Source organism: Calonectris borealis, chromosome 19, assembly GCF_964195595.1.
Source record: "Calonectris borealis chromosome 19, bCalBor7.hap1.2, whole genome shotgun sequence".
NCBI classification, from domain to species: domain Eukaryota; kingdom Metazoa; phylum Chordata; class Aves; order Procellariiformes; family Procellariidae; genus Calonectris; species Calonectris borealis.
The window spans coordinates 1139304-1404113 of NC_134330.1; the positions used below are offsets into that span (position 1 = coordinate 1139304).

General features: G+C 40.6%; 7 protein-coding genes and 2 long non-coding RNA genes across 75 annotated transcripts; 5 read left to right on the plus strand and 4 right to left on the minus strand.

Moving 5' to 3' along the window:
• Positions 1-6473: 6473 nt before the first annotated feature.
• On the plus strand, positions 6474-34956 carry LOC142090422 (uncharacterized). 3 transcript variants are annotated; one of them, XR_012676526.1, is made up of 9 exons: positions 6474-6541; positions 10643-12612; positions 13181-13317; positions 15446-15577; positions 16052-16156; positions 16841-17204; positions 30679-30792; positions 30933-31801; positions 33542-34956. It is a non-coding gene; the product is annotated as an uncharacterized LOC142090422 (long non-coding RNA). The 3 variants fall into 3 exon arrangements; XR_012676528.1 differs by lacking the exon at positions 6474-6541 and adding an exon at positions 6678-6821 and having other exon boundaries at positions 12455-12612; positions 16841-16899; XR_012676527.1 differs by lacking the exon at positions 6474-6541 and adding an exon at positions 6736-6821 and having other exon boundaries at positions 12455-12612.
• On the minus strand, positions 10725-76421 carry SGSM2 (small G protein signaling modulator 2). 4 transcript variants are annotated; one of them, XM_075168218.1, is made up of 24 exons: positions 76179-76421; positions 67813-67888; positions 45776-45938; positions 41570-41731; positions 38415-38482; positions 37761-37906; positions 37201-37335; positions 36631-36755; positions 35532-35599; positions 33647-33807; positions 32967-33096; positions 31388-31522; positions 27886-28036; positions 27304-27368; positions 26704-26849; positions 26118-26246; positions 21973-22155; positions 20452-20856; positions 19631-19755; positions 18575-18657; positions 17986-18095; positions 16582-16678; positions 15138-15305; positions 10725-13736 (listed from the first exon to the last, which is right to left on the minus strand). In XM_075168218.1, exons 1-24 carry the CDS (start codon positions 76233-76235, stop codon positions 13648-13650), a joined length of 3177 nt encoding a protein of 1058 aa, XP_075024319.1. In that variant the 5' UTR covers positions 76236-76421; the 3' UTR covers positions 10725-13647. The 4 variants fall into 4 exon arrangements, with proteins under 4 accessions (XP_075024319.1, XP_075024318.1, XP_075024321.1 ...); XM_075168217.1 differs by having other exon boundaries at positions 33647-33810; positions 76179-76379; XM_075168220.1 differs by lacking the exon at positions 31388-31522 and having other exon boundaries at positions 15138-15212.
• A 103-nt stretch (positions 76422-76524) lies between these two features.
• LOC142090423 (uncharacterized) lies at positions 76525-78704 on the plus strand. The gene is made up of 2 exons (XR_012676529.1): positions 76525-76723; positions 77743-78704. It is a non-coding gene; the product is annotated as an uncharacterized LOC142090423 (long non-coding RNA).
• Positions 78063-95518, minus strand: TNFAIP1 (TNF alpha induced protein 1). 4 transcript variants are annotated; one of them, XM_075168221.1, is made up of 8 exons: positions 95438-95516; positions 95159-95265; positions 92357-92694; positions 90083-90252; positions 88125-88214; positions 87968-88020; positions 84751-84946; positions 78063-83504 (listed from the first exon to the last, which is right to left on the minus strand). In XM_075168221.1, exons 3-8 carry the CDS (start codon positions 92571-92573, stop codon positions 83286-83288), a joined length of 945 nt encoding a protein of 314 aa, XP_075024322.1. In that variant the 5' UTR covers positions 92574-92694; positions 95159-95265; positions 95438-95516; the 3' UTR covers positions 78063-83285. The 4 variants fall into 4 exon arrangements, with proteins under 4 accessions (XP_075024322.1, XP_075024323.1, XP_075024324.1 ...); XM_075168222.1 differs by having other exon boundaries at positions 95012-95265; XM_075168223.1 differs by lacking the exon at positions 95159-95265 and having other exon boundaries at positions 95438-95503.
• Positions 95519-95621: 103 nt separating this feature from the next.
• On the plus strand, positions 95622-99653 carry IFT20 (intraflagellar transport 20). Of its 3 annotated transcripts, XR_012676530.1 has the most exons (6): positions 95632-95923; positions 96312-96397; positions 97218-97321; positions 97784-98044; positions 98385-98491; positions 99506-99653. XR_012676530.1 is itself a non-coding variant. In XM_075168231.1 (4 exons), the coding sequence occupies exons 1-4, from the start codon at positions 95797-95799 to the stop codon at positions 97863-97865; spliced, it is 399 nt and encodes a 132-aa protein (XP_075024332.1). In that variant the 5' UTR covers positions 95632-95796; the 3' UTR covers positions 97866-98210. The 3 variants fall into 3 exon arrangements, 2 of the variants coding, with proteins under 2 accessions (XP_075024334.1, XP_075024332.1); XM_075168231.1 differs by lacking the exons at positions 98385-98491; positions 99506-99653 and having other exon boundaries at positions 97784-98210; XM_075168233.1 differs by lacking the exons at positions 97218-97321; positions 97784-98044; positions 98385-98491; positions 99506-99653 and adding an exon at positions 96951-97174 and having other exon boundaries at positions 95622-95923.
• Positions 99471-104860, minus strand: TMEM97 (transmembrane protein 97). The gene is made up of 3 exons (XM_075168230.1): positions 102404-104860; positions 100579-100723; positions 99471-100040 (listed from the first exon to the last, which is right to left on the minus strand). The coding sequence occupies exons 1-3, from the start codon at positions 102521-102523 to the stop codon at positions 99790-99792; spliced, it is 516 nt and encodes a 171-aa protein (XP_075024331.1). The 5' UTR covers positions 102524-104860; the 3' UTR covers positions 99471-99789.
• A 250-nt stretch (positions 104861-105110) lies between these two features.
• Positions 105111-170485, minus strand: NLK (nemo like kinase). 4 transcript variants are annotated; one of them, XM_075168226.1, is made up of 12 exons: positions 170432-170485; positions 168877-169628; positions 135947-136076; positions 134277-134332; positions 124299-124405; positions 122358-122443; positions 121209-121418; positions 116283-116384; positions 111156-111242; positions 109227-109425; positions 107374-107467; positions 105111-106823 (listed from the first exon to the last, which is right to left on the minus strand). In XM_075168226.1, exons 2-12 carry the CDS (start codon positions 169332-169334, stop codon positions 106769-106771), a joined length of 1584 nt encoding a protein of 527 aa, XP_075024327.1. In that variant the 5' UTR covers positions 169335-169628; positions 170432-170485; the 3' UTR covers positions 105111-106768. The 4 variants fall into 4 exon arrangements, with proteins under 4 accessions (XP_075024327.1, XP_075024329.1, XP_075024328.1 ...); XM_075168228.1 differs by having other exon boundaries at positions 168877-169312; positions 170432-170453; XM_075168227.1 differs by lacking the exon at positions 170432-170485 and having other exon boundaries at positions 168877-169312; positions 169446-170279.
• Positions 170486-170927: 442 nt separating this feature from the next.
• On the plus strand, positions 170928-213486 carry LYRM9 (LYR motif containing 9). 49 transcript variants are annotated; one of them, XM_075168248.1, is made up of 10 exons: positions 171221-171238; positions 172367-172437; positions 175236-175322; positions 177767-178060; positions 185182-185223; positions 188873-188945; positions 205443-205600; positions 211186-211318; positions 212036-212128; positions 213337-213486. In XM_075168248.1, the coding sequence occupies exons 8-10, from the start codon at positions 211193-211195 to the stop codon at positions 213352-213354; spliced, it is 237 nt and encodes a 78-aa protein (XP_075024349.1). In that variant the 5' UTR covers positions 171221-171238; positions 172367-172437; positions 175236-175322; positions 177767-178060; positions 185182-185223; positions 188873-188945; positions 205443-205600; positions 211186-211192; the 3' UTR covers positions 213355-213486. The 49 variants fall into 49 exon arrangements, with proteins under 49 accessions (XP_075024389.1, XP_075024384.1, XP_075024350.1 ...); XM_075168259.1 differs by lacking the exons at positions 171221-171238; positions 172367-172437 and adding exons at positions 174836-175134; positions 196093-196155 and having other exon boundaries at positions 175214-175322; XM_075168249.1 differs by lacking the exons at positions 171221-171238; positions 172367-172437 and adding an exon at positions 170929-171095 and having other exon boundaries at positions 175231-175322.
• Positions 213487-215086: 1600 nt separating this feature from the next.
• On the plus strand, positions 215087-254932 carry NOS2 (nitric oxide synthase 2). Of its 6 annotated transcripts, XM_075168234.1 has the most exons (31): positions 215087-219684; positions 226211-226836; positions 228824-228915; positions 229129-233673; positions 233777-233864; positions 235380-235555; positions 236698-236794; positions 237388-237510; positions 237600-237748; positions 240976-241138; positions 241588-241679; positions 242075-242216; positions 242629-242768; positions 243293-243467; positions 244228-244329; positions 245013-245207; positions 245553-245635; positions 245952-246096; positions 246351-246455; positions 246618-246667; positions 246763-246937; positions 247423-247555; positions 247967-248045; positions 248941-249119; positions 249769-249932; positions 250686-250896; positions 251230-251317; positions 251764-251885; positions 252451-252599; positions 253334-253528; positions 254115-254932. In XM_075168234.1, the coding sequence occupies exons 6-31, from the start codon at positions 235449-235451 to the stop codon at positions 254226-254228; spliced, it is 3477 nt and encodes a 1158-aa protein (XP_075024335.1). In that variant the 5' UTR covers positions 215087-219684; positions 226211-226836; positions 228824-228915; positions 229129-233673; positions 233777-233864; positions 235380-235448; the 3' UTR covers positions 254229-254932. The 6 variants fall into 6 exon arrangements, with proteins under 6 accessions (XP_075024335.1, XP_075024336.1, XP_075024337.1 ...); XM_075168235.1 differs by lacking the exon at positions 228824-228915 and having other exon boundaries at positions 215087-215792; XM_075168236.1 differs by lacking the exons at positions 226211-226836; positions 228824-228915 and having other exon boundaries at positions 215087-215792.
• Positions 254933-264810: the final 9878 nt, after the last annotated feature.

The window sequence follows — 264810 nt, forward strand, 5'->3', positions numbered from 1 at the left end:
TTCTTTACTGTTCCAACTCACATAATAACAAAATCGAGGCAGGAAGCCTCATTTCTAGTCAAGAGTGGCTGAGCTTATTGAAGGAGAAAAAGTCCAGATTGGGAAGGAGGGCTCAGCACATGAGCGTTGGCCGAGAGCCCCTCTGTCCCCCCAACATTGTTCCCTGTGTGCCACGTTGGCAGGACCTGCGAGATCAGCCTGCGCGGGTTGGTCCTGCTCTTCTTACAAGCAGTTCTGCATGACGGTTTACTTTCTGCATTGAAAACTCTGCTCCCACCTTAACCCCATCAGCTTCTTATCCCAAGAGAGATACTGATAACTAGCAGTGACCCAGGCATGCAGCTGCTCTGTGTTTTCCACAGTAAAAAGTGTATGGGATGGAGAGAAGAGTTCCCATTTTATTTGATAGAGGTGAATGAACTTTCTGGTGGATTATTTAATGGCCTTTACTGTATGGACAGGTGATGCTGCTGACCTCCTCATCTTTTACCCCCTTATGGTTTAAAGGTAACAGTGTCACTACCCTGCTCACCTACAAGTCCCACATCTTTGCCAGTTTTTCTCTCCCGTTGTGTCTGAACCCCTTCATCGGTGTTGGCCTCCGCTTGAAGAACAGCTTGTCCTGCTCGGCCAGCCTGTAAGCTGGTCCGGGCGTCTTGGGTCCCCCTGCTCTCATCTGCCTTTTCTGCAGCTTCCAGAAACGTTTCTTTGGGGTTTTTCTGTCTGTTTTTTAAAGTCAGCAAACTTCTTTCTGTTCTGTGGGGAAAAGAGCAAACCGCAGCCCTTCTTTCCCCACGTCTGTCATTCCCGCTCAGAAACTTTGGATTTACGCTAATGCTCTTAGAAATCATGTTCAGTACTGTATTACAAGGGGCACTTTAGAAATGTCTCTCCTCCTCTGATATATGTGTTTTCCCTATGGAGAAAGCTATATATAAATATATATATATGTACACTTTGGGATTCAGAAGATCTAATTTGTCCCAAAAAAATCAATAAATATGAAGTTTACAAGAAATCTCTTCTGTTGTTGAATAATATTAGTTATTGGTAACCATACCACAGAAAAAATAGCAAATGGGTTTTCTATATACTAGTTTTGAGAAGACTTTTCTGTCGTGTCAAGCCTGACTCAGAGCCTGTAGGTTAGTGGAGATGCTTCCACCGAGGGCAGGCTCTGGGTCCATCGCCTGCTGCACTGTGCTTCCCGACCTCGCAGCCTGCGTGCTCCCCATGCTTTGTGTCACGCTACCAACAGCAAAAACATGCTCAAAAGCTTGATCTGTGCTTTAAATTTCAGCCAGCGCAGTTGTGTTTGTTTGAAATAGACACCAGCAGATCCGTGTGAGCAAAACCCCTTGGACAGCTACCGTTACATGCAGAACTCTCTTGCCTTTCACAGCTTACCCAGGCTGGGGAGCTGGATTGCGCTGTCCCAGCAACGAGCAGTTTTGCTCCTCTGAGCCGAGCCTGCCCGAGGGAGCCCCCGCAGCTGCCCCAGCGTGTGGCAGAGCCGGGTCGGCTGCTGAGGAGGAGCGGGCTGGTGGCCGGGCACGGCCACTGCTTTGCTTCAGGCCGCTTTCCACGCCAAGCAAGTGCAGGCAGAGAGGAATAAACCCAAACTGCTACTTCAGAATTATCCTGGAAAGGGTTCTTAGAGGTGACACTTTAGATAGGGGAATGTATTCCTGACCTCACCAATAAAAATTAGCCAGAGCCCCGTAGTTCAGCGTAGGAAGGGGAACGACCCGATTTCCCACGTTCTCTGCAGTTGCTTGAATGGGGTCCGAGAGGCAGTGGGTCGGGTCGGGCATCCCTGTGCATGTGTGTGTTGGTGTGCGCGGTTGATGCCGTCTGTGTGCGCTTCGCTCTCCCACAGCAGGAGTTGGGAACAAGGTGTGTGTGAGACTCTCCTCTCTGAACTCCTTGGCCTGGGGACGGCACCGGCAACGGCACCAGCCGGTCACCGCCTCTTGCTGGCCTGCGTGTGCGGTGGTCCTGGCTGGAGCCGCTGCTGTCCTTTGCTCATCCTCTGATTGCTCAGGATTTCTCAAACCGATCAAAACGGGCGGGGAGGTCGGCGGAGAGGGAAGAGTTTAAAAAAGGCAGACAAATTACCAAAAGTAATCATAACCATTTTTTGTGTGGTATCAGGTGGACAAGTGGTAGGAATTTTTGAATTCCCAATTCATAAGCTAGGTTTTAAAGCCCTGCTTAGGGTTACCTTCCTGTCCTAGTACAGGGTGAGGGATTGTCTTGGCTGGAGAAACCTTGGCATTATTCAGAGTATCAACAGTCTCAGTCGTGCCACCGCTGCTGGGGATGCGGTGGCTTGTGCTCAGACCCGGTGACGGCCAGGCTCTCGGAGCAGCTTCCCCCGGGACACCTGCCGCTGGCACCTCCAGCTTGGCCGGTGCGCCGCGGCGGTGGCAGCTGCCGAGGGCCACATCGTCAAGTCTTGACTCATACCTTTCTCAGGCAAAACCCACGCTGATCTCAGGAAAGACTGGGGAGAGACTTGAGGATGCCGGCCCCTGCTGCCGGCAGCTGCTGCCCGCTTCAGAGTGGGGCACTGGCTGTGCAGTGCCTCACGTGCAGCCCAGCTCCCAAAGTTGGAAGTGACGTGCAAGCTGCATCATTCTGTAAAACAAATCATTTTTATCTGAGTCTAAGCCAGACCATTGCCTTCAGCCTTCCTTTCAAACAAGGCCATTTTCCTGCTGGCATTTGATTTGCAAAGAGCGAGAGGGGGACGGAGACGTAAGCAGCTGCTGAGCACAGGGCAGCGCTGTTTCGCCCAGCCCCAGTATTAAACAGCCTCGGTGGGTTTGAGAGCTAGTTTTTGACCAAAAACATTTCTTGTGCATTTTTCTTTTATGACGATGACTCACAGGGAAGGAGTCGCATGCTTTGTTTGTGATTTGTGTTCAGGACTGGTGCACCCTGAAAGGGGTTGAGCAGTGAGGGCTTTGCTTGGGGAGGGGGACGATAACCTGGGGAGGAGCAGGGGCTGCACTTCTCTGGTCAGCGAGGCAGGCGAGCACCCCCCTTTGCTCACGCCAGGGCTGTTCAGGTCCGTGCAAACCAGCTCAATCAGAGGGAAGCAGGACGGCGGCCGTCAGGAGGGTTTTCCCGTGCCTGTGGTGTTGCTGGGGTCGGTGGTGCCGTGGTTCGCTGCTCTCCAGACTGGTCGCGGGGTGCGTGCACAGCCCAGCCTGGCGAGCGGGACCGTGCTCTGCCCGCCCGGGTGGCAGCAGCTGCGTGCGGCTCCGGGGCTGGGGGCACGGTGGGGGCCAGCCAGCGACCCACCTCCGCGCCCGGGAGAACAGGGCTGAAGCCAAACCGCTGCTGTCAGGCCTCTTTCTGCACGTGTGTGTGTCTGTCTGTCCGTCCGTGCTGGGGTTGAATACTGGGTGTCGAAGGCAAGGAGGGCTCAGCTGGGCCGGCCCCCGGCCCCCGACAGGATCGGGTTTTGTTTTCTTGAGCAGAGAGCTGGGCTTTTTCTTGAGCAGAGAGCTGAGCACAGGCTTCTGCTCTTTTAAAATCATACGCAATTTATCTGGGTAGGAAATGCACCACCAACTAATTGGCATTCAGCATATTACCGTGCAGGTCCAAACACTGGCCAGGCTGCTGCCTGCTGGTGTTGGGCTACTTGTCTCTTTTTCTTTGTTTTAATTAAAAGTGGCCTTCTGTAACAAAAGAATAAAAGAAACAAAAAAAATGCCTTTGAGTGGTTTAGGTGGAGGTGAGACTATTGCTGCTTGTGTCGGTATTGGTGTGATTGTCCGTATGCACGCCTGTTTATATACGTATAGACATTCAATGCAAGACTTTATCGTGTCTCTGATTTTTGTATGTAGCCTGTGTCTCTTTTGGACTGGTTTGCATCCTGAGTGAATTTTTTGCATTTAAAAAAAACCAGTGTGACAATTGTTCCAGGTTGGGTGGGGATAAGGGGTGTTTGGAGACCTCCCTTGCGCGCCTGGGGAGGGAGGCGGGAGGGCCGGGGGAGAAGACGTAATTTGCCCGGTGTGATGACGCAGTTGGTGCTTTTTTGGCCCCTTTGCTTTCTGTGATGTGTATTGAAGTGTCCCCAGCGAAAGTGAGCCGTCCTGGCCAGATATATCAGTCAACTTCTGCTTACCTGAGCAGCACGCTGGCTCAATCCATTGACTTTTGGGCATGTGCTTAAACTTAATCAGACATGCAGCTGTGCTGAGCTGGGACCTGACTGCCTTAACGCTGCGGGAGATGGCGTGGAGGTGGGCAGCTGCTGAGCTCCTCGCAGGTGAGGCTCCTCTGAGACTTTGCATCTGTTTTTTTCTCAAGTGAACAGTTGTTCATTTCAGTCTTATTTTAATTCTAAAAGATACTGGAATGAGGGAAGGAAAACTCTTATACTTCTGGCCTATTTTCCATCCCTTGTTATCATTTTGAACAGATTAAAATTGATTCTAACACTATTTTTAGATTATTTTCTTCCTTGGTCTAACAGCAGTTGTTAGGAACAGACTTCTGGAGTTAAGGAAAATAGGTTGTGGATAGGGTCAGTCACAACATCTTTCTCTTCCTGTTATATAGAGCTTAAAAATAATAATCCAAAACTTGAATTATCAAAATACCAGTGTAAGCACAGCATTGGATAGGTGCAGCCTTGGCAAAGGTTGTGTTTGGCTGTTTCCATGCCGTGTTGCTGGGCCAGCGCCACTTCTCGTCTGGAGCTGGGTGACAGCGTGCAGCAAACACGAAGGCCCCGCTCTCGTTTATTCCCCGCTGCCCTGCACCGCCCGCGCCGGGGGCGGTGCTGTTCTGCACTGGGAATTGGTATTCTTACCCACCGTGGGATGCCGTTTTGCTCCCTCGGAGGGATTGCACGGCTCTGCTGTGGATCAGGATGAGGTCCATTAATTCACACCCTTTTTTTGTGCTGTGAAAATGAATTTGAGTGTGAAGGGGCACTGGTGGTGGGACACAGAGCCCCCCACGGCTCGCCAGGGGATGGAGGCTCGCCTGTGTCAGCACTTGGTTCCAGGGAGATAGCCCGAGCTCCCATCCCATCTCTGTACTGGGCTGGAAGCCCTCACCGGCCGACAATCCGCACAGGGCTGTACGCCTCCAGATGAGAAACCCTGGTACAAATGCCTTACGGATTTGCCTTAACAATCTGATCCAAAAGAGCGTTTCTTCACAGAGTAAGAAGTATTAATTGCATCCACCCAACGATTTATTTGCATCTGGTCAAGCACTCGCCTAGGCATCGCTGGGTGAGGAGCTTTGGTGGGAGCGGGGACCTCCCATCCCTGCTGCCAGGGTCCCCCCGCGTCTGTCACTGCATGTAACCACCCTCCTGGCTAAAAGCATTTGCCTTTATCCTCGCTGTGCTCTTTGCATTAGGAATGTTTCACTGGAGAGGCTGATTGTAAGTGCAGAATTGCTGCCAGCGCTGGCCACTGAGTCAGAGCCCTGGAGACCTGTTTGCCTCCCCGTGCACATCACAGGAAAGCCAACGCATCGGCACGCGCTCACACTGGGCAAATGCAGTCTTTGTTTACAGTGAGGACGTGTCACTGTGTTACCAATTTATTGAAATATTGAAAAACCTAGACTGTAAAGATTTTTATGTGTTTGGATACATCTGCTATGTGAAAAAACAACTAATTTTGTACATATTGTATTTTTACTATTCAGCTGTACTATACTGGCTCTTCATGCTCCAGAATTTAGGTATCCAACATGAATAATATCCATGTAATAAGCACTTGCCTGAAATAAGTATAAAACTGAAATAAACATGCACTGAAATCTGAAACGGGGTTCTGCATTTTCCTCCTTGTGCTTTGCATGCAGATACTTCACTTTATTTGTAATTTTCCAGTTACAAGAGCAATGCTTTCTCTCCATACGTAGCCATAGCTGCCCCTCCAGATGCATGTTATTGATCAGCAGGTCTGGACCTCTCCCAGGCCAGGCCCGGAGCTCCCCTCGTGTGCGTGCCCGGATCGCGCAATGCCACGCTGGGGGAAAAGCAAGCAGCCTTTCCAGCCTCCAGAATTTGTGAAAACTCGGAGAGTGGTGCCCCAAAACCGGCCCTTCTCCCCGCTCAGGCGGGAGCACTCGGGCCAGAGCCCCGCTGGAGCCCTCCCGACCCCCCAGCCGCCCTCCTGCGGGTGCTGCAGGGCCAGCTGAGGGGTCCCGCCAGCTCCCGCCGTCGACTCCGGTGTTCGTCAGCGCAGCGCGGTGACCGCGGCCGCCAGGTGAGGCTCCCTGCCCGCCGGAGGACGGTGCTGGGCACCGCACCGCCGCAGCGGGACTGTCCCGTCCGCCTTCGGCAGCCGGACCCGCATCGGGGCACCCGTCCTCTGCGGTGGGTGTGCGCGGGGAGAGGGGATTTGCAGGCCCGCACCTGTTGAGATAAGGAGTTGGAGCCACAGCCTGGCTAAACCTAACTCGGATGTGAACGCTCTCTCCTGCAGACGATGAAGATGGAGTCTTGGGTTCTCCCGGTTCCCTTGCCGCCGCTTCGTGGACCCGGAGCCCGGTAAGCCGGAGCGCGGGCGAGCCGAACCCTTCCGCAGCGGTGGTGGGAGCAGGCCCTTGAGCGAGGCGGGGTCTGGCTGGTCGCCCCAGGTGGGCCGGGGCGGCCGAGGGCTCAGCTGCGCAGCCCGCCGAGACCCGCCCGCGGAGGCCCAGGTGCTCGGGGCCGCCCGCCAAAAGGCCTCGCCTTGGAGCGGGGCCGGCGGGTGGGGCTGTCGGGAGAGGCGGCGGAGCGGCGGCGGGCCGGGCCCTGTCTTCCTCCGTTCCAGGGAGCTGGGGAGCCGGTGAGTGCGGGGGGGACAGCCCCCACACCGGGCACGGGCTGGTCCCGCCGGCCGGAGGGGGCCGGAGCGAGGGGCGGCGGCCCGGCCGCAGCGGGGTCAGGGGGGCTCAAGGGGCCTCTGCGGGGCTCGGGAGGGCTCGGGGGGCTCTGCGGGGCTCAGGGGGGGCTCGGAGGCGGCCCTGTGGGGCTCAGGGGGGGCTTGGGGGGCTCTGCGGGGGCTCAGCAGGTCTCGGGAGGGCTCAGCGGGGCTTAGGGGCAGCTCAGAGGGTTCAGTGGGAGTCAGGGGAGCTCAGGGGGGCCTCTGCGGAGGTCGGGGGGGGCTCTACGGGGCTCAGGGGAGGTTTGGGGGGCTCAGGGGGCTCTGCGGGGGTCGGGGAGGACTCGGGGGCGCTCTGCGGGGCTCAGGGGAGGTTCGGGGGGGCTCAGGGGGCTCTGCGGGGGTCGGAGAGGACTCGGGGGGGCTCTGCGGGGCTCAGGGGAGGTTCGGGGGGGCTCAGAGGGCTCTGCGGGGGTCGGGGAGGACTGGGGGGGCTCTGCGGGGGCTCAGCAGGTCTCGGGAGGGCTCAGCGGGGCTTAGGGGCATCTCAGAGGGTTCAATGGAGGTCAGGGGAGCTCAAGGGGGCCTCTGCGGGGGTCGGGGGGGCTCTACGGGGCTCAGGGGAGGTTCAGGGGGCTCTGTGGGGGTCGGGGAGGACTCGGGGGGGCTCTGCGGGGCTCAGGGGAGGTTCGGGGGGGCTCTGCGGGGGTCGGGGAGGACTGGGGGGGCTTTGCGGGGCTCAGAGGGGGTTCGGGGGGGGCTCTGCGGGGCTCACGGGAGATTCTGGGGGGCTCAGCGAACGCGGGCAGCCGCCGGGCGCTGGTGAGTGCTCCGGAGCCGCCACGGCTACACCCGGGAAGGATTTGGGGTGTTCTGCTCCACCCGGTGTCCAGGTTAACGCTGAGGCACGGCCTCGTTTTGCAGCGATTTGCAGGGCTGCTGCTGCAGTTTTTAACAATTTTATCGTCGGCTTCCTCACACAGACCCCTGCCGCCTTCCCGGTCTCTCCAAAGCTCTCTTAATTATGCCCAGTTTGATTTCCAAACGCAGCCCTTTTGCCGAACCATTGCTATGCTATGTTGAGCCTGCCCTGTCAGCCCCGGGAGGTGCCTGCATTGCATGTGGTTAATTAGATGCTATTAAGTAGCCCAGGTAGTCCAGTAACTTGCTGCCATTGGTATGGAAATGGCCTGTCCGCTCCCTTGACGCGCAAGATACTGCTCATCCGAGTGTTTATAATCTGGTCTCTAGCCAAACTTTACAGTGGATCTGAATAAACCATGTTCTGAGAAGGGAAACAATGTCCTTTTAGGCTGAAAGAGCAAAAACAGTCGGACTGAAACTGCTGGTGCCAGTGGCTGCTGAGCTGGAGGAGCCTCGGCGGCACCTGGGCACACAGGAACTGGTGGGCTGAATTGCCCTCTTGCAGGACACCTGAGCAGAGGCACCTTAGAAGGGAATTGTCAGCTCTCTGCATTCCTCAACAGTTATTTTGGCTTCTCCACCCCCATCAGAGGTTGCAGGTTGCACCACGTAACAGCTGATAAGCTGCTATAGGCTTTAGCAAATTTGGAGGAACGGATTAAGGAGGCACTTTTCAGGCTGAGACATAGAAAGCACGTTTAACTGTGACTGTTGTGTGGGGGAAGTACAATGTGACCTTTAAGTTGCAAAGTGGCAGAACCTGTGTCTCGATGGGAGGCAAAAAAACCCAAACACACCAGTTATTGTTGCAGGTCTGGTAAGGTTGTTAAAAGTGTCACTGAACTGTAGCAAATGTTGATCCAAGCATGCATCCAAAAAAAAATCCCAAACAAAATAATCCAACCTGGAGTGCCTGCGTGTGCGTACACTCTCTAGTACCAACCTGTCAGGCAAGGCAAAGCGCTTAACTGGTTCATCACTGCACGGTTCATAGCTGGTTTTCTTATGTCCAGAAATTTAAAAAATAATAGGATGTGGCAGGGAAATGTTAATTATAAAAGGGCTTGGCTATGGCTTGGGGCTTTTAGCATTTTTCCATGTGTTTCTGCTGATCTGCTCGGGCACGGTGATGTGCCAGGCTGCTGTTAGGAGCCAGACCAAGCCTGGTCTGAGGGGGTGAAAGGCACCGGGGCACTCAAAGCGCAGAGTTTAAAGCTGGAAAGATTCGTGAGGCAAGAATTGCTGTGATGCCCTTGAACATCCCCCCCCTCCACCCCCAAAATGTCAGCTTTCTCAGATGGCTGTTTTTGAGCTATTTATGGGGGAGTGGGGGAGCTCCTTCGCACACACATGCAGAGGCTGGGGGGAGGCGGCCAGCCCCCCGGGCTGACAGCCGCCAGCCCAGGGTGTCCCCTGCCCCGTGCTCCGGGCAGGCGCCGAGGCCCCGGAGCGACGGGCTGCCAGGGCTGGGGAGGGCTCCTGCGTGACTTACCGCAGCGTTAGAGGCTATCCACAAGGAAGAGCAACGCAAAAAATAAGGCGGGGGGCTTTAGGAAGCCTGGTTCGACGCTCGGGAGGGGTGAAGTGTTGCCTGCCAAACCCAGCGCTGTTCGTGTGCTTGCATGGGGTTGGCTTTTTGGTTTGTTCTTTTATTACTTGGGAAACTGAGAAATATTTCTAGGTGAGGTATTGCTGAAAAGGGAAGGCAAGCCTTGGACTAATTAATAGGATGCTGCAATATGTGGCACTAAACTGTGAGGGCCAAAGTTGCTGTGTTTGGCAAAACTAGTGGTAGAGTGGAGAAAGCAGCTGAAACCTCACCAGGCTGCCAGCACTGGCTCTGGGTTACAGAAACGGGGCAGGAAATGGTGGAGATTTCTTTTGGTTTGGTTTTCTTCTGGCAGTCAGTAGCAGTGAGAATTTCAAGGTGATAAAACTTAATGGGGATGCTGCATCTTGCTGAAATAAATTCCTGTTGCTGCAGTGACTCTGCAGCTTTGGGAGACAAGTGTCTGAATATCTACTTTAAAAGTTTCTGAGAATTTGCAAAGAGAATGCTGGGGGGTGTGTGTGGTGTAATAAGAAAGAAGGTCCTGTAGAAAAGAAAACCAATGTGTAATCCCAGCTGTAGTACCCACCTCTCCCTGCCCACCCCAAGACCCACCATCCAACAAGATGAAGGCAGAGGACACAGCAGCACTGGAAGATTATTTAAGCCAACATGTCATTGGGTACACTTCATAAAGGGCTTATCCTCTTTTATAAGGATAAATACATGATTAACAGCTCTAACAGTCACGAGCAATGGCACCTACCCCAGTACAGAGAGGCATTTGTTGGGCGTTTTCACAGTAGAATGGGAAAATGCTCCATTATCCCTTGGTGACCCACCTCTGGGCAGAGCTTCCCAGCCTAAAAACCTGGAAAATCACTGCAAAAACTGCCAGCAGCAAACCAACCAGCGGGTAAGACGGCAAGTTCTGCTGCAGAACAGAAGCAGCCAGGGGATTTTTAAGAGGTTTGAAGGGGGGGACTGGGAGCAATGGGGGAGGATCTCTCCTGGGAAGTCCAACAGCTTGGCTAGATTTAATGCTAGCTGCAGCATGATCAGGCCTAAAATTGCAGGATGAAACTTTTTTTTTAACGCTTGTCATAGGCCAGCTTCTGCTCCCACTCCTTCCCCAGGGCTGAACTGGCAACAGGCTCGGCCTGTGACAACTTAAATCCACCCTTCAAGTCATCTAAGGGACATTAGCAGTCCATTTGGTGATGACCTACTTACTTTAAAAATACCACTTACTACAATAGCCCTTGCACATTCCTTGTAGAAACGTTAATTACATATGGCACTCTCTTCCCAGACAGCTCTGTCCTTAGGACTCCCTGTTCTGTCTCTGAAATTACCTTGGGGGGAGAGAAATGCTTCCAAAGAGCTCCATGGAATGCCTTGACGATAAGTATTTATTCATATGTTACATTTAAACATAAATAATTGAGCAATAAAGAGAATAGTCTGCTCCCAACAAAAATAAATAAGTCAATACACAATATTCATAAAATACAATTAGACAGAATGTTGTAACAAATACAATGAAGTTTGCAGAGGGGTGTTTTTTTTGTTTGTTTGTTTTTTTAAACAGAGTTGTATAGTACATTCCCAACATACCAAAGAAAAATAGTGCAGTTTATTTTTTTACATCACTTCCTCAGGCTCTGTGAGTTGGAGGGTTTTCTTGCTCTTGTCAATTTTTAAAAAAATACTATTTTACTTTTCAAGTGAACAAACAGACACAAACTGAAGCGCTTTTGAGACCTTTCGGCAACCATGCACTGGCCTATAAAACAGTTGGACACACAGCTATAAATAATGATGAGATCAGAGTGCGAGCATGCCTGCAGTACAACTTCTTGGCTCCTAGTCCTTAGCACACCCTCACTCTTGGACGCGCGGGGGCGGGCAGTAGAGCTTATCATAACTTTTTCCTTCTGTAGCTCCCACTGTTGTTATTTTAGCACTGTTATGTGCAGAAAGGGGGTTTCCTTCCCAACGGCCTCCTCTGCAGCACCCTTCTCAGAACTGAGTGGGCTCATCTGTTCTCACGTCTGTTTCGTGACTGTGATGCTCGTGAGCTCAGAGAACAGCAGGCTCGTCCCTGAAGGCGTCTGGCTACACCGGCAACAGGGACTTTCGGTTTGGTTTTTTTTTTACCCCCCCTCAAATTTTTAGAGACCAATTTAAGGGAGGGCTTGGCTATTGAGCTAAGAACTCTGTCCATTTTTGCCCTTTTCAGACTGTTATTTACTATTTTTAGTTTATGGCAATCATAAAGAAGGATCTAAGCACAGATGGTCTTTTTAGAACCAAATCTACCTTTTTCTTGAACAAGCAATGCTCAAGCTCGTGAGGACCCCAAGGCAGCACTCGCCTAGTACAAAGAGCAAGAGTGCCCGCTGCTTGGGTAATAACAAGACCAGAGTTACTAAAGCAAGTACCTCCTATCAGTATTTGAATCTTCAAACAGAGTAATTTTATTCCCTATACCCCTTTTTGCTAAAATCTGATTTTAAAAGCTCATGTGAGCTGATCTAATTCACGTAGACTTCTCTGAGCGACCTGATCTAGTTGATGATGTCCTTGCTCATTGCAGTGGGATTGGACTAAATGACCTTTAAAGGTCCCTTCCAACCCAAACCATTCTATGATAAGCACACAGAGTTGTTTTCTCTACAAGGTTCAGTGGAAGCACAGCTGTGTAACCCCGTCTGCTCTGAAGGATTAAAAAAAAAAAACAACCCCCAAAAAAGCAGATTCAAAGCAATTTTTTCTTTTTTTTTTTTTTTTTAAAAATCACTGAGGTTCTAATGGCAAAGGGTGGAATACTTTGGAATACCTGAAGTGCTTAAACTAAGTCCCCAGGTTTTCTAGGAGCACAGGTCATGAGTATCCATGAAATCTGCAGCTTAACCCCATTAGCAAAAACTTGCTCCCTCCCTCTCTCTTGCTGACACAGAGATACACTTTTACTTAGAAACAACACGCGCCCTGGGAAAGTAGGCAGCGTATACGTGATAATGTTATACAGTGTGATGAAGTGCTAGGACAGCAATAGACCTGTCTGCAGCTGCAGGGCAGAAGCCCCGCTAACCGTCAGTCACCTCTGCTCTCTATGCAGGATGGGGTGAAATGTATGCTGCTACTTAAAGCATGCGGTCAAGCAGGAAAAGAAGTGGCACAGAACTTCCACGGGGCGCATGGACAGCTCTACAAACCAGCACAGTGCTGCAGCAAAGTGGATTGGATCCTGTGCAAGAATTTCAACGGCTTCATCTGGCAAGTGCTGATACCTGCTTGAGTAGACGAGCACCTGGTTTGTGTTCGCGGGATCCCAAGGAAAGTCCCAGAAAGCTCTGCAGAGCAGGGAAGAGGAGGCTAGTATGTGCAGTGAGTAATCTGGAGGAGGCAAGGCTCTGCTGTATCTGCTCTGTAATGTAGGCTCTGAACTTCATGGCACTGTGCACAGACGCAAAGAGCGTGGGAGCTGCTAACATGAGCAGGGGACCTGTTTCTGTGTGCTAAAGTTGTGTTACCGGAACTCATTAGGCAGATCTTGTCATCTGGGAATATTTGCCGAGTAAGTTTGCAAAGTAAAATGAAGGCGTGTCTGTGGCATGTGTAAGCCATGAAGACTCAATAGCGTGAGCTAGTCAGCAAAGGCTAACTGATGTTTTTAGCTAATGTTGCCAGATCTTCACTGCTCATATTAACCATGTTAGTTAGTTTAAGGCCATTCTCCCAGCTGGTAACCTTATTTACTTTGATTGCTGCTAAATACTCTGCTAAATACAAATCCAAATGTTTTAGCAACAGGAGCTTATATGCATTCTCTTCCATGTTCAAGGCATAGACACCGAGTCCACGAACGTGCTCCTCCAAGGACCCAATTCAATGCTTGCAACACTTGAGTGAGTATTGGATCCAGCCTTACCTCCATGGAAGGTTCTGGCAGAGCACACAACGTGCATCCAGGCTTTAAAGGTGCAGTAAGTCAAAATATAAATGTTCTAGTATGTCAAATCCCCCCTTTTTAATATCTCAAGTAATTAGATAGACGGTCTTCTAGAGAGGGAAATAAGAGAATGCAAAAAGATTTTGTCTAGAAATACAAAGTGAGTGTAACAAGGACTATCAAACACAAACCTTATCTGGTGAAGGAGAAGTTCTGTTTTTAAAAGTCTGTTACAAATCTCTTAGATATTTATTACATTACATGGAAGATGCAATTAAAACACCATTTTGAAGTTACAGTGCAAGAAACGCTCCATCCAATAGCTCACAACAAGGCCCACAACGACAGTCTGTTCATTATCACTTATTTTCAATCAGTGTCTGCACTTTGTAGACAAGGTCTCTTGCTATCCTCAGAATTTCCTCGGCATTATGATGCTCTGCCATTTCTAAAAGACACAGAGAAACATTCTTAACTGTCAGTGGCAGGAACTTTTGGAACTTTTCTGCCCCAGCATTGATATTAATGTAGCATGAGCATTAATTAGTTAGCGTAACATTAGCAGCAATCCAAAAGCATTGCAGGAGGTTAGGTTTGTAGAATTAAAGATGGAATAAGTGGATGAATCACTTAGTGCTGTAGGTCCTGGCATCAAGATCCAATCCTTTTGGTGTCAGTTCTCTTGTTGCAGAACCCCCCGTGTCCTGCGACCCCAGGAATGGGAGGTCTGTACCCACACGTGCCTGTGAACAGCCCTCCTGCGATCTCAAAAACGTGAAGCTGAACTCAGCTTGATCAAAAGATACCTCTCCAGGCAGGGACTATAGCTGGAGTGTCTGGGATGCAAGTGATAAATACAATTAAGAAGGGCTTCATGTACATGGAGCGACGTGCCCACGTAGTTCCACATACAGACGTCCGCACTCTGCAGCTTGAAGTAAGATCAAAAAGTAGCTCTCGACAGACCCGAATCCTCAGTTCCACAATAAACATTTCATTCAGCTTAGGCAAGTGCTGGGTTTTTTTTGTTTGGGCTTTTTTGTATTTGGTAGGGTTTTTTTGAGGGAAGCATTAATGTACAGCTGTGGAATAAGTGGCTGAGGCAAAAACAAAACCAAATTTGGCGCTTCTGCAACAGATGGCTGAAAGCCACAGCATTGATAATTTAGTAAATTACTATGATTACACAAAATTGTTTCCAAACCTCTTAAACAAGTGCTCCCTGTTAGGATATTTTAGGACTAACTTGCATTCTGTAGCCAGGAAGAGAACTAGCTTGCTTTGGCAGAATACTTTTTGCTCTGGCAGTACGTGTTAACTAGCATCTATGGACCACTACGGTAAGCAGTCAGCCATGGAAGCGGTTTGGGATGTCTTGCATGAATGGTTTCTTATATGTTTCAGCCTCAGAGGTGTGAAGCCCTGGAAACAGAAATGACTCTTAAAACCTGTGACAGACTTTTGTAAAAAATTAAGCAACATTTTAGCACCTCCCATTAAATCAAGGGCAAAGAGTCACTGTGGCAAATCTTTTTAACAGAAATTCTGAAGCTTGCTTTGTGGTAAAAATTACCACAGACACTGAAAAAGCTACCACCTTCTGTGGTCCATGTTGCTCTTAAAACACTGTTGTTTGTGTGCGCTAAGTCAGATCTTCAGGAAGCATGTGAAAATCTGGGCTCTTCATTTACATGAAGGGGGTAAAAGATTCAGAGCTTAAAACGACCAGGGGCTTGTCATGACAGCAAGGACACTGCACAACTCAGACTCCAGTCTGAGTAAGGGAGAAGGGGCAAACTCTCGTTATTTGCTTTTTATCAAAATGGCTCTCTTAAAAAAAGTCTCTTACCATTAAAAAACTTGATGATATCAGTGAAGTCCATGTTGTTATCACGGATAATCTCTCGATAAACTTCCACAAGTGCTAAGGCAATGAAAAGGACAAAATGTTCTGAAGAGATGTGCTTTGCTGCCCAAATAACTTCCCACACTGTAAATACATCCTCGTACAACAATTCTGAATGGGAATAAACATTACAAGAGCATCTGATTATTCAAATTGACCATTTCCCCCTCTCTAACTAAAGTCTTACAGGCCTTATGCAGACATGAATAGTACTTGATGGCTCCTCTTTTTCCTCTCCCCCTCTCCTCCAGGCAGTTCCTGTCACTTGTGCAAGTATGGCAACAGAATTGGGTTTGAAGGAAAATCAAGAATGTAGGTGTGGTGGTGCAGACTCAACCCCAGGAAGATGCCTAAACCGCAGTAACCATGTGCTAGCAGCACAGGTAAGCCCATTTGTTCTAGGTAGGGCTACATGACAGGCTGCAAATGTGAATGCATGTCCAGGGCCTCCCCTTCTTGGCTTTGCAGTGAACCCAGCAGAGCAAAAGCTCTGCTATTTTTAATCGGCAACAATTAATTGTATAGTGGATGTGTGTAAGCTAGGTCTACACGTGCTGCAAGTTAGATATGGCCCATGGAAGCTTTGTCTTCTTGAACCATATAGGCTCATCTTCTGCCCAGTCTGACAGTGAGGTCCAGGGGATTGGGATGTGGGGGACAGGCAATTCTCTATGAGGGAGTAGGTAGAGGATTTACTATTCAGTTGAGTCACAATTCCCGCTCCCCCTCTCCCCACACCCCGCTGCTCACTGTCAGGTAGTTGCTCATAATGAATAGCTGATGGATGTGTGTATCTCCCTCTATCACCTTTGTGCTTTAGGGTATTTGAGAGGGATGTCTTCTTTTCATTCTTGCAGATCAATCTATAACTCAAAGGAGCTACTGACTTGCCTGATAGCAAGATGAGTCTCTTCAGCAACACTGCACCTCATGATTACAAGGAACTGCTTCTGTTAGAGTGGGTGAGTGTGCTTGTGCAGGGGTCCTGAGATCCTGGGGTGCTCCCGCAGTATATAAAGTACCTCATTCAGCAAAGCGCAACAGCTCCTGAGCTACTGCTGAGCTGCTCCTTGTTACCAGATAGATTAGAAAGGAGGTATCAAAGCTTACAAGGGACTGTGATCAACTTGGGATCACCTTGAGCAAACAGGCGTTTGCACTGAGCAGAAGCTTGGCTCCAACCACATTATCAGGAATTTACAACACTCCTTTCTAAGCTGTGACTTCATTCCAGTGCTAGTTCATCTCTGAGAGTTGCATTACCTTTCCTAGCTACAAACTCTCTTGTGAGCCTAGCTGCTACTCACCATCCAGACATTTAGACCAAAACACAGAGCTGTTCACAGTTTTGCACAACTCTAAAACTATAGGCATAGAACATTATTACCTCTTTTAAAGTCAAGCAGGAACCAGCGATAGCAGAAGTAAAAGTGAGTGTAATCTCCATTCTGGTGCATCAATTCAAAAAGCTCTGAGTCTAGAATCTAAAATGCAAAGCATCAGCTGTCAGTATCTTGTCTGCAATTAGCCAAGATCAATGGTGTTGGAGGCTGGTTAGGACTCCCATGCTGCTTTTTATCACCTGATCCTGTGGTTAGTCAGCAGCAGCTGCTTAGCACAGATCTGTCTTTTTACTATGTTTGCAGAATGCCTGTGATGTGGGTGCCCTGACACAGACTAATGAGGTGAAGTTACTGCTCTGCAGGTTTGACGTGGCAATAGTCAATCCGCACTGTGATTTTAGAGGTCCAAGCAGCAAATTACAGATCCGACTGATTTTCAACAAGTGGCAAATTTTCATCTTCCCACCCAACTCTACTCTCAGATTGTAACATAGGAGCTGGGGCGCAAAGAGTGTAAATCCATTTACCTGGAGAAAAGAAGGAAGCGAGACTTTTTGATCGCAAGTTTGTAATTCTGACGAGCAGTGGCACAGTTCCACACTGCAACATCTAAGCTCTCTGGAACTGAACAACCACTTGCCGAATGTCTGATACGTGTCTTAAATGTGTAAGTACTTCTATAGTCATTCCTCACAGACGTCATCCTAAGGGCTGCTGGATAAGCAGGGTGGCATCCTCTGACAGTCTTGCTACTCAACAGGAACACTGCAGCTGTATGTTCGGTGCTGCCTGCATTTGCCGTGCTGGCCACCTTCTTTGTTGACTGACCTCTATTTTCATTACTTTTTAATATGCCACCTATCAAACCAAATAATGGCTTATCCTGATGTTCTCTTCTTTATGCTAATCTTGCTCAGGTACCTGGTGCTTTAAGGAGTGGAATGCCTAGGCTTTAAATCCATCCAAAAAAACCCCGTTCAGCAAGCATCCTGTGTGAATACCAATATAACTATGGTCTATTTAAACCTGTAAGAAATTAAGTTTGTGCCACAAATATCAGTGTTTTCTCTTCCAAAAAGCAGTGAAGACTGGATCTTACTGCTATTTCTCATTGACTTCAGTTGGAGCTGGACTGAGCCATAAATGGGAGTCATTACAGTGTGTAGCTGGTGTACTGGAGGCAGAAGTTTGGGGGGTTTGTTTTGTTTGTCAAGATGAAGTGACCTGCTCTAATACACACTCCTCATTGTGACAGCAAATGCTGTCCCCTGAGAAGCAGGAAATCAGTTTGGGGCTGCATAAAACAGTTCTTACCCTCCCCAGCTCTGAAGTACAGATGACTAGGAACCCCAGTTACTGGAGTTCCTGCCCTTCACCGTGGCATCAAGCTAGTTCTGAACCTCTGCCGCAACCTCATCTTCTTTCAAACAAGATTCAAAAAGACTCACTTGGATTAGGGACCGCATGTTGGCAAAGTGTGTGTCCATGGCACCTCCATTGGGGAAGTTCTGGCTCATCCTCTTCATCAGGTGGCTGAAGCAGCTGTAAGCCAGCTGATCTGCAGATACAATGCAGAATGCTTGGTGTTGCTAATTGCGTGACTTCCTTGAACCAAAATAACGTACTGAAGGACAAGGGAAAAACAGCATTTTCCCCTTTGCTGTTCCCTAATCCTGACACCAGTATTTAGATGAAACAGAAGACAGTGCCTGACTCTGGACCATTTTTACTAGTTATGTTTCAAAACAACCCAGCTTGCAGTTGAGTTTTCAGCTTCAGCAACTGCAGGAACACAGCTGCTTTGAAAATTTAGTAAAATTTAATCTGGAAGTCAGTGAGTGAACAGGGACTCCCCAAGATACTAATGTTAGCCATTTCAGCAACAGCCGCATGTAGAGAAAATATGAATTAAGTGCTGGAGGTTTGATTTTCCTGGTGAGCTAGCCCTGGTTAATGCATACAACTTCTGAAACAGCATTTCTAAAGAAAGACCTCCCTAAAGATACCAACGTGTTCCGAAAAAAAACCCCTTCCTACCATTGTCAAGTATAACCATCAAAGGAGCCAGGAGGTCACACATGCCTTGAACATAACCAACTTCTAGGTGCTCCCAAACATAACTGCAGAAAGAAGAAAACACAAGAGATAACAGGATTAAAAATCCTCTTCCTGCACGGTGGCCTCAAAAATTTGTCTTACACCTAAAATACAACTCCTTTTGGAAGCTTTTAAGTGTCTTGTTCTAGAGTGCTGTAAAAGATAAAGCTAGAAGTCCAAGAACTACTACAACAATTCAAATCTTCCAATACACTGGTATAAAAGGACGAGTATTTCTGCTGTTTTTTTCCAGGAAAATTCCTAAAGGCTTTATAAACAATCCACGATGAGGACAGAGCAGCATGTGAGACAGGAATATCTCTTGTAATACGACTCTTGCTGTAGGCTCTTAGTCTGTTGTGAAAGGGTAAAAGAATGTGATCAATTGTCTACTTACAGGATGAATTAACTAATACCGAACTTTTCTCTTCCTGTTCCCCAAAAGCTAAAAATTGTATTGAATTCTAATTTGATTATGTGAGATCAAATCTTAAGCAGCTGTTGGATGTGTGTGTCTCAGAACTTTTTGACACTTCATGTTCCAGAGTATTTCACAGCCCTGTATTGTTTTCTGCTTGGATAGAGAGGACCATACCTTACACACATGGCTTGCATATCAATAGTTTGTGAAAAAACAGCTAACAAAAGCGTAACAGTCTTTGGGGAAAAAAGCCCAGATTTTTAAAAGGTATCTGGGTTTTTTTGGCTTTTGTTTTCTTTTTTCCCCTAGGTGGAATCTTGGTATCTTTTCCAAGTGTTAAAGTCTATGACACTTTCTGCTTTAAGGTAGAAAGAGAATCTTCTCAGGCCTGCATTCCAACCTTGGACCGCCTGTCATACCCGTGCTCTCTAACCTACCACCCTACCTGTTCCTCCTTCTTGCAAGTTTTAAGTTCATTAGTGAGAATTTTTATACAGACTATTATTTTCATATTATTATAATTTATGAATTATGACAGAAAAGTGAAAAGTAGTTCAGTTTACAAGCTGTATTACCTGCACATGACATTTCGGAGTTTCTCCAGGTTGTCGGCAGTAAAATACCAGTAATTCCGATCACATCTCTGGACATCTTTATCAATTCGGTGCAAATTTAAGGCAACAGTGTCCAATAACTCTATCTAAAAGAGAAAAGTTTTAGTTACATCTGCTGAGTGTAGAGCATTCCCAGGACTTGGTGCAGATTCGCTCTGAGAATAACAAACCAGAAATAGTACAATTATACTTCAGGCACATGAGAGCGTCGACATACTCGATTACTGTATCCCAGGTAACATGCATATACTTTCACTGGTAAAGGTTCCAAGCCTGCCCTATTTCCAAAGGGTTATTTCTAGTTGAACATCTTCAGCAGAGAGAGAGAGAGAGAGAGAGGCAAAAACTCAACTACTAATCTGTTGACAGCAATGCTAACAGAGGTGGTGGAGCCTTGAATCTAGATTTAGGTTGTGGTTCAATTTGATTAAATGCGGGGTTTAGTTTGAATTAATTGACACTGAAATCTTACAAGTGGTGTGTTGTCCACATCCCCACACTTCCCTCCAGCCCCTGGAAATTTTTAGCTGCTAGAACTGTACCACATTCTTTTCCTTGCCCTCCCACTCCAAAAAGACCCATTTTTTTCTTGCAGTCTTATTTCCAATCTAGCTCAAAATCCAGATGAAAAGATTTGGATGCAAAAATCCTCAGTTATCATCCCACCACTTGTAGTTCTAGTTTGGGATTGTCTCTCATTAAATCCTATCCGAAAAAGTACAAGTCTTTGCTAGAAAAGCAATGCTGTGCAAAGAGATGATGATACTTATGTTGTGACCTACTGTGTAGGATGCAGCGCAGACAGAAGCAACATCCATTAAATAATCCACCTGGGAACACAGCTGCTCTTCTGATACAGAATCCTGAGACTGCAGTACAATTGACTTGGCTTTCTGCATACGTGGTATGTCTGGATCAGTCCTTTCCAAGTCAGTGCTAGCTTCTTCTTCAGCCCCATCTTCAAAGGAGACACTCTGTCCGTCATCGATACTGGACAGGATGCCTGAGGCCACAGAGTAGTTCCTCGAGGATGGCAGCCCAGAGTCGGGGGAGTCAAACTCCACAGGCTGTTGCTCTACGGCAGCTGCTGCTGCCGGCGCGTCAGCAGACACCACAGTGAAAGTGGGGTCGTTCTGACCTTTTGAGTCCCGCTCCGCTGAGTCTGTTTCATCTACAGATATAAAGACCTGAGGGGGGGCAGGGGAGAGAACATTCGGATAAAGCAGGGGAGAATAGAGAAGCAAGAAGCATTAGTGTAGCAAACAAACCTCCAGCCACAAGAGAGAAATGACTACATTACTTCAGTGAGCAAGATCACTGATTAATAGAGCTTCCCTGCATGCAAATAGTTGACAGCTCCTCATTCAGTCTTTATACTGAGACTGTAAGTCTAAAAATAATACCAATTTATGATCTCATAGCCATCTCCTATGATGATGTCTCCCCCTTTCATCATCTTAAATTAGAAATACTTGGAAAGCAGTGAAGCTTCCCTACCTGCAACACCAACACTAAAAACATCTGGTCATTGCAAGGTGTCTTTGAAGAAGACCAACATACCTCAGGCCTCCAACAATCCAGTTCAGCTACTGCTGTTTGAAGTCAAGACTGGCCTTCAAATTCATTTCACCATGCAACCAGTTTACCTCTTCTCAGGCTAAAAAACTCTTTGTTGAAGGTCTCTTCTCTCTTGCCTTGCTGAAATCAGTTAGCTAACTGAAGTCTGCGTAAGTAATGGATGCTCAGAGACACTTTTGGCACACACATGCCAGCTCTCCTGTCCAACAATGTGAAAAGAAACCCCTTTCTTGATTATTCAAGTTACAGAGGGGTTAATTCAGCCTGCCTTTCTACTGCTTTAGCATCTTACCTTAGATTGACAAAAGTGCCCTCTCCCAAAATAAAATCACATCCAACCTGTCAGTCAGGGACATGACAGAATAAAAAATACGCTGTAATAGTAGTGATCTTTTGCTCTATGCTGGATTTGAATAAAGGACCTACAAGTAAGAGATCTAGAAAGCTATTCCTCTACTGAGAGAAGGATCTTCTATAGTAGGTGAACCTTAAAGCCCTTTAGGCAGGTCCTGCTTGAGAACAGCTATAGACCACCCAACATACAGACCTGCTCCTAGCTCTATTATGGAGGCACTACAGCTTCAAATTCTGTACAGGATTCAAGTAGCTCCAGACTGATGGAGCTGTGCTAACCTAAGTCTCTGCTTCCCTGGGCTGCACCTTTGCAAATGCCAAGCCTCCCGCGCTGCCCGCACCCTATGGGTGAATGGGAAGGGGGTACCTACATCGTTGCTGATGGTGGAGTCCCTGTGAATCAGTCGCTGGACGTGGCTGTCAATGCTGCTGCCCGACGAAAACTTTGCCAGCGTGGCAGAATGCGATTCTTTCTCTCGCTGCTTTACAATGACCTCACAGGCTTTCCACTCAGCCATGACCTTCTGATACCGGAGAGCAATGTCTTCATCCACCTGCAGACAGACAGACAGATCCTGAAATGCTGGTCCTCCTTGAAAGAAAGCATTAAAATGAGCGGAAGCCGGGAGGGAGAGAGGTCTAAAGCAAGTCTAATGTCTCAAACCGAAAGCCAGAAGGATCCTGAAGCCCTCTTGCTAAAGCGCACATCGCTGTGACTGGAGAGTGCAATGACTGGAGCAGTAAGATGTTGCGTATTGACTGCAGGGAATAAACTATCACTGTAGACACCAGAAAAGATTCATATAAGCATGCGTATACGCTATCAACAGAGCTTAGACATTGTTCAGGAAAGAACAAAAGATGTCACTGGCTTTCACGTGAAACCTCACCTAGAAGTCGGATGCAATCTGATGGAGCAATTGCTGCCTCTAACCGGATTATTCCTAATTTCATTACATCTCCGTCCCAACTCCTTCTCTATTCCAAGTCTAATGTAGACCTTGTAATGAATTCCAGATCACAGGTTTACAGACATCAGCCTGTACAGAGTTAGATGCTGGAAGAGACTCCTCAACGGTAGAAATCCCAGCTCACACAGCCCAGTCTTGTGGCTGCACTGCGCACGGCCAGATCCAACCACTCTGGTTTCCATAGTAATAAAACAGATTTTTGCCACTGCTGGCTTCCTCTGTTGAAAGGCAGACACAGAACCCCGCCTTGGGCTATTAAGGGACATTAATTTTACTACTCTGTCACTTGTCAAGAGCTGAAGAGGAACCGCAATTGTGAGTTGGCTTCAGGCTCTGGACTCTGCTGGCTGGAGTTGCTACCAGAGCATTCATGCTAAGAGCTGCAGGCTATTTGTCACTTGAGGTAGCTGTCGAGTCATAACTCATAAAATACAACAGTTAGTGGAAGGCTGGAGGACAGCCATGTTTGGGAGTGCCCCAGATACTGATGGATGACTGCAAAAATATCATCAGAAGGCAAAGATGATAAATCACCCACGAGGACTTCAGTTAAGGACACGATAAGTTTCCTATACATGCAAATGTTATGACGGTTTTCATGTCATTCATTTAATAGACTCTTACATTCAATGGCAAGCTTCAGACTCCAACAGCACGTTTCTTTGAGGAGTCATTATTACTGTTATTTACTACTGGTGTTGAGTAGCTCATTAGAATTCCAGCTAAGGTTTGGAGCACCCCTGTGTTAGTATGGGAACTCAGGGAAAAAATTTCCTATAGGAGCTTGCATTCTGCAGAGCAGATCTTTTACACCTTGCAACATATCTTTATGAATTTACTGTAATTCCTATCATACAAATGGACTCAAGTATTTCTCTCTTCTTGGCAAATCTCGTATGTTCTAGCTGTACACATGCGTGTGCCCTTTGAAGCTGGGGCTAGAATCCACGAGTTGTGGCTCCAGATCTCCCACTCTAAAAACTAAGTATCTGGGTCCTTTTTTCAGTTTCAGACATACCTTCTATTTCTACACATGGATCATAAATCTGATGGTTCATATACCTGTGGAGAACAGAGACAGCAAAATGCTATCTACGCAAGAAACCTCCAATATCCTGTATTTCTTGAAAATTTGAGTTTAAAATAAAAAAAAAAGAATGGAGCACCAAAGGCAAATGTAATAAACTCACACTGCTGCTGGAAGTGCTGCAGTTTAACCAGATCACTGCTGCTGAAGCTCTGAACCAAATTCATAGAAGTATTTGGAAGGGCCCTCCCTTTTTCACCAAGACAATAAGAGTTAAGTAACCAGTCCACGTAGTGCTCTACAAGGACTTCTTTTTTCAACCTATGCTGGATGCAAAAAAGGGGTGATTGAGCAAGTCCCCTTGTAGAACAGACGTACTTTCCAGCAGGACTGCGGCAATGTGTCAGCCTGGCTGGATATCTGGATTTGCTTCTCTTCTGAGGCAGTTCACCTGGCCTTCAGGAGATGAGGCAACCAGCAGGACTTACTGCCCTCGGTGGTTTTGGAGGTACTTCATCTTCTTCTGATGCTGATGTCATGGGAGGGCAGGAATTTGCCTCAGCAGTGTTCAGCAGAACATTCTTGATGTACGCACTATAGCCAGAAAATCTAAATCTAAATACCTACAAAGATGACTGGATCCAGGGTGAAGAATCTGGATTGTGACCCAGTTTGAACAGTTAAGAGTATATTTCTTCATCTGTGTTCAGAACTGGTTTATAAAGATTAGTTTAAGGAAAACCAAATCAAATTGCCGTAGCAATTTTTAATAAGAAGAATGCTGCTTATAAAGTGCCCACTGTTTGCAAGATAGCTAATTTTTGCATTGCAAGGCTCTAGGTCAGGCCACCCTTCTGATCTGCAGGTGCTCACAGGGATATAAACTATCCCTTGGAATATAAAATAATTGGGAGTTAGCAAATGCCAAATGTTTTGATATATAAACCACTCCTCATCCATTTAATCCAGAACAGGATCAGGTACTGCATGAGCGTTACCTCCCTGGTAATAACACTAACAGAAAAGCAGATTAATGTGCTAATTATATTCCAGGGCAAACCTCATTACTGTTCTAGACAGTTCAGCAAACATTTGGGTGATTCTTAATGTCAGTTAAAAGCAATGTTTTATCAACACGCAAATCCAGACCTTACCCACAGGGCAGTGTCCTACTGTAGTCCTACGGCTCTGTGAAGGAGAACATCCCTTTCGTCAACAGTCGAGGAGTAAGGCTAGCGGCGGTGCTGGGGTCTGTAATGGCAGACTGGTGCTCCCACTACACACGAGCCCAAGGACTGCAGGAGACCTTTACACGAGTGGGGGCACTACTGCTCATCACAGTAGGCCTACGCCTAAGTGCCTGCTCTGCACATGATCAGCTCTACAGCTGCATTAACCTGAGCCTATTACGGATCACTGAGGGTGATATATTGGCTTTGGCTCAGTGCTCAATACAAACGCCACACAGCATTCACAACAGCAGCTACACTGGATCCGATAAAGGCTGGTGTAGCCTAGCAGACGCTTACGGAAAGCATATAGGAGTAAGGAGCTGGAGTATTGCTGTATTTTTTCAGCACTCTGGCTTAGGACCACATCCAGTTTCTGTTCAATAAGTGTAGCTGAGTGAAGGCATGACTCTCTGCCATTTTGCCCAGCTCTGTCTGTTTGTACCAGCCTGGTTTATTATCAAAGCACTTGCCCAGTAATTGCAACAAATGAAAGCACTCAGCAAAGTAAAAAGTTGGTATTGCTATAAACAGATTAGCAAAGGGAGATAATATAACTAAGAGATGGGCAAATTGTGGTTTCGTTAATGAAAACTACTTAATGCCAAGTTTCAGACTGCGAAATACGGCTGTGACATAACCTAGGCAATTATTCACTGATCAATGTTAGCAGTAGCATGGGAGATATTAAGAGGAATAACGTCTCATCTGAAATTGCACCTTGTGTTTTACAGAGGCACATCTTATTTAAGTCCAGCAAAAGCATAATGAACGTACAAACCAAACCTTCCTCTGGGTATTTCTAGCATCTAGACATTAGCTCCAAGTGCACGTCAGAAGGTACATCTGGGCTGTTCACAGCTCCAATAGAATTCCACACACGCAGTTGCAGTATTATATAGATAAAGTATTTATTTCAAGAGCATTTTGAAGTATAACTCAGCCAACACCCCCTATAAAAGAGGGATGACTCAAATTACTATCCAAATATCAACGTCTCCCCATTTTATAAGTGACAAATTTGTGAAAACAGGATTTGCTCGGGGCAAGTGCATGTCACAGGCAGAGGCTGAATGCAGATTTCCTGACTTCAGTAAAGAACTCCCTTTTAGTGATTTTCAGACATGATAACGTGATATCATAATCCCTCTACAAACATGTGTCACTCATGTTTTCAGTAGCATTCTTCTCTTAGGAATATTAAACAATAATAAAGACTAACACTTGCTATTCAGAAAACAAAACGTATTCTGCAAAAGTAATTCAAATCCCTGGAAAGCTGTGCTTACCTGGTCCATTTCCTTTTTGGCCATGCCGAATTTATAGTGCCCTAACAAGAATGGCCATACTTCCTTTCGAATCTCATGCTGTACCCCACCGTAGTAAACTCTTCTTAGTAATTCCAGTTCCTTGTAATTCTACAGCAGTCGAGAGAAAGAGGTATTGAAAATAATACATCTTTATTTTCCTCAGGCATGCTCATACACACTTAATACCAAGTACAAAGACAGAGAAACGCATGCATGGCACTAAATAAATTTTGCAACTTGATGCATGCCTTTAGGGTCCTAGCGCAAATCCAGTTTAATGTAAGTTGTCATACCTCCCATGAAAATAATCTATCTTTTAAGAACTAGAGGAGTCAGGAGATCAGTTGTTTTGATGTTAATTGATACCTTTGCCATCATCAGAGATGCAAAGGATAAAAGAGATTTTAAGAATCGACTCACTCTCGCTAGAAAGAGAAGTGATCCTGTGAAGACTAGAAAACACCTTTAATACTTCCTTGGGTCAGTTCTCAGGGATACCATGCTCAACGCAGCAGTGTATGGGAGCTAGTTTAATTAATGATCATAAGGGTATTCTGTTACTTACCTTCTTGTCCTTCTGATACTTGCTCCAGACCTCTTTAGTCAGGCCTCCTGCAGCACTGGATGGTTTGTCAGGTGGGATGATAGTGTGGTTCACGAGGGCAGACAGATGCGTTCGCACTGTTGACAAATGGCGGCAGTAGGCAAGCCCTGTGGTTGAGGAGGTAAACTTTTATAAATGAGCAATCTACCTAATATCAGCAGCCCCTTTTTGAAGATGAAGCTGTGGCATTTTAAACCTGCCACTAATAATCCAATGTGAACTAAACCTGCATTGTACTGTATAAGAATGAAGAATTGCAACAGAGCCAAAGATTAAATAAATCTTACACAGACTAGTAAAATCCAAGTAGAGCATTACACTGCAATGTAAAACTACATTCTGTCTTCACCAAGCATCAGTTTGCCCATTGCTGCATGCAAAACCCACAAATAATGGAATTATGAAGCTATGATACTTGAGTCACGTCCACCCTACTGCCCTGAGGTGATCTGACTCACAACAATAAACTTGGGTTTGGACTGCTTTCTAAAACAAACATAACATGTTTTTTAGATAAGCATATGGTTACCACAAGGGCTGGATATAAGAAGCTTCACTTACATCCATAAAAGGCTCTGGAAACTATTTGCCTCTTCATGCTTTCACACAACATCTTTAATGGAGTTCTGTGGAGACACATGATAAGTCATGAGGACAAAGATCATGAATTTTATGCTGATCCCTATGACCTACACATAGCAATTCTTTCTCTGCACCAAGGTTTATTTAGCTAAAGGACCACAATAATGACGAATTACGCTTTTTAAAGCATTTTCGCCACCAGCATTTTGGCCCAAAACAGATTCACCTGGCGCATTTAGCTACAACTGCTGTAGGTGCATTGTAAAGGTCCTTGTCAAATTAGATGAATTGTTGCCCTTCATTGTAATTGTTAATGACTTGTTAAAGAAAACACTTCCAGAGCTGAATTATATTAAAGAACTAGATGCAATTTTTCTATCAAAATGTGACTTGAGAGTAGTTTAATAGGTTAGTTTTAATAAACTAAATTTCTTGCTGTATAACTCCACCTTTTTATGTTAGAAACTACTCGAAAATTGTTACTGTCTCCAGTGCTGCAACCAATAAAACCTTTCTGCCTTTAACTGTGGCATGCACAAAGTCTCTGCACAACTTGCTTACCTGTCATGGATGCAGGTGCAACAGCTGGGTATATCGTAGGGAGAGCTGCCTGTTGAACAGGAGACACAGGAGGAGCCTTGGCTGCAGTGCTCCAGCTGCCACGAAAGCAAGTTTGCCCCAAAGCCTTGCATCTCTATCATTTCGCTGGTGTCTAGGGAAAAAACCAAACAAAACAGCAGGCCATCAGCCATTTTTCTTCTTTCCCCCTCTTCCTTCTGTGCTTCCTGATGGCTTCATGCTTTACTTCTCAGCAGGCTCTGAACCTTGATTCCAAAAAGGGGAGAGCACCATCCTAGTGACCTCAGAAATACTGCTCTCGGCACATCTAAACCAGCTGCATGCTGTGCACGGTCATTTCCCGTGAAGTCAAATCCCTTCACCATTTCCCCCTTTCTTCCCCATGCACATCCCAGTTCGTGTTTCAAGAGAATAGAGAAAAGGGTGCTGCAGTAACAGCTGAAACTGGTTCTTGTCTAATGCTATGGTAACATTATTCATGGCCAGAAGAGATCATCTAACCTGACCTTCTATTTAATTCAGGTCTCAGAATTTCATTTTGCAGTTCCTGGAATCAGCCATGTAACTGCTAGTCCAGCTAGGGTGAAAGTTTGAGCATAAAAGAAATTAAGACAAACTGATACAGAAGATGCTTCTTTCCCCCTCAGAACCAGGTCCTAAAATATTTAGCGCAGAAGGGTAGTTCAAGTCCTACTAATGTCAACACTATGTTTATAAAAGTAGGATACTCTGCAGGAAAATGTGATCCAACAGTACAGTGCAGCTTCTAGAGTTATCCCTGCTCCACCAAATCTACTTGCCTTTTTAACCAGCCTCAGGAAGGCAACCCCAAAAAATCACCCGTTGCCTTCAGAAAGCTTGGCTTCAGCTCTTTCAACTTTCCCAGCTGGCATTTGAGCTCGCGGGGTTTTTGGTTTATAATAAATAACTGGCCTTTCAGCTCACCCATGATTCAAATTAAGGCAAATGCCATAATACTGTATGTCACTAAATTAACATTTGTAAGCAAAATCCAGTCCCCTGGGCCGTGCTTTTAGAACATACATTTGTTGGGTGGTGGTAGGGGCAATTCCAAACCATCTCATGCATTTTAAATCAAGGTAGCATAAAGCATTTTAGTAGTGCCTATTAGGAAGTGGGCATAGGTGAGGGAGGAGTGGAGTAAAAACATTTGTTAACAGAAAAAGCACAGGCTCATGCGGAAGCAGTCATGTGTATTTCATTTCACAAAACAAAGTGTGATGCAAAAATGCTCTTCACCTTAATTCTTCAGGAAGGAGCTGAATGACCCAGTATTTATTGCAGCTTCTTATTGGGTTCAAATAAAAACCACTGGACAAACTTTTTTTTTGCCTCCCCTCTACAGACAAGAAAAGTGGGTTTTTCAGTTTTAATTTTTTATTTTATTTTTTAGAGAAACAAGGAAAGAACCCCACAGAACCTAAAGATTCAGATGAAAGGTACCTGAATTAGTGAAGAATTAGAGTGAACAGCATCTTTTATTGAATTGTAGTGGTGTTATCTGTAACTTCAGCTACATGCAAAAGTCGAGCATGTTGCAAAATGTAAAAGCAAATGGCTAGCAAACCTGCTACAACAGTGTTGTCATTATTTAAAAGGGATGCTGCTGGAGAGACAACAGCCGATCCAATCTAGTTCAGCAAGAACAAGACATATTCCTAACTCTACCATTACCTTCAAGATTAAATAAGCAAACGCAGGTATCTGGTATCTGACAGCCATTCTAGTGGGATAACTTAAAATTTCCACCACCTGACTAAAGACTAAATTGTGTTTCTTACGCTTTAGATCACAGCGTTAGCCTCTTAACGTGTGTATGTAGCAGTGTTAGACCTTCTTCCTTTCCGTTATCACCCATATGCAGACACGACCAGTTAAGACACACAGAAACAGTATCTTTTTTCAAGGGGAACGCTGTATTTTTGGAGTGTCTTTCCATGCATACCTTCCAGGAACTCTTTATTAACTTGGCTGGGCTTTATCAGTTTCTGGGGCTACTACCTTGGGATGAGTGTGTGGGCAGCCTACAAGAAATGAGGAGGATCTCCTCAACACATGTTCATATCCTACCTAAACAGAACTTAAACGCTATACAGAGATGCAGGGCAATTATTGTCTCCTACAGTCAGACCCACCACACCAGGGCTGACATCCACTTGAAACCAAAATCATTGCTCTGCTATTTAAAGGTATGAGTGTCTTATCTGGACTCAAGATACGTTGTGTCTTTCTTAGGAAATAGAAATACCAAAAAACGCATGTTCATGCTAACGTAATGAATGAAAAATATAGACAAGAGCCAAACTTGCAAGCAGTTGCTCTCTTTCCTACTTCCTCTGCAGATGTCAAACTTTTGATAGCTACTTTACAGCCTGACAACAGAGAAGATACACTCCAGTTATTAGGAAGAGGTGGCGGCTGTTATTTTGATTGTAGCAGGAGCATGCCAGATTTGGCACGTGCACTCAAGAGGTATCAAGGCCAAAGTCTGGCAGTATTGAAGCAGTAACCAGTAAGCCTAGAGGGGGGAGAGAGTGCCCATGAACTAGTGGAGAGGCTCGACAACACCTGCCTTAGAATCCCAGCTGTGCAGGAGAGGTTTGGGGAATGGGTTATTTTGTACACCATTCAGCTTCCTCCTTTGAGAAAGCAAGGACTTCTCAGTCTCCAGAACTACCCTACTACATCCTGAATGCGTGCTAATACACACACTTGAGAATACCAACTTAATACATTTGTTATGAATTGCTTTAGGAAAAGAATTAGATGACAAATTTCTGGAGGGTGGAGTCTCTCGCAGCTGATCATCTGAAACCCACCTAGCCTATCAATGCAAGAAGTGGAATGAAAGCGCCCGACCACAGAAAGGTATCGCATCTCCATACAATCGTCTCTGCACACTTCGGCTACCTTGTAGAGGTATCCGAAGTGTGGGAGCATGCATACTTGAACCATCCCTGGGCTGAAACTGTAACTCACTACACTTCTGCCCTATTCTGTCTACACAGGCTCGCTCCAGTCCTGACTTTGCCCAGCACATCTCTACTACTGCTGTCATTACATCGCCTCTGATCCTTCCTATGCAAGGCTGCCCTCCCCCGTCTGTTAGGCTGTACACGACTAACTCACGGAGGGAGAATACAGCGACCTGTTATACTCCCTCCTTCTCTTGTGAGAACATGCTCTACTATCCAGCTTTTATAAAGGTGGGGCAGGAAGCCTCTGGAAGGAGAGAAGGTTTGTCTGTTCAGCAGCACACACGCTCAAAGGAGAGGGAAGATGCTGTTCTTTCCACTTCCCATCGGTTGTGAGCATATTCCCAGCCTCTCTGCACAGTCAACTTAATCTCCAGATCTCATGGCGTGAGTGCAATTTTTCCCTGTAATAATGCCAACACTGTTGTATGCATCAGTGGAACGAGCTGCAATAGAGCTCTGGGACACAGCGGGAGGAGGATAAAAACCTTTCATCCTATTAGGAGCTGTGAGGTTCCGAGAGCAGATCATTGATAGCATTGCGTGTAGCTTATCTTCCTCCTCCTCATCATCGTCAACAGAGGCAGAGCGGCTGGCAGCTAAGTGGTGGTAGTTAATAGTTACTGCTCAAAGAAAATAGTGAAAGAGGAGCATAAGAAGAGAGAACTCGATTCTGTGGGAAAGCTCAAAAGGACATGTTCAGCAAAGACAAAGGACTTGAATCCTGCCCTCTTCTTGAAGGCGCAAGCTCCTGTAAATGGGTATGAAAAATGAGTTTCTTACAGAAAAAAAAACATGCTCCACCAAACACAGGCCAGCTTTGGATTGTGCACAGGCTGTGTTCCCAGAGCACACGTCACATCATGGCAATGGAGGAAGACCCCAATGCCAGCCTGCAGTAGGTGAGTATGCTTTTTAGCAAACTCCATGGGAATTCTAGGCTCCAACTAGCTTCTCTCCTTCACCATGCCCTTATCAATGCGGTGCCCTCTCTTCCACTCTGAAACCTGTGCCAGATGCATCTGGACAGCAAACATTCTGCTCCCCAGCTCTGTCTGGCACTGCAAACACGCAAGTACAGGCCTCCTCCTAAGGAAGCCCGAGGCAGGAGCCAGCTCTCTCTGTCCTGCACTCAACAGGCAGGTCTGTGCTGAATGTGCCCACAGAATCTGCAGTCCCCTTGATTCAGGCAAAGGCAGAACATGCTTTTGCTGGTGTGTGCATGAACTTACCTGTGCAAATCCAGAAGCCCTAATAAAGCATGGCCACCATTGTGGTTCAGTCCCCTGGGGTAAGGAGGGTTCAGTTGAGATTTCTGCTTTTTCAGCTGCAGTAAGTCCCAATATGAGCAGTAAATCCAAATCCCCTGTAAACTTTAGGGTCTGATCTTCCTGGGAAATTCTTGCTTCTTTGCCAAGGAGAATAAAACCGAACATGCTGTTTGAGAACTAGCTCAAATGCCTTCTTGCATGTAAGGAATTTGTTTTCACTGATGACATGAGGTGGTTTGGTGCTTGGGAATTAATTTAGTTTCCTTGGAAGGGCCTTTATTTATCCATTGTTAAGTTCTTGCTTCCAAGCCAGGAAAACTTAGCCCAGGGAGTTCTTGGGGTACTTCAAGAGTTATGGATTTTTTTTTTTCTAATAACAACGTTATGAGTAAGCAGTGTGGCCAATAAAAATATCCTCACTTCAGGAGCAAAACTGCTCTTGGCTAGTCAAGCAATCTTTTTGCTTTTAGTCTCAGTTTGCAAGCCCAGGGGAGTATTTTGAAAACTTCCTCTGCAAAACACAGAGTAAATGTAAGTAAGATTCCCCACCTCAACTCCATTTCCACTAAGATACCAAGTTTCACTGCGTTAAGGAAACCTACATTAAGCTGTACCTGTTGATCACAATTATCGCACAATAAAATTTTCTGATAGGTTTTTTTTCCCTCCACAAAAACCTGGCTTGTCTGTTACCTTCAGTTACTTCCCAGGATATTACTTCAAGGTTTTGTTAGGTTTTTGGTTTGGTTTGGTTTTTTGTTTGTTTTTTTTAACAAAGCAGAACAAAGGCACTTACTGTTATCATGCTTGTGTCCTGGATAGATAATTCTGAACACATAGTCTGTAGAAGTGTCTTCAGCTGGCATTTCCTCTAGGTCCACTGATTTGTTGCTGTTCCGTTTTCGAAGCTTTGGAAATACCTTACCCTAGAGGAAATAATGATTCCATACATTCAGTTACAAATGACTAGCAGAGCACAACAAATGAAGTACTTCAGACCTTTGGCACTTTAAATCTTAAAACTAAACTTTCAATGTCGGGAGGAGGTGAGGGAGAAAACAACAGGAGAATCACATAGAAGAGGTAGTTTAGGGGTACTTAATACAACTTTTCTGTGTACTTAAAACACAGCTCGCTCTTGTAATCCATGGGAGTACAAGCTTCTTCAATAATCCAAGCCTCTGACAGCAAGTATGTCCCAGTCCATCTGAGTCTCAGTCCCTATCATTTGGGTTCATATTTTGATACAAGAGCAGATTCCAGTTCATTGCTCAATGGGGTAATGAAGGTAAGAACAATTTTTATAGACTATCTGTATAAGAATCAAATTGAACTAAATGGAGTTATTTTGCCTCCCACTTTACTATAAAGCAGCTGGAAATCAATGCCCAGACTCTGTGGAGCAAGATGCTGGTAGAACAAAGACATTAAGATCAGCCCTACCTACTACAAGCAGCTCATCAGAAAAGGCAGTACCTTGCCCTGTTGGGACCAAAGTGGTGGTTCCAGCTGACCACGAGGCAGAAGACCATTTTCCAGACAGGAAAGAAATGCGAGGAGGTGACCTCCCTGGGGGAAGTGCAGCGGAGGTCTCTGAGTTCCATCCTGACTCACCAAGACTAATGTCCATCTGCTTTCTGCTGCGAAGGAGGACAAGGGGAGTCCACACTGTTACATCAGAACCTCTATTTTTTGCTCTTAACTTCTAAGTAAATTTTATTTGTGATCATCTCTAAAAAGATAAATAAACCTCACTAAGTCATAGTGCAATCTAGGGATGATCTCAGTCCTTTAGTCCTAAAGAAGCTCAAGATACAAGCAAACTGTGAGGCCTCATGCAGAAACATTTAAAGTGATTCTGAACACTAATATAATAAATAATAAAGGAATAACTAAACTAAGTCTCTGGTGTATGACATAACTTGACAAAGGACACACAATTTAGAATGAAAACCAACCTAATGGATATAACCAGAGGCTGTCAGCTTTATTCTTGTGAGAATTAGCAAGTCACATTCCCTGTTGTAAATTCTTCTCATCTATCTTCACTGTCACTAGAAATTTAGCACAAATAAGCAAAACCACCCTGGGGTCCGGATACTCTTTTAAGCATAATAATCTGCATCTTGTACAATTTTCAAAAGAATATAAGTGAATTAGGTTCTTAATTTCCTTTTCCAAAACTGAATGAATGAGGCATCTGGAGCCACCTGGGTAAAGGGGGGATCGCCAAGAGCAGGATGTGTTCCGCAGCATGGCTGTGCAAATTCCAGTCTGGTAGCTAGGTGCTGTGGCAGGACCGCCAAGTGCCTGTCATCTTGTGCAAACAACAAAAATGATATATGCCTGGCACCTGTTACTGAAACAGCTTTCTCAGTGAAGAACAAAGGCTGCCATGTTTCACGCCTGTCATTGAATTCCCCTTTTCCTAAGGAACTGCCACAAAGCAGAGTGGCGATGCATCTGACCAGTCAGTGAAATACTGGGCAGGCACAAAGTGTCCTGGGGAAGCTGACTGAAGTGAGGCAAATGGACCTGAACTAACGTTGCAATTGCCATCCTCTACCAGCTAGGATTCTAGATTTCAACACTCATCCCTGTATGTCCATAACGAGTTAGAAGCGTTAATGACACTGAAGGAGGAGAAGTGATCATTCAAGTGGCTCTCCTGCTTATGGATTTTAAAACAATATAGATAAACTGTCTTCTAAAACAGGCTTTTAGTTCAAAAGGTCCTTAGTCCAACTGTAACTCAAATCTGACTCCAAATAAAATTTCTAAATGTTCTTTGTCTTTGCTCCGCGATTTTGACTTAAGGCTTGTGGTAAGGCAAAGCAGTGTGAGAGACGTTTTGTTCCAGATTCCTCTCCTTACATTTAGCAGAATGGGCTACTGAGAACTGGATGGTCAGAGGGCGCCTCTGGTTACACGCACTCCCTTCTACAGGTTGATGATCCCACTACAGACGTGGCTGACAGACCTGCTTTTTTTCCCCCTCTCCTTTCTTGTAATGGTCAATGGACGGAGGATCATGCTTAATAGAGCCAAAGTTTCTACGTTTAATACCTGCCACTGACAGTTTCCCGGAAGTGCTGTTCTGCACAGATGACTCGGAAAAAACAATGCACACAGAAAAAGCAAAGAACATAGAAAGCAGTTGACAACGGGAGCAGTGTTAGGCAGAGGAGTTCTTACCAGGCCTTTCAGTGAAGACATCTGAAGAAGAAAAATGGTCTGCCTCCTTTTGCAATAAACCCCTAACAGGCACCATGTAAAATGGTAGCAGCATTAGCAGCAATAACATTCACCTGGCAGAACGGGGCTTTGGGAGCACCCCCATGAGAAGAAGGTTTATGCTTACGTTGCTGATGGCAGTGAATGCAGACGATCTGGCTGAGTGGCACTATTAACGCGTAGTCCCAGTAAACACTAATAGGGAAGGAAAAAGTGCAGGAAACTTTTTTTTTCCATATTCAGGAGTGCTTGCGGTTCCAAGCACCCAATAAAAAGACTCTGCTAAGTTAATAACTGCTTATTAAATTTGGTCCAGTAAGGTAAATTAATAGTCAAGTAAAAGGCAAAGGAACTAGTTCTCCACAGTGGATACATCTGGTACCAGTCTTTCCCTCACCTCCCTTTCCCTCTTCACCTCCCCGCCACCGCCCATACGAGGTTACAACAATGCTCTGGCTAAGATTAAAATGCCTGGGGCACAGATGTCGTGATGGTCTTGTAGCTGGGCTTCAGGACAGCCGGGTTCAGTTCTGTCTTGGCACATGTGATTTATGGGCAGCAGCATGTAAATTCATTGGGGCTTAAGCTGGAAACAGCTCCAAACCCTTCTGAGAACAACCTTGACAGAGTTTAGCAATAAAAGCAAGGGCAGAGGGCTTCATTAATGTTCTATTAAAAAATACACATCAAGTTTTAGAAAAAGAATGGAGTGGATTAAGCATTCGTGAACACTGTTCTGGGGTTGAAGGAAGCATTCTCTGAGGAGACATACCTGCCGGGTTCAAGACTTTACCTGTCCTTCCACTGAAGCAGAATGCCAAATTAGATGAATAACTGATCTAACGAAAGACAATGACATTGCAGGTCTCTTTTTTGAGGTTGAAATTAGCCATGCTTGCCAAGGGATTTGTGACCCTCTGAAGGGAGATACCAGAATTGTAATGATGGAAGGTAGTGTTGAGCCTTTTCTCCCAAACACCTGGAAAAGTGGACTTTTGTTTTCCTTTTGAAAAGGTTGTATATCCAAGTCCATTTCAGGACCTTTGGGAAGTTGCTTAATCTGTGGCAAAACAGGAACAGAACCCAAGCTGCCTGACACCTCAACTTACGCACTATTCAGAAGCCCTTCAATGAAATCAGCCTTGTTGCACTTATGTCATATTGCCAAGTATACAAGAAATAAACACTGTGAATGCTTCCGATCTTTTCCTGAATGCAATGGCTACCTTTTCTCCAGCTCGGAATCTCCAAGGGTTCCATTCATCAGCTGATTTGGAGTCCATTTTAAAGTCAAACTATCTGCTGACTGATGAAGGGAGAGATACCCAGGGATTGCCTCCAAGTCGTCTTTCTGTTCACAGAAGCAAGAAACGGACAATCCAGGTGACTCAGGTGCACAACTATAATTGTCATGTTCCACTCTTCCTACACCCTACAAGTTCCAGAGCAGTGCTGACGGAATTCTTAACACCAAAAGTACTAGTATTTAATACTGCTATTAGAAAGAAGGGGAAAAACACAGTACAGTCACAGGGTTCATGAAATACAGTCCAGTATGCCTGTTCCTACCTATATGTCCACTTCACAATTCACATTGGTCAGGCAGTAAAAGCATTCGTCACATCTTAATCTACCTCAGCATAATAGAGTCAAGTGGGAAGACAGCACTGTCCTGAGGACAAGACATTAAGCGAGTACTTGACAAGCCTAGGTTATATTCTTACCTATACTACTGACTTCGCAAGTCACAGCCAGGCAGCAGCTGTGTGTATTGGCCCAAAACTCAATGTACTCACCGGCTGGACTAAGACGTTGTTTTTCCCATACAAGAGGTGTGTTCGGGAATTCTGGTGCAAAGACTCCACATACTCTCTTGCCGAAGCAGCAAAGCGATCTTCTGACGTGCTCCCACTTGAATGTCGTTTCCGGATCTAGCACACGCACAAACACAGTCAAGACAGATCAGGTAGGACGGGAATGACTGTACCGGCAGGCCAATAAAACAGGAACAGTTCCATTTAGACCCATCTCTGTAGAGTGGAACTTCTTTCTGGAGACTTGCAGAGAAATGACCTGGGTTCTTACTCATCCCTGGCCAAGGTAGCTCATAATTTCTTCTGAACTACCCGGTCTGATCACAAGTGTCAAAAGCCACAGAATTTAGTCTTGGATCTCAAATTTTTCTACATACAGATAAAGAGGACATTTGGGCCCAAATGGCCTTCTAATCTTTGATAAAGGCTCCATTACAGAAGAGAAAAGAAAGGTTGTTCTAAATTTAGATCTCTCCCTCCTGGGGTTGTTTTACTGTCAACTTGTGCCTTAACTCAGAAAGAGCTACACAGTAAATACCTACTCCCAGGGCTGGGCGCTTCGAAGGAGAGTCTTGGCGGCCGTGTACTCCATGAATCCGGTGTCGTTGAACAAGCTCATCTGCTGAAGGGTCTGTCCAATAGTGATCAGCTGTTTTTAGCTTGGTGTACTCCAGAGCACATGGTCCAACTAAGAAAAGAGCCCGAGAGAAAACTTCTGAGTCTGTTCAGAAACGTACTTAGTCTTATCCTGCTGGCCAAGCACTAAAGGTGAGATTTCCTTCTCAAGCCAAGTGAATATTAATGATCATTTAATGATCCTACAGGATCAGCCCATAATATAGACAATACATATAACAACACATCAGGTCCTATTATCTAGGGCTGTATAAAAATATTCTTGTAGGACACAATACCCTGCCATAGCAGCATTAGTAGTTACAATCTGCTAGCAAGCATTCAGTAAAAAGCCATTCCCATTCTGTTCTCTGATCCAACCAATAATTAATAATAAAAACAGATGACTGCTCTTGTAAGCAACAAAACAACATCTTCTATGTTGCTCTACTATAAATAGTTAAACTACATGCTAGAGAGAAAAATCACCTAACATATCATACTAACACTATCATAATACAAAATTTTTTAAGAAACAATTTATTTTCTTTAGCATAAGAAGTAACTTTGCAAGAACTTACCTAGGAGAGAAGCCAGTATTGGGCCACAAACAGGATCTGCCAGTAAAGCTTCTTTTTCATAATATTTACTAGGAATAGAAGATCAGAGTCCAGTTAAAACCACTGGCGGTTATCTTCAAAAGCTCTTATGCCTCCTAGTAGCATGAGGCCATTGACTTTAAAAATATCACACGTTACTGCTTACCAGAAAAGCATGCCAAAGGAAGCAAAAGAGATAAGGGCAGAGAAGCTGGACAGGCTGCTATTAACCTGACAACTCCTTAGCATTTGCTGTGGGCCCCCCAGTAGTCCAGTGGAAGTCGACTGTGTGTGCAGGGGGAAGCATGATGACTGAAGTCACGTTCCAGGTCAGACTTCATACTTAATAAAAACTCATTTCAAGAGCAAATTCAGACAATTAAATGACCTATATAAAAGGGAAGATTTAAGAGTTTAGGGTTCTAAGAGTTTTACCAAGGCTGAAAACAGGATCTAGGCTGTACATCTGGAGCGCTGTGCACATAGCGAAGCAGAACACATTTTCAAAGCTTGTTTTTAGTTACAGTTCCAACACAAAATTTCCAGCAACGGAATTTTGCTGTGATTATCAAATACACTCTCTCACACAATGGGCCATTAAGAAAACTGTGTATCTAAACAGCCAGAGACAGGACCAAAGGGATCCAAACCCCATATATTTTCTGAACTTGACAGGTAGAGGAAAAGCAGTTGCTAGGATTACCTAGAAATCACCGATGCATGCATCTCCTCTAAAAGCTGTAATGGAGCTTGACTGGCTCAGCTCACCTACTGATCTTGTAAAGAAGAAATGTTGTGTCGGGTTTTCAGGTAAAGAAGGCTTTTACAACATGGTGTGTCCTGAACTATTTTTAAAGATCATTAAAATATATCTAAGAAAGCTATGGAGAAGTTAATTTATCCCATTTTAGACATCTGCTTTAGAATTAGATAATTTCCTAAACTATATCAATAACATTAATAGATATCCACGGACCATAAAGGGAGCCTAGAACAACCAGTTCAATGAACCTGCACTCCAGACTTCTATATTTAACAAGATGACCACCACCCCTACTTTGGATCCATATTCTGCCCCGATCAGCTGTGTAATCTCAGGCAAGCCACTTCCTCTCAGTATGCTCATTCTGCCTCATCTATTTTTGAACTGAGCTCTCGAGAGGCAGGAGCTTGCCTTTTGCTAAATGTGTTTACCCAGTATATTTGATTTGGGGCTTTGGGCACTAATGCAATATGGAGACAAACAATAACACTCTGCAAGCAATTTTGTCAGTTTTCTACAGAGACCAAGAGATCCACACATTCTTAAACATCTCTTCCATCTGTGAGGAATGATTTTGAAACACTTGTCAAGAAAAATGAACTGCTACAAATAGTAGTTCTTGCAATGACCCCAAAGTCTTCCCATCACAGCAGGCAAAGCTGACTTGTAAAACCACATAGTGAAAAAATCAAAACACCCAAATTTCTTGAACTGTCATTATCCTCTGCTGTCTCTTCCACTAGATGGGGCTCAAACTCTAAACCATCTTCTCTTCCTCAAGAACAGAATTGCTGAAGGACTTGAACATGGAGCATTTGAGCAGTAATGTCACAAAAATGCATGAGAACAAGCCTTATGAAGAGGTTTGTTTTATTCACTAAGTCAGGTTCTCAAAATCACACACCTGCAATTAAGGACCTGATCCTAACTCATTCGAATGGATGGAGAAGGCAGTAAGATGAACATCTACAATACAACAATTGAGACTGAACCTCTTGTCATGTCTCCAGGTGAACTACGTGGAAAAAGTAATTAAAAAATCCTTGTATCCATGTATCAGCAGACATATTGATACATTGGACTAAAATGCTTTCATTAACTATGTCTCTGGGACACAGCCAACCCTCCCACTGTCTCTTGTGCACACAGCTCTTAAAACAAACTGGCATTACATATCCCAGAGCAACAATTTGCTTTGAACAGCACAAAGACCTTTCTTCCATTCTCTTTCTTTTTAGTGGCAAGATAGATCATGAAAATAAAGCTGATGACAAGGAAAACAGTAATGCAAACTTGGAAAATACTGTGAGAATAAGTTCCTCTGCCCTAGCTCTCTTCCTTTTTCAGACCCATGGGCTTTGGACAGCCAAGAATGTGTCCCCCCAGTGCAGAATTACAACCACTGCGAAAAATTGCAATGGCAGGGGGTACAGATGTACTTTTCTGGGACCATATCAAGCTTTAGGGTTCCTACCATTCTCTTCTTATGGGAAATTGTCCCCAGTGTGCCCCTTAATTCTTCTTTATCAGTTATGGGAGGGTAGGAAGGCACAAAGGGCAGAGTTAAGAACCACCTCTTGGGAAACCAAAGCTAATGCTCGACAGTAGGAAGTGATGATAGAGTAGATAGAGTATGTCATAGAAGAGAGAGGACTTGTCTTTTCCTCTTAAAGAGTCCCTGTGGATTACATCCATAAAGCATTGATGCTCTTCTCTGGTTTTGCAAGGGAAGACTCACTTTACACAAAACTTGAATTTTCTAAAAAGGAAACATGATTAAAAAAACTTTTTTCACAGCCCTAAGGGTTTATGTCATTAACTCCTCCTGTTGTAAATTCATTTCTTCTTTTACCTACAAAGGGCATTTTCTTCCCTGACCTCCTAAAATTCCAAAGGATTATTTTTAACTAATGTAAGTGAACTAAGCACTCCTGACCTATTAGAAGACACTTCTATTCCACTAAGTCGCTGAGGTCTAGGTCCCATTAGAATTTGGGCATCTAATATCTACTGAAACCTGAGGTGCCTAAGTGAGTGGAAAGGATCAGGGCTTCACATGCTTCCGAATGCATCACTCTCTATGGTAGCACTGTTCAATATTGCCAACTTTAGAAAAAATTAAAAGAAGTCCTTAATAAACTCTAAGTTAGTTTTTCAGCTGATTTCTGGAAAGCTGTATGGCTGTTAACATTTTTTGTGAGTCTGAAACATGTCAATGATTCAAAACGAAAGTACAATTTCTTCTAAATGTCTGGTTTTCTTCCTGCCAGAAGTGTGCATCACAGAAGTTTGAAGAACTCTTTTGATTAAATCCCTTGTTGCATCCTAATCACATCAGTCCAACAAATCCCTGCGCTTCTGATTCCTTCCTTACCTGCAGTTATCAACAATATACTGCACAATCTTGTCGAGCACTTTCTCAATCAATGCTGTCCGAACCCATATGTGTTTGATGGCCTGAGGTGTCAGGACAGGTGTTTTGCTTGTGGTTGATCCCTGCCTCCTGAGGGGTTCCTGCCCATTCGGCTGATTTTTCCTGCAAAAGGAGATAAAGTAAAAGTAGTCAGAATTCAGACTCTTCTCACAGAAAGCTCTCCAGTGAAAGACTGCATGGAGAGGTGTCGGAATACACAGCATGTATCTGACAAATGCGTATCTGTATACTAGCTGTCTACATTACCACATTAGCACTCACTACCACTGGGGTGCAGAGTTTTAGTCAGTCCATTATCAGGGATTTCTGAAAATCTTGGCTCTAACTAATGATTTAGGATGTCTCAGTTCTGAGTTATGAATAGCAGAAGTCTGTAAGGATTATCCAAGTCACAGACAGATGCTAAACAAGCTCTAAAAAAACCCCCAAACAGGTCTGTATTAGGTGCCTCGGGCTAGGTAGTCACCTACCAAAAATATCTTCTCTGCTTCTGCAGCTTTAGGAAAAGCCCAACATTTGAGCTCCTCCAAAACTCCCACATACTAGTCTGAAAGGAATAAGCTGTAAATCCATTGCAGACCATATACCCCAAAAGAATGGGAAAAAAACAAAAAAACCCCACCAAAATGCAAAGTGTAGCAGAAAACGAGTCGCACCTGATGACAAGAAGTTTGTTTCTTATCAAACAGAGCTTCACACTTAGTTGGGAAAGCCACAGGGAAGGTGGTAAAAAGAGGATTCTTGTCTCCCAGCTTTCTCTGGGAGAAGCTAGCCACGACCCCAAGAAGACACACAGCTGCTTCAGCATGAGATATTCCCACTGAGACAAGCAGCATGGAGCAGGATTTGAGGTAACACAGGCAGAGCTTTTCCAGGGACCTCCTGCCATACCATCATCAGGCAATCCTTGGGCACAGGCTCATCTTTTTATTCTCTCTGTAAAGCACCATATATAGCTATAGCACAGTCTGCGCTAGTGCCTTGGCAGTGAGATCCTATCTCCTACCACCTACAGAATGACAACAAGACAACTAAGAGATAAGCAACATCAAACTGAGAAACTAGAACTATAGCAAATGAGCATCCAAAGCCAGCTGGGAGCTTGCTTGCAGCCAAGACCCCCTGCTTGTTCCTGCAGCATAAGCCAGCACAGCAACAGGTCCACCTCAGAAACGGGGAGCTTAATGCTGCCTTTTAGTGGCAGGATGGCAAGCTAGCTACACAAAGCAAAATCACTTCCCAAGTGCGGCTGTCGACAAGAACGCGGGGGCTGCTCAGCACAGTGGTCTCTGAACCACGCAGGAAGCTGTCATTCCTTTCTGTGGAGCTATCTGCTGCCCAGAAAATCTACTTGACCCCAGTCCAACGAGGGACAGTGGCATGCTGTGCCCCAGGCACGCTGTGGGACGGTGTTTTGCCGCATGAACAGGATGGTACTTTCCTCTGGAGACCCCAGTATGCTATGCTTCCTGCCATGCCACTGCACAGCTTCATGTGGTTGGAGCTGAAATTTGCGTCATGCCAAGGAGCAGTTTTGTGCCTTCTCAGCCCAAAATGCATGCTCTTATCCACCCTGGGTGTCCTGCCACGGCGAGCATCCACCTCTCATCCACTGAGTGCTGGTATCCAAAATACATTTTCATGCTGACAGCAATGCTCCCTTCACTTCTTTGGTGCACGGACACAAATTATCACTTGCCAATGTTGAGATAATTAATGGCCTGAACAGATTTGGAACCAGAGACTGATTTTGAAGCTGAATGTGCTGCCTAGAGCCTTCCAGTTTCTAAAAGGTGGCCCACAAAAATGAAAATGGCTTCGTTCTCTCCGTTTTTCATTCCTGCTGCCTAGCAAATTAGCTGAAATGTGAATTTGTGTTCCCTTCCTCCCTCCCCGCTAGCTTTGCCTGCGGCATTCGTTATGTAAGACAAGATGACAACACTGCTCCATACTGAATGCCTAACATGCAGCCACAAGTCACAATGCACAATTTTGTAAGGTGGTACCAGCCACACGGAGTCTCCTGTGACAGCACTGGTGGGGCACTGCCCCAAATCCTCTCCTCCTAAAGTATATAATGCAATTAAGCCCCATGTTCACAGCATAGCAGGTGGTGAAGCTGTGCCAGCCCTGCCACAGCATGTGATGACATCTTGTGATGGGTCCATACTCCGGCGTCAGGCAATATAATGCAGCTGCAGGAGAAAGGTACACTATAGAGCTGAGCACTGGGAGAGCTTCCTACTTCTGCACAGTACTGCAGGTTTTCCTTGGCTCTCCATACACTGCATAGGGCTGGCAGTGGAAGACTAACCCTCTTAATCTCCTTCCCAGAAAATTTGCCCCTTAAAACAACAGAAAAGAAGGTTCAATTTTGTCCTAATGTCCTAATGTCCTAAAGAGAAACCCTGATGTCTTCAACAATCTGCAGCAGAAAAATCCAGGTTATCAAATGATCCTTTCTTTGACAGCACTCAGGTCCCCTTTCAGGAAAATGTTCAATTACAAAGACTAAATACAATAGTTGGATGCTGTCTTGAGTGAGATCTGTAATTCCTCTCCGCATTTACAAAGTCCCTAGTCCTCCATTAGGCCATGACGGAACCTCTACAAGGCAACACACACGCAGTGACAATCCCAAGTCAAGAAATACATGTGACACCATTAACATCAGAGGAATTCAAATGTGTTTAATGGCACCCTAAACAGGGGCTTTCTTAAGCCATAGCCTCAGGAGCAATTAGACTGCTTACAGCACTTGTGTCTTATTTTGTACGTTCAATGAAGCGAGTCCACCCCCTGCAGTATTTCCTAATAGAGTCTCCTTGCTGTACATATTATCTACAGCACTTAAAATTTGTGGTTGTTAATAGCTGAAAACCACACCAAATTTCTCGACGAGAAACCACAGATTTTAAGTTCATTTCCTCCTTTCTGTTAGAGGACACAGCCAAAGGTCTCTGGTGGTTAGAGTAGAGTTCATGTGGGCTCTTAACCAAGGAGGAAGGCTGGGGAATTTTCAATAGAAAGCATCCTTCTTCTCAACATCTAAAAAACTAAAAGTAATAAAATCCCAGTCTATATCAGTAGGCACACAATTAAAAAATATATCAAAAATAGGACATGCCTGTTAAAAACTACATAACGAAGTCTAATATTTAGAAGTCTAATAAAGATAAATGCCAGAAAACTACACAGAAATGTAAGTATAAGTGCTAGTTTAAACAATTGTCAATAACTGAAGACTTCAACGCAACACAAATTGAAGTCAAGCTCTCTTGACAAAGCCCTTCAACAGCAAGTTGATCAAGAGGCTAAAAGTTCCTACAATGTACAAAGACCTCTTAAGGCTTAGCAGAGCCACTGCACTACCATCTACAAACAGAAGAAAAAAATCTCCTGTCCTGAGTTTACAATACAAGACACACATCCCACAGGCTCAGGCACTGTGACTCAGTCAGCAGAACCACATGGAAAATTTTAATTGCACTACTCACCACTAGCAAGAAGTTTAGGACTTTCAGCAATCTCAAGTCCTTGACTCCAGCGCAAATTCAGTTGTGCTCAAGTCCAGCATGTACTTAACTGCTTTCCTATAATTAGCCTCTCACTGCTGACCGCCTCTTCTTGAATTCATCCTTCTTCCTATCATTCTTTGTATCCATTAACTTAACTATTTCTACCATAATACCCACAATCTGTTATTGGTTTGGCAAGGAGCGTGCCAAAACAGCTTTTCCAGTCAGTCTGTTCTTCAGTTCCTCTGAACCATATCCCTGAACCTGCCACCCATATTCCTTCCCACCAACAGTCCAAACTGGTCCACCATACCCTGACTGTAAGCACTCTCTAAAATCACCAATTATTCTTCACTTTTATTCCTTTGTGTGGGCTGGATGCGCTGATCCGCTATACTGAGAAGCAAAACAAAACACCAAAGACCCAATTCCCAACCTCTGTCTCTTTGCTAGCTGTCAGCTTGATGAAACAAAAACATTTGCCTTAAAGTTACAGACGCTAAAGACACAAAGCTTTAAAAAATGTGGCCAAGAAAGACCCCTTTGCATTTACCAAGAAGTCTCTGTATCTTCTCCATGCTGCGCACACATCGCATGAATTCTGCTGACAAAAAAACCTCAGCCTCACCTGCCTTCTACCTGCTGCTGCAGCTCCTGCACTTTCTTGCATATATCTCCAGCTATTGCATACGTCTTGCCAACTTTGGTGAACAGTGCAGCCACCTTGTCAGTCCGCAGGAAGCCAGCAGCCCTGCGCTTCAGCATGTGCAGGAGACACGCTTCCACAACACCTGCAAGAAAGGGAAGGAGATAACGTTATGGGTACTGCGTTCCTTCAGTCTTCTCTTCGGTGAATGGCATCTGCGACCAGCCACCGGTCAGTGTGGAGTCAAGAGAACGGGGCGGGGGGAGAAGAGATGACAGAAAGACAGACTAGATCCCAAAATCAGCTGATGCAAGCATGTGTCTAATTTGCAACAATAAGCACCTTGTAAGTTACAGATAACGTCAGTACATAAACGAACCAAAGGACTGAAATATCTCCCAGTATTTTCACCCCATTTTACACATGTCACTGTGAAGGAATTCCCGATTCTACTGAAAATGAAGCCAAAGGCAAAACCTCTTCTCAACTCCTTGTGGCAGAACTAGGTCACCCAACTCAAGATATAATGAGCTAGAAGTCTGCTTTTACTGATGATCTCTGTTTTGAGCAGGGGCTCCTAATTATCTTTGGGAGTTGCTGCATTCATTTCTCCCACTTGTATTTCTCCATATGGTCTGGTGTTTGCAATGAAAAGGACTAACTGGAGGTCATACTTTGCTGTTATTTGCTACTCATTTTTAAAATCACGTTGTAGGAATTTTGGCACTGGCCTGTGAAGAATGATACTGGCAAGAAGGCATCTGATGTAAGTTATACAGAGTTCAGGTGCAAACCTGAACTGATCTCTGAATGCAGAATGTGAGAAATTGCTGTATTTAACCAACTACTGGCATGCAGTCGATTGCTGTGTATCATTTAATCTATCTAGTGACCACACAGCTTTCATGGCCACAGGATCTTGATTTGCAGAAGCAGGGTAGAACAAATCATCCTTTTATTTCTGATTATTAAAATATTAACTCTTCATGTCCCAAATAGAAGTGAGATACTTTCACTATGCCACCTCTCACTGGAAATAGGTATGAAAATAACAAAAAGTCTACCAACCCCCTTCCCCTCAACTGCCTTATGTATTCCATTCTCCTCTGGCAAAGGGAAGTGTACGAAAAAAGCATGAGACATTGGTTAACATCACATTGGGCAACACGATTGGGAAGGAAGTCAGATGCAATGAGACTACGGTATACAGAGAAACCCATGGGACAGTGAACTTAAACATCACCACTGGACATTTCAGTTCACTCTGCACTGATGAGTGGTCCACAGCTTGCAGCTGCTCCAGGCTCTCTGCGTATTCCCACCGTCCTGAGTTACACCGGGTTTGTCACCTCAAACACAATTACAAATAGCTAGGCCTGTAACAAGCTTCACCACCACTCAGATAGACTCTCTGATTTGAAATGCTTAACACAACTTAATCGAGTTATGTTGTGGGCATCCATGTTCCAGCCTAGAAAATTCTCCAAGCGCCAGGGGCAAGCTCCTAGAAGAACGACTTGTTCAAGTCTTTGCATCCGTTATGAAGATCTCCAGGGCAAGATGCCACATACCCAGCGACCGTGCATCTTGACATGGTAGGATGTACAGCCTGGGCAAGCAGCAGCCATCGGCTACTGGATCTTTTAAGGGATCAACTGCAACTCAGACACCTCTCGGTTAGGAGCTAGAGAACAAAGTGACAGACCTCAGGAAAAGACAGCATCACCTGTGACTGGTATGAAGTTACTCTGCAATCACAGGTACTGAAGATGAACCAGTTGTTAGGACACCTGCTGGACTAAAATCATAGGGTCTACTGGAAAATAAATAGGAAACTGAGCAATTATGCTAGGGAAGATAAACCCCTCCCAAAGCACTGGAGATCACTACAAGACAATAAAGCCTGGTAAGATAGGCTCGCCTTCTGACAGAGCCCATCATCTAGCTTTGGACAGAAAGATTAAAAGGCCTATGAACTGAGAAGAAAACGTAACACTACTACAGCCTGAGAAGGAATAGAGATGCAGCCAGACCTACAACTACAGCAGATCCACCTGTGAGGTTCATTTTGCAAACCTTACTGTAACATGCTCTGATGGTCACCAATAAAACACCACGTTGCACTATTTCAGCCTTGCAAGACTGTCTATCAGAAATCTAACCAGGTCTCATTTAAACTGCTGCAGGAAAAAGAAACAAGATAAATACAAATAAAAAACAAAATAAAAACCAAGCCTTCCCTGTCTATCAGCTTTTAAATCGAGACTGCAGATGACTCATCCAGTCAACACTGTCCATACAACGGTATGAAGGAGAACAGAGGGAGGGGAAAAAACCCAACTTTATCTGCAAGGTGTGCCCTCACTGAAACCAAGGCAGGCATGCCAGCCCTTACTGAAGGGTCTCAGTTCAGCATCTGAGCGATGCTCTCCTGTGTTTAATGACAGCAGGCACTCCTGCGGTAAATTGCAGCTAGAATAGCCACATTAAATTTTTGTTACGAGTAACAAATGGTACTCCATCTGCTCTGATACACATTGCATCTCTCACAAGATTCGGCAGCTAATTTTGAAAGAAGGTAGTATTTTGTTGTGCTTTAAGCCCAATACTGTCAGGTGCTGAGCATTTCCCGAAGATCCTCCCTCCTTATTGTACTTAATGGCCTCCAAATCCCGTAATACCTCAAAGCCTGCATCTGAAAAAGACCTATCCTCACTGCTCAGTCCCTGAAAACTAACCCAAGTCCCTGGCGAGACTGAATGGCATGCAGAAACACCTCCTGCATTTAGGTGGCCTAGAAGCCACGGCAGTCGGGGGATCAGAGGATGTGACTGCATTGAACAGCGTTAGTAAAAACGTCCCCTTCATCTCCAGCACTGCCACCCTATTTCTTTGCTTTGCAAGACTGAAGAACGACCTACTGAATGAACAAAAAAAATTAAGAGAAGCGTTTATGAGGTATTAATAACTTCACATTTTGTGTCTCATCACTCTGGAAAAAAGACAAGTCTAATTGGCTTCCTGCTATCACATCCTTACTATACAAATTAACCTAATGCGTGTGCAGAAAGCACAACCATTTGCTCTCAGAGTGCAGAAAACAGCACTAAAAAACCAAATTGGAAATGCGCTGTGGGATAATCATGCCACTGTTTTGCTTTCAACTGTGAGGGCAGATATGTTTTTAAGCTAAGTAACATTGGATAAAATCTGACAGAAGATAAAATTTCCATGGAAAGCCCTAATTTCCCTATGAGACCACCAGTGGAATTAAATACTGATGGCTTGGGGACTTGGGATTATTCATTTTTAACGATTTTTAGCGAGATACAACTAACCTGAGTTAGCAAAGCCAAGTCCTCTAATTGTATACCCTGAATTCATTCTCTGTAAAACAAAGGAGTCAGCGTCTCTCTTCTCCTCCTTCCTAGACCTAAGTTTATTTAGACTGCAAATTCTTCAGAATAAATTTGATATATTCCCTTATTGCACAACCTATATGAGAACCACCACAACCGAAACTCCAATTTCATCTTAAAATGAAACAAGAGACATGTACTATCTTAGTAGTCTTTCCTCAAGCTGCCTAATCTGAAGCCTGTCACATAAACGCTGTTGGCAAGCATGCCAAAAGCACAGGATCGTGATGCACTGTGCTGCGGCCAGCTTCTTCCAACGCTTGAACAACAGGGACAGTTCAAATAAACACAGGAAAACCCTACACACACACAGCCATCCTCCAATAAATGAGTAACTCGGGAGATTGGCAAGCCCTGTGGAAAGCAGTACAGCTGGTATAAATGAAACAGCACGTCTCATGTACTTACTGATAATGAAGGACTTGGGTTTTGTTTTCTTCCTGGATTTTCTTTTTTTCTTTTTTTTTTTTTTTTAATAAATAAAAGCATTTGAGCATTCACAGCATTGAATTGATGTCTTCAGCATAAATGCTCATGCCGTGCAAATCCACACCCCTTCTGTTTCCAGGGAAAATGGACAAAGTTGCCGTTGTGTTAAAGTGGACGAAAGCAATACTGACCCATTCATGTTATTTCCATGTCGCTGTAACCCAAATAAAACCTCACTGAGTGGTACAACAAGGTATTCATACACTTTTACACCCACTACCTCTCTGAAAAAAATAGTGTGATTCACCTTTCTTTGTGATCCCTTATTTAATTGCTTATTACCTTCCAGTTTCACTGTCAACAGCACTGACAAACTGCTGTTTGGATGGATAGAGTATCCTAAATTTAAAAAAATTGGTTATTACCTTCTGGATTAGACTCAGGTCCCATTGAATCAAGCACTGTATAAACACGTACTGAGAGACAGTCAAATGCACATAGGTAAGACTGACAAAAAGTAGAAGAAAATATGTATAAATTTATCCCACTTTTTGCAGTGAGAGAACAGCATTCTTGAATACTTAAAAGACATCATCAGGAACTGAGGATCAAAGCATTTATCAGCATTTTATCTGTAGGTAGATTTAACTGGAAGCAGAGAAGAGAGATTATTCAGCCTTGTCCCCCTGTGAGATGGGCAGTAAGTCACTGTGTTTCTCCCCTCCATCATATCCCCAAGAAGGGAACACCAATAACCCCTCCATGATTAGGGCTTTGTTGCAGCTGGCCCTGGGCTATACTGGAATAACTGTCCTAGCATTTCTTACTGCTGTTTGCAAAGAGAGTCCTGCCTGGGCTGAACCCAGAGGAGTCCTAGCCCCGGAGAAGCAAAAACCAAAGACTCACCGAGACGTTGTATGGCAACAACGGAACAGTGCCAATGGCCTCAGCTTCTGCAGACTCCTGCTAGGCATCTCTTAGGACATGAGCTTGATTGCATCAAACAAGGCTACCGAGCAGCAAATTTGGCACTGCTTCCCATGCTGGTATACTTCCCACCCAGAACTACTGCCTCAGAAGACAACCACCCCCTCACTTCTTTGCCCATATTATGCACAAAAGCCTAAGCGTGGCACTACTCCCTGAAAGGAGGGCTAGGACACACCGGCACGTCCCTGCCTGACCCCTCTCAGCAATCAGCTTATACCAGGAAACATCCGCTGCAATCAAAGGACATCTGTAGGTGGCAAAGGCAATGCCTGTGCTCTTACACAAGTGGGAGCCCAGTGCTGATGACATCTCTGCAAGCAAGGCTGTTTCTACTCAAAGGAAGAGGGAGCATCTGTGCATCTAACACTGAAGCAGCAGCGGGGGCGAGCACTGTTTGGTTGCCCACAGGGTTTTGCAAGGCCAGGTAGAGCAGCATGGGAAGAACAAAGAGTGATGACAGCATGGGATGTTCTTCACATCACAGTCATAGATCCTGTCTAGCAACCATCACGACAACTCTTAACCCAGCTACTGTTTTGCTCTTTCAATTAGAAATAAAGAAAATGAGAAAAGAAAAGCAGCTTTCTGGATTCCTGAAGCAACGCAGCAATAATTGGTTCCAAATCTTAAATGAAGCAACCTGCCTTTAAAAATAACTGCAAAGAAGTGCATTCCCGTTGCTTAGGAAACAGGTTCTCTTCCCACCTTCATTGTTGTTTTTTTTCCTTTCTTTAAAACAATAAAATATTAATGAAACAAATTTAGTGAAAAGCACAACAGGCACAGCTTTAATTATTAATAAATGTTGCAGCTGCCATGGAGGGCAATTTCCACAGTAACTGTCCCTAAAGCCCCAATATTTAATTATCCCATTGTGACATTTCTCATCACAAGGACTTGGCATAACATCAGTCGCCAACTGACTGTAATACACGTGTAGTGGTTATTTGCAAGGAGAGAGACACTGGAATGAGCTGCTGGATTGCCTCAAAATGTATGTTCCACGGGATGAGAGATTAATGCACCATGTCCAGCTCTATGTGTAAGGCACCCTGAGATCTGGATTCAGGTTTTCGTCCCAGCCTGTGTGACCTTCAAGTCATTTCATTCTCCTCTACTTCACCCATAGACTGCGGCTAACAGTACTGTCTCCAACTTTTCTCTCCAGGCTCCTTTATACAAGGGAATTTTTCCAGAACAGCTAACTGACTTTACATTCACATCTGACCTAATCTGAATTAGCTTTCAGACACACAGTGGCTTTTATCCAGTTGAACTATAAAACATTTGAGGAGGAGAGTACATCTTGCAACACAGATGCCCTCCTATTCCGACCCAGGGGACCGTACAGATGTCACCTCCGTAGCGTACGACAGCAGGAAGGCAGCCCTCCAACGCAGCGGGCGCCACAGGAGCTTCACAGCACAGTAGTTAAAGAGGTCAGCTGCCTGGAAGAGTCAAGGAGGGCTTCTTGTTTACTGTGTGTCCAAAGGCAGACACCTCATTGCACCCTGTCAACATCACCCACAACCACATTCTCCTGCATGCATGCACACACAATCAAGCTCAGTCAAAAAGGAAACTTTAACACATCCTGAACAAACTCGCAGAAGAAACACCTCAAGCTGCAGAATCTTTGAAAAGACACGAGAGGACCTTGACAGTGGTGCTCAAATAGCTTTACGGAGAGGAAATGCCAGATATTTGAGCACATCCCCTTAGCTCCACTCACCTTTTCTCTTTTTGTTTCTCTTCTGTTTTAAACCAACCACAAAAATTAGATTTCTATTTTCTAAGCATTGGATTAAAACAGTAAAAGCACGTTTTTTACAGCGAAATAAGCTAGCATTTACAACTCTTACTCCTGAAATCCTCCACGTCTCCCCAGGAAAGTCTCTCCTTTTCTGTGCAAGAAGGCCTCCACAAATCCATTGCTCTGCAGTTAGGCTGCTTACGCTTCTTGCATTCTGGTAATCTGCAAGGGAATTAGCATTGTTTCTTGGCCAGCCCTTGGATTTAAATCAATTCTCCGGCAGGCTCTCGGCATTCATCTTGTAGGCTTGTGGGAATAGGTGAAAACAAACTGAACTAACTCATTTATCCTGAATATAGTACACCCTGCTCCTGTTGCTCTGCTGGACGGTGTCAGAAACGACAAGAAATTTTAACTGAACACACAAAACGGCATGGTGTGCACAAACAGTCCTCTTCCCCACTTCCATCAGCATACATTTTCAATCAGTTGAAATCAATACAGATTATGTATTACAACCACACTCGGAGACACACCCATAAAACCCAACAAGCATGCAATGGAGACATCATCAAGAATACATGGTAGAGCTGGGGGGTGGGAATAAATAATCTTGACAGAGAACTATTTTGGGGGAAGAGAGATGAAGGGTTAGGTAAATCAGGTTTCTGCAAACCCACTTTCCTTTATTTTTAAGAAACCAAAAATAGGTAATCCCCCTGGAGTTGCAAACTGCAAAACGCAGAGCTCAGATTGCTGCCTAAAAAGATAACACAAAAAACCTTTTAGGGGTTATAGTTAGAAGAACTTTTGGGACAGGAAAATAAAGTTATTTACCTATTTTAAAGGAAATGAACCTTTTTTCCCATTTTGGAATCTGACACTCTTAAAAGACATAAAAAGAGATGAAGATTTAGCTGTTTCTAGAGGAACTGATCTACTTGGACTTGTGCAAAGCATTTGACACTATCCCGCATGACAACCTTGTCTCTAAATTGGAGAGACATGGATATGATGGATGGACCACTCGGTGGGTAAGGAATTGGCTGGATGGTCACACTCAAAGAGTTGTGGTCAACGGCTCGATGTCCAAGTGGAGACCAGTGACGAGTGGCGTTCCTCAGGGGTCGGTATTGGGACTGGCGCCGTTTAACAGCTTTGTTGGCGACACGGACAGTGGGATTGAGTGCACACTCAGAAAGTTTGCCGACAACACCAAGCTGTGTGATGCGGTCGACACGCTGGAGGGAAGGGACGCCATCCAGAGGGACCTTGACAGGCTTGAGAGGTGAGCCTGTGCGAACCTCATGAAGTTGAACAAGACCAAGTGCAAGGTCCTGTACATGGGTCGGGGCAATCCCAAGCACAAATACAGCCTGGGCGGAGAATGGATTGAGAGCAGCCCTGAGGAGAAGGACTTGGGGGTGTTGGTTGATGAGAAGCTCAACATGAGCCAGCAACGCGTGCTCGCAGTCCAGAAAGCCAACCATATCCTGGGCTGCATCAAAAGAAGCATGACCAGCAGGTTGAAGGAGGTGATCCTCCCCCTCTACTCCGCTCTTGTGAGATCCCCACCTGGAGTACTGCGTCCAGCTCTGGGGCCCCCAACAAAAGAAGGGCATGGACCTGTTGGAGCGAGTCCAGAGGAGGGCCATGAAGATGATCAGAGGGCTGGAGCACCTTTCCTATGAAGACAGGCTGAGAGAGTTGGAGTTGTTCAGCCTGGAGAAGAGAAGGCTCCGGGGAGACCTTATAGCTGCCTTCAAGTACCTGAAGGGGGGCTACAAGAAAGCTGGAGAGGGACTTTTTACAAGGGCATGTAGCGATAGGACAAGGGGTAATGGCTTTAAACTGAAAAAGGGTAGATTTAGATTAGCTATAAGGAAGGAATTCTTCACTATGAGGGTGGTGAGGCACTGGAACAGGTTGCCCAGAGAAGTGTTCAAGGCCAGTTGGGGCTTTGAACAACCTGGTCTAGTGGAAGGTGTCCCTGCCCATGGCAGGGGGGTTGGAACTAGACGATCTTTAAGGTCCCTTCCAACCCAAACCATTCTATGATTCTATGATAACATCAGAAAGACATCAACAGGTAGTTTCATGTACAAACAGGTAGTTTGTACACACATACACATGCTTTTATTTACATGTATGCATGCACACAGGTAAGTAACTACTGTAAGCTTTCTGAGCCTAGCACAATGTGATCCTGCCTACTGTCACTATACTTACAACAATAAATACATACAAAAACTGACTACTGAAAAACGCAGATATTCATTACACACAGATTGGAAGAGCAGCACTGCACTTGGAATAAATCAACACAGCTCAGTTAATTCCCTTGTATCATTCAGCTGACAGCAGCCTTGTAAAAATTCATTAACTCCAGCCAGTTTTGAGGAACATCCCCTCCAGTATCCACCACTGAATTTAATTAAGTGCAGATATGTTATTGATTTACAGTCCAAATAATCACGGTCCCCAACAAGCTTTGAAAAATGTCACTTTTTTATGACTTCAACAAGGCTACTTCTTGCAGGGTCAGGTGAACAAGTTCAGTTTTCTCCTTTTTTGCCTTTATGAAAATCTTGACATGACTTAATTGAGTGTGAAATAAGAGAGCTCCAGGGATGGGGCTGGAAGGGTGGTAAGCAGAGAAAAGAAGGCCTGTCGAAGGATTATTTATGGGGTTTATTTAGCAGATGAAATTTTCCTTAGACGAGAAGAAACACCACAGCTAAATACCTTGTTTTCATGGAAACTGTGCACAGGGAATTGAATCCATGAGGCTGAAGAAAATAAGAACAAGTGAAAAGAGGAGGATGATAAAGAAGCAATCAGATGCTCATGATCTCCAGCTGCTGTTGCTTTACCTAGCTAATCACAGATCTGCCCAGTTTGAAACCAATTTTATTACCAAGTTATAGCATGCTATGTCATTGAGAAATGCATACTGAGTAGATGAGATAGCCAGCATGCAGGTACAGCTGGGTAATAAGCAAATGACTGCAGAGGAGATACCCAAATTTGCTCCTTTGTCCAAAGGGTACTGCTTTGTGCATTTTATGGAAGAGGGAAAAACTGAATATCAAGCATGTGCTTAAGTCTCAATTCCCATTTGACATTCTGTCTTCAAATGCCAAGGATCATAGACTCTCCAGATATAGCTGCACTGCAAATAAGGGACTTCATGTGACAAATCCAAGTACGCTCATGGGACACCAGGCAAGGATAATAAGGAGAGAGCAGTGCTACAGCCAAGCTCTCACTCCCACCTGCCTCACCCGATTTTCAATACATCATTCACCAAACGCCAGCCTGCAACAACCACTGCAACCAAGATGGAAGGGTTCCCTTGCCTATCAGAACAAAAAGCACTAAAAAAAGTGGTTCATTTTGAACTAATATCTTCCTCAGACCTCTGGTGCTGTGATTTAAATATCATAGCATGGGGTATGAATGATAGAAAGATACCTACGATCTCTTCTTCATTTTCAGGGCTGCAATCATTTTCAGGGTTAAGTACATAAACCTCCGCAATGAAAGAGTTCATATGTCGCCGAGACAGAGGAAGTACCCTTAGTACAAAGAAACAAACAAATTGCTTCATAGAATAGAAGGGTAGGAAGCAAGAGTATAAGAAGTAAAGTCCAATTAAATATTTCCTTTAGAATCACAACGTCAAGCTAGTGCCTCAGTAGTTAAGTACAACTCATGCTTTATAACTAGGCATCCCTTAATAGCTACATGCATCAAAGTTATCTTTGCTGACGCTCTTCTTCCATTGCTGATGTAGGACTTCAGTACTTTCTTTTAGCATATACCCATTTTTCATTTCACCACAAGGCTGTGGACACCTGAAGCTTGCAGCTTCACTGCAAGTCTGGTATATTTATTACACATCCTTATTTACAGCAGCCCTACCATGGTTATATTAGAACATCAGCACTGCTAAGAGACAGGTATCTTAGGGAGTTAAAAGGCACTGTATTTCTGCTGTAGCTCTTATTCTGACTGGTCAGCTGAGAAGTCCAGATGCCCAATGTTACATCAACTGGGAGGGCAAACTGTTTTCATATTTAATTTCATTTTCATTTCAAGCTGCAAAATAAAGACCTTTAAAGTATCTAGTACTTTTATTAGTGTTTGTTAAATGCAGCAAATGTAGCAAATCACTTGGAATCCACGCAAAGGAAAATACCAAGGTGACAGGTATAGAAGAACACCAAGTATTTTTATTTTACAACAGCACAAAGAGACATTATCTGTGACCAGGATTGCACAGAACTAGGGGGAGACAGTCTCTGCCTTGAAGAGTCCATCAGTAAAACTGCACTTGATAACTACCAGAAAAAAACCCTTCCATTTCACTCTTGGAGGTTTCACGTGAAAGAAGACTCATTGTTAAAGAAATGTTGAAAACACACTATAAAAGAATGATTTAATTTGAAAACTCTACTTATAGTTAACAGGACAGTTTGAATCCATATCAGGAGAAAGCACCTTCTCCCCCGGAAGCAAGGTAAAAGCAGCAGTTAGTGGGACTGAACATCCAAGGCTGTGTAGTTTAATGGTTAAATTCACTTGGACTCAAGCTACTTGTGTGCTCTGCCACACAGACAGGACACAGACATCATATTTTCAATAAATCCCTGCGAAAAAAAGATATCTAAATGGACAATCCTCAGTTCTAAACATAGCTCTGGCTGGGAAACATCAGGGCTGGAAGTTGGTGAAGTGCTCCTCTTTAAAATCTCGACCATTGAACTTCAAGGATCTCAATACCCTTCAGAAAATGGAAGTGTTTCCATTAAACACTATTAAGGCTATATCAAAATTACTGAGGTTTCTCTGAATAATTGAATATGATCCAATTTGACGGCCCAGGATTAAAGTAAAACGTTTAGCATAGTGCTCTAAAAAGCATGAGAGATTTTATTTCACTTCTCAAACTAAAAACACATGCAGTTCAAAAGCTGTTTGATTTCACATCACAGCTAATATTCACACTCTCTTTTTTTTCTTTCCTCTCCTCTATACCACGCCACTCATTACTTTAAAGCAGTCATCTTTGGAGCACAATCAAAAGCTTTTAAATTTGTGTGAAAAAATATTTGCCTCCCCCCAATTATGATCATCTCTCATACTCTCTTTGGGCTAATGTGTTTATGAAGTGAGGTACAACCTCTGTAAACTATTTTATAAGCATTATTCATTACTGAAAATGTTTCATTTGTTTTCCAAATATGTAATATTTGGAATATTTAGTAATACAGGGAGGTTCATATTTTGTTTATGAGACCTGCATTTCCATAGCGGATTAACTGCATTTTTTAAAAACATCAATGCCAAGGGTAGAAAGTCAAAAGAATTAAAATAATAAAATGCCTGGTTGGACAATGGTTATTTACATCTATTTCTACATAAGTTACATTTCTGTGAGCTAAGAAAAAAAGAAAGAGAGGAAACTGAATTCTTAATTTTTTGTCAGATCCTAGGAGCACTGTGCTATTTAGAAGCCTCAAGGCAATCACCTAAAAAACCCAAAGCATAAGGCATCTCTTCCTAATGGGGCTGATTTTCAGAAGAACTGGAAGGCTGTAACTCCAACTGAAATTCATGGGAACAGCTTGTTGTGTGGACAGTCAGGACACTTCAAATACAAGGTCCAGACCAGCTCCAAACCAATCTCCTGTTCCTTTCATCTGCTAACACTTTGTTGTCATACTTTAAATAGGAGGCAGAGAAAGGGCTTCTATCAGGAACTTATTTCTCACCTTAAAAACAAACAAAGAAGAGTTTCCCACATTGCCACCTTCCACGATTTTACTGCAAGTCTGTGGATATTTGATATTCTTCTGAAGGCTTTACCATCTTGAAGCATGCCACTGGGTAAGAATCTCTGGATAAGAAACGTATTTAAGAAATACATTTCTATTCCTCAGTTGATTTTATTTTCCTGTCATGAACTTTAATCCAGTCTTGCAATTTAGGGCCATGAAGGAAAAGATTTCTGACTCATGATTTTTCATTGCTGGGGGCTGGCAATCGTGACGTTTGGTGACTCGGATAATTGCTTGGATTTCAGGTCCTGAACGAGAAAAAACAGAACACAAGCTCCAGCATCATGCAGTCATTGGTTCCTAATTAGATCTTCTCTTTCAAACACAATTAACTTTGTGCAAAATGGGATAACAAGTCATCATAAGACCAATGAAGAAAACAGTCCCATAACTAACCACATTTTTGTGGTTAACCCTTATGTATGTTAGCAGCTTAGATTCCTACCCAGCACTACCAGGCACTCCTGCAACTCAGGCATGTTATCTGTCCCTGAAATACCCAGAGATCTGGTCTTGAGGAGTCACCAGCCATATTCACGCTCACAGGTTTCCCGGTTCTCCACTACCAGCTTCGACAGAGACATATCCAGCATTTCAGCTGAAGCTATTTGATTGTACTCCTACAAATATTTCCAGACCCTGAAACTTAAGATCTTAACTGATCTCAGACTAAGCATGCGGCGCCAGAAAATCCAGCCACACAACTGCTTTCCTACTGTCTACCACCTCCAAAATGAATGGAGTACTCATTTCCTTTAGGAAGCTGTGAGGACACCTAATTAAAGCTGGGAAGTAACTGTTAAATTGTTTGACAGAAAGTCCAATCTTAATAAGTGTTTTGCAGATTAACTGCAATCATGTTACATACTTAATTGGTTCTAAAATGTTAACAGGACCCAAGAACCATTCCGTTTCTTGGAATTTGCCAGTCCTTTCACTGCGAACAGATATTGACTGATACAGAGCTATTCCAACTAAAATTTCCCTTTACTTATTTTCCAAGAAGGAAGCATCTTACACTGACAATTATCCAAGCCTAGGTGCCCCAGGGCTATGTGAAAGGAAACTGCAATGGATGGATACGGGACCTCCACACGAGGTCTTCTCTCAAGTGCAGAATTAAAGCCTAAAGCACAGCCGCTTCAAAAGCGCTTCTGTGCAACAGCTTTCCTCCACTTTGCTTCCGAGAACAATAAATGCTTGTGCAGTCGTGATGTACGCAGACACTTTAGGAGCTTGAAAGCAAAAGCACACAACATGAGATACACCCCGACAAGACAAACAGGGCATAAACAGTTCAAAGATACTTATCGCACCAAGTCAGCAACTCCTTTGAATGAGATTTAAAAACCCCACACTCTTTAAAAAGTCTCTGAAATAAGTGTGATAGGACTTCCAGCCTCACATCCTCAAAAGCACCACAGAGGCTAATATCGCTGGCATCAAGTCCACAGAGTACGTGAGTAACCTGACGGAGAACACTGGTAGACTGCACATAGTACACACACAGGTTAAAACAGACAAAACAGTGTGTTCCTGAAAAGGAATACAAATACCAGCTAAGGAGTATTTCACAGAAGCAGCCATTTTCATCCTCAGCCTGGAGTCCAGCTCTGCAGTAACACAACCTGTCCCGAGTCAAGATCATATTCTACTCTTGTTGCACCGAAGGAAATGCAGGGAAGCTGAAGGAGCTACTTCGCATCTTAGAGGAGCATATGAGAGAAACTATACTGAGAGGAAGCAGTATGATAATATTTACCTATCTCCTGGCACATCACGCCTATAGACCTGGAAGTCATCCACAAAGGAAAGGATGCACCCTGCAGAGTTGGCCAGGTGCACGCACAGCACTGTATGGCCGCCGCATGGACCTCCTCACCCACCCACCTCCTCACTCACCCTCCTCTACTACCGCGTCCAGCGACTACCAAAGGGTTCGCAAGCAGCTGCTTCCAGAGAAGACTGGACTGGTGGCTGGGCAAGTCAGCACTCGGTTCGTGTCCAGGCAAGTGTCTGTTCACTTTGGGACTGCAGATGTCAGCTGAAAGGGCTTAGGCCATCTCTCCAATGTGTCATTCACACGGAGAAAGAGCACTGCTTCAAGGACTGCTTGCTAATGTGAATTCATTATATCACAAGCACTCCCCAGTGCAGTGATCACATCCTTCTTTTGTTTAAAGGGCTGCATGCATGACTAAACGTAGTCAGAGATAATGCACAAACACCTTCATTTAATATTCAGATCCAGCTCTGCAGTCAAACCATATTACTTTTCCCAATGCATTACTGGACAGATCATGAGATGGATTTTGGTTTTCTTTTTTTAGATCTGTGGTATTTAAACACAGCATTACCCAGAAAAAACAGTAATTTTCATCAGTTAATAAGAGAAGGAAAGCAGTATGCATAATGGAAATGGAAACAACAAAACCCGAGGTTAATGCAGCTCAAACAAGGGGACAGGCTTGCCTCCTAGGCTGAGCAAGCCAAGCTCTCTGGTCTCCTCTCACAGGAGAGGCTCTCTGTCCCTCTCCTCTGTCGAGTCTGGAATGGACCAGCACATGAAATTGCAGGTTCTGCAGTGAGTATTCTCAACAATGGTAACCTAACATTCAATTTATTGCTTGGGTTTTAGAGGGGAACAATGTTTCTGGTCTGTAAGTCTGGTCTAGATAAAACACAGCTTTAGAACAGATTCAGAAGGCAAAGGTAATTAAATGACACTGAGGTAAGGAAAAAGAAGGACTTCCAAATGCCTCTGAAACGAAAGACTAACCTACACTGGGGGTAAATCAAAGGATATTAATAACCGGAAATGGGAAGAAACAGCACGCACCAAGTATCTGAAGTATACCAAAAAAGATACCCAAAGTATCAAGAAAACAAAAAGAAGATAGGAGTTTTACTGTTTTCTTTGATGGAAGAGCTTCAATGCTTTGCAGAATTGGAGTTCAGTTTCTTTGCTTTCTAGTTTACAAGTGGTTGGGTCACACTTGCACCAACATCTCAGTATCAACAGGAATACAGGATGCAATTCAGAGAGGCGCTTGGATCTACAGGTCTTCCCTTCCTTGCCAGCAAAAAAATGCAGTAGTACGATAAAACCAGAGAAAGCTGCCTGAAACATCAAATCCAAACCCACGACCTACTCCCAGTTGACTTGAGCTCAGGTTCAGACGCTCGAGCAGATCGGTGCTGCCGCTGGCAGGCAGCCAGCTAACAAGACCAGGCGTCCTGAGAGAGCCGAGAGACATGCAGTGCAGTTGTGAGGCTCTAGACCAAATAAAAGCCTCTCGCTGCAGTGTGCCGAACAGAGCTTCCTTCACGCAACCCCCTCTATCACCACCTGGGCAAAAGAGAAGAAATTTGGCTGCCACAATAAAGTATATATATATATTTTACACATAATGCCCATAACACTCTAAGGAGGAATATCCCAAGAGATGAGGGGCCTCTTTGTGAAGCCATCCAGTGGTATCGCACCGATCGTTTTGGCTCTGAGGTTCACTAGACGTGCACCATGCGCAGCTACAAGGAATGTAACTGCTGCAGCTATCCCCCTTCCTCCAGCGTGAGTAGGGCTCCGAAGAAAAATCGACACCAGCCACTGATGTGGGGGGAAAGGAACAGACAACGGCGATGCTCCCACAATAAACCCATCCACTTCCCAGAACAGCTCCCATGCAAACCCAGACAGGTCCTCAGGGAGGGCCAGCAGCACAATTCCCAGGGATAGCAACGGAAACCCCCAACTCTCTCCTCTCCATTCACATCCCAAGGAACAAGTGCAACACAAACCTGCAATCCTCAAAGAAGGTTTAAAAGAAGCCTTAGGCACAACATTAAGTACCGCTCTACAGCTCAAAATCAGAACTAGCCTTTTCATTTCAACCTCAAAGGGATTCTGTACATTTTAATTAATGGGTTTAATTATGGTAGCAAATTTATTATTCAGGCCAAAAAAAGCTTTTCGTGCAGTTCATCTCTTCCCTAATTTGAATAAAAATCTCATTGAAAAGCCAAGTTCTGCATGTTTGACGGTGCCCAAGTTATCATTTTTACTGCTAACCTTCCCCCAAAATGCAGTAACTACATTTACTTTGACAAGCAGGCACACTGGATTTACATCTAAACAATACACATTTTGATTCTGGCACACTCCAGCTCTCAATAATCCACCTGAAGTCTGTGGCAATTATTTTACAGCATGAGAACTCAGGATTATTCCATTTAATGCACTCAAAATATTTATTCAAAGAGAACAAACTACTGAGACTCATTTCAAACAATATAAAAATACCTTTAAATTATAAACCAGGCCAAGCACAGTCAGCTCCTATGAACAATAATTTAATTACAATTAAATTCAAAGTTCACATTTCCTTTAAAACAAACATGCAGTGAGTGTTGAACATTTTGTACAATCCCAGTTTTTATTTGCCAGCATCCTTGCTACGCTTAAGTAATAATTACACCAATTGGAACAAGACACTTAACTTCACTGAGGGAGATATTGTCTGGACAAAGTTTGTTTTCAGAGTAGTTATCAATTTACTTTTAAAAACAAGACATTAAAAATACACTCTACATTTAAGTACTACTATTACAGGAGCAGTGTCCTTCCAGCAACCCATTCATCAAGCATCAAGTATGCACCGTGTATATGGCTTGCTTTAAGTGTCTTTTCCAGGAGAAGGCTCCCCACATACTCCCTTTTTCCTCCAATGAATAATGCATACAAACGGAGCATACAGTTTGAGCAATCAGGAGCAGTTATTACAGCTCTGCACACACAGTAAACAAGCAAAACATGAAGTGCATTAAACACATGTCCCGGTGACCCATGCTGTTGCAATGAACATGGTTCGGCCACCCACTCCACCATGGATGCAATAATTTGGATGAATGGCAGAGAAGGAAGATAAGCCTGCAGAAGCCCTTCCCAAAGTTTCTCTTTTATGACGTTGCCAGAGGCACACGGACCTTGAAAACTGGGCAGAAGCCCCTGCCTGTGCCCTGCTGAAGGCACCAGCTCTGTAAAGTGGTCTTGGCTGCCCCAATTCCTCAGGGCTACCTTGCGGAGCTGACAGGACAACAGAGCTCATCACACTTGCATTAAATGCATCCACTGGAAATGAGACAGCTCTCTGAAAAACATCAAAATGCTGGTTTCAAAGACGAGATTGAAAGTGTCTGAAGGGCCTTTTTTTTTTTTGGACAAGATAAAAAGTGTTATTAAGGACAGTTTGAATTGGCTTTGTACATCTGGAGTAAAGATATCCTAATCTGCGACATTTGTAGCTTCTGTGAAACCTTCTGTACAATTATTTTTTTTTTTTTAGATGAAAGGGGGAAAAGAGAAGAAATATTAAAAAGTGAGTTAATGAAAGATCTTGACTGGACACACAAAAGAGACCACTTGGAGAAAATCAGTCCTGTGAGATTCATGATGTGAGCTACGTGCCCTTGAGGATGTAAAGAACAACATTTTGGGTAACCTTGTCTTGGATCCATTCATGAATAAGGCATGTTCCATTATGTTTGCTGTACGAAGCTGATTTAAACAGGTTTTTAAATCTTTGCTTATAGCAGCACATTACTGTCAGATCTAAAGATGAGCAACCACGCAGAAAAAGGCTTAGCAAAGCTGCAGGTAGTTTTCGGACAAACACAGTAAGTGTAATGCACTGAACCGGAAAACCCTGCTTGCTGATTACTGGTAAATACACGTTAGGTAACTGCAGAGACAGACAGAAGAAAAGCTTCCTTTTTCTTCCCCCCTTCCCTCAGAAGTGTAAAAGCTGGGAAGGGCTAGTATTCCTGGTGAGAACACCAGCCATGAAAACTTCAGGGAAGCTGGTGAAAGGACGGATGCCGGAGGAGAGCGGCAGCGTTCTCCCTGCCCGCAGGGATGGCACTCAGCTGAACGAGCGAGGTCCCTACCTCATGCGATGCCAGCTACCGTTACTAAGGAAACGGCACCAGATAACCCAGGCTGAAAACATCCACATCCAGTTTCTAACAGAAACGCCTGTCCACTGAAGATGCTATGAATATCCACAGAGCTTGCGTCATTTCATTATACTCTGATTGACAACACAATACCAGTGAAATCCACTCAACAGCAACCTGTAGCCCAAAGACATTTGGAATTTTGTCCCAACATGGCACACATTAGCCACACTACACACAGTCCAAACTGAACCGCTACGGCTCTGAATGACAGAGCTAGATCTTTTATAAATCAGATAGAATGAAAGAGTAACTGGAATGTTACTAGGCTATAAACTGGGTTGAGAACAAATACAAAAACATCTGCATTCATTGCTTCCCCACAAGGATGAAAATGTCAGCACTGTTTTCCTTCTCTCAGATCACACAGGTGAAGACTTTAGATTGTAAGCAGAGTCATTGTGGTTGCCACAAATCTCTCCCACTGGATGAGTAGAACTGACCGGCACAGAGGCATTATTCCTCCAGGGGCCAGCAAGGGTGGCATGGAGCTGCCCCGGGTCCGGAGAATGGCATTTGCTTCAGGAGCTTGCACAGGTGAGCCCACTGCTTCACACTGTACGCTCAGCGTGCTAGACAGGCAGTGCTGAGACTCTCTCTCCTATCTTAATACACGTTTTCTGTGGTCTCATTAGGGTGACCCTGGGGCAGGAAAGGGGCCCTCCTGCCCATCGGATGCCAACGTACCTCCATAGAGTCAAATCCATATAAACTCCTCTAGATTTGCAAACGAACCCTACACAACATGAGCTGCTCTTCTGTCCAACTGCACCCTATGGATTAAATCCAGGACCATGGAGACACATTTCAAGGGCTAGCCAGACTGTGAGGAAACCCATTCAGGCTCAATGCTCTGCAGTAATCTTAAATGAAAAGCTTCCTTCTGCTTAACAGATGATACACTTAAGGTCTGTTCAGAGATGCTGTAGTCCAGCATGGGGCTGAACAGCAAACATCGAGTCTGCCATCTCAGCCTTGGAGTTTCTTGTGCCTGCAAACCCCATGTACTGCAACAAAGGGGCACCGAAGAAGGGTGCGGGAGAAGGGGCACACACTATTTAATTGGCACCTTCAGCCATTTAGGGCCTGGGAGAGCTAGGAAGTTTTCAGTTACTGATGCAGACAGGCCCTGAAAATCAACTACCATGTATTTAAGAGACTCTTGCTAAACTCAGCCTTGCAGGAGAGTAAAATGATTCACAAGAATTCTATATTTATAACGAAGATTCACTGAAAGTGACTCATGTTCTGAGCCAATCTAATTTTAAATAGAAGGGAAAAACCTCCTGAAGAGGCACATGAAACTGGAGTGGGGGAGGGAAAAGAACTCCACACACAGGAGAGCCCCAGCCAGGAGCTGTTAGCCAAATCTACTGGAAACAGTTTCTCCATTCAATTAGCTGAGGTGATAGCAGAACACTCAGCTTCACCTTCTTCTGGTTTAGAGTTAATTAAGTCCTACATTCAAAGCAGCTGCAGGTTGGAATACTTCCTTAGGATAGGTAGGATTGCTGGGCAATAATAAGGCAGCTCACAGAGAGTTATTAGTTCTTCAGACTCTACAGAATTCAGAACACAAAACCAACTGGAATCGTAGCGGGAGGGAAGGAGAAGTATTAAGAAGATTTTACAGTATTGCTAATTTTGGCCAAGCAGATTCTAACAGAAATAGCTGCCGCCCCACTACTCCTTACATCAACACTGCAGCACATCTTACAGAATATAATTTCAAAGGCCGAGAACAGACACACAACACTGGGAGCTCTCCAGATCAAACAGGTAGCCCGCAGCAAGGGCACAGGCTCAGGGTTCCTTCACCTGCTCTTATCTCAGGGCCATCTTCCTCAGTTACTTTTTCTCTTCCGTATAGTACAAATATAAAGTAGATAGAAGTGGAATATTTAACATAACCACAACCTAAATGGAGGAAACGGCTACAGTCTACATTAATAGCAATAAAACATTAGCCAGAGAACACGGCCAAAGCTGGCACTCCTGCACTGAATATGTAGGGATGAATAAATTATCCTAAGCTGTAAGTAAAAGATAACTTGGAAACAGCAGGCAGGCTACTGTAAGATTAGCCTGGCATACATAATAACCACACACAGCAGAGCAAGTTGGAATTTCAACGTTGCGACAGGAAAAGGTTACTATTCTCAGACCTTGGCTTTCAGCAATGTGTCAATACTTCGTTGTCTAAACAGTCCACTTATTTCCAAAGCCAAATCTAATGTCCACTCTTAACCTCTCCACTGTCATCAACACATAACTGGGTATGCTTGGCTGCAAATGCCCCATTCTGTGAAATCCAGAAGTGTTTAGATGATGGCTGTTCTCCAATCATTCTCAGCATCACTCCAGTTAAGTCTTCAATTTGAAACATGAAGAGAAGGCAGCCAAGAATTCACAGGCCAACATACACATTTACAATTGTACATACCTTTAATTCTCAGCAATATCTTGCTGAGATGTTTCTCCACACACCAAAGTCTGATGAATAGTGTTAATTTTTTATGGGCTCTAGTAAATTACAGGCTAGATCCTTCTCAGGCACTGAATGAAGTGGCCAAGTCTCCAAAGGAATACTTGGTGTGAACTTTTGGGAGCTGACCTCTACTGGGAAGCCAGCATTGGACCATCCTTTATCCACCCACCCGCACAGGGTCTGCTTCACTCTATCATCACAACACACACACGTCAGTCTAAGTCTGCAGGGACCAGGCAAACCACCACCAAATTTTAGAATTTATTCAGACTTTGAGCGATTCACAGAGTTCTGAAACACCAGCTGCCCTTGGTATACATGATGTTATCTCCAAAGAAATTTTATTTTCTTGCTAATTCTTGGTAATGCAACTTCCAAAATACAGTCATGAGGAAAAGTCACCAACATAATGGCTCACAGATTATATTTAAAAATATACAAGAATGTCCACAATGTCAAAGCCTAGACCTCAATCTCTCAAACGCACCATTTAAGTAATACAGCATTCAGTGCACAGTGGAGAGCAGCGAAGCGCCATGAAGACCTGAAACATGCCAATTAGCCAGTGGCATGATGCTGGCTAGAAAAGTCATTGAGATTTCCATTGTTTCCCTTCTTTAAAAAAGGCAGTGACTTTTTGGGCTGGATTCTGTCACCTATACTCAAAATGAGACACCTTATTCTTCAAATACATTGAGACAACTTACAGAACACAGTACTTTCAGCTGGAAGGTAGCTGCCAGATTTTAACCCATGACTGTGAAAACTTGGTTTTTTGGCAGTTATCCTCTGGGTTGTATCTTACCTCCAAATACATATGTTTTAACCTACTAGTGCTTCCTAGTAAATCACCTTGTCATTTTGGCTTGGTACTTATTTTGGATAATGCCATTTTAATAGGAGTTACTTTCTTATTTGTAATGTACACATGGAGGTAGCAAATGTAAAGAAAAGGTGACATGGGCCTAAACTCCGTAATTTCTAATATTTAAATCCCTGTATTTACCTCCAACAGCAGAGAAAGTACATTTCTATAGGAAAAGTAGGATTATGTAGTGTTAGCTCTTTTGTGTGTCATTTACCACATAAGGCGATGATGTGACTGCTGTCTTCATGTACAAATTTCCGGGTGACAGCTTCTTCCATGATCTGCTTTACCTAAAATAAATAAAAAGAAGTGATTGTAAGATCCCAACACAAACCAGCACAGGACTTGGGAGTTTCAATTTCAACCTTTGCTTGCCCTTTCTCCATCACCAAAAGACTAACAACTCACAAAAGTTACTCTTTGCAGGGAAGGAAGGATAAAAGCATTTAAGAAGGGAAAGGAAGGACAAACCTGAGCAGCTTTTCATGGGATGAGGGAACCTCTGGTAGAACAAGGACAGGTCTATTTGGGGCGTGCCCCTATAAAAGGATGAATTTATTTCAGAGTGCCCTCCAGAGAACTTCTCCAGCAGAAGTTCCAAAGGGCTGTGCAAAACTTTTTATATAATTCATCCTTGGCCTTCCTTCGTATAGTTATTTCTGCTCATGAAACGAGATTATTTATTACCATATGCTCTTTCCAGTTGTAGCATTCTGCTCTTCCTCAAGCACAAAGAATCCCTGAGCTACACAGGCGTACATCCCAAGAGAGGTTTACAGCAACCTTTCTCCAGTTTGGGGACTTTATATACCACAGTAATTACACATGATGCTCTCAAAGTTCTGCTGCACCAGACACTATACAAAAATAATATAGTACCTTTAGAGAAATCAGTGCCTTCAGTTTTCAATTCTAGACACAATTTAACAATTACAGCAAATACAATTACATTTATCACACTTCTTACTGATTTAAAATAAAGTTCCTCTCCAGTTTCAAGGCTGATGTGTCAAGCTCCAGAGGGAATTCATTGCAGATTATTGACTTTCAAAAATTAAGGAAGAAAACAGACAAATCTTACAGTTAGGCTCTTGAATGGAAGGTAACTGCAGCCTCTCTTCATCTGCTAGGTTATTCCACTCCCAATGGCTTCTTCTGCCTGATACCAGATGAAATCTATTTGCTTCAACCAACTCATTTACCAGACACTCATTCCCTCCTGGCCACAGAGCACTTGCTTTTCCAGATACAAATCCACAATCATTTTTGGCTTCTCTCATTTGTGAGCTATAATTACGGGGTTAGGACACTGCCTAAATAAATGCCACATCACTTTTGATATATGAAAGTAAGTGCTACTTGGCAGAAGATTTAAAAAGATACTCTCTTCCTCCAATATTTTAATTTTTTTTTAACTTGAAAACAATTTTTACAGCAGTCCTGGAAGCCAACAAATAGTGAATTATCTGGCAGGTAATCACTGCGTCGCTACTCTTTACCAACAAGCTCGGCAGCATGGCCTGTGTACCAACTCAGTCTGACCCGAGTGCCAGTGCGAGCTGAACAGCAGCGATCACCACAGCCTGCCGCAGGGGCTAGGTCTGCACACCGAGGAGACCTCGATCCATGCTTTTCACTAAGGCTGGCAACGGTGCACTCAGCTCTCATTAGGCTGCATCTGGTACCCGAGATAACCGGTTTAAAGCTAGCTGGGTTACCGCTTCTTTGTAGTGTTGACAGGTCCAAAGGTTTTGAGCCTTCCCAGTCAGCGCTGGAACCAGGAGAAGCTGCAGGTGCAATGCTTGATCAAGCTGGGCTCTGTACTTCCACTGCTGTGACGATGAGGTGGCAGCTCAGTGCCTTCTCCAGTTTGGAGGGCTTCCTCCTCCAGTAAGATCATTTGCAAAGCCAATTCTGGATGCTGTAATCAAGCATGCCTTCCCCTGGCTAATCATCTTGAGGCCTCCATGCCCACTCCTACACCCCCACCCTAGCTGGCAGCAGCCTCAGCTCCGGCACTTGCTGCACGAGCCTTTCAACACATGGCATTCTCCTCGCCCCAAATTCCAGATCAAGTTGATCCTACAGAATTTGGACTTCTTATCAAACAGGAGCTCTCTGGGTTGCAAAGAAAACATTGCGGGGGGGGCAGGGGGAAGCAAACATGTAAGAGGCTTTAAAAGTAGAATATGTTTTATATCTGAGGACTTCAAAGCAAGTCTTTTACACTTTATAAAACCTGGTTCACGGTTCACACACTGAGGCTTGACAATATAAACTCCCAACAAGGCAATTTGTTTCTTTCCTGTGGCATTTCTGACATGACTATAAGAAGTTTGGACCTTACAGTAAAGCAGTGGGAGATGGAGGAGTAAGAGGATATCAAGAAAGAAGCAAAGGTGTGAGAAGGTCTCATGGATGGGAACTCACACAGGAAGCATCTGGATTATCCTGTTTATGCAGCAATCCCCTTCTCACATTTTTATTTGCATCATTGTTGATTTACAAGATTGATGTCTGTTTGTCTTGGCAGGAACCCAACAAAACTTGTTCCAAACCTCACCCAGAGGTCTGAAATCATCTAGATAATACCACCTAGGCAGACCACAGCTCAGCAAAGGGAAGAGGACAGGACAACTGCGCAGCTCTGCCCGTTTAAATTCCAGCTCAGACCCTGACCTGCATTTTCGCACGTGGGAGGCAGCATGTTCCGGCAAACACAGCTTGCAGTGGAAGTACAGAGACAGTGCCATCCACTGCCTCCAAGCCAACTCGTCTCTGTGCCTCAGCCGACCCATCTGTGAAAGGACAGTGACCTAGCCTTTGCAAGCTGTTCTGATTTCACGGGATGACAACTGTATTTAATCTACTAAATGAAAGGCCTGATTTACTAAAGAGAGGAAGTACCTCTAAGTGCCACTAGCATTAAGGTGGACAGAAGAGGAAGCATAAGAGCTGCTGCACCAGGGTAAGTCATGCACATATGACTCAAGTTCACAGACATGAATTCAGGCACTGCTCAGGACTGCAGACTGTGATTTCAGTCTCAGCTCCCCAGAGAACAATAACTGGAATTCAATTCCTGACGACAGGGAGGAAGAAGAGTCGTTTACCAGGAGCAAGAGCTCTGGAGCTCAGAGGCCAATTCCCCACTGTCACAGATTTCCCAGGCATACCCCAATCATTAGTCTTTATTAGCTCAGCATGTTATTTAGATCCCAGTCTGTAGCCCAGGAGCAAAAAATTTAAAGTGCATAAAAAAAATTAGAAAGAAAAAGGTTTCAGATACAAAAATCAACAGTACTTTTATACAGCAGCACCATATGGTCAGCCTATCAGCAGAGTTTGAATCCAGGACCTCCAGAGCTAAGCAGGACAGACCAGGCAAGCAATCAGTGTCTGTTCCCAACTGCCACCGAATACAGAGCAGCCTTTGCATATTTTCTGGAGAGTCAGTGAACATTATTAGAAAACATTTTCAGGGCACAGACAGTAGATGTTAAGATTCAAAAGCTGGAATGCAGTGTTCTTCAATCCCACGTCATTCCTCACTGCCACGTAATTCAGGGATGCTCCAGGCAAGGAGCTAAATCAAACGTTTCTGATCAAATGGAACACAAGCCTTTTTCTTTTTTTTTTTTTCCCCCTTGCAATTTTGTGCGGCGCTCTTTGTGGGGAATTATGCTGTTGTGCCTCTGTGTTCCGGGGAGGCACTTGTCAATGAAGCTTTCTGAGCGTAAGCCTACACAGACACCCACTTGCAGATACTAGCGGACCTGACCAAACTGCAAATTAACCTATTAAAAGAAACATCAACAGCCTACCCCCCCGCATTCACCCGTCCACCTGCACAGGTAAAGAAATCTATTCAGCCTACTGAACTGCTGTTTGTTGCAAGGGATGGAGGGCTGCCTCCTCCAGCCGGAGCCAGTGCTGCTCACAGAGAGGCGCCTGGAGAGAAACCTGCTGGGGCGGGAAGGAGGCGACCGAGGTGCGGCCGAGGTGCGACACAGGCTCCCTCCACTGCCTTGGAAACATCCTTCCCATTCTCCGTGCCTCCTTTGCGAGACCAATACAGGATCTACCCATCTTAACCAGGCTGTTCATTTACACCTGCCAGGTGGTACAAACACGCAGAAAAGCAGCAAGTGCATCGACTTCTGAGCATTTCAGCCTCTCCGTCCGTGAACCACAAGTAGCGCTGCATCAAGGGAACCACAGAGAGCTTTCACAGGCCTCAGCGACAGGCTCAGAAGATTCTCCTCTCCCTGGAAAAGGTAACAGGCTCCATGTGTACCAAGTTTACCAACCTTGGAGAGCAAGGATGGGAAAGCTCTGTCTACCTGAGTAAAGATCTTGGCATTTGAGGAGTGAAGAATACCCTGGTGGTAGCATTATCTGGGTAAAGCAAAGCAAGCTCCTCGAATAAAAGTTGATATGCGTTTGCACAATATTATAATAGAACACTGCTCTGACCTTCTTCTACATCCAACAATGGCCAAAACTTTCAGAAGCAATCAAACACCCAACATAGGTCATAACATATGGATTATTTAATAACTTTCACCAAAGAAAAACGCAAGAGAAATGCCTTTATGTTTAATGTTTCTATTTTCATTATAAGGAAGCTTTAAAAATGGAAATAAACTCCAATTTTGCAGCAACCTGCTGGTATAAGAGACCAAGAAAATGAAGACTACTAAGACACGACATGCACTGACTATATATCAATTTATTCACAAGCATAGCGGCTCAAAGAGACCCACAGATGTTCCCTTTTCCATCCCTCTGTTAAGTTCCTGGTCCGCTCCAACGAGCATAGATAGTTAAGACCTGTCTTAGCACAATTTTGCTAAACTGTCACCATGACGGATTTCTGTCCAGGGCTGACCCAGCACATCTCAACATATCTGCAACCTTCAAGGTTAGGAACAACCTTTCAAACCAGCATCGCTCTTACGGAATACAGGTTGCAGCACTTTCCCCAACGACGCATCATGATGGGACGCTGGAGAAGCACCATGGGGGACAATGCAGCGTCAGAGGCAAAGAACAGTGCTCGTAAAATACTGGAATAACCAGGACCACAGTTAAAATCCACAGCATTTTTTCCTCGAAGGAGAAAACCTTATGGCCAGCATCCATGCCTTCTTTAGCTTATGTAGTTACTATTCATCTCATTTATTGATTGCTCCTGCTGCACTGACTCTCTGTTACTCTAGATGAAGAATTGGGTGGTGTAAATACAAGCTGTTAAATAAGTACTATATTTCTGCTCAGAAGTGGTTGCATTTTAGTTGTAAGATGAGCAATTGCGTTTCTGAAATGCTCTGAAATTTTTCAGGGTGAAACTGCTAAGATTATCGTTATTCTGTTTGTTTCACAGCTAGAAAGAGTGCTGTGTTTAAATCCAGGACTGGCAAAAAACCCCTCCATTTCCGTAGGTAGAAGGAAATGGCCAGAGAAAAGCCTGTTTTATGAGTCTACTTGTCACAACAGATTTTCCTGCAGAGAGAGATAAACGTTTGAAACGTGAACTTATAAGCAGCCTCAGCATGAATCCCAGTAGAGCTAAATTTTCAAAATACATTACATGTCCTCCTTTCTATTAGAGCCAACAAAATACATTCTTTACCAGTGGGAACTGAAAGTCCATCTGAGAAAAAGCAAACAACATTAAATTTTCCCAAAGGAGAAATGCAAAAGTTTTTGCTGAGAGGGAGAGACAAAATAACACAAAAAATCACTTTGCACCAAGTGACTTCAGAGACAACCATTTTATATTTTGCAAAGACAACTGAATTTTAATAGGTTTGGTGTAAACAACATACAGAGAGAATATGCTTACTCTGAACTCCATCAGATATTGAGGTTACGTGAAAATAATTCAACAGGAGGAAGAGCCTCGGTTTAAATGGCAAGGGAAGGGAATGATCGCTTTGAGAATGGACACGGACTAGTCAAGTTTGCAAAACAAGACCACCAACACACAACATGCATGCAGGTATATGTGGCTGTGTGAAAAGGCACACAGAATAAAAAATGAGGTTGAAAATTCTACCGGAAAAAGTTAATTACTGTCATTAAGGGCAGCATAATCTGGTGGTTGGTATACTAGTGGTTTGCATTCAATTCCTGGCTCCATTGATTGATTGTTTAGAAGAAAAATAAAACTCAATCTCAGTGTCCCTGACTGCCTCCTGATACCATTTGTCTGAATGTGAGCAGGACAGAGAGGGTCCCCCACTACATGTGTGTGCAGTGCACAGGCAAGAGGTGTTACCTTAATGGGCATACAGTCACCAAAAAGCTCTCATGAATATTTTAGGATAGAAAGCTCTGGGCAACCCCCAGAAAGCCAAGCCAATGTAAATCCTCTAAAAGAGCATTTGTGAGGATTTGGAGAAGAAAAAACCAAAGACAAAACAAAAATGCAGATGACAGAGAAGGTACGAATAACACTTTCAAGCATTATCCAAGTAATTTAAAAGCTAGAGTCCAATTAAAAACATTTTAGAGACTTTAAAAACAAATTAGCCTCAGATTTTTTAATTATATACCACTTGTTCTCCTCAGTTCGAGTTGGCTTGGATCATGAAAATCCATTTCACTTTCAATCTCGTACATTAGCACAAGATTGCAATGTTCAGAGTTGGAAAACATTTCTCAAATTTATTTATATATCTAAACATTAACCCAGGAGAGCAAGTGCACACACTTCTAAATCAAACCTTACACTATCTTGGCTCAAAGGTCCTAGCTTAAGCTAAAATTTCTAAATGAAGTGGCAGGTTCACGGCTGCATTAAGCCACAGAATTTAACGTGTGAGCAAGCAATAGGGAACACCTGCCGGCACCCTGCAGCCAGGTGCTGGCTGGGTCACTCTAGGACATGGTCCTACAATCTTGCGTACAGATCGCTCTTTACATGTCTAACCCTACTCTACCATTTCCAGTCAACCTACACTGACTAAAACATCTGATATTTTCTGGTTTCAACACTGAGAAGTATTAGGACAGCAGATTCAGGCTCAGGAACATTGGCCACAGCAACAACTTTTCACTTGAGCTTTAATGAACCTTGCTCTCCTACCACTTCTGATTTCTCCAGCTGTGAACTGGGGGAGGGGAAGGAGAAGGAGGATGGTTAGCTTTTTAAAAATACTTTTTATTGCTGTGATAGATAAGCGTTACACCTTCACTTAGCTTCGTGTACGAACAGGCAGCTACACACAGCTGTTACACAGTCAATGCCACAAAAACACAAAATACAGTACTCAGGGGTACTGGGGAGAGGTGGCCACCCACTACGCTGCCGCTTCCACCTGGAGCGTGTTCATGAAGGTGCTCTTAGACCAAGGCATGCTTGCACCACCAGGCACCTCCTCCCAGAGCACCTTGGCAGGGACCCCAAAAAGCATTCTGTTGGAGCGGGTCTCAGCACAAACCTCGCTCTGTGGTAAGCAGCCAGTCCACCCAAGCGCAAAGCACAGCAGGAACCCTGCCCTGCTGAGCACATCCTACCAGGAAACAGCATCATTCTTTGTGAAGACTGAAGCACCACCAGTCCAAATGCAGGTGTGATCAAATGTCACTGTCCCCGTTCAGGCACGGGGTGTTCGGTAGTTTATCCACCAATGGATCTCAGATTGCCCCAGCACGTAAGTGTCACACAGCTATTTGTAAGAACAACAACCCAAATTAACCCAGCCTTCCTCCCCGCTTTCTCAGTACACCACAGGAGCAGACACTTCTGCGAGGGCCCTGGCATTTGGGAGCCAATTCAATTCATCCAAGGGTATCTTAGGACTAGCTTTCTTATCACTGATTTTCCCCCTTTCTCCTCTGAAACTGACAGCTAAGGAAAAGTTAGTAAAGAACTAGTAATAAAGGAAACACAGCCCCAGGGAAAGGGAGCCGGGACCATCGGCTGGTTACAGACTCCTGCCTCGGCAGATGAGCACAACCACCACCTGCTGCAGGGGTAGCAAAGCGCAAGCCCACAGAGCAGCACCGCTCCTCCCCAGGGTCACTCTGCGAAAACCCAGCAAAACCACGGACACGCTTCTAGAGCAGCATCACAACGTCGACTTCAACAGTCGAAGCGCCTCTATTTATTCATTTTCGATCACGCTAAGGTGGCATATCCCACAGTAGCTGCACAGAAAGGGTGAAACAGTTGTAGCCGAAGAAATCCTCCGCTTCCCATTCATCGCCTCCTGAAGGGAAACTGGGTTTTAACTCATTCTGGACAAAGCTTTATTTTACTCCCTCTCGGCAAACTCTTAACTACCGGCCCTACTGCAAGAGAGATTCAACAAATTCATCACGCGGAAGGGTCAACCTTTCGTTACCGGCCCGAACCGCCGCGGGAGGCCGAGCCCGGCGGGAGGCTGAGCCCGGCGGGCGGGCGCGCAGCCCCCCGCAGCCCTCCCAGGGGAGGGGGCCCCCGCGCCACCGGCTGACCCTGGGGGGCCTCCGCCTCCCGGAGCCCGGGTCTCTGCCCGCCTCACAGCCCCGGCCCCGCCGCGGAGGACGCCCGCCCGCCCGCCGCTCCCGGCCGGCCCCCTCCTCCCTCACCTCCTTCTTCACGTTCCACAGCAGCTTCTCCTTCACGGCGTCCGCCGAGCAGCTCATGGCGGAGCGGGGAGCGGGGCCACCCGCCGCGCCCCGCGCTCAGAGCCGCCCGCCCGCGCCGCTGCGGGAGCGCCTGCGGGGCGAAGGCTCCGCGCCGCCCGGCCGAGCGCGGGCAGGCTGCGGTGCTCCGCGCAGCCCCGCGGCCATCTTCCGCGGCTGCCGCTGACGTCAGGCTGAGGGCGGGGCCGCACCTGCCGCCACCGCGGCGGGGGGGCTCCATGGCAACCGCGGGGGGCGGGGCCAGGCCGAGGCGGGAGCCCGCCGCCTCCGGCGCTGAGGTGACGCGCGGCCCTGAGGCGGCCCCGCAGCCACGGCGCTCGCAGCGGGCCTGCCCGGGAGCCCCGCTTTCCTCCGGCACCAGCCCGTGCCCAGCCGGGTCCTGAAGGAGCCTCAGCCCAGGATGGGCCCGGGGATCCCCGATGTTCAGTACCTCCCTGGGAGCACAGCAGCGGCACCCGCTAGAAAAGGGAAGGGGGTCGAAGCGTCAGGTTAGTGACATACGTTAAATCTGCTTTTTCTAGTGCTTATTTCCGTATTTTCCACTACAAGAGTGAACAGCATACTCGGCTTGTTTGATTCACTTTCTGATGTTGGCAAAAGGACAGCACAAGCGATGCCCAGGAAGCGTTCAAGCTCGCCCTTCCAAAGCAAATAGGGACGTAGGCAAGATCATTCCTTTAGCAGGGGCATTCAGGACACAATAAACCAGAGCTCGCTCAGGTAAGTCCTCCAGCTACTGCTGAAAATCCCGCGTTTGTTGTGGCCGTGAAGGAAAAGACGCCACGGGAACACCCAGGCAAAGGAAGAGCTCCCGAGGGCACGGTGCAGAAAAAAGAGATGGCAGGCAGGAGGAGCTGGACCGCACTGGGAACAAGACAGACCTCGGTTAGTGCAGGCAGAAAAGGGAAAAAGAAGAGAAGCGTTGTTCCATTTTTGAAAGAGGCAGCAGATAGAGGAGACTGAACCACATTACCCACAAAAACCAAAAGTCCTACCACGATGAATAAAAGCAGGCTGTTTCCACAAGCTCTCATACAACATAAATCAGGGTAGGAGCACCTACCTTACAGGTAAACAAATTCTCAACAACCAGCTGCAGCAAAGAATAGCCGGTATGTACTAGACACCACAGTTACACAAGAGAGGTTTCTCACCTTTCCAAACAGAAGGATTACCTAACTTCTTTCAAAGACACTCGGATACTTTGTGGAATAGTTGTTTGCAGTTGTTGCTCACGACAAAAAAATCTATGGCTTAGCTCACAAAGCAGGGTAACAGCAGCAAAGAGAACAGCTAAATACACAGACAGATAAGATGATGTTGGCTACCTCAAAAGCACACCTACAGCAGAACATAGACTAAATCTCTGAATCTAATTCCCTGCTAGGCTGCTCCGTCAGCCAAGAAAGGTTAAAGATTTTCAAAATACAAGTTACATTACCTTTGTGGTAATACAAATCGTGTGTAGACTTAATGAAAGATGAAAATGCTCTGTGATTCTTATTAGGAAATGAAGTTATTTCCACAAACATGAAAAACCACTGCAGCCAAGGAATTGTTCTGCAATTAAAGGAAACGCCCAGAGAAAATCAAAACCAGTTGTCTGCAGCGTACCTGTAAGTACACTGATATCTCTTACAAATAGCCTACACTTGCAGGGCATGGGTGAAAGGTAGCAACAGCTCCATGTAATATAAAAGCCATTTGCTGATACAGCATTTCTGTGGTTCAGGAATCCTAAATATTTGGTGAGGATCACAACTACAATGCAGAACAAAAGGGCAGAGACCAACATGGTGAATAAAAAGTTATGATGCTGGAGAAAAATCACAGAAGACAAAATATAACACTTTATTAAAAATTAGTGTCCATTTCCATTTAATGCACTGATAAAAGAGAAAACACTTTAATCAATAGCTAATATGGTTACTGCATTAACTAAGTATTTTATCCATAAGGCTGACCCTTAAAAGTTAGACATAAAAATAAAACAAAGTCTGATGCAATGAGAAAACAGCTTGATCACAGAATGTCAGTTTAAACAAGATCGGCAATCATATTTGCTATCCTCTGGATACAAAATATTACGCAAATCCAAAGTCCTTTACTATTATTAAACAAACGAAGCTTCAACATCCCTCTGAGGTAGGGGAGGGTCTTACCACCATTTTATTACAGGAAAAATTATGCACATACAGAGAAACGGACTTGCTGTATGTCACTGAGTTAATGGCGAAGCTGGAAACAGGACTCATGCCCACTCATCTCTTAATAAAACCTCAGTTCTCCTAACTGAATGGATGGTGTGAAATTTGGCTGCAAAGATTTAATGCCAAGGATTGTCAGAGGATATAATCTAATTGTGCAAGACAAGGACTGCTGGGCCAGACACATTCACTTAAGGTATACTTCATCAGTATTTCTGAGAGTGAATTGTGTCTGAAAAGTAAAAAACCTTGAGAAAAAAAATCTAATCAAAACCACAATAAGCATTGCCTGTTCCAAGCAGAATGCAGCTTTTCAGTAACACCACAGTATCGGTCCCTCCAATGCCCTCCCAGTCTCAGTCAGTGATTTTATATTTTAACCAAGAAGTGCAAGAGAGAAAAAGTCAGTGGAATGGAACGTTACAATAGGATAAATGTCTCCTGTTCCAAAAACTAAATGTCAAGGTGAAGGTTAAACATTTAGTTTTGTCTTGGCATTTATCAAGCAGTTGGAGGCTGCTACCCTGCAGAGCTCTCTCTTTTGACATTATTGCCTAATTAACACTGATACTGAAAAGCTGTTTAACATAAGACATTCACTCAAGGCACCAAGTCTCCTTCTCTGTAGAAAGACTGAGGCTGTTCTGCAATATGTGAGGACCCCATTACAGAAACATGCAACCCTTTATTACAGTACTTGTGTATAGATGTCAGTTAATGTTTTTCATTCATTCTCTCAGTCTGCTAATACAATATTTGAATGCGCTAAAGTTCACGTACATTTAGGAGTGAAAAGGACAGTAAGGTTTCAAAAAGAGCTCCAGCAGCTAATGAATGCTAGCTGATGTAGTTAGAATTCATACATTACAAATGAGGCAAAAAGGCATTTCTTCCGCCTAAAGGCTACTATAAATTCACAGGCACATCAGTAAACACATCCATTGGTGATGGTCTATGTAGGAAGCCATTACAAGTGTCTTAACTTGCAGACAAATGCATATAATTAGAAGTCTATATTGTCTTAGAAGGGATCATAATTTGTGATATTTAAAGCCAGCAGAGAAGAGTCTTAGGAAGCACAGCTGTTCACTCTCTCTAGAAGTGGACAGCTTACTACAAATAAGTGAATGTTGCATTTCAAAACTGCATTATCCTTTCCAGTGCTGCTTTTTCTCCATTTGTACCAGGTTGTAAAAATATGTTCTAGAATGTCTAGAATGTTCTTGTCAAAACAATTTATAGCCTTTAATTAAGTAAAAGACCATTAAGATGAGAATGCAAAGCATGTTTTATATCAAAACTACAGTATTTGAAATTATCAGAACCTGGTAGTACTGAGACTGTATAAATCAACATGCCATGATTTTGGTGGAAAGAACATTCAGTTAACATCCTGTATTGGAAAAGTTGCAGATAAGCAGGACTCTTAAGAGAAAATACAGTGTTCTATCACTTGTATTAGAAAAATGTTCAAGCCATGAACACACAGTTCATGTGTGGCTGCACAGTTCAAGTGATGGCTGCCTCCATGTCTACATTTAGACTTACTGAGACTTCAGTAATGTAAATTATGCAATTATGTAAGCACTCAGGTAAGAAATAACTCACGGCATTCCAGATTTTATCAGAAACCCAAGTATAGCAGCCCTACCTAGGGAAGGGATCTCTAATCCTACAATCATTTTAGCCTTGTGCATGTCCAAATAGCACACTTCCCAGAACACACCTACACAGAGGATTTCCTGATGTTCTCCCATTCCTATCTGTCCATCAGTGGAGGGAACTACACAACTGCTAGTCAAATGCAGCCACGGGTATTTAACTGGGATCTCTCAGCCACATCCTGAAAATCTTATCAGGACAAAGAACACCAAGACCATGGTTTTGAAACGTCTTTTGAATAGACAAAACTTCAGTGTTTATGCAGTTAGATTATTACTCTAAGTAAAGCTTACAGACTGACGGAGTGTTCTGTCCACAGTGGCCAAACATTGTTTAACATCATTCCAGTTCTAGTCATATCTTAAGCTAAAAGCAGATGTTTTGTGATCAGTACTAATTGGGGGTAGAGAAGGGAGAATGAATGGGAATGAGAGAAGATAAAAAACGTATTTAAAAAACATTCATAACTATTTACAGTTCTTACTGATATTCCACATTCCACAAATACCAAGAAGTTATTTTGCACTTTTTAAAAGATTCTCACAACCCAATTCTCAAAACAGTTTGTTTCCAAGATTAATTTAATCTAAATTCAAATCAGAAATTAATACTACTTGTTGGCTATGGGAGACAGGGGAAAGAAAACCAACTATACCAAAACACAAGCTTTTCTCTGCTTCTTATAGCATAATAATTCACAGTTTGAATCCATTTCATTAATGAATCCTGGGAGTACAAAATCCAACCACAGAATTAAAGCCTCTGGACTAGCACAGAGATCTGACACTCGTTCTTTTGCACATACTCCTTCCCATACCCATATTCCCCAGAGAAAAGAAATGCAAAGATAACATTTTTCTTCTTATAACATCTTTTAAACAGTTTTGCAAGGCTACCAGCATCACTTACTTAATCTGTTAACATTCACTATGATAGTAACAAGAAAAAAATAATACAAATCATTTGCCAAGAAACAGAAGTGCCACACATGAATTTTAAATGGCAGTCTTATTTGTTACAAGATGAAAAAAGTACAAGAGAATAAATTGAAGCTATTAAAGCTTCAGCACAAAGACCCTATCACTACAGGCTCTGCTGGTAGCTTCAAAGCACCCACCACAGTGTAATTTAAATAGTATCAGTGGAGGGGGGAGGAAAAAAAAAAAATCCACATCACACTAGCAGAATTGAAGAAAAAAAACACCACAAAAACCTTTGTCAAAACTAATCTCAGCAGCTCTATTTTCACTGGCACAATAGAAAAACCAGCTGGAAAACAACAACTTACAGAAAGCAATATAAAAAGAAAAGAGCTTAGTAGAGTTTTAAAGAGGCCTTTCTCAAAAAGGCAGGTGCATTACTGTGGCAATGCTACTTCCTGAATGTGAAGAGAATTAAGTGAATGCCTGCCACATGTAGAGGCCTGGCTAGGCAATAAAATCCTGAAAGTTTGCAGCCATTAGTGTTTTCTTACCAAGCTTCAACAATTTCATTTTCAAAAGCCTAAATTAGTAGAAATAATTTTTTTGTTCCCTCCCCTGCTCCTGTTACTACCAAATCATTTACCATCTTAATTCTACTTATGACTTCACTGTATTAATTTGCGATTATTTTCTTGTCAGGCTTTTGCAGTAATTTGCTTTAGAACTTATAGGTAGATTTGGCACTGGTCAAAGCAGTTAAGACTAACTATCGCAGAATCTGAAGCTTCCACATTCCTGTACAATATGGGAACATAAAAGCAGTTGTGGAGGACGCTCCACCGCCATCACATATCCATAGCTGCCAATGAACAGCCATCAAGTAATAACGGTTTATGACAGTGGCAAAATTTGAATCTGCAACTTACAGCTGAAACATACAAGCAAACATTTAAAAATACATTAGCAACTTTTCATACTAAACTTGAAACTGTTTCTAGAGACCTAATTTGCAGAGCAGCCTTGATTCCAACCTTCTGAAAGGCCCTTTACAATTAGCACCCAACCAAGCACTCAGAATAGAAGTGATTATCTCCATTTAAAATTCAGTATAAGCTACCTCTCTCCTGTGACCAAAGCCTCTTGCAGTTTCATGCTAGAACAAGATTTTTATGACTATTCGTCTCTTTCCACTTCAACTTTTATGCTCTAGAAGGGATTCAGAACACAAAACTTGAACCCACCCTCAGTATGTGAACATTATCTAGCATTATAAAATGTTGTTTAGTCTATACTTCCCCAATCACTGCAATTTTTCTCCTGCTGCTTGAGAAATTTAACATCAAATAGCACTTTTGGGCCACAGGAGGAAACTAATGTAAAACTAATTCCCCATATTGCCATTGTTTATATAAACAGGATTACACTACCACAGGCCTAAACAATGGCAACCCTGCCACAATCTGTTCCTGAAGTTTCCTCAATTGAAAAAGTTTCTTCCTTCACCATACCCATTTCTCCATCTCCTAAGACAAGTCATTACACATATGTTTAAATTTTCAAAGTTTTCTCATTTTTCGCAACGGGAGGTTTTTTGATGACTTGACTCTTAACTCTTTGGAAAAGCTTGCCTTAGAATTAATGAGTTTTAAAGACAGCTATCTTGGAACACAAACTTCTGTATGTGTACTGGAGGAAAGAGGTGGGAGAAATTGCATGTGCACTGCACCTGACTATTGGATAGCTAACCATTTCTTCTGGGGGTTATCAGATGTGGTGTTTGCTAAGAGTAGTCATGTTCAAGTTCTCTCCATCCTTCTTCTCAATTTAAAAACTGGAAGTTCCGTTATACAAAACCCGAAAAGGGCAGGTATCTGGAAAAAGATTTTCAGATCACACCATCTCATTCAGGAAAAGCAGTACTTCTCACAGGAAGTAAGAAAACCAGCAAGTCATTAGATATGAAAGAGCAACCACAAACTGTCAGAATCGGTGTTCCGAATTCCATTCCTCATGTGGCATGAAAAGGGGGCCAGTCTCTATTTAAAGCACATGGTGCAAAATTAACATCTTAGTTCTTAAAGCCCTTGGCCTTTAGTGTTGTTTTGTGCGCACAAATGCCCGTTTGCTTCTCTAGGGAGCCAAGAAGCCAAATGAAGATCAATCCACAGAGTCCAACTGATCCCTCCCTACTTCCTGATCTCCCTCAAAGAATACCAATACAAGCCTTGACACCAAACCCCTTCTCCTCGACTGATATGTTAGTGTCCAAGCTGACGGTCATCATAGGTGCTGTATCTCTTCACGTGGATTCGGCGTACTCGGTCACGAAGTTCAAAACCCTCATCATCCTCACTGTGAGATGCCTGGCTTCGGCTCCTGCTTGTTGCTTCCAGCAGGGAGTTATCAGGAACCCGTGGTGTTTCATACAGTAAGACATTTAGTGTTTCCTCATAAATTCGTGCCTCAGGGAATTCAACCTACAAAAAACAGCACATGTCCTTTTTCTGATCTATACAGGGTAACATGACTGGAACACATGCCCATAAGTAAAAAGATACTTGAGCCATAAAAAAATATACACTATAAAGAGAGTAAAACAATTGTAAATGAGAAAGATGAGCAAAGCAGTCTAATTCCTAGTAGAGGATAATTCCCACCATCAGATTGCCTACATGACCTCTTGTTTTAGATTGTTCTAGAATGGAATACAGTATTTCTGATTCTTAAGTGCTAATGTTGGACCCTGGTCACCTTACCTGCACCACTGCAAGTCAGAAATTAACTCCTGAAGTTAGGGAAACTCTGTAGATTTATCATGCTAATCATTATCATATTTTCATGCATGTAACCCATCTCTTTAGGATGTACTGTGCTTGAAAGCAAGTCTTTAGGTAACCTTTGCAAAATCAGAGGTGGGAAGACTATGAAAAGAATCACTGGAAATGTGGGGGAATCAAGATAGGTTGATTATTGGGAAATCTGCACTCCTGCTGAACTTTTTTTTTTTAACAAATATTCTATAGTTTTGCACATAAAAGCACAATGATAACAAAAATATCATGTTTCTAAACAGTGTTTGAGCTCAAGTTTCCATTTCATTAATTTAATCACATCCATTTCATTTATTCAGGTTGGGACAGATCAGTTTCAGTCTTCTCCTTTTTGGCATATATTTTCCAACACTCTGGAGAAATTTATACTCCCAGACACAACCATTAGTCCAATTACATACAATGATTACATCAGTGCAAGTGAAACAGAGTACAAAGTAACTGCAATGAAGTAAACTTATGCAGGTATAATTAGGAGTAGAATTAGATCTTTACTTCATTTAATTAGAGAATAATTTAAAGGCATTTACATGCTTTAGGGACACTTTCTAAGAGACTAGTGCTAAAATGCACATGCTTTCAGAATTACCATTCTCAGTCTTTCCTTCTTCAAATCTGCTACCATATTTAGTCTTCTCTGAATTCTATCCTGTATGCAGCATCTTTTACCAAGACACCAGCTCATCCTGCAGCCCCCTAAGTAGCAAGCCATCCTACTGACTATCAATTCCAGTCAATATTCAGGAGAGTTGGTATCAAAGCTTTTCCAATAAATGACACTGTTTGCCTCTAGCAATTTGGCTTAAGTCGTACAAAATCTGTATCTTTCTGCAATGTATCATCAACCTGTTTTTTTTAAACCATAAGAGACAGGTGGATAAAACTCCATTACCTTGGTTTGCTTCTTCTCTGTAGCATACACTATAGAGGTACAACAGACTTCAGCAAGTTTCCGACCCTGTCCATAGAAAGACCAGCAGCAGATTTCATCCCCTATAACATCCTTAATGAAAAGAACTCTGCCATTGAATCGGAGAGAGAGTTTGTCAAACAGTTCTATGTTCTTCAGTAAGTTGTCATCTGAATTACTGAAACACAGCAACAAAAGGAGGAATAAGGTTTTTGTGGTTTTTCAACTGGCCATCTCTACAGAATTTATATGCCTATTCCACCACAGTTTTAAGCATTGATCTCACTGCAGAATACAAATAAGTAGTGACTCATTGCCATATGCTGCCAAGAAAAGAGAACAGCCAATTTCAGATACAAATAAGATGCTCTGATCCCCATGAGCAAACACACCAGGCTTTAGAGGTCAAGTTATATAATTAATAACGACAGCACAATTTCCCAAATCATTACATCAACTATCTACAACTATCTCTTGACTGACGCTCAAGAGGATTAAATCATATGCTAACTGCAGTTCTCTTTAGCTTAGTAACAGCAGAAGTCCAAAGAGTCAATGCATGTTAGAAGGCCAGCTAAAAAGCAAAGTGTTCTGCACGTAGCACTAGTGATACCATATACAAATTTCTAGGATGAATACATTATTTAGGAAACTAAGTTTTATTGTGTTGTGGTTTAACCCAGCAGGCAGCAAAACACACACAGCTGTTCGCTCACTCCACCCTCCTCAGTGGGATGGGGGAGAGAATCGGCGGGGGGGGGAGAAGTAAGATTTGTGGGTTGAGATATAAACAGTTTAATAGGACAGAAAAGGAAGGGAAAATAACAATGGTGATAATAATAATAATAATAATAATAATAATAATAATAATAATAATACAATATACAAAATAAGTGATGCACGATGCAGTTGCTCACCACCTGCCAACCAATGCCCAGCCAGTCCCCGAGCAGCGGCCCCCTGGCCAGCTTTCCCCTATATGCTGAGCATGATGTCATATGGTATGGAATATCCCTTTGGCCAGTTTGGATCAGCTGTCTTGGCTGTGCCCCCTCCCAGCTTCTTGTGCATCTCCAGCCCTCTCAGTCGGTAGAGCACAAGAAGCTGAAAAGGCCTTGACTCTGTGTAAGCACTACTTAGAACAACTAAAACATCAGTCTGTTCTCAACATTATCTCATACTGAATCCAAAACACAGCACTGTACCAGCTACTAGGAAGAAAATTAACTCTATCCCAACCGAAACCAGGACATATTGACAGCCAGCGCAAGGTAGGGTCTTAATTACTTTTCAAAGCAAGATCTAGATGTTCTAGAGAAAAAAATATACATAGTAGTATAGCTTTAAAATCAAATAAAGCTATCAGAAAGCTATTGTTAAAATTAAAAATATTTTACTTAAATAACAACATCATGCCCAATCAATGTCCAATTTCATCAAGTGAAAAAAACCTAAAAGCCTTACTCCTCCAGTATTAGCCTGCAGCTGCATTGAAAGTAAGTACGCTGTGACCCTTTGTCTCTTTTTATAGGTGGCTGGGAAGTTATGTGCGGATATGTGGAAATTAGTGAACATATTATTGCCTAGACAACAAAGCCAACCTTGCTAGCTTTAACAATAAAATTTCTTACTCTTTGGACCCAGAAGCTCAAGGTTCACACCTTGCTGCCAAGAATCTACCCAGAGACATGACATCGTACTTTTGTGTGCAGTATCTTCACTTTTGCAAGTGGTCTAGGAAGGCTATGAAATACTTGTGAATCAAGACACTGCTAATAAGAACAGCTGACTGGGCTTTACATAAAATACTTAGTCTGAGAAGTATTTCTGTCCAGATCTAAATCAAAAAAGCATGATGTGCAACCAGACAAAATCTAGAGCTCGCGAGGATTATTTGATAAAGCAACCTGGATTCAGCCAGTGACAAGTCCCAGGCTCTATCAAGTGGCAGAGTTGGGAAAAGAATGTACAAGTCTTCATTATTAAACCACACTGACAACGTAACTGAGGAAGCTCCTTTTATACTATCAATTAGGAAAAATAGAAGGAAAAAATCTTTGCTTGCTAGCAGCCAATGTGGAATTTTAAATAAAGATGCCTCATTTAAACACCATCAAGACATGCAGATTCATGCGCAAGGAATAATTAGAACCCTACAGCTAGTTGAGATACCAGCACCTCCTGGTATTTAGAATTCTGTTGCTCTCATTACTAGTACGTTTACATTTCCAGACACATGGTGACTAACATGCTATTCTGTGCTTGCTTTAGCACCACTGCCGTAAGCTAAAGGGTAACACAGGGAGGAGCACAATATGACTGGCAGATACAGAATGCAGTCTGCTGAAAAACAGGCTGCTCTTCAGCACTCCCGCAGGTAGCATTTCCTGACTACCTGAAATATTGTTAGGATCCATCTGACAGATAGACAATTAGTTTGCCTAGAGAAAAAAGCTTCCAAGATTGCATCTCAGATTGAAAAGGCTGAAAATGAGGATTCCACAGAGCATAGAGGATTACTCACATTGCCTCAATGACTGGTTTGGGAAAATCCAAAGCCATTCTGATAGCATCGTAACAAAGGGATCGTGATAGTTACAGCATAAAACTAAATACGTAATGTTTCCTTACACAGGAGGAAAGCCAGCAAATTCTTGCCCTGGTCCTATCTGAGCAGAACAGATACTTTCCTTTGTAACCAAATAATTCATTTAGAGGCACTGGAGGTGCTGGAACATCAAGAATTTCTGTAGGTCAGAGTAAAAGACTGCTGGCAAAGGTATACGCAGACTCAAAAGTAAAGCTAAACTGATGAGGTAAGGATTACGGCTGCATTAGCTTTGCATTGACGAGGTAACACTCTATGTTGCATTACCTAAGTTACATCTAGTTTCAGCCAATATTAATAGCCTCATCGTTCTTATCTCTTGTCCCTTGTTTCTGTTCGTCTTTCTCACACAACTGAACTGTACACTAGACTTCAACAGATACAGTTTGTTGCATTCTCCCCCCATTTAGATTCACTTCAATCAAAAATAACTGCACTCAAACCATGGAAGAGCACTGTTGTAATCAAAACAAACCCAAAACAAACCAACCAACCGCAAAAAAACCCACAAGTTAGGTCGTACCACGTTTTCCTCCACTCCCATAGTCAAAGGGAAACTTTCCCATTACAGTGGGGAAAAAAACGACATACCTGGTATAGGAGTATTTGTTGTTGCTTCTATTGTAAAGCAGCTTAACAACGGGCTATTGGGAGAGAAAGAAAAAAAAAGCAGAAAAGTAAGTTCTGTGTTTGAATACATTTAGCAAAAATTCAGTTTCTCACTGGATAGTTGTGAAAAAAGAGTTACTTTCATTGATGATTCTATCAGTCTCTCTTCTTCTTTTGGAGATGTGATAATAGGGATGCTACAGACAGGTTCATACAAGTCTTTCTTGTCCTGTTTTAAAGAAAGAAGAGAGAGAGGAAATAAACTCAAGAAAGATAAATGCTAAAGCTAACATCTGCTGCTGCTGTCTTCTCCAACCCCTCCAGCCATGTTCCCAAATCCTGTGATGCAAAGGAAAAGCTCTGTGTTGCTATAGTAACCACACAGCCTTACCTTGATCTGCAACCCAGAAATACAGCGGAGAGATTTCTTATCCCCAGAAGGCAGCAGTAATTGAAATATTGGGATGCAGGTGGATGTCCTTCTTAGATATAGCAAGGACTCTGACTCAAGTCATATTTGGTTTAAGTGGGTTTATTATTCTATCCTTTTTTGAAGAAAAGGATAGTAAGAGTTTGCACTAGTTTTAATCAACTCAAAACACTGCAGTATATAAGAATATCAGCTGAACATTTGAATAATGTAAGAATATGAACTGAACGTTTGGCAAGAACAGCATGTCACCGAAACAGACTTCAGCCCTTTGTCATACAAAAGCACCAACCAAGAGCATGTAGTACAGTCTGTGACTCCAGATTCCTCGTGGCAAATTAAGGAAAGCTCAGTAGCTAATAGGAAAGCCTTAGAACATTTTGTTTTTAGAAGAAAGGTTTTAAATTCCAAACCAGAAGGAGAACTGTCAGTGTGGCTTTGCATTTCTTTCAATGGATACAAGAAGTATATTGAACCTAGTATGTGAGGTATTTATTAATCACTACATTTTGTCCTGCAAGAAACATTACTTTCACAATCTTAAGACTAGTAATAAGTTATATATACTGCATCTGGGCTAACCTTATTAAAAAGTTGGCAGAACAAGCTGATTTCAATCAGCTGAATTCATAGGAACTAGTAAAGTGAATAAAGCTACTATGGGCTTACATATTTGCAAAGAGTAGTGGTAAACTGGTACAAAGAAAAGTCCTTAAAGTAATCAGTGCTTACCATATAGGTCTTTCTCTCCATTAAGATTCAAACGTAGAAAAAAAGTTACTATGTTTTCAAAGATTCAAACTCATTCTGCCTAATATTATCTAATTAGAAGTGACATAACTTGGGGGAAATTTAGACAAATGCCATAAGGTCTTTTAAAACATATGCTCAAAATAACCATGTTTATTCAATCAGTTTCCTTTAAATTTCTGGCTTTTATTTAATTTCACACAAGAGGAACTCATTCACTATCTATTTCCTAAATAAAATTCAAAAAATAGAAACAGAAAAGAACCAGTCCCTCTATTTAAATGACAAATTGTGAATACAGTTTCTACTTTATTCATCCTCCTGGCATCCCTGTGAAGTAGAAAAGTGCTACTATCCCCATTCTGAGGGGGCAGGTGGACAACTGAATGGAAGCACAAAGGGAAATGACATCTCCGAAATGACAGGAACTCAAATCTACATCTTGCACATTCTAAATTCATATAATCTAACCAGGGGACAAGCTTTCTCTAATGTAACCAGGGGACAATCTTTCTCTTCTTACAAAGAAATAGCTCCCTTAGTAATGCAACCACCTCACTAATTGCACTGAATGCCTTCAGAGCACAGGCATCTGTGGCCTGGAAGGCTGTGCCAGCATAGCACATGGGTCTGAAAACATTTCCAGGGAGATCATAAACTAAATTTCATCTCTTATTCAAAGCATCACAGAATCTCAGGTGTGCATACAGAGCAAGGATAACTACGGCTTTGATAAACGTACTGCACAAGATCTTACAACTTGCCTGACTGCTGTCTCATTTTCCTTCCAGGTTGTCTTGTACATCTAAGACTTGATACCATCTCTAAGGCCATGAAATACTCTCTTGAGTTGTCTTAAGTAAATTTTATAAGCAAAACGCCCATGAAAAACTTTACAGGCTACTTCTATTTCTTACCTGCAGGGCTGCTTGGCACATCTCCACTAAGCCCTGAATGAGATAATATTTGGCTTCTGCCATCAACTCTTTGATCTCCTGTCTGTGTTTTGGAAGTGCAATCGTGTCATCTCGGAGATAGTTTAAAATTGTTCCGAAGTGCTTCCCACAACGGTCTATAAGGATCCAGCCTGAAAAACAACCATCACATCATTTTGATCACCTCAATATTAGGGGGCAAGAAAAAACTCCTCAGAGAGGTTAAATAAGCCTAGTTTCCTGAAACTGTACATGATACTCTTCCCATTTCATTCAGTGGAAGTCTTTACTGACTTTGAGCAAATTGAATTTGGTTACAGAACTGAAACTGACAGTGGAACCACTCCTTTGGTACCTCCCATATATTCTCTCTACTTTCCAGCACCCCAAAAGCTGCAAGCTAAAAATACTTGGCTTCCTATCACGAGACACTAAAATTGCTGCAGGAACCTGACTGCACTGTATCAGTTGATCAGTCGTGGACTGCCTGACCAAAATTATTATCTGTGCTTCATCTTTTCTGTATTAGGTTCTGATTAAAGGAATGGACATTTTCAACTACTATAGGAAGCCACCAGTTTACATTTATTTAACTGACTGTCCAAGCCACTCAAACCTTAAAAAAAAAAAAAAAAAAAAGGAAAAAGTGCTTATTGTTAGGTAGGTTTCTTCTTTTATTTAGAGGCTTGTCATATTCCCAGCAAAATGGGGATGTGCTGTGTTTGTATGGGAATAAATGTATTAACTGCTGCTACAGTATAACGATGGGCAATTAGAAACTTATCACTAAGAAAGCCAAGGAAAGACTAGAAGAGAGAATTCACAAATGTTTGCAACGAGTAGATTTGGGATAAGTTCTGTGGCCTAACGAGAAGGATTTGGCAGTTTTCCAGCCACATCTGCTGTTGTTCAAAGTTAAAGCAAGGGAAGTGTTCTGAAGATGCTAAAAGGTAGACTAACCCAGAAAACCCAGTAAGGCGTTTCTAGTCTCCAAATAGGAGCAAACAACAGGACAGAGACAGATCAGGAGGGAGCAGAGAGGGGATGCAGCACAGGAAACAGTAGCAGACAGACAGTTCTTGCAATTTTAAAACATCCCTGAAGTCACATTCACTAGGAAACAGGATGTCTGACTTGCTGGCAAACAATAGCAATGTAGGACACACACAGGCAGAGGACTTAATACAGTGCCAAACCCCTTTCCATAATGTGGAAGACAGGCAAAAAAGTGTTATTTTGGGACCTAAGTACAGAAAACAACATAGGAAAGTAGACTAAACCACTGCTAGATTCTCCAGTTGTAGCTGTCAGAACATGAACCTTGTCCTCCATTCAGGCTGAGGCTCCTATACAAAACTGCTGGACTAAATGGATTTAGTTGTACGTAACACTCAACAAGACCCAGCCTACTCAACAGGAACTTGGTTTAAATGATATGCAAAATCCACAAGGAGTTGTCTCAATTTAAGTAAACACACTGTTGTGCATCAAGTTTGAACTGATGTAACCTGGGCATGCAGAAAAGCTTTCGCATATGAGTGTTCAGAAACACCAAGAGGTTAAATACTTGCCAACCTCTCTCAGCCTCTTCTCCGCAGTGCCACAACCCTCATTCCTAAGGTATCATTTTGCCCTGGACTATTAAAGAGAGGAAAATGAAAGCACTCGTAGCCATTGCTGATATTGGTTGTCTTACTTGTTCTGCTCTCTATAATTTATTACGGATTTTCATAATGTCAATATTCACTGTCCAGCAAGAGGTGACATACTCCTTGACTGACAGCTAAATATCGTCACAGCATCATAAGCCACAAGTGGAACATGCTACTGAGAGGAGGAAAAAAAGAATTTTCAACATAGCAAGCAAGCCTATTCTGAGTTTTAAAGATGAAAACTGAATGTCCCTCCCCACATACGCATTTCAAATGATGCCACTACACGACACCACATAAATGACAACCTACGTACTGTCTGTTCAGTCTTCATAACAACATCAACAATCTGCATACCAGCTGTGATCGTAGGAAAGAGAACCAGTCCTTCCGCTAGTTAATTTTAGTAACAAAAGAACACATTTTTATAAAGCACAGAGGATTGTTAGCGCCAATGGGAGTTGGCTGCCTAACGTTCCAAGTTGTTTTTGGAATATATCTTTCCCTACATCCTTAACTGAGCATAGTCTTAAGATATTTAAAAAACCACCACCAAAACCCAGTTGTTTCACAAAATTCTCCACAACAAAAGACATTTCCTTACCTTCCTTGTCTGTGAGCACTTCCATTCTGCCGCTGAACATGGCCTTAAGCATTGTGTCGTGCCTGGTCAGTACTTGTACTGTAGTGTAATATAAAGAGCCCCCTACATTTAGTCGCACATACTTGTTACCAAGGCTGCCCCCTTTGAAGCTGCAAGTTTTAGGCTTGGGCCCTGCAGCCGGACAAAGGGTGGTGGTTAGACACGTGTCGCCCGACATCTTCTGTAGGTAGATGACAACCCTGCAGAGCGTGGGCTTGACGGATTCCGCCGTGATTGGTGAAGAATCACAAGTCACCAGACGAGGACGGCAAGGCAAAAGCGGTCATAACCAATGGACCCTTGAAACAGAAATGTGTCAGATCAATACAGAAGCCTGGAATTTCCATTTACAACAAAAACATGAGGCCCACATTAAAGAAGAGATACTTTCAGTAGATTCCTAAGGACGCATCTACACACATTCTGACAAAACAAGATCTAGCTGTTTTTCAGACAACTTACACCGCAGTTGAGTTATAGTTGTGTTACTGTTAGTGAGGCACACTAAACTTTTCCGGACTTCCTGTTATTTCATCTTCAGCCAATGCTACAAACACCATGCAATACTGCAGTCCAAGTTTAAACGCTAGCTGGAATTCGGCTCCGTCTCAACTTCCCAAAAGAATGCAACTCTTTTTGTGCAGAGCTGAAACACAACGGAAGAGCTTTCTGCCCTTCCTTCAGCTGGGGTGTGTATCTATATGTGTGGGGTTTGTTGCTGTTGTTTTGTTTTTTAACTGGAGACATTTACAAATGTCTCTTCAAACACCTCAACACTGAAATGCTGGACCTTAACATTCTATTTCCTGGCAACTCCTGTCATTCAAAACTCTTCTTCCTCCATCCTGGAATGCCAAGCAGTCAATGTAGTCTTAATTTAAAAAAAAAAAAAAAAAAAAAAAAATTAACACTCCCTACCCCCCCCCCCCAAGTGTGTCCAGTCTTTGGAATATTTGTCTCCATTAAAAAGCCAGCCAGACATTCACTGCTTCTTTCTCTCCCCAGTCTCACTATGCTTATCTTTCCATCAAAATGGAAACAAACAAATAAAAGAAAGGAACTCTAATGGGCCAGATCTGAAATTCTTTAACCGGAAAAGTACAAATACAAGTTTCTTACCTATCCTTCCTCTAATAGTTTGTTCTAAAAAACATTTTGCTGCTGTTTTTTTTGTGTTGTTGTTTTTTTAAAACTCTTTCAGACTACAAATATCTCCTCCCTTCTCTGTTCTGTGCCTATGGCACATGAGTAACCTTGTATAAATAAATATAATAACCTGCTAATTATATTGTTATTCTTCCTACATCCCTCTTCCTTCTCACCCCACCTCAGCTTTCAACATAGAAAAACCCACAACCATCCATCTGCACAGCAAATTACTTGGCAGCTACAGATGGTATCTTAAAATTGCCAGGGATTTGAATAACTACTGAACTTAGAACAACACGTAAAATATAACGTTATTCTGCAATTCCTAACTCAATTATTCTAATTAAGCAAACACTACAATGTCCATTAAATAACAAGCAATGAAAATATTGCGCAGATCATCAGACACAAACCAGTTCTAAGAATTTTAGTGCCAAAAAAAGCTCAGTTTGTCTATAAATGCTTTAACTGGAACTCCCACTAGCTGCCATCATTCTTTACTTTCACCTAATCACCATAAAATGCAATAGCAAGCTTCAGCCTACAGCTGGGCAAGACAGTTTTTCTGACCACATCACTTGAGTCAAGTGGTCCATGAGCAAATCTAAGTCAAACGCAACTGCATGGCAAAGCTACACACGGAATTGGCCAGAAAAGTAATTCCCAACTGGTAAGCAAGCGGCAGCAACCAAAAATTGTGCGTTGTGGTCATAGTGTTATATAAGAAGTTCATTACTCAAACAAAGCAGCTAAAGGTTATAGAGAAATCAATCGGAAATTGCCCAAGCCAACACAGTTCCTCCTAACTAGTCACAGGTGTTTACTATAAGCCCTTACGAGTAAGTAAATCAAGACCAGAAGCAACTACACCTCTTCTCACAGTTAAGACCTTTGGTAACCTTAGGCCTACACATTTGTCACCAATGTCCCGCCTTGCTTTAAACCCTCAGCAATGCCTTCTTTAGAACAAAAGCATGTTTGTAAAGACAGCCAGACTGATTCTGTAACGAGAGAGAAATCCAGACGCAAACAGAGCTCTCCAATTTCAACAGCGATCTGTCTGAAAGTATTCATTAGAATCAAGTTTTCAGTCAGTTCTACCACTTTAGGCCTTTACTGACTTCTCTGACCAAGCAGAACGAAGTCAAACATGAGCAGAATCCCCTACAGAGCCAACCCACGCAGGAGTCAGCGCTGTTCGTTAGCTAACAAGCTAGGAGGCTTTTGCTGTAAACAGTAATGTAACCTTTAATTACCCCCATGAACTCAAGAGAAAATTTTCCACATCCCTTCCTTCCTGCCTCGTGTGGGAGGCAGGAGGAGGGCGGCGGAACAACGACACAACCGCTCGGCCATCGCATCAGGAAACGGTCCCTGCTGAGAGCTCCCATAAAAAGGAACGTTCTTAACGGCTGAAGGGGGAAGACCCCAAACGCCCGGCCGCCCCGCGCAGCACCGCCTGCACACCGGGCACGCTTTGGCCTGAGCCCTCCGGCCCCTTCCTGCTTTCACCAAAATGTCCGATCGGCTTCTGGGCACCCCCAGGCCCTGCGCGGCGGGACCCGGCCCCGCTACGCCGGAGCCGGGCGGAGGGACCGAAGCCGTACGCCGTACCGGGGAGAGGGCTGCGCCCGCCCCAGCGCCGGGGTCCGCGCGCCGGGCGCCGGCTCCCTTCCCGCCGAGGCCAGCAGCGCGCTTCCTCGCGGGGCCCGGTCCGGCACCTGGAAAAGCAAAGAGAGGCTGACCCGGCCGCGGGACGGCTGCCGCCGGAGGCCCGCCCGCCCGCGGCCACCGCTCGCTGCCCGGCGCGCCCTCCGGGACGCGGCCGAGGCGCGCACACCGCCCCGCGCCCCCCGAGGAGACCGGGAGAGCCGCGGCGGCCCCGGCGCTCACCCGCCCGCGGCCGCCCCACAGCCCCGCCGCCGCGGCCCCGGGCTGAGCTCATTTCCTCCGCGCCCCACTGGGAACCGGCAACCCGGAAGCGCTTCCCGCCGCCGGGACTGCAGCTCCCAGCGCGCCCCGCGGCGCCGCCGGGACTACAGCCCCCAGCCTGCCCCGCGGCGGGCGCGGGCTGTCGCCGTGGCAGCCGCGGGGCCGGGCCGGGCGCCGTGAAGTGGCGGGGTCCTCGGAGGCCGCGGGTCCCGTCAGGGTCGGCCGCGGCGCCCGGAGCGCCCCGGGGCCGGCGGGAGGGCCGTGCCCGCGGCGAGGAGAGGCGCTCCGCTCCTGTCGGCGCCGAGGCTCCGTCCCGGGAGATGGCGCAGGCGGCGCTGGGCGCGGCGGGCCTGCACTTCGACGAGCTGAACAAGCTGCGGGTGCTGGACCCCGAGGTGGCGCAGCAGACGGCGCAGCTCCGCGAGGAGTGCAGGGCCTTCCTGGACAGTGAGTCCTCCGCGGGCCGGGCCCCCCGGGGCCGCAGCCGCCTCGCCGGGAGCCGGCCCGCTGCCTGCCCGGACAGCCCCGTTTCCTGACGAGGTGTAGCCGAAATAGCGCCGTGTCTGGGACCCCGCCGGCCCGGCCAGGCGCTCCGCGGTAGCTCGGAGAAGGGTTAGGAGGGCAGAGTGGGGCGCAGAGGGCCGTGGTGACTCTCGTGGGCGCCTAAGGGCGTTTCCCTTTTATAGCCTAGCTAATAGCAAGGAAAACCTTACAATGTGCTTGCTTGCAGTAAACTCTAAAAATAGACGCGCATCTGAAAATTACAGCACGTAGTAGAAGCAGTAGTCTTCTTAGGGGTGTGTCGAATATTACTTGACAATTTTTTTCTTTGCAGGAATAGTAGAATTTCAAAAAATAGTGGGTAGCTTAATTGAACTTGTTGATCAACTGGCAAAAGCTGCCGAAAGTGAGAAGATGAAGGTACTGTGCAATTAATTACTGGCTTGTCATGTGCTCTGTACTGTGCATGAAAAACCAGATCTCTCCCTTCGTCCTTTTACAGCATAAGCAATCCTCTTCTGTCAGTCTGGAATAGGCATTTCCGTGGTAGTTAACATCTGTCTGTCTGCAGTGTGAAAGCATGGGGCCTTTTAATTGGTATTAACATCTAGAAGACTTTTACAGACACACTCAGAGTGTCATATTACTCCTGCATTTAACTGTTGCTGCTTATCTGTATATTTGCACATACATAGAACGTGCATTTTTTAATCACTCCTACGTAGAGCTTTGTCCTCAAGAGGCATGAGAGGCTCTGTGAGGAGGAGGAGAAGGGCTTTCTAAAGACCAGATCAGTGAATGGCTCTGTAACTACCTTTGAAATTTGCTTTATGTATTTCTATGTGACACCCAGTGGTGCGGGTTTTTCACATGTTATTGTGGAAATAGAAATTCGTGTTTAGCACAATTGTAGGTGCTTTTTTCCTTATTTGTTCTGGATTAAAAATTATAATCAGAGCTTGTCTGTCTGTAGGACCAGTCACCAGTGACCAGTCTGTATTTCCAGAGGAGTCAGTGACTTTTGTTCCTTGAGTTTGAAGGAAGTCTCAAATGCCTTAATCTGCCCAACCTCTACAGGGACTGTTTGCCTGTTCCACCAACCATTCAGTATTCAGATGTCACCCCCCTTTATTGTTAGCATGGCTGAAACACTTCAAAATCAACCTGCTAGTAGTGAAAGGGGTTAAAAAAACCAAACAAACCCAATACAACTACATCACTGACCATCCTGTTTCGACAGGCCATTGGTGCACGAAATTTGCTGAAGTCTATAGCAAAGCAACGAGAAGCTCAGGAACAGCAACTTCAGGCTTTAATAGCTGAGAAAAAGATGCAGCTGGAAAGGTAAGTTTTCTATTAAACACTTCTGGGGCATTATGTAGGTTGGAAAGTCGATCTCCCCGTCTGTGCTTGGCTGCAGGACACTGTCTAAGCTTGTTCAAACAATCGGTCTGCAGTGAAGGTGTGTCCTCCGGCACAAAGCACACGTGGAACCATGCAGAGCCACAAGCCTAGAGTTAACTTATGGCCCTGTCTGCCACTCGTCAAGATGGTTCGTCTCTGATGACTTTGTGGCTAAATAAGCATGAGATCACGCAGTTGAGGAAAGAATAAAACCGTAATACAGCGCCACGTGTCTGACCTGTGAAGGCACTTTAGAACGGCAAAGTCTAACTCATGCAGCCACTGCTCCGCAGGTGACTTGCAGACATAGCCTAACGTCCCCTCACGCAGACCTGTGAACGTTGTACTAAACCATCTAACACGGCTGGATGCAGCTGGTAACCATTTGCTTTTTTCTTTCAGATACCGAATAGAGTACGAGACTCTCTGTAAAATTGAAGCAGACCAGAACGAATTCATTGATCAATTCATTTTTCAGAAGTAGAGGATTTTAAGATAAAAACAAACTAACTTGGAAACTTGACCATTCCAGAATCTTGAGAACTTCAAAAATATGCAATTTTTCACTGTGTATGAATGAAGAGATGGTTTCTGCAAATGGAAGTGTCTTTTAGTTCAGTGTGAATTGCACTAAAAGTGGCAATAAGGAGGGCTTTCTAACAGGTGTAAAGACTGTTCTGTCCTTTTGATTTTCTAAAAGTTTTGTACAGTCAGTAGTTCTAATTCAAATTATAGTTGAATTAATACTACTGTTGCTATGTTATGTCTCTCACTTTTTGAAGTGTACAGCTCTTTCAAAGAAATCAAGAAATAAATTATTGTTTTCAGACTTTCTGGATATACCAGAATTGCTTCTGCTATGTTATTTTAGAGTTTAAGAGTTTTCAACTCCCTGGCTAGTCATAGTGATTTTCCTGTATGTAGTATTTTTCACATCTGTGAAGACACAACACAGAAGCAGCAGTAACTTTTATCTATATTGACCAGATTATTTTTTCTACAGAGTTAGGAAAAAACCCCAGAAATCTGTGATTAACAGAATGGATCAATTACAGACACACAAAAAAGTAGAAGATATGGCAGAATTAAGAACTTTAAACTATGCCTGAGGTATGTCCATACAGGTAGTAATACTATAGTAGAATTCTTTCATGGGCATTATTAGTGATAGAACCGCAAACTGATGTGACAAACCATTCGAAGTGTGCAGTGACACCAGGAGTATATATAAACTATAAATACGAATGTGACATTTAAAAACTGAATGCCTGTGATGTAAAATCAAGCCTCCTGTTGAAGTGCAAATAGATGCATTTTATGTCTGTCTTTAGGCAACCAAATATGGAAAGTCTGTGGAAGGTTTAAATTTTATACCAGTGAAGTCCTGAAATATATAGGCAGTGACTGAAAATCCTTTTCAGTGATCTGTAATTTTACACAAGTCTCCAAGTTTGATTCCTGCAGATCAGATTGAGAACTTAAAAAAAAAAACCAACCCACCAGCCCAGAATTTCTATCAGTAGTAGGTTTTATTTATGGTGACTTATGCATATATTTACTGTGTGAACTATTTACAATCTCATGGTCATTTTAAGTTCCTTTTAGTCATTCCCTTGAGATTAATGCATTCAGTTATTTATTTCCTTACTGGAAGTAATTTCATGGAAGAGGGAAACTTACAAATCCTTGTTTACGATTCCGGAAGTTCTTCAAAATCCTCTAGGAAGTACGCCTCATTGTCAAACAAAGTTCACTTTAAGCATTCAGAAACCCAGATTTTGGCACATTTATCACTGATAAGACAGCTCCAATTAATCAAAATCGAAGCAGAGCAAAGGTGAAATTTTAAAGGAAGGGGCGAGGAAGTTACTGTAAGATTTGAAATTACTATATGATATGAAATTACTGTATGATTTGAAATGCTTCAAAAGCATAGCTTTGCAAATCTGTATATAATCAGTTATGGATTTTGCAGAATATACTCTTGGAAGACAAATGCCTTACCTAAGCGGTTTTCTAACAGTCATCTTGGAAAAAGGGAACTTGAAAGAAAAGTATCGGCTGCAGTTCCCCCCCCCCAACACACAGCTACAGGTCAAATGGTTATTTATTTTCCTGTTACAGACGTACCGCACAAAACTGACAGCGGGAGAGGAGCGAGGTCCCTTCACCTGCGTGTGCCCAGAAACCACACGGAATTGCTAATGCAGGCATCTGCCAAAGCGACTTCTGATTACAGGAGAGCTGTAAACTCAAACCAATTCCAGTTCTTCTTGCAGCAGCCAGGTGCTCTGGTAATAGCTGTTGCAGCAACAACGCGAGGCAGATGTTTGGCCCAGAGGGGTACGTCAGCACAGGGTCTGAATCAAAACCAGTATGAGTGTTGTGCTTACAGCTGCTGTAGTGGACTACTTCCTTTTCCTTTTCTCCACGTGGTTATAATGGGGGTTGTAGAGCATGGTAAAAAGAATCAGAAGCGGTATCAGCAAGTACGGCACATATATAGATAGCAGAATTAGGCGCTCGCGTTGCGTCTGAGGTCCCAAATTCTCAGACTTTGAGAAATCGTGGAACAGGATATGCGCAAGGATAGCAAAGAGAGTTGTAGCTACATGGGTGGAGTAGATAATCGCAGGAGTCCTTATCCATTTGCAGCCACCTGTATAGAAGTAAATAGGAAACAATGTTTAAGTATTTTGAAACAAGCAGAATTCAGTGGCTTTAAATTAACAGAACATTAACTGCTATACCTCTGACAGGATGAGCCATAAGTCATGTTATGTAGGTAGCAGAAAAAAACAGGTACCAGTAGCAACCCAGGAAAATTATCTACCTTTAGGGAAATTTAGAATGATGGTGTGATCCTGAAAGTTTTAAAGTAACAAAATGAGGACACGGGCTTGACCCAGAACTTTACCTTCCTCGGAAGCGTGCCAGATGTCAGAAGTTGATGCTGGTTACATATAATGGCTGCAGTGGAAAAGGGCCTATAGCCATGGTTTTTGTTTCTGACAGGCCTTATTCTATGCTGCTTTCTCAGATAAAACTTGCCATGAAAATAGCACAGCACTCTACTCCACGTGGTACGTCCCTATAATTGCTTAAGACTGATAAATAAACTTTCTCTGCTATACAGAAAGCAAGTGTTATGCAGAAATGCTGCACAGGACATATTCTTACACTTGTTTCATACCAACCTTTTAAGAAGGCGTAAACTGCAACGGGGAAGAAAGGCATTTGGAAGAAAGCTTCGCAATATATAAACGCCTTAAACCACTCTGGGGGCTGGAGCATCATGGGGTCTCTAAAGGTGGCTGCATACCACTGTAACAACTCTGTCAGCTTTAGAAAAAGAACAACAGATTAATACACTGAACATCAACAGGGGAAAAACTGTGACCCTCATCTGGCGGTCAGACGAAGCCATCGTTGCAGTGGGAAAATACGTGCTCTCATCCTGGTACACAAGGCTTCATACCGCAATTCAGTTTTAACAGGGGCTACATTTCTGAAGTCTTTAAAGTGATGAACCCTTTCCATTAAGTATATGTTAAATTTGCACTACAGGCAATTTTAGGATTACTACGGCATTAAGTGCAGTTGCTTTCCAAAAACTATTTCTGAAATGTCATTTCTTACCAGAAAAAACCCAAACGACAAAAGATCCGCACCGTGGCATTAGCAGATGTTGAAGAACTCTTGTACTTCCCTCTTTCTGACCCCCCCGTTGCCAGCTGAGGTGGGCTCAGCCTTGCAAACACCGCTAGGCACTGGCTCCTCTAACCAGGAGCTGTGACCCAGCCAGGTCTCCCCCAGGCGAGAGGCGCGGGGGCCTCCTGCAGTCCGGGAGCGATCGCCAGAGCACGGGGTTCTGGCTGCTGCTGCTCGAACAGCCTGGCCTAAGAACTGTGGCTTGGCGAGTTGCAATTAGTTTCCATGACAGAAATGTAAATTCCAGCATGCCTTTAAGGTGGACTTTGAACGGAAAGATAGGTATTGAGATTTGCTAGTTAATTATTTATTACAAATGGTTTCTATAATGGAGGAATTCTACAGGCAATTCTAATGGCAAAAATCAAATTCATTAATCGTAAAGCTTGGATAGGAAGTTATGGCTGATCTCATCCTGATGGTGAGAGTTGAATTGATTATCTTCTATCCAACTATTATTTTAATTGACCTTATCATGTTTATTGTCTTCTAAAAGTTTATTCAAAACCCACCAAAGCAGAGATTTTTACTAATAAATCTGGTTGCTAGTATGCCTGCTTCTGCAGCGGTAACAATTTGCTTTTATGTTTTTGGCAGGAGTAGGGGTGAAAATCAGGCTCCCAGAGCGCCCAAGGCAGCGACAGCCGCACTGGGGGCACGTGGCAGCACGCGCAGCGCTGCCGGCATCCTTAGGGCGTTAATGCAGTACGTGACAGGTAAGGCGGCAGGTACGTTCCGACGCAAACTGGTTGTATAGTGCCAGTTCGCTTTCCTCTACCTGCAAAATACACAACACACCACACCGGGGGGATTATCATCCACACCATCAGTTCGTCAGGGACTTCTCATGCGCACCCCTGCGACTGTGGGCATTTAAATGGAAAGGTGCAGCCACATCTGAGTTACACATTTAAAAAAAAAATCAGTCACAGCTGCTAAACGTGCTGATAAACAATCACATTTATTGTCCTTCCCAAATGAATGACTTGACTGGAAATATAAGTCATCGTGTAGGTAGCAAGTATTGAGTTGTTTTTAAATCCTGTTTCATTTGAGGAATGTTACTGCATGTTTTTCTCCCCCCTTATCTCTCCATGCTAGATTTCGTAAAGAAATGCCACAGGATGCATTAAACCAAGCAGAGGGCTCCGCACACATTCGCTTCTCTTCAAAACCCTCGCGCCCAGTAAGGCCCCGGCCCCGGCCCCGGCCCCGGCCCCGGCCCCGGCCCCGGCCCCGGCCCCGGCCCCGGCCCCGGCCCCGGCCCCGGCCCCGGCCCCGGCCCCGGCCCCGGCCCCGGCGGCTACTCACGCCCCGCGGGCGGAGGCCGGCGGGCAGCAGCGCCGGCAGGTCGACCAGCAGCGTGATGGGGATGTGCGAGAGGAAGTAGAGCGCGAAGAGCCGCTCCCGCCAGCGCGGACCCGCCGCCATCGCCGCGCCCCGCCCCGCCGCTGCAGGGCGGCTGCGAGAGCCGCGGGAGGGCGGGAGGAGGAGGAGGAAGAAGAGGAGGGGGAGGAGGAGGAGGAGGAGGGGCCGGGGCCGGGGCCGGGGTGCCCCGTTCCCCCCCCCGCAGCCCCGGGACCCTCCCTAAGCCGTTTCAGCCCGCGGCACCGAAAAGCAGGTTCTGTGCCCGCTGCTGCAGAGCAGCCGAGCCGCCGGGCGCAGCCTACTCCGTTGCCCTGTTTTTCCGTGGTTTGTACCCATTTCCCCCGTCCGGGCAGGAGCAGAAGGTAGAAAAAAGACACACCGACAAGTAACTTCCTCTTGTACAACCATTTCTGACAGGCCAGGCTCTCTTCCACAAATCGTATAGCTACGAGATTTAAAGATGTCTTTTCCTCTTAATTTTGCATCTAGGATGGAGCTGGGGAAAAACCAGTTTCTTTGCTCCTACTAGCGTGGCTTCCACTAACGAGCTTAAACAGTCACCGCAGCGAGTTACAGCATAATCAGCATAATTCAGTGGGTCTGATTCCATCCTTTATTGAGCACAGAAGTTGTCCAAGGTGTACACGCAGATTATATTATAATTATCTGCTTGGATTCCAGTTTCCCCCATTTATCAGTGTCACAAACAGTTTTAAAGTAACCATACCTGAGCAGGATTACAGAAGTACAGTGAACAGAATTTTCTATCAAGTTACACTTGACAGAAGAATTTTAAAAAGTTACAAAGAACAAACAGTTCAAGGATCTCAAGATACTCTGTTACTAAAACAAATAAAGGGTAAAAAAGATGATTAGAAAAAATTGCTACCCAGTAAATATTAAAACCGTCTGTTCAGGCTGGTGAGTGTTCATACCCTCCCAGCAGGTCAAATAGTAAAGTCCCAAATACGCCACTAATAAATTGGCTGACGGAGAAAAGCACTTCGTAACTTTCATAAATTAATTGATTTGAACCAGTCAATGATATTTCACCACACATCAGGAAATGGATTTTAGCAACTTACTTTTCCATAGCTGATCTTGTTTAGCTCCTTTGCATCACCTTCAAGATGTACACACAAAGAGATTAGGCCTTCTAATATTTGGATGTTCCTTCGACAATTTGTGAATAATTTTGAAGTTATTCTTTGCACTCACTACTTCTGTACTCTTCTCAAGGCACAATTAATAGAAGGAGATGCAGAAGCTACATTTAGAGAGCTTAAAGCTTATGATTACAACCTGTCATTCATTCGACATTGGTACCAACAAAGCTTAAAACTGATTAAAACGCACCGCTGAAAACCACAAGCCAGATTTTAACCTCATCGGCAAAGAGAGAAGCTCTCTTGATGACCTCACGTGTAGATCACTCTGTATACATGTGTGCTTTCACTTTAGAAACAGAACTCTCTGTCAAAGACAACTCGTAAGAGGTCTCACTTTCATTGTAATTGATTTACATTAAACATGTAAAATGCAGTTGAAGCTACAGAAAACAATACCATAATTGGTTTTTATATATATTTGCACACACAGTTTCAGTTACACATTTGTGCCAATTTCAGTTACTCATTCTGCACAGTGCCTTGCCCACATTCGTATGAAGACACGCGGAAAGGTATATGTCCAAAAGACATTTTATTCTTTTTATGATTATGAACGAGATTAACCCATGGACCTCTAGCAATTAGCTCCAAAAATTACACTGATGCACAAAGTGGTCTTTGCCAGTTGTGTCATTACGTGCTCGTACCCCGACAAAACTGTGTCACAATGAGAAGTCCCAACAAGAGAACTGCCCATTTGTACCGTAGTCTTACGCTGAAGGAGAACCTAATGAGCAAAGTAAAAATGGCATTGAGTTAATGGCGCCTACTTCAGCAACAGGCAACCACGAAGCGATAATGACACCACTGTCACCAGTTCTAAAACATGTTAAAATCCAGCTCATAACAGCATGGAGACTTTTAAGAAGAGGTTTGAAGAAGAGGCATGTACATGAGTCACGAACAGTACCTGTGCCAGCCCTGGGAAGAGAGCACATGCTGAGAAGGCTTATCAGTTTATTTCTTGTGAGGTCCAGAGGCTCGAACTATATAGTTCAATTTGTTTGATCTTTAAGAAGGTTATACTCATAGAACACGAACTTTTCCAGTCATATTCTGCAACACCACTGCACGTTGGATTCTTTGCATTACGACTACAGAAAAATGAAAGCATTTGTGTCAAAAAAAATGACATGAACTTTGCAAATTAAGTAAAATCCATCTTTGACTGGATGTCTTTCAACCTCCCAATAAAGTGCAATTCAATTGCTTGTTTTGATTTACTCAGCAAGTTTTGCCTTTATCCAGGATCAAGCTTAAAGCGTAAATGAATGTTTTGTTCAAGAATTCATATATATGTGCATATATATGCATAATGTGTGTGTGTATGCATGTGAGCGTACAAATCAAAACCATGCCCAAAACAAGATGTTATAAACTCTTTTTACTTGTATTCTTTTAGACAGTATTTAAATCAAGATTGTAACAACTTATTCTTAAATAAAGGTGGGAGATCAGACAGGAAATAAAGATAACACCGCTTCTTTTTCAAATGTCACATTTAATGTTTTCACCACTGTACTTCAAATCTACATTTTACAAAGTGACCAGCAAGTGTGCCACATTAACTGACCAACCTCTGAGATTTTACCTTTCATACCAGTGTCTTCTTGGGCTCTTTTAATTAAACACGTTTCTCATTCAAATGAATTGAAATGCTTCAGTTGGTTTTATTCTCAGGAGCCTCATAAAAAACAAAGATATTGCACCATCTTTGTTCAGTTATTCAATGTTTGTCTCTTTCACAGCAAATAATTACTTCATTGAAGTTAAAACTTCCAAACATAACTTACTAATAGTCTCCAATTTCAGCTCAGATCACTCTTGTTGAAAATACTCTGCTAAATACAGATAACTTACAATAACTTTAACAGTTAATTGTCCATAACAAACACCACGGTTTTTCTCCAGACCAATGCTCAAATTTTAAGACCACCCTTTAGTATTTCTTTGTACAGGTGAAAAACAGTCTTCAATTTTCTAGTCTTGTTTTAAATATAAAAGTTGGAAGGGACATTCAAGTTTCAAGTCTCCACACTGAACTTAAAAAAAAAAAAAAATCATGTGGAGGTAAACAAACCAAGTTGTATACTCCAGGAGGTAGAGGCCTTCAATTTGTGTTCATATATACATATGCACAGAATTCAGTGTTCCAACAGAAAAAGAATTAGCCAAAAAGTAATAAAAGTTATTTACTACTGTGACATTTCAAGACTTCCACAGCTTTGCCTAAAGACACGAACACAATTAACATAATTCCCTATGTGCTTTTTTTTTCCTTTTCTTTTTTTTTTTTCTCTCAACTGTCCAGTGCAGGAAAAAGTTCTCACAAAATTTCACAGACCTAAAATGTGCAAGCTAGTTTCTCTCTATACAGCAATGATGTCAGGGATCTCTGAAATTAGCCCATAAATGAAATTATTTACACACATAGAAGATGCATGCTGGGGGGTTTTATGTAAGAAAGAGCAGAAAAACTTCTAATAAAAATAGATTAAATATATATATATATTTATACTGGGTAAGGAAACAGAAGTTTAGTCTCTCCTAGTCACAAACTCATTCTCTCTACTCACAACATTTGATTTTTAGAACAGCACACATCACCATCACAGCTCTAGTGAGAAGCTATTTATAGGATTTGATCATCAGGTGACATGCCCACTTACTGTGGTCACTGTCATCTGACGTGACTTCATGATTGGTCGCAGTCAAGTTTTCTGTATTCCTTAGTTTTAGAAAACCCAAAATCTTCAGGAATGGCTCAATATCAAAATGTATGTCTATCTTTTTGTACAATCTCACTTCAATAAAAAAAAAAAAGAAAAAGAAAAAAGAAAAAACCTCCCCAAATTTGGTTCAATTCTGTTTGTTCTGAGCTGAGCCATCACAGCTGCACTAGAATTCATAAAACACGTGCAACTCTGGGTAAAATATTTTCTTCTAAAAGCACAACCACTTTACAAGATTAAAAGTCTAGTACATTTCTAAATATTATTCATATTGTACAAGTAGTGGTTGTTAATTTAAAACTTCATTAGTAAAATTACAGTACAAGCATGATTAACCTCCAGAATTGCAAATCCCAGACTCCAGTGGAAAGCTACATTACATCTTCAGTAGTATATTATCTTCCACTTTATTCCCAAACCAGTGGAGATGGCGGCATCTCAGATGGTTGAGCAACCGTGGAACTAGAATGCAGGTGATACAGAAAATCAGTGTTCATTTGCAGTAGCTAATAGGCAAGAAAGTTAATGCTCAACCAGTAAGCAAACATTTCAAGGAAAACAGAAAAACCCTACCAAAACCAAACCAACACCACCCAAACCACCCCAGGACCAACAGTTAACAACACTGACAACAAGTATTTCGCTATACTTTATCTACTTATTTTCTTAACCGTTCTTCATCTATCAGTCATTAATTTTAATGTTTTTACAGTGGAATTCTACAATCAGAATGCAACTTGTCAATCTTTCAATTCTAACTTTTAGTCTGACTTCTGTACTTTTACACAAAAATATTACTTGAAACTTTTGCACATTTTACTTAAGTTCTAGAAGAATTCGTGAAAGTATTTTTAAAATGTAACCCTACATGTCCTTAAGGTATTTTTTTGCAGAAGTTATCTATGGGCCTTTCCTACTCTCAGAAACTTAAAACATAAAAACATTTTGGATGTGTGAATTCTGTACTACTAATAAATGTGAATTAATATCAGATGTGATTACATACAGTTACCTAATAAAGCTCTTAAAAGCAGCAGACTGAGGGTTGATGCAGAGAGGCACTCTGTTTCCTTTCTGCTGTTCCAAAATGAACTGATGAATTATTTCTGTACATAGAGGAAAAATAAAAAACACCATACCATTAACACTTTTTGCTTCAGTAAAATGCAATGTAGACTGGAGGAAAATACAGCTTCCTTTACTGAAAGAACATTTTAGGAAGGATAAAAGAACTCCAGCTTCCCTAAATCTAATCTGATGCCATACCTCGTAGCATAAATTCACACAGAACTCTTATATGCACAGTGAAATAGATGTATATAAAATAAAACCCTAATCACCACTGAAATACCGAACTGATGATAACCAGTTATAAATTAAATCCCAATTTTAGGGTGTAACTTTTTGAAAACCAAAGAATTTTCAACTTGAACTTGATTTGCAAATACCAAGAACACAGTTCTATTACTCAGTCCAGTTTGATTCATGAATTCAGTTACTACCACCAAGCACAAAACTGCCACTTGAAATCATTAAAACAGAAAAGTACATTTTTGTTGTTGTTGTCAGACAAAACATCTTCTCATACACATGGGTGCACCCCCCCCCCGAAAAACAGAGCCTGTGGTTTGGCAATGGGCTGCTCCTCTATAAGCAGCAGCAGGGGTTGCCAGCACAGAGCTCCATAGGCCCGGATGGTACGTTAGAGGCAACGTGCTGGAGTCTGCATTGCTGTCAGCAAACTTTAAAGGCAGCTTTTAGAACAACAGATTCCAGAGAAGACAGCAGATCTATGTGCAGCTCTGATGGCCAAAGAGAGGAGGGAAATGGAAAGAATAACAGGATAAAAAGAAAACAATGCTGCGTGAACTTGTAGGAACTACAAATGTGAATTTCAGAATTACAAGTTCAGGATTTATCCGAAGTAAGTAACATTATCATGGCAACATCATGGAGTATTTTTGTCCCAAATGACTGAATTGTTTGTTAGAAACTGCTGAGGTAACACACTACTTCTCCCTCTCTTCCTCTTGAGTTATTCGAGCTGCTACCAAACAGGACCTAAATCCCTACTACTATTTCTCATATTGTATTGCTCTCATAAAAGGACTGCTTTCCTGACCGGGTCTGATTTAGAAAGAAACAAAGTCTATTTTACGGCTTGTTTGCCGTGATGGAATCAGACTTCAAATCTCTAGAGCCACAAAGCAACTGCTGGCATTTAGTAACCATCTGCAGCAGTAGTTTCCTCTCCCAGGCATCAGGATTGATTTTCCTCATGACAGCATGTCACGACCCGGAGCGCATCCTCTGCATTACTGCCAGAACCGCAGCGTGGCACCAGCAACAGAGCTTATGACAGCAGCTGCTGTAAAGGCACTTGACACGGACGTTTCAGCGTGAGCAGACTGTGATAGATTAGAGGAAATGAAGCAGGAGAACTATGAGACTACTCAGCTTCAGTTACTTGATGATGCTGACCCTTTCGGCAGGACAGCTATCAGGATAACGCCTTGCAGCCCGAAAAGGCAAGAATAGTGATGTTCCTTTCCCCTCGGTGCAATCCTTCAACAAAAGGGTGGCATGGGGAGCACTGACATCAGAGAAGAACGCTATTAAGGTTTGCAACCAATAGACTTCTGCGTGTCAAGTAACACATGTGGTATTATATTATGTCAGAACATTTACAAGCAGTTCTGTTCTTTTAGTGAAAAGAAATTATTTCCAGTATCTACTGTGGAAAAATACCTAAAAGAAAAAACCACCTGGGTTAGTATATGCATCCAGATTGCACATTCTAACTACGTACTACTAATGGATGGAGCAGGAAGATAAATGCAGATGCAAAGGTTAATTACTACTTACCTTTAACCTGCCGAACAGAACTGAGGTTCTTTTCAAAAGTGTCATCAAATTTGGGATTAGTGATGGGTTCAAAATCACTAGTATAAACTCTTCCAGTAGATGTGGAAAAACAACATTTACACATACAAGTGTGGTATCGCAACCGCCCTTCATCAAGATATGGGTGAGCTAAGGCATCCTTAGCAGATATTCTTTTGGACTGAAATATTGCATTTAAAGAAAATAATAAAAAAAAAGAGAGTTAGGATATTTTCAGAGGTATTGAAACAGTCTAAAGAATACTTACTCATCAATTAATTCTAAATTGTTTCATAAACACCTAATCACGTTAAAGGATTAGTTCAGGTCAAAATGTTTTAAATCTGCAAACACTGCCACTAGGGGGAAGATTTTACTTAAAAACAAGCAGCATTGCTAAGATGACATTAACCTTTCTGTTCTATAGCTAATGATAGAAAATGCTGCTAATACAATTTTTAGAAATATATTTTTCAATAATTACTTTCTCCAGATAACCTTAAAATTAAGACTCCTACAATAAATGAAAATAAGCCCAAAGAATTTAATGTTAGCAAATACGGCATTTTGTAGGCCCATATTCTGCAAAACATTTTAATGTGTCCTTAAGTACATATTTAAAGTAAAACACAAATTTAAGCATCACTGATAACAGAATAACCCAGGATATGGCATCTGGAGTTCTGAGAAATACTTTACACATCAAGTTTCAGAAAACAAGTGGTGAGGAAGTGCAGGGAACGAGGTGGTCAGAGCAATGGTTTAAATTATAAAGTCTACTTCCACATTACGAAGACTTTTTTCGTGCATAACTCAAGTAAAGTACTCAGTGCCTAGGTGTCCAACACCATCCCATCAAAAAAGAATACCATCTGTTTCTACAGAATCGCAGACAGAAGTGCTACTGCAAATTCAAGCTGTAATGAAATCCGTTGTTATAGGTGAATTAAAAAAAACCAAAACAAAACACAAACAAACAGAACAAAAGTTACTTGCTCAAAGTTACAGAGCAAAACCAGTGGCAGAAGTACAACCCAAGTGTCCCAGTTCCCAGGATATTTTTTAGATGAAATTAAAATCACCTGTTCTAAAGGATTGTCCTGATTTTTTAGAAAAACAAACCCACATTTATTTAAATGTGATTTGGGAATAATAGCATTCTGAGTGTTGAGGGAGTTAGAAAGGAAAAAAATTAAGTCTGTTTATGTGGAAGTTATGATTTAACACTTCTATGTTTTTGTTTAGTAAAGCAATCTTAAGTTTTAAAAAAATAAAATCAAAAGGTATTGCCTTCTGAATATTTTTTCCTCCTTTGCAGTTCAGTCAATTTGTCTATTTTTCATCTGAAATGTTAGGGATTTTACTGTGAAGATGAAGTAACTAAGATCATCGATTCAGGTATCAGATTTTCTAGTGACAATTTTGTATAATAAGCCCAAGAGATGAAATCCAAAATCCACAGCAGCAAATTTTTATTAGAAAAACAGATGCTCAGTGGAAAAAAGATCCCATTATGTGACTGTGTGGATGTAGAAGGAATTTTTTGTGTGCAAGACCAGGAACACCCACGCGTCTCTAATTAGAACTGCATCAAAGGATCTGATGTTCTGCTACCTACACCTAGCTAGGAAAAGATAGCATGATTCATGAACACCCTCATCTTTCTCACTCTACCGTAGCTTTCTTCAAAAGACCACTAGATTTTAAATGCGAAACCCCCATTCCACGGGGAAATTAATCGACCAATTATAAGATGATACTTTTACGTCTTTTACAGACCCAGAAGTACTGAAATGCAATGTACAAGAAAATCAGTTAAAGCAGTCCTTTACTTAAAATATTCATTTAAGTAGCAGACAACAAAAACTGGTAAAACAAGAAGTATTAGAAATAATTTTAAATCATACTTACTGGATCAAAGACCAACATTCTGCAAAGAAGATGAACTGCTTCATGTGTAGCTTGACTGGAAAGTGTATACAGGACAGGAAGGGATGGCTGTAGGGAAACAGAAGGGAAGGTACGGACACTTGTCCTGTCAGATCCACCAGCACGAAAACACCGCTACAGCACGCGTTATCTTATAGTTACCAAGGACAAACTTCTTGTTAAAAAGGACATGCACTACCTAACGCTTTCCAACAAGATGATAATCACTATTACAAAACTCGACAATTGTAACAGAGATCTAATTGATTGTTTTTTTCCTTAGTTCAGATGTAATCCCTGGACAAACATATATTTTATTTATTTATTTTTCTATACAGACACCCCTTTAAGCTCTAGCTGCTCAGGGGTTTGATTAACCACATCACTTCCAGTATTTCATTTTTCTGATCTCAATCACTGCCAAATTACGGATTATTTTACTTTTCCTTACCCAGGCGATCCATATCTAACTGACAGTGACATCCAGTACAATTAAAATGACCTTCAGGCATACAGCATTTTACATGGAGATGAACAGCCCAGCTACCGAGGCTTGAAGGACTGGGGGAGGGGGAAGGGGGTTCAGCGAACCCCCCCGTTTTACAGTGCGGTACTCGGGGCATGAACCGCGTGGTTAGAAAAAGCTGGAACAGCCCAGTTACCAGGCAGCAGTGCAATTCTTGCTCTGGTTAGCCCCACAAAAAACAGCTCTGCAGATCATTTTCCTCCTGTACTTCCCCGTTTTGCTCACACTCACAAGCACGACAGCCTGCCCCTTCTGAAAGTTCCCAGTTTTAGCTGAGAGTGAAAAAACCTTGAGGTGCAAATACCCTAGTAAAGACAGATTTGAAAGCCCTTCCTGGGAGTACGAGCACAGAACCCTCCTTACAGCTACGGATCTGGAGGCAAGCACAATCCCCAGCAGCGCGTGCTGCAGAGTACAGGGATGACACAGCTGCGGGTACAAAGACAACTGTTCCCCCAGTCTCCGCAACTCCGTCGGGCCCTGCCAGTTCAACAAGCAGATAATATTTTAACAAGATTTTACTCAACACATAAAGTTGTCATTTGACAACTTTTAACTGCACATACTCTCTAGCCTGAAAGTCTGCTTTGACTCGAATTAAATGTTAACACTAAGGTAGCAAAATGCGAAGACAACCCCCGTTCCCACATTCCTAACATGTGGAAGAAGTACTGCCTGAAGTTGCCCAAAATGAAAAAAATTAATCAACAATAATGTTAATGTTATATGCCATTCATTTTAAAGCATTAGCTATATCCTAGACTCTCTGGAATGAGCTTCAAAGAGTTTTTTTTAAAGCCACAACAATATCAGTTTCCAAAACCAAGTACAATATTTTCCTGCTTAATTGACATTATTCCTATTTAGCTTAAAGAATGGCAGTAGAGTGCACTACAGGTAGTCTTCAGAGTAAATTAAGTGTTGCAAAACAAGTGAACATTTACTCCTCTAAAGTGAAGGCAGGGAGGAAAAAAAAGAAAAAGAAAAAAGAGTAAGATGGGGAAAGGAAGTCTCAATTTTTACACTTAGAAGAAAGCAAAATCACAAACCTCTTGAAAAAAGAAACCAAACCCCCAACCAAAGAACCAACCAAAGAAAAAAAGAACCCCATAGCTATTACGCCAGGCACTGCTGCAAAGAAAATTCCCACTATGGAGTGTGTTACTTCCAAGTCCAATACTCCTAACATCTCCTCTTTTTTTTTTTTTTAAAAAAGGAAATAAACCATCGCATACACGCGCAGCCACACACACATACCTTTGTATTCTTCCCATGAAAATTCAAATAGCATTCATATTAACTAGTGAATGCAGGTGTTGGGAAGAGCCATTAAGGCAGGAAGAACTATACAGAGTGCTTCACTAGCGTGTGTGATTAATTACTGTTGAGATGAGGGAAGAATATACTAGCCGGCTGAGAGAAATGACTAAAACATTCTGCCTAAAATGTAACAAATCAATTGAAAGCTAGCTAGTATATTTATGAGACAATATTCACTGACAAACTTTGCATGGATCCACGGGATTTCCAGAGCTGCATTAACTCTACACAGACTTTTAACTGGTATGCAATGCTAATATTTGGCAGGCATCTATTGCTTCTACCTGTTTAGCAAAGCAAACGAATATAAGTTATTTAGTTGCTGTAAATTTGTCAGTATGTATAAAATTACACCTCCACAGTGACATCATTCCAAGTTAACCCTGAACTACCAAACACAGCACTAAGCACTTCTCAGCCTTAGTCTCCAAGTGCAGTCTATAGAATATAAAGCTATAATACTTGGTAACTTCACATGGTTTTTCTAATTAGTAAGTACCATCTCCACAAAAAAGCACTGTCATCCAAGCACTGTGATTAAGTAGGTTTCATCCATACACCGGGGCAGAAAAATATGATTACATTCCTTACTTAAGGGAGCTGTTGCATCCAATACAAATGAAGGATGCACTTTTTTTTGCAACACTTATGCCCCTTGTCTGCAGCTTGTCTGCCATTCCGAAAGCATCTGGTTATATACAGCTTTTGGGGACAGCACTTTCTCGGCGAACTGCAATCCAGTCCTGACAAGAGTACTAGCAAGGGCGGAAGAAATTGGTAAAAACTGAATTGCTGTAAGATTTGATTATCACCGAATCAACGGTCAGGTCTTTTAGCAAGTAAGGTGCATGATACTGGATCTCTCTCTTCCGTAACAGAGAATGCAAGGACCACAACAGGGAGGGAATGAACTCCAACACATTTTACTCTTAGAAGTGGGTCAGCACATGACTGCCCGTGAAGTCCAAACCACCGCTTACGGCACGCTGTGAATGCGGGAGGAGACACTCTTCCTAGGGCTGCCAGTTAAGCAACTTTTTCAATTCACTTAAATTTGGTTTGAAGTAAAATTTTTAAATACAAAACTGACAAAGAAGTCTACATAGCATGTGAATTTTCATTATGTCAACACACAGTGGGGTGGTTTTTTTTTTTTAAATCAGAAACTTCATGCATTAATCTATTTTTACATAAAGCAGCAAAATGCTTTACCCCTTAACTCCTACTATGCTCACCTACATTGATTAAAAATAGTTTGTGCAACAAAGTAATCACCAGTTTCTAACTTGATTTTCTCTCCCTATTAATCTAATTAAGAAACTGGTAACATTTAGTTATTTATAACCAGCAAAATCTCCATTTTAAACGATGAAAAGCCATGAATTTGCATTCAAACATGAAGTGTGCTTGAAGTTGAAAACCGAGAAATATCACTAAAGAAATCAACTAGATGCACTGTAACCCCTATTTCCAGGTTGCAAATGAGCACACCAACTCCAGTTGGTAAAAAATGAATGCTGTTTTCCTCAACAGACACAGAACTAACTGCTTATAGTTTATTTCCTATGACTTGGTGGCTATAGGACACTAAATCTGTATTGGAAACCTCACTTGCCTTTTAGTATTCCCATCATTTAATGGGTCAAGAGGCACAGTTTCAGAGGCTTGTACAAGAATAGCCATAGCACTGGGATTAGAAAATCAGAAGACATTCTTGTACCCATTTCAATTCTTGATAAAACTGAACAAGGCTAACAAAAAAATTCCATAGTTCTTGCTTACTACTACCAAGAGCACAACTACTGCACTTAAGAAATGTCAAGCGCCTATCGAATTATCAGAATTTAAAACCAATGTAGTTTATAAAGTATCTGGATGTATTTGTATACTGCTACATATATTTTACATATAAAGTATAGTGGATGTATTTCTCCCAGCTTCAATCACTATAAAACTTTTTTTTTTAAAACACGTCAAACCTTGAAAGCGCAGGACTACATGCTTAAAATTTACAACTCCTTACAACTCCTCTAGCACGTGATAGCAAAAAAAATAGACTTGATTTCTTTTAAAACTGGTAGAAAAAGTCTTAAGGAAATCCTCCTATTATTAATGTTAAAAGAAAAAAACCCTGTCATAAAATGGAATAGAGACAACTTGATGTAGTGAATCAAAAATGCCAAGGAGGCAGAACTCCCACATGTTAATAATATAGCAGAATATATATTCAACGCTCATTTCTGTGGTTAACTACTATTGTGGTGAGTAGACATTTGAGAAATTACTTCAACATGCAGAAAATAAAGATGCAAACTTAGCTACTGGAAAGATCTGATGTATTAACACGTACAGGTTAATTTTGTTAATTTTTACTATCTAACAATCATTAAAATGACCATATTAGATGGACATACTGCTTTATTACTGCACTATGGATTCCTGCATAAGCATTTCTTTGCATCTATTAATAGTATATTTCATTTGTCCTTTTTATTGTCCAGTCAGCATAATGACATCATCCTGCCTTTTATCTCTGGTTTGTTTTTGGTTTTTTTGTTTTGGCTTTGTTTTTTTTTTTTTTAATTAACTTTTACTTCAGTTATGTTGAATGTCGTATCTCAGGTTTCAATATCTTGTTAAGCCTTTCACGAACAGCTCGGGTCACTGCACAGATGTGAGAAGGGACCCTCTGGTGATGAGTTGCTGGACTGTTCTGTTTACAGATCTGGATAACGGGTGATTTCCACTTCTAACACTCTTGATCCTGTCAGTACAGGAGTCCCTCCGGGGCTTTCTGAACTATACTGTCAATTTTAATTTATGTCTCTTGCCAATATTATCACTTAAATTCAACATCTTCATTCAAAACAGCTATCAAAACACTGTCGCTTCAAAAAAGGAGACTTTCACCTGTATCATCAGGTGAAACAATACATAGAAGACAGAAGCCAGAAAGGCACTTTACTAGTGAGAAACCACCTCGGCTCAATAGTAGTTTGAATAACTACACCATTAACCAATGCCACTGCAACACCACAACCACCTTTGGTAAATTTAACCCAGTTTAAGGCAGAGACAGCTCTGAGATTAAATATCCAACAAAGTATTTATGAACAAACATGCCATGGGAATTTAATCAAGATGTGAAACATTGCGATGATGCAGCAGTAGTATCCTGCACAGAGGAAATCCTAACTTATGGGGGCTCATTGAAGGATTGTCTTGACCAAGTGTAAAAAAAGGCCAGCAATCTCCAGCTATACCTGTTTATGAGGACCCCTGAGTATATGTGCCTTGGCGCCTTCACAAGCCGTCCTCATTGCTTCCAGCGACGGTGTTCCCAACAGGTCTGTGATCAAATCCAACTGTAGGTATAGAACATATAAATTTGAGATCTTAGACACATATTAATATATTTCACTATGATAGCAGATTCTTAAGCTAACACAAATTACATTTAAGTTATGAATCAGTTAAAATCCACTATTTTACAGATAGTAAATTACAAATATTAACGTATACATTTAGTAGATAGCAAATACAAACATTTGTCATTTCACTGAAAAAGCCCTAACAGAAGCTGATTTTCAGGTTTGGGAGCCTTTTTTGTTTGCAGGTTTAGTAACGCATTTTAGTGCAATTTAAAAGTCAATTTTACATCATTAAGAAAATTGTGAAGTACTGTTAATGGTGTGTTACTCATTCCAAACCCCAAATATTCTCAATTGAATGTCAGCATTGCATACCAATATACCACACAAAATTACCCCCCAAAACCAGGTCAACTACTACTTTACACAAAATATTTTGCCATCAACAGGGATAAAACTATAGAAAATGGGGAAAAAAACCCCTCAGAACTACAGTACAAACATACTATATAAAAAATTCCATTATATGAGAAAAATAAGTTTAAAAAAAAAAATCTGTCCAGCACCAGAGGAAGGAAAAAGAGTAGTGCTGGTTATAAGGAAAACAAAAGCTATCTGAAGAAGAGCAAAGATGATGCTGCGTTTAAAACTGGTCTCAACTTTAAATGAAATGACATTTCATTCACCTTTTTCATTTTGGAAAGCAACAAACAAGCTTTCACCGTATTTCTACAAAAGTGTGTGCATATACTCCTTTAGTGAATAAAAACAAACAAAAAAACCCCCCCGTGTAAGTCAAGCAAAATAATAAAAAAAAAAAGTCTTGTCAGTGGTGAGATCGGCACCCTGGTTCCAAGTGTTCCCTTGCGACCACCCGCGCTAACGAGCAACTGCAGAGCTCTCCTCTGAGAACAAACCCATTATCGTCACTATACAGGCCTTGCATGCGTGAAAATCACCCACTGACTGTTGGTATAACATTGTGAAATGCGACTGCTGTTTACACACCAAACTGTAACTCTTCAATTGGTGTGTTCTCTCCGCCTTTTCCCGCTCTCCAGCAGAAGCACTAGTCTGTCCAGTGCCTCCGGGTACAGGCAACGCCATAACGGTACCGAACACGTGTCCTCCCGTGCGCCTTGGCACCGTGTGGCCAGGGCTAGCGTAACTTCAGAGAGGAGCGACAGCAAAGTACCTACGTTTGTAAGGAGATGGAACACTAGACAAGGAAAAAAATCCTAAACCTTGAGGTTTTTAGATGTGGAAAATACGTAATTGAGAAATAGACACATGGAGCTGATATAATAAAAGATCAATGTATTTACAAAATTGAAAAAGTAATGTAATAAATTACACCAGGGTATCAGGGAATGTAGACTATATAAACACCTGTATTTTTCAGCCAACTACTCCTGAAGCACACAGCAATGGTATGTTAAAACATGTTTATATCTATATATATATAGATATGGATATAAATACACACACTTTATTCTAATGGTTACAAGAAAAAACACTGAAAACAATTTTCATAATGATCTCCTGGAAGTTCATGTTTAACATCTCTCAAGACATAAATTCTCTTGTCTTAGCCGATACATTTCCAATACACTCACAGAAGAGTTTTGTTAAGAGGTCTGATTTCATTTATCTAGATGCATGTCATCAGTCATTAAACATATTTTTCTGAAGTATTACAAAATAGATTTTGAAATCTTAGTGTAAAAATAGAAAAAATACTACAAAACATTAATTTCGAATTCAACTGACCTCAGCTGCGTGAATTTCGAGTCTTTCGGGTACATACAATGAATCTACATTATTACATTATTATTCTGGGTCAGAAGGAGAAGTGCACTTTCAAAGCTAACTTCCCAGCTGCTGCCACTGCTGCGCTCTGGTTTGCACTGAGCGTCCTGGAGCACAGGCACGGGGTCCTTTTTGATACGACTCCCTGCGGGATGCGTTTCATCACCACACCTAAAGGAACTTCATCTGCCAGTGGGCATCCAGCCTGTGCACCCAGACCAGGCCCGCTCCAAAGCGCATTTCCACTCTGAATTGTGGAAAATGGGGGTGTGGGTCCTCAGCACTGACGACCTCGCCCTGCAGATCCCCTCCTGCTGGTATGCACTAATTGCTCAAGTAAGCATCGCTGAAGTCAGAAATACAAAAACGGTATCCAGCAACAAGCATACCCTTGGTATACTGACGTGTGAAACAGCAAGCCTCTCTCCGCCGCGTACATGCGTGCTGACATGCCAAAGGCTGGCTGCGCAACATGCCAGAAATGCAACTTCAGGTACGTGCCACGGCTGACGGGAAATGGCTACACTAGGCCGGCAGTATCTGCCCGGTCCTCCTTTCTTCCTGACACTCTGATCCTTCCAAACGGATTCTGCTTATTGTCTCAGCCATGTGACTGGTTGTCTTTAAGGAGGATTAAATAATAATCAGCAAAACCAGACTAGAGGAACTGGCTAACCTAGGAAGGTGGTTAAAACTTAGCACTCTATAACCTGCCTTTTACAAAACAGTGTGCAGACTAGTCTTTAAAGCAAGCAGAGAAAGGCATTTGCTCCCACAGAGTGTCAGAAAGTCAGAGATCACCCTTCCTGCACCACAGATGCACTAAAAGATAAAATTAGATGTATTAAATGTTTCTGGACAGACAGCGAAAAACAACTTGTATTTGCACCTTTAAAAATGCATTTTTAAACAAAAATAGAAAGATTGTATCATACAAAAAAGCTAACTATTCTAAATAGTATCAGTAAAAAGCAAAAATAGGAGGTGTTAGGAAATACTGTATTTGACAGTGTCTCTGATTACCTAAGTCTCAGTATAGATTATCTCATTTCTTACTGTTGTAAGAAATCCCACAAAATCCTTATCAAAAGTTAGCTATTGTAACTCAAGTAAGCAACTCCGATATATTCATCACTTTCAACATGATACTACCCAAAGTTTAAAATACCAAAATCACCAGTTCCAGTCTGGTTTATAATGTAAAGCTTTATTCACTTTCTTCATCACAGATTTGAGTTAAAAATTCCAGCACAGTCAGTTTTAAAATGATCTCTCCCCTGGTTTTTCTACCAGGAAAACTTTAGCCTGATGATGGCTATCCTGACATCAGAGAGTTTTCGCTGTCCTGGTTAACCCCGCTGGGTGTATGGGATAACCATTTTCAGTGTACAGTCTACACTAAGGGGCACGGCACAGGCTTGAGGGAAGACCGTAACGTCGACTGCCCAAGGCACTTCTATAGACTCTGTCCACCTTTGACTAGTACTGAATTTCTCAGATCATAATTGAAATACATATGGTGATTACTTCTTAAACCATTCTACTGCACAGGGATTAGAAAAGATCTAGGAACTCTTACATAACTTTATACAACTTTTCAGTCAAATAAAGTGAACACCACCTAAAAAAACCCAGCCCATATTGCTATTCTAGAGGTATCTGATTAATGTCTTTGCACTTTAAATTTCAAGAAGGGTAGCCAAGGCTATTAAAATCACACATATGTTTAGCTTCAGCGTAGCAAAAGATCAAAGTTGAGAAAAACAGGAGCTCTTAAATATTTTTGAGACCACAACAGAATAGCTGTCAATTTAACTAGTAGTTCTGATTACATTACTGCTTTTCTCCTCTGCAGTCTCTTCACAGGGTGAGAGAGGTGTATTTTGGGAGTAAGACTACTTTTTGTGATCATACAAGGTATCAGTGCTGTCTAGAACGACTAGCAAGTCCCTCCTTGGGAACACTACTGCAGTGACATGACAGGTACCACTAGACAGGACACAGCATTGAAAAAAATATATACACAACACAACAACATTTTAAATATACAAATGTTGAAAACAGCATGCTAATGTGAATGTCTCTCAAACCCTTGAAAATGCTATATGCAAACAAACAAGAAAAGTATAGAGTTTGGAATGTCACCTTTACAAAAGTTTGGAATATGTTTTTACTTCTTGTAAATCAATATACGTAATCTCACAATTTTAATGCTATGTAGTTTCTAATCTATGGACAAATACTAGCAACATTGAAGATAAATATTTTTATGTCAGCACATCCTGTTCCTTCTCTTAGATAGAAGTATAAATGCATCCATCTCTAATATCTTGCTGCAGACATTATTTTCTATCTACTGTAAAAATAGCATTTCAAGATTATTAGAGATATATGTATATTATATTAGCTTGCTTACTGTTGGAATGGTGATGAAGTATTCTGGTGCATCTCATGTTTTTATACCTAGTCACAGCTATACAACATAAAAAAATATTCAATACCTTCTTACACACTTGACCGTTACTAAAATGAAGCAGTCTGAGCAATACTACTAATTGGCAGTTTAAATAGTTCAAGTGCCAATATTGTATGTTTAAATACTAAAATGAAGCAGTCTGAGCAATACTACTAATTGGCAGTTTAAATAGTTCAAGTGCCAATATTGTCCAGTTACCATCTTGACAGAAAACTTACTACTTTCTTATATTACTTGTTACAAAAACCTTGATCCCGGTTATATCACCTTTACCTTATCTCAATAAAATGCTACAGCAGGCAATAGATTACAGGGGATTACAAAAAAATACACATTTCAAAAGCTAATGTTAATAACCACTACTTTTAATACTGTCTGGAAGCTATCATTTCAGTGTTTCAAAGTAGCTTGGGTTTTTGCCTGTGTGTAAACCAAGCAAAACAAAAGCAAGTTTGAGGTTCAAAATGCATCAGTATAACTGATTCCATGAAATTATGCAGTAGAAAAATTTTTAAAGGGAAATTTAATTATACCTGCTGAATGGGACTCTGTGCCTGAAACAATATTCTTCGCCCAAGTAATTCTGCAAAGATACAGCCTACAGACCAGATGTCAATAGCATTGCTGTAGTGACGGCTGCCCATCAGGATTTCTGGAGCTCGATAATACTGAGTGACAACTTCCTGAGTCATGTGACGAGATTCATCTAATTCTTCCACCCTGGCCAATCCAAAATCACAAATCTAAATTGAGAAGGTAAATAAAAAAATTAAAATAACCAAAACACTTAATGCATTTCAAATAGGTAACCTTCTGGTAACAAAGCAGGAAATTCCAAACCAGCATTAAATAAATCAGAAAATCTGCTGTAACTGCATAAGCAAAGGGAAAGGGGAATATGAAGAACTTGCGCTACTTTATTCCACATCCATTTAAACTTTCTACAATTTTATTTGAAATCACAGTACATTTTTAGTTGGCATTACAATATTTATGATCTAAAAGATTAAAAAACTTTGCACTAAAAAAAAAAATACATACTGCCAACCTCTAGGTACAGAATATTTCATCACAAACCAGATTTCATTTGTTCATGATATGCCTCACAATGTTACAGAAAGATTCAGCCTTCTACTCACTTTGGCTTTCAGAATTTTAAAAAATTTCTTAAACAAAAAGAGTTAAGAAAACAGACCAAAACTTTCACAATTAGAATGCTTAGCAAATCAGTGCAAACAAAACTTTTTTTTTTTTTATATTTGGCATAGCTATACAACATGCCTCAGCCCTCCAAAATTTCATATGCCTAAGAAGCTAATGGAATAGTCTTGGGCGTTCTGTATCGCCTTTATACTTTGATTAGCACACTGAACACTAACATTGCAATACCTGAAGCAGCTGCCTGCCTTTCTCAACTGCTGAGGGCACAAGAGATCCCACGCAAGTCAAACAAAAGAATTATGTCTGTCTTGCCTTCATACATTTGGGGAGAGGTAGGGACAAAAGGGGAAAGGAAGATGTTTGTTTCATTTATAATTTTTAAAGAATCTGTGAGATTTTTCTGTTTTAAAATGACTTTCAGGAAAAGTGTTCATATTAAATGTTTTTGTTTAAAAAAATAACAACTGATTTATAATGAACAGCATATACATATGTACATTTTCAATAAATTTAAGTAGCACCTTAAGGACACAGTTGCTGTTCACAAGTAGGTTCCCTGGTTTAATGTCTCGATGTAAAATGCCAGCAGAATGTAGATATTTCAGACCTGAAATATTAAACGAAATTAAAATAAATACCTTTTTTCCTTTTAGAAGAAGTTTAAGGCTGACAACATTTTCCTGGAAGGTCTTGCAACTCCTGATCAGCAAAGACTTTGCCATTGGCTCATTTTTTATACGATTCTAACTTCCAGTCTCTAGTATACACTCATCACTCAATGAAAGGATAAAACTTTTGGAGTATACAAACTAGACAGAGCAAGTAATTTAAGTAGTCTTTTTTTTTTTTTTAATGAAAACAAAACAAAAACATCATCTCCCTGGTTATGATATGGATACTCTGCTAATCACAACACTGGAATATTGACATATACCTCTTACTGCTCTGTTTCCCAATAATAATTTTAACTTCTGCAGCACTAAAATTTGACTTAACAATTTCCTAGGTAACAGCTGCACTTCAGAAATAAACTCAGTTTAAACCCAAGCTAATTTGCCTTTTTTTTCCTTTAAAAAAAAAAAAACAACAACACTTTTTTCAAACTAGTATCAGCAGCAGATAATGTAAAACAAGGCTAAGAGAATACAGGCCCAAATTACAGTAAAGCCTAGATCCTTTTCTTAACTTTATTAGTGCAAAAATTCAAAGCTAGAGCTAATGAACTTAGGACATCTGATCACAGCCATTGCGGATGTTTCTAACATTTAGGTGGTTAGGAAAGAAAGATAACCTATCCTTTCTGTATGCTTTTGCTGTCCCTGAAGCTATAATTGTGGTATTTTTAAGAAAATGAAAGTAATGCAGAAAGCACCTCACTGAAAAGTACAGTGGAAGAAAGTATACCAACATGAAGTTGATTATGCACATGAACTACAATAGCAGAAAAAGCATGGAAAATGGAAAAATGGCCATAATTCAAGTAGAGCCAGATAGAGCAAAAATAAATAATAGCATTAAACTGGGGAACACTAAGTTCTCAGGTCAAATGCTTGGGCAAATGGAATGAGAATTCAAGTAACTCGTGAACAAACTTTAACTGACAGTTTTGCATTGCCATTTGGATAGAAATTAGAGTTTTGAGTGTTCCCCCAGTCATCAAACTCAGTAATCACAGAAGCACAAATGCCTTTTGTCCTTTAGGAGGAGTATAAATATTTCCTCTAGCACAACACGTACCTGGAATAGCCCATACTAATTCTGGATATAATTTAGATTTCTTTGCTCTGCTCTTTATTGATACAATCTACTATTTATTTACTGCCAGATAAAACTGACTGTTTACTTTCAGCTTATTCCAGTGAAAATACTCAAATAAAGCTAATGGAAAAGCAACTGGACTAACACTGATCAGATGTTCAAAAGGCAAGCACAATAATCTCATTTCTTGGATAAAAGTTTCCAAATGGACTAAAAAAAAAATCAAGTTTAAAATTACTATTATGGTAAATTGTTTTAGCTAAAAATCAAACTTTAGTGGACTGTTCCAAAACAATTTAAACTAGACTGTTCTCCAGAATACCTTAAGTGGGTATAGTTGCATATATTTATCAATTTGGCTCAGTCTAGGTGTCCTTTCTGTATCTTGATTCAAAAAGCATTGGAGGACTGTTAAAACACACCCACCCACCTTATGACTCTCACAGGCCATTGAAAAAGCCTTTGCAGCTGAAGCGGAAGTCTTGCCATCTTTACCCATGACTGTGATGGAAGGCTGCAGGGCTGCCATATTCTTGTAACTAGAATAATTAATGCTTGCTATTCATTCATAATATGAAATAAAAAGAACAAGTTTCCATGGGAAACTTATTCAAGATGAGGATGTCTTGAGAATAAACATTAAGAAACAGAAGAAAATACTACTACTACATAATTTTCATTAAATTTAAAAGAAGAAAGATTACCTCTTAAAATCTGGTAAAGAAAAACTTTGACATGATCCGAGCTGAGTGGCTGAGGAGAGACGATAATCTTATGGAGGTCACTCTGCATCAATTCAGTGACAACATATCTTCAATTTATTAGTTAAGGCAAAAGCAGAAAGTCCAGCACATAATCTCTTGAAACATTTACTCTAACTCCTAGGAATTTGAGCTCTTACAGGTCAGAGCTATCGAGTAAAAAAGAACAAAGCTTCTTCAGAGGTCAAGTCTCCAGACTCTTACAAGAATGAAAATAAAAAACGGGTTGTGAAAGAAAACAGATTACTCAATAAAGCAGTGTTTGCGTTAAGGTAGTTGTTACAAAATCATTCCAAAGTCAAATTACGACTCAGAAAACAAAATAAAATTTTAATATAATTAATGGCATCTTGAAACCTTTAAATTTTTCCTTAAGATCCATAAGCCACAAATTACAAATAACTAAAGTAGCGTCTTCATAGTGGACATACGTCAACATGGTTTAACCAAACTGGCAAGTGCAAGCCTGTGAAAGTTGGTTATCAAAAGTACCTTGCAGGTTGCTACACAATCAGTAATGCAGACTTTTAAAAACACATATGCTTCCCTATATCTACCCAGTACCCACTATTTACCTTCTCAAGCATCATATACACATGCATATAAATCCCAGTCATAAACCCTCTTCTGAGTTATAACAGGAGAAGCAAAAGAAAAAAAAAACTTCTATCTGGAAGAAAAACTAAAATAACAAACAGAAACCACTACTTCAAGTACTCATAGACATGCAGAACACAGCAATAGTCATGCTTACTGATAATTTACACAAATACTTGAAGATACAACAGGTTGTATATGCTGTGGCTTATGCTAAGGTAAGGTGTGGATTAAGAAGGGTATTGTGTTTATTCGGGAAGGACTAAAAATACTAAAAATATAATGTTTCAAAAATTGAGAAATACTGAATACACAAGCAGCACATCTTAACCCACAAAATCAGTATCATAGTGTCAATTTCCTGAATATGTGACAGTAATAAAACACTTGCAAAAATCATTACGATAAATACTCGGGATACTACAGACATACGCTGCCTATGAGTCGTACAGGGCAGTTACGGAGAGACAGCTTTGGCTGCGGCCACCGATGAAGAGCCTGCTGAGTTGCAGAGAAGCTGCCTCTGTACTCTGCTTCATTCACGAACACCACTGGTAAATTAAGTTTTGATTTTGGAGCTGTGGTTCAGAACAGAGTTTAAAGCAAAACCACAGCACCTCAACTTTCAAGAATTGAACTTGCAATACTGAGAATTTTCAACTTTCACAACAACTAAGCTCGATAATTAAGAAACATTACTGCTTTAAAAGCTACTTCAGCAGTTATATTTGAAACAAAAATCTCTGATACTATTACATTTGTGGCTGAGGAAGGGAAAACACGGTAGCCATATGTTAACTGAACTACCTTACAGCAAGGTATCAAATGTCTCACTGAGACCCCTGCATTAGGCGCTAAGCATTAGGAGTCACACCAAGCCCTGCAACATTCGAAACAGACAAAAACACGGCAGAGGGGTGGTGCACGCTGCCAAGGTCACGCAAAAGATCAAGGAGAGAGTTAGAAATAAAACTGCATCTCCTGGGCCCCAATCTAGTATCTCCCTTGGTGCAGAGGTTCATTCACAGTTCAAGGTAAAGCGGTAGTCAGCTCTCAGCCTTCCAAAAATACAAACTGGTCAGCTGCAAGAATCAGCAACAGCTCAGTTGCCCTCCTCCGACGGGGTGCCACCCGAACACTGGAGCGTGTACAGCTTTGCCTTCCACTCTGGAGGAAGAAGCAGGCTTTTGCTGTGCATGAGGAAGTCACACGCTTCAGTTCTACTTGTCTTCCGTATCTGCCACGCACAAGCTCCGGTAACTTCATGAACTCGTCGACCTCATGGTGGTATTTTTACGAGTGTGCCGTCCTGACCTTTCCTCTGAAAGCAAAGCTAACTAGGTCAACATTGACGGTTTTGTTTTGTTTTTAAATCTCACCGTTATCCTGTAGGAGCCTATCAGTTGGTTCAATGCTCTTTATAACCAGCTCTGCTACATATCAAGTCTGAAATATAATAGCAAACCCGGACTTCAGTTCAGATATTTCTCTCTCAGTCACACAGTAAGGAAGCCAGCTTCAGCAGAAACTTCTACTTGTTCTTACCATTATCATCAATTAATTGGCACAGGTCAAGCTGCACTTATTACAATCCAGAGAAAACTCACATTTTCTTTCATCTCTACCTAATCAATGTTCTCCTTCCATTTCTTGCTCTGGAAACCCTATCCGGCCAAATCTCTACCAGCCAAATTGTTCACCTGCCATCAGCACACCACACAAAGATTAATTTTATAAATTAAATATTACCACTTTTTTGACCAAAAAACCCCCAAATTAAAATTGCATTCATAAAGAATTCATAAAGAAAAAACCCAACCCTGGAGCACCATAATTCCTCGTCCTCTAATTTTTCTTCTCCTTTTGCAAAGACCCTCTTAAATATTTATACCGGTCTTTTAAAATTTGGTTTTTACCTTATGGCTGCAACAAATCTTTACATTTCATTTTTAATGTAAAATATTTTAAAAATCCAAAATCATTACTCTGCACTTTATTATGATAAGATTTTTGTTTTGCTATGCCACAAATCCTCCTAAATCTCAATCCCAAGCATAATGTCTCCCAGATGTCTCAACTAGTTGCCATGCCAACTAAAGCAGCTTAAATTAAATGAGGGCCTGAAATGGCACCTGCACCACTCCAGGTCTGCTGCGCATTAAATAAAGCTCTCTTGACAGGGGCTCAGAGGTGCCATTAACTTGAACAGCAGCTATCTGATTATTGTCTCTAGATAATTTAATGAGGATCTCTAAACAAGAGCGAAAGCAGCACTTGCTTGATGTTCCTGCCTTTTACAAATGTGGCAGCTTCTTAAACAGCTGGTACCCAAGTGGGTCAATGACTTTACTCCGGCCAGTACTATAAATGTTTAGCAAAAACAAACTACAAAAACCCTATGGGATCTCAATCAACTATTCAAACAGGTACCTGCAGCTGTCTTTTTAAAGTTGAAACATGAAATATGCTGGCTATGAGGTGGTCACTGGAGCTGTAATATGCAGCTAAGCTGAACATTACTACCACATAAAAATTGCAACTGACAGCAGTAATTAGTTAAGTAGCTGTATAAAATTAGAACTACAAATGTACCAATTTGCTTCAGAATAATTATCAAGGCAAATGCACAGCACAAAAGAACTTCACTTACTCTGTTGACTGGGAGACCTGCTGAGTTGGTAAATTTTACAAAGTGACAGGCAAATTTTAAAAAGGAATAAAGTACACTCTGTGATGTGGTATTCTCATAAAGACTTGGATCCTTCTTTATTAGGTCTCTGCATACCTCGAAACTCAATCCTATAGACTGTTTTTCTGGGAAGAGGCCAGCATTCTGTGAACAAGTTCTGTGGTAGGTGGATTAGCTGGATGCTAACAGTGTAGTGGAGGTGTCTATCTGCATGATACTGTAATAAAAATGCTTTTTTTAAAAAAAAAACAAAACTTTTTCTTACACATTTCAGGATTTTCTATAAAATGGGGACAAGGGGTTTTCTCCTATTTTAGTATACTTTAGTTATATTTGTTTTTACGTTAGGATCATATCAAGCTTAGTTTGTGATGCCACCTCTGTTCTCTTCTAACTCTTTGTAGACTTTATAGATTCCTAGTAGAAATATTTCTACAACATCGTCATTTCATATCAATACCCAAAACATGAAAAAAAAAGACCTGGACTATAGAACCACAATTATTCAAAAAAATTTAATGAAGCTAATGCCTAAACTATTTTTTATGTTTAAAATTTGCTGACTTTTCTGTTACAGGTAAAATTACTGATATAAGCATATTTGCCATCAAGTCACCTCTAATTATGCAATGTAGAAATGGCAAGCTATAGCACGTGTTAAAGACCACGGACAAGCAATAGCAGAAGCTTTTTGGAGGGACACGGTTTTGGAGTCAGGGGAAAAAAATAAAAAAGACAGTTTTTCATACCAGGAAGAAAATACTGAAACTCCATCTGAATCTTACTTCTGTGTAAGGTAAGGGCTTCAAAGCTCTTGATGCGTTCCTAATATAGAGAAAATTCAGCCTTTCAACCCAACTGAGCTGGGGTACAATGAAAGAAGCGCTTAGGTGAAGCAGCAGCTCCCACCTCTCCACTCCTGCTCAGTTTCAAAACTCATCAGGAGCTGGAGTTCCCAGCCTTCCACAAAAGCACCATGTCATCAATCAGCTCTGAGTTAACGGCATTGGTATTAATCGCCTGCAGTTTAGTACCACCATGTTTTGTATTATGTACAATAAAATCACTACGTTTCATATCTAAATAATTGTATCTATGTATTTGTAAAACAAAGCTTGAATGCTGTGGAAGCTCTGTTTTGGGAAAGACAAATACATCTGGCATATCACACCTGCAAGACCGTGTATAGGCTTGTTGTGACAAGTTTTCTTGGCTGTGTACTGTAGCGAGAGTAAGACATACAGGTTCTCTGGTGTCAGTAAAAAACACGTGTCTGAAATGGAACGGTGAGCCATTCCCCAGAGGTATGGCAGGACGCAGTCTGCAGAATACAAAAATAAACTCCACTACCTCAGCATTAGTTTCAAAATTTCACTTGGTTATTTAATTATTTGGTCTTGAGGTTGCCTGAATTTGATATTCAAATGGGAAATGCGTTTGTGCTACAAAGCATTTCTTGCAGATCACTATTCTGATATTTTACAGTGCTTACGGACAGATGCAGTAAAATTATCAAATACTTCCATGAGCAGAGAAAAGCAAAACAGTGCAAGGGGGAATGTGGATTAATCAGTAGTAGATCTGTGGATAAATTACTAACTACTATTGATAATTTATTCTACAAATAGCTTTTAAAACAGATTTAAAAAAAAAATGCAACACCAAATGTCAAACATGCACTGTGAAGAGTTCCTAGTCAAAGTTAATATTTTAAAACCTTCTCCCATAGCGTCATTTCAGGTTGTTCAAAAATCAAGTCATAATCCTTAAGTTAGGAATTAAGAGAGTTTATTGAGTACCTATAAAAGGTTTAAAATGAAAAAGACAAAGAGGAAAATTTCAGTCTATTTTTACTGAATCATTGACAGCCAATCACATACTGCCAGTAGATTCTACTTGAAAGATCACTGCTAACAACACATGATATTCAACTTTAAAACCTCCCTGGTATTTTCCCATGTGTACATAATCTTCTTGATAGAAATAATTTAATATCAATGCATACTAGGGAAAACATTTTCAGTTCCAGGCAAAATTATCCAACTAGATTTTGCAAATACTGGAATAAAGGTATTACAACTTTGCTGAATAAAGCAAAATTTTAACCCAAGGCAAAAGAGCCTCGTGTTAGAGAGAGAACAGAGCCATTTTGGCAGACAGTTCATTCAAGCGGACATCTAGGACTCTCTCTCATATAGTTTACTGGTTTGACAATAACACCACCATGATTTCATTACCTGTAGAAAGTACATCAAGCTATTCTGTTCTCATGAATATCTAGTGAGAATCTAAGTCGCAATTCTGTCTGACCCAACAATATAAACTGTTGTGTTACCAGCTGCAAATTGGCAACCCGTAGCCTTCTACAGAGTATACTAATCCTCTTAATCCTTGAGGTCCCTGTTCAATTTGTTCGTGTGTTGGCCCAGAGGAACTTGCCGCGATGACATTTCAGAAGGGTACTTAAACCAGGAAACCCTTTCTAAGGATACTGTGAAAGAACAGGAAGCCTGAGCACACGCTACTTGGTACCTCAACAGTGTTGTCATTGTTCCCTCTACTGGCTGGAGGAACCAAATCTTACCTTGTCCCTGTCTACCCTCCTCCACTCTACATATATGAAGGATTTACTCCGTAATCTGTCAGAAAACAGTTCTTTCACCTCTTAATAAGATCAATGGGAAGGAATTGCTGCACACCTTTGCTTTTACTAGTATTAAAATCTTTCCAAGTCAGTATAACAAGACTGAAAAAAGTGATGTCTTTCAGCTGCTTCTAATATTCACTTTAATGGAAATAGTTTTCAAAAAGTTACTATAGAAACTTAGGATAGTTCTTAAAAGAGAGTGTCTGTGTATCTCCAGTTGCAGAATTCAGTATTACAATCAATTGCAGAAGATTTTGTAATTGGAAAAAAGAGCACTATAAATCATAGAATCATAGAATCATTTAGGTTGGAAAAGACCTTTAAGATCATCAAGTCCAACCATAAACCTAATACTGTCAAATCAGTTCAATCAAGAATTAACAGATATGTTAATTGTAATGAAATGCTTTTTAGATGCTCTAGCAAAATCTGTGAGTCGCTATGTACCTTTATAACTGATATGCTTTAAAGCTAGGTCAGTTCACTTAGGAATACAACAGGCATACAACGGAATGAAAACATCATCCAAGCTTGTGTATCAGGGATTACTTCTGTTCCACCAAGGTAAGTTGATGATTGCAGGGATAAGCCTTGAACTTCGGCCTAATGATGAACATATAAAACCTAAAATTCACTAACAACCTCTTTTTCATTTATTGTCTCAAGACAGACACCCAGAATAATATATGAACTATTATCTATTCATTTTTGCACTAAGTGATATTGGCAAAAATATCAATACCCATATAAGATGTTAAATGCTTACGAAGATTTTCAATCTAAAACCTCATTATACATTCAAATTATATCTCAATCTAAGATTCTGCAAGGAATTTGCATTCTAAAACAAAAATCTCACCAGAGTAAAGTTCCTTTATTCATCACCAGTTTCCTAAGAAATCTTTTAACTTATTATCAAAATTTTAAGTCAGTTTTATGATGAGTTCTCTTTACAAAATATACGTTGCAATTCTTGCTAGTACCTATGAGACATCGAATAATTGAAACTAATTCTACCAGTTCATTTGCAACGCATCATTCATACCATTTTAGTTGTTCTTTTACTGATTGTTTTTCTTTCCCCAAAAAGGGCACTACAACTCCTTAGAAAGAATATCACTGATGAATATAGCTTATTATAAAAACGGAACGTCACTATGATATCTTTAGGAACTATACTAGTTGATCAACAAAAGAAGTTCCCCAAAGATGGAATATAGTTACCTGATCTTCTTAAAATGAATCTGAAATAAGTTCTTCTTATACTACAGTAAGCAGAAGCACATGCAATTAAAAACACGCATAAAATTTGGAACACCTATTCATTCATTCTCCTAATGAATTTAAGGGTCATAAGTGCACTTAGTGCAATTATTTCAACAGAAAGGAGAAAGAAGACTACAAAACAAATAGTCTTCTATTACCAATATTAGAGTCAAGAAATTCAAACAAACAAAAAAAAAAAAAGACAGTCCTGTAAAGTACTAGTCAAAATGACTTCAAATCAGTTAGCCATGAAGGAAACTAACATTTCTGGCTTTATATACAAAACTTGGCAGTAGCTAAGCTCATAAAAATAAGCTTATCCCATTTAAATATTCTTGATTGTACAATTACATGGAAGGAGTAATCCTTAACCTAGATCTGATTTATAACTCTCATGACTTGTTATAAAATGAGGGCACTGAACTAGTGCAAATAACCAAACTCCAGTTTTTGAAGACTACTCATATGCTGTTCACATGAAAGAAATATCAAAGCAAAATTTAAGAGCTTTATCTAATATTCATATAAAAAAGCCCTAGTATAGTATAGCAATATTTTCAACCAATCAGTACATGCATGCTGTACTTTGGTTAAAATCACCAAGTTTAAAATACACCTACTTTCTTCACCAATCAATTCAAGGTATTATAAATAGATCAAACCATATTTCACAAAGTTCAGTTTATCTAAAAATAAAGAATGACAATTTTCCACCCATTAATTGAATTGTAAAGTGGGTCATATAAAAAAGCAGCTAATACCTATCAGTAATTAAAAAATAACCTTCCAAAGTCTAACCATACGAGTAAGCTGGTGCACTCAAACCTCAAGCAGCTCCACTGAAGACTGACACCAACAAAATAAAGCTACTTGCAGGATAAGCAGAACACATGATGTGGACATCTGTGGGACACAGAATTATTTTTTTAAACCTAACTATTACTATGCATCCAGCTAACAGAAAAAGCTCTCAGGTCCCAATTACAATTGTATGAAAACTATATAATTTCAGAAAATAAACTCAAATCCTCAATCAGAACACTTTATATATGTTCCTGAATGTATATGCATACATTTTTAGATGAAAATTGATTGGCGGCTTATAACAGACATTTCACTATGCCGTGCCTGATTTACAAAGAGATTTTTGGTAACAATTTGGGTTTTGGGAGGAAGTTTTTATTTGCACAATTTGGTTGTGAATTATAAACTTGAAAGGTAATGCAACCAAAGCTGTAAAAGGAGCAGCAGTATAAGGAGATGATACAAAACTGAATATGCTATGATTCAAGTGTTTGCTTTCAACAATTCAGCACTGAGTTTAATTTTCAGTGTTTGCTTTTGGGGTTTTCCATAGAACACACAGAAGTCTATTAGCTGACCTCAGGTGTATCGCAGATCCCTGTACTGAAATGCTAATTTGATAATGGAAATGTCAATGTGTTAGGATATTTGATTACCTGCTCTCTACAATATCACTTTTACTGAAGTCTACAAAGGATATTTTGTTACTAAGAGCATGTTGTAAAAATATCTGAACAGTTCATAAAACTCTGCAAATAATCTTAAAACTGTTATGGGCAGGAGTCTGAAGAGCTTTTTTCCTACACACATAAAAAATAAAATACAAACAAATTATCTCATTCACTGCTAATTATCAAGTTCATTTTTATCAGCTAAAAAATGCTCAAAAATTGTATCTTAGCATGTTAAATTTTTAAAATAGCATAAAGAAGAAAACAGACAGTGGGATTAATCTAGGCAGACAATCTTTATTATGATGCCTGGTCTGTAGCTAGTAAAGTCTTTGCAGAGAACAGAATTACCCCTATTTAAAATATTTTTTTGTTCTAAGTCTCACAATATTTCTAGATACTTTCTGTACCATGAAAATCTGTACTTATTGCATTGGAGTAGTTTCTAGCAATTTAAAAACTAGAGTAAGTACTAAAACAACCTGCTTTGAGTCACAGAACTTCTCTTCCAACTAAGAGTCAGTAAGAGCCTGCCCAGGTCAATGACTGACTTTTCAGTATTTAAGAATGTAGAAATTCCCAGCCCCAAAAATAGAAGATAACCCAAACAAAGTTTGAAAAAGGAAAAACACAAAACAAAACATGACATTCTCATGTCAATTTATGTACTAAAATTCAATTTTATAATACAGTTACCCATAGACAGCATGTACCTTTGCATCAGTGACACATTAAACAGCAGATATATTTGTGTGAAATCCGTTTTCTTGATCAAGATGGAGGCTGAACAAGGAAAGCCACAACCCAACTAGTCTGCTGAAACATCCCTGAAAAGTCATGGTTTCAAAGCATGTGACAGTAGCACACTCTGAAAACACCAGAAAGTATTTTAAGGTACTAATAACCGAGAGGAAGTTAATTACTGGATATAGTTTTCAAAAAAATATTTTGGGGGAATCACCATTAGTCGCAGCAGCATCTGTTGGTAAACACCACAATGCCCTGCATTTACTGGCTCTTACATGTTCAAAGCTTCATGTTCAATCCTGCACCATTTCACTTCCAATGTTAACAATAACTAAGAGTTCTTGATAGTATAGATTCACTTCTTTAAATAAAACTGTTCAGATACAAGTTCAAGATTTTTGTAGTTCTATTCCATAGATACCACCAACTCCTTGCAGTTTCTAAACTAATGAAAATAACACCTACCTCAATTAAGATGCTCTATTTTATATTTAGGATACATTTCTTCAAAATAGTCAATGTGTGGAGGCTGGAGTATGTCGAGGGCAGAGAGTACCTAGGAAACACCACACAAGATCAAGACCTATCCCAGTCAAACAAAAACAAATCCCTTTCAAAAAGACAGACTGCACTTTTCTTACAGAGCTTAGCTTTATTCTGTCCCACACAGACAGACCAATATTCCATCCCATTAGATACGTGAATTGAATAGCCCACTAAGTCAGATATTCTGTACATTCAGGGTCTCTCTTTTTTTTTTTTTTAATTCAAGAAACTTTTTCCAGCTGTTCAAGTACTAGCTTAAAAGCATAGGTTTATCTACCCAATAAAAATAGGTTTATTTCAAAAATATATATAACCATAAAATATTTGAAAGAAGTCATTCTAGCAGAGAAATGCAAAAGCAAAAGATATTACACTTTGTTCTGCCTTTCATCTTCAGTTCTGTGATATACTGCTTCCATATGGGAATTACAAAAACCAAAGTTGTTCACATTCTGAATCAGAAGCTCAGCTCTCTGTGCAAAGCAAAAAGGTGAAAAAGCAGCAGCACAGAATTTACATCCTCTCACAGGAAAAAATACTACCTTGGTGTAGTCTTTTAGATCCTGTCCTAGGAATATCTATGACAGTTAGGTGAAGCACACAAACTTCAGTGGTTACCAGGCTCAACTTCTGACTGCTTACAGAGATGCTTTTATTTAATTTTATAGTCCTCAGTAAAATCTTCTCCATAATGAAGACCCTGGTGAGGAGCAGTTTAAGATACCAGTTTGAAAGAAATCTTGTCCCAGAATCCATCTCCCAAGGACTGGTGACAGTAGTAGTGGTGGGACTCTGCAATCTGGTACAAGCTTGCAAGGCAGTCCGCCTCTTTTGTGTCCCTTAACACTTATCTGAACAACACTTATCTGAATTCAGTGCTTAACCACAAATAAAATCTTTCTTGGAATATGATACCCTCAGATAAAAAAAAGATAAAACTTTAAAACAGGAGGAAAAGCAATGAAATAAGGTTCTGAAATAGATACCCACTTCCTGATCCCATTCCACTAGGAGAAGATAGTACTCCCAAGATGCTCGTTATTGCTCATCAATGGGAGAGGTTACCACATCCACAGTTGCACTTGTAGAACAGTTTCTGTAAGTACTTTGTTTATTCACTTCAGACACAACCATATGGGTCGATTCAAATAATTTTTTAAAATGTTTTAACTTAACCTAGCTGATTTTACCTAAAGCAGATTTGGGAGTGCCTACACAACCACTCTGCTAGAAGAACTGAGAGCGCAATAAATAAAGGGGAGAGGAAGATGGAGTAAGAAATAGCTTGGAAGTGAAAGCATCTCCAGCTGGCATAGCTTTGTGCAGATTGACATTTATCTAAAGCCTAAAATAAGATTAGGTGGAAGTGTATTGCCTCTCTATTTCCAAACATTTTGGAAGGGAAATTACGAATATCCTTAGATTCTTATTAATTTCATTTTTTATAGCGTTTGCAATAGTAATATCTGAGTTTCCAGGAAATCTGATAACCATAAAATTAGAGAGCTTTTAAAGCATTTTAGATATTCTAGAACTTAAAAGAAAAAAATACTTCTGTTATAGATAGCTCCATTTTACAATTAGGCTTTATCAAAGACTAGAAAATTACTTTGAATTTACTTACATTGTCATGCTTAAAAAAACACAACATCTTCAACTCCCGGAAGACCCTTTTACAAGAGACCAAATTTTGGAAGACGTTGGGCATCTTTTTGAGTGCAACTCTCTTTCCATCTCGTGGATCTGTTACTGACCTACAGAATAAAAGATTTAGAACATCACATACTACTGTTAGACAATTTTTCTAAATCAGAAAAGAATATTTTAGAATTCTTATAATTCTCAACTTAGACGGTGAGTCAAAACAACGAGAAGACACTTCTAGGGAAAAAAGTATTAAGCAAAGGGCATTACCCACTGTGCTATAGACTCTGTATTAAATGTAGTGTGATCATTCTTTGATTAGAGTACATATACACATACCCAGTCAAGCTTGGTGGCTGTTAAGCGGCTGGACACATGTACATCAGTGCACATACTGCCTGACACTGGCATGCACTGTAGCTCAAACTTAGATCAACACCTTGAGCAGAGGAGCAGACGTGATGATAAACATCTCCTTCAGCTCCCAAAAAAGACCTTATTAAGAGCAAAACATTTTCTCAGTTACACAGATCTGATTTTTTCGGGTCTACTGCTTTCTTCTTCCTCTCCTAAGAGGGCAAAAAATTTAATAATCCCATTCTGACAGAACACGGGCAAGTGTAAGACTATTACTTGATCTATCACTAGAACACTTCACATCTGGAGAAGCAACAGCACACAGTATCTAAGTTTCCACAAATGTAAAACAGGCATGATACCTGTCTTTCTCCCATAGAGCTTATGGGATGCAAGTATAGTAGTTCAGAAATTAGAAGGTGCTTTCCACATGGCAAGTATTTTAATTTGAAGTAATTAGATTCTGAAAATAGAATTTTATAATGAGAACCATAAAACTAGAGCAAGGAGATTATGGTGCCTCAATTCCCAAACACGGTTTTTAAGGTGAGGCTTCTCAAATCTCACTACAAAACAGGGTTTCTAGATCTTCAGTTGTTAGGAAACCTTCATTATTTTTCTGCATATTTTTACTGGGATGACCAAAATAACTTTCTTCTCAGTGCAATGCCATAACCACATAAGAATCTACATCCAGCTATGATGACTACATTTGTCCGTAAAAAGTTGCTGGCTTTTCTATCTATCACGTGACTCTCCTACAGATGACATGAAAGAGTGCTTCTTTTGTCTCAGGTCCATGTTGGTTTAAGTATCTAAATAAAAAATTAGAATGGGGTAATCAAATATCTGCCTTATCTCCAAGTGGCACATCTGACTTCAAAATACAAAACAATTCAATCAATCCAAAAAGTCAGAAGTAGCCACTGATACTAGTGGTGGGAGTCAAAGGAGAATAGAACGCTTGTTAATAGCCTCTGCACATTCATATTTTAAATAAGGGGCAGAGGGGGACTCAGGAAAGTTGATACTAGACTCTTTCTATGGTGGGAAACATAGAGCTGAAAAGAATCTGAAAAGGTCTTGTAATTCACAATACATTTCCTATTTTCTTCAGGACCTTTGCCTCTTGCCTCTAGCCTAAATTGGAAAGAAAGGGAATGAAAACTGGAAGAGCTACAGAAAATCCACTGTTAATGCAACTCAGCACTTACCATGGGCCAGACTGAAATATCCTCCCTCCACTGTAGAGTAACTTCATTCACAGATGATGTTTAACCTCAGTGAGTGCAAAACAAGGTACTATTATCATGAGTAGGCGACATTTCAGGCTGGCCCGTAGCTTTGGGATTATAGCAGAGGTAGATTCTGAATGACACACAGCAGGGCCGGTACCAGGCGGTGGCTCACAAAGTCATATAAATTTGATCCCAGCATGAGCTGAGAGCTCCCATTGCTCCCAAGGTCAAGCACCACTGATCAGCTAATTAGTGATATTCTTCTCTCTTTATGAGACAGAACTTCTGGCCCCCGCCAAGTTTTTACCAGCTTTTTTTTTTTTTTTTAAAAAAAAAAGGCAAAAAGCAAGCCACCAAACCTCTAACGTATAAAAGAAAACTTAAAAGCTGCTGATTCCTGGGAATTAAATAGATATATTCTTGCTACAAAAACGAAGTTGTAAAATTTTATTCATAAAAATCCTCACTGATTACACTGCAGTTGCTACTGAATTACTAATTTTTCCCTTTGGAGTTTTGACACTATTGCTGACCACTGCACACATACAACAAAACACTGCTATGGACGAAATCCCACTAGTGGATCGCAACGATGATGCACTAAAGTATCATACAGATGCAAGACCTGAGACCTTTGACAACATGAAATTTCCTCACAATGACTGTTAATACCTAGGCAGACCACATGCACCTTCCTCCGCTACGTTATATTCAACAGTACAGTTAACACAATAGTTAAATGGCTATCTTGGCTATGAAAAATATTTGATTTAAAACCTTCAAAATTTATTTTATGTTATATTACAGCATATTTAGAGCACGCTCTACAATTCTTTTTGAATAAGGTGAAGAAAATAAATATGTGGGTTTGTTTCATTATTTTTCCTTAGAAACATATCTAAAAAACATAACTACAACAAAAGAATTTTCTTTAAATAGAAACAATTGCTATTTTACACTGTAAACAAATTAATTCTCTAAAATTGCTTCCATTTCTTTAAGACAGAATAAAACAATGCTTAAGATCCAGACAGCTTATTTGAGAGAGTTCACATCTACTTCTACCATTTCTATTATCTCTAATAAATTAGTGCAGTAAACATATATAACTTTCTCTAGAGAAAGACTAAAAAGTCTTCATTGATCATGTGCAGGGGTTGTACAACACAAAAAGAGTGTAAAGCAAGAAACAATCGCAATTTGTCTGTGGGTTTCCTTCGTTGAAGAAATTAGCTCCAGCTTCACAGATTTAATAGGTTTTTTGTTTGCTTTTACTCAAATTACAGAAGCTTAATAGAACCTGAAGTGGACAGATCTAAAACAATCAGCAGTCACAGACAACATCATTTTTGAAGACAGACATGCAAACAAGTAATGCAACCTTCCATGATTGATAAAAATCTGTCATCTGAAACTTGGGCATCACCTTGACTGCTTACAGCAAGAGGAAGTCAGTTTCCATAAAACTAGTTGCAGATATCTTGTGGCTTTGTTAAACACTCTTCCTCTTGTTCTGGAGATTGTAAGCTTCACAAGCTTACAAGCTTTTTAAGCTTCTAGTTGTATTTTAGGCTGTATCTATAGCAATCAGCTTCTGAATTTGAGTACTATCACAACAGAAAGACACCATTCCAATTAGTCATAGAAGAATAACCCATTTTGTGAATGTTAACGAGCAAATAACTCAACATATCAGAATCAGCTTTGAAATTTTAGGTATTTCTGACATATTAAAATTTCATAAACAGGTCAGACGTGCAATTCAATTCACATATCTACGTGAGACGGACACAAGAAATTGAAGAAGTGCTTGAACAACATGCAATTAATCAATCAATAAAAACACCATTATAAAAAAAAGAGCAAGAACAGTTTGGCTTTGGTTTGGGGCTTAAAGACTAATAAGAACCAAAAGACCATAACAACACCTGTTGAGGAAAATTCTACACTGCTGCTTTGACAAAGCATGTATTAGAATCCTCTCTGCTCATCAGGTTTTTCCTTATTCTTAATGTCCTGACAAAATGCACCACAGATTTGAGTGCATGGAGATAAAAAGCAGGCCCACTACAACTACGCACACAGCGGATTTTTAGCCATGTTCAGGTCTCACTGTTGCAGCAGCACCAACAAGACGACACTGAATTTAAGGCAGGCGACAGAGTTGTTACTGAAATTCAACCTGTCAGTAGGCAGGATGAAACTGATCTGCTGGAAGAGGAGTAAATACCAAAACAAGTTTCCACTTGCTTGCTTGTTCATTTCTAATTGAGCAAGGGGGAATCATCTGTTTGGTACTTGGATTTGGATACCGGTTCTCCTCCCCCATGACAAACATCTCAGAGGTTGCATGTTTTAGTAGCAGCAACACAGCTTTGGGAACCGACACTCAAGACCTTTTGGAGTTATTTTTAATAGCCACCTTTTAACCATATTTCTGTTTAGAAACTACCTGTCTCCTTTTTCCAAATCCTATAAATATAAATATTATTCCAGCAATTGACAAGAAAAATGCAATAATATATATTATTAGATGGACCATAATACACATGGTTTCAAAGTTTGCATTGTGTCTTGTTAATGTTTTAAGGCAAAACTCACAAAGTAGCATTTCTTGTTATTATTCATGCAAAGACCAGTCAAGCTTGTAGCTGGTAACAATATAACTCTAATGAATGTGAATGGAAGTGCAGTAATTTCACGCCATGTTGAGTTTGTTCTCTCTTAACTCAGGGTAGCAGCTGCTTTGGTTCAGCACAAACAGTACCAGAGAACAGAGATAAGTGCTGAAGCCTGTTACAGAGGAATGCTTTTATTTCTTTGTTGCTGAAAGGCTTGCTGGGCTGAGCTCTTCTGGTTCTGCAGCACGCGGGTTATCCCATCTGTATGAGCTAATGAATCTCAGGCTGTATAGATAACGAACAGCTCTGAAGGCAGCTTCTGCGATCTCCAGTGAAAATGACCCTGTTCAAAACGTCTCTTCGTCTTAATGACCAGTTACTTGTCAAACTAAACTTCACTTAAATTATTTAAATATTATGTACAGTGTGCTTTTAATGCACATACTAAACAAACATCTGATTTTACAGTAACATATCTATTTACATAGTCCTATCTAATAAAATTAAATTTAAAGAAAAAACCGCTAAAATTCTCATTTTATTAGTCTAAAAATCAAACTATTAAAACCAATAACCTACACCCACGTATACGCTTCAGGTAGTGCCATACCTCCACACAAAATTACCAGAAGACCTCAAAAGGTGTCCTTTTAATTGAATTCTAGATTAAAATAGTCACTCCCAATTCTAATAAAATATTAAAATAGAATAACAGAATTCAGTTTTAGAGTAGTAACCCAAAACATTTTCAGGCAACGTCTGAACACAAGTACCCCTCTCACACTGTCCAAAATTATGGAAATGTTAAAATACAGAATAGCATTTAATACAAAGTTACTTGAATTCACTGGTTTTCAATTACACTGCCTCTGTAGTTGCGCCTGTGACAATTTTTAAAGTAAGCCATAACAACTGTTTAAAGTAAGCAGTCTGACCGCATCACCTAAATCAAATGGCATCTACATGTTCAAACAGCAGCCAAATGCACACCTTCTACTGCTTCCAGTTGCCTATGAGCTGTGTTACCAGCAGCAATGGTGGCGATACGGGTCAAGACTGTGAAAGTAACACATTCAAAGTTAAAAATCTGAATCCAAGACACAAATTCAGAGAAAATCAGCTCTGGAGATCCAATAGACAAACAGAAAACAGAAAGTTTGAAGTGGAGGTCATTGTAAAAAGATGCCTAAAATAGGATTTTTGATGGATTTGAAACACTCGCTTTCTTCAACTGTATTGCTACAAAAATAGGCTAGTTGCATAAAAACACAAAAATGCAACAGTCAGCTTTTACAAAAACTAGTTCAGATTGAAAATAAATTTTAGGATGTGAATGTTGACCATCTACAGTTGAGCAAGTTTATATCTGCTCTGCAGAAAGTCATGAGGCAGTTTATAGTTGCCTAAATTAAAGTTCTCATCAATCAATGTTAATTACACATGAACAGTAATACAAACCGCAAAACCTTTTTTTTTCCTATCGATATTAAGCCTGTACTTTGTCTAACCTCCTTCCTAATCCCTTTATAAAAAAAAAATTAAAATCTTAGAAAGATTATATGGATATGACAGTAATTGCTGCATGCCTAAAAATCTTTTCAACCACTACCCCCAAAAATATGAAATGGATATCCATCTTTTTCTCTCTGACTGAATGTATATACTTAAAACTTTTGAGTCCTGATTCCCAAGCCTCTTCTGTTGCTGAGCCTCACTTGAGAAAACTGATGGCGCTTTGTACCTCAAAGTACCACGGCTCTTTAGTTCAGTACCCACAATGACAGTTATCTAGGAATACTAAATTCTGATAAGTCAGAACATAATCAGGCAACCGATACCAGTGAACATCAGTGTCCTACTAATTCTTACACTTCTCCCATGGATGTAGCTGTCACGCAGCCTCATTAGTGAGCGTGAAAGATTTGATAAAATGGGTGGTCTTTAATCAAATAATATTGATTACCAATTTATATTGATAGCTACCACAGATTTATCGATGCTCATTTTTACTAGTTGCAGGACACATTTCAATAAACAAAAAGAGCTAAATGTATTGCAGAACGGTTAAACTTCATCCAGCTGTGTAAGCAAGGCCTGATGTGTCTGCTCTGCTCTGCTTTTTCAAATGCTTCCACATAGCAAAAATCAGTTTAGGTGAATAGTCTTTTCCTGGTGCTCCTGTTGTTGTCTCTGATAAAGGAATGAGTTAAATGGGGTTGCTGTGGCATATGTATTTAAGGCCAGTTTCCTTCTTCTTTTAAATAACCTACTTCTACAAACAAGTAATGATCATCTGCAATATCCAGCTTGAAAGCAATTCCTCTACTCTTTCCCCCATAGCTGCAACAATTTCACACTGCTCCTCACCCCCTTGCCTTAGCTTGTGAGCTTTATACCACTCACTAGCAATTTCACTTCAAGGGCCAGCGCAAAACTAACAAAGTTACGAAGATCAGAAATGTCAGGACTGTATTCCAAAGAACAGAAAAAGGAGAGAAAGAAAGAAAAAATCCTGTCTGAAAAACTGGTATTTACAGCATCCAATAAAGATGCTGAAAATGTTGCTTTGTGTTTGTGTACAGTAGCTACTTTGATACCAGTAAAAAAATTATTTATAGCAATATGCTATCAGGTCACATATCCCCAAGAGAAACTAGAAAAGCACGAAAATCTCCTAGGAGCTAATTGCGAGAACAACTAGAAAGGCAGCTTTACTTACTGCTGTTCTCAGAAGAACACATTTCAATTCCCTCCTCTGCTTTGTTAGGATATTACACCCTAGGTGAATCTAGCAGTAAAGTGAGCAGCAGGCAGGGAATCTATCCATCACTCAGCACAGAGTCAATGGGGCGCGCTTTCAAGCTACTACTGAAGTCTGCAAAGGTTCCACTTATTAAGCATCAACTGTAGCTGGGGATAAAGAGATAAGAGACCAAGATTTAAACCAAAAATAACTTAGCAAAAAATTATATATAGGTATGGGGCAAAAAATAAGTTAATAAATATAATTTGGAGGGGAGGAAAATAGCAAGGAATATCTAGTTTGGCTTTAATCCTGCCTCTGAGAATTATATGATTCCAGATGTTTGTGAGAACACCCAGTCATTTAGGATTCTTTATTATACTGTATAAACCACTGCCAAAAGCTACTCTTGAACCGAGTCACACGTTTTGCTTTCACAGCAATTACAAGTCTTTCAGTACAATTAACTTGCGCTCACACCAGCAGTTTGGTTACCGTTAGAGGAGCAGGCTGCCTGGCTATGTGTTCTTTAATACAACCAGTGCCACGACCTCCTCCTCTTGCTCGTGCCGTGTTAACAGCGCCCAGTTCTCTCCCCTTGTCACTCACACTTTACCTACATAATAATGGTAGAATATTAAGTTGTAAAAATTATCAAACAATACATTTTGCAAAATTCGAAAAAGTTTATTGGAAGATGCTCTCCTTGTTAGCTTACCAAGTTTTTAGTACTTAAGAGGAATGTAAGAAAGTAAACATTTATATTAATTTCCACTTAAACTAATTGACTTCATGATTCAGCCACTTAAAAAATGGTGACCAACTGCAACAACTATTTGTTGTAGCCGTATCACCTACGGGTACAGGTAACACCAAGACTACTATAACCAAAATATTACAGAAGATTATTTCTCTATTCTTGATTTCTCAGTGTATTTGATAACATGCTGTTACTTTGAACAGTTTGTTTCCTCTGTAGCATCAGTTTCGTCAGTTCTCCCTTTTTATAAACATGATGAAAATGATCCCTCTAGTCAAAAAGAGGGAAAAGAAATACAAATATGAAAGTAAAGAGATTAAGATACAGGTAAACAAGACAATTTGTCTTATTTCAGACTTTGGCTCTTGTAAAAAAAAAAATCAAATACACATATATTTGAATGCTTAACATGAGACTGAAATGTTCCTCTTGAAATATTGCCCTTTTTTCCCAGACACCAAAATTTTACAAAATCCTCATCAAATCTGCAATCAAGTTGAAAGCTAAACTTTCTATACCTAACCAGAATGTATTATGTGTTCTGGACTAAAGGCTACAAGGCACTTACAGTCCATCCTGTTTAATTCGTCCATATCTAGTCCTGTATTCACTAATAAATCTAAAGCTGCCTATTATACAACAAGAACAACTATATTTTTTGTTTTGTTTTATCTTTTCTTTAAAAGATAGTCAAATCTACCAGAACGTTTATACCTTTCTCTACAGCAGTAATTCAGTACTGTGTCACTAATGACCAAGCTGACTTTGCAGGTAACATTTTTCACTGAAGCAATCAGTACTCTTGTTTCACCAGAGCAAACCAGTGTGAAGAAGTAGACAAGCTTTCAGGCACAGGAGCCCTTGCTCTGCCCGTGTCTCCAAACCATCACAGATACAACAGTACTATCCCAAGGAAAAGATTTTTATCCTTTCAACAGGCAAGTTAGATAAGGACATACTTGTCCAAGTGATTTACTGACGGCGTGATTTCACACTACGCTATCTTGTACAACCGCAAGCTGCTGCGGGAAGAGGGGGTCCTGCTCCCACCCCTTGCTGGTTCTTGCCCTCCTGCTGGCATTGGAGATAGTCAACAGCTGCCCACAAGGTGAGTCAGTTCAGCACAGCAATCCTGTGCAGACAGATCATAGAATCATAGAATAGTTTGGGTTGGAAGGGACCTTTAAAGGTCATGGATTCGGCATTAAACATGCCGCAAGCGGGATGAAGTCGTCCCAAAGCCACACGATCCCTAGATGTGACAGAGGGGAAGCTGTGCAAGCACATGGCCAGGGCAAAGTGCAAGACGGTGCCATTTTTTGGTAGCAGTTCACAATTACACCAGATTAGGTACAGCAGGAAACCAGGTCATGCTGGGAGCTTACGGACAGAGCCAGAAATGGGGATTGCATCTCCTGACTTGCAGCTGAGTGTCCTATATAGAAGGGCCATTCCTCTATCTGTCAGAAAACTTTTTTTTTTCTTGCTGATTATACATAATATAAATATATATGTCTTATTATATTTAAGAACTATATAAAAAGTTTCAAAAAGACTCTGACATAAAACGTGTCAAGAAAAAAGGTACTTTACAAAAACTGTAGCTTCTATTTACATTGCAGGGTAATCACTCCAGAAATAATAAAATTTTAAAGAGTAACAGAACTACAGAAAGGATTAATGATACAATCCAGACCTCTAGTTAAAATGTTTTCAAAGACAATTCTTATCTCAAAGAATCCTTGCAGGCATTTAGTCTTTTCAATTACGCATTATAAGTCTTTAGCAACTCTCTACTGCGTGGATGGCAAATTTTCAAGGTGGAGACTGTGCCAACAGTAACTTTTTCTCTCTCTGAATCCAGGTCAACGCATACACATTGTTCTATAGTTTCAACTGGTAGAAAAACAAGTTTGTGACTACTCCATGGCAATTATTACACAGAAACAAGATAATGAAAGAATGTTCTCAGGGGCGGTGTGGGAAACTGCTGATGGAGTTTGTTCTAAGAGGGAAGCGAACCTTCCCTTATGTTTAGAGGAATACCTATAAATTTACACCAGGACTTATCAGAAGTGGGGGACTTAATAGAATTACTTTCCAAGTTTTTCTTATTAGTCAGTGAACCTTTTTCCTCAGTTGCTTGACTTCTAATCATGCAGACTTTTTCCAGAAAGCCTTACTCTACGATATATAGCAAACCTGGTCCCACAAACATTTCAGCTGCTCACCCAAGCATATTTGATATACCACTTTTAAACAAATAATACAGCTCATATTCAAGGGCATGTGATACGCAATATACCACTTTCTCAGTACACAGTATTGCAATCAATCACAACTTGGCATATCTCAAAATATATTTGAGCATGGGATGAAATAAAAAATCCTTTAGAAAAGTTCACAAAACCAAAAGATCCCCAAGATTGAAGTGAAAGGGCAGGGAGAGGGTGTGCAGTTATCAAATCACTTATCTGGGAAATGTTTAGTTGGGTACATAAAGTTTACACACAGGAATAGGCCATCAGATCCAGTATATCTGTTCTCTGTAGAATTATCGACAGGCAATGAGCCCTACGAAAACACAACAAAAACTGATCAACAACATTTAATGGACTATTAGGTAGCAGAGCGGAGAGGTGAGGAAAGCATGCACATAATGTGTGAATCATTAAGAAAATAAAACAATATATGTATGCACATTTAACAATAGATTTCTTATTGAAGAATAAAAATGAAATTTATACACATATACTGAGTTTTTAAGGAAAGTAAAGTAGCTGCTTTAACCATTCTACTATTATAAACACTCAAATATAAGTGAGACAGTATGAAGGCAGGATGAATGTTCTAGATTCTCCAGTAACGTTGCCTAATGAACAGAAGTATTTTCTCCAATCACAGACTGAAGAGTTCGTTTTCCAAAATGGTTCCTGACCGCCACCAGTGCTGTTCACAACGCATATAAAATAAATTTTAAAGCTTTGTGACAATTCTTAATGGCAGTTAAATTATTCAAATGCTAAATCATTTTGTCTAACTTTAGTAGCCTGAAAGTCAGTTTTCCAGTCTAAGGCTCTAAGTGTGGCACGCTTAACCTGGCTAATGGTTGTTGCTGGGCTCCCAGATCCGGCTCACCGTGTGGCCGTGCAAACAGCTGTGCTGGCACAATGAAGCAGAAAGCAGGAAAATAAGTAGCTGAGACAAAGGGGAAGACAGACAGACTGCTTTTTCAGTCACAATGACAGCTTAAGCATATGTCAAATATGATCTAAGTCAGTCACACTGGCTCTGTCTAGTCAATAAGGAGAGGGATAGATGGGATTAATCTCTTTTAGAGGGCTCTTAGATAACACATGAACTGTTTCTCTAGAAATGCCTCACCCTACCAGTTAACTGCAGAGAACCAGCTTAAAACGAAGCCTCGCTTGTAGATAACCAAAGCTTGCTGATTCAAGGACCCTAATTTTTTTTACAGGAGCCTTTTCTCCCCGTCTGCCAAGTCTGAATTGAGAGTCAGCGCTATATGTTACAAACCACATTAAATCCTGTCCTATTAGTGGAGTGACTTAGATTTCCCTTGCAGTGAGAAACAGGAGATGTGGCTAATTGGGCGGTATCATTAGAAGAGAGTTAGGTTTTGTTTTTGTTGGATTTTTCACAACAAGAGAATTTTAGCATACACACTCACGCAATTAGCATGGTATTATAATGTGGTTTACCCTCTGGCTGTACATGCATTGTTTAAGAGATGCAAAAGCTGATACAATCTCATTTAAAGGAGATATTCATAATCATTTTAGCTATAATTTTTAAAGGAAAAGCCACACGCAGATAAGTTACAAGGAGGAAAATATTAGAGTAGTGCAGTGTCCAGTCTTCTTCACTTTATTGCAGTGACCAGAGCTCTCTGGAAGGCGATTTTAAACTTACAGCATGAGGCCCGTCACCACTAAGGAAGAATAAACAAATGGAAATCAACAGATAAGACGGTCATAGCATCATCAATGCTGAAGAAGAAGCAGAAGTTAGAGAAGTACACCGAATCTGAGGATGACTACCCACTGGAGTGAAGAAAGACACTGACAAAAGGTGGATCTTGTACTCACGCAGTGGCCAGAGACACAAGTCTAGGGATAAATTACATAATTTCTTATATCCTGACTGCAAGCTATATTAAATATCTGCTTACCCTAAGTAGCTAATCAGGGCCCACAAGACAGACACACGTAACACAAACACTGACACTTATGAAGTGCCACCATGTATTTTCACCAGCCGTTCAAGGACTTTAAAAGTTTCCACAAAATATGTTTATGATCCTGCTGCAAATCATTGCCTATAAAGAGCCCCCAGTAGCTGCAGCACAGAAGATTAACCTGTTTCTAACAGAGTTTGAAAGAATACACTGAGTGAAAGTTGGTACTGATAGCAGAATTTTTAGCACACAGGCATGGAAAAATAAGAAAAAGGTTTGATAATGTTAAAAGACATTATCAAAAAGAACAGCTGTTATTTTTCAAGGTATTTAAGAAATGGATGTGCTGTTAAGGATTTTCAGGTCACTATTGCTTTGCAGCAGTCTCCAGCTGGCAATACTTCACAGATGCTAAAATGAAATATTAACAGTGGGTAAAAAAAAAAATCTTTATTTTGAGAGATATGATATGAAAGCAAACTGAAAAAGATAGCTGAGGAGATACTACTGAGCAAAACTTTGATTTCACTTAGATTTAACTTTGAGACACAGACATCCAAGATCAGTCAGCGTAAAAGTAATAAGGAACTATGCAGACAGTGCATTGACAGTCAAAGGTAAGAGCTCAACAGATCCACTGGAGGATGTAACAACATCGCTACCACTGGAAGACACAACACCCACTGCCCTCTCTCGGATGTATATTTTACTCTTACAAAATAACCTCTGTAACCTAAGGAAGCAGCTTGCATTACTGACTTTTGGTAATGGTATACTCTGCCCCTACAACTAAGTAAAAGGAATTTAAATGGTTAACTGTATGATACAAAACCTTTTTTTCTCAAAAACATGGAGTAGTGAAGTGGCATATCTAACAGCCACCTCTTTGGGTTTTTGTTTTGTTTTGTTTGTTTGTTTGCTTTTTTGTTGTGGTTTTTTCCTCCTCTGATCTTAAGTGGTACTGTAAAGACCCACTCAAAATTGAGCCCAGCCTGTGCTACACATTTACAGATAAAATAAGTAACAGTATAAATCTTGAAGGGATTGGTCTAATTTAAACCAAGTCAGGGTAAAAAGCAGAGGAAGAACCAAAAGGATATGTTTACTCTATAGAGAGGTATTTACTATTAGTTATTCATTTATAGGTCAATGTTCACTGTATTAATTAAAATTTGAGAGTATGTTTGGCTAGTTATACCATTTTTAAGTAGTACAATATGTTACTGGAGGTGATGAGAATGTCTCAGAGTTAACTTTCAGCTAACGAAATGAAGATATTAGAAGTTTAAAGAAACAAAGGGTGAGATGTGCAGCAGTCTTCACAGGTAAACAAAAAAAGGTACAGGAAAGAAGGAAAATATTTTGGAAGCTGTTATTTACTCAAGTTACTCAAGCAAAACAAAACGTATTGTGATTGATTTATGAATGGTGATAGCAAACACTTTTCAAAAATCTATTTCCAATTCCCTTTTCGAGTACATCAGTCTCCTAATTGTTTTAATAAATTTCAGTATTCCTCCTCTTCCTCAGCTCACCTCTTACCCGCTCCTTACCTACAGTTAAGCCTGCCCCATGCTTGGGGAAAATATCTCATAAAACTGAAGCGACACATTCTAACTAACACAGGAAGCATGAGCTGTGTCTCGGTACGGATCAAGTAAAACAAAAGCTAGTCAAAGCTCCAGAAAAATTAAAATCACACTAAGAACAACACCAGACTTAAAGCATCTCCCTGTGGACGTAATCTAGTAAGGTCTGTATGCTGTGGAAATGCTTGGTTTCTCTCCTGAAGCCACTGCGAGTGGCAACTGAAGGCGAGATGCTGCAGTTCAAACGCAGGCCACTCTCTGGGAGGAAGCAGCATTACACTGGCTGTTCAATATTTGCGATTCTACTAGTTTTTGTTAGGACGTCTTCACTAACAGTTAGCATTTGCTGAGTTTTATATAAATGGTAGAGGGGTAAAAAAGGTCATTTATCTGGTTTTGGGGTATTTTTGGCCACATTACAAGGTAACACAGGTCTGTATGCTAAATCCGTAGGGCTGGTCGGGAACTCCCATAACTCTTTCAGCACTGGGGGAGGTACTGAAAATTTTCCATCCAGGTGTCCACTTTGTTTCAAGTTTTGTCGCCTGCCTAAAGTCCAAAGTGTCTCATCAGCTTGCATTAAGACTGAAGAGTAGTACACTCCACCCAGAAGTGACAGTTCATTGACAAATAGTTCTCCCCTGTTTTACCCACCGTTGGAGGTCAGCTTCAGGAGTTTTGCATCAGTTTCAGTGCTCATTCACACAACAGATCACTTGATATTAAACAGACAAGAAGTCATTCGCAGACTGATATGGATTGATAAAAGTTGGCAGAAGGTGTTCACAGACAAAAGTAAAAACTTCTTACACGTTTAGACATCTGGAACCTACAAAAATATATTCTACCAGCTAAATATTTTACTAAAATTTAGGCAAGTAAAGTAGGTTTTACATCCAGGAATTTGTGTTTCAACAACGGTTTGTGTGTGTTTTAAAGACACTGAACAGAAAATAAGTTCCTTAAGAAGATTATCAAAAAAGACAATTTAATTAACTTAGTACCAATGTGCATTCTCAGCATTTCATTAAGTTTTCTCAACATACTCCATGGAATACTGTAAGGTAATAAAAAAATACTCAGGGGCACTCCAAAAAAAAAGTACTGTAAGTTACTCCAAATAGCCAAGTCTTTCTAATACATATTCTTGACAGGTGGTCTTTTTAGAGGTAGAGGATTCATTCAGGGAAATAAAAGACTGAATACAAGCTAACAGATTTAATGTATAACTTTCAGATGAGCCCGAAGAAAACACCTAGATTTAACTTCCACTAAAAGGTATTTTATGTGAAAGGGTTAAACGACTTGTTCTTCATACCACGCTTCAAAGGTACGCTTTATTCACGTCTTGCTCAGCTGCCAAATGCAGACCTCTCCAGAGCTCCTTTTTCAACTATAGATGTCCTAAAAAGCCTTTTAATGTTGCGTTCTAATCACACCCTCAAGCATGTGTGCCATTATCACTTATTCTTTAAAAATCAGAGCTAAAAGCAAAACTGATTACTGCAAGAAATCTGTCTCCTTGAAAAAAAATTGATTCAGAGTATCTTACTTAAAAGAAAGGATAGAAAATTAAAGGGATACTGTTATGGTTAATATCTTTAAAAATGTTTAATTTGTCTTCCTTCATGGAAGCTTAAAATTGAAATTGAAATTGCTTTCCAAATGAAACGTACTTCCCCATTTACACAAAATTTTCTGGCTATGCTTGAGACCTTTTTATTTACTTCTCAACTGCCTATACAAACCACAGCTAGAATAAGTTATTACACTATACAGGATATTTATTTGGATATATTTTTTAATTCCATAAAAGCAATTCTTTTTTTTTTTTCAGTCAATGGCTCTGTAAGGTCTGTGATGTTCATAATTAACTAACATGCCCAATAAACATATAAATGTCCATGTATTTTTGCACTTCTTTCTTCTTTATTTTTAAAGTGTATACCACAACTACATGAACCATGACATTCCTGGCCCAATTCACTGACCTCTATTCCCATTCCCACTAGCCAACCAAGGAAAATCCAAATGAGAAACCTTCTTCTCCATGTCCAAAAAGCCTCCAGGCCTTGGCACAATCCTTAGAATATTTTTGCACCTCGATAGCAAAGTAGGTTAATAAAGTCTCTGGTCATATCCTCTAGATATATACTTAGTTTCCTGCAATAATCATCCCCAACATCTTAAGTTTCACTATCAGCTTTCCCTCCTACCTCTCATCCTTCCTACCACCCTCTCGCTGGCGTGGCAGGACGGGGACAAAGCAAAACAACAAAAAACGGTGACTAAACTCCTTTTTGCCTCATTACTCCAATGAAGCTACACAATGATCACTGTGAACCAGCACCTCATCTCAATTAATATCTCAGTATTTCATCTTCCAGGCTAAATCTACCGTATTTCAGCTGATCATTTTTTTCATCATTATCATGTTTGGCTGTTTGCCAGCATATGAAAAAATCAGAAGAGTATTCAAACCAAAGTCTGCAACAAATATTTGAAACACAGTACTTCATTCCAAAGTAACTACACTCCAGCATTCTCTGCTACCACCAAGGGAAATAGTTGTATCTGTTCGTTAAGTAGTAAGCCTCAGGACTTTGATACATTTGTTGTATGAGGCTCACAGTACCTTTTAATTTTATGAAATACTGCTATTTATATTCATCTCCCCAAATTCTGGAGCAACGATAAATCTATAAACATTCATCAAGGTTTTTACCTGGAAGAGGCAACTCTTATTTACTGACCTTCCAAGTTTCAACTTATATCCTATCCATTCCTTATTATAATGCAAATATTTATTACAATAATACAGAATACAGTATTGCAACTCAGAATGCTTCTTAGTTGCCACTCTCTCTTCCATTCCCTTTACCAGAAATTATTTTAGACAACAGTATTTTTATTTATCTGTCTTGCATGGAAATGGATATTAGAATCACAGAACTTTAAAATATTAATTAAAATATACATTAAGCTTATAAGGTTAATAATTCCCAAAACCAACACTTAACAATGGCCAAAGTAAACACTAACCAGAGACATTTCAATTCCTCCTCTACTGAATACACCAAAACTAAGAGCTGAGAAACAAAATGAACAGCACATCTGGCAAAAGTTCTTTTCGTGCTACCTCTTTCAGAGACAATACAGCTTTTTCTCATAATGACAACTCAAACTGAAGATAATCCTTTATATATTTTGACAATAGTGGTAAAGAGCCCAAATACATTAACGCCAGCTTCCTTGTTGTGGTATACAAGGCAACCGGACATCAATTTTTCTGATGCTTCCTCGGTACATTTTACTCATCTGCTGCTATTTTTTTCTTCCTATGTAAAGATATCTCTGTGATCAACACTGCACAGTCATTCTTTCTTTGAATTACTGTAGGAACAGAAGGAACATGTCAAACCACAAGTGTGAGATAAACTCACAACCTGTACATCCCAGAAGTCTAGGAGATGCTTTAGGGTTACAGGATATTTTTGGAACGTGAAAGTGCTTTTTATTTTAGCATATGTTAATGAAGATTTAAGAAAGACACACAACCTTGCAAAGAAGAAAAAAAAAATCAAGCTTATATTTATTAACAGGAAGTTTAAAGAGACATCAGTCTCCCATTACCATGGACCAGTGAAGTGAATGATCCTCTGTCACATACCATCAAGGCTCATAGTGCTGTAAAAATTCCACCTATTTCCTTGACAGTCTCAATTACATTGGAGCCATAACCACTCCTTTTCATTAGATTCAAAAGGCAATCTCAGAAATATTAAGATATTAGAGTGACAGACTAAAATAGACAGGTAAATAGTACCTTTGAATTAACAGCCTGCTGAGAGCGATACAAGACATTTTAAAATTCTTTCATGTCTGTGACAGGCAGAATGTGTAACCAATGTAATTTCTCATCTTGTTGATAATTCTATGAGAGATCGTTTGACTTACTACTCAAATGACTGAAATACTGTAAAATTTGAAAAATCTAAATTTTCAGGTAAAAGCAAGTCCCTGTCTATATAATTTTTTTTAAGCACCTCCTGGTATTGAGCATTTGGCAGTCAGTATTGTTCTTGTCAAAGTTCAAGTCCTTTAACCCTAACCTTCTACCTTTGTAACACTTCCCAAGACTTAACATTACCCCCTTTCCAACTGTCATAAAGTATATGACCATCACTCAAACAAATAATTAGGTTTTTTTGCAAGACAGGACAGCATCACTATGCCAGTATTATATCTAATGCTTATCTGAAGCAAAGCATACCTTTTCACATGATTTGTTAAAGCCAGTGAACGAACGTCTAGCTTCAGAACTGAGAAATTTTTCCACTGCAAGTCTATCTGAATGTTTAATAATTGCATATTAATACAGGAACAAAATAAATGATGAATGTAAAAACAGTGATACCGATTTTTGCTGGTCTCTATTGCTGACTTTATTTTTGTTTCCTTTTCCAGGATAATATTTTCAGATTGAAGTAGAACTGAGTAATAAATTCATTATAATGATCAATAACTGAAACATTAATCAGTGATATCATCAACCATACCAAACCCTCAGAGATTAAAATATAAATGTACTTCACGTATAAAATGAAAGATATGTTACTGTGGCTCTGTTGGCTGATGTGCAGTGTATTTTCTATTGCTAAACAGAACATCTCACGTATTTCTTTTACTGGCATTCACAAATAAAGGAGAGATCACTCAGAATGGTCTTGCTCCTTTAATCTCATCCTTCCATAATACTTATTGCATTAGCTTTATGTCTTCATTTAATACCTTTGATCAGGTCCTGAAGGTGTGATATGCTTACTGGCCAGCAATCAAAGCACTGGCTTGTTACAAAAGGTGTCATAAGACAGAGTAGCAAAGTTCAAAGGTTTATTGAAAGGCCTTGTCCCCTGTTCCTCTCCAAGTGCTGATGCTGGCAGGATGGTACCCCTACACACTCTTGAAAAGTTTTGGGTTTTTATATTAGTCAATGTCTACAAGACTTGTCAGCAGAACAAAAAAACCAACCAGCCCTGTTCATCTCATGGTGCCAGTGCCCAAGTAAACAGGTACAAGAAGCAGGCGCTGGAGGAGACCGCACACTCAAGAAGGCAGCACAGTTTCAGTGATACTTGGCCTTTTTCCCCCCTTTTAAAACCTACCCACAATACGTAGTCTTAGACAACTGTTCAAAATATTACAGGATCTTCAAGGAAAGTGTGCTTCCTTCCCCCCCTGCAAAAAAACAACCTGAATTGCTATAAACCAAACTAATTTACATCCTACACAGCAGCTGTTTTGGTTTCACAACTTCATCCAAAGTCAAACCTGCAGGGCTCTTGTCTAACCTATTACTTTCAAAGCTATGTTTAGTTTTAAATTATCTCAAACTGACCCAAAAATCCTAATACATGTTTCTCTATTCTGAGTCAGTCAAAAACCTTGTGATAACATAAATCACTATCATGGGTGTAATTCCAGTCTTGGGACATTCTGAAGTAAAATACAACTCCTGGAAGAAAACGCAGAATTTCAAAGGGGAATGAAATTAATGGCTCTAAAACACTTGAAACCCAAAGTTTAAACAATAGTTCAGTATGAAATAAAAATGATTACAGAAGGATCCCCTTTACTGGGTCACATGACAGGTGGCAAAGTCTTCTTGGGAACAACTGTGGGAGTGATGATATATACATTTAATATTCAAATTACCAAACACCTGTCAGTTCTAATGTTTTAGATGAGGCTTTAGATGAGTAAACACTAGCATAAAAATGATAAGGTAACATGCCCAAGACAGACATAAGAGAAAAAGCCACAAGTAGGTCAAGGCTGGTCCCGATTCTGTCAACATTCACCTACTTTTCTTCAACTGCTTCAGAAAACAATAAACAATCCAAACCTAAAGAACATAAATGCTTTTCTCTTCAGCAGGGGCAAAAGGAAAGCTGCAATTCAGATTATGGGCTTGGGTAAGTGTGTCAATGCCCTGCTGTCAAAAGCACAGTGGAAGACCTTAATCCTGACTTTTCAGATACAATCGATGAGCAAATATGCTCAGAAAAGCAGTTTGATATCTTGAGCTATCTATCATTACTCAAAACATAAATAAAAGGTACTTTTCACTTCATAATTAAAAACTGCTTTTAGTTAAGCTGTTAGGTAGAACTCTTATTCACTTGGATTAAATCAGGTGACCTATGGTAAAATAGATTTAAAAAAAAAAATTTTTTGCCTATCAGTATTGCTTTATGATATTCTCTATTAGAATACTTATGCATAAAGACTGACAGCATGCAGGATCTGTGCTAGTTGTTCCTTAGCCATTGACACAGAGGTATTCCACAGAACGTGCACAGAGACTCTCCCTGTCAAGAAGCAGTCTGGATCTATATAGAGAAGATAAATGTCTTGCTCTGCCAGATCATAAATGGCAACTTTTAACGGGTTTAAGATTTAAACCTGAAAAGAGTTCTAGCAGGTCTTAATTTCATATTCTTTTGTTCCAGTTCATCTTCTGAATATTCACTTGTGAAGCAGTACTCAACAGAAGACTAACAATTCAGGACACTGTCACATGAATGCTAGTTCAGGCACAGCGGATGGGCTGCCACGAACATGGCTGTGAAACTGCATCCTTAACCAAATGCAGCTCCTAAATTAAAGCTGAGTCTTTCAAATCAGATATTTACTATAATTGTCAGCAAGGATGAGGCATACAAAAAAATCTGAAAACATCATGGACAGTAACAGTGAATTCATTCAGTCAATTCAAAACAGTGAAAGGAATAAGGGATGAGGAAAAGCAGAGTTTTCCCTATTTAAATTAGCAGCAATTATTATGTGGGAGCTTCTCTCCCCAATAATTTGAATTTAGACATAAAAATAAGGTAGATGCTAGTTATTACTCATTGTGTTTATTTCACTTTAAGAGCTGGGTGTTTTTCTTGATACAACCCTTGATTGTTTTTGTGTTTGCTTTTTTTTTCCCCGTTTACATATGCTGAACTACAAGAAAACATAAACCATTAAACTCCATTGTCCTTTAACTGTACCTCATGTTAACAAGATTAGTTTCTAGAACGTTGACTTCGAGGACATGTGCCCTTAACAAAACTATTGGCAGACCTTCATTTTCCAAGACGTCACATTCAGCCTGTGTCTATTCTTGTTTGTTCTGGATACGTCCTTGCAATTGAAATAGGAATCATGACTTAAAAATCCTAATTGAATGGAATACTCCTCACTTTTGTTTAAAAACCCAAAAAACCAGCATCTCAATTTTCTTGTATTGTTTTGACTATTATTATTTTTTATACGTCCACAAAGAGTTAAAAGCTACTTTGCAGATGCACCTTTCTAAACTGTTAGCCACCGCTCAAGCCAGATGCAATAACTTTGAAGTTAAGGCATACTTGGACGCTAAGTACTCTCTACAGTCTACATTTGTAACCTTGTGCAGTATTACATTATGCATATTAATTTTATGAATATCATGTCTTTCCATGACCTATTTAATACATGTCCCTTCAGTCAATCAGAACAATAACAACAAGAATAATTTTGCTTCATCAACATACCCACAAGCTACAAATCAACATCAAGGAGGTCTGGTCTACAGGATTTCAAAAGCACTTGGGGAGAAGACAGGAGAGTCAGAAAGCACTAAGAGATTCAGAAAATTCTCTTCTTCGTTTTACCTAGGAATTGATAAAATTAAGGAAGATGGATTGCAAGCAATCTGGGAATAACCAATATATTCTCTTCCTTCTTCCTTAAAGCTTACCTGCAAGATATTCTGCCTCCAAATAAGAGAGCTGAAGTAAATGAGCCAACAAGAATTTACAGAAACCTCCAAAGAAAAGTTACATTGCTCTACAAGAACAGCCTTTTTAGCCATGCTTTTGTTCTGCTTACTATGTAATCTCTGGGGGGAAAAAAGCTCTTATTTAGGGCTTTCAAATAGTTTCATGTCGGTTGTCAAGAGCCTTTAAAAATGAAGGCAGCAGGAAGCCAAAAAGGTACTCTGTTAAAAGACAGAAAGTCATACACTTCTATTCAGAAATCAGTGCACTGTGAGCTTCCACTCCAGACAGAAATGCCATACATAAATGAAAAGGGTTCAAGATGGACTGTGATATAACTTTTCCTGTATTTCCTGTAATAAATCATAACCTATTAATTAGGAACCAAAACAGTTAAAAGAAAGATAAAATGGTTTTCAGTGAAACAAAGTCCACTGACCCAGACCACATGCTAGACTTTCTCCTTCCTAATCTACAACTAGCTTGGCTTTCAAGTCTCATGTGCAGAGCCCAACAAGTGCTACCGCAGATCTCAGCAATTACTTCACATGAAGAAGATTGCTCACTTCTGAAAATTGCTACTACCTTTATGGAACAAATTTTGCTATTCATAGACAAACATTCTTCAATAGTTACAAGAATTTATATTAAATAAAATAATAAAATGCATTATCTGAAATTAAAAACCCTATGCACACTTTCAAGAGAGAAGGGAAAGTCATAGCTTTTCAGAAAAAAACTAATAATGTAGATCAAAGCCAGAATAACTACTTGACCATCAATTCAGTATCATCCTCAGCTTTATTGCTCCCATTAAGCAAAGGCTCTATTCTGACACTACATTTAGCTTACAAAATGAAGAAAACTATAAGAGCACCGCCTGGTGGTGCCAGAATAATGAAGAAAAACATTGCCATGAAACCAGGAATAGATTTAGGATTAAAATTTGGAAAAGCACCATTCCAAAATGACAAGGAAACTAAAATACCAGTTTCTCTGGTGAGCAATTTTTTTGCACCTATTAAAATTCATTTGCATATGAAAGAGAACGGGGGAAAGAAAATCCTTCTCTAGAGTCCAAGGATTCCTACATTTCCCAGTATATTTTACTTTTCCACAAAGTTTCCTGCAAGAGTTCTTGAACAGAAAGCTCTGAATTTATTTTTTTCAAATTACATATGAATACCATCATACCATGTTCTCAGAAAATTAAAGAAATAACAGAAGATAATTTATCAAAGTACATATTCTACAAAACAATTCTGCTGTAACCATTCTGGTGTTACATCCAACATCATAAACAGCATAAAAATTCCACTCACACACATATGCTTCCAAGCCTTTATAGAAAAATACCACATCAGGAAATTAAAGAACGATACTACTAGGACACACTGATTCTGCTACAGTCCTCATGATTAAAGCTCAAATTCTTACTAAGCACTTTCAAACACTGTACATGGCCACGTTCCAAAGTCAGCCAGAGCCACGGAAGTTATTTAATATCATGGCTGATATAAGTCTACCTTCATTTATCCATCACTCTCACATAACAAAAGAAGATACAGCTTTAAGTATGAAAATGAAGTCCAGACTGTTCTGGTGTTTGGTGTATTGAATAGCAAAGCATTTTGGTAAAAGGCTGTATTCACCTAATGCAGTTTGTCTGGTTTCTTGTTCCCTCTTCCACGAGGTTGTATGCACTTGTGTCCTCCAATGTTGCACTTATACGATGTTGTATGCACTCACACATTACACACCTGAGTTCAGCTGAACACACCTGTCATTTTTTCCATGATTACTGAAACTCCCAGTATGCAATCTGTAGCAAAATTACGGAACTCTGAAACCTAGAAAAATGCGCTGAGAATTTCATTGATCAAGGCTCTCAGTGTACTCTACAATATATAACCAAATATTAAAAGCATCAGTACCTTAATAATTTTAATATATTACACTTTGGCCAAGTTAGGGTGTATCTGACCACAGGCGAGTTGGGGATTTACCTAAAAGATACTCAGTTCTGTGATCTACTTGCTTGAATCACAGGTATTTGCACACATTTTACATCCACAGGCCAGTCTGTACCCCATTCATATGGCATATATGACATACTAAGGAATGCCAAATGTTTCCATAGAGCAGATGACTTTGCTCTTTTCCAGGTTACTCCTAAGATGCACTATGGATGGAGCTCTCGTAATTTCCACAGAGAAGCAGTATTTATTTTCTACAATTTAGCCCTCCTATCTAAGCACTATTGTCTTCATTTAAACATGCTGTTGATAAGCTACACTTCATACAAAGTACCACAGACAATACTGGAAAATAAGAAAAAGGGGTGGAAGTGATGAAAAGGACAGTCAGAACACAGTGGGGGAAAAAAAAATCAAGAAAATATGTTACCTATGTTGTTTTTTTTAAAAGCATGGCTTACTGCTACAACAACAACATTAATTTTCATAACCTCTCTGTATTTAGATAGCAGATAATTACTATGGTTTGTACCATCTTTAGCTACCACCCCACTCACTACCCATCCCATCCACTACCACTCGCATTCACTTTTTCCTTGTTGCTGCTTGTTATGGTCAAACACTACTATCAATAAATAAACGCATTAACCACATAAGACTCTATCCTTTACATACATATTTGTACTGCCTGTCATAAGCCCCTTTCATTTAAGCATCTACTACCTCACTGAGGGGTCTACTTTTAGAAAATTGGATGTAATAGTTAGTTCGATTCACAGTAAAGCAAAACTTACAGAATCTACTACGTGATGTATTTTCAAATTGTAACACTGGGGCTCTGTCCGTTCCGACTGCACTTAACTGTCTGTAGAACAGCTGAACCCATCCACATCAGACAACTTCGAGAGCTATAAAACTTCTTCCTGTGTCTGAAAACCAATCTGTACTATTTCAACCCAGACAAGGTAACTGTCATCTTTGAGAAATGTCATCAGTGCAGGTGCAAGACACAGTCCTGGCCCCGGCCAATGGGATATTTCACACGCAGCAGGGATTCTCCCATGTCCTCAGTCCTGCCTTTCCAGTTAACCCACCCCCATCCCAAGTCTCTCCTCCTAGAAGCTCCCACTCTTCTGCTCCACAGGCTTCTGCTCCCATCCATCTCCAGCACACACATCACCATATACGGTTATTTCCATAACTGGTAACATGGGAGATCTATTCAACTCCAAACTCAACAGTTTGCACCAGTGCTAATGAGTCTGTTGACTAGTGTAATCAACACTAAAGCTGCATTACCCAAAACCATTATTTATTACTTCAAGAATTTCCCAACTTTACAGGTAATTTAGGACAGACTCAAACTGGCATAAATCCAAGCTACAGCTTAGAAACTGAGACTATATTTTCTTTACAGAAAGCGATTATATCATTGTACATACCTACTGTACTAAGCAGTAGAGAACATAGTCATTGATCGCAGCCATTAAATAATCTATTACAGAAATTCAAAATGAACATCAGCTATTAAGTAAGTACCAGGCATATTACATACTTGAATTTCAGACACAAAATCCAAACATTTTCAGATAGGTTACTCTCATAATAATATTTATAACTTAATCTTTAATCAAGTGCTTACTCTTAGATTCTAAAGGTTACAGAGGAAATTGCAGTAACTGAGCCAAGCTTCTTTTTATTGAATTCTTTTGACTAGAAATAAATGGGTTTTCAGTAAACCCTAGGAGCTGTTCCGAGTACAGATCCTAGTTTTTACATTACTTCTCATATTCCAGAAGGATTTTAAAATCTAAATTGCCCCCGTATCATCTTATTCTCTGTTCCAAGGACTTTCATTTTTCAATGAATTCAACAAAGTAGCCAGTTCTATTCTCAGGAAATCTCCAGAGTTAGGAAATAAGCACAGAAATCAGACTAACAGAAATCTAAACACAGCAAAGGTATAACCAACAAAAGTAGAAAAAAATTAATTTATTCTTTGTCTCAGTTGAAATTCTATTTGGACCAGTCAGAACAGTCCTATAACATAATCTTGCTACTAGCAAGTAATTAACATTGCTTCAGCATACCTTATACCAAGTACTGTATGAGAATACAAGTGTTACCACGCAATTCGGAACACCGGAATGGTTGTAGGGGTGGCCACCACATAGTCAGCATGGAGAACCCTTGCTAGACCAAGCAGAATACAGATGTAAACGGATTAAATGTTGCAACCCAGCTGCACGGTCCACCCAACTAAATTATCCTGGGATCATGCAAGAAGATTGCAGCATTCCCTATGTGCCATTTCAATCTTTCAAAAATAGAGAGGGGGGAAAATTTTTCACATTCTGTGTAAAAAGGAGACTCGACTGCTCCACTGCAACTTTTCTTATTAAGAAACCAAAGGCATGCTGTGCTCAAGTAACCAAAACTTCCATGTAAAAAAATCTGGGAGCTAGATCTCATTGGTATACAAAATCTAATAGCAAAGCTACTGTTCAGTATTTGCTTACAAACAACTCAGACAAACAGGACTTCAAAAGCTAACCCTCAAATACAGAACAGATGGGTCTACTTACATACAGGAGCCTATAGAAATACAGTATTATTCCCCCAAACATCTCCCTCCATCATAAAACTCATTCATCTATGCTCAGTTTTGCAGACTGTCAGCTTCTCAATTCTCTTATTTTCTAACACTGAAATTACAGTTCTTTGTGGATTTTTTTAATATGCCATTTTAAAAATTATATTACCAATTATATTAACAAATTATTGTTCATTTTAATAAACACAAATTCAGTTTAAGTAAGCTCTATACAACTTTGAGCTAGCTTTTCTCCTATGAAAAGCTGAATGTTACGTATTCCAGACTAGAAGGCAGAACTTTCCAGAGGATTAAAGATACATGAGACCCAGATACAACCATTACAAGTCATCAAAAAGCACTTCAAACATATCCCAAAGGCTTCCTTCTACTTTACCTGCCCAAAGCTATTTTCACTCTCAATCCCATGGTTCCCCCAAGAAATCAAGCAGCCTAGTGACATCAAGCAGCCTCATACAACACACACACTTGTTACTTGCCTTTATTTACTACTCTATTTGATCATATACAGTTGGTATGAATGCTTACACCTTCACCCATTTATAAACACTAAAGGCATTTGTGATTTTGGATTAGTGAAATCAATAATTTAAACATTACCTTAAAAAAAGGTGAAAAGAGTTTTTTGGGGGGAGAAGGGAAAAGAACATTTGAAATATGTCTTCTGAAAAATCAATATTAGATTGTAGATCCAGTCACAAGCTGCTCCACCGTAACTTTTGCAGAATTCAGAGGAAAGAGAAAATACTGAATGCTACCATGATCTAACTGTATTATCAGCATACAGTTGTATGTGGATATAAACAACATCAAGATTTGCAGGTGCTGCAAACAACATGCATTTCAAGCGACCTGTGAAATGCTGACCTTGGCATAATTTACAGTGAACTAATTTATCCGAAATGGTCCTTGCCCAACTTTGGGAAAAAAAAATGTTATCCACATTCCTTCCTTCTTGCATCATCTTACAAGACAATAATGAACAATCTAATATATTACTTAGATAGAATTTCACCTAATTCCCAACATCTAATTTAAATGCAAGGAGTTATTATATCAATTTCATTTAATTCAGCACATTTGGGGAATAGTCATTTAAATGTTAACAGAATTTTTCTCTTAATGAAATTTGAAAAAAAAAAACCAAACCCACAAACCAAAAAACCCAACTTAAACATATAAGCTTTGCAAAATTTCCCATATAAAAAAAACTGAATAAGGTCATTGTTCTACTATATTTCTTCACAAATAGAGTCAGAATCCAATTTAGATAAAGCAATCCTTTAAAAAATACTGACATAGCGATTAAAGATAATCACCTGCAGATCCTTAAATTATGATGGTAAGTGTGAAATGCAATACACACTCTGCTCTGTAATGTGCCCATTGCCAGTATTGCCTCTTTTGCCTCAGGCATCCTCATGGTTTCCTCCAAGAAATAACTGGATAAAAACGACTTAGTCTCTTTCTTAGGACAACAGAAAAACTCACTGAAGTGTAACACAAAAAGTGGATAACCAAAAAAGCCAGTATTCAGTACAGTGCTCCTACCTGGAATGGTTCTGTCCGGTACCCACTAGCAGCAAAGAGACTCTACCCAGTCCAAACAATGAAAGGCGACATTATTTTAAAAATGTCATCCACAAGAAGTCAGGCAATTATAATGACATTTGTATCACAGCTTCTAATGGAAAGTGTTTGCATGGAACTAGAAAGAACTAAACAGTAGTAATCTTTTCTAACTGGAAACTTCTGTTCACATTTTTCTGTGAGTCTATGCAGACAAAGCAGATGCATCATTTGAATGGAAAAGCTTCATATTTACCTAGATGGGCGAAGATCAGCAGCAATGCTAAACACAACAGACAACCAAGTCCTCCAAATATCTTGGAAGGATTTTTTTAAAACTATTTCTGACCATTTTATTTATTAATTTTAAACAATTTTGTTGCCCATTCTAAAAGCAAATTTCACTACACCAAAAATCAACATATCACATTGTAGATGTTTTCCACTTCTAAGAAAAACCCTGAGTTATATTCTTGATTAGGACTGTTGTTGCATCTTAGCCAGCTGTAATATCAGTACTTTAAAAGGCTCTTTGGATTTGTCTTGGATTTGCTTAGTTTGAATGTTTTGTATGGATCTTCTCTCCAGATGACATTATTGGTGTGGATTACTCCTTCCAGAGCCTCTTTATCCAATTCTGGTGAATATTCTGTTCCACCTACTGGAGGTATCACCTCCTGCTTACAGTTCCCCATTTATGCTCAGCCTCATTCACAATGAGAGCTCCAGGTTAAACTTTAGAGTCCTTTTGTATTTTTTTGATCAATAACAAAAAAGTCATTTTAGATTAATACAAAATGTCAGATGAAATAGTTTAAAGCAAAGCAAACAATCTAAATGCTAATTAACATGGGACATTTTCCTAATGTTCAAGTACTGTCTTCCACTAACAGGTGAGTTTTGAGGGATTGGAAAAAGATCATGATACAAACAGCTTTAGCTTAGAAAAAAGTTCTCACACCAAAAGTCTTAAAGGGTCTCATAAAACAAATTTTCATAATTCAGCTTTTACTAAACTTTTAATGCTTACCAGACTGGACTTTTGCATTATTATCTGCATTAACTATGCAAAACATCATCGTGATTCGCAGCAATATCAGACATCAGAAGGGCAACTTATCCTGCCATTAATCGTACTTTTTTGAAGTAACATCTTTTTTTTTTCTAATATACATTCTAGCAATTTTGTCCAAAACAATTATCTATATTGCATACTTGCTCAGCGTGACACGTTCCTTTAAAGTAACATTTAGGAGATTATCGGTTTATCCTGGAAACATCTTTCCTACTGCTGTGCTTAGTATCAGTATAGTGATAAAACCCTCTTAAAATAGTTCTAGGGTCCAGGCAACAATCAAGTGTATGCAATATTCTTTCGATTTTTATTTAGTAACGACTTTAGTGAGTTCAGACCTTTGAAGGCCAGGAATGAACAGTAGATTTAGGCTAAATTATTTCTGCCTTTAAAAGTTATGGCAGCCTGTACATAATGTCCTACCTCAACATCAACAGCCAAACTATTTGGAACATTATACTGCTGCTTGACTTTCTGAATAAAAGGTATTAGAAGTGAATACATTAAAAACCACACTGCAATTTAAAATTGTCTAAATCGGGACTTTAAAAAAAAAAAAAGAATTCATATACTTTTTTCTATTATCATTTGTAACAGTTTTCCCACAGAGACGCCTTTTAACATAGTTTTGATAATAATAAAACAGATTGCTTGATGTCACAATCTTTGATGAATGACAGTAACTTTTCAAAATTAGACACACATATAAGACAAATACAATCCCCACACACCTTAAAGAGTCATAGTTTCTTATCCCTCAGGAGTGGATATATCCCAACCAACACGACATTTTCATAAAATTTCAGTGGGAGTATTAACATCTTGAACCAGCAACAAAAGTAATTATTCCCTGTCTACCTCCACAGAAGTTGCAGTTCCTCTTCACTGGTCTAGGAATCCTGCATGAAAACAGCACGAGTGCCTCTTGCAGAGGTATAAAGGCTTTACCCCTCACTCCAAAACCTACCCGCCTTGGCAGGTTCAACTGATATTTTATTATTATCTTTATTATTTTATTAAGAATCCCACCAGATGGCAGTAGCATGTCTCCCCAGCAAAACAGGGAGCACTTCTGCGAAGGACAGCTCCTTATTCTTAAAATATACACAAGACTTCCAAAAATCAGATAGACAATTTGAAACATGGGGCACAAACAGAGCTTGTTACTGAAACTAAAATCAGGATTTTTTTCAACACTTTAAGAATGTGTTAACAGTGAAGACGTAAAGAGCAAATTGCTCTGTTTTCAGCAAATTAGGTACGCAACTTGGTTCGTGGCAATTTGCCAAACTAGAGCACAGTTAAGCAAATCTGCAGAACCTGGGGGAAGGTACCTACACATCTTTTCCTGCTACAGCAACTTCCCCCCCCGCTTTTGTCACAGTTCAGAAACACCAAGCTTTGGTATTGCATTAATATGCACATCTTTACTCTATGTTAAAGCACAATGAAAACAGATAAATATAGCAATTTAATGCCAGTTGTTCAAGAGATTCTTTTCTACTTTGCCAGCTTGGGTTAAGTTCACTTTAAAATCTACATGTAGTCAAAGGAGATGACGTGCCAAGGATAGTTGATTTAAAACGTAATGGTGATTAGATGAGCAAGGATACAGTTTGTGTATACAAATACTAGCCGCAGCAATACAAGCACGCATGAGTTAATAATGAAAATGCTGAAGCACAATGCTTTGGCTCTTCATGAGTGAAAAACTCCAGCAGCACATTATCTACCCCAAAACATCATAAAGTACCAGACAAATGAACTAATGACAAATGCTAATTCAACTGCCAAGTCAAAATCTCTCTCAGTAAGCTAATGGGAAACTCAATACCACACACTACTGATTACTTATTTGACGAGCTAAACTTAACTGTAGGATAAGTTGTATCTTTCTAGACAATGCAATGACACATCTGAGTAGCAAGATGAAAGACTGCTTCTTCAAATACTCAAACTGTCTGTAGAATAACATCCATTTCCCTCAGAAGTACAGATACGAACTTTTCAGTTATCTGTTAATGCCAATACATGCTCAGAAAGAGATACAGATAAGCAACAGAATCCTTATTCAAAATTAGCTTAGGCCTTATGTTACTGAAAATTCTGTGTTACGCTTGTACCAAAGTATACATTTTTCATGTCTAAGTCAACTTAAACTACAAATACCCAAATCAATGTTTATGTTCAGTTGCATTATCTCACGTGGCTAAAATTAAATTACACAGGCATTCTTTCACATTTCGAATGAAATCTAAAATTCAGTTTAATTATTGCTTACAGACTCTTAAATTCAGTCTGCATTCACTTGCAGAAGTTAACACGAAATGCCAAGAGCCTAACAGTGACGACTGAATTCAAATATATGTGAGCAAAGAGGAACTGAACTTCAGCCAATTACATTCTCAGTCTGCGTAGCCTTACAGCTTTACCAAAGGAAATCTGACCTCCAAGCTTCTGCTTTTATTTTATTCAACAACCTCCCTCTTTTTTTTTTTTTTTAAAGCTGTTGTTACCTTGAAGTAAAAGCTGTAGTTACAACTTTGCAAGCACAGTCCCACTAGTGGCAATTCCTGCTTGTCTGGAGGCAGTTGCACGGTCAGGGGTCTCGGGATGGGTGGACACTTTGGGCACCGTTCTACCTGATGTCAGTCAAGAGCAGACCCTCCTTCTTTCTACACTGCTTTTTTTCCCTCAGCATTCTTATTGATGTTATATTTAAATATGCAAGCTTGACCTTTTATTCTACTGAATATTGTGAAAGCAGATCTCTCTCTGCACCTTATTTTTTGGCAAATAAAACTGAGAAAATAAAGACCTGGGAAACATATACAGGTAAACAAAATGCTTGTAGAAATGATAACAAGGTCTGATCTTACATAACAATCTAAATTTAAGCAAGCCAGTAACAATTAAGTTAAAAAAACTCCACACTTGATCAAAAAATATAGGAACAGATGGAAATAATCTTTGGATAATTTTTTACAGCAGATTTCTTGTCAGTTTTCATTCTTTGATATCGACTTTTTTATACTGTACCATAGCAAGATCACAGCAGTGCTAACTGTACAACAGCACCCCTCTGACTTTGAAAACTTCAGCATTTAAATTAATTCCCTAGGCCTTCTGAATTAAGGGACGCAAGATCAACTGTAACATTAACCTACGCCTAGTTTGTGCAGCTTGTTCAGCCTTCTTAGAAAACATGATTTTATTACAAACACTGGTCTGGTTATGAGTGACCAACGTTAAGGGCTGGGACGAAGGAATCGCGTGTCTTGCTCTTCTGAGGCCTGTCCTGCAAAGCACTTCGCCACCATATGCTGGTACAGACTGCAACCCCAGTCACGTAATACTTCTATCTCAGTAAAATTGAAGTACAGACAGTATCTAAAGCAAAATTCCTTAAGCACCACAGAAAGCCTTGTCGACTGAATGTGGAAAGTTCTGTAGGGACACGACACAGTTGCACACTTCAAACTTTGTATTTGTGATACAGGAAGTGTGCTGCAACACGCTTGCTCTCAAAAACACCACCAAGGCATCTTTCATGTTTCTAATGAACATTTCAGAATACGGTAAACTGACAACCGTTTATTTAAAAAAAAAAAAAAAGAAGAAATCACACCGGCTTTGCTTCAGTGATCTTGAAGGGCAACAATTACATACATGACGGTTGGACTCGATGATCTTAGAGGTCTTTTCCAACCTGTATGATTCTATGATTATATTAAGGTGGTCACAAAATATATTAGAAGAGATTACGTTCCACTGACAGAATCCTCTGAAACAGCGGCTGGGAGAATAAAAAGACTGTAGGCAGTACTACAGTATGACAGAAAGCCCCATTTACATTTATGAGAGGAGAGCAAAGTTCAGATATTCCGTTTCAGGTAGCATATAGCATACTACCGCAGGTCAAACAGTCTCCTAGACAAAGATCTTGACAGGTGACTGAAGAAGGAAGACATTTTCATACGCTCTTAATTTCTAACTCTCAAGTCAGGTCAAAACATATATTCTAATGCTCATTTGTTAACCTGAAACTTTAGGAAGCACAGCTTAGCTACACAACATACATATTCTAATAAAATGCGTAGAAGGAATATAAACATGTTGCATTTGTCTCAAAAGAGACTGATGGCGCGGCCTGTTAGTCAGAGGTTGCTCCTCACCCCTCTCAACCTCGTTCTGCCAACGAAAACAAGCGAAGCCAACTTTCTAAGAACAGAGAAGAACCAGTAAAAAAATTTGTAGTAAGCAGCTTTCTTGTATTCTGATTCAAATGACAAAAACAAGAATGAATTATGATCTGGTAAAAAATGAAAAGGAAAAATCGGTTCAGTTTTTTTCTCTACTCACCAGACAACACCAAAGGCTCCATATCCAATAGGTCTGTCCGGCTCAATATCCAGTTGCTGTTGTGGATGTTGTGAGTGCTGATGATGGTGCGCTTTAACTGCAGCAGCTGCTGCAGCTTGTACCTGAGCTGGGGCTGCTGCAGCTGGTCCAGGGGCCTGACCCGGTGCCGGTGATGGGAAATATGGCTGCTGCTGCCCTGGGTTTAACATTGCCGCGGCCGCGGCCGCAGCTGCTGCGGCCGCAGCTGCCGAAGAGGCATGCTGCTGTACGGGATGTACCGCAGCTGCAGAGCCTGGATGCAAGTGATGTTGAGGGTGGTGGTGGTGATGGAGGTGAGGAGGAGGGAGGTGAGGAAGGTGGTGGTGATGGTGGTGGTGGTGACCTGCTGCTGCTGCAGACGTACCGCCATTGTAAGCCGCCATCATTTTTGCGTTGGCTGTTGTGCCACAAAGAGACATTCAAAAAAATGCCCTTTGGTTGGATAACAACTGGGTCAAGCTGTCATTTGGCCATAAAAATGAAATCTGCTACACTTTAAAAGAAGTTGGGTTTCATCATACACGGCCCACCTTTAAAAACATTGAGCTCAACTGGCCTTATCTCTTCATGAAGCCAAACAATTTGGAGAACCTCTTCATGTGTGCGTGAGCCAGAGTGCACGAACCCTCTTCCCCCAAGAGTCCAGCTGTGGTTGGCTACTGAAACTCCATCCTTGGGCAACTGGGTTGGGTTTTGTTTGGTTTTTTCCTTCACTTTTTTTTTTTTTTAATAAAAAAAGAGATACAGTGATCAATCCCCCTTCCCTCCAGAAGGAGGATCTAGAGTCTCTCCCCTGGGACACCCTGAGAGGACTGACAGGTCTACCCCTTCCATTCCCACATCCTCTCCATTTATCTCCTCGAAACTTCCCTGAGCGCCCAGGCACCTCCTACATAGCTCCCTCCTTTCAGACACCTGCTCCCTCAAATACAGCAAAAAAACCTTGGGAGTTTGCAACTTTTCCGTGAAGGCCTGAAACACACACGAGCACCCAGAAAAAGTGAAGAGGGACGGAAGGAGCGAGGAGAGGAGGGCGAGGATAAGGAGGGGGAGGGCAAGAGGGGATGAAAAGAAGATAAAAATAGATGGAGGAAGAGAAAGGGACGGGGCAGAAAAGGAAACGGCGGAGGAACGAGAGGGAGACGGGGCGAGAAAAAAAAATGGGAGCGGGGAAAGTGACAAATGAATGACAGGGAAGAGCGCGGGGCCGGGGATAAAGGGGCGAGGGGGAGGATGCGATGGGGGCGGCGAGGGACGGCGGCGGCGCCCTGACAGCCTGACCCAGCGCCGGCGGCGGGCAGCGCCTCAGCGGGGGGCGCCGGCGGCTGCAGCCCCCCCTCCGGCGGGGCGGGGAAGGGCCGGGGCCGGGTGGGGGGAGGGGGTCTCCGCTGCGTGCGTGCGGCAGGCAGAGGTGGGGGGCGGCGGGCTCTCAGGCCCCCGCCGCGCTGCACCGCTCCGCCCCCCGGCCGCCGCCGCCGCCTCGGCCGCCCGACCCGCCGCCGCCGCCGCCACTCACCTCCTCACGGAGCCCCAGCGCGGAGCGCACAGCGGGCACGCGCACCCGGCCTGCCCTCCCCCCGCCGGCCCCCTCCGCCCCCATGCGGGGCGCGCGCCCGACACCCGCCCGCAGCCAATCGGACCCGGCCCACCAGGCTCCGCGAGAGCCGCCCCCACCCAATCACCGAGCGGGACCCAGCTCGGCCGGCCCATAGGGCTCGGCCGCTGCAGAGACTCCCTGACTCAGTCCCGCCCCCTTGACCCCCGCCGCCCAATCACCGCGCGCCTCCGCGCCCAGAGCTGGCGAGACCCCGCGAGATTCCCTCACCTCACACAACCCTCACCTCGGGTGGCCCCGCCTTCTTCACCTTTCCTGCCAATCACATGGTGCCGCTCCGGCCTACTGGCCAATTGACTCTCTCCCTCAGCCGAGTCCCGCCCCCAAGACCTGCTTTTTGCCCAATCGCGGCCCCCTATCCGATCCAATTAGCCAATGACGAGAAACGAAAGCCCGAAAAGGGGTTACTGGGCCAATAGTACTTGGAGGCGAGGCGGCGGCTTGATTGACAGCCCTCCTCACGAGTGATTAGCGGCGATGGGCGTTAAAGGCGCCGCTGTTCTTCAAATCGCAGCGCCAGGCGGCGGGTGACGGACAAGGAAGTCGCTGGTGCTCCTGTCTGCAGGTGGGCAGCTGGCCAATGGGAGGCGGGGAGCCGGCTGATGAGCGGCGGGAGGGGCCAATGGCGCTCCCGGGGCGGGGTGAGATAAGGACGCGGCGGGGCGCGGAGGTCACTGTGGGCGCTGAGGGGTGGCGGCGGGAGCAGGGGTGAGGGCTGGGCTGGGCCGGGCCGGGCCGGGGGGAGCGGGGCGCGGCCGGGGCGGGAGCGCCGCTGCGGTCGGGGGAGGCCTGTGCCCGCTGTCGTGGCTCTGCCGGGGCCCTCTGACCAGCTGCCCCTGGGGCGGTGGGGGGGCCCTCAGGGCTGTGCTGGCTCTGGGTCAGCCGGCTCTCCTCCCGCCCAGAGCCGAGCAAGGGAAGAGGAGCTCGGTTTCCTGAGGTAAATGTTTTTGCCTCAGTCCCGCTCTGCAGAGGAAGGTGATTACTAAAGCTGTCTTTCGCAAAAGAAGCTTGCCTAACTGGGCTAACGGAAAGGCGAATGTGCTTTAAAGACGGGGGCTGGCCTCGAAATGCGTGGGGGGCTTTTTGGGGACTGGGTGGGGTGTTTTGGCGTTTTTTGGTGTTTTTTTTTTCCTTCGATTTCAAGACCAGAAGGTAAAGCTTGAAGGCCTTTTACCTTAAAGGCTTGAAGCAAGTGAGATTGGGGAGAGTGCAGAGTGCTGGCCCTGAGCCTTGACTGTAGGCTCCAGGAGCAGGTGGGAAGCAGTGTCACACTACAGGATGAGCTTTCCTCTTCCCTTAGATCAGGAGGAAAAAAAAAATTAGGTTTTACATCTTTTCAGCAGATAGCTGGTAGCAGATACTATAACCAACTCTTCTTTAAGTCTGGTTTTCTGAGGCTTGCTGCAGCATGCTCATTAACACGCTCAGAAGTTAGGTTTCAAATGTGAAGTTAACCTAGGACAAAAATATTTTTTGTGGTTTGTTGTTTTAGTTAACTTATGCCATCAATCTGCATGATTGGAGAATGCAGTGTGGTTCCCTACAACATAGAGTTTAATAAAAATTTGATGGTTTTAACACTTTCTACTTTCTTGTGTGAATATTAATCATATCTGATTAATAGTTTTACTTCAGAAAAACTCCTAGTTATCAAAGCCTTACCCGTGATGGTAGTGGAGTTGAATTAACTGTGATAGTGATAAAGAGGTTCCTTCATATGATTAAATTGGGTGAGCAGTTCCAAAAGAAGTAAATGACTGATGGTGAAGTTGTTCGTGCCCCTGTTATGGGTGAGCTGACAGCCTTTCCTTCTGCATCTGGTTCCTGTCTGAACAGAGGAAGAATGACTAGCAGAACTCTATTAGTACAACTGCATTGCTGAAGTTGTTACCAACAAATCCCTGATGGTACAGTATCAAGTACTGTGATCTCTCTTTTCTATATGTCTCTCTAAAAACTGAACAACATCATTGGACTTCTATACAGAATGGGGGAAAGAGACTATTAATGTGAAAGCCTGTTGCAATTCCTGAAACTTGAGTGTAAAATCTTTTTAAGAATGAGTTTGGGATGCTTTTTGTCTGCTCTTTGAGAATGTAAACAAGAAAAGTCTTGCAGGAATTAAGACAAGTTTCTTTGTTAAAACTGTTTCTGTTGCATTTTGAAATGTTGTTAGCTAATATTCCGGTTTGGAATTATAGTAGAGTTTTGCTATCATGTTACAGTTTTTAAAACAGAGATATAACTTTTTAAAAAAAAGAAAGTAAGCAAGAGTAGATTTGGTTTACAGCCATTTTATAGTATTACACATTGGAAGAAGAGACAGACTGCTTATTTAGAACTTGTATTTCTAGCTGTTTGTTTGACGTTTTTATTGAAGTTGATAAACTGCTAATGTGAATATGAATATGGCATGCACCAAGGATTCTTTTGGTCTCTGCTTCCCCTCAGGCTCTGGAGAGGTATGGTGTTGGTGCGTGGGACAATGGAAGGAAGCGGATACAAAGTAGTCTGGGTGGGCCTGGGCATAGGGAAGTGCTGTGAGGACTGGAAGGCTTTTAAAGCTCTCCCACACATTTTCATTATGGACTTTTTCTTTCTCGGTTACTGCAAAATCTTTCTGAGAATTGCATAATAATCCTATGGAAACTTGGGTTCTAAATGTATTTGCACATTAATGTCTCAGCGGCATTATTCAAGTCCAAATATAAAGTGTCATCTTAATTTTTTTTTTTCTGTTAGGTACATTACTGAGTTAATTGGATCGCATGTCTTTAAACAATTGATTTTCGGTAGAGTTTAATTTTTACTGGTGTATTTGCTGAAAATCAGTCATCTTCAACTGCATGTTGGGAAGAAAAGGGAGGGAAGAAATCACTTACTTTGTTCTTGCCACTGGACTATAGTTGAATTTATGGTCATGAACAAAGTGTTCAGTGATATGGAAAAAGTCAACATTTTTCTAGCATAAACTGAAAGTTTTGTAATGACTGCTTATTGAGAAGTTCATAGACATGTGCAGTTTTGGTGGCTAATTTAGGAGCCTAATCTCTGTAGGCTCCTTATTGTTAAAGTGTAAAGAGGTATACTGCATTCCTGCCTGGAGGAGTCTAATTTAGGTGTGCCTGGACATCACCTTCACATTTCTTTCCCCATTGACTGTATGGAGCCTTTAGAGAGAAGCTTCTGAACAGCAATATTTAATATTAAGCAGGGTGTTTTTACCTACTCATTTTTGCAGTGGTTAGGGAATAATTCAGGCCTAGATCTCTGGTAGCATATTTTAAAGCTTTGTAGCCATCTCCCCTGGAGCAGCTTGTGACCCTGAGAACCTGTTCTTTCAAGTATTGTGCTCCTGAAAAGATGGGAATTAGATCCACTTCTCATTAGTGTTTAAAGCATCTGTTTACACTTCCTCATGAGCAGACCAGTTGCCAGTTAACCTGAGGGAAGTACCAGCTGAAGCTCTTGCTGTTTCTTTATCCTTATTACTTTAAGGAAGGATCAACACAATGGGGATTGTACTTGGCATCTTTGCCATAGTTGAGGATGTTACATATGTGCAGCTTTCCATTGCAAGTATCACATGATGCATTACAATATCATGAATGTTGCCTGTATTTTTATGAAAAACAGACTTCTTTAAAAAATAATACCACAGCTAAACTGTTGAAAAAGTTTTGTATTGTTTATTGATGCCCCCTTTCTTTATGGTTATCATCAAACACCAGCCATGTCTAGTTTTTGGATAGAGGTTGTCTTTAGTAAATCTCAAAGAAAAAAGTAACCAGTTCCATCAGCTCAGATAGCCTTCAGTCTGACTGCTTACTTATGTATTGCCAAGTGATCTGGGGCAACACCTAGGTCCGCTGTTTGGTGAGTAGGGTTAATTGCCTGAACCAGAACACTATGTTCAGCATAAAGAGTTTCGCCCCACACACGTTTATCTAAACTTACCGACTTCCTATTGATTTGTCATACAACCTCTTTCTATTAGCTTTAGTGAATCAAATCCATGGTGACTTCATTTTTGGCTGTACGTGAGTAAATAAGTGTCTTGTCTTAAAAATACTCTACAAGTGGTGTTAGACACTGTCATGTAGATTAATTTTCAGCAGTGAGAGCTGCTGAAGTGAATTGAGTTGCAGTCCTGGCATTGTCACCAGTTTTCGTGACAGCTTCTGACTGGACTACTACAAACCATGCTTTCCAATTTTCATGTCTGTAAAGTGTAAGTAAAACCTGGGAGTCACTTTATTTTTTAATTTATTTTAGTTTAACTAAATGCTACAACCATGTTATCCATCTTTTATTTGCCCTTTGAAGTTGAACCAGCTCTTTTCAATGAGGTAAGAGACTGGTGAGATGGCAGCTGAAGGGACACACTTATCTTACGTGTCCATATGGAGTTATGTCAGATGCCAGTGTTGAATGACCCACCCTAACAAGTATATCTTCCTTCCACACTGGGCTTCTAAACACTTTTAATTGGTGTCCCTGGCCTCTGTCATGCTGTGAAGCTTAAGACTGTCAGTTAACTGCTTTTTAAGCACTTCATGCTATGAAAGCTAAGGGGGGACAAGATCCAGTTGATTCATACGGAGGTATGTTTAAGGAAAAAACCTTTTAAAAAAATATTAAGGAAACATGAAACTTGCAGACAAAGTGCTCAACTTCTAATAGACCCTTTGTTTCCTCAGTACAGGTCTGTTACTTGAAAGCGTTACCCATTAGTTACATGAATCACTCCTGCTCAGAACAGGGCTGCAGAGCGAATTCATCATGTCCTATTGTAAGTCAGTGCTTCCTTGTTATTTAATGCCTCTGTATAAGAAGCATAAGTCTGCTGAGGGGGAGCTCATTACAGACCTGGCTCATATAATTTTGAGCAAGAGTGTTTTATGAGTAGTTCAATGAGCTTGAGCTGCTTGATGAGTGAGTTGGCAAAATCTAACCATAGTAATTTGAACTGGGCAGGTAGAGACATTGCTCTAGATCTTGCCAAAGCCCAGTTTGTTTGCAACTAATTTGTTATCCCCAGTGATGCATGGAGATATGTGATTGGTGACTACTGCTGATGAAACATGACAGATCAATTCTAATCTTTTACTAGTGAAGACAGTTATTCATGGGGACATGCATCTGTCTCTTACTATTTTATTCACAGTAAGAGTGCTGTAAAGCAGTAGCAAGTCTGCTGTTTGAGTATCAAACACTGAATGCTAGTATATCTAGATTTGTCAGGTGCTCTTTGCTAAACTCATTTAAAAACTACATATAAAAGTAAATACTGTGCATTAGAAACACAGGGCACAGACTTGTCCCTTTTTGAAAATCTACTGTATTAAGTTTAGTCTTTTCTGACTCTTGAGAGATTTATTTTCCCCTTGGATTTGCCACTTGCTTTGCAGGGGTATAATCTTTTTGACAGCACTCTGCATAAGGGCAAGGGATGGAAGACAATTTGTAATCAGCCAGTTCTGTTTCTTTGCTCTTCAGCAGTGTTTTAACCTTAAAATTCTCCGCAAAAGATTGTGTCATATTGCACAGTATAAAATGTTATGGTCCAGTTCCAGACATAGGCTTTGTGGGTTTTTTCTTGTACCACAAGAACTACCTGTGAAAACAGGGCTCTGAATATTAGGATAAGTCTTTTAATTTCATGGCTGAGTATTGTATATGAATGTCCTTCAGCACTTATTCATGTAGGGTTTTTTGTGATCCTTTAATGCAGAAAAAGTAACATTAGGTGGAACAAAGAATAATAAAATGCTTGCACAGATTTGTCTCTCATTCACAAAAGGGGTACTCTGAGCTGCACTATTGATAATTTATCATGTGGGTGTTTGACAAGCCCACACATACCTTGATATACAACTCTGCAGCTGCAGTCCTCAGTATTCTGTAGCACCCTGGTAATATTTTATTCATAAATCCTAATGCTGAAGCCCTTAAGGTGTCATAAACATGGTGCTAATGCCTGTGAATTTGAGGGGGTTTGGTTAGTCAGATAAATATCATGCTCTAAATAAACTGTGGTCCTAACAGAATAAGCATTAATATACACAAAATATCATAGGATTAAAATTCCTTTTGATGTGTATTAGTCCTTTTCTTTGCAAAGAATAATTTTCCAGAGTTTTCATCTTTAAAACCTTTTCTCTGCAGAACTAGAAAAGAATAAATTAATCTATTAATAAAATGCAGCGAGGAGCAGAGGAAAAGAATATTTTGTTTTAACTTTGATTATGTATAAAGGTTTGTGTCTTAAAGTTTGCAAGGATGGCAGTATGCCTTCATCTAAGAGGAGGGCAGGGTTCTGCTCATCTTGCTGAATGAGGCACAAATCCCTGTCCTGCTCTGGGCGATGTATTAATAAGAAGGTGGTGGGGGGGGAAAAATCAAGTAGTCAAACCAAGTGGATGACATAGCGTATGCTTGTTAGTCTATCAAAAAGGCATGTTGGCCAAGATGAGCCTCATCTTTATCTTTAAAGCAGCAATGTGGGAACTTGGCTTCTTCTTTGAAAAGCAATGAAAATGAAGGAATGGTACTTACTTCAGTAGAGCTGCATAGATATGACTAAGATATGGGGTAGGGGACAATGGGTATAAATGATAGCTGGTGTCATCTAAGATACTGCATATTGCTGATGTTGGAGATCACACTCTACAGGCACTTATTTTGCTTCATTGATATGTCAGCCCTGTTTGTGGCTCTTGCAGCGTGGTTTTTGTGGTGGTCATGTTGCAGTTGACAGCTTTGTCCCAAGTTTGTTTGGTGTACTGTATATACAAATATGAAGATTGTGATTAGCACCAGGGCTTGAATTCATCCCAAAGAATGTCACCTCCAAAACACTGAGCTCCATACCCTGTAGTGCTTTCTAGCCAAAAGTGTTTTCTTTTGAATTTTTTGAAGGAGTTACTGAATTCTTTGCTCACAGCAGAGCTTAAGCATGAGCTTGGCTTTAACTGGGAGTGCTCAGGTGCCTAAAGTTGGTTTATAATAATTTGCCATTTAAAGACTTCAGCCTGATTGTTTAGTTCTTTCTGTCTCATTTTCCTTCTTGCTGCTAAACGCCAGTTGCAGGAGGTAGAGGGGAGGTCTTTATCCCCTGTGGCTTTTTGGAGAAAGTGACAGTTCTGCAGTTCCCTCTGTTCTACATTTCTTTGCACCAGAAATGACCCTGCTGCTCTTTGTCACCAGTGTTTCCTTTTATCCCTTTCCTGGCAGCTGCTCTTGCTCCATTTTGATGTTGGAACAGCAAATGAACTCCCTCTGAAGCAAATGTCATGCCAGTAAAGATGTTGAAGCAGCAAGAAAATCATCTCTGTCTCTGAAGACTGAATTGGAGACCTTTGTGAATGAGATGTTCTTAAAATAGCTCCACAGCATGTTATCTTCCCTAAAAGGTGGAGAATTGAAAACACCATTACAAGCGACTTGTTTTTGTGTGAGCAGGATCCCTAAATAATGTTTTTTGGAGTGGGGAGAGAAGCAGGTTGTTTACTTTTCCTCCAAATTAAAGTAGGTACAATAATATATAAGCACTTTGTTTCTGCCATATCATTTATTCAGTGATGGGGGAGGGAGGAAGGAGGCTAAGATACCAGTACTTGCGATATGTTGAATTTTCTGGGTTGTAGATTTAATCAGAATAAAAAATACTGTTGCTGTGGTGGTATTTTTGGAAACACCATCTTTCAGAGACCTGACTTCCTGCTCTGGTTGTCCTGCAGTTAGCTTTTTGTTCTGTCATTGATGCCAGTGACAACAAATTGAACAAAACAATTGAGTTGATCTGAATTGATTGTATGCTTCTCTGATTGTGTGCCTCTTGCTAAGAGTTTTGTTCCCAACATCATGGCTAATGGTCATGATTATTTCTTGTCCTGCATTCAATTACACTGAAACAAAATGCTTGCAACAACTTGCTATGTCAGATTAGCTGTGTTTTGACCCAATGTTCTGTACATATGATTCAGTGAAGTCCTGGGTAGGAGATTAAACCTTTAGGTTGTTAAGTTCTTGCAGGTGATGGTGTATCTGTAAATACCAGTTAGTTTTTTTTGCTCTAGCTTTATAATGATAGCACAAAGTCCAACCTGATTCTGATTCCTCTTCCTCCTCCCCTTCCACGCCGCCTTATTTCCAGTTTGGAGAGCTTCTTAGTGCTTTTTTATGTAATGACTGATTTTGTCTAGCATAATAGCTCATAAATCCTTCACCATGTCAGAGTTCCTTGAGTCTTGTAATAGACCATATGCATTCAGTATCAAAAAAAGAACAATGCATTATGGAAGCACTTAAACAAATAGTAATTTTTAAATTGAGGTCTTTGCAGCAGCACACCTATGCATTACAGCAGGGCAATTTTGAGAATGCAACTTAAACAGTATTTCTGTGAGGTACAGGGTAGTGATTATTCTCTGTGGTCTTGCCAATATTACTATATTTCTTTGTCGTACACAAATAGTCAAGAATATATACAAGACCAAGACCTCTGGAAACTAATAGGAAACAACAAACTTGCAGCCTGGTTCATGACAACATTTCATTCAATTATTGTCTTCAGAGTGTGATCCCAGTAAACTGGGATAATGTAATGCTAATTAAACGTAAGTTTACATAGAAGATTTGTTAGAATTAGTGCAACTTGAAGCCTGTGCTTTATTAGGTCATCACAGATGCGAAAAACAAATTATATCCGTATATTTGATAAGACTTTGGTAGTATTTATTTGAAATGGAATGCGAAGCCAAATCCTCACTTAGTTCATGTAAGTTGGCATGGCTTCTTTCAAACTGACCTCCATGCTGTTTTTTGGTTTGGATCTTTTTAGAAGCAAGGTTCTTTAACTCTGTTATGATGGAAATAGTTTAAAGATCAGCTTTTTGTGCAGTGTGGTGTATGGAGCCATTCAATGCTCTGTTTTCCATGTGCTTTATTTAACTTCTGTCAGGTTGTTCAATGGGTGTTTTGTACTAATGCTACCTGTCTGAGCCTGTTGCGTTTGTGTTGGAGCTGGTGAACCACCTGCCCAAGTTATTGACTTACATTGGTTATTTTTTACCATAGGTTTACATACCTTTTGATGCTTTGGTCTCATATCTGTTGCAGGAAAGTATTTCATATGTAGAGATATTAAGTTACATTAAGTATTGTGGTGTTATTAAAGGATCTGTTCAGTGGAATTTCAAATAACTAATCTCAGGTAATCAACAATAAATGTAGAGCAAAAAACTTTTTACCTTTACTGTTTTTTTTCCACAGTATTGTTAATGAAATAACAGAAACCAGTTTCTCCAGGCAAAAACCACTGCGTGATTTTAATCTGTGTGTGACAGTACATGTATATATTTTCCAAGAGTTGCATCACCATTTGCTGCTTGTTTAAACATGTCACATGTTTAGTGACCTTGTTCTTCTATGTCATCCACTGTTTCTGGAATAAAAACTAGCTAAAAATAATACCAAGCCAGAAGTGGAGTAGAGTTGCTCTAAATTACCCTAGCTGAGGATCTGGGCAACGATAGCCTCTATGGATAGCAGAGATTCTCAGCTAGTGTAATGTAAAATACTTTGTATAGGCAAAACCCTCAAGGAAAATGATTTATGTGATAATAAAATCTATGTGGTTCTAGCCCTATGCAGTCTATTACAGTTTGGATACATTCTTTGGACTGCTTTTGCTGCTAGGTGCTTTTGATTCACTTGTTTTCTGCAGCATACCTCTAATATTAGTGGATTATTTAATTTGCACAGTGTGACCATGGGCACAACTATTTGTTTATTTTATGATGTTCTTAAATACGGCGAGTGTAATGTCAGGCATAAAGGTAAAGATCAGGAGGTTTATCAGTCAGGGCAAATCTCTAATAGTAATCACGTAATTTACACACCTCAGTTTTATGTTGGGTAGGCATATTTGCTTAATTCAGCATCAAGTGTACATGTCATGCAATTCAGTTGCTGTCTTGATTCAAACCTACTAGTTAAGAAAGATACAGGGTTAGGAAATAATCTTCATTTACATGTAACCTGGGAATTACTGGTTTAGGTGACTGGAAGGTGTGTTTCTTTGGTTAGACAGACAACAATCATGTTGTACATAGAGAATTTTGTTCGTTTAAGAGCCCTTGCTGATATTTTTCCACCTGAATGATCAGCTAGCTTCGGGTGTTTGATTTCCTGATATCCTCAGGAGAGCCCCTGTCAACGTTCAGTCTTAGCAGCAGAACATAGTAGCAGGTATAGCATGAGCTATTTTGGCTATAACATCTGTTGTCTTTTTCTCTGAATATATTGCAGTGTGCTTTTTCTGAAGTCCAAGAAACTTTAACGTGTTTTACAAAAATCATGCAGATGAAGCAATACTCCATGTGAGGTACATTTTGAGAATTCATTAGTTATACCGTTGCTTCCCATAATCTTGTACTTGAAATCAGATGTTTTTTAAGAACATAAATCTTGCGTTATGTGTACTTGGGAGCAAAAAATGCACGCCTCACATGTAACATATGTATTAACTGTTGTTACTTTGTTTATCAAAAAATGATTGTAATGAATGGAATACCTGTCTCACTTATGGAATTGAGTAATCTGTATAGGAGTGGGCTGTAAAATTAATCAGGAAAAGTCTGATACAACATTTTGCCAAAAACATGAAGAGAATCTTCTACAGGTCTGTCAATATCTGAATACTTTTATTTTTCTTTGGCTCAGTGGAAGGGGAATTGGTAAGTAAAAGTATTAGATGCAAAAATGAAATCACTAATTGAAGAACACAGACTTTTTATAGCAAACAGTTTCATAATTATATTCAAAAGTTTAAATAGGAGAAATATTAAGAAAATGACTTTTCAATTTTTCACTGTTGTGTGAAGGTGTAAATAATTGATGGAAATAATTAGCATTACCGATAGAAACACAAAGTTTACTGAGTTCTCTCAGTTGTTTTAAGAGTTAATGTTTTTCCTAATCCTGCTTTTTGACATGACAATATCCCTTCAAGGGCTTTCTTTACCAGATCAATTCCTTTCCTACTAGGAGAACTAAAGCTTTTCAGCTGTCCATCCAATTTCTCCTTCTGGACTAAATTTCTCATATCAAGATAACCAGCAGCAATACTCCCCTCAGGAGACTTGTATCAATTAGTTTTGCATCACTAATTTCTGTGGTATTGGTGGACCAGTCAGTTGCAAGAAAGCTGTTTTGTAAACAGTTATGGCTGTTGGGGGTTTGTCTTTACTTTTTTTGTTGAGGATTTTTGTTTTGAAATAGGTCTTCTACATGGCAGCTGTTGAAAACCTGCAGATTTACACATGTGCCTGAAGAAATCATGTAGTTTTAGACAGCTCCTTTTGGGATGTTAATTGCCTATGGATTTCACATAGTACTAATGAGGGGCCATGTTATACACAGCTAAGCAAATATATTCCAAAAATACTTATGATGGAGAATATGTCATCCGAGAGATACAGGGCTCTCAAAGTACAACAGTCAGTTGTAGCTGTTGCATAAATCTCTTGTGTCTGTTGGTGTACGTGTGCCTGCTACCACTGCGATGGCACTCTGTTTTAAATATCAGTCTGAATTCCAAGCATCCTAAAGGCTTTTGGTAACTTTTCTTTTGCCCTATGGTCTTAATGATGTTCAATTTCATTCACTGTAAAGGAAAGTGGGATGTAAATATTCTTTAAATGAGACTCTGGGGTGACATAGTAGCAGTCTGGCATTAAGAAGGGGTGCAGTCTAAAGAGAAACTGTATCTAGATGAGAGTTGCAATTCAGAAGCCACCGTTGTGGCCTTATATACCAACATACCTTATGAAGAAGAGAGAGCTTTTTTGTTCCAACATGCACTAAGCCTTATTTTTGCAGTGTGATGCTGTGCTGCTCGGCAAATCGTAGAGGATCTATACAGGATCAAAACTTTCACATTTATCACATGTAAAATTTTCTGAATTGCTTCTGATAAGTAGTTGGACATTATTTAGGTTCCTGTTGTTTAGTAGAAGACTTGAATATTATCAGTGAAGTGCTCGCTTAGCCTTCACATATTGTGCTTCTGCTGCCCTTGCCTGGAAGCCTTGTCAATGTATTTCGCTACATAGGTTTGTGCAAGTATTTATTTCTGGGTTTTTTGGGTTTGGTTTTTTTTGTACTGTGGGAAGAGACAGACTTGGTGAGAGCTAAGCATGTATCAATTGCATTTTATATTCTGTAGCCACAACATGGGCACTGCTAACATCCCTGGTGTCTCTCCAGCTCCTCAGTATCACTGACTAAGTTTAAGAAAGTGGAAAGAAACTATGGTGCTATGTTGATAATGTGAGTGGCAAATGCAGTCTAGCACGAAAGCAGGTTACTGCCCAGCTGGAATGCAGGCCAGGCTTCAGTTAATCCCTCCCTTAGCCAGAGAAAGGTGGTTTTAATCTATTTATTATGCACTTGGTTGTTTTTTTCAGCACTGATATACCTGCAAGTCCCATAGCACTGTTAGTCTTTTACTATCCGTTTGCCATATCAGCAGATGTATCAGGACATGAAGCTGTTTTCAGTCACTCAAGTCTAATCCCAAGTAGTGCCATAGGATCTTGTGAATTGCTCTAGGTTTATACAGAAGTAATGACAGTATAACATGTCATTTTAAGAACCTACTACAATCTTAGCCGTCTTAGGATTTTTTTTTAGACAGCTGAATTTCTTTTCACTGATGTTTAAGACAAAACTAATTTGATATGATTATTAGAGAAGGAAAATTAAAAGGACAAAATCGTACAGGAAGCTTATTAAAATGGAAACACTGAAATAACTGGGTAATTGGGCATTGATTTTTGTCCTTGCCCCTTCACTCACTTCATGAGCAGTTTTGTATTAAAAGTAACATGTCTGCAGGATGATGCTCCAACATCTGTTATTGCTGAAACAAAATTATTTGCTTGTTTTTTTTTCTCCACATTCTTCCAACATCTGCATGTGTAGATCTGTCCTGTATATTAATAATATCTAACAATGCTCCTTTCCAGGGAAAATGCGTCAAAGGGTATTGTGATTCTGTCTTCAGTTAGGAGGGGAATGTTTTGGTGTGATATTTTGTATTGTCAAAATAATATTTTGTATATCATTTGTATGATATTATGAATATCTAAATATTCACTTTTATTAGATATTAGGTGACTGGCTGTGAAACGGAATAATGTGAATGAGGACTCTGAGGGCTGCTAGCATGAAGCCCATGCACAGCTATGTTGCTCTCAAGTGTGTTTATGTGAAACAAAGAAGTTCACAGGCTATGGCCTGTCTGTCTTCTGAAATGTTAGTGTCACCTTACGTGATTAAAACTATGATAATAATTGTCCTTATTTTCTTTTCTCAGAATGTTTGCAGGCAAATCACCATTTTTTTTTAAAGTATTCCACATTTAAAATGCTCAATAATTGTGTTGGGATTTTGGTTTTTTTACTTTATAGGTTGATCCAATGAATTGATTATAAATCTATCTTGCTGAATGTTTGCTATTTCAATCACTCTGGCTGTGATTATTCTGATAGGAAGCAATATATTTTCTTTGTTTTATGTTTCCGATCTTTGCTAAAATATATATGGTTGCATGTGCCAATTTTAAGATTCAGTTTGTTGATGAGTGTGGCTTTGTTGCTTCTCCTCAGTATTTGTACTATAAAAACACAACTGTGTAAATGTTCATAGCAAGAAAATAGAAAAAGCTGAACAATAGATTTGAAATAATATTTGAAATCTTTTCTGATCTCTAATTATCATGGTGTTAATTGCATCTTCCAGTCTTCAAACTATGCTGTAGTTGGGAAAGCACATGCTTAAATCCGTTCCTATCCAGGGAAAATGCTTGAGCTTAATTTTAAGCATGTGCATAAGTTATATTAGTTAAATGGCTCATAACTATTTGCTTAAATCCTATCTAGTGTTAGAATGACTAAATATATTAGAATTGCAATGTAAATACTGCAGTAAATAAGATAAATATGGGTGTCGGTTTTGCTATGAAATTATTGCTGATTTTGACTTTTACAGTCATTTTTATGGTATACAGTTGAAATCAGAAAAGAATGGAAATTTCAACTAATTTTTTAATATGCTGAAATGTGTTAAGTTACACAAAAGAATCCATATTATAGTAATCCTGCATATATACAGGAAAAGAGTACCCAGCATGCATGGCAGATGGTTTCAAAGGAAATCCTCAAGAGCTAGGATTAAAAAGCAATTTTCAGCAAGTTTAAAATGGGTCTCCATATTTGGGTCACAGATATTAAGTCTTTCATTGCAAACAAATGAGGGAGAAGTCTTGTTGGATTATTATGGAAATGTTTCTCAACAAAAGCTGACCAGTGCGCACTGTGGAAAAAAGAGATGAGAATGTCAGTTGATTCCACTTCTGATCCTGTTCTAACAACAGCAGGAAGCAGAGTTGTGATATACAGAGACAGTGGTATGTTGCAAGTAAATGGGATTCATTGTTTGGCTAACAAATATTGGCAACTCTTTTAAAAATAACGTGTATATAGCTTCAATTTTTGTCTGCCCACGGAAGCAAATTTAAATAAAGACAAACACAAAAATTGAAGAACAAAATATAAAGAATGATCTTGATTTTGTTATTACAGGCTTGCAAAGTTGGAATTGTCAAGGAAACCCAAGGTATAAAGGTACCTAAATCCCACTTCGTTTCAGATTTAACTCTGTTCCTGTCCCTGCCAATTTGCATTGATTTCATTGGCCTTTGTATCAGAACTTCATATTTTTATACTGCAGTAGAGATGTGTGGATAATCCTGCTCCTCTCTCCTACCCGTGACTTTTTATTTTAAACTTTCTCATAAATAACTTCTGGTGTGTTAGAAATGGCAGATTTATACCTGTTTACATTTAGTGAATTATACTTAATCACTGTTAATTAAAGTGTAAAGACTTTTCATATAGCATTTTTCCATTCCTTTTGGATATGGCAAGCGTGTCTGATATACGATAAATAAGAAATTGAACAGCAATACTTTTGTGCAATCATAGACAGGAATGAACACGGGCTCCAAGTTGTGCTTGGAAGTATGTCTGCACTTACAGACAAGTGGAAAGCGAGCCCATGTTTTCTTGAACATGTTTTAGGGGCACACTAGAACTTGATTTTTTTATTTTATTTTTTTAAAAGGTTATATTCTAAAGTAAACAGTACCATGCAAACATTGTTCCAGGCTGCAGCTGTTTGTTGGTGGTGTTGGAACATCCAGAAATATTATCATCAATATGATGCATAAAAGTGATTCAGTGCAGGTCAGCTTTGTATTCTAAGAGCAAGAGAAGACACTAGGCTTTTAGCTGATATACATAGCATAGCAAGTTGGAGATTATTGGCTTTAACTAACTTATACTAGCTAGTAATGTGTTAGGAATGTAATTCACATTTACATCAGTGTTCCTTTATACACTTCTGGCAGTATAAAGGAACCTCAAGTTTGACATGAACTAACTTTTCTTTTAAAGACTCTTCTATTTCCAAAGTAGGAATTCAAGTTAGACCTTAAGCAATGTTTAGCACTAAACAATGAAATATAGCAACTGATACTATTTTATTGTGTTCTCAAAGCTCAACTGAGTGTATTTTGGGTAGATTGGGAAAGCTTTCTGAGCAGAGGTGCCTGATGCTCTGCTAAGTGAATTATAGAAGTAATTGCTGGTTTAAATTTCAGCCTATGGAGAAGTTAATTGCACTGCTCTTTGGCTGTTTTATTGTCTACATGTTAACAGCAAAGGACAATGTACTTCTGAAAAGGCATCATAAATATCCTAGTGGGATAACTAACTGCAGGTATATCTACAAAATGTTAATTAACAATGCTAAATAATAGGTGTTTTCTGCAGGACTGGTCTAAGGTAGATATCAGAGGTCCTATCTGCTATTCAGAAAATTTGCATGATGGATGAAAATAATGTTATAAGGCAGCTTTCAGTGTTCAGTTCTTGTACCAAAGCTAGAAAGCTTCAGCGGACTCAGGATTGGCTTTTAGTTGAAGTTGAATCTGTTCTTCTAGGTCCTTATTTTACATAACCTCCTATGGGAAGTTTACCTGTGTGCATCTTGATATGACAGAACCAAGCTTCATGCGATCTTACCAGGTGTTTTTATCTTAGCATAATCTGTGTTTCAGATGATTATTCCAGCAGAAGGGAAACATTTAGTCTTTTTAATTGTAACAATTGGCTCTTAAAATTCTTGAGGCATCAAGACAAGGAATAAGCTTAAGGGAGTGTTTGAAGTGGAACACGGAAGAGGGTTAGTGGATGTTTGCAGAGCACTCTTCCATAGCATGGGAACAGCATGGAAGAGAGCTTTGAGATAGTTGTTACATTAAAAATTTTACAAATAAATGGTGGAAGTTAGTATTATAGGCTAATTAGAGGCAAAATTCCACATGTCGGTGTTAGAGGTGAGTAAGGAGAGAAGATGCTATCAGGAACTTGGAAATAAACGTAAGTAGCTTCTGTTCATGTAATAAAAGGGATAAGCAGTAAGGGAATGCAAAGAGAAGACTAACATAAATGAAGCGATGGATTAGGAAAACATTTTATAGCATAGATGAACAATAGTAGGACAACACTGAATCCAGAGAAAAGGGCACTGGATGCTCAAGATGCAGATTGATGAGAATCTGGATGGCAGTGTTAATTGTGTGGATGGATGACAAAGGCTTTGCCTCAGATGTCTTGCAAGAAAAGGATACATAGGCCTTGGCTACAAACAAAGCGTCTCCTATGAACATAACCAAAGTGTGATTTTTTTTTTTTGAATGCTTAATTCTTGGAACCCATGTTCCCAATGTAATTATGTGCCTTTAGAGGGCAATTATGAGTGTCTAAATTAGATATCAAAAATTGAACATCCCAAGCTGTTGTCAGCCATAATGTGTTGCCAAGTTATGATACTATAAATACTTGGGGAAAAAAAAAATTCACCCATGACAACAGTTATCTTTGATCTGCATGTTTGTAAATGTAGTTGAGAATTTTGCCTTAGATTTTTCAAAGACTTGCATCTTTCAAAGGGGGACATAATAGATCAGATTCTTCTGTCATTGTTATCTTCCAGGACTTTTGTTTCAAGTGGTTTTTGAAAGTTTCTGTGAAGTACCAGATGATCTGAGATAAGACCTGCTCCAGATGTCTGTGGATAGTCAGAGCAATCCATTCTCTTCACTTCAACAAACTTATGATTAAGTTCTAAATAAAGGAATTAGTGTTGACTTAGAGAATTAGTTGATTTCCTTTACTCACTGTACAATTAAGTATTCGATAAAGCAGGAGTTTCTTTTATGGAGCCAATTGTCTTATGGGTCAAAAGCACTTTTTTCTCGGGGCAAAACACAATGAAAGGGGAGTAAGCTCATGCAGATCACCAAAAGATTAGACAGGTGAAAAACAGAAGCCTGAATTCTCCTGTTAGGGGCCAAATGAGAGTCATCCAGAAACTACACCAAGGTACAACTCTGAAGCAATGTGTGACATGCTGTTAAAATGTGTTGAAAAGAATACTGTAAAAGGAAGATTCTCAGATGTTATTTGCCTGCTAGAGCTGTAAAAATGCTCTACTTTGTGTTGGTTGTGCATTGTTCGTTTTTGTTTAAAATAACTCTCAGGGAAGTAGTTCCTGGTTTTCTACAGCCTTCTTGGAGATGATTTTTGAATGTGAAGGTCAGTACTGCAAGTAGGCTGTTGTTCAAGAAGTTATTCCCTTTTCTTCTTCCTGCAGAAGTGTACTTGAGCATTTTGAGATGAGATTGCACAACTATGGCAGTGGGAGTGGAAAGCCAAATAACCATCCAGTCCTAATACTAGTTAAATTGTACTGAGGAGCTACCAGGCTGTCCTAATGTTGATAAATGCTTTTTCCAAAACAACTTTCTGCTCTCTGACAAATATGTAAATCTCTGAAATTATTATGTCATTGTACAGAGTTCTGAATACTAGAAACTGGCTCTTTAAAGTAGTTAAATGCTTTCTTACCTTCAGAAACTCTTAACAGGAAATATTGAAGGTTCAGTTCCACTGAGTGCTTTGGAATTTCTCTCTATTTATATCTTTTTGTAGTGTATATTAAAGTGTTTTCTGAGTAGATTACTGAAAGCAATAACCTATTCATATCAAGGCCATGAATTCATGTTTAATGTAACTAGTTAGACAAAAGTGAAAGCTTACATACTGATAAATTGTGCTATAGATGGGCTTCTCTGCACTGCTTTATTGATGGTACTTTAAGTAGCAAGTTGAGGAGAAGCAGATAATGAAAATTGATTCTTCTCTGCAGGTCTCTTGCTTACTGTTGGACTTCGACAGACCTAATCTGTGAAGATAATTAAAGTTCCTTTGCTCTGAATGCTGTAAGTGATTTTTTTTGTTTGTTTTATGGAAATTGTTAGGAGCCTATTTGCCTCATGTAGGGAAAAAGTGTGAAAATGCCAAATCACAAACAAATGGTAGAAATGAAGTTGGTGCAGATTTGTTATATGACTGTATATGTTTGCAGGAGATATTTCTAAACAGCATTTTGTATTCAGGAACACCCCTGTCTCCATTCTAGCCATGCTGATAAATGCAGTAGCAGAACCCTGATTGCAAATTGCCAGTAAAGATACCAAAGGAAACAGTATTTTCATACTTCATCAGGACTACAATTATATTATTCCTCTCAGCATGGTGGAGGGGATCTGCTTTGCTGTGTGTATTGTATTTGGTTGAGAATAAACACCTGAAGTATCAGTATAGTATCTTAACCAGAATATCATGTAGAGAAGTTGGAGGGAAGATAAAACTTGTGAATGAAAAATTTTCCCATTGGTAATGACACAGGGTGGTGGCCCTGGCTGTTATTTAGCATAACAGTTGTTTGAATTTCAGATGCCATGATAACATAGCAGGAGACTTAAAATACATCTTCAATAGACTTCTCACAGGAGCAGACTTGCCTGCTTTAAACCCGGTAAATGTAGAAGCATGGTTTCTGGAGCATCTGGGATAATACCCCCCATAGTACATGGAATGCAGCAATTGTATCTGGTAGGCTACTGTAGGGGGGCAGAATGTGGGTAGGAAGCTGGAAGGAGAAATGCCATGTTTTTGACCTTGTTTCATCATCCCTTTAGTATCCTTATGACACAGCTTTCTGCTGATTCTATAATTATTAGTTATGCATGTTGCTAATGACACATCTCATATTTCTGAGTGTCTTTAAAACAGTTGATATTCTTGCACCAATGAAAACATGCAAAGAGCTCTTCAAACCCCCATTTTTTCCCCAAAGCTGTGGGAACAATTTTCTGGCTTGTAGAACAAAGAAGTTAGAACAAATTACATAGCCAACATCTGCACCTGGCTCACTTATTAAGTGAATAGTTGGCATAGATGCTAAACTACCTTCTGCCAAGAGAGCCTTGCTGATACAGTTGTTCAGGGATGACAATGTGATAATGTCTTTTCCTTTTTGGTTCACCAAAGCTATTTTCTTGATTAAAATCAAAATTTTGTTGAAAAGGAAAATATCTTTTTTTACTTTTAAATATCAGAGGTTAATTAATGGTTAATCAAACTTATTCTAACCAACCATGTTAAGATTATGATGGTGTATCACTTTAGTTCCAATGGCAGACACATCACATATGGGTTGCCATTTTGATGGCTTGGAATGGTAATCTGACCCATAAAAACTGAAGCATAATATGCAAACTGATTTTTTTCTGGCCTGCCCTATTCTTGATGCCATCTGTGTTAAGATGGAAATGAGCCTGCTCAAAATGTGGTCTGCCAGTTTTAAGCAGAGTGGTAATGCCAATTGCAGATGGATTTAAAAGAATAGCCTCATGTGAACAAGACGAGAAGGAAGATTCTCCTGAGAGCAGGAAGTTTCACTTGAAAGCATCTTACGTCTGTTAAATCCTGTGGCCTATGGATCATCCATCAGACCTTTCTGTGAATTCTTCACATGGATTAAGTAAACTAAACTTACTTTCAAAAAATCAAGAAAAAACCCTCAACTTCCAAAGGTTGCTCCTCCTCCCACCACTGCCTTCTATTGCTGTCATCCATAATGGAATACAGTGCAGGAAGCTGACAGTATCAGAGCCTGTCAAGTATTTGCAGTGTATCCATTCAGCAAAACCAATCACAGTAAATTATTTCATAAGTTTTGTAGATATGTGTTTTTAATCTGCTGTATGAATCCTGTTGAATTCATAACACTCAGAGCCCTGGGCTGCCATTTCTGAATTGCTGTCTTTGACAACTAACAAAAATCTATGTTGTAGGTGAAGGTGAGTATCTATCTGCTGCTGATGCATCTCAGCTTAAAAATTAAGATATTTAAGAACCTAATTTTCACTGTAGTTAATGAGATCTCAGTTCTTGTCTACTCGATTTGAGAGAGCATGTGCTCTGAAGTTAGAGATTTAATGATCTTGTCTTATGTGTAACCACAAGTGTCTTGGTACTATTTATAATCCAAAGACAGACATTAAATGATTTTCACTGATTAGGAATATGGTCTACAGAAATCTCTAAGTTTTTAAATCTCTTTAAATCGATTACATTGTTTGAACGACTACTTGCTTTTGCAGTAAGGAAGCATGTAAAAGAAGGCACTCATCGATGTATTTCATGTTTGTGACACACTTGAACATCACTCTCAACTCCTCTGTAAGCCTTTTATTTCCAGGCTAAATAAACACCAATTTCAGCAATGTCTCATCTATTCCCTTTAATTACTGCTGTTGAGAGAAAGTTTCTGCTGATGCAAATGTGCTATTTTGTCATGTCACATCAAATTGCATCAGCCTTATATTTAGGAACAAAAAGAGGGGGAGGCTGAGACAGGATGTGGCTACAAATGGAACCAAAGGGTTTTCTTAAATATAGGCTGAAAATAGACAATTGAGGCAGTGATGCTTTTTCAAGCAAAAATCCATGAAAGGGAAAAATCAAGTCTGTGACGACAGAAATGAATGGCAGGACTGGGGGTGTGAGAAGAGGGAGTTCTAGATAGAGGCGTGGGCTGGTGTCAGGGAAAAGCTGATGAACTTCTCATTTACGCAAACACCCTTTGCATTGTCAGATTGGTGTTTTAGAGTATGTTAGACCACATACATGTCCTCTTGTTCCTTCTGTGCTGGCTAAAAAGTTACTAGCTATGCTTCCCTCCAGCTTGTTGCAGGACATTCCACCTGCCCTTTCCTTTGTGATTATCTCCCCCTCAGGTCTCAAAGCTGAACTAGTTGATTGATTCCCAACTTGACTTATTTGATTGAAAAAAATTTAATGACTGTTTTTTGCTAACTTGGATGTCTCAACTTAACCCAGTCACTTGCAGGAATTGTCCTAAATACCATACAGCTTTATTCTCATTAATTTATCTGTTACTATATGCTGCCTTGATGTAGGGATTGTTCATTAAATTTTTTTTCTTCTCAAAACATTATGAAATTACCAAGCCTAAAATCAGTATGGTGCAAAATGGCTAAGCTTTATTCAATTCTTTGTGCCTGTTTACATTTACACGAATTTACTACTGTTGGTCTTATTTGTTCTGACTCCTGGGTCAACCTGCAGAATTCTAAGTGTTTTCTGTGTAAGCTCTGTAAGCAGAAATCAAGTGATTTGTTCTCTGTTATTTTTGCGTGCATTTTGTAGGGTTTTACCTTACTGGATGAGATTTTGGGTTTGTTTGGTTTTTTTCTAGTGGGGTAACCAAAAAAATAGTAGTAAAGTTAAAGGAAGAGTGTACCTAATTAAGCAGGAAGAAGTTGAAGGAAAAAAAACTGGGAGGAGGCATATAAAATTTGTCAATCACATCTAGCAAAATTTACTTAAATCACAGTGGAAATACATGAAAAAATAATTATTTTTCAGGTGCTTTTTATAGCGTATTAAATTCTAATAGCCTAGTAGGCCTTCAGAGTGCTAATATACAGTACTTATGTACTCAAAATATCTTCAAACATGAATTAACCCTTAAAAGGCTCTTGCATTGCAGGAGTGTTGTTGCCCATCTATAGTAGACAGTTGCCTTGAACAACTCAGTTACTTTTATAGAACTTTGGAGAAACTCTGCTACAATCATAAAACTCAAGCCCAGTTGTTTAGGTTGCCAGCAAACATATGTTTTTGTGGTTCAATAGAAATTAATAGAAATGTGCTGATTTACACCAGCAAAGAGTGTGGACTAGTGACTTTAATGTTGCCTTCAGTGGCATATGCCTGGAGAAACCGTGGTAGAAAAATGAAGTCCTCCAAATTGAGTTCCAATGCAGATACAATACCAGTATTCCAGATTCTTATGTTGGACATAAATTTATTTATGGCAACATACACTATTTCAGTATATTTCTTTTAACTACTCCCAGCAATAATTCTCAGCTCACTAAACTAAAACTAAATAGATTGTGGTAAATAGGCATCGAGAAAATTTGCAGTAGCTGTCCAAATAAATCTAGGAGGCATCAAACAATCCATCACACTAAATTTACTTTAAATATAGTGTCTCTTCACAAATAATATTTTTAAAAGACTGTTCTTGAAGAAAGTCAATTTGGTTTTTCAGAAAATGTTAGTAGCTTTCTCATGGAAAACACTTTTTGCCCTCTCAGAACTGGGCAGAAAATGATCTATTGAAATCAAATGCATAAATTATGCATGTAATACAACTTGCTTTGAAATGATGAGTCTGATCAGAGCCTGATGGCAATTAAACTGAGTTCAGAAAGATCAGCTGTGTTTGAGAATCATCAGAACTCTTGATGTGGATGTGATCTATAGGTGTCCTAGCAACACCTACTTATCAAATTAGAAAAATACTATTCACTTCTTACAGCTAAGCTCTTGGATTCTCTCCTCAGAAGTAATTGGTGATGTTAGAGGTAATATTTTTTATTCGTGTCACCAAGGATAATAAAAATGCAGTGGAAGCTTAGAAGCTTGTATATTTACAGGATTATGACAAATGTAAGTCAAGTGGTATTTCAAACTGAAGCTAGACAGGCAAAGGCACCCAACTCTTCATGGTTAGATATTACCAGTCCTCTAGGACTGTAAAATATTAAATATTGTGATGCTGTAATCTAAACTCTTAACTTTTAAATTCTTTACAACAGGAAAATAACAACCCATGGTGCTAAATCCATATACACAATGGAGCTTGATGGAAACAAGGCAATGAAAGATTTACCTCAAGCTTTATGCACAAAAATGCAGTGTGCGGTAGTCTCTGCACTCAAGGTGCACAGGTCCACAAATGGGCAGAGAGCATACTACTGGCAGCTTCTAGCCTGAATAGTAAGAGGCTTGTGTCTTTGACTTGGCTGCAATATTTGGTATTTTGTCTTTTGTGATCTTTGTGTGGAAAATGCAATGCTTGTCTCTAGTGTCTGACCAGACTGTAAATGGAAGTGTAACAGAGTCTAGGTGCGCTTCCTCCAGGAGTGGAGGGAGGAGGTGAAAGAGTTCTGTAGAGATTCTGGTGGTACTTAAAGCATTAATTTGCATAGAATTTCTTATTTTACATTTTCAGTTTAATCCACTTCCTGAGACTTAAGGCAATCACATCTGATTTTTTTCCTCCAATGACTTTTTTTAGTACATGAGAATTGAAAAATGCCTCAGTAAATTATGCGTGTTTTCATAGCAAGGAATGCATTTCTGTTACACTTTTTCAAAGCAAATCACAAAAAATGAAGGAGAAAGATAGATGTTTGTTTTAATAGTTGGGGTTTGTTTGGTTTGAACTGGATAAGTCTGAAAATACTAGATAAAAACTGCAGATCAAATGAAAAGACTCCATAACCATTCTCCAGATTGTTCATCCAAAAACCAACCCACTACAACAAAAGTATTCTTAATTAATGTCTTCAGTTAAAGGAAAAGCATTGTGGATCTCTTAAATATATTATTAAATCTGCATTGTTTAGATAGTAGGATGGGGAAGATATTTGTGCTGAGTGCTGTGTCAAATTCGTCAGGGCATACTTTAATTCTGGTTCACTTGCTGGATTTCACAGCTATTTGTCTGGGTATTGGGGTAATTTGGAGGGTTGAGTGAAGCCAGATGACTGTAATGAACTCATTTTGTGTCTTTGACTCATTCTGGCAAAAAAAGATGCTATTTATGGGGTATTTTGTATTGTTAAGACTTCTGTTCCTCCTGTCTCTCAAACTTTCTCTGGGCCACTGTCTTTGCGCCATCACCAGTAATTACATCAAATTAATTCAGCATAATTGAGTTAATTATTAGCACTGGAGGTTAACAACATGACTTCAATTGAACCAAAGCTTTTATCCCCCTTTTCCTGAGGTTTCACAAAATGTAAACAAATCTGAATCATGGATGAAACCTGAGGCAGCTCCATTTCCATCAAGTGCTTTTGCCAGTCAGAAGAACTATCCTGCCACATTCATTCACTCAGATGGGTGTTGATAATGTGCTGTCTGCTGCAAAGGGAAAAGAATAGTGTGGCATTCTGTATCAACATCCAAGTACTTTAGGAAAAAGGAAATATTTTAATCACCTCAGAGCCATTCAGTCAAAACCAGAAAGATAGAATAATCATTAATAAAAATTCAGATATATAGAGGATATTGAACCTGGTTTAGATGATGTACATCAAAAAACTAAGACAGAAGTTCCAAAGATTCTGAGCATAGCTTTTTGAATTAGGGATGCTATAGTGAATGACTGTGTAAGACACAATCAATAGCATGATTTCTTGTTTAAGGTGGTAGTTTGGGAATCAGAAGATACAGTTTCTATTCCCAGCTCTGCTATTGACTCCTTGTGTGACTTTGCACAAACCACTTAATTTTCTGGGAGCACAGTTTTTCTCAGGTATTTTCACTCTTAGAGATCCAAGAGACTAGGGTTGCCTCTGCTTGTGCATCCATGGTCTAGGCATGGTGCAATGGGATATTTGAATCGCTGGAGTCTCGATGTATTGCAATGGATCTCTGCACTGGGACGCTAAGAATTCTGCCTTTGCCAACAGTAAAAACAAGCTTTTACCTTTAGCACCAAGGGCTAAAACTGAGATCCAACTCCCACTTTCCGCGAACTGCAGCATGTTTTTTTTAATCTATTACAGCAAGAGCTCTGAGCTGGACACTCAGATCAAGAGTTTTGGCTTGAACTTAACTCTGTAGACAATAAAACATAGACTTTTTTCCCCTAACTTCATCTCAGCCAGAGCTATAAATTAGTTGCTCGATATAGTTGGTGCGTTGTGTGTAATCAATTAAAAGCAAGCTCTGTACCTCCGAAAACAAATGTCCTGCAGAGTTCTATAGAGTGTTTTTTCTTGTATATCATTCTGGCTCAATGACAAAAATGTCCAAAAGCCAGGGGGGGAAGTTAAAATTTGAAGAATTCGTGTCCCATTTGTAGGATTTTTACCTGGCCAACAGGATATCCAGGATCTATTTTTGGTTCTGCTATTCATGTGTTATGTGGAAGATTAAGAATATTATTTAATTTCTTTCCTTCTGTCTTTTCAGGGAAAGTAGGACGAAAGATAGTTGGTTTGCATTTATACTTGAGTTCTCTGAGTTCTGTATATGGTAAGGATTATTTAACAATGGATTAATTTTCTGGGACAGACTGCAGAAGATGGATAAAAAAACTGCTTACAAGATTCTGGAACAAAGTGAAAGTGAGTCTGCTGCTGGCATTCTGAACCTAGGTTCAGATGGTATCAGGTTGGAAAGAAAGGTTGTTTTGAAAATGTGCACTACAATATTGCTAATAATGTATAACACTATAATACAGTGTTGCTAATCATGAGATGTTCTAAGCAATAGACGACAGTGGCTTTAAATTGTAGATACCTCTGCAGTTCTCAAATTTGTAAGAATTTTTTTGAAAATATTTGTTTTTTCATCTTACTACTTTAACTGATGTTAATTTAAATCTAGGTGATGATGGGGGAGGAGGAGGGAAGTTGTATTACTAACATGGAAATTCTCAACATACACTTTCTGTTCTCATCTAAATCATGTCCATGACTTTGCCATGAAAATAGATGACAAACAGCCTTCTTCCACACAAGGTGTGCTGGTGTGCGCAGATGCTCTTTTCGCACCGCAGGGAGCATTGTGCTCCTGGGAGGTCAGATCCTGTACTATAAATGGCTGCAGGTTTGTTAAAGTCAATGGAGCTGTGCTAGTGTGTTGATATTGTTAGAAGTCTGATCTATGAGTAGACTTTTAAATTTACAAAAATTTACTATTTACTATTTAGAATTTACAAAACTGTCCTCTTCCAGCATACAGCTTCTGTTTTCCTTTTGGAAACCTATATTAAATGAGAATAGGAGAGAAACAACAAGGACTGAGCTAATGTAGGCAACAACACATTTAGTCCTGCACTCAAGCAATGTGTAGGCCTGCAATTTAAATGCATTACACTAGGCAACATCTGCCATCACTATGTCAGCTGTAGTTTTAATTACTTCCCTCTTTTAATTAGGTCAAATGAAGCACTGGAATCAATTGTTAAGTAGCCTTTTCTGGAGCCAGGTACCGATTTCCTGGATGATGGACTTCATTCAACATTTTTCTTTTCATCGCAAAAGAACGTATTATAACTTTCTAAAATAACAGTATCTTACAATATGTAGAGGAGAATCGTCCCTGAAGGAATGGTGGGGGCATATGGCTCTTTCACCATGCAAAGCATGGAGAATGTACAAGGCTCGTACCGCAGCTGGCTTTGTGAAGAGCTCTCTTGTGGCATTCCACTGCAGCCAGCAAAGGTTTCTCAGGGATAAGGGTCCTTTCTCAAAAAACAGTTGCTGGGGTGGGAACTCTTTCTTTGCAATAAACCTGTTGCTAGCCAGACTTTTCCTTTGTTTTTCTGAAGAAGCAGATTCTCTTTGAGCTAGGCTAAGCCACGGAGAGTGACAGTGAAGTTTTTGGGAAAACTTGAGATATGGCTTTAAGACCTCAGAAATCTTCCTAGGATATGGCGGGCATCTGCCCACATGATTAGCTGTTGGTATGGTAACAATCCCTGATTAGTGAACTGTGCAAGTTAAAATCCCCCTTAAGAGGCTAAAGACTCCTAGACTTAAATGTTCTGTAATACTGCTGCTTATAAACATTTCTCTCATGAACAGGCATGTATTTTGCTCAAGATGTGGTGGGCCAAATTCATCCGTGGTATAATTCCACCACAGACAGCGTTTATGCCAGGGAAGGTTTTGGCTCAGATTATTACTTGGATTGAGAGCAAAGGACTGGAAGATGCTAAATTTCAGCAGGTGTGGATTTGAAATAATGAGACAGCAAGTTGTTCTTGATGCTGCTGTAAAGGATAATGTAAATTGGGAAGGACGATTACAGGGCGAACTGTAGATACTAGGGCATTGTAAAGTACTATCGTCATTAGTCTAGGGATTATGTGTGTACAGTTAGGACTGGAAAGGATGTGCTCTGGTAGATCGGTAGAATGAGAGTCATACTGGAAAGCCCTGTCATACTGCAGGTTTTATTCCCTTGTAGGCTGGATATGATGTTTGCACTAAAGGAATGTTAAGAGGTATATGTTAGGCATTCTTTGTTTAATAAAAAACTGTGGTTTTTTTTAATCTTTAGTCAATAGTGTGGTCATGGTGACTTCTTTTGCTTTTTTAAATTCTGACTCTTTACCTTCCCATTACTTTGTCCTTCTAAAAGTCCTTCTATTGAACTTTTGTACTTTTACTTTCCTAAGTAGAGCCTTTTCTGCACTAAGTGATAGCTGCTTGTTTGAATTATGTGCTTTTACCCTCTTGCCTTTTTTAAAAAAAAAAGTTGGATTGTATGCGCAAAATGAGCCTATCTTAAAGCATAAAGGTAAAATAAACTTTAACTAGTTTCAGTCCTTCCTGAATCGAGTTAGGAACCATGACAAAACCTTATGTAAGACTTACTATTCTTCCCATACTTATATGACCCATAGTTCATAGAATTAATGTTTTCATTAATCAAAGACAGCATGTTTGTGCCCTTAAAAAGAACTTTCATACCTTATGCTGCCAACTGGGTATCCATCCTTTAACAAAATTTGTGGTAGCTTGTGTTGTGCCCAATTGGAAGTTTTTAAAAAATTTGAAGCTTCAAAAAGTATTAGAAGGTGGTAAAAGCCCAACCAGAAGGTTGTTATACTAACTATCATAAAGTAGTAGGGAGAGCCATGATTGCTAAACTGGAACTAAGCACTGGAATATTTCAAAAAGGAATGAACAGGCAGTTTTGTTTTAAAGCTGATGGCACCAAGATATAACTCAATTCATATTCAGGAATGATCTCAAAGGTAAATACTTACAGATTTGGCCGTTGAGAACAAAATTCATGTTGACAGCAGTTGAACTGAGCTGGGAAGACAAAGTTCTTTTGAGACTGTGCCTTTCAGAATTTTCTTTGAGCCAGGAGAAGTCATTGTCAGGAGAAAAGAGTAAGTAGAGAAGTTTGAATTGCATCTAAACTAGGGAGATTCCTACCTTCCCATTGCTGCCTGAACTTGACATTTAGTGAGCATGCTCCAAAGAATATTACTCTAATTAGTCTGAGCATGCTTATTTATTATCCAGAACAGGGTAATCTGGTCTCAGCGTGGGCAGCATGTTTCCTCACTGGTGTTAGATTGCAAAAGTCTCAATGTTTTATTTGCTGTGTTTGATGTATTGCATGTCTCTGCTTTGTGATACCAAACAAGAGTGTAAAGCAAAACACTTGCCCTGTGGCTTTGGTTAATTTATATAAGTGATCTTCATCATGGCAAGAATTTGATATCTTTTTATGGCCAAACCCCAAAGCTTTTGTGCCTTTTTATAATCCTGTTGATTTATGTCTATATTTAGTTTTCCCTTACCATACAGATCTTTTAAGCTTTTACTCAGACCCTAAGAAAAACACATTATAGGTCTGATGTCCGGTTGCCTTAAAGTATACCATATTAGCAGTAAAGGGATCATAAAGTGAGTGCAAATACAAAATATAATCTACATTTGATCTGTAAGAAAACTGTGCTTCTCAGAGCCTGAAAATATGAATCTCTTATGTGCTGAGCATGCTAGGCTACCAGGTCTGCTCAGATCTCTTTGTTCAGTACCTTCCTGTATTTTCGGGGTTTGAGACCAGAAGGAAAACTAGATTATACATTTTGACTCTGTGTAAAGTGATATTAAAACTTGACCCAGGAAACTGCATTGTCAGACAACTTGTGTTAGACAGCACATCTGTGCTTTACAGGTCCTAGGCTGCATGCTGATTGCCAGGACAGTTCAACTGTGTGAAGCTCTTTCTTTTTTGTCCTTTACAATGGACTTTGAGTAGTAGGTTGAGGGCTGGATGAATTGCTATGATAGAGGCAGCCCATATCTTTTTTTTTAAATGTGGATGAACAGAATGAAATGGAGCTGTATTCTACTTGCAGCAGGAAAGTTACTTTTTGCCTTTTATTAATAGTTTCCTTGTTTATACAGTTAGGGATCACTCAATTTTTTTTTTTGCACAGCAACTCACGGGGAGCTGATGTTCAGTTGCTTGTTCACTAGGACTGTCTAGTTCTTTTTTCAGAACTATTCCTTCTAGGTTATGGTTCCCTATTGTGTAGGTATAACCTGCACTGAGTTTATATAATGTTCAGGTGTATTAAAGCACAACTTTGGACCCAGCTTATCCAGAAATTTACCACATTCTCTCTGATTGCCCTGTTGTTATGTACAGCTCTAGCAATCTTTGTCATCCTCAAGTTTTACCAATTATAATTTTATATTTGCAGGGAGGCAACTGCTGATAGTGTTGAAGAGCATTAGGCCTAATACTGATGCTATAGAACTGCATGAAGGATGTCCAACCAATGGTGATTCCTTGTCAACAAACAGATCTTTGAGATCTGTCATTTAGCCAGTTCTTAATCCCCTATATGCTCTACTACTATTGTGTAAAGCTAACTTTACACTGCAGGGCTGTGCCCCCAAAATGTGCTGCTGTTACACTGTCATTTGACACTGCTTCTCTGCCTCATGCATCAATCAAAGCATAAAGCAGAGAAGAACAGAAATAGAAGTGAACAGAACAAGACTGGCTATCATCATTCATGCAATAGAACTTTACAGGTCATATTTAAAAAGGACAAAATCCACAACAATGACAGGCCAGAGCTCGTCAGAAGCGATCATATCAAAACAGCAGATCTTAATAAAAGCCCAGCATGCTGGAGAGGTTTTCTTAGAAAGTGACTTCAGCATTGTACATGCTCACCCATACACGAGAAGGGGTATATCTACAGGGCAGGCCGTTGCCCAGGGCTGCAAAATATTCAGTAGCTCTGTGAGTGAATGTGACTTGGTAGGGACGAACATTTGCTAGTTTGCCTAGGGCAGCAGAACCCATAGAGCTGGCCTTGAACACAGTGCACTAGTCACTCTCCTGTGACCTACTAGGGAATAAAGAAAATACATTACAGTGTAATAACCAGAGAAGGCAGTTAGTTCACTGAAACTGGTAACGTCTGCCATTCTGCTGCAATGAGTTGTAAGTGTATTTAAGAAGTTAGAGCCCAGAGTCATAGGCCTTTCCTATATTTACCAGCTGGGAACCTGTGAAACCTGGAAGGGAGAACTGATGTAGCCAAATACTAAGACAAAAGAGTAAGAATCCTTCTGAGTAGCAGCAGTCCACTTGGGTGTCTTCCTGGACTGATGGCAAAACACGAACCAAGAAGATTGATGGTTAGAGAGGTTTCAAGAGGCTTCCAATTTCATTCTTATTTTGGCAGTTTGATTATTACTTTTCTGTGCAGAAAATTTTACCATCTCATTTTGCACAAATACCACTTTTGGAATCTGTATTCATACTAATAAAAGCAGCTCCAGTGAAGGCATAATGAGTCAGGTTACAGAACTTGGCTATGAATTTTTAATAGTAAGTTCAGTAGTGATTTTTTTTCCTTGCAGAGTCTGTTGGACACTTCAAGGAAGACAAATAATTTTGGCACCTTAGATAACTGTGTAAGATGTTCAAAGTTCAACACCGAATTCCTAAGATACCTAAAATAACATAGGTTTGAAAAAATACTCTTTCTCTGCTGTTTTATAAGTACTTATACTGCTGGGAATATTCTGAAGCATCTTCCTAATTAAAACTAAACTAATGCTACTCAATAGATGCTTTGCATTTGTTTTTCTTCAATTAATTTTTTTTACAGGGTTTGTTTGCTTAATTGTAATTTGCAAAATTCACCGTACTTCTCAGCAAATTTTACGGTTGAGTCCAAACACAGCCTGCTAACACCCAAGGAGATGGTATGGGTTTGGGTTTTTTTTTGAGAAATTTATTCTTGAACATGCAGTGTGATCAACTTACATAACAGACAATTTGGAGCAAGAGCCTGGAGCCAGCTGCAAACACTGGTACCAGCTTTTGGATCCCACAGGTACCTTCAGTAACACAAGAACAAACAGTAAAAAATAGTACCAAACGGTTCTATCTCTCCATTTTTAGTTTCTTTTCCCTCCAACTTCTGTTTTGTGTGCTTGGCTTTGTGTGGGATGGCAATGGTCAATGGCAATGCATTCCCCAGCAGAGAACCCAGTTGTAAAGATAAGTTTATCATGAAAGATGGTTCGGTGGTCAGAATGCTGAGGCAGTCTGTGGGAATCCAGCTCCATTCTGCTGAGTACTACTTAGTGTTTGGTATTCACCACCTTAGGACCTTTGTTGCCCTGTGGAAGTGAGTATGTGTCTCACCTGACTACAGTGACCTGGCGAGGCAGTGTTCCAGGCTAGCTTTATATCAGTCAAGTGGCCAAATTAAGTGAAATCCAGGCCTGTCTTGGTTCCTCATTGTTAAAAATGGACATAATACTACTGTGCTACTTTACTAGGATACTGTAAAATCAATACTTTAAAGATTATGAGGTTTGACTAGGACAGAAAATCATAAATTCCCGAGTTAGAGTTCTAAAGATGTGTTTTCTTATTACTTGAGAGTATTACATCTCCAGCTTGTATATTGGGAGGAAGAGAGGGAAGGGAGAGCCAACCTATAAACAGCATCAGCTTTTGCAGTCCTTTAACACATCGAGTCTCTGAAGCCCAGCTTTGGTGGCTGTTTAACTCTAGTCCAAAGGGACTGAGAATATTAACTGTTGAATCATAGGGATTTGCTTGAAGAACAGTCACAATAGCAGAAAAAAACCATCCGAGAGCAGTGGCATAGTGTCATATCAGTATCATCATGTGTTCAGCTATACACTGGGTCAATTGACAAGCTTGCTAATGCAGAGTGTAAGATTAATTGGCTTTGGTCAGCCTTTACTTCACTATGTGAATATGATTATCAGGAATGTAAATCATTATGCAATGCAGAGAAATGCCACAATAGTCTCAGTGTCTCCTTTCATACTTGCCTCTCTTTAAACAGGGCTTTATCTAAATGCAGATGTGATTTCAGCCTTCTGATTAGGACATTATACAGTCATCCATTCCAGAAAAGCACAATTAGTGGATTACTTTATTTCTGACTCAACAGTTCCTGGTTTAGATAGTTTGTTTGTTGTGCTATGCATGATATTTAAGTTATCAGAAGGAGATTTACATTATTAGTCAGGATTATAGCCAGATTTTGTGAGGTTGAGGGTTTTTTCTTGGCAGATAAAAATGGTAACATCCGTGGGATTTGAGGGGGGATGTTTTTAGAACAAAAGGCAATAGTGCAGATTCTTACTATGCTTCATTGTCCTTTTTGTGCCAAGTAAGGGGCAAATTACAGTTACTATGCAAATTCTCCAAAATCTTGGGGTATACAAGTGCAGAGTTTAGCCTTACCTGTTTTCAGGATCTATTCACAAGTTGTACTTGTACGGTGCCCCAGTATCTTAGAACTTAATAGTGGGTCAGGTCATAAGATTATTTCTCATTAAACAGCCATTTTACCAAAATAGCCATAAAGTTTTCCATGTACTATGGTAGATTTCCAGTGAAGTTTTCACTGGAAATGATATTGCAAACACTGTGAAGTTACATGCTCAGAAAAGTACAGATCTTTGGTGATAAACTTCCCTGTGAAGTTTACCCATGTCACAAAACTTGTGGCATTTTTGCAGCTATGAATCTGTCAGAACTCAGGATGATTTTTTTTTTCTTTCAGTATGGGAGCCTCATACAGTATATGTTTGATAACTAGACCTGGTGAAAACTTCAATCTTCAAATCTATTAGAAAGTCCAGTATTTGTGGGAAGGTGAAGGATTTTTTTTCTGAAATTCATCAGTGTAAATGTATTTGTAACAAGATTTGGATTCAACAGCTCATCATTTTCCTGTGAAAAATTATGCAGTGGAAAACTCCTAATTATCTGTAGTGAAACAACATTTTCAATTCCATTGATCAGTTTTAATCCTTCCATATTCATATGTTTATGTGACTCTGGTTTCTTGCTCTCTCACATAGCTTATTTTCTTTATGCTGAAGCAAGCTGTCCTGTACATTCCCAACACATGAAGGATCTTTGCTTTTGTGACAGGAAATCTATGGCACCACTTAGGTTTAATTAGAGCACAATGACATATGATGAGTTTACACATCAAAGCCTGAAACAACTCAACAAGTTGGCTCTAGTCCCAAAGTATATTTTGGGATCTGTATTGAATTGGGATGTTTCACTGTATTTAGTGTTAATATGTGAAATACAGGGTCAGGTTCTTAGGGTCAGTGGAACTATACCAATTCTTACCAGCTAAGGATCTAGCCCAAAAAACCTGTATGTAAAGTTAAATTTAGATTCAAATCAACATGAATCCAACTGCATATTCTAGATTTCTGTACTGGATGATAAAAAACCGTATTCCCATAGGTTCTGTGTAAGTAACAAGTTGAATCCTATGCCCAGTTCTAATTTGTACTGAGTTCAGAGAGTTGAATATAGACCCAGGACATATTTTAATCTGCCACATAGTGGAGTGAGGGGTTAGCTTACATCTGGGTGCACAGATGGTCTTTACATTCTGCTCACTTGTAGCACTACTTATGTGTTGGTAAGTCACAGTCAGTGATGAGTGCCCTATCACTTATGTAAATGAAGCTCTTCATCTCATATCTTTAACATGTATGGGGGTTTATAATTTTAAGAAGTAGGACTTATTACTGAAGCAATTTTTTCCTTCCATAAATGCTTTTCATTAAATAAGGGAATTTTGACATTTCACAGATACTTTTTTTTCTGTATTTTATTTCAGGAAAGCTTAATTTGAGATATAGTATCCAGATCCCAACTTTGTCTACACTCAAGGTTACGGAATGGGTCTGGTTTTGTCTTACTAATCTACATTTGTGCATATTACATAAAAGATAAAACCCCCCTCACTTCTGTATGGAGAATGCAAAAATGATGATAACGGCAAACACAATTTAAGCTGGGGTTTTTATAGAGTTCATCCCTTATTTTCAAATACCCACTTTTCCTGTGGTTATTGGACTGCTTTAGTATTTTGAGACACTGTACTCGCAGGAGACTAGACTATTTTAAGAACAAAAGTGCCATGTGTTCAAAGTGTGGCATTTAGTTTAACTGTATAGTAATGATGAATGCCCAGCCTTTGCGTTAGTCTGGTGAGGCAGCATGTCTCAAGCATTCACCTTCAAGGCACAGTTGTTTCCCTGTGGACCCTTTCTGTAACATGTGGAAGGCCGCCATCCTCTGCTGACCGTGTTAGCATTGCTCCCCATGTCAAGTCATGGGCTGTGGGGCACAGCAAAGAAGTCAGATGTCTTCAGATATTCTTGTATGTGAATTGCCCAACTCAGCATGTAGCTGTTTGGGTTCTAAACAAAAAACTAGCTGTATTAAAACTTGAATTTCAGAGTTGGAGAATATGTACAACTGCCACTGAAGGAAGGAGAAAAGGAAAACATCGGTTGGAGCCAAAGATACCCTGTGTGAAGCTGGTCTAGTGTGTTTCTGTGCCTCGTTTCCTATTGACGAGAGCAGCCTACAGTCTCAGAGTGGTGTTCTATATCAGGTAATAAAGATTCAGAAATACGTAAAAAAGCTACATAGATGTCTGTGGGTGCAGCACCTCTAAATAGTAATCCTTAAGCTTCAGTAATTTTTTGTAACACATGCTAGAAAGTGCTTTATTCTCCAGAAAAGTGACTTGATTAATCAGGCTTTAAATGACTGACAGATAAAGCACGTTGACAATCACTGGGCCATTAACATGGCATATTTTTTTTGATTTCTGGCATGCCTTGTAACTATTTTCTGGTTTTCATTTTCCTTCTTTTTATAACTGCATTTGTTCAGGCAGTTCTTGTTCAAATGTATGGGTAAAACAGAAATATAGAGTTAGATACACAGAGGACATCCAAACTTTATTTAAAAGGTCTTTCTTTCCCTAGGTAATCTCATATGGTAAAAATTTCAAGGCTACCAAAGGCAGGCAACATGTATGTTACAGTACTCTTTAACTTCTTATGAAAGAAAAGTAAATCTAGATATTGATCAAAAAATAAAATCCTCACATCCCAGTTCCTCTGAAAAAGACAAACATTGACATCTTCTATAAATTGAATATTGTTGTGACAGAATCCCTTGAACTATCAGTATGTGTCAAGAATATTACTCAGTCTACATATATCGTTTTCAGTTTTGTCACCTGTAGTACTAAATGCCAGGGGAGAACTGAAGGAGGGGATTTAGCATGATGTTTGTATAGTAAATGTTTCTGACAATGTATAGTGTAAATTGGCAACCCCAAAATACTTTAATTAAAAAGGTAATATCAGTTGAATGGTAGGGGAGAAAGAGCCAGGTGTCATGTGAAACTAAATATCCTAATCAGGAAAGGAAAGCCAAAGCAAAGGCATTTGCATAACACAACAAGACAATTTTCAAAGTTTCATTTGTGTTATCACTGACATGTAGTAGGGGTATACAGAGATCTCGCTGAACTGAGTGCTAGGAAGAAGCTGAAGGAGGATACCAGAATCTATTTTGAAAGTCCATTTGTATTAGAAGAGTTCCTAAGAAAACAACTTCAGAAAAGAACTGAAGGAAGGAAGTTAGTGTTGAGAGTGATATGAATGGTGGAATGAAAGGTGTATGTTGGAAATACGCCCCCAGCGTGCTCTGCTGGAAGAGAAGACCTGGGATTGAGCCCCATGTTGCAGTTAGAAAAATAACAACATGTACATATACCTGCTTGAGGTACCTGTTGAGGCCTTCAACGCTTGGAAAGTAAGTCAGATGGGGTGTTATACCATGAAGTGTCCAGTAGGCCAAAACAAAACCTGAGAGCCACTCTGAAACAAACTCTTTTACTTTGTTTGATATTATATTATATATTATTGCCCCATCATTGGAAGTGTTCAAAGCCCCATCAGGTCAGATGGGGCTTTGAGCAGCCTGATCTACTGAAAGATGTCCCTGCCTGTGGCAAGGGGGTTGGACTAAATGATCTTTAAAGGTCCCTCCCAACCCAAACCATTCTATGATTATATTTCTGATTTCAAAATAGGACACGGACTTGGACACATCCTACCTAATTTAGGCTTGTAACTGCAGGATCTATACTATAATTCTTGTTTTTCTATTCCTTCTTTGTTCAATGGAGAGAAGAGCAGGGAGTAATTCAGTCTATATATTATTTGAGTCACATTTTGGAGTTACTTATCTTTCTACTGGTGGGAGGGGGAATGCAGGGATCTCTCTACTGACTATCAAGAGTATAACCACCTCCTGTACTCAAATGCCAAAGTGAAATGAATCCAAACCAAAAAATGCATGGAGCTGATGCCCAGCATAGGTTTCATTGCAAAGAGAAAATGGTATTTTAGAGAAAAAAGATTGGAGGAAAACAAGAGATGAACATTTTGAAACCTGGGGGTATTCTGATCTGTATTTTAAGCTGAACTTTTTAGGTAAAGCCATAATTAGCATATCTTGTGCTTGAAAAATGAGCTAGCAATTGAACTAGTCAGACTGAAGTCATTTTGAAAAGTCAGCTCTTGGTCTATATTTCTGAAGTTTTGTAACATCTTTCTGCCCCATGTATGGTTTTTTTGGACAGTATTCAGTTCCTGTAGTGTGTGAGACTGAATGACATTTATTAATCAAATACGAAAAGAAACAGAACTGGAACCAAACAAGCAGAATGAAAAGATTGCAGCAGCGGTATAGAGCCAACTTATTGCCCTCATGATGGAAGAATGGTTTTCTAATTGTTCGTGAAAGCTAATGGAAACCATATTTTGGCTGTTAGTAATTCTCAGGAGGGATCATTGTGAAGTCTTACCTCATCTCATACTTTACTGATAGAACACACCAAGTAGTCAAGAGCAGACACACCCCATGTGTGCTCAAAGTGCAGAAAACCACTGGTCAGTTCTAGGTACTAGAGAAAGATGGGACTCTTCAGGGGTGAGGGAGCTTTACTTGGCACATCATTGACCTGTCAGAGGCCAGTGCAGATTTACCTTCGTTATGGCATGTCAATTGTGGCAGGAGTGGATAATTGGCAGAGGGTAAAGGTTACGATGACAGAATCCAGGAGCCAACTAATTAAATTTTCTTGCCCACCAGACATCATGATATCGCACTCAACCATGTTGAGAGAAGGGGGTGTTTGAAAATTTACTCCAGTCAACATCATCTACTACTGAGTCACCTGTAACTAGAAATCAGAAATGTCACTTTTTGCATTTTGTCCATGGAATCTTTCCTAAATGTTATACCATTTCAGTCCTGAAGATCTTTATTCCAGACTTTAGTAATAACAACTAAATCAAAGTTGTTATCTTAAATGTTGAATTTGATCCACCTTTTGTCTTTCCATGATGTGTATTAGTCCTTGTTGCACTGGGTGGGGCACTACCAGCACAATACAAAACAACAGGATTTCCAGTTGCCATATTTGACATTGGCATCGCCCATTTATCCATCTTGGGCATGGCCTTTGTCTACTTTTCTTTCCAAGATCCCCTAGATAGGCAGTCATTAGCCTATGATTAATTAAGGAAGTGACCGAGCTGAATCTTGTGCAGGTAGCTGACAAGCTGTGTTGTATTAGCTCCAATGGAAAGTCATCACAGCCATTATAGTGGTGTTTGCAGAGCTTGGGGTCCAACAGCCTTTTTTGATTGGTTAGGGTTTTTTATAACGTTGTGTACAGAATCAGGGTGAACAGCACCATACACGGATCCTTCAGCTCACTGCAATGACAAAAAATGTGGCATACTGATAATGAACGTCAAATTGGGATTTTTGTAACTTTTATGGGTATTTTTCACTAGGGAGTTAGTCACTGTGATCAGCATTTGGTTTGGAGTACTGTTTGTCATAAATCTGTATACTTTGGGGAAAAGGGCTTTGCTTGTTGAAAGCATTGCTTAAGTGATTTTGAGTAAAGTCATAAATGAACTACACAAACCCATTTCAGAAGTGAGGAAAGATATCAGTATAAATAAGCAGGAAAGGGATCCTGACATAAGTTCTTCAAAGGTTTATGCCTATTAAGCCTATTAGATATCTTAGAATTAGTTTTAATAATTTACATCATCAGCTCTTAAGATAGTAACCCTGTTAAGTACTTCCTTAAGACAGTCATCTTTTTCCCTTGGAGGCTAGAAAGCTTTCTGAAGTGTCATCAGAGCCTTTCTTAGGGGCTTCCGTAACACCCATCAGCTGTGACTCACTATGTTTCTGCAGGTCCTTAAAAAAATAGTGTTATAAAACTTGCCTATAAAACAGTTGATATCAGCTGAGCAGGTGGTGAGCTATATTGTGTGCTCTATTAGTCTACACAAAAACAGGCTCATATTACTGTCACCTCCTCCCCATTCCCATCCCACCTGTTTGGCTCATCTGCCTCATTCTGCCTCATCTTATGACTTGTCATTAGTCTGCCTTGTAAATTCTTTGTGGCAGAAAATTTTCATTAGATATGTATGTATATATAGTACCTACCATGATAGAGCCTGAACCCTTGACTGAAGAGTATGGGCACAATTCCAATAAGGATAATAATGCTAATATTACAAGGCTCTTTCTCACACATTTTCTGTAGACAAGAAGCTCTGCCACAGAAACAGCTCCCTCTCTTTTTACAAGGTGTTACTTTTGACAAAAGATAGTTAGATTCAAAAGATCAATATAGCATAGATTTCACCCAATCTTTCGGTGATGAACAGGAAAGAAAACAATACCATGAGGTGTTCAGGTATGACTTTGCTTTACTCATGGCACAAAACCACAGTACAATGTTGTAGAGGCCCATTCCTCAAGAATAAGACACATTCTTGTTTTTGTTGTAGAATTCTTTATTTTTTTTCACGTAGAAGAATCATACTTTGTGCCTAAAATATTAAAGATTTTCAGTGACCTTTGCTACTGTAAATCAGCATAGCTCGTGTTACTGCTATAGAGGTATGCTAATTTATATCTACTTACTTATAGACTGAGATGGAATTTTGTTTTACTGAAAATACAGATTACAATAGTACATATGCCATTATGATGGGCATTTTATAGGTACATAATGAGGAGATTTTCCCCATTGCAAGAAGAGCTAGTCTATGCAAATATACAGCCCAGGTATGCGATAGCTGTGGTGTTCTATTCTGAAATAAATTTGGCTGAAGGACTTAAATTACTTAAGAAAAAGGAAAAAAATATTCCAAATGATGAGTAAGTATCATAACGGGTGCTAAAATAATGTCATACACCTACTTCATCATTCAGTTACTTACTTATTATGTTTATTCTTAAGAATAATGATGTAAAAATGTTTTTTCCCAAATGTTAATTTAGTTCTCTGCAGATGGTAACCATCTGTTAAATGACAAGCCATTTACAGTATTTGATTAGCACTTTATATAGCTTGGATGGACTTATTGTTACAATATGTAAGTATAGTTATGGAGGTGAAAGTTGTTAGATATGTTCTTTTCCTGTTGCTGCTACCAAAAAAATTGAAAATTTCAAACCTATCAATATTTTTGCCTGTCTTCTCCTATATTTATACATGTTATTTCAAGTTAAAGCCTGACATTCATAGGCCAGTTCACAAGGTATTCTTGAGAGAATGGCAATACTAGGAAATATTGTTAAATTCCAACACCACTTGTAGCAATTATGAGTGTCCTCATTCTACAATGTCATCATGCGGATGGACTCTTATGGATGTTCAAGGAAAGCACTGGAAGCTCAAATGAATCTAGGAATCATGGCTTATCAAGTGGAAAGCTCCCTCAGGGCTGCGATACAGCTTTGTATATATAGCAGCTTACACGGTGGGTCTTTTTTAAACTAGAAAAAAACTTAATATTGCAATACACCTTAAAATTACCATCATAAAGTGATCTTCTTGTATGAACTGCATACTTTTGTATTCTAATACCTTGATCAATGACAACTAACCCCCATGTGTCCATAAGCTAAGCAAGTTCTGATTAATTTCATATTGTGTTTTCTTCCAAAGTTTCTTCAAGTTATGCTGCTAAACCTTAATTCTGGCCGTTTTCATTGTTGTAAAATTATTTTACACTTTTATTTGTGTTTTAATAAAATTCACTAGGTATTTTGATTTGTGTTTTTTATTTTCAACAGCTAAAAAATGGCCCCACTACCGAATGCTGAATTAGTTCAGAACTCTTTGCAGTTATATCGTTACCTGCTTCGATGCTGTAAGCAACTTCCTGAAGAGAATATTCGCCAGCATTACAGACATGCAGTCAGGCAGGTGAGAAACAGATTTTTTTTCTGTTGGTGGAATTCAGTGTTGTGGGGTTTTTTTTGTTTTTCTCTTCCTACAGTTTGGACCAACTTTTTATAACTCTTGGCACTTAAAAAATTATTATCCTGCAGGCTTGAAACATTAGTGGATTTGAAGGATTATACCGGGAGTATGTGAAGGAGCATTTCTTTTTGTTTGCTTTGAATGTGAAACCTATTTTCCTTGGCTTTCATCTCTAATTCTTGTGTTAGTCAAGAGTGAACAATCATTCCTTACTCACCTAAATACATCTTTTACGGTGAAACTTAGTGGTTCCTTGTCGGTCATTTTTTTTAATACATATATCCCACTCCCAGCACCCCCCAGCTGGGTAAATCTCATCTAATTGTTCATATGGAAGTAACTTCATGCCTTTGATCATACCTGTTGTCCTGTGTCTTTCTAGTTTTAACGTACCAGACAATTTCAGTTGTTGTTCTGAATTGACGTTGTCTGGGTTTTTTGCTGACAATGTATGAAAGGAGTAAAGTACTTAACATGAAACTGTATTTGACAAGACTTGTTATGGAAATAGCACAGCCAGGTGCTACAATGTGTATTCTTACCTTTTCAGATCAACAGTTTGTTTGCATCATATATTTTCTTTGAGGTTTAAAAGTGATCCTTATTTTGACAACTGTTGTGTTAAGTTGGCTAGTCGGTGTAACGCTTTGAATGTTGCAGAGTTTCAAAGTTCATGCTGATGAAGACAACCCTGAGCGAATCCAGCAGATTATTAAGAGAGCCATTGAAGATGCTGACTGGGTCATGAGTAAAGTAAGTGCATTGAATTGTCTAAGTTTTGCCTCTCAGTTCAGAGCAAAGAAGAAAACATCCTAAAGCAAGTTAGGAACAGCAAACTGTTCCATTGTCCTGGATGTTGAAGTGTCTGGGTGAAAGGAAATACCTAGCCCCTAGGGATTTATGATCGTGATAGTTCTTGTTTAAAAATTCTTCTTTGTCGATATAAACTTAAGTGTATTTTTTTAGAACCACTGATGCTTTAAGTTGGTCTCTGTATAAATCTATGTTTTCATGAAGAATTAAATTTCAGCAGTGGTGGCTAGTATAACTCTATAATAGAGGAAGAAAACAACAATATTTTGCAAGCCATAGTGTGTTGATATACATCAGCTGCTTTCCTAACAGGAATCTATCCTCTCTTAGTCAGTTCATGTAAACTCCCAGAACAATTTTTTTTTTTCCCCCTCAAATCTTGCCTGTGGCTGCGCAAATCAGGGTTAGACAACATAGTGGCACAATTGTGGTAATTGGTTTACTTGTGCTGTAGTTATCACCCAGTGGATACGCCTCTTTACTATCACAGCACTGAAAGATACCACTCAAACTGGTTTCTTAAATAAAAGAATGAAGATTGTTTACCCTTAGACAGCTGAGAGTCACCTGGATTTCCTTGGATTTAAGTCTGGTTGGGGAGCATGATACGTTAACATGGATTTCTCGGAGTATAATGAAACAAGTCAAAAGTTCAGCTTGCTCTAAATATCTGTGATTTAATTTACTAAATGACTGTTAAGTCCTTCTTTGTGCCAGCGCATGAAATCCAAATGAGAATTGTTACAGGAGCAAGCACAGATTAGTCATAGATTATAAAATTATAGCAGTAGCCAAATCCCAGCAGTTACAGCCTAGTAAATAACTGTCTGTGCCTGAATCTGATTTTATTCTCCCTACAATTATGAAAAGCCTCATTCTGATTCTGCTACAGAGACTGTAGTCTGCTTCATTGGAAAACTGGTAATTGAACTGTGTGAGAGAAGGATTGGATTCACAGTGCCTGCCAAGAAGCATTATTTTATACTGTAGAGGGAAAGCCTATCAAATTTCCATCTAACTTAAAGGAAACTGAGATAATTTTATGTAGATCGTGAAGAGGGTTGTAAATCCTTGTCAGTATGAACTGTTATTTTTAGTTATGTGCTCTTTCCCACAAATAATTGTTCTTTCTTTTTTCTTTTTTTTAGTATAAAAAACAGAAGTAGAAGAGGAATGATGAAGACAAGAATGTCGTTGGTAAACATCCTTAGAGGACTTGCAGCCAAGCCCAGTACTATATTATAGCTATTGCCTGGAGTTTTCTCTTAGATAATACAAATACAATAATTTATATCTCATTGGGATGTCATGAAGCTAAATTAATATTTCTGAAGCTATTTGAGTCTGTAGATTAAAAGGCACAGACTAGGTTCAAAGTATTAGCTTGTATAATCACAAACTTTAGCTTAAAGCCCAAACTTGCCTAAGATTTAGTAACACAGAGAGCTTTCCAGGAAAACTTACTGAGAATAAAAATGTAATGGAGTACAAGTCATTAACGAATAATAAATAGTGCCCTGTCTGTTGTTCATATCTGATGAATTACAGCGTCTCATCTGAAAGAACTTAACTAGTATCTCAGCATAAAGATCTATACTGGGAGCCTGCAAACCTGAGAAATGCTCATTGAGGATCAGAGCAAATTTCTCTTTACTTGACTGTGAACTAGGTTATAGACCTAGATCCACCATAGCATAGCAGTGTTTGATACACTTACTGCATAGGTTATTTGGTGGCAAGGTTCTTCTGCATGAGTAACAGTGGATTTATGTTTGTGTTTGTGTAACATTCTGAATTAGGGTAGTCGGTCTGTTATGCCAGATCATCGTCTGTCAGGATCACAGGTATGCTTTGAGAGTGAAGCAGAGGTATGGCCAGAGCACAGGTCTGGTTTTAATCTAGTAGCAGACACAAAAGCATTGGCTACTGAGTGGAGAACATACCCGTAGGATCTTTAAGCCCATCTGAAACTTGAACCACAGTATTTTCCACTTGCCTGTCAGTGCTATGGGTGTATCTTCATTCTATTCTGTAGGTTTGTACTTGAACTAGTGGTTGCCTTTTCTTATTTAAAGATAGGTGCCTGTCACCCTAATCCCTAAACTCTCATGAAAACGGACACCATTCAGATGGGTTTTGTGCATTGAATGGTATTATAACTGAAATGTTCAATGTTGTACAGATATAAAGGCCTTCACAACTTTTTGCAACATATAATAAATGCCCTTTAAAAATGGGAGTCCATGTCCTTTTTAAAAAGACCGTCTTTTCACTGCCCTAATAGATTTTCATCAGGGAAAACTCAATAGAAATACTAGCTATCTTAAATAAAATTAATTTAGGGGTAAAAATGTTTCCTTTTGAAATATGACCTTTGCTTTTAGCTGTACGTGGAACTTTCTGCCTGCAGGTGGCAGTGCATGCTGCGATGTGTATCCGAAGTCCTCAGTATTTGGGGGTTGGGTTTGTTTTTACTGTTTCCAAGTTGTTGAGCTTCCTTACCTGCCAAAATAGAGCTCGAGTGCTAAGGCAGATCTCTTCTAGGCTCCAGATTTTCTTTTTTTCATTCAGCCATGAAAGAAACAAAAAGAAAATGCTAGCTCAAAGTAGTCGAGAAGAATTTTTTTACAACTGCTATAAAAGAAATGGGGGCTGTAAGTGAACTTTTATACCATAAAGTACTGTATCAAAAAATTTCCTTTGTCTCTGCTAACCCTAAACCCTCCTCTTCAAGAATTCCTGCCTTCTTATTCTTTCCTCTGCCACCGCCACTGTTGTTATTCTGTTCTTGTTCTACATATTCCTTAATTCTGTTCTCTCTCATCTTATCTCTCTACTCCTCTTCTTTCTTTTCCTCAAATCCTTTTCTGATAGGTGCATCAGAAGATACTCAGGCATTATGCTGGGGCCATCCTTCTGCTTAATTTCAGATAATAAAGCATGAAGGTAATAGAGTTTCTCAGCAAAGTACATGTAAGTTTTTCTTCATGTGAGGAAAACCACTTGTATTTTTACTTAAATACTTTTTTTTTAAAGTGCAACCATTCTGGTTTAAACTTTCAAAGTAATTTGATGCAAGGGTAGAGCATAGAAAACTTCAACCGTGGCAGTTGACAAGGAATATCCAGTATGAAACTGAACACTCTAATAAAAAAGCTCAAGTAGATTTCATAGAAGATATCTGAATGTGCTACTTTTAATCAAGAACAGCAAACAGATGACCTGTGCTGTACCCCAATTCTATTGAATATATTTGGTCTGTGGTATGGAGATGCACTGAGCTTTGTATCAGTGCAATACTGATAAGACTCAGTAGGATTAACGGCATATGGAAACGTACGAGTTTCCTAAACTTTAAGTGTAGTGTGCTCAACAACCCTCCATTGCTTTAATTGTCTTTCCTGATGTAGTGTGAGACATAATATTTTGTTCAATTACTAAATAGGATAATTGCATGTGTCTAAATCATTATTATATGCCTGTTATTTAATTTATGGATAGTTCAAGAGAGAAAGCACCAAGGAGCTAGAAGGTGCAACCATGGCATGTCTGCAGCTCCAAATGTCTGAGGTGCCAGCTGAGATATGGGAACATCAGACCAAAGGTATGGTAGATGTAACTGATATGGTAGGACCAGGATCTGTGAGTTTTAGTCTTTGGAAAGTGGTAGAGCATGCAGTTTTTAGTAGGGTGCAGAAGAGGAACACGGTTGCTGAGGCAGGAGACACCATGACTAAATATTTTGACAGTAGTGATTCAGTTGTAGGGCATGATGAGATGTCAGAGTCCTTTTTTTTTTTTAATACAAAAATAATCTGGTTTTCAAAATAACAAACCTTTTAATAGAATGGAAAGATAATGTGAAGATAACTTTATTTACTCTATGTAACAAATTCTTTTCTTGGTGTGGGGAGACACGATGCAAACAACTACTTACTTCCTTGTAATAGTGAAAGTAACCCCAATGTCTAAGACATGTTTCTCTAATGACTGGGCTGAAGAGTCGTTCAGCTGCATAGCTGAAGCTTTTGTTTTCAAGACATTATACAAATCCTGTTCTTCAGCAGCATAATTTGAGACCAGAGATGTTATATTAGCCTAGATGTAGATGAGAACCTGAACTCTGAAAAGGGATTTAGGCAGAGCTTCAATAACTTTGACCAAAATTATTATCCATTAAATGACTCAGAAGTCATTTAATCCCAGAGTTGCCTTAACTTACCACTTACTAACCTGTTTGACCTGAGAGTTTATACGGTAAATTGAGTTCTCTTCTTTAGTATCCAGGATCACCAGAGCAACTCTCTGCCACCCAGCCTTGCTGAGACTGAAGAACTGTTCTGTGTTCCACCAATGTCTTAATTTGGTGTTAATGCCACTGTGCTAATGATTAGCTGCCGGTGGCTCTAACAGGGCCCACTGTGGGAAAGACTTACACAGTCGCAGGCATAACTTTATTCCTGCTGCTCACAGGGGAACACTTCATTGATCAGTCTCCTCCATGGTTCTCTGATGGCACTTGCAAAGAAAATATCAACACCAAATAGATTGGTGCATATGTGTTTCCATATTCAGTCATCCAGAATCTCTGAAGATAAAGATGTTGGGTGCAAATTAAGTAATAGGGGATAAAAGAGACTGTGTTGTATTCCGTAACTACTATTGCAAGTTTAAAAGAAAAAAGCTTACAGTGCTCATTAAGCTGTTGACGCAACAAAGGATAATGTCAGTAAAAAGGGACAAGCCTATTCTATTCACAGGGTTTAGTTTCTTTTTACTGAAATGAGGAACCCATTTCTGTACTTTTATATTATGCCAATTCTGGTAAGTAATGGACTGTTGATCGGTATATGCAATAATTGAATGATTAAGAGTCTATCAGAAGGTCATGTCAGTTTTTGTTGGCCCCACTAATAAGCACTCTATAGTAAGCATTCGATTACCAGCATCACTTTAAGTGTGCAATAGTATCACCTGGCCTGAGGGTTTTCATTGTGTTTACACAAGTGTAATAACTACATTCTGGAAGAGTTTTGCAGCTGGTTACTGTAAGACCTTGGGTCAATAACTTCTAAGTACTCCTCTACAATTAGAGTGGAATTAACCGTTCAAAGGTTGTGTACAGACAACTCGTGTCAGTTAAGCTAGAGAGAGGTTTTCACAGGAGGCTTGTTATGCAAGACAAACTTTAGAACAAGGAAAAGATGGGAGATTTCTGTTTAATAGGTTGAGGTCATGCTTTTAATTCTTGAAGTATGGAGAAATAGATTATTTAGATCATGTTTTAGCTAAGGAAAATGAGAAAAAAGTTCTTAGTCATTAGCTCCAGGTTATAGACTTATCAACAGTTTAAAGACAGAACCAAATTTGGTGCTATACTTTCTTTCATGTATATATATAAAAAATATTATATAATATATGTAATATTAGAAACCTAAAGCTGAAATTGCGTGGAAATAATTTGTACATTACAAATATGGAAGTGACATGTCTAGAAAGACTGGAACAATGGCAATCATGGCAATTTACTGGTGGGTTAGTTGATGTGTTTTGTTTAGTGTATAGGCTCTTGCTCTTAAGCCCACAGACAAATGTTAAAGCATCTACTTTTTGTTATTACCAGCCTTGGAACCTCATGTAGAAGCTTTCTGTGTAGTAAAAATCTTTCCTTTTTTTTTATTGGTTGATATCGGGTTTTGGTATGGAAAAGATTGTAAATTTGTAGTTTATCTAAAATATAGGATATTATTCTGCACTTCACATGGTTAAAGAGATGTATATATTTCTGATCACATTCTTATGTCAGAGGTGTTACTGATTTCAATTCACTCCTGCCACTGAAAGTCATTTGAGCCCTGTGGGTACTGAATAGAATACTTCCATCCCAAGCCAGGCTTTGCTTAGCACCATTTGTCAATAACTGAAGATTCTTTAAATCATTCTTTAGCATTAGCACTTTGTAAACTCTTTTTCACTTGGTTCATTATGTCACAGGCATTGCTTTTTGTTCAGAGACACATGAGCTTAAGAATTTGATGCCAAACAATAACATCTCTTCTGTGGTGTTTGGCTCATTTTCAAATGTCATAAGGAAGTGATCTTTACTGCCACACTGTAAAGAACAAGTATACACACTAGTTCTGAGAGAAACTAATAATATTCACTGTGATCTTCTCTTAAGGGAAACAGTTTCCTATTTGTGAATAGCTATTAACTTGGTATTACAAATTGTGCCTTCATATAAAGCTCTGATAAGATGCAAACCGAACAGGCAGCACAGCAGCTGTGAGTCTTAGACATGCAATCTCTTAATATTCATTCATTATGAGAGTCCTTGACCTTAAATTGCAAGAATTAATCTTTAGAGCTTTATGCTCCACAATGTAGCGTCCCTCAGTGTCATCCAAAATAGCATATGTTTATTTGAAATGTGTGAGAAGTCTCTTTGTCAAGAACTGTGTTCTAAAGCAAGTCAGTAACACATGAAACTGGCTTGATACTGTACTGCACTGCCCACTTGGTCAGGTGCTTTACTGCAGTCTTTCCTACTGTTCAGAAGCGGTGTATTTCTTCTTGAGCACGAGCCAGCTGGCGCATCTTTCAGCTTTTGTATTATTTGATTAATTTATCTTATACTTCTGTCAAGCCAGGTTTTATGAAATAGTGTTAACTGAAATATACACTAGTCATCAAGTACTCCTTTCAGCTTGTGATTACTCAGGGCAGACACATTAACTTTTAAAAAAAACGTGTTCTTTGAAGAATATTTTCTGTTTTCCTCACAATTGTGTTTTATATTTAAAATAGTTTTTAGAAGTTTAGAAGCAGATGGAGGCATCTGTCACTTGCAGCTAAGAGCTTAACAATGTTTGTATGTATCATTGGTCAGAGAGGTCGCCGACATTGCACACTGAAGTAATCTAGTAGATTATAAAATAGACAGTTCTGGGACTACTGTTTGTTGTCCTTACCTATTAACTGAGAGGCCTAAGAAGTTAACTTCCCTATTCTGTAACTATCAACCTGGGTGCCTTTTCCCCCAGAAGAATCTGCCTTCATATTCTGCATTAATCCATTTTGAAAAAGATGACCTTAATTTTTTTTTTTCCGTAACTTCTGAGACAGCTTTGTTTGGGTGCTTCACTACCTCATAAAAAAAGGATTCGCTTTTAGCTGCTGCCCCACAACATTACCTTGAACTGCCTCATTACCTGTGTGCTTCCTTCTGCTGGGAAAGTTTAAAAATGGTGGTGTTTTGATTAATATTTCCTGTCATTCTACAGAATGGATTTTAAAATAGAAAATTGACAGTAAATTCTTGCAACTGATTAGGTTGACTCATGTTCTGTATTAGGTAACCTCGTAGGATTTGGGATTTTCTCAGTCTTACTTTCATTTTCTCAGTTATTTCATCCACAGAAAGTCAGCTGTATCTCAGATGGTGTGAAACAAGGAACAAGGAAAACTCTGTGTTTCAAAACAAGTGTCAAACTGAAGTAAGTAGACTGGAAAATATTACATCATGATAGTGGACACAGGCAAAGGCTGTATTTGCTGGAGATACCTCCCTGATATTCACCAATCTGGGCACTGATTTTTCATGCCTAAAACCAGAGTATTTTGTTTTCCACAATTGTGCAACTGCAAGGGCTGCTTTCCCTTTTATTTTCTGGGTTTTTTTTCTCCTCTTTTTAGAGGTCACAAAATGATGTGTTTAACCGCAGTTTACAGTACAGAATGCAGACACCTGTTGAGTCTTGGAGAATTCTGTCCCCGTAGAGCTCTGTAGAGTTTGTCCTCTCTTAGCTGGAAGCATCTCACAGACTAGGTTGCAGCTTTATGGCCAAGATTTTCAAAAGTAATTCTCAGATTGCTTTTTAGGTGCTTAACTTGGGGGACCTTAAAAATTATACTTGGTCTTACGTATTTCACTGTGTTGCTGTATAACCTCAGGAAAATAAGATCACTTCTCTGGACTGCCATTTCATATTTTGTCTTGTCCGTTTGGATTACATGGAAGGGTCTCTGGTTCACTATCTACATAGTGATGTCTAATTATAACTGCAATTAACAATTGGGTTGTCATGGGCAAGACGAGTAAACAACAACTTATAGTGGATCTCAATACTGTTTGTTTTTTTTTAATAACCAATGAGAGCTCTTAACATACCTGATTATCTCACATACTCATTCGCTCCCACTCCCAGCGTTGTGTTCACCATCTTCCTTTAGCCTGATGATTTCAGTGCACAGAGCACCTCTCTGACTGCTTGGGACTCTGTTGGCAAGTAGCTGTAAAATGGTTATTCCTCTACTAGTGTGACTCTGAATTGGGAAGGTACTAAAATGTAATGATCATTTTACAATTATTTCAGAAGCACAGTTTAAAAATATAAATATCTCCAAATTCTGCTCCCAGATGACATAATACAGCCTATGGGATTTCACAGTTACACTATACCAAGTCTGGTAATGTCTAATTGATTAAATGCAGTGAAAAGGCATCCAGTGTGTATTATGAAACTTAAGAGATGGAGAGCCAATCCGTGCCCTCTAACTTGTTCATTATCCTCAAAATTAATTGATAAGCAAAGGTTCTGATTTTATAGCTAATGTAATAATACAAAGAATGTACAAAATATGAGTGGTATTTAGCATAAAAAGTAACTTGAATGAAAATCCATGTCTGGTTGAGAGAGGAACAGAACCATAAACTCTTCCATCTAACAAAGATGCTTTGAAAGGAACAGATCGGGTACCATACTGAACCTGTAATGAGCTGACTTTATTGTACTATGTGTGTGGGATTTTTTTATTTACTATTTAGAAAGTGTTTTCAATTTTAGAAGTATCTGAAAGAAATCACAGATCATAATTATTTAACTTTGCTCTGTAGAACTCTATAACACTTAAGAACCTCTGGAATTCATAGGGACTGTCTATTAAAAGAAAAGCTGGGAGACATAAATCTTGCCCTTCTATCAAATTCTGTCTTGGTCTATAAGAACAAACGCATTCTAGATAATTGCTTATCAGGATGTTTACTTTTCATGCTGTTCATGGGTTCTGAGGCAAAGCCACTAAAGTCAAAGGGAAAGACTCCTGTGTACTTCAGTGAGCATTTACCATCTTACACCATTTTTCACTACCTTGAATACTTAAAGAAACATACCATGCTTAATCATGTTTACCAGAATTAAAAGTGAAACAGTTTTCTTTATCCAGTTTTACAAAACATAGTCTCTGCAGTGGTCCAGATGGGCTAAATTCAAGAGATGCGTCTGATGTTGAGGGTGTATTGGCCTTCAGCAAGTCAACTTGGAAACCAGAAACAGAGGCATTACTCCTAGTTACCACTGCTAAATAAGGGGAAGGCATAAAGAGGATTCTGAAGTTTCTTTGACCACTAATTAGTTGTTTTCATTTCCCATGCTCATATGCTGTTTTGGAAAAGTAAACATTAAAAGTCATGCTGCTGTCTTCTGTGCTGAAGAACTACCCTCCCTTTTTCTTATTTTCAACTTTATCAGTATTAGAACTTGCAATCTATTTAAAAATTAGTTGATCGATTGTTGATCATTAGTTTATACTGTGCTTATTTGTGTGTATCAACACTGACCTGGAATACCTCTCATGAAAAGGATCAGTCATTCTCCATGGTGTATTCACTTCTGCTAATTAATCAGAGATGAAGTGGTGTGTTTTTCGCAAAGTGATCATCTAACTGGGTAGGAACCGATCTGAGATTTGGAACTTACTACAAAAACCTACCAAAAGCATGTATGAGCTATCATTTTGGTTCCTTCTCCAGAGCTTTCAGCCATTTTGTGGGCAGAAACTGTGGTATATCATTATGTACTTGAGAAGTCATCTTTCCTGACATGGTCATTCTACCACATCAAGACATGTTAACTGTGTGGATTTATCTCTTACCACTGGGAAGTCATTTCAGGATGCCAGTCACCTGACTTTCATACATATGGATTTGCTCTTCCATTGAAAAGAAACGGGATTTCAAAAGCAAAAACATAGGAGGAAATTGGGATTAGAGATTTTAGGTTGGATGAGGGTTTTGGCACTTCATGGAAATACAGGAAATACTGATCCCCGAAAGGCCTACTAGGATGATGAACACCGTGTTCTTTTGGAGAATTCTCAGATTTTAATTAAGTCTTAGAAGCTGGTACATGAGAAGAGAGAAGGAAATAAGATAGTGGTTTTCAGCTTGTGCTGGTCAGAGAGCTATCTTGAGCTGCTTTAACCTTACAGACAGTGTTGTAAAGTCACAGAAAATTCCCCTTTACATTCCCTTCTGCCAGGTCTCAGGTGACTAAGCCAAAACTAATCATCATAAAAACAAGATGAGGCAAGAACGTGCTTTTGACCAAAAATCTTACTATTTCAGTCGCGTAACAGTGAAGTACACAGTCTACATCAGCTCGTTTTGCTTTGGTGGCTGTGGTCCAAATACCCCCTTACTTCAATAGTTAGATGAAGCATTTAGACTGCATGAAGTGATTATTTTGCATCTTACCCTATTAGGAATAGAGACAAAAATTGTTATGGATAATAATAGCACCTGCTAGTTAATCTGTAACAATCCTTTGTTTGTACTAGGACTGCGTATTATAGATTAAACCCTAGACTTAACCCACTTCATAAAGCCATCCATCACTTTCTAGAATCTGACCTTACTATATATCAACACCCATTCTTCCACATCTCTATTATTTTTTATTTTTGATAAATGACCTTTCAAACTCCCACGTGATGTTCCCCCTTCCAAATGCAGCTTCAAAGGCTATCCTCTGTCAGAGTGATCAAGAGTTGTGTGAATAAGCAGTATGTTTGCTCGCCAAATGAAAAACAAGCTAAATAGTATGTCCCTAGCCTGGAATTCCTATAGAAAGAGTGTGAGTTAGGAAAAGCAGCACGATTAGAGTATCTGAATCTTTTACTGCTAGAATACTGTCCAGGTTGGGCCTCCAATACAAGAAGAGCGAGTTCAGTGGAGGGGCAGTGGGGAGTGAGAAGAGGCTGAAGGAACTGGGCTTGTTCAGCCTGGAGAAGACCCAGGGGACCTAATCGCAGCCTTTCAGTGACTTTAAGGAGGTCATTAAGGAGATGGAGCCAGGCTTTTCACAGTGGTGCATGGTGGGAAGATGAGACGCAATGGGCAGAAGTTGAAATGAGAAGTCCAGACTGGGTATAAGGAGAAACTTTGTCCCCATGAGGACAGTCTAGCAGTAGAGTGGGTTGCACAGGTATGTTGTGCAGTCTCCTTCCTTGGAAGTTTTCAAGACGAGCCTGGATCAAGCCCTGAGCAACCTGGTCTGACCTCATAGCTGACCCTGCTTTGAGCAGGAGGTTGGACTAGATGAAATGCTGAGGTCCCTTCTAACCTGCGTCCATCTGTAATTCTATGTATGATGTAAGTTTCTTTACTGACTTTATTTCAGTTAAAAACTGCTTAAAGTTCACCTACATGTTGGTTTTGCTTGCTAGGCAGTTCCAAATGAGGAAACAGTTGTTTTATTCAATGGTGGAGAATTAGTCAGAATATGTGTGAATATATTCCTAAATCATATCTTTTGTATGTAATAAAGAGACAAAGCATCAAGGACACAAGTAAGGACACATCACGTTTTAACAGCACTGCCTGAATAGGAGTTTGCAAGTTAAAGACTGCTTCCCTCCTGCTGACTGACAATTTAGGGTGAATGTTTCTCCAATTCATATAATCCTTGGATGATCAACAAACAAATAAAAAAAACATAGAACATGTAGTGAGAAGATACGTTCGGACTAGAGTCTTTACTTAGATTTGTGATAAGAGACAAAATTTCCTAAATTAGTCCAAAGATTTATTCCATGAATTGGAACTGGCAGCAGATCGGCAGAAGCTTGCTTTCTGGTATACTCAACAGAGACTAGCAGGGTAAATTGTCGGTATTTCAATGTATAAGTATTTAGCTGGACTTGCATCTCAAAATTAATGAAAACCGACTAAAAATACTCTGAAGATGGTGAAGAATGTGCCATGGAAATTGTCTTTTTAGGCAGGGGAAGGTAGATGGTTGCTAGTAAAGGAGCTGTAAGCTTATTACCACAAATCCTCTAGCACTAGCTTTTTCTCCTAACACTAACAGAGGGAAGGTAATTTCACTCTCACTGAAAGTTTTGAAAATGTGATGTAATTTTCGCAGACGTTGAAAGTTGTGCAGGCTTAGGTAAGACTGTAGTGCTTTGTAAGAAACCACTAAAACCAACTTAAGTGGTAAGAAGGCTCATCAAGATAAAGCAGAGCCGTAAAATTGCCTGAGAAAACCCGTGTCTCCATCCAGGAAATACGGAAAGCATGATTTTGTGTAGGCTAAGCTATGCTGATCAAAGTTTGATGCTTGAGTGTGCAGAAAAAAAACCTGAGTAGGAAAAGGCTCGTATAAAGGAAAAGTTAGAGATTTATATGTCAGCAAGAAAGATAAGCACATGACTTTTATTGAAATTATTTCAACAGTGCTGTATGTTTCAATAAAAAACAAAGGAATGGACAGAGAAATCTTGTAGTTAGGGATTGGAAGTTATTTTCCCTTTCTAGCAGAGAGATCTCATGTACTGTATTTAGCAGGTGAGAGACCGATGTCAGGGGAAATGAACTCATTAACTAGGTATACTTCTTGCAGGTAATAGTGGGAGGGAATACTTTTTATTTACTGATGGCCTAAGGCAGGAAGGCTTCCCTACTAATTCTAATTGAGGAAAAAAAGGACAGGTTCCACATGGACTAAAAAATTTAAATTTAGAAGCCATATAAAACACCCCCATCTCTTTTCCTAAAACCAAATATATCAGTTTCTATCAAATTCTTCACACTGGCTCTTAGTAGTAGTAAATTGGTAAGTATATCTGAACCCAGAGAATCAAATAAAATCTTCCATTCCAGAAAGTGGTAGAACAGATGGGTTTTTTCTTCTTTTGTGTGTGTGTGTGTGTGTGTGTGTGTGTGTGTGTGTTACAACTGACATATTTGAGATGCTTGTGTAATGAATGCTTCTCTCTGCCAGGCTTTATATGGAGGTTATATCATGATTCATGGTAGACTGTCACAAAAACTAAGAAATTTTTTAAATGCTTCTGATAAATTTAAGTCTGTCAAACCAGGTTCACCCAAAGAAATATGCATGGTTACAAAAAGGAGCGCTTTGCATTGCACAGGCAATCCATGAGGGTGGATTGTTGACTATTAAAAAATGAGGCTGTGCAGAGCTGGTCTGTCTTCTGTTTTCAGATCTGATGTTTTCCAGAATATTGCTTCATTAGAGAAGGCTTTTCTGTGGGCTTTGCGATAGTGCAAAACCACAGTCAGGGTGGATACAAAAGGCTGATCAATAATGTGGTCAGCAGAATGAGATTTAGCATTTCTAGATATGGGAAATGTTCCTGTGGCTGTTTGCTTCTTGATCTACCCATGCATTTAATCCCTTTTCTCATCAAATAGTTAGGCAGGCTGGGACAGTATTGACATAGAAATACGAGGCAGTTTTTGAGAAAAGTTCCCTGCTGGTCGTTTAGAAGAAATCAACTGGGGAGAGAAAAATTCCAGAGATTTGAGTAGAAGTATGGCTTGATAGAAAGAAAGACATGGTAAATATGCAGATCAAGTAGTTTCTTTTTGTTTTGATATGGACTGTTTAGTGGACCCATTTTAAGATTTTTGAAGCAAATGACCAGATGCCCAATGATTCTTTCTCAATGCTTCAGCAGTTGCAATGCTGCAGACATTGTAAAGAGTTCAGCAGGAGGGTGCCCTGTGTTTTGATAATGAGTTAGTAGTGTCTTGTGAATTCATTTTAGCATAACCAACATCACAGACTTTTTATGGAAGGAAAATGTCTCACAACTGTTTCATAAAGAAAGCACGTGGTTTAGTGGCATAAATAAGGAAGCAGTACACTTTCAGAAGACAAAATGATTTATGAGTATGCTCTTATTTTCTCCTGATTTTGTCCCCTTCAAATTCAGCTTCATGATTGTCCCTCAGTGAGGAAATACAGAACTGGATGATGATCTATCCACAAGTGGTCCATGTTCTTCAGAGCCAGAATTTTCAGAGTGGGATGCAGTACTACATTGAATGCAAACACTTGCTTTGGGAACGAAATTCAACCAATGTCTGAACTTGTGCCTAAGACTGATTTCCATTGACCCAAGTCAAAGAAATGATGTATCTTTTCAAAATATGCACAGCAGCACACGGTATTAACATGCCAATCAGGAAGGCGCTGACATATGGCGGCAAGTAGGGTGAGAGAAATTGAGAAGAATGAGAAACATAGTCTCTGGGTCCAGTACAGGAGGACAAGGAAAATTTTACAGTTGTACACATCAGAGGTTTTGTGGAAAAGGCTGACAGGAGGATTAGTAATGCCTTAGCAGAGAAAACATGCTTTCCAGTTGGTCAGAGCTCCAGAGGTAAAGACCTCGGCACAGTCCCCAAAGGAAAGAGAAAAAGAAAGCACTGTGAACGTTGTCATTGCCTACGCTTACAGTGAGTCTACAGTCCCCAAGGGAATGATAATGAAAAGATTATGCTGTGACAAAAAAAAAAGGGACTTGAAAGCAGGTTTTCTCATTATTTCCTGATACAGGTAAGATCATGAATAATTTTCTAATGATTTAACTTTCTACTTCCTTAATCCAGGATGGAACACTGTTGCTTCTGTTGGCATCTAAGGTTATAAAAAATGTGATTTTTCATTATTTTAATATTATGTCTTTGTGCTTCCAAAACAGAATATGGCAAAAATAGACTGCATTACATGCAAACTTCAGCCTCTGGGGATTTTGGTGGACTTCCCAACAGACTTAATAATAACCTTTTTCGGAGCTCATTAAACTCGGAAGAAAGTGTCTCTGTTCATATTTCATGCAAAGCATGGATTGTGTTTTCTAATTACACTAAGTCTAATGTAAACATGTGAAATCAGTCATTTAGGAGAAAGTTATGTAAATGGTAAGAAACAAAACCCCCCACATTTCAGACATCGGTGGTGGAACACTGGATTAAGAGCTCTCATCATTGCCCAGGCTGACTTTAAATATTTATTTGGTGTGCATCGCAGGTAAGTTTTCAAGTCCTGTTAAGCTGAAGAACGTGATCCACCCTCCATGATAACAGAGACTTTTAACCCTACTCAAGGATTTTATAAAGTGGCTAAATCAACCTCCAGAACTATATCATTCTCTATTCAACTTCACAGTTTTTGGAGCAGTTTCTATGGAAGCGCATTGTTTTTATGGTATTTCTAGCATATTCCCATGAGAAATAATACAACAATTGGTTGAATGTTCCTTCACATTGTTGTTAGGGACTGTGATGTGAGATCAAAATTTTGTATATGTTTTAGCAATATTTTAATATCTTCGGATGAAAAACAGCACAGAAATGCAGAATGCAATTATACCATATAAAAATAGTCCTCATGATTTCTTAGGCTGAATTTTAGCTTCTGTTCCCTTTTATTTAAGGTATTTTTAACTTTCAGAGCTTAAGTTACTTCTATACTTCAATATTCTGTTCTTCATTTCAGCCCAGAAATTTATGGATTGTTTTTTGAAAACCAGTATTTAAATCTTTTGTATTACCTCATCTTGATTAGAAATTCTGAATCCTACTGACGTCAACCAGTGCTCTGTTGCTTAAATTGGCGTTTCTTCTTCAGACCATGCTTTTACTAAATAAGAACACGTTTGCAATTCTGTAGTTCACAGTTATTTCTCAAGCAAAAACATCTTTTTGCACATGGTAATCAATGTCATCTTTATGTTCAGCTGTGACAAGCGTGAATTGCAGGACCAGCGATAACAAACAGTGTTCTATACATTCTCCCTATCCACATGCCAGCTTTCCCTTATGCTCCAGACAGTGACATCTTCAATAGGCTAAATATAATGAAATTATGTCAAGGAGCATAGGGCACACAGCCCAGCATGCACGCAGCCCAGCAGACAGCCACACACAGGACGCTGGTTTTTATGCCCAGTCAACTGCCAATTGCTATTTTACTTTTTTGCTTTAATCTGCTAGTAGCTAGCCTTTACTGCTGCACCTGTGGCTGAGGATCGCACAAATGAGTCAGTATGTTTCAGAAGTCGCTTCTGCTTGAGACAACGTGCACCCAGACAGAAAGAAATCTGGTTATTGGTTGTCTGATTGCTTTGTCCCTCCTTCACTTCCTCGTCGATGTTTGTCATATGCACACGTGGGAAAAGGGTGTTGAGGGGATTTTGTTATTACTGCATTTCTGAAGTTGGCCTAACTCCTAGAACTAGCAGACAGGAAGGGATGGGTTTACTGTAAGTTTAACACTCTCCTTAACTTTCATTTTCGCCCTCAGATGTTCACAATATGAAATTTTTCCACACTGCCCTGTCATCATTTGCCATGCAATCTTACACTGCCTAGATTAGGAGATGGCAAATGAAACATTACACTTTTCACCCTAAACTGCTGCTTTTAATATACCTTAAATCTCCAGAAACTAAAACGGAGTCCAGACAGTAGATTTGGGATCCTACTTGTATTTGTGTATTTTAAAGTGCCTAGACCTGAGTCTTTTATTTTGCTTTTGATAGAAAGTTGTTATCCCCACTTTATAAAGAACATTTCACAATAATGAAGCAGCCAGTGAAGAAGATGCTACAGTTAATGGTAAATATCCTTAAAGGTACAGTAAGCAATCAAAACACTAAACCAAAGAAACAGTTTTGCCATCTTGCAAAGTTTGACGGAATATTCAAACGAAACAGATTTTCTTTGGGAAATGAAAAACCAAACCAGTGTAAAAGATTATGATTAACTACTCAATATGAGGAGATATTTGGGAACACCTTTTTTAACAGTAGTTATTAGTTTTATTAATTGTATCTTTCTTTGTCAGAAACTACCAGAAGCTTCCAATAAAAACAGTGAATCTGTGGAGGTTCCAGAGCCATAAAGGCAGGAAGAATTGGTGAGAAGCTCTATTGTTTCATTGTATAAATCTTCATTTTAAGACATACAGTGCCTGGGAGTTGGCTTCCATGGACCAGCTTTTTTTTTGTGTTTGAGTGGAATGCCATAAAGAAAGAAAGTGTCCTTAGAATTATTTTTACTTTTTTTCACCTTCTAAACTAAATGTAGCAAATTGATAAAGTTGAAGTCTTGCATTTTTATGGAAGTTACCAGTTTTGTTTTTCATGTCTCTATTAGACATTTAAAGAAGTAGGGAGTGAGAAAGTGGAAATTTCTAGTCTATATTATTGTGTAATTCTCCAAGTGTGACATGACTGTTTCTATCTCCATCCTTTAGTACAGAACATTTTCACCATACTCCACTCAGAAGAGCTTTAGGGACAATGACTCTGAAACATACCCTCATGAGATTAGCAGGCACTGAAAATTAAGACTAACAGAAGTGGGTCACCTATAACCTTTAAAAAGTTCTTATCATACAACTCCTGGATTCCTCACAACCCATGTATCACAGGCTTTCTCCTCCATTTCTGGTACATTTGGTATTTAGTGTAGGAATTTAGGAACTAAAAATATATTTTTTGCAGATAACATTTTTGTATGAGAAGTGCAAAGTTGCTAGCAAACTGAGACTTGTAGATACTATCTCAGGGTGGTCTGGCACCCAGTCTATTACACAAACCCTCACCATTGTCATTATTTATGTATTTATTTACCTCTGAGTTGAAAAAGTACAGAGAGGCTTTCCTGTGGCTCAGTACCCCATCACACCAGGCATTGGATACAGCACAAACAAAGAGACAATACTTGTTTTAAAATAACTTTTTAAGTGTGTAATAAACACTGAAGTGTTGCCAGGGTAATAATGTCTCTTCTACAGTTAAGTGATAGCAAGCTGGAAAATGTGAACGAAGTCTCATAGCTAGTAGAGAAAACAGCACTTCAGCCCAGAAAAGGAGCAGAAAGTGAATGGATGTTCTTAATGGACCAAGTGAGTTAAGTTATTTGTGCCACAAAGTGGTCACGTGTGAAATAAGTAGTGAGCATTTTACTGAAAAGCATGAGTCCATTTCCATGATGTACATGGTCTTTTGTGATCTGACTCCATTTTGACCGATTATCTTACTCTTTGGTGTCTCATCTCAGGTTACTAGGCAGCTTTTTTTGCTGTGAGTCCTGCCCCTTGTACTGACTTGTAATTGTTTTCTGGTGTTCAGAAATATCTTAGTTACAGCTGATCTTGCTGATGGGGCAGGGAGATGGACCAGGTGCCACGTGGGGTCCTTTCCAATCCTTTTTTAATTATTATGGTACTTTAAGGACGAAATTTCCTGTTCAGCCAGTGAAGTTAATCAAATGGGGTAAAGCGGGAAGCAGAGTATGTTTCCTCAGGAAAAGGAAATGCATAAAGAACAGAGCCATCAGTTTGTAAGTGCAAAAAGAGTACTTCACCCTTATCACAAGAGGAGCATGTGAAGTCTTAACAAATCTTCAAAGATGCCTAAGTGTTTATAGGTGCCTGCAATATTGTATTTCGAATTTGTGATGTCATACGCAGCATTTCTGAAAGATCATCATGGAGACATCTCAAATAGTTAGAAAATAGTTAGATTAGTTAGGAAAAAGGAGTTAGAAAAAATTCACTAGTAATTTATAAAAAGTTGGGACAATTGAACATCATCTCTTTAGGGTTGCATGAAGTTAGGAAAATCAGCCTTTGTTATCATCAGCTTTGCCTCAGTGTTCTTTGAAGACTCAGGTGTCCTGATCTCAGAGGAGCAACCTTAGAAACAGAGCTTGTTTTTAAAATGTTTTTAAGAATATAACCTCTTGAGCTGATGCAGAATATTGCAGTCAGAGAAGGAATGTGACTTGATTCGAATGAAATTGCAGAAAGCTTATTGTTGAGGCTAAAGGCCATCACATTTTCAGAAACAAAACAAAAATTAACTCAATATGACAGCATGGTCAGAATGCCATTGAATATGTCAAATATTATGCTCTGAAAGGGCATCTCTTTCATCAAAGTTAATGCAAGAAAAGCAACTCGTTCTTGCATTTTGATATGGCAGAGGCGGAAGTGGCTGTGCAAAAATAGGAAATATGTGCGGAATTGGTTTCTGAGGGAAGAACTTTCCAAGCTGTGTAGAATATTTGTAGGAGTGCACAGTGAGCTTGTTTATCTCTGACTCCACCTAAGAAATGAATGGTGCTGTCGTCGTTATTATACAGAGGGAGTTTTATTATCGATTTCGGTGAGTAAAAGGGCAGGTCCTGTTTGAAAAACTGGAGTGATTAAGCAGTTCCCTGAATGGCTGTACCTCAGCCAATTCTTAAAAGATTCTCATGAGGAAGGAGGATGTTTCTGCTCTTCTGGTCATTCCAAATCTGATTTTTCATATCCAATCCCTATATAGCATTTCCTTAGTTTTCAGCAGTCTCCAAGCACAGGGAAATAAGGATGCTGAATAATAAAAGCTTAGAAGCCATTGAACATAATTGAATTCACTTAAATTTCTACTAAGATATGTTCTTTTTTACAGTACTAGACATTAAGATTCCCCATGTTCTGTAGAAAAGAGGTCAGATTTAATAAGAAAGGGAAGGATGCAAATAGAATTTTTAAACCCTGACAAAAGAGCAAATGCAAAGAAGAGTGTAAGCTTGTTCTTTCAACTCTGAAGTTTCCTTTCAGGTCAAGCACCTTCAATTTGACCCTTGAGATACATAGAGTTGTATTCACACTCAAGCAATTACAACTGTCTATATGGTTTGGGAAGAGCTGTCATGGATCAGAAGCAAGGTAGAAATTTGTGGCATGGCATTGGGTCACACAGCTCATACATTATTTCTGCCTGCTGATTACATGTCCGGAATATTTTAAACAGAGGGATGTCAAGTGATAATTCTGGTGAGAGGAAGAGCATCGCATTAAAAAAAAAAAAAAATCTGAGTGTGAACATTCATAAGCAGTGAACGCAGGAAGCATGGGCTTGATACAGTCAAGCAGATGAATGCTCAAACTACAGAAAACTCAGGTTTATTTTTCAAGAGATTCATCTCTAGCAACCCTGGATGGGATATATACAGGTGTATTCATGCATGAACACATGTACCTGTAACTCGGTTTACCTCTGGGAGTGCTTTACACAAGCATTTAATGTTCATTTTTAAATAGAGAAACTAGACACAGAAAAAAAAAAATGCCTTGCCCAAGCTTGTCCAGTAAAAATGTGACAGATGAAAAGAGAATGTGCATTTCCTTGTTTCTCTTGCAGCCTTATGCCTTAATTCTGTAGATCTTTGATCAGCACCTGTAAATCTTTCTCTAGTTATCATGTAACAATTTTGACCTTTTATTACTCAGCTGTTTCAAGAATTGTCTTTAATTTGAAAACAGTTCTAAACAGTTTCCTTAAAATAGTCATACATAATATCAATAAACAAATAACTCGGGCCAAAATCCTTGAGATTGTACTGGCATACCACAGCATTCCTGAGTCTGCAGTTGCCTGGCAGCACTTTGTACTGCATGCCACCGTTGGCTCTGGGATTGTGTGTGGCTTTCAGACCGCAGGTAGAAACCTGATTTTGTAACAGGTAAATGTCCACATCTTGTCTAAAATTGAAAATCGGCTCAATCATCATCTAGCTGTCTTTCTGGTATTCACACAAACAACGTGGTGTGAATAGTTTATACTTAAGGGAGCTGCACTTTCCTTCCAGTTTTTCTAGTACGTTGGAAAAGCACAAAGGGACAAACCTCACAGGCAGTGACAGATAGAATAGGGAGCTCTGGAGTGTAAGAAATTCTACAAATACTCTATTGAGAAAGATCCTTTAAAACTTGATCAAAAATAAGGAAGTAACTTATTTATGTTAAACTTAAAATACCTGTCCTCAGTTATAATCACCTGTTTAAATGCTTTACTGATCCATATCCTAAAGCTCTATGATTCTGTAAAATTTCTCTTGAAGTTGTTTACTCTCTTTCTACAGCTGCTAGTTTAATGTATAGGAGAATGGCCATCCACTGATAAAATCTGTAAGAGTTCATTCAGGATTTTTTTTTTATTATTTATTTTAACATTGCCTGCAAGGTTGCAAAAACTGTTCGATGTGATACACTGTCCTTATAACTGAGCTCATGTAGAAATCGAAGTTACAGCACACTGTGCAGGAAGTAGGGGATGCTCGTAACATCAGGAACTAGTCATACACATTATGTAATACTGCAGCAGCACATCAGCTACACGCCCTCCGCTTCTGAAAGAAATACGGGGCGTTTTGGGATTCCCCTTTTGTCCACTGTCCGTGTGTAGCCTTACTCTGCTATTTTGCATACATGGTCCTGGAGTATAAAATGCTTTTGCCTCACAGGAGGGATACAGAGCAGGAGGGATTAAAGGAAAGAAACTTTGACAGAGAAGACCATCTCCTAGCGGGTTTGGAAAAATCAGTAAAAAGCACGGTAAGACAGCACTGTGTTTAAGTGTTCAGTTTGGCATTCATTTACTGCAGCTCGCAAGTGAAGTAATTATATGGCAAACTGTATTTTTTTTTTTCCATATTAGGAGTAAAGTGTTGGAATCAGTCTCCTGCTCTATTTCCAAGCTGTCCTGCTGCTCTGAAAACTTTATCTCCTTTTCTGCTGATTTAAAGGTTTGTGCATGTAACACGTAATACTGTAAATGTTATTTAAAGAACCCTGTTGTGGAGAACACAAAAAGCAAGCAAGTTCTTACTCTGAATGCCAGTGAATGGAAAATGTGAGTCTTCTCTTTCTCTCTTTTTCCTTTTTCTTTTTTTTTTCCTCTTTTTATTCTTCTTTTTCCTCTTATTCCTCTTTTTCCTCTTATTATTTTTTGTTTTTCTGTATTGTTTTTATTTTTTTTTCCTTTATTTCCTCTTTCTCTTTCTCTTTTTCTTTCTCTTTCTCTCTCTTTCTAACTTTTTTCCTTTTCCTTCTTTCTTTTTCTCTCCCTATTCTTTCCTTCTCTCTTTTTCCCTTGTGTTTTACAAAAATATATAGGCACACTGCAGCATTTTTTATTGCCAAATAGTAATTAAGATTTGTTCCTATTTTGTAACTGTAGAGAAATGCTTATTACACACTATTTCTTTTACTTGGAGTAACAGAGAAATCCTAACACCTTACAGTTTCTGCACAGATAGTTGAATGAATTTCTTTTCTTGTGTGATTTTACAGCAGACAGCATCTTGGGAGCCCAGCAATATAAATTTTACTTTTACTGAAAAAGCAATATAAATAACAAAATAATACATAATTTACATCAGGAATATGTGGCAATGTATATTTTCTTTCCTTATCTTTAATTTTTTGGAAACATCAGTTTTTAATTTCTGTTATGAACCAGATTCAAAGGCTGAGGCTAATTCTGCTTTACCTAGCAATTTACTAGTTTGCTCTTTTTCTTCTGTCACACCTTCCATAGCACAAAAATCCATTTCAGGATCAGAAATTAGCAGAAAATGTATGTTAAAATGAATAGCATTAAACTTTGTACGTTCTTATAGAAATGCTATATGTTACATTCAAATATGTGCTATCTATATAAATCTTACAAAATACAGAATTCAGACTCTTGGAATTCCATTTGTCTCTGGCACATGAATACATTGCAAAATGTTTTGGTTAATTCAGAGACCAATTTTTTTTTTTTCATTGCTATCTGAATAATACAGCAACATTTTACATCCCTTTTCCTAGCTAACATATAGTGATGTGAATTAGCAGAACATTTAATACCACTTAACAAACTTCTGAAAAACACAGAACTTAAAAAAAAAAAACCCCGGAACAAAACCAAAACAAAACAAAAACCACAATAAAAACCAACCAAGTGTCAAGGCGTGTTTTTCATAGAAGTAAAGCATGCATGTGATTTTCTTAGATTAATATTTGCTGTTTTAGGCAACTGGGGGACATTTGAAATTCTCTTGCCAGTATTTTAGAGTAAGGCATGGCTGCAGCATTACACTGACAAAAAGAACTGTTAGTTTTAGTATCACTACTCTAAGAGTCAAGCAATTTTCATTTTTAAAAACAGGACAATAATTAGATCAGATCAGTTAGTCTGGTGAGTTTCTGAGTAATTTTAAAGGGAGTTACCTTCTTAGTTAAAAACTGACCTTGTTGGTTTTCTCCCTCCTCAGAAGTGTTCCCACATCACACAAAACAAGACTTCAGCACTGTGAACTAAAATCATAAATAAAGCATACAAAATGTTGTGCCCATGGCAGTTTGTATTCAAACCTCGTGCTGCTAAGAACCAGTCCTCTGAAGAGAAGGATATAAATAATAACGTGGAGAAAAATAGGAAGATCCATGGGTAAGATCTTTATCTTTTAATGGTTTCATAGTTTCTCTTTCGTTTGAAAAGGGAAGATATTAAGTGACATGGGTTCTGGAGAAACCTATAATGTGTTTCCAAAGCAATAATATTAACCAAAGAACCCTGGGGGTCACTGGGTGGTGTTGACTTGGTAAGGTACATTTAAGCTTTTGTTTCTAAGTTATACCATCATTGAGGAAAGAAATGATCTTGCTTTCTCTTTCATAGTTCTAAATTGATTTGGTGTGTTATAATGGTTTCACACATGCTAGGACTTAAGAGGCATGTGTATGCTATAAAGATTAGCAAAGTGATTATTAATGCTGTAGTTAAGTTGGTAAAGTATTTCTGTGATACAATTTATACAAGACACTGTATAAAATAAATTGCACATGCATATTAAATTTCCCAGTTTTCAGGCTGTTACTTATTTCAGTTTTCTGTTGCATACCATTTCATTCTCTGCCCATTCCCTACCCTTTCCTGTCATTGCTCAAAGTAGTTTATATTCAAATGTGAAGATACGTGAAGCTGACTAGTGGAAGTGGGTGACCACACATGCTCTGCTAGCTAAAACACATCATTGCCCTCTCCAGACTAAGGGTTTTGTTTGGAATTTGTGGTCTGGATGCCTCTTGGGTGTTTTTGAACATCTTCTGAAACCTGATATCCAAATTAAAAAGTAGGAGTTCAGAAAGTAAGACTTAATGTGGAAAACAAAGGAAATGAATATAGAAGTATGTTATTTGCTTAATGGGCTGGAGGCTGGACCTAGCTGAAATTTTCACACATTTCCCTGAAGATTTCAATGTCTTTGTTTAATTCCTCTGAGTATTTTCTGGCCAGATCATAACTGTACAGATGTCCTTTGTTTAGCTTACAGCAATGATACTCAACCTTTACCATTCCAGGCCATATCTGCTGTTTTCCTTCCCACATAGTGATCTGGAAAGGGTGATTGTAGCTTTGCTATTGACTTCTAGTCCACTCCACCCCTCACGCTGCTGTGAATAGTTGGCTTATTGACTCCGTACATCTTTCAGGGACAGCTCTGAGCATGTCCCTACTGGTGCTGCAGGTAAAACTAACAAAAAGTAAGCACGTTGCATTATACTGAATTGCCTTTCTCTCTTTTAAAGCTTAGAAAATGATGATGCTGAATTATATGATCTGAGCAAGAAACGGATAGGGATGCCGCCTATCATAACTTCAGCAAAGGCCAGTGATGGGAGAGAGGTCTGTTTCTAGCGTCATTGTTTGATACTAACAATTCACACGGGTTGTGCTTACTGCTCAAAACTTCTCAAAGTTCTCATGTGAGGACTAACTGTAGTTATATGAGGTTAGGACTGCTGTGAGATCTTTGAATGAAAGATCTTTTCTAAACAAAAAGGAGCTTTGGTAAGAATGAAGGAAAAGAGGTGACCCAGTGGGATTGGAGTGCCCGATTCCTTTATTCACCTTTGAAAACCCAGCCTTTAGTAACAAACATGTCCTTTCTCTAAAATTGTCTGGTTCACTGTTTTCCTGAGCCTGTGACTATTATATTAAGAGGCCTTATTGAAATTAAAAAAGTGTGTGCAGTGGCAGATATTGTTTGGTTATTACAAAAATACTTTTTTTTTTCGCCCCATTTCATATCAAACTGTGGATTAGGTCAATAGTTTTGTACTCTAATGAATAAACACGTGTCGGAGAAGATCACATTTATACCTAATTTCTTGAATTTAATTTGTAGTATTTTAATGGTCAAATAGAATTTAAAATGAAGCTTTAAGATATTTAATAGGTCTGAAGACAGGATGTATTTTTATATTTTCTCGGTCCAGAACCCCCCCCAAAATGGTATCAAAGCTTCAAACCAAATACCAAGATGTCCAAGACATGTAAAAGTAAGAAACTTGGAAAATGGATCCAGCTTTCTCGACACACTACACCTGACAGCAAAGGAGGTAAGATATGAAACCTGAACAGTGATTTTTCTTAACTTTGAAAAGATACAGAGTATAACATTGTTTTTTGATACTTTATTGTTTTTCAGGTTATCAACTGCCGGACCAAAGCCTGCCAAGGAGCACTCATGACCCCAAAGGGCCTGGTGAAAGGTGCTAGGGATGGGCCAGTTCCACCGGCAGAGCTTTTACCACAGGCAATAGACTTTATCAAGCAGTACTACAATTCATTTAAAGAGTAAGCTAACTTTATTTTCATTTTTGGTGTAAAAGTCCTTTACCCTACCTGCCTGTCTGTGAGACTATGGAAGTGTTTGGTTTCTTCACAGCTATGGGTAACTATCCCATTACATAGCATGCATTCAAAAAGTAGAGAAGGACTATTTGAAAACGTAAATAAAACTATTACTGCACTTCATATGCTATATCCGCCAATCCCAGGTCTTGGGAATACAGAAATGAACTCTGTACAGTGCATTCCTCAGGCCCATCCCTTCCGAGTGCGTTACATTTATAATAAGCATCTAGGTTAGGACTCTCTTACAGAATGTTACCTTCTGTTGATGGGATTAGCTCCTACTCAGATCAGTCTTAGATGTGAATAATGTGGATAATGCTCTTTGTTTGTGCTGTTCCAAGTATCTTTTCTCTGTGTTCTTTTGTTCTCTGTTTTGACTCTCAAGGCTTTAGCCAAAGATTGGAAGGCCAGTCTCTTGCTTCTCAACCTTGCTCTGTGCTATCATCAACATAAGCTTACTGAGCATGCTGAGAGGGATGCTCTAGCTTCAGAAAAGAGATTTGTGTTTTCGCAAAAATGGACATGATGCAGAGACATCTTATTGCAGGAGAAGTTGGAACATCTGGTTGAGGTCCAAGAGTTTGCAGTGACAAAGTTTTCACATGACAAGCTTTCGAGTGACAACTCAATGTTTGCTCATCCCATTATAAAACATTATCAGACTTTCAAAGGGACTCAGCCACATAATGACTACTTCTTTAGACACTTTGAACTCTCCTACAAAGCTTTCTTCCATCTGAATCTTTCTAAAAGTCCCTGTCTTACACACAGGCTGTACTCACTTGCCAGCGTATTACATTTGCACATCTCTGTGTTTCTGCTCATGGCTATTTGATCACATTGATTTACACTATCTTACATGCTTGCCCTTGATCTTTCATCTTGTTGAAAATGTGAAAACTCTCAGACAGTGCAGGCTGTTTTCATTATGTCTGTAAGCCAACAAAACAATTTTTGTCTGTGCTGTGATAAATATTTCCTAATGTTTTGACTTCATTCTGTGTTATCAAACTAAAGAATTTTAGAGTTAGTTTCGCTGACAAAGGAAGAATGAAAATCCTACCTACTTTGCTCAGAAGAGCTGTGTCCCTGTGAAAATAATAGAACTTTGAGAGGACAGTCACTATAATCTTACTTTTGGGCTGAAGCTAGCCTGTTCTCTACTTTTCGCTTGCTTGTGATTTGACAGTTTTTTCCAAACTAATCTAGAAAATCCAAATTTAAACTGAAAACTTACAAAGAAAAGGTTGTGATCAATCCATGTATGTGTTGGGTGGTGAAAGGATGGCTACTTAAATTTCTAGTGTGTTAGTTTCTTCATTAGACTAGTAAGCTCTGTCATTTCATAGAATCATAGAATCATACAGGTTGGAAAAGACCTCTAAGATCATCGTGTCCAACCGTCAACCCAACACCACCATGCCCACTACACCATGTCCCTAAGGGCCTCATCTACACGTCTTTTAAATACCTCCAGGGATGGTGACTCCACCACTTCCCTGGGCAGCCTGTTCCAAGGCCTGACCACTCTTTCAGTAAAAAAATTTTTCCTAATGTTCAATCTAAACCTCCCTTGGCGCAACTTGAGGCCATTTCCTCTTGTCCTATCGCTAGTTACTTGGGAGAAGAGACCAACACCCACCTCGCTACACCCTCCTTTCAGGTAGTTGTAGAGTGCGATGAGGTCTCCCCTCAGCCTCCTCTTCTCCAGGCTAAACAACCCCAGTTCCCTCAGCTGCTCCTCATAAGACTTGTGCTCCAGGCCCTTCACCAGCTTCGTTGCCCTCCTCTGGACGCGCTCCAGCACCTCCATGTCCTTCTTGTAGTGAGGGGCCCAAAACTGAACACAGTATTCGAGGTGCGGCCTCACCAGTGCCGAGTACAGGGGCACGATCACCTCCCTATTCCTGCTGGCCACACTATTTCTGATACAGGCCAGGATGCCGTTGGCCTTCTTGGCCACCTGAGCACACTGCCGGCTCATGTTCAGCCGGCTGTCAACCAGTACCCCCAGGTCCTTTTCCTCTGGGCAGCTTTCCAGCCACTCTTCCCCAAGCCTGTAGCGTTGCATGGGGTTGTTGTGGCCGAAGTGCAGGACCCGGCACTTGGCCTTGTTGAATCTCATACATTGGCCTCAGCCCATCGATCCAGCCTGTCCAGGTCCCTCTGCAGAGCCTTCCCACCCTCCAGCAGATCAACACTCCCGCCCAGCTTGGTGTCGTCTGCAAACTTACTGAGGGAGCACTCGATCCCCTCGTCCAGATCATTGATGAAGATATTGAACAGGACCGGCCCCAAAACTGAGCCCTGGGGAACACCGCTCGTGACCGGCCGCCAACTGGATTTAACTCCGTTCACCACAACTCTCTGGGCTCGGCCGTCCAGCCAGTTTTTTACCCAGCGAAGAGTGTACCTGTCTAGGCCGTGAGCCGCCAGCTTCTCTAGGAGAATGCTGTGGGAGACAGTGTCAAAGGCTTTACTGAAGTCCAGGTAGACCACATCCACTGCCTTTCCCTCATCCACTAGGCGGGTCACCTGGTCATAGAAGGAGATCAGGTTGGTCAAGCTCAGTAAGGATAATTCCTAAATTCTGTAGCCAGGAAAAATTCTTCTCAGCAGTCCTCAGTCAGAGTCCTATGTACTTAACTCATCCCTTTACTGAGAATACTCCCTGCTTTTTGATAAAAATATTGGACCCTAGACTGCTGCAACAGATAACAGCTATGCTTTGGGGACAAATTGTGGTGCAGTAGAGGGGAGGTGGGAAGCAGATGATGGTGGCTTCTCACAGCCGAAGCACAGTGAAATTGCTGACTTCATGAGGTGATGGATGTTTTCATAAAGGATAGAGTATTTTATGTTGACCTGTTTCACATCCAGAGAGTGTGGATTTATAATAGGGACAGGTTTCTCAGTGTTTATCCAAACTTGCCTCAGCCTACATAGATACCAGTCCCTTCCCTGGAAATCTACCTGCATCCTGGCAGATATAATCAGCAATGTAAGTAGAAGTTTTCTCATGCAAAAGGATGCTCGCAAGCTTTATGGCTTCAGCAATGCCTGTGCTCTTCTTGACCCAGAATGTAAGAAGAATGTCTGCAATTTAGATCAGTTCTAAGTAATGAAATTCTGATTGTTTCTTTCCATGGCTGTTTCCTGTTCAAAAGGCCAAAAATAGAAGAACACCTGGACCGACTGGAAACAGTGACCAAGGAGATAGAAACAACAGGAACCTACCATCTGACAAAGGATGAACTGACCTTTGCTGCCAAACAGGCCTGGAGGAATGCGCCTAGGTGTATTGGGAGAATCCAGTGGTCCAATCTACAGGTAACCTATGAGTCTAGACATTACAGCAGACAAATAGTCGTCTGCTGTAAACCAGAAGAATGTCCTTGACTTTGGTAAAATATGCCAGTTGCTTCAACTGAGGACTTCTCCCTCCTGTACATATCATAAGATCAGCATTGGTTTTTGTAGTTCTCTGCTTCATAGTTGAGTGAAAACATGGGTAGGAGAGCTAGTGTAGGAACCAACTATGTTGTGGAACCAGGTGCATGTCTTGGTCCTTGGAGGATTGTTACGTGTGAAAATGATGCATATATGAACAGTAAAAATGAACCTTTCCTTGTGGAGCTACAATTAAATTGAGAAATACTGATTTTTCCTTTCACTTTTTTCCTTAATCTTTCCTTTCCTTAACTACGTAAGAAGAATAATGAGCTTACATTACTGTTTCAAAATCAGTTTTTTTCTTTGTGTCTTTTGGAAACATATAGGTATTTGATGCACGTGATTGTAAAACAGCGAAGGAAATGTTTGAGCATATCTGTCGTCATATTCAGTATGCCACAAACAATGGAAATATAAGGTAGGTCTCTTTAATTTTAATTTTAAACAACAAAAATCACATCCAGATCTGGATTCAAAACTCCACATAAGACCTGAAATGGTCTATCTAAATATTTTGACAACTTGTCTCTGCTTTTAATTCTTCTGGTACTTGTATGTTCCTCTCGTGTACCATCAACCATTTTGAAATTTTGTAACTTTCATGGCTGATGTTGCAAAATCTTTTGTAATTCCTGGGGAAAAGAGATGATCTGAAGATTCAGGGAGGTGAGTAGAGAGGGTGAATGGTTTTATTCTACTGATATTTATTTTACAAATATAAAATAATTGCTGTTGGTAACAATTCACGTCTTAATAATTAGACTGTTTGATGTGCTGCTGTGGTATAACGGGATTTGGTGTCTCTCTGGGCAGATCAGCCATCACTGTCTTCCCCCAGAGGACTGATGGGAAACACGATTTCCGTGTTTGGAACAGCCAGCTCATTCGATATGCTGGATATCAAATGCCAGATGGGTCTATCATAGGAGACCCTGCCAGCGTGGAGTTCACACAGGTACAATTCCAAATACAGAATTATAACTGCTTTCCATCTTGTCTAACCCATCTGTCTTTTTTTTTTTTTTTTCCTTGCGTGTTTATGCAGAGTGGGAGGGAAGTGTGGTGGTAAGGAGTGAATGGAATGTTCTGCCCCACAGGTTCTAGTGCAGGCTGGAGCAATAGTTTCCTACAATCCCGATATAAAAATACTCCCCTCCATCTCAGAACAGAGTAAGCTAATGCTTCCCTTAAGTCAGGGGCACAATCAGTACTTGAACAATATGTCTCAACATTGTTTGAATGGGAAAGATAACCTTTATCACTTATAATTTACCTCAGCAGGTTTTAGTGTGTTAACATTCTTTTGTCTTCAAATCCCGGGGGGGTGGAACCTAAAAAAACCCAAAACGTACTTTCTTTATTTACAGTTGTGCATTGAACTTGGGTGGAAGCCGAAATATAGCCGCTTTGATGTGGTTCCACTTGTTCTCCAAGCAAACGGCCAAGACCCAGAAATATTTGAATTCCCGCCCGAAATTGTCCTCGAAGTGCCAATGGAGCATCCAAAGTAAGCACGCAAGATTTAGATAATTGCATTTTTGCCTCTGCCTCACCTTAGCAGGTTATTAGTCTGCGCCTGTGGCAGTCATTTTATGAGTTCTTTGTTAGAATGAAATTATGGTAAATTGTCCTGAAAGATAAAATGCCTGTTAGAACAATGAAATGAGATTTAAATTAAGGAAGCTAATAGCAATTTCGTTGGAAATCTTTTTTTCCCAATCTACATTTCAATCATATTCAGAATTTTAAAAATGATCATTTCTTATGCTGGTGTAATACACATGTAAAATATGGCTGCACTCATAACAAAATGTTTATTGCCTTTCTCTCTTTGTTTTTTTCTGCAATTTCTTTAGCTCGCAATTCCCAGTTACCACGTTGTAAATGAAAACTGCTATGAGCTTTTGCAGACTGTGCTTCATGGGTCATTCCTCCTAGAGATAGTACTCTCTCTCTTCCTGGACTTTTCTGGTTATCGCCTAAAGGACGAAAAGATACATAAAGTAATAAATCAAAATGCTTGTTTAACAGGTATGAATGGTTTAAGAAGTTAGATCTGAAGTGGTATGCGCTGCCTGCTGTTGCCAACATGCTTCTTGAGGTGGGAGGCCTGGAATTTACTGGGTGTCCTTTCAATGGCTGGTACATGGGGACAGAGATAGGAGTGCGAGACTTCTGTGATGTACAGCGGTACAACATCCTGAAGGTAATCTTCTGAAGTAGAAGTGTGTTGATCTGCAAAGGGAATGAATTTGGTGGGTGGAGTGTTTTTGAAAAAGAGACACTATCAGTCTTTGCTGGGATGGGTGTTGTATTTACATCACACTAACACTTCAGTGCTAATCTGACACAATATCCTGGCTATTGTGGGGCATCTTGAATTTCTGCCAAGATTATGACTGCCAGATTGTATGACTGTTTTTACAGTGTTCTAACAGTATCTGTTCCAAATACCTGGCTGGAATGGTGAAACTGCAACTGCAAAAAAGATATAGAAAATGCTGTCCAAAGGGAATTCTTCCCCAATTTTACCCTGAGTCCTGCTGATTCAGGACTTTTGGTCTCTGTACATTTCTCAGAGGTATATTTATGTCATTCCAGTCTGCTGTTGACGAGGCAGTGGAGTCCTGGTTGTTAGCTGCAGGTCTTGGGCACCTCACCAGTACAAATTAATAATGATGACTTATAACCAGATACTGCCACTTTTTAAACCATTTAGTCCAGGAGAGAACCACTCCCCGCTTCACCAAACTGGAATAGCCTCAAAAACTAGAACTCCATAATTCAACTTTACCTCTAATCTCAAGCGTTTCTACTGCCATCACTTTCCCCAGCATAAGATTGACTCTTCCCCCTTCCGCAATACTTCTTCCTGCATATTAATGTGGTGAAGTGGGGAAATCATGAGGTCAAAGTCACATGTAGTAAATTTGCTTTTCCCTTTTCTCTCTCTTTTTCACATGTAGGAGGTAGGAAGAAGAATGGGACTGGAAACAAACAAACTTTCATCATTATGGAAAGACCGAGCTGTTGTAGAGATAAATGTGGCTGTGCTTTATAGCTTCCAAGTAAGTCAACAAGAGCGGTATCTGGAGAGACACTGAATATTGTGTGTCCCTTTTTCCTTTCACTTATAACAGCTTTATACAAATACAATGCCAGTGGACCAATGCTCAATGGAGGTTATCAATGTAATTCCAACAGAGTTATTCTTGATTTACACCTGGGAAAGTAGAGGAATCCATATTGCCTGTTGTGTTGCCAAAACAAAAATCTCATGTGAAAGCAGAAGGGAGAGAAAAAGAAAAGGAAGTTAAGGGCAAGATTGTTCATCTTTAACACATGTGTCTAAGTGTCAAAATCTATGTAAAGCCATTGGATTAATATCTTTTATTTACAATTACAGTTCATTTAACATATCATAACAATATGAAAGATGGGTAAAAATGAATTAGAGGCTTTTCAGCATGCACTCCCATTGCTGGAGAGGTAAAATGCTGATGTTAAAAAAAAAAAAAAAAAAAAAGAAAGGAAAAAAGAAAGAAAGGAAAAAAGAAAAGGACTCAAGAGTCCTTAATCAAAGGTCCACCTCAATCTGTAGCTATGTAATAGTTGCTGATAGTAAGTATCTCCCAACACTGTATAAAGTCCTTGAAATATTAACCAAAGCAAAAAGATTACTTTAACTATATCAGGAAGAGCAGCAGAATGGGCTTTTTAATGTACGTCTGTCTTTTTGCAATTATTCTAGAAACAAAATGTGACAATCATGGATCACCACTCAGCTGCTGAGTCCTTCATGAAATACATGCAGAATGAATACCGTGTGCGAGGAGGCTGCCCGGCTGACTGGGTGTGGATTGTACCTCCTATGTCAGGGAGCATAACCCCCGTGTTCCACCAGGAGATGTTGAACTATGTCCTCACTCCCTTCTATTACTACCAGGTACACATTATCCAAAAAAAAACGATTCTAGTAGACAACTTCAGCAGTGCAGATGATAATATGGGACCTGAAGAAGTCTGAATGAAAAGCCCTGGTTAATGAAAGTTTCTAGAGATTCATAAATAGCAGGCAATATCTATTATACTGTGGAAGGTTATGTCAGTTCTGTTGAATTCTCAAGCTGTAAGTAAAATGCCATTTAATGCTACAGAGACTGATCCCATATTTGTACACAGTGGATTGTATATACAGAATCTATTCAATCTGGCCCTTTCAAAGATATAAAAATTGTGTATTTGTTATTTTACGTTTCTTACCTGAAGCTTAACTTTTTTTTTTTTAAAGGTGGATGCATGGAAAACGCATGTCTGGCATGATGAGACCCGGAGGCCAAAGAAAAAAGAAATAAAGCTCAGCATCTTGGCAAAGTAAGTTGTTCAAATAAGAGTCTTCATGCTTTTGTCCAACTATTCTATTCTTGTGATGTTTCTGTTCCGCATTTTTTTTGAATAATTATTACAATAGGGACCACTTGAATTGTTTGAATCATTGACTTATCTTTCCACAGCTAGGTAATACTCATATCTAAGATTCTTATTCAGGGCTATCTGTAGTGTATTGCTTCTAAACAATCTTCCAAGGAAAAGCCATGCTCAAGATCAGTCTTTCCTAGCTTGTTTGTGAATCAGTCTGAATTACTGTGTAGCTATATTAAAAATTATATGTGATTACTTTTTTTCCCAGGGCTGTATTCTTTGCATCTTCACTCATGAGACAAACAATGGCAACCAGGTCCAAGGTCACTGTAATCTATGCAACAGAGACTGGGAAATCTGAAACACTGGCCAACAATCTATGCAGCTTGTTCAATTGTGCCTTCAACACTAAGGTAAGAAAGTATAAATTATCCATGCTAGATGGAGAAAGAAGTTTGGCTAGTTTTATCAGCTTCTGCAAACTTTTTCATTCTCTAAACTTATGTTTTGAATGTCTGGTAAATACGAGTTGACGAGCACTTTGATTTTATATTAATTTAGCATAATGACTTGTAAATTTGATCAACAATCATCTGACAATTACAGAGATATCTTATGCTAGTTCTCATGTCTGCTAGCAATTTCTCATGAGCTTTATATCTTCCAGATTCTCTGCATGGATGAGTACAACATCTGTGACCTGGAAAAAGAAACACTTCTTTTAGTGGTTACTAGCACTTTCGGAAATGGAGATTCTCCAAATAACGGAAAGGTAATACTCACCTCAGAAGTATATATGAGGCTCAACTCAAAGACTGAGACCAAAGACAACCCTTTCATTTGTCCCATGTACTTGAGTAAGATATGGATCAGGGTCTCACTTCTAAATCAGAGTATTTTTCTAACCTTAATTATTTTATGAATTTTTATACAGACCTTGAAGAATTCCTTGTTCACCCTGAAATTGCTGAGAAAAAAAATTAGGTAAAACTACTTTATTATTTGGTTTGCATGTGATTGAGTCCTTTTGCATTTCATTTAGCTTAACATAGTGATCTTATTTTTATCTCCTTCTACAGATATGCCGTGTTTGGTTTGGGGTCCAGCATGTATCCAGAGTTCTGTGCCTTTGCTCATGCCATTGACCAAAAACTGGCCCAACTAGGGGCTTCTCAGCTCACTCCAGTAGGTGAAGGAGATGAACTCAATGGGCAAGAAGCAGCATTTCGCACATGGGCAGTCAGTGCCTTCAAGGTGACTATATAAATAGTTAACTCATATTTTAGTTCGTTCATTCATTCATTTTATTTCAGTATTCACTAGCATCCCATAAAAATGGGGGAAAATGAAGGAAAATAAACATCTGGATTTATACCTGAATTTCGAACTCCCCTCTTTTCTACTACTTGCCTAAGTTGAAGAGGGAACCAGGCCCCTTTTCTATTATTTTCTAATATTCACATAAAGTTCCATTAAACCTTTTGGATAGTGGCATGCTCAGCATGAACAAGGATGGTAGCATCAGACATCAGGATTTTTCGAAGTTGATCATTTTTTTAGATATACTGGTATAGAAGTAGAACCTTACTGAACTCACTGAACCCCTATAACATCACTGAACTCAACAGAATCAATAAACAATAGCAATCTGTGAAATTTGTATGTCCCCATTGGGATTACGACAATGCCAAGAATTTTTTTTTTTACCATGAATAGCCTTATTTTTTTCTTTTTTCTAGACTGCCTGTGACATTTTTAACATCCATGGGAAAAACAGTATTCAGTTGCCTAAGATATATACCTCTGATGAAAGTTGGGATCCTAAGAATTACAGGATAGTGCATGACTCTCAAACCATGGACTTGGCTAAAGGTATTACCTCCCACCTTCCACTTCCTCTGTCCATTTTGCTTCATTTAGGTCTGAATTGTAAAGGTTTTCTAGAAGTGATATTGGTCCTGCTAGGTGATAGAATTTATATAATAAAGTACAGTAGTCAGAGAAAAAAAGACATTGGTTTACATTAGATAAATCATTATCTTTTCCAGCGCAATAACATCAGAACATGAGAACTAGCACACATTTTGACAGCCCCAGAAGAACAGAAGCTGAGATGAACTACTTTTAGTCAGGGAAGGCATACATATAGGATACATAACTGACTAAAAGTATATCACATTCTAGAGCAAGCATGGTTCAGTTCTTTTCTGCATATTATTTGAAGACATTTTAAACAAACCTAATCACAAAATTGCCATGAGTCATGTCCTCTTTTCTCAACAGAACTTGCAAACATTCATGCCAAGGATATAATTACCATGAAGCTGAAATTCAGACAGAATCTTCAAAGTTTAAAATCCAGGTACGATACCTCATTCTTTTGAATATGGTATTCAATACTACCTTTTACTAAAATCTTAAACTTCTGAAATGCCTGGTTATAAACAGATTCTCCCTGCAGTTATTAAGAAATATATGTTAATTTTATACCATTGTTAGTAGAAGTAAATCATTATCACAAGACCCCAAGAACACGTACAGTCTTAGCTCTGATTTAGATAGAAGCTACTTCTCTGGGAGTGTAGGGAACCTAAATAACTTTGTGATATGGCCCTTTGATGCCTACTAAATGTGGAAGGTCAGGTGTATGGTCCCTCTCCCTTGCTTGGTATGCTACACACCTGGCAAATATTTACTTCATTTAGGGGAAAAATTGCCCCTTTGCAGAAAAAAAAAAAGAAAAAAAGGAAAAGGTATAGCGCAAGAAGCTGCTGCATTGGAAAGCAAGCTGAGACAAGACAATACACAGAGAAATACAAAAGGATAATCAATGCTAACATCTGTCTTAGAAATAGCATCCATGAATGGCTCTTCAACATCCTCTGGTAGGTCTCTTTCATCCCTGTTCTAAATACAGTTGTTTTATGGGAAGTCCTCTGAGCTGGTTTAAAATGTGAGCTATTCAGTCTTCAGTAGAGCTGCACTTCCTTTCATTAGCTGATTGCAGGCACATTTATTCTATACTGGACAAATCAGGCAGCACTTCAGCATCTTATTTGTTTTGATACAAGTACTTCACAAATCTGGCTATTATTTAAGTCTCCGTCAGAAGTACTAAGCTCGTCTGAAAATTTGGTAATGAACACAAGGAAGCCCTTGCCAACTGTCACTTCAGATTTATTCCTTTTCTGCGCAATTCAAGGGAAATCCTGTCGACGTAACCAAGATCTGTCTGATCTCTTTTTTTCTATATCTAGTCGTGTTACCATTCTTGTTAAGCTTTCCTGTGAGACTAATCAGGAAGTGCACTACCTGCCCGGAGAACATATTGGGATTTTCCCAGGCAACCAGCCAGAATTAGTCCATGGCCTCATTGCACGTGTCAAGGATGCCCCTCCAGCTGATCAGACTATCAGACTTGAAACCTGCACTGATGGTAAGTTGGTTCTCTTTAGACAAAATAACAGAGGTGTTTGACAGATTTCTGTAAAATTCCTGAGAATTTGTACAGACTGAATTTGATTCTATTATCCTTTTCTTAAGTTTCAATAGGATTTTATTGATGCTTTTAGTTATTCTTATAATTTTTGATTCTGATTTTGCATACTCTGGCAGTTCATGGTAACTTCACCAGCGTACGCAGAGTTATCCTAAGCTGACACTGTTCGTAATTCAGTTGCTAAATTGGCCATGGACCACAATTAAATTAATCAACAGAGTTTGCTTATTGTTGCTACATATCAGAGTCCTAAAATAGATTTACATGTCATGACCATCTTTTCCATCTTAGTAGGAACAATCTGCTGAATCATAGGATTCTGGCACACAGAAAGATGATTTCCTCAAATGAAAGACTTTTCATTTTAAAGTGGTGTTTTGTTATCATGCAATTCTCTGCATCAGATCCTCCCCTTACAAAAAGTTTGAACCCTCACATTAACCTTTTTTCTGAAGGGCCCTGTGGTCTAGACCTGCTGCAACCTAGTCTGAAGTCATATTTTGAAGGACACTGAGTTTTGCAAAGCTCTACAGCTGTCAAATGCCGTGGGAATTGCCAAGTGTTCTTTTATTTCTCTCATTTCCAGGTGGCTACTGGACAAGTGACAAAAAGATTCCAGCCTGCACGCTCCCCGAGGCTTTGACATACTTACTTGATATCACTACTCCACCCTCCCAACAACTGCTAAAAAAACTCTCCCAGCTGGTAACAGCGGAAGGAGACAAACAGAGACTGGAAGTTTTATGTCAGGTAAGCGGTAGGGCTAGATTTATGTTAGAAGTGCTGTATACTGGACCATCTGATGCCCTTTTACTGTGTAGCAGAAGCTTAAGAAATTTTTGTAGTCATGGTGCTTGATTTTTATCCCTCTGTTACATGTTCTGTGTGGTTGTAAAACCAACCACAGTGAGAGAAAGGGTGGTCTTGTGACTCAACTTAGGCGTGGGAATGAAGAGATTTCTTCAGATCTGATATTTCCTGTGTGATTCTGGGTGGGTCATTTTGCCTGCGTGTTTTTCTTGCCTGCCTCATGGTGGTTTCTGATGACACACCATTAAAAGATCTTACAGTTTGCAGGTGGAGGGGTTGGAGGGGAGCTGGTAGATATTTTTGACAGAGAGTTTGGTACCGTGTAAGTAAGAGGGATGTCGCTTTAAGTAACCAATGACTCATAGTTGTGGTAAGTGCTTGCTTCTCCTGCGGGGTTCAGCAAGGCTCAGTAGGTATCAGGACCTGGGCCCATACAGTTTTGTGGATATCCCATAGCAGGGGGCTGAGAAACACATTCTACTTCAGTTTCTACATTCTCACTGAGAGAGCTGGTATCGGAGAAGATTATAGCAGGTATTCTGTACTTCTGTTTTCAAAAATTAAACAATTTCTTAGGAAACTCCAGTATTGGTCTAGGCAAAGTTTTGAGAATTCTCGGTTGATTCGCCTGCATATCTAATTGAATGTAAAGCTTGATCTGGTAAGATTGTGATGGTGGCCTTTGCCTTTTAGAGCACAGAAGAATACAATAAATGGAAGTTTTACAACAGCCCGAACATTCTGGAGGTCCTGAAGGAGTTTCCTTCTGCTGAGGTCTCAACAGCTTTCTTACTGACTCAGCTGCCGCTTCTGAAACCCAGGTACTATTCTGTGAGTTCCTCCTGTGACATGACACCCAGAGAGATTCATCTGACAGTTGCAGTTGTAAACTACAGGACAAGAGGTAATGAATTGTTGTTTTCATTTCTTTCTTAATTAAATGAAATTTAGGCTGCACTGTGGTTCAGAGAAAAACTGTCTGCCATATAGCATGAAGCATATCTGTAACAAAAAGTTTGTATTGTGATACATGCAGAGTAGTATACTGCAGTGCAGATGTTCATACTGTGTCAGGATTTGCTAAAATCCTGCATCATCATCAGTGTATCCTTGTTTTATAAATCATTACTAGATTTACACTTATTTGAAAAACATAATTTTAAGTATAAACTGTGCTTTTTTAAAAAACTGAGAGCTTTTGAATACTGACAGAGGTGTTTTCCTTTGCTCTGATTAGATGGACAAGGGCCTTTGCACCATGGAGTTTGCAGCACATGGCTGAATACAATAGCTCTCAATGAAACAGTCCCATGCTTTATACGCAGGTGAGTGTATGAGAGAAAAAAAGAAAAAACAAACCAACCAAACAAACAACAGTTCTTAGTTCAGCTTCTTCAGTGGTTTTTTTCATTGTTGGCATATGATTTTCGAGTGACTGGTGAGTGCAAGTTGGAATATCTGAGTTTCAGAAGAGAGGGAACTCCCTGTCTTCCAAAGATGAGACCCTTTACCATGTCTTACATTGGGTAAAATCATAAATCGTTAGAAAATTCTGAAAGAATTCTATTCCTGTGACGCCATCCCTGCTGTCAGCATATGCACTGTAGAGCAAGTAAAGCTAAGGAAACGGGAAGCAACCGTCACCAAGTTAAGCCCCATTACTGTTTTCAAATTGGTAACTTAGGCTGTGCTGTTCAAAATCATTCAGGAAACTGACACTGAGAAGTCAGTCATAAACTAATTACCTAATTAACAAATTTTTGCATCTCAGTGCTAATGAATTCCAGCTTCCAGAGGAGCCAACCAAGCCATGCATTCTGATCGGCCCAGGAACAGGAATTGCTCCCTTCAGAAGTTTCTGGCAGCAGCGTCTTTATGACTTGGAAAAAAAAGGTACTTACGGGGGTTGCCACAAAGGGGAGGCCATAACTCCTCCAGCAGCAGAAGACATCCCTAGTCCTCCAAACAAAATTTCTACAGATGGAGACACCCATCTGTAAACCCCATAGAGATTTGTCATCCCAAGACTTGAGACCGTTCTGGTGGTCTTGAGGTATTTGGTCACTTGGAGGGAGCAGCCTATGTGTCCATGTAAATACTGGATGTTCAGTGACTGCCCCAGGCGCTCACACGGGGGCCACGATATGGAGAGGAGACACTTTGGCCTGCCTGTATCAGCCCATTTGGGGAACCTGCTCCAACAGGTGATTCCACATAGTCCTCCAAGGACTTGGGCAGTTTTGATCCTACTGCGAGACCCTAAAATCACCAGCTGTCACACACAGACACACATACTCTCCTCCTCAGGTGTTTAGTGAAAAAGGTTAATTAGAAAATAGCTGTGCAGACAGCAGTACACAGCTAGTTACTGTGACGACGGGGCCCTCCATGGGGAATAGTCATAAGAGATAACAGGCCTTACCAGGAAAGACAAAAAACTTTCCAATGTTGGTTTCAGGGATCAAAGGTGGTGACATGACATTAGTGTTTGGCTGCCGGCGGCCAGACATGGATCACATCTACAAAGAAGAAACTGAGGAAATGAAGAGGAAGGGAGTCCTGAAAGAAGTCTATACGGCTTACTCCAGACAACCTGGTCATGCTAAAGTAAGGCTGGCTGTGTTGTTCTTTAAGGGTTGGCTCCTTTCAGAATGGTCCCTCAAGTTAAGATCTGGGCTCTGTTTAACAATGTTAGCATTTTGCTTCAGTGTATTGTGAACAAGACACAAAAGGCCCCGCGCCTTCAAAATAAAGTAGAATCTGACTGTGCACTTCAGTACCAGCAAGCTATATAAATGTAAAACCCTCACTGCCATAGAGAGAGGCGTAATAGACATATAATCAGAACTTTCAGTGCAAACAGCCTTTGAAACTAGAAGCTGGAACATTTTCAGAAACCTTAAATTTTGCAGGATTTCATTAGCCCATGAGTTAGAAATGAGTTGGCTCTGGCCATTTGTCACCATTTCAATGACACAGTGACCCTGGAAATTAATTTTGCTTAGATGAAATCTAGAGAAAACAATAGTGCTTAAGCTATCCTCTTTTTAGCTGTGCTACTCTCCTGGCAAGTTAGGGGACTTTGGCAGTTGTAACTGGTTCTAAAAAAGAAGTCTTAGTCTGCTCTAGTTTAATCAAGAGACAGGTCTAGCCTCCAAATCTCGGGCTTGTAAAGACAGCATGAAGACATTTTTCTTCTCCTTTGCTGTGGTGCAACACACAGCTGGAATAGATAGGGCATTTAGAACCTTACTATGTAGACCCACATTGAATTTAGAAAAGCCAATAGCCAAAGTAGCATTTAAGAAACCTTGTCTAATGATCCTTTTTCTGTTTCTAAGGCCTATGTTCAAGACATTCTTCAAAGCAAGTTGGAGACCAAAGTGTGCAACCTCTTGCATAAGGAGAAAGGGCATCTGTATGTCTGTGGAGATGTACGCATGGCCAAGGATGTTGCTCAGACTTTGAAAGGGATGCTTGCAAAAAAACTGAACCTCAATGAGCAGCAGGCAGAGGAGTATTGCTTCCAGCTAAAGGTATGCTGTGATATGCAAGGCATTCTTTCCAGTCAGACAGTGTTCCAGGATGGGTTACAGAAGTCTTCAAAGTCACATTCAAGATCTTGCAGGCTGCCGTGAGCTTCTTTTCAGCAGAATGCATAAGGAAAAAAGCTTTAAGTGGTCAGCTTAGTCCACCCACCGTGATTTAAAACGTATGGTTTCTGTTTGGTTAGGTGTAGGAGTGACACATCATGTTCCTCTCTTACATCTACCATTTTCTCGTGTTTCCCTTTGGATCCTGTACATCAGCTTTGCAGTGTGTCTGGAACATCAGGAATTTGAGACTTTATTGTACCAATGGAGGAAAGTGAGTTTAAGAAATTAGTGGGCCCATCACTGAAAACACAGTGCCTGGGTCTGCTGGCTTTTTAGGACCCTTTTGTTATCAGAACTTGTCCTGGAGCACGTGAGTCTGGGATTCAGATAGGTTCCTTTTATTGACAGTAACAGAAGTGCACTATCACAGAACCAGTAATACGAATGCAAAAGACCTTTTAGTTACTTAACTGGAGGAGCTAGCAGTATTTAATTCATTTCCTGGATTTCCTTTCTCTTTTTGCAGAGTCAAAAGCGATACCATGAAGATATATTTGGGGCTGTATTCCCACATGAAGTCAAAAGAGGTGTAAGAGCTTTGCAACCCACCAGTCCAAGAACGAATCAACCTATGTTTTAGACAATACTTGCACATTCGTTGTTATTTTCAAAAAACAAGGGGCCAAATCCTCTTTCTTATACATGTTAAATCATATGCATGTATATGATTGTAGGATTTAGCTTTTAAACCTCAGCCTTAATTAAGAAAAATATTAAATTTAACTTTTGTTGCTATTTATTCTGAGACTTCTTTTAATAGATTACCTTAATAGTGAAGATGCAAATTATTTTTTAATAGTCTGCTATTTTTGTAAATACAAGGAAAATTTAGAGGTTTTTACTATGTAAGCTAGAACTGAAATCTTTTTTTGAAATGTACTGTTTATCTTTGTGAATTTATTTATATCAGATTGTTTCACTGTGCATATTATCTTCACTTTAAAGCAAGTAAATGGATGGTTGTGTCACTTGGAAATGTATAGTCACACGCCTTGTTGAATCTGAAGCAATATTTGGAAAGGAGATGATAATATAATGGTTCATAAGTGGAAATACCTGCGGCATACACTTCAAATGTATGGCATACACTTCAAATACGTGAGGAAGTAGTAGTTTTAAATTCTGCTTTGTATGATTCAGGTAGTTGAGCCTGAATTGTTGTTGTTACAGAGCCTATGGCAGTAAGGTTCAGAAAATTCAAAAGCACTTTGTATGTTTGAATTCTATGCTCTGGTTTACTTGATTTGTTTGTAATAAAAGATGCCGTTATATTGAGGCAAGCAAGTTGGTGTGGATTAAATGTATCTTTTTTTGCTATTGGCTTCAGCCTAAAAAAATAGGGGTAGGTAAGTAAGTTCTCAGGTTCTGGTGAAGTGGGATTGGGCTCCAACCAACACTCCTTCCATAAGTAAAGAGCGCGTAACGAGAAGTTACGCAGTCTGCCTAAGATTAATTATGTGTTTTTACTGCCAGCAAAGTGTGGAAGTGCGCCATAGATTGTGAGATTGGCTTGCGAACTGCAAGAATATAAAATAGCCATGAGAGCAATATATTTTGCCCTAGTTATATTTTGACTTTGGCTCTTTCTGTGCCTTGCACTTATGTCAGAGCTTTTACTTCTTTCTCTAAAATTACCAGGGCTATATAATCATATTAAAAAAGCTTAAGGTGAGATTTTCCTGTCATCCCTTGTCTCCAGGAGCTGGAATCTGATGAGGGAGTGAAGACTCAAAAGTCAACAGTGCCATGCATGTACAGTGTGTTTTACATGTGCTTCAGGACAGCCTTAGACATAAGATCAAAAATACAGCATAGATGAAAGAGTGTGGACAGTGATGGCAGAGAACAGGAAGTATCAGACAACAGGTACAAAGAGTAAAGGACAGAGGAGGTTCCTGGCAAGTATGGAGTCCTGATGGGCATCTAGTATATATACACTGTGAGTGTTATTTCATACTTCATTTGATTTATGTTTTCTGATTTTTAGATTTTTGGGGTGGGATGGAAATGGAACAAGGTAATTGCACTTTCCGTTAAGAAAGTTCTCCATAAGCCCAGGGCTCGCTGAGTCCTGGACTTCAAATGAGTCCAACAAAAGTAGGAAACAGAAGAACTAAGTTCCGTACTTCAGAGTGCTAATATGCTCCGTGACCCTTTTGGGAGGTGCATCACTGCACAACCCATTTTCCATGCGCATGACTAAATAGGTGAATTTCCTTGCCAGGATGCTTTCTTTGTATCTCAGGTGTCTTTTTGAAGTAATCACTTACTTTAAAGCATTACTGTAATCCTTTATAAACGCTTGCTTATGTACAAAAGAACCATATTCACTTTTATTTGGAAGGTCAGAAACTCAGAAAAAAGAAGTCATACTGTTATACCAAGTTCAGAGCAGACTGGGCTGCCCTTAGATAATGCCATGTCCTGAAGGTGTGGGACCCCATTGAAAACGGCCAGCCAGGGAAGCAAGAACATCTGTTCCTTCATGGGCCTCTGACAAGTCAGAGAAAGAGGCACAAGTTGCCTCACAACAGCTCAGAAGTTGCACGACTTTCCATTTATATATTCTAAGTTGATGAGGCAAGTTCTATTGGGGGACCTTTCCATCTTAATTCCACCATTGCAAAAGTTTCCCCCTGGCAGGGAGGTGAGAAGGCAGTTAAAGGAAAGGATTAAGAAAAGCAGAAATCTGTTTTACTGCTTTGTTAATTTATTTAAACTGGTCCCAACTGCGAGTTAACTTCAATTGCAGCACTGATCTGAAGCTCTGTATAATTGCTTTTTCTACAGAAATAAATGGAGAAGATAAAGTGCAGATGTTAAGGTCAGTGGATAATTATTCTATTCCAAGATAAAAACTGAAACTTCATTTAAGAAACCAGATACAAAATATACCTTTTAAAATCCTGAGGATGATCAAATAGCCTGTTCTGCGGTTATTAAAGTGTTCATTACAGCCCCAAGTCAGTAAAGGATTTAAGCGTGCGCGTTAGTTTAAGCACTTGAGTAATGCTGCTAGAGGCAGAGGAACTATTCAGGGATAAAAGTTACCGAGGTGATTATGCACCTCACTGATTTGGGACCTGACTGAGAATTACAGATCAACACTTTCTGAAGCAATTAGTGGCTTGTTTCATTAACACTTAAGCCCAACTTACATGGCTATAATGGAACTCAGCATTCAAAACAGGCTGCATGCCAACGCACTGAAATGCAGAGCTTTTTCTTAGCCTGGTTCTCTGGCCACCTTTGGTTGTTGGTAAAATTCCCTTGTACTCTCAGATACACCAGGTAAATCGGTCCAGCTAAAGTGCAGGTTGTCATGGAGAGTTATCGGTCCCCGTGCTGGTTGGGTGTGTCACTGGGCTCGCAGCATAGGTACACTGATTGCTGCCCTATATCCCATAAATATCTAGGGCTTGGACATACGAATGTGTTTCTGAAATTTGTTGAGCGATCTAGCATTGATTGATCTCAATAACAGTCTGTATACGCTTTTAACCTGTTTTTAAGTAACATCTATTCACATAAGCTTTTTCCTTGAGGAAAAGGAAAGGAATATGCATGAGTGCATTATTGCATAGCTGAGCGGTAACCGAAGCTCAAGCTTGCATTAGGGTAAATGCTAGGAAGACTTACCTGTCTCCAGTGGCAGTGGCTGCCCAGCCCGCTGGTGTTTCTGCCGTGCTGGCTATGCTGGGTGCAGTGTGCCGGGGGGGAGCGGGGTCTGAGGGGCCAGGCAGGTGTGACTGATCGGCCACTGCCAGGCCGGGTAACGAGGCACAGCTGAGCTCTGGGGGCAGCACTGGAAGACAACGGCTGCATGGTGGAGAGGTGCAAGGCTGACGAACTCTGGGACAAGGAAGGCAGAATGAGTTCAGGTAGGGGAAAGGCTTTTTTATTATTTTTTTTTAATTGAAACTGAAGCATTATATTATAGCTGTGCAGAGAGGTTCTCGTCCCTGAGTGTGTATTCTGAAACACGGAGGGGTCTGGGTGGGTGGGAGACTCGCCTGCTCCATAACCCTGTGGGAAGCCAGGGTTGGGCCATGAGGAGAGGGCTTGAACTGTGCCTTTTGTGGGCAAGAACGGGCTGGGCTCTGAGAGAGGATGAAACTGTGATGTGTTGTGCCCAGCTCTCCTTGATCTTGCTTCAGTCAGTTCATTCGTAGCCTGGTCTATGTATTGTGGGTTGTTATTTTGTGCCTTCTCTGAATGAACCACCGTTTCTGTGGCTGCACTGAGATGTTTCATGTGCACTGGGAGGAGTGTTGAATAAGCAGGAAGGTCCAGCAGGGCCGGTAAAATGGTTCTCTCTGGTTTTAAGGTCTAAAATGCAATTGAGTGTTATGCTGCAGCTGTTTGGAGCTAGAAACGGTTTCTGTTTGTGCTTGAATTTTTCTCTGTTGAGATGTGAGTACTGGTTGCCACAGAAAAAAAGAAGGGGGGGGAGAGTTTTTGTTGTCTTTTAGAGAAAACAAATTTCTGGACTATTCATCAATAAAAGAAATATTGTAAAAAGGCTCTTAAAAATCTAAGCATGTGATCTAAATAGAAGGAGTATACTGTATTGTATGAATCATAGGTTTAAAAGTGTGTTTAGGCTTTCAGGTATTCGATTTAAGTTTTTTCTATCAAAATGTGCTTTGACAGGCTTCCGAGATGGCTGCTAATGTTAAGTGATGTCTTACTGTGATATGTAATGGCTTGTCAAGCTGTGCATGGGATCTTGTCTCTAAACCAGAGCCTGGGTCACTGTAACATCTCCAGTCTCGCGCATATCAACCTGCTGCAGACGGGGAGTCCAATGGTGCAGTCAAACTGGTGGTGTCCCTTCAGGCCACCTTGAAGCACTGGGCATCCCAGTAGATCCAAATCTATAAATGGGGTGAGAGCAGTGGGGAATGCTGCAGCAAATCTTCTGGGTCAGAGGAAAGTGAAGATTTAATAGGAGAAGCAAGACGTAGACAGTAAACGCAAATCTTCCTATTTGTCAAGTCTCTGTGAAGTTGCTTTTGTAAATCTGTTAGTCGTTAGGCTAGGGCTAATGTGTTAAACAGGCTGGATCGTGTTCAAGACTGCAGCTCTCGCATGTAGTTCTCGCTGTTTTGCTGTGTAGCAGCAGAGAAAAATTCTGACCTGAGCCTTTGCTTTCCAGCTCTGTAAGGTAAGTGACCCGGTGCTCATGTCACGTCTTAGGTAAGACTCGGCGGGCTGTGATTCACAGTTGTTATCGTGGCAGTTGCCACTCGTACTAGAGCAGTTACTAACCTTTGGTTGCTTTGCTGACCCTGCCTCCAGCAGGGCTGGATACGAAGGGACAGCAAACCGTTAATGCTTGTCAGGTGTTGGAGGTTTCTACCTGATCTCAGAGAATGCCTGGCTGTTCCCTGAAGCATGATGAGTTCCAGTCTTTGTCCTGGTTAACAACGTACCCACAGATACCATCTGCTCTCCTGGTCGTGGACTTGAAAAATGGCGGAGGGGCTCTCAGTGGTTTAGCTCTTAGGATCTTCGGGCTGTTCCATCACAGCTGCCTCACCCCGAGGGCTGAGCTCCAGGCCCATCTGAAACTGAATGCCGCTTTAGAAAGCCTCAAAACAGGGCCCCAGCGTAGCTCTCTGCCGAGGGGTCTGGGTGACTGTACGGACTTTGCCAGGGCCAGCTGGTGCAAAAAGCGGTGATGTAAAATGGCTTTGCTTACTGTGGAGTCCTGCCCCGGGAGAGCGGCCTATTGCTTGGGGGACTGCGCTCTTCCTTCCCCCACGAGTGCTTCAGCAAGGCGTCGTGGACTGTGGCTTTCTGCCCAAACCCTGGGTTTATGTGGAGTGCAATCTCTTCACCTGCCTTCAGACTGATGAGGGCTCTAAACCCACAGAGACACAAAATCCTCATGTCAAAGCAAGTAGGACCAATGCTTGCTTTAAGTCCTTGATGGGAATAAAGGTGGTGAGGGGGTGTGGGAGGCATCGTACGGTTATTTTGGTGGGAAGTTGAACTTTTCTCTGACAGAAGCTGGCAGGGTGACCTAGTGATCACCAGGGTGCTGCCATGTGCTGCTTGTCTCTGCAGATTAGCTCGAGCCACTTCGCACGTACCAGCAGTATTAAAGTGTTATCACTTATGTCCTGATCTGAGGTAAGTGCACTTGTGCAGCTCTATAGGCAGGCACGGCTCCTGTTCCCCTGTTTGCTGGTGCCTTCGTGCCAGGTTGGCCGCTGCTCTTCAAGAGGAGACGTGCCTTGCTTCAGGTAGATAAGCTGTCGGTGCTTCAGACAACCAGGCTGCAATTGCTTGGATGTAACTATTGCCAGGCAAAGATCAACTGCTCTAGTTCACAGCCAGTGGAATACAACCTTTATGCTTGAGGATGTTTGTTTTTTGTTTGTTTTAAATTAAACACCCTTGCCCTTCAAGTTTAATTGAGAATTAAATTCGTTATTTCTTATTCTTTGTGAAAGACAACAAAGCTGACTTATCTTAAGCTTTTTATTGTTTGCATATGAAAGATCTAGATAAGATGGATGAAATGTAAAATTGCCCTTTTATAATGCCTTGGCCTTTTCCCTGCAGGACAGTACAATGCTGCCGTTATTTTCAGCACAGAGCTGTTTGGCAGCAGTGTAACGTTCCTGGGATTAATTAAGACACTGCAATGTCACTTCCACTGAGGAGAGCAAAGCAGCCTGTGTCTCGCTGGCAGAGCTTTTCCCCGCCCGTGGGGGCACAGGTTGCGGCAGGATCTGGGAGGCTGCGGGTGCTCCCCGCGGCTCTGGCGGGGCTGTGCTGGGTTGCGGGGTGCACGGGGGGCTCTTGCGGAGCCTGCGGGTGGCCCGGCCCGCGCGCCCTCGCTGCAGCGTGCGGGTGCCGGACGGGAGACGGCGGAGCTCCGGCCTGGCTGGGGAGGGGGCGGCGGGGGTCACCGTGAGGCGGGGGAGGCCAGGTCGGGTGCACCTGCAGGCAGGGCCGACCCGGGTGCCCGGGCCGGGCTGCAGGCGCTGGGGGTGAGGAGCGGGAAGGGCGGTGGGGTCTGAGGAGCGGCCTGGAGCGGCACGTGGGGAGGAGGCAGCTTCCCAACATAGTGTAGTGCTTCGCTAAACGAGATGGCGGAGCTCTGAAACCACGAAATGTCTTGGCCCTTCGTATCCAGGGGGAACCCTTTCTCTGGTAACTGCAAACTCCGGCCTCGTACACTGGTGCAGGGGGGAGAGCGGCCAGGGCCTGGGGGGGAAGGATAGCGGCAATTAGCGGCAGTAGCCACCAGGAGGCAATCGAGTCCCAGGGAAGGGCCTGTGCGGGAGGCGGCAGGAACTTCTGAGAAAGCCCAGGTCTGGCCTCTCCTCTCCCTTCTCTTTTTGATACGATTTGTTGCAAGAATCCGGGTTACAGCAAAAAGAAAGTGAGCAGCCTGGCGCTTCAGCCTGTCGTACAAGCTAAAGAAACACTTTGCCAGCTGTCCTGTAACTGAAGGCCTCTTAAATTTGACTTCTAAGAGGAAACAAAATGAATCATGCTTGCAGAAAAGACACATGCCTGTAATTTCAGTTGTGGAAGGATGTCAGTGACTGACAGCTAATATAATGGGAAGAAAGCAAATGGGCTCAAAGGCCATAAATTAACAAGTCAATCTAGTGAAAGAAAGCTGTAAGACACAGCAAGGGCTATAGACAAAAGCTGTAATGCTCGTTTTTTTTTTTTTTAAATCTTATTTTTTCCTTACACGAGTCTTACCAGAGACTTCTGTCATCCTTTGCTTCGGCACGTTATCCAAGAGCTTCTCTGTTGCAATAGAAACAGGACCTTCTTCTGTCATGATAGCTGCTTATTCTTGCCCAATTCAGAGAAGTGTTTTTAACATGCGCTGCCTCCCTGTGCCCCCCAGGTCCGCCGAGCTCGGCAGGGCAGGATGGCTTTGGCACAGCTTCTGCGGCAAGATGCCCCCCGGCCTTGGTGGGGCCCGGGGGTCTGTGCTCTGCTGTGGGTTTCTGTGTGCGCCACGGAGGGGGCTGCGCACCAGGGCTGCCCTCGCCCGTCGCGAGGGTCCCGCTGTGGTCATTTACTCCCCCCAGGCTGACCTGTCCGATTCGTATCGCCCTGTGTCTTGGGCATGGCAAAGGAAATGGGGAAATGATGGGGAATCCCCTTCTGCTGCTTCACTCAGGACAAGCGAAGGGCAGGGAGGAGAGTAAGTAAAAGTGATGATGGAGCTGGTGACCTCCCTGCGCATCAGCTGACGCATCACGGTAGGACTGTCATCTCTGTCCATCACTTCTCTCTCTTCCTACACACCTCCCACATTTTCTGGTCTTTTAAATATATTGCCTTGAATTCCCAACTTCAAACCACAGAGCGTATCTCCCACTACTTGGAGAGAGGCGTGTTCATCCGGGACGCGGGCCACCTTTTCCTCGAGGGTGAACGCTAACTAGGTGAGAGGGAGTGAACAGGCACTGAGCACTTCTTTCAGCTTCGTCTCTTGCTTGTGAACTTCCTAGGACCCGACACCATCTGAGGGTCTACTATTCGGTGGTTGGTTTTGCAGCCTCCCAGCATCGCTGCAGTGTGAACTGCTGCGTGACGTGCAACGCTTCAGTGTCCTGCGAACCCTCTACACAGTGTGGTGTGTTAGTGGGTCACTATGGAAATCTGCTCGTGTTTTCATTTGGCTACAAGTAGATGAGGGGGAAAAAGGTCAAACCACAATTCTGTAACGCTTGCTTTATCCAGAGCAAAGATTTATTCACTGAAAAGATTCCTACATATCCAGAATTTCATTAGCATAGAGGGCACTGCTTTTTTTTTTTTTGCTGGTTGCATAAACTAATACAGAAACTGTTGTTAATACTAACAATTTTTAATTAATTTAATAGCAATTCTGGAAGACACTCAGTTGATAGAAAATATAAAAAAAAATTTTTACTGTACAAAGTTTACATCACATTTGAAAAGAAAACGTGTCCATTTTCACCATATTACAGACTCCATTTACATTCACTACTGACGTGTGGCTTTGTAGCAGCATTGTACAGCCAGCTTCACATTTACAACTCTAAAACGGTACAGGCTTACTGTGCTTCACGCCCTTACACCAGCACACAAGGAGGCAGTACGTGTGACCATAAAACAATGCAACCTAATGACTGTCGCTTGGTTTGCAACATGTTGAGGGATAAGAGCTCCACTGCTTTAGGTCCATTTCCATGTGTCTTACACCAGCTGATTACACCAAAAATTATCCCAGAGACAGTAATCAGTCTCTACTCTCCGATATACTGGGTCCAGGAGGCTGGGTTTTGCTTTCAAGAGCAATTTATGGGTGTTAAACACAAACCCAAGGTCAGGTTGAATTGGAATCCCAAATCTCATGATTAAAGGCAGGTTTTGAAACCCCTCCTGCCCCCTGGACCGGAGCGGCAGAGCAGTGCTCCCAGCGGGGCACCACGGGGCGGTGCTCAGCCGGGATGAGTCTCCCGTGAGCGTCCAGCACACTTTAAAGTGCAGCACGACGGGACCTTAGGTTCTGGGTGAGTGGCCCTGCTGAAACAGGCGAGGATCCCTGCCTAAGCGCAGGGGGCAACGCAGCTCTGTGTCCGGAAAGTCTTCACCGATGGTGTTTGAATTACACCCGAGGGCAGTTGTAGGAAGGACAAATGGTGACAGTTTTTTTGGTTTTTGTTATTTTGTTTTAATCTGGCTGGTCATCCAGTGCTGGCTGTCCTTCTCCTAGCCAGTCATCTTATTAGAAAAAAAAATTGACAATATATTGCTTTCCCAGTGTAGTTCTTGCACATTTGCACAGCAGCGTTACTGCTGGTGAACGGCAAGGAGACACTGTCTGTTCGCAAGTTGGTGACTGGTTCCCACACTGAGCAGTTCTGGGCGTCCCAGCTTTCGGGCCCTGTTTTACGCACAGAGATGGCAGAAATAAATAGTGAGGAGCACACCAAGGCTGCTGCCACCCTCGAACACAGAGTTAGCTGAAGGGCTGTTCAGAACTGCAGGCTACAAAGCAACGGTTTGCATCCAGCAGCAGCTTCTGCTCTAAGGCAAGATGCACGGTGAAGCCTACGGAGGGTTTCAGCCGATGGGTTCGTAATGTTACCGGTGCGAAGAAGCACCTTTGTCCCTGCTTTAGGTTTGTGTTGTGCCGCTGTTATTTAAGCAGTACTTGCTGGGAAAACAACTTCTGCTTAAAACTGCTGACACACAAAATTATTAGGGAGAACAAACAGTAGCAAGTCTTGAAGAGAACCATGTGGTGTAGCTTAAATACACAGTGTATTTGGAGGGCTTTATTTGCTTCATAAAGGTGGGGGAGAGGAATGAGGTCAAAAGAGTACCGCAACGCCACGCTTGGCTATCATCAAACCAATTTTTTCTTTTATATCTGAGACACATTTAAAAAGTCATTCTATCAAAATATTTGTAAGAGAGTATAACTGACTTGCACACAGTAGGAGTGAAGCTCTGCTCAACAGAACTCAGGAATTTTTTTTGCCACTTAATTTCCTACAAAAGTCAGCCGCCTGTAAGGAGCCAAACTGAGTGCCTGTCACCTTGCCGGCCTTACAGAGGCCTCCAGAGCTCCTCTCCCCGTGAGCCGCACATCCAACCCTTGTGATGACGGTGAAAGGTGCAGAGGGGGGTGCGTAATGTACTAGTGCTGTTGGAGAAATGAAATTTGGTGACTTCCAGGGAGCCCTAGTGAGCTACCTCAACAAAACGAAGTAGGATAAGGACAGAAAGGATCTGAATGTTCATTGTATAATTAAGAGTCCTCCCACTGCCTTGGCTGGCGAAGAAGGCAGAGGAATATGAACGGGAGGCATGAGGGAGCCTTTGTTAACACTGCAATTCATTTGCAAGTGGGATAATGCATCTGTCGCCTTAAATACAGTAATCAGATGTATCCCTTATAACCTGCATATTACACATTGGAGAGGGTGTGGGGGGTTTTTTGTCTTAAAAATTAACCTTTGCAATGAGTCTGAGCTGTTGGGTTGAGTCAGGTCCTCTAGACCCAGATGTAACCTCCTGGCTGCAAGATTTCTGTTCTTATTTTCCTCCTAAACAAATGCTTTAGTCCTAAATTTTTTAAAACAAACAGCTTGCAAACTTAAATGTGACCAGCTATAGGAGCTGGTAACACTGTGTGTGGGGGG

Bases quoted from the DNA above. Each gene is read 5' to 3' on its own strand.
- LYRM9 (XM_075168288.1), top strand. From the start codon at position 211,193: ATGGCCCCACTACCGAATGCTGAATTAGTTCAGAACTCTTTGCAGTTA. The intron at 211,319-212,035 runs GTGAGAAACAGA...TGAATGTTGCAG, and splicing joins ACAGACATGCAGTCAGGCAG to AGTTTCAAAGTTCATGCTGA.
- TNFAIP1 (XM_075168221.1), bottom strand. From the start codon at position 92,573: ATGTCGGGCGACACGTGTCTAACCACCACCCTTTGTCCGGCTGCAGGG. The intron at 84,947-87,967 runs GTATGTCGTTTT...GCTGTGTTTCAG, and splicing joins AACAAATACTCCTATACCAG to TAATTCAGATGACAACTTAC. The intron at 83,505-84,750 runs GTAATGGAGTTT...TGTTTTTTGTAG, and splicing joins CAGAGAAGAAGCAAACCAAG to GTTGAATTCCCTGAGGCACG.
- NLK (XM_075168226.1), bottom strand. From the start codon at position 169,334: ATGTCTCTTTGTGGCACAACAGCCAACGCAAAAATGATGGCGGCTTAC. The intron at 122,444-124,298 runs GTAATCTTTCTT...TTAATATTTCAG, and splicing joins TCTTTACCAGATTTTAAGAG to GTCTGAAATATCTACATTCT. The intron at 106,824-107,373 runs GTAACTGTATGT...CCTGCATTCTAG, and splicing joins GCTTTTAAGAGCTTTATTAG to TTCCACGGTTGCTCAACCAT.
- TMEM97 (XM_075168230.1), bottom strand. From the start codon at position 102,523: ATGGCGGCGGGTCCGCGCTGGCGGGAGCGGCTCTTCGCGCTCTACTTC. The intron at 100,724-102,403 runs GTGAGTAGCCGC...CTTTTTCTAAAG, and splicing joins CCGGCCTCCGCCCGCGGGGC to CTGACAGAGTTGTTACAGTG. The intron at 100,041-100,578 runs GTTGGTATGAAA...ACTTCTATACAG, and splicing joins AGTTTACGCCTTCTTAAAAG to GTGGCTGCAAATGGATAAGG.
- SGSM2 (XM_075168217.1), bottom strand. From the start codon at position 76,235: ATGAGCTGCTCGGCGGACGCCGTGAAGGAGAAGCTGCTGTGGAACGTG. The intron at 33,097-33,646 runs GTACTGCCTTTT...TATTTCCTCTAG, and splicing joins TTTGGTCCCAACAGGGCAAG to GGTAAGGTATTTCCAAAGCT. The intron at 15,306-16,581 runs GTAATAATGTTC...ATTCCCATTCAG, and splicing joins CCTGCTTGACTTTAAAAGAG to AATTGTTGTACGAGGATGTA.
- NOS2 (XM_075168234.1), top strand. From the start codon at position 235,449: ATGTTGTGCCCATGGCAGTTTGTATTCAAACCTCGTGCTGCTAAGAAC. The intron at 246,668-246,762 runs GTAAAACTACTT...CTCCTTCTACAG, and splicing joins TTGCTGAGAAAAAAAATTAG to ATATGCCGTGTTTGGTTTGG. The intron at 249,933-250,685 runs GTAAGCGGTAGG...TTTGCCTTTTAG, and splicing joins GACTGGAAGTTTTATGTCAG to AGCACAGAAGAATACAATAA.
- IFT20 (XM_075168231.1), top strand. From the start codon at position 95,797: ATGGCGCAGGCGGCGCTGGGCGCGGCGGGCCTGCACTTCGACGAGCTG. The intron at 95,924-96,311 runs GTGAGTCCTCCG...TTTTCTTTGCAG, and splicing joins GTGCAGGGCCTTCCTGGACA to GAATAGTAGAATTTCAAAAA. The intron at 97,322-97,783 runs GTAAGTTTTCTA...TTTTTCTTTCAG, and splicing joins AAAAAGATGCAGCTGGAAAG to ATACCGAATAGAGTACGAGA.